Source organism: Leuciscus leuciscus (assembly GCF_965113295.1).
Source record: "Leuciscus leuciscus genome assembly, chromosome: 4".
NCBI lineage: Eukaryota > Metazoa > Chordata > Actinopteri > Cypriniformes > Leuciscidae > Leuciscus > Leuciscus leuciscus.
In genome coordinates this window covers 6265130-6553487 of record NC_138728.1, presented here as the reverse complement: position 1 = coordinate 6553487, position 288358 = coordinate 6265130, and the positions used below count along the sequence as shown (strand labels likewise).

Sequence of the window (288358 nt, the reverse complement as noted above, 5' to 3'; positions counted from 1 at the left end):
GATCTTACAATGGTCTGCACTCAAGTCTTATATCTTTTTCTTATCGTTTGGTGTCCAATTAGCGTTCATATAGTTATCTTTTTCTTTTTGCCCCTCCTCGTCACTTCGCCACGATTAGAAACACCTGCATCGATGTCTTATTTTTATTGGTGGCCAGTCCTTGCGCATGCGCTTTTTTAAAAAATGACTTCATATATAGTTTTTAGGTACTTTTCCTGTCTTGTCTTCTCACAACCTTTGACCTAGTTTTTGTCTTCACATACTCTTTGACCTGTTTTCTCTGTCTTCCCATAGTTTTGTCCTCCCATACTCTTAGGCCTAGTTTTCTCTAACATTACAGCATTTATTTGGACCCATGTATGAGACAGATGAAATTCTCCAATACATACACCCACACATAACACTTCTAACAATGACCCTTAAGTTCACAGGTCAAGCTCAAATTATACTTTGAGTAATTCGAGCTTGTCCTGCAAATTCAACACATCCTCATTTGAGCCATCTTTAATTTTCAACCATAAAACTGTTCACAATGTGTATTATTTTCTTATTTAATCGTTCGACTCGTCTGATAATGTTTATTAACTGTTGTGCACGATGAATCCGTCCATTCTTAGCGGAAGATCTTCTCCAGCGCCTTTCTCTCCTTCTTCTCCGTCTTGCGAGCTCTCCTTGCGTTGTCCCTCTGGAGATGTTCAACCATAAGATCGTCCATAAAAATATCAACCTTGTCTGTTACATTAACATTTCTTATTTCTGGGTCATCTCCATCAGTTACATTCAAAGCATGCAGATAGTCTTTAATATATACCATTTCTGGGGATTTATAAGAAGAATTCATAATCATTTGTTCTCCATTTCCAGCATTTATTACAATATGCACACACACAAAAATAGAAGATTTATCTGGGTTAGTAGCAGGTGTCTTATGTCAGAAGTAGAGGTTTTTTGAGGAAACTTCTACCACAATGATTTCATTTTGGGGTGAACCATTACTTCAACAAAATGAGCAATAGATGGAGGCAAAATGGTACAAGCAAATTCACAAATGACAGTAATAAGCACGCTTTTAATCACCATCAGAATCAGAATGAGCTTTATTGCCAAGTGTGCTTGCACCCACAAGGAATTTTTCTTGGTACTGAAGCTTCCAGTGCACATATACAAGTACAAATACAACAAGAAACATAGTAATACAAATTCTAAGAATAAAATATATTAAAAATAAATAAAAATAGTATAAAAGTAAGAAAGTAGGGACACAGTTGGGTTTAGTCCGAATAAACATTTACAGATTATGAACATATTTACAGTATTTTGAGTAGTATGAATAATATAAATATAAATATCACCTGAGTTAGAGAATATTGCACTTACAGGCATATGCCTTGGGGGGCATGTTAAGTGTTCAGAAGGGAAATGGTCTGTGAAAAGAAACTGTTCCTGTGCCTGGATGTTCTTGTGGCCAGTGATCTGTGTCGCCGTCCTGACGGTAACAGTTCAAACAGGGGGTGTCCAGGGTGAGTGGAGTCTGTGATGATTTTACCTGCTCTCTTCCTCACTCTGGAAGAGTACAGGTCCTGGAGGGTTGGCAGGGGGGCACCAATAATCCTCTCTGCAGTCCGGACTGTCCGTTGTAGTCTCCTGATGTCCGATTTGGTAGCTGAACCAAACCAGACAGTGATGGAAGTGCTTAAAACAGACTCAATGACGGCTGAGTAGAACTGGATCAGCAGCTCCTGTGGCAGATTGAACTTCTTCAGCTGGCGAAGGAAGTACAGTCTCTGCTGGGCCTTTTTCACAATGGAGTCAATGTGATTTGCCCACTTCAGGTCCTGAGAGATGGTAGAGTCCAGGAACCTGAATGACTCCACTGCTTCCACAGTGCTGTTCATGATGGTGAGAGGGGGGAGTGCTGGGGATTTTCTACAATCATCTCCACTGTTTTGAGCGTGTTCAGCTCAAGGTTGTTAAGGCTGCACCAGACAGCCAGCTGTTCAACCCCCAGTCTGTAAGCAGACTCGTCACCATTTTGGATGAGACCATGATCTCTGCCTTTACACAAAAATGATACCAGATGGAATGTTGATATATGATGAAAAAGATATATTTATTGCTTATGTCTTATCATTTACTTGTGTTTTATCATTTAATCATGTAGGCTAGATCTTAAATATCATATAACCAAATGTAATCAATCATATTTTAAGAAACCATTATTATCATTTTGATGTGTTTACCATTATTATCATTTGAAATGCATGGTGAATGCTTTTCTTTTATTAATCTTTATGCCTCAAATGTAGCTGATTGACTTAGGGTGAACTTTTGTACTTGATGTTTAAATGAGGTCAAAAGTCTATAAGTTTCCAATAGATGGACCACAAATGCTCGAATGTCTCAGAATAAAGTGGTAAACGAATGTTATCTTGGCTAAACATCTTGCAGAAGAGACATGTTGTGCAGTAGTTTTTTATTGTGTATTGTATTAACCCTTGTGCATTGTTCAAATTCACTACCCTTTCGTTATGTTCGTGGCTGAAAACAGCCACTACTTTAAACTGCTGTAAAAATGTATCAGATAAATATTTTTTTCATTTTTTTTTTTGCATAAATCTATTAATCAACCTCAGTCCTGCTCAAAACTACTAAATGTTTTTTTAAAAAAATCAGGATTTTAACTCTTTAATTGCCAAATTCATAAATGATGTCACTGATTTAAAAAAAAAAAAAAAAACACACACAAAATGACTTATTTTCAATATAAAATGTGAATGTGGACTGGATTTTTTTTAACCTTTTTACCTTTTATCACAGTCTTGGACATGTCAAAGATTAGAAACAACATTGGTTTTGATGCATTGTTAGTTTTTGTGTAGCATCAGATTTGAACTTTTTCTCCCTCATTTACTGTTCGTGGCTGTTTTTGCCCCATTGACTTCCATTATAACCACATTTTTTGATTGCAAAGCCATGACACCATATAATCATGCATTTTTGATTGTTGGTGGGTTTTTTTTTGATAACCAGGTGGCACCATTAACCCTTTAGATAGGCCTGTGCAAAATAAGCTTAGTTTCTGGCTTTTACATGGAGTTATATATAGCATATTTGTGTGTGTGTGTGTGTGTGTGTGTGTGTGTGTGTGTGTGTGTGTGTGTGTGTGTGTGTGTGTGTGTGTGTGTGTGTGTGTGTGTGTGTGTGTGTGTGTGTGTGTGTGTGTGTGTGTGTGTGTGTGTGTGTGTGTGTGTGTGTGTGTGTGTGTGTCATGTCATCACATGACTGATCATGTCATCATGGTAATTTGTCCAAAAAAATATTATGTATATATTATATAAATATTACCATGGTACATATCCATGAAAACATTGTATTACCATGGTAAAGGTTTTTGAGAGGTTTTTTTTTTTTTGTGTGCAGACATGAATGCTGTTGATTGTTGTTGTTGTTGTTGATGATGATGTTACATTTCCGTTTATATGTGTTTACAGTTATGAATTAAGCAAAGCGACTTGCATGTATCAAAGCTATATTTATTATTATTATTATTTATTTCATTTATTAACTTTTTTCTGATCAAGCTCTCTCTTGCAATCAAACCCATAACCTTGCCATTGCTAGCGCTATGCTCTACTCTATGAACAATAGCAAGAACGCTTGGATTTTTTTGGTTGATTTTGAAAATGTTTTCTCTCTTTTGGTTTGTAGTGTGTTTCTTGTAGATCACGCCTGGACGTACAGGGTGGAAAGCGCCCGGCAGCAGCTCCTGGAGATCCCCGGACTGCTGATCCGTATGGCCAGTCTGATGGGTCTGCCTTTCCACGGAGAGGCTCCTGATCCGGACATCGTGGACCTGGTCCTGGACAACATGTGGAAATACAACCAAACCTATCAGCTTGCCCAAGGGGTAAGAGAAGGAGAAATATTAAAGGGGCTATATGTAAGAAAATCAAGTAATAATAGCCTTTTTTTTTGCCAATGTGTGAACAGCTTGTAACGTAACCTAAATATCGAGACCTTACCCGATTTTTATGTGAAGGACACATAATGGAAAATCATTAGCATGTGATGTTTACATGCGCTATCGAGAGCCTCTCTTCCGTTCTAAGACACATGAAATGAATCTTTATGTTCAGGATAATGCCGAAAGAGCCATTCTGTACTGTAATGTCAATGTGTCATGCAAAGAAAAGGGATTCATTCAAACTATACAGTAGTCTCACATAACCAGATATATAGACATGATGCTGGTGAACAAGGGTTTCTGAATCCTACATATACCCCTTTAATCTATCTCTAAGTGTGAGATATGATGTTGCTCCTGAATTGTGATTTGATGATAATGATGATGTTGCAGTCTGCAGAAGAAAAGGTGCCTGTGTGGTACATCATGGATGAATTTGGATCTCGGGTTCAGCATTCTTCCCAGCCGACTTGCTGTTTGGCTCCTCTGTTCTACTCTCCGCAACAGATCGCTTACTCAGTGCTGTGGCCACTCAAAGACCTGGAGAATGGAGGTATGCAAACACTAAAACAAGTGCAAAATCAGAGCAAAGACAAAATAAGAATAGTTTTGCATCTCAACTTTCTGTTGTACTTTAATATAAATGTAATGTCAGATACCAAACACAGACACCCTGAGTGCACTACACTCCCTACAATATATAAATGTCTTTTCCTAAATTTATTCGTGAGTGTTAGATCATTTGTCATATAATTTAGGTCATGAGCTAGAGGGTAAGGAAGGTTCAAGGATGTCTGATGTCTCCGGCGTAGATAAGGAGCAGGGAGGGAGATAAGTGATATACACAATACACACTTGAGAGCAGGTTTTTATTCTCACGGTGAGTAATGGTTTGGCAGTATTCCCTCTGCATAATAATATATTTTACGAACAGACAGTGGGAACGCAGCTGGTGCTTTTTTTCAATGAAGCTGTCAAGCTAATTGCAGAATTGTTCTGAATCAAACACACGGCATCGGAATCATTTGAATCACAGTAAATCGGCTCAGATGATTCGCTCTCTCACTGAACCACAGGTCATTATGCTTCTGTGTAATGTGTAATTGGCAGCAATGTTAAATGGGTCATGATATGTCTATTTTTCATTATTTTAATATGTTTATTGAGGTTCATTTATCATTTTAATCATGTTTTTTACACAAATGTGTGGAAAAATGATTAGTTTCCAACCCATCTGTTTTTTAAGGGGCGGCTCCTTTGAGTCTTGTCAGTAAACGGCCACTGTTATGATTGGCTAACGTCATTGCATAGGAAACAATATCGACGCCCCATTGCTGTTGCGTGTGAGTGTGAGTGTTGTGAAAACATCCATGTAAAACCATCATTCACAGACAAAGCATTATGGTTTACTTATGGTTTGTGACGCAGCTGCTGTGAGATCTAATACAGCTGGCTGCCTACAACAAAACTTTCTTTGCTAAATCTCCATTACACCTTGCCTCTTTTACAAAACAATCTGCAGTCGAATGCCCCGTAAAGAGCTGCACATTTCTGGATAAATTGAGTGTCACGAATTTTGGTGATCGCGATTCTTCCATGATTCTGACTTTGATTCAACTAAAACTAGAAATATTTGTTTAGTTTCCACCAAAGCTTGCTCTTTTTTCCTGTAGATCATTAAACCGTTACGCTGCCCCAGAAGTCTGTCTGAAATGAGTTTTGTGAGGTGCCTTTGTTCACAAACGCCGGCTTTGAAGTCATTGCCTGACAAGGCAGCGAAGCAACAAGTCAGACGCCTATGTTTTCAGAAACAGCCTTTTATCTAGTGTGAATGGCCTGTCCTTGTCTACACTGATAACAAGCTTTCAGATACTTGTTTTCTTAAGGGGGAGCAGACTCAATCTCCAGGTGTCTGCATGGTTTTGTAGCTTTGTGCCTTGTGCTCTGTGGTGGGATGATTCAGCTCGCTCCAGCATTTCCTGATGGATTCTCCCTGTAGGATTTTAGCAGAAATACTTAGGCTGTGTTTAAGCAGTACATGGCTCTTTCCTTTTATTACAATGACAAATCTACATTAGAGTGAACAAGAGTAATTTACTGGAATAAGCCAATATCTGTTGTACTGATATTGATATCTGATTTGATAAGTATGTTTTTAGTACTTAAAGGCAGAAAACCACTGTTTTGTCATGTGCATTTGCATATATCAGGTATTTCTGATGTTAAATGCTGTAGTGTTTACCTCTAATTTTAACATACAGTACCAGTCAAAAGTTTGGAAACGTTACTATTTTTAAGGTTTTTGAAAGAAGTCTCTTATGCTCATCAAGCCTGCAGTTAAAAAAAACTAATTTTTGACAAATGAAATATTATTACAATTTAAAACAATGGTTCTCTTTTTTAATATATTTTAAAATGTAATTTATTTTTGTGATGCAAAGCTGAATTTTCATCAGCAAGTACTCCAGTCTTTGGTGTCTTATGATCCTTCAGAAATCATTCTAATATGATGATTTGATCCTCAGTTATTATCAATGATGGAAACAGTTGTGCTGTTTAATATATTTTTTTGGAATACTTTTTTCAGGATTCATTGATGAGTAAAACGTTAACAGCATTTATTCATTAAAACAGCATTTATTCAAAATAAAAACATTTCTAACAATATAAATCGTTACCATCACCTTTTATCAATTTAACGCATCCTTGTTGAATTAAAGTACTAATTTCTTTAAAAAAAATAGTTATTGTTCCCAAACTTTTGAACGGTAGTGTATATTGTTACAAAAGATTTCTATTCTAAATAAATACAGTTCTTTTTAACTTTTTATTCATCAAATAATCCTGAAAAAAGTATCTCAGGTTATAAAAAAAATATTAAGCAGCACAACTGTTTCCAACATTGATCATAAATCATCATATTAGAATGATTTCTGAAGGATCATAAGACACCAAAGACTGGAGTACTTGCTGATGAAAATTCAGCTTTGCATCACAAAAATAAATTACATTTTAAAGTATATTAAAAAAGAGAACCATTATTTTAAATTGTAATAATATTTCATAATATTACTATTTTTTTATTTTATTTTATTTTTACTGCAGGCTTGATGAGCATAAGAGACTTCTTTCAAAAACATTAAAAATAGTAACGTTTCCAAACTTTTGACTGGTACTGTATGTCAATGGTTTATATATTCACTTTTTTTCATTGGCTTCTTCTAATCTTGTGATGCTTTGAGAATAAAAAATATTAATTATGTTCCGGGAACAGGGTTATTATCGTTAAAACTATTCAAAACATTTCTGTTCATTTAAATAATGCTGAAATAAAATAAAATGAAATAATTTTTGTTTAGTTCAAATTAAGTTTATGATGCAAGGAAGAGATCCAGTCAGGTGACAAAATCTATTTTCTTTTCTTAGCAGCAGACGATCAAATCCATAAATCCATCCATAATCAGGATTTAAAGTTTAATAAAGAAACATAACATGAACAGTTAAAAATGACTTCTAATATTTCTAAATAAAATTTAAGTCACACTCTGAGTATAATAATTTTCTTGCTTAAAGAAAAGTTAAGTTGTTGAGAGATCTCTCTTTAAAAAGACAAATTTCAAAAAAGCAAAGTCTGAGTCCAAAGGATAGACTGACCTGTACTGACATTGATCTCCCTCTTATACAGTTGTTTATTTTCATAGAATCCTCTTTTCATAGTATATCGCAGTGAAACAGGCTCGCAAAACATAAAGATATCTAGCTTTTATGGTTTCACACCCTGGTACGTGGGCACATACACACATTGTCCCGTACCACCATATGTGTCAGGAAGTCGCCAATCTCAATACAATGCAAAAGAAAGAAACTGCTATACATCATCTTCAACACATCCACATATACATTTTATAAAATGTTATCTCAATTTCCAGACGGGGTCTCCCCAAAACTCTGGCTTTGTCATTATTGTTCTGTATCTCCTCTCCTCCAGTTTAGCCTGCACCTCCAGTCTCCAGTCAGGACCCCTTTCTCTTTCCCTCCCCTCTCGTCTGACTAGATCTTTTCCAGATGTTATTTTTCTTCTCGTCTTATTTTTCTTCTCGTCCTGTGGCTTCAGCTATGTTATAGAAAATCTGCAACTAAGACTTTGTGACTAAACTTAACTTACAAAACAAAATAATTTTCAATGAAAAAAAAAGACCAATTGACCAATTAGACATCGTCTTTATTTTGGGGTGTAACTATTTTCTCCTTCCATCACATTAATCAACGTTATCTTCTCAGTCACATGGTTCCATATATTTTTGCTCTTCCAGTGTATATATCTTAGTCATGATTTCTTTAATGAGAATATGATTAAATTAAAATTATATCAATACATTTTAAATTAAAACACAGCACAACACATGATCATTTAGAATCAGAATCATATTTGTCCTACTAGCAATATTTTTCTTTTTTTAGAGCAGTGTTTCTCAGCTGGTGGGTCGCAACCCAAAAGTGGGTGTGCAGTCAAAGAAACATCAACTCTCAAACATTGACTCTTCTGTTAGACGCAGTTTAAGTAAAGAGAGCCTGAGGAAAAGCGTGTTGCCTGATTCAGTATCTGTGGTCAGATGAGATGTTGTCAGACTATAGCGTCGTTGTTTGTGAGCATAATTGTTTGCACAATACAGCTCTCAGCCTCTCTCTCTCTCTCTCTCTCTGCATGTTCACATCTGTATGTTCACATCTGTTTTTCGTTATCTGCATATATGCTTCCAAAATGTACTTTTGCAGTCGGTAAATGCAAAGATGGTGGGATTCCCCCCTCCTTTATTATAGCAAGATGGGTCAGTGGGATTAATTGTTGGCGAACAAGGCAAAGATGGAGAAATATCTCTTTTGTTCCAGAAAGCTCCTATAGATGGGCTTGTTATTCTCCGTATTGTGTTTGCTGGAAAGGATTTGCATGCAGGTATTATGGTCATTATATTCATCAGGAGCCGTTTCTGTATGTTTCATCAACAGTTCATGTTAGGATTACGTGTTTTCCATGGTAGCTGTTGTCTCTGTGGTATGTGTAACATTTTTCATATTCAAATGTATTCAGTTTGCATGCGCTTTTGCATGCCTTTTGGCTTGGAGAAGAATATTTCCTGATTGGAAATCAAGCAAACCATCTTTTGTTTCACTCTGGCCTAGTGATGTGATGCTGTTTTTGAAATTGGTCTCTATAAGATCAACCAAACGTTTTTATTCAGTATGGACTCCATTGATCTCATGTTTTGAAAAGGGCGTAACTCTTCTCCCAAACTAAAATTGATAGTGAAATGAAAAGGCCTGTGCACATTATAACGGATAACGCAATCAGACACAATGGGCTAACAATGATGTAAATTATTTCCTCTGTTTGGATTATCAGAACTTCGAGATTTAGTGTTAGATGTTTAATCATTGTTTTTTTTTGTTAGTTTTTTTTGGGGGTGTGGGCTGTGTATGTGAAAATTTTCATATTCCAATTGATTCAGTTTTATTATTTTTATTGATGTCTTTTATTCACTTCTTTTATTAATTTTTCCTTTTTATATTACAGGATTTTTCCTGTATATGTTATTAATACCTTTTTTTTTTTATCAGAATTGATTACATGATGTACCTTAGTATCAAAATATGTTTTCATCCTGTTTCCATCTCTGCAGATAATGCAAGATCGGTGATATAAGGAGCTGTATGTAAGAATTTATCATAAAATGGCCCTGATATGTCACTAGACATTAAGAAATCATGTTCATTTCAAATACTTATATCACTGACAACAGTAGTCTGGCCAGGATATTGTCATTTAAAAAGTGAAGTTGCAGCCCTCAACTGATGTTGATGTTGTCATCTTGTGTTTTGGCCTGAAGCGCCACCCTCCACCTATCTACCAATCACGAAGTCAGTAGTGTTTCGGCATCGGGCTTGCCAGCTCTGCTCTAGTTACCACTGCTACGTAGCAGCCTATGTTCCTGCTGGATCCTGCAGCCTATCTGGCAACCTCGAGTCAGGGGGGAGGGGGAGGGGATACACCGCTCTACAGTAATTTGAAAGTGATTGCAGTACCAGTTTTGGCCACATTCTTAAATACGGCTCCTTTAATGGTGTTAAAACTAAAATTGCTCAAGTTATTCCGTGTGCCTTACAAGGACCATAGTACATTTTGTCTTGAATGCATCACTAAATGGTTGCAAGGTTCAAAAGGTAAGAGGAAGGAACTAGGGCTTCTGCTTCTGCTTCTGCTTCTCTTTTTTCCTCTCCTTTTATTCTCCAAATGTCTTACTACTTTTGGGTCTTTCTCTATACTCTGATCTTCACAAACTTCATCTGTGAAATACAATACTTTGGATATTAATGCTTAGATTTATTTTTCTGTCTTTTCTTGAAACTTATTTGCTACATTTTAATAAGATATAAATTTTAATATTTCTTAAAGGGTTCGTTCACCCAAAAATGAAAATTCAGTTATTTATTACTCACCCTATTGTCGTTCCAAACCACTTTGACGCTTCAAAAAGTTCATAACGAGATCATAAAACTAATCCACATGAATTGAGTGGTTTAGTCCACATTTTCTGAAGAGACTCAATCGCTTTATATGATGAACAGAATTAAACATTGATCAGCAAACATAAACAAGCTCAACAGAACCTGCTTGACGCGTGAGAACAAACCTTTTTGTTTCTCGCAGAAGCTTAAACGCGCTGCGTAACACGAGAATGAACCTCATTGGTTCTCGCTGAAGCTCAAACATGCTGCGTAACACGAGAATGAACCTCATTGGTTCTCGCTGAAGCTCAAAAGTACTGCGTAACACGAGAATAAACCTCATTGGTTCTCGCTGAAGCTCAAACGTGCTGCGTAACACGAGAATTAACCTCATTGGTTCTCGCAGAAGCTCAAACGCGCTGCGTAACACGAGAATGAACCTCATTGGTTCTTGCTGAAGCTCAAACGCGCTGCGTAACACGAGAATGAACCTCATTGGTTCTTGCTGAAGCTCAAACGCGCTGCGTAACACGAGAATGAACCTCATTGGTTCTTGCTGAAGCTCAAACGCGCTGCGTAACACGAGAATGAACCTCATTGGTTCTTGCTGAAGCTCAAACGCGCTGCGTAACACGAGAATGAACCTCATTGGTTCTTGCTGAAGCTCAAACGCGCTGCGTAACACGAGAATAAACCTCATTGGTTCTCGCTGAAGCTCAAACGTGCTGCGTAACACGAGAATGAACCTCATTGGTTCTCGCAGAAGCTCAAACATGCTGCGTAACACGAGAATGAACCTCATTGGTTCTTGCTGAAGCTCAAACGCGCTGCGTAACACGAGAATGAACCTCATTGGTTCTTGCTGAAGCTCAAAAGTACTGCGTAACACGAGAATAAACCTCATTGGTTCTCGCTGAAGCTCAAACGTGCTGCGTAACACGAGAATTAACCTCATTGGTTCTCGCAGAAGCTCAAACGCGCTGCGTAACACGAGAATGAACCTCATTGGTTCTTGCTGAAGCTCAAACGCGCTGCGTAACACGAGAATGAACCTCATTGGTTCTTGCTGAAGCTCAAACGCGCTGCGTAACACGAGAATGAACCTCATTGGTTCTTGCTGAAGCTCAAAAGTACTGCGTAACACGAGAATAAACCTCATTGGTTCTCGCTGAAGCTCAAACGTGCTGCGTAACACGAGAATTAACCTCATTGGTTCTCGCAGAAGCTCAAACGCGCTGCGTAACACGAGAATGAACCTCATTGGTTCTTGCTGAAGCTCAAACGCGCTGCGTAACACGAGAATGAACCTCATTGGTTCTTGCTGAAGCTCAAACGCGCTGCGTAACACGAGAATGAACCTCATTGGTTCTTGCTGAAGCTCAAACGCGCTGCGTAACACGAGAATGAACCTCATTGGTTCTTGCTGAAGCTCAAACGCGCTGCGTAACACGAGAATGAACCTCATTGGTTCTTGCTGAAGTTTAAACGTGCTGCGTAACACGAGAATTAACCTCATTGGTTCTTGCTGAAGCTTAAACGTGCTGCGTAACACGAGAATGAACCTCATTGGTTCTCGCTGAAGTTTAAACGTGCTGCGTAACACGAGAATGAACCTCATTGGTTCTCGCAGAAGCTCAAACGTGCTGCGTAACACGAGAATGAACCTCATTGGTTCTTGCTGAAGCTTAAACGTGCTGCGTAACACGAGAATGAACCTCATTGGTTCTCGCTGAAGTTTAAACGTGCTGCGTAACACGAGAATTAACCTCATTGGTTCTCGCAGAAGCTCAAACGTGCTGCGTAACACGAGAATGAACCTCATTGGTTCTCGCTGAAGCTTAAACGTGCTGCGTAACACGAGAATGAACCTCATTGGTTCTTGCTGAAGCTCAAACGTGATGCGTAACACGAGAATGAACCTCATTGGTTCTTGCTGAAGCTCAAACGCGCTGCACAACACATGAGAATGAACCTCATTGGTTATTGCGGAAGCTCAAACTTGCTGCGGAAAGTCTTACGGGTTTGGAACGACATGAGGATGAGCAACTAATGACAGAATTTTCATTTTTTGGGGAACTAACCCTTTAAACATAATATTTTACACTTTTGTGTAAGACTTCCCTTGTTTAACTTTTTTCCGTTTTGTTATGTGCACATCGTGGACACACCTAGACAAAACAAGAACTAGACCTTGGCTTGGACACACTGGTACACTCACACAAACCCAAGACACGCACATACATTAGACCGCTCTTACTTAATACTATATTTCTTAATATGCCATGTATGGTAAGGTCTGATCTTTGAGTACTATGATTAGATGTCCAGCACGTCCTGGATGTTATTTCCTAATCTTGTGTGTATAAATATGACCCATCTTCCTTAATAAATGGGAGAATGTTGTGGTATGACACTGGCTTTGCGTGTGCTTGACAATTCTCCCGAGATATCTCACGCTGCTGCTACCAACACACATGCACATGTTTCCAACTGATGAAAGATGATTGATTGCATTGAGGCTTCAGATAGTCTACCTGAAAATGAATCTAACAATTTATTATTCCTTATTCAAAATTGATCTCTAACATAATCATTGCTCGTCTGCCTGGATCTCAGACCAGGAGTCGTGAAGTTCAATCAAATAGGTACAAATTTACTGAAGAATAATTTGCAGTTAAATTGGTAGAGCCAGCGTCAAAGTCTCACGAGGAGGTCGCAAGCCAACTCTACCTTACACACCTTTTCCAAGGACATGCATCACATAATCATTTACTTCTGATTGGTCAAGAGAACATAAAGTCTAAACAATAACACATTTTTGGAACGACATGAGGATGAGCAACTAATGACAGAATTTTCATTTTTTGGGGAACTAACCCTTTAAACATAATATTTTACACTCTTGTGTAAGACTTCCCTTGTTTAATTTTTTTCCATTTTGTTATGTGCACATCGTGGACACACCTAGACAAAACAAGAACTAGACCTTGGCTTGGACACACTGGTACACTCACACAAACCCAAGACACGCACATACATTAGACCGCTCTTACTTAATACTATATTTCTTAATATGCCATGTATGGTAAGGGCTGATCTTTGAGTACTATGACTAGATGTCCAGCACGTCCTGGATGTTATTTCCTAATCTTGTGTGTATAAATATGACCCATCTTCCTTAATAAATGGGAGAATGTTGTGGTATGACACTGGCTTTGCGTGTGCTTGACAATTCTCCCGAGATATCTCACGCTGCTGCTACCAACACACATGCACATGTTTCCAACTGATGAAAGATGATTGATTGCATTGAGGCTTCAGATAGTCTACCTGAAAATGAATCTAACAATTTATTATTCCTTATTCAAAATTGATCTCTAACATAATCATTGCTCGTCTGCCTGGATCTCAGACCAGGAGTCGTGAAGTTCAATCAAATAGGTACAAATTTACTGAAGAATAATTTGCAGTTAAATTGGTAGAGCCAGCGTCAAAGTCTCACGAGGAGGTCGCAAGCCAACTCTACCTTACACACCTTTTCCAAGGACATGCATCACATAATCATTTACTTCTGATTGGCTAAGAGAACATAAAGTCTAAACAGTAACACATTTTTGATAGATAAGTGGGTATATCGCCGTTAATCAGAACAGTTGTCGCCCAATTCCGAGATATAAGTCTGTGGTGACCTTTCAGGGTCTGAGAATGGTGTCTTCGAGTCCATATGTTGTATATCACAGAGTTCAGAACCTGCAAAGAACATCAAACGCACACACACAACACTGACGAACAACAGTTCTCTTCAAGGCTGAAGAAGGCCTGAGCTCATTATCAGAAGAGCAGTACACCATAACAGACTGAACACATTTCACTCCTTAGGAAAGCAGGAACGATAATATGCCCCTTTACTCTCTAGAGAAATACACATGAGGATGTTCACTTAATAATGAACTTAAGGTGAAATTATGTATAAATTGACCTTCGAACTTATACAACTCACCCAAGACAGATATATAGTTGCAGATATATGGATATAGTGACCCTCAAACTTATACAAGTCACCCAAGACAGATATATAGATGCAGATATATGGATATAGTGACCCTCAAACTTCTACATGTCACCCAAGACAGATATATAAGCAACAAGAGTCCTTCTCGCCGCTCTCTGAATGCCAAGAGAATAATCATCAAAAGGCCCCTTGCATGTGAACACAACCCAATGGCACACATTGAAATGCACCTAAAAGAAAATGGGTAAACACTTACAGAAACCATATGGATACATGGATATACTTGATTGTTGATTTTTTTTAATAAGAATAAAGTAATCATTCAAAGGATATATATTTAAATTGAAGAGACAAGGGATTCTGACCCCAACCCTTAAACCATTTTTGTTAAATAAATGTTTCATATATATATATAAAAGTAAAATTTGTAATGTTTTTAAAAGAAGTCTCTTCTGCTCACCAAAGCTGCATTTATTTGATAAAAAACAATAAAAAAAACAGTAATATTGTGAAATATTATGACCATTTAAAATGACTGTTTTCTATTTTGATATATTTTAAACTGTAATTTATTCCTGTGATCAAAGCTGAATTTTCAGCATCATTACTCCAGTCTTCAGTGTCACAATATTCTTCAGAAATCATTCTAATGTGCTGATTTTCTGCTCAAGAAACATTTCATATTATCATCAATCTTAAAAACAGTTGTGCTGCTTAATATTTAGTGGAAGATTCTTTAGATAGAAAGTTTACTAGAACACCATTTATTTGAAATCTTTTGTGACAATGTAAGTGTCTTTACTGTCACTTTTGATCAATTGAACATGTCCTTGCTAAATAAGCGTATTTATTTCTTTTAAAAAATAAAAACTTACTGACCCCAAACTTTGGAAGGGCAAAGTAAATTACCAGCTTTAAATTATACATATAATCATATTTTAATGTAATAATAATATAATTTGACTTAAGTCTGGTGATTTGTGGGTTTGTAGAAGCATCAGAACATGTTCTGGACCATATGTGTTAGGAAATTGTTAGTCTCAATACATCATATACATAAAAGAATGAAGCTGCTCTTGCCCCTACATGCAAGATGTATTTACTGCAGACATGATGGTTACAATAATATATTTACTGTGCCACATTCTATTGGAAACTTTAGACTTCTGCTAATGTCTTACAGAAAGAAAAGGTCAAGTCAACTACATAGAGACATTAAGATTAATAAGTGAAAAGAACATTGAACATACATTTCAAATGGTAATAATGATAAACACACGTTACATGGGAATGTAAATTTTACATCGACAAAATATAAATATTAATAAATGACATTATTCTGTAAATGAAAAAAATTTTTTTTTTTTTTTTTATCATTTACAATTGAATTAATTAATTGTTCAAAATAACAAATGAACGGTTTGGCTATTGTATAATGTCCCCTTTACTGTCGACAGATACAATGTGCAATTCCTACCAGTTTATATTTCGCTAGTAATTTTACAGTGCTGTTGGACCTAAAAGACCCATTGCCTGTTTTTAAATATGAATTTTAAAATTCATATTAACACAGTTATGCTGTACTTGAACATATTTTGTCTGTAAAATATAACATGTATAAAATGTACATGTTCTTGTTGATAGGCTATTGAGAATATGTATGTCCGAAAAATATTTTAACACTGTCATGTTGTAATTTTAACTGCATTGGGGTTTTTTTTCTGCTTAAATTGCATAAATCTGTAAATTCTACAAATTAATATGATTATTTTAACACATTCTTGTAAAATCAACAGTTTTGTTTGGTTCAGTATTTTACAACAGCATTTGTACTATTTTCAAAATAGTACTGTAAATGTAACAAAATTTCATTGTTTTTCTATTTACAAAATTTTTATGTCATGATTTTACAGAATTACACAGTTAATTTCACAGACATTTTTTACAGTGTATACATAAAAGAATGAAGCTGCTCTTGCCCCTACATGCAAGATGTATTTACTGCAGACATGATGGTTAAGATAATATATTTTATCATTTTAACAAAAACATTTGTTCTACTGTGTCACAGTCTATTGGAAACTTTAGACTTCTGCTAATGTCTTACAGAAAGAACAAAAGGTCAACCTAAGTCAGAGACAAAATTAATAAGTGAAAAGTGAACATACATTTCAAATAGTAATAATGATAAACACAACTAACTACATGATTAATTAGATTTGATTAAATTATCAAACAAACAAGATATATAGAAATGTTTCCGTTTTCTGCTTCTCCTTTCTCTTTTAAATCAGGTACCTTCGGTTGATTCTTACATCTTTAATGAGCACGTCTGTCTTTATTGACTGGCTGTTTTAGTGAGCAGGTACTCCACCTTTTTCTTTTTTATCTCTTGAATGACAAGATCAAATAGATTCCAATCTCTGTGACCTTAACGCTCCGCGGGGAACAAAGGGGATTATACCTCAGTGGAATGACTCGGGCCACTTTAGGCTGGAGATAAGCGTGCTTCACATGTCTGCGCATCATGACAAAAGGCAGATCAAAGATGCTCCATTAAATCTACCAGACCAGTCAAAAATTCAAGTGAGAATGGGAGAAATGGCAACCCTATAGACGAATGTTAAGATCAGATGTTAACAGGGCTTTTCACACTCGAACGACACGTTTGCTTTCACGCTCCACGGGAAACAAAGGAGATTATCATTCACAACATTTTACAGGTCTTTTACTGCTCGGTACTCATGTCGTCAGTTCATGTGTTCATCTGATCCTGATCAGTTCTTAACCAAGCAAAACCTGGCATATGAAATAATAGTCCAAAAACTGTGATATATAATAAGGCTGTTATGGCTCATATAGTAGAATATGAAGCTCACACCCAAAGAAGAAGAAGAATAAATAAAAAAAACTCCAAAAAAAAGAGGACCAAACTGAGGAATCTAAATATGCAATTGATGCAGTTGCTGATATTCATAATGCCAAAAAGTAAGATTAAATTCTGATTGTTTATGACGTAAATCGCTGAAATCTTTATAACTGCATATAGGCTACTTATATAAAATGCATTGAAATATCAGTTGTCACTCTATATCTCCCAATATGATGTCTAAGTAAGATTATATTTCGGTATTCAGTTGTATGATCAAACCTCTAGTTGTATTATGAGGGCAAAACATATAATGCTATACAATGGTGATTAAGAGATGTAAATGTTCTTCAAAAGCTTGGTGTGATTTGATATTCACATTTTAACATGAGATAACACATATAAAAGTCATGTTTAGTTTATAAAAAATCATTCAATATTTTGCAGCAAAAAGTATGTATTTCTCAGCACACATATATGAAAATATGTGAGTCAAAGTTATGTCCATAGAGAATTCTCCACATTTCCTAAATCCATGGTAAATAAGAGGATGCCGCCTCTCATTAACTTAGCATACAGAAACACCAGTACCTATTGGCATATGGAAGGCCAGTTTGACGTCATTTTGGTTAACAGTACACATAATTTTAGCAACGTCTAGAGTTGGTGTTTTGTTTTTTTAATGCAAATGTGTATATTTAAAGACAATATCTTGGGTGCATTAAAGGGATAGTTCACCCTAAAATTAAAATTCTGTCATAATTTACTCACTCTCAAGTTGTTTCAAACATGTATTCATTTCATTTGAATCTCTTGTACAGTTGGGTTTTGACATGCTTCCCACATTAAACCAGCTGCCTGTAATGAATTAAAAAAATCACTTTCTTTTGCATTGTTTTAATGATTTCCTGTTGCGGCTGCGATCAAGTTTCATTCTCGCGCAGCTTCTTTAGTAACTTCACGAGCGTGTGTTTTCTGCTACGTGTGTGCGCCGTTCTCTTTGTTCCGTGTGTGTGTGTGTGTGTGTGTGTGTGTGTGTGTCGGCGTGCTGCGCTCTCTGCTCAATGTTCTGCTCCGTGTTTGCGCTGCACGTTCTGCTCTGTAGTTAACGGCCCAAATGCTCGAATCATGTGCCGATCGGCAATCACGCACTGGAAAAGCAAAGTCCGCTCAAATAACATGGAATTTAGAGGTGGATAAACGCAATGTAGAGGTGGATAAACACACTTTGGAGGTGGGCAAACGCTATTTCCGAATTTTGGGAGGTGCGTAAACGGCGTTTACGTGCGTTTAGCCTCCACTACATCCCTGCATATACAACCCCTGCAGACACAACATTAGATAAAACATAGGCAATATCTTTTTCCTTCAAGGTTGATTTGCAGCACATCACTGGAACACAACAATACATCCACACAAAGCAAACTACTACTTAAGATTCTCTCATGCAAATCTCCCAAATCTACTGTCTCCAGCTGTTTTATGAGAGGTCAAAATAAATACTTCTGGTGCACATAGTAAAGGGGATTCATTCCCGCAGCCGCAGAACAGTCAGGACAAAGAAAACAATGCCTGTTCTTCTGATGCGGGAGATGCCCCAATAAAGATCCTTGATAACATTTGTCAAGCTTGGGGCACAGGAAAAGGTCCAACGAAAGCTGAATAAATATTTTGGGTGCTAGATGTTTATTGTTCTTTTGTTCCACTTGGCAAACCACTCAAGGAAACATCTGTAAACAGAACTTCCCACACTGTTGCTTTGTGTCTCTATTGCAAGGTATGCGGACTCTTTTAAAAATGTTTTGATATTGCATTTTGAATAATATTTGTATTTTATGCTGATCAGTTATGTATCCTTTTAATCCTTTTAATTGATGTTTAACTCAATGTTTAAATAAATATTACATCTTGATTTATTCTGCAATCATTATTTTAGTAGATAAGGAGGCTGATGCTACCACAAATCTTAGTCAGGGAAGGTCAAACTAAAGGCGCATGTATGAACTGAGCAGTTGGCACGTCATCTGAAGACCTTTTGATTTCTGTCTATCACTGATTTAGCGAGTTGTATGGAAGTGGCTAAAATAAACTACACTTTTTGCTGGATAAACTTGATGAACTAATGTGGTTTCGCAGTCTTAAGTGATCACTATCGCTGGGCCCTAAGCATATGTGAATGAGTTCCTCTTAAATCTTTGCAGAAATATAACATCAGAAAGGCACAGTTGTCTTTACAGCTATTGTTGGAGAATTTCCTTTGTCTCATCTGTCTCATACATGAGTCCAATTCAAATGCATGATATGAATATTAGGGATACTAGGCCTAAGATATGGGAGGCCTAAAATCATGGGAAACAGAGAGAACAGGTCAAAAGGGGACAAAATGATGGGAAACACTGAACCTGTCAAAAGTGTATATGAGGATAAGAACTGGGGAAAAGGTTGTGTGAGGACAGGATAAAAACTGGGTGAAAGGTAGTGTAAGGACGAGAGTGGAAAAGTACCCAAAAAAACATATATGAAATCATATTTAAAAAAGCGCATGCGCCAGTATGGCCACCAATAGAAATTGGACATTAATGCAGGTGTTTCTAATCGTGGCGACGTGACGAGGAGGAGCAAAGAGAAAAAGATAACTATGTTAACGCTAATTGGACACCAAGTGAGGAAATTGGACACCAAGGGATGAGAAAAAAAGGTTTAAGATCTGAGAGAAAACCATTGTAAAATTAGATGTCCGGATGGCCAGCCGGCTTCTCACTTTGTTGCTTGTCAATAAAGTTAATTCTTCTGAGACCTGAAACTTCGACTCTGAAACTTTTCTTATGAGACCTGAACCAAACATTGAAGACCTCAACCAAAGATCGTGAATTGGCCACAACACTATCATGAGAAAAGCAAAATAAAAATAAGAACAAAACATCAAACTTTAGTACTCTTGATTCATTTGCATGATGATCAAATCAGTTAATGACAAAATAAGTGCAAATTTCTATGGACGCCAGACTAAATGAATAAAAACTGAAGATCTGGCTCACGCTAGTAACAGTCACCTCTCAGATAACAAAATACAGATATTTTCCTTTACATTAATAGCAGAATGTATGCAATGAGTTTAAGGAAACTATGATTCCCTATCCATTAAATAATAAAAGAGAAAGGGATTATAAATCCACCCCTTCATTACAAAGTGGTTTTATTCAAATTTCTGCCTTTGATTTGATGACGTTTGTGACATTTTGACATTTATCAGATGAGGTGACGCGTGATTTTGCATACGGAGAAGCAGACGCTTTGGTGAGGAGATGCCGCCTGTTGCCATGGCTACCCGATGACCTCGAGGCAGTGAGCGACGACACCCGGGAACCGTCTGACCTTTACTATGAAGTGAGTGAATTTAATCATCATTAAAATATTATTTGGAAGTGTTTGTCTATGTGGAATCTTTATTTGGTTGTTGGCATTCCTACTTGTAATATGTCAGACTGTTTTAGGTGTTTTTGTGGACATCATTTTGATCCAGAAAAATCTTTAAGGACCATTTTCTCTCTACATCACTTCATTTTTCCAGACGATTCTACAAGAGAACAAGGAGAAGCTTCCTGTAGACATCCAGCCTTATGGTGTACCAGATGGAAAAGTTCTAAAGTAAGCCTTTATGTTGAATGTCAGGTATTGTTTCATTGTGGTCTTTGTCACTCTTTCCATGTCAAAATTATTTCTACATTATTTTGTACAGTATAAAATCCATTACGTCTATGGAATGTCCCCATTTAGATAGCTTAGTAAATGTGTGTGTGTGTGTGTGTGTGTGTGTGTGTGTGTGTGTGTGTGTGTGTGTGTGTGTGTGTGTGTGTGTGTGTGTGTGTGTGTGTGTGTGTAAATGAGTATCTGGATCATGTCTCTGCATGTAACAATTACAGCCCCTCAATGAACCATTATAAATCTTGGGTCACAGCGTGGGCAGTGTTCTCTGTCTAGTTCCTCATCCTCAAAGGATGGGGAGGGTTACAAAAACTGCTAGGCTTTAAAGGGTCATGAAAGGGTCATGAGATGTTTTTATTGTTTTTTTTAGCTATTTTGCTCTTCCGGTTTAAAAAGCAAGTTACACCAACATCACGAAAATACCAGATGAAACATCATGGAAAGTGCGGTATATACATATACATATAGACCATCACGAAAAGTGAGGTAAATGCGTTAATTGGGAGTGGTTATTGGCTGCCGTACCTCTACATCATCAGTTTTTTTTAGCTTTTCTCCGCATTTATTCATGCAAATAAACTCTTTTAATCCCACTGTGCAGTATTTATGCACAAGAGCGCTTGAGCGCTGTTCGTTCACCTCTGACTTTGGGTTCTGTGTATCCTCCATACAGTAGAACAAAAGTATTGTTTGCATTTTCCCCACAATGCAGTCAGAGCTGGAGTTTGACTACCAACACATGGAAAATATGACTGTAACATTATTTAATATACAGTATAACAATACAGCGTGCATGAGATCAGTTTCACAAACGCCGCAATGAGTTTAACAACACTTGCAACACGAATCACAGTTTATATCCCGAGTGCTATCAAGTATCAAGTTTTTATGGACATGTTTCATATACTCTAGTGCTCCAAACATGAACCACAAATGCAAACATGTCTTCTTTCAAATGAAATATATGCAAATAAGGACTTTGCAGCGGTACGAATGTCTGATCATGAACGCGATGACACGATTAATTATTCTGAGACCCACAAGACAATGTAGACCAAAAATTCAAAGAAGAATGGACCAAAAGTAACTGTCTTTATTCTTTCTGTTAAACTGATGTGTGTTATTTCTTCAGAGATTGTAGTGCTTGTAAACGTAATTAAAATATTATTAGACCTTTTCTTCCTCGTTTTCATTTAGACCAATTAGGCTATAGCTCAAAGTTGTAATGCTTAGGTGTTGATATTTCTAAGGATAATGTATCAAAACGTATATGATTTGTTCATGATAGTTTTGGGGAATTGCATCTGTCTCATGCAGAAGTCTGTATGCTGTAATGCCAAGCAGAAACTAGGTCACAGGATTTTTTAAGGATGGAAAAGTACCCAAAAACCTGAAGGAGGGGATGCAGGTGGTTGTTATATAATATGTTTGAGGTTCTCCACCAATAGAAAGAAGGCCTCAGGGAAAATGTTTCTAATGGTGGCGATATCTCGAGGAGGAGCAAAAAGAAACTGTACAGATGCCTATTGGGTACCTAACGATAAGAAAGAGATACAGTATCAGAGATACAAAGCCGAGTTGGTCTGCAGACTAGAGACTAGAGTTTGTCCTCTCACACTCTTTTAAACAGTTTTCCATATGCTCTTCCCCAAGATGGTGTCAATACATTACATACACAACACACTTCTTTATCAACGTTTTTTGACTGTGGTGAAGCAGGAAAAAGAAAAATGATCAATCTTACTTATGTTTTTATCATTTACTTTATGATTTATGACTTACTGATGTTTTATCATTTCCTTCTGTTTGATCATTTAGTCATTTAGATCTTCAATATCATTTAATCAAATATAATCATCATATTTGAAGTAATCAATATCATCATGTTGATGTGTTTCTTATTACTATAATTTTGATGTGTTTACCATTATTATAATTTGAAGTGTATGTTTAAATGCTTTTATTTTATTAATCTATGTCTTAAATGTAGCTGATTGACTTAAGGTGAAATCCGTACATTTTGTACTTGCTGTTTTTACTGTCTTAAAGAGGTTTTGTTGTGGCAAAAAATTCAGACACTCTGAATCAAATTGTCTTTTAAAAAGTATTTACTCTTGCAAGAAGGCCCAGTCACCACACAGAAGTTACGCTGTAGGGTGATTGAGACACAGACAGGAAGAGCTGGGCAGCCTTGATTACTTGTTTCAAGGTCTTATTCAGCAGGGTTTCTTTCCGCCACACATTCCATAGATAAAGGACCCACTGTTGCATAAGCTTCGATTCATCACTAGCTGACCCTTAAGACATCTGGGGTCAAAGGTCCCTTTCCAGCTGACCCCAAGTGTGTACAAACATACACAAATGTCCTGTTCACATACATATGTTTTCCTCGTTACCATACCACACTACAAACAATATAAACATGTGACTCACATTCCTTTGTAATATCTACTGAGGATCAATGAAAATCAAATTTTTCCATTACAGTATGTACCACCACGTCCACCAGACAGACCACAAAGACTTCACATTTCTTAGAATAAATGGACATGCTGATTGTATCTTAGCTGAACATCTTGCAGAAAGGACATGGTTTGCAGTTGGTCTGTATTGTGTATGGTATAAAGATTGACACATTTATGACACCTCAGGGGTACCAGGCAATGTGTGCATCCCCCCCCCCCCCCCCCCCTCTTCCTGGTGTGAAACCATGCGTACATGTTCTTATCTTAGGAAAAGAGGAACTTAGTCCGGTTCTTTGAGGCGTCTGCATTAGGAGGAGAATATTTTCTGTAATTGTCAGTCTCAACCTGGACGAGACCCTGTCTGTTCCCAGAGAGCTCTCTAAAACAACTTACCTTTAGGCAAGAACATTATACTTTATTATAATAAAGTAAAGTCTGGTATAATAAAGGTTTTGAATTAGATTTTACTTAAGAAATATCAGAAGTGATTTTAACTGTTAATTGTATGTTTCATTATTAAACTTTTAATCCTGTTTATGGATGAATTCATTTTACTCTTCATTTATTATTTAATTGTCTGCTGTTAAGAAATAAATTTGACTTAATCATCTGACTGGATCTCCTCCTTGTACTTTTTGGGAGCGAGAGGCCTCAGCTCATCACATATTTTCTCTAATAGCAGAATGAGTGTCTCAGCTCATCATATGTGAGCACACTGCATTCTCTTACAGGCCTCTGCACACACACACACACACACACACACACACACACACACAGTCAAAAACATGACTAAAATAGAATAACTCAACATAAATGGCTATATTCACATTGATCATACCTGATTAATTTATGTTCTGAAATATTCCATAGTATTCACTTTGTCTTTTCGTGTATGCACAAATCAGGGTCTACACTGAGATGAAGCAGGTTTTAGACCATCTGAAACATCCACGTTTCCAATTCACTGAAAACGAGGAAGAAGCTGACGTAATCTGGACCTTCTCCCATATCCGAGATTATCGGTGAGCAGGTTTACACACATGCACACTTCAATACTATCCCTAAACCTAACCCTCATGCAAACCTTTTTTGCAATTTTAATTAAGACATTGTTCATTAAGCTATTTTTACTTTGTTTTACTTGATGGTGGGCGGTTTCAGGTTTTTATCCTTGGTCCCCAAATGTTCCACAATTTGGGCAAAACCTGGCCCACACACTTTAGTCTTGTCTCCCTTGGCAATTGGTGATCTGTTACTTTTCTTGTGTCACTTAAATTCTTTTGTTTGCTCAACTGACTAATAGGAAACTGAGTGAGGAACGGCCTCATGTCCTGCTCAACCAGTTCCCCTGTGAGACGGTGCTGACCACTAAAGACTGCCTGGCATCTGTGGCATGGAGAGCCAGGGGAGGTCAGGGGGCTCCGTGGCTCCCCAAGACCTTTAACCTACAGACTGAGCTGCCTCAGTTTGTCAGACATTACTTGCAAAGACAGGAGAGGTGAGCGTCTGTCCGATCGTAGTGCTGCAAAACTAATTTGTAACGGATTGTGGTAATTCTCTCACACTCTCAGACTAAATGTGCTAGGGAAAAAGAGAAACATCCGGCAGACTATCGTGGAAACAGAGTGACTGTCTGAACAGAAAAACGCACACACATTTATATTTAAATATTACATAGTTGCGCAGAATAGATTTCCTTCTATTTGACTGCACATCAACAGTTTCCCATTGTTAGCCACTTCCAAAAGTCTAGACTTCTTAATCATATGGCGGCTCTAATTAAAGCATACTCTTGCTCCACTTCCTTTTGTGGCTGTTGTTAGATGATCTTTTGAACTTCCTAAAAAATGCACAATACTTTTTGAAATATCGGATTTCGACATAAGGATAAAACTTAAAATCAGCATGAAAAGGGAGTTGCGATAGGATTTCCTTCCCTATTTTGTAACATGAAACGGCTTCTCGAACAGAGAAGATCTGATCTTCTTGAAGATCTTGATTTTTTTTCCCCATCAGGAATTGATTGGATTGGAAGGATATGGTTTGCTATTGTTGTGATCTCATGTAAGGAAAGGTTGAGAAGAGATGATGCTGCAAGTGCAAGCCTATACACAAGAAACATTATTTTGTAGCTGAACAGTGACTAAAAAAAGGCTGGGCAAGCAATATCTGAGTCTTCTACCAAGAGCATCATGAGCAGGGAACTTGTCCAGTTATCTGAGGCCCTTAATATCCTTATTTCTAAGTACTAATAATTATATTATAATAGATTATATATAATATTAACTATAGTAAATGTAACATTTTAGAATATTATATTGAAGAGGACCTTTTATGCTGTTTTACATCTTCAACTTTCTTTAGTGTAATGTCGCTGTTTGAACATAAGAAAGGCCTACAAAGTTATAAATCACAAAAACGGTCCTCAATTGTAGTCTTGAGTTTTCTTCCGGGAAAATGCATATCATATTATCCCTCATTTAAATAATTCCTGCCCATGGAAAAGGTCAAATAATGATGTGAGGCCTGGTTGAGTTGCTAAAGTATTGCCGTTATGGTAAGGGGCGTGACATTTCTGAAACGCGCTGGAAGCGGTTGACCAATCACAACACACTGGTCTGGTGACAGAAGCTTTAAATATCTGTATTGTTACAGTTACTGATCGTAACAGTATTCCTTAACAATCTTCTCACAATTTCCATTCACTGTTTTTAAAGAAAACATTTCACTCTCCATCAAGAAATTTCCATCACTGGATACAAAGCAAATTAACATTATAAATCTCTTTTAGTCTAACATGACATTCTGCATAAAGGATGGTCCTAAGATGAAGTCTGAAATATCAAGCTTACGTGTTGTCTATTATTATTGTAGTGTATAATGTTTGTCAATGATAATTTCAGAGGACTGGAAAACCACTGGATCTGCAAACCTTGGAACCTGGCCCGTGGTCTGGACACACACATCACGAACAACCTCAACTACATAATCAGACAGCGAGAGAGCACCCCAAAGGTATACATACACACACACACACACACACACACACACACAAGCCTGTTATCCCACTTTCTGTACTGAGTCTGCGCCCACAGAACTACATAGAAAATAATTCTGTCAGGACCACTATCGTCAAATGCGATTGACAATTAGCATACAGTTTTGATTGGCGGTATGGTTCCGTTCTGGGCAAGAACTCCTTGCGCATCCATGCAGCCTAGCATGGATAAGAGCAGAGAGAGCAGCGATAACCCCCCCTTTGGGTAAACAGAACAGAACCAACATGAATGTAAGCAGATATCATTAATTCAAGATTTTAAATTACAACATAATTCGAGATTTTATTCCGATTCAAGGGCAATCAGAATGCCAAATCCTGACTGGACGAGAGGAGGAGCTGGGGATGGAGGAGGGTAATTAGCTCCTGACACTACGCTTGATGATAATCCATTTAACACGCTGTCAATAATTAAATCTGCCGTGATCTATTGAAAGAGCAGCACAAAAGATGGCCTGTTGTACTCCAGAAAAGAAGGCTGGTAGTAAGTCATGGGGTGGCTGGAGTTCCCCTCTCTAAGAGTCTCCCTGAAGGCTTAGTCTCTGTCACATGCGTTATAAAACAATGAATAGTCTCTTCGGGCAGACCAAGAGAGAAAACAGTATCTTCGCCCGTCAGGGTTAAATGTATTTTGGACATAGCTGGAATGCACGGCCTCAAATATACCCACGGCACTGAAACAAAACCTGCAGACAAAACAACTCCTTCACTCAGACCCGAGGAAGAATGAACTACTTCACATTTATTGCAAAAAAATTAAATTACAGCATAAAATCAGCTATGCAATAAAAGAAAAAAGAAAAGAAAAGGCTCTTGCCATTCTGTTCCTCTTATAATAGAATCATTCTCTGACACTTCTTTCTGACCCACCAGATGTTCTTTCCTTGTCGCCTACTCTATTTTTGCCTCTTTTTTTCTTTCCTCTGTATTCTTTGACGACATTGTTTTCTGCTTGTAGTTTTCACACTTCATATGTACCACCTGTGCCTTATCAGCAACATTGTAGAAAGCTGGAAACATTTATATCTATATTACAAACAAAGGACAGCTAGACAGTGACTTTCAAAATTGAGCTAATAATGTTTAATCATTTCTTTAAGCCAATAGCACTTCTTATATAATGTTTAGAGCATTTCTTACATCATTTAAGACCACTTATTTTGTTTTAATCAAAAAGGCATCTCTCATAGCAAACCTTACAGTGAAGTGCTACCATGTTTTTCTATGTTTGTTCTTAGTTGTTGTGTATGATAATTTGAAATTAATACTTTTATTTAGCAAAGAATCCATTAAAGGCATAGTTTGCAAGTTTCACCCCTAGAGGTTGTCGTAGATTTTTCCCTAAACCTAACTAAGTCCTATCTCATCTGACCTAAGTCTACCTGGGCCTATAATATTTATAATCTAGCGCGTCTACACATCGACGTCGGCTGAGTACCACCCTATACTCTAGCGCGTCTACACATCGACGTCGGCTGAGCACAACCCTATACTCTAGCGCGTCTACACATCGACGTCGGCTGAGTACCACCCTATACTCTAGCGCGTCTACACATCGACGTCGGCTGAGCACCACCCTATACTCTAGCGCGTCTACACATCGACGTCGGCTGAGTACCACCCTATACTCTAGCGCGTCTACACATCGACGTCGGCTGAGCACAACCCTATACTCTAGCGCGTCTACACATCGACGTCGGCTGAGTACCACCCTATACTCTAGCGCGTCTACACATCGACGTCGGCTGAGTACCACCCTATACTCTAGCGCCTCTACACATCGACGTCGGCTGAGCACAACCCTATACTCTAGCGCGTCTACACATCGACGTCGGCTGAGTACCACCCTATACTCTAGCGCGTCTACACATCGACGTCGGCTGAGCACAACCCTATACTCTAGCGCGTCTACACATCGACGTCGGCTGAGTACCACCCTATACTCTAGCGCGTCTACACATCGACGTCGGCTGAGTACCACCCTATACTCTAGCGCATCTACACATCGACGTCGGCTGAGCACAACCCTATACTCTAGCGCGTCTACACATCGACGTCGGCTGAGTACCACCCTATACTCTAGCGCATCTACACATCGACGTCGGCTGAGCACAACCCTATACTCTAGCGCATCTACACATCGACGTCGGCTGAGCACAACCCTATACTCTAGCGCGTCTACACATCGACGTCGGCTGAGTACCACCCTATACTCTAGCGCATCTACACATCGACGTCGGCTGAGCACAACCCTATACTCTAGCGCGTCTACACATCGACGTCGGCTGAGCACAACCCTATACTCTAGCGCGTCTACACATCGACGTCGGCTGAGCACAACCCTATACTCTAGCGCGTCTACACATCGACGTCGGCTGAGCACAACCCTATACTCTAGCGCGTCTACACATCGACGTCGGCTGAGCACAACCCTATACTCTAGCGCGTCTACACATCGACGTCGGCTGAGCACAACCCTATACTCTAGCGCATCTACACATTGACGTCGGCTGAGTACCACCCTATACTCTAGCGCGTCTACACATTGACGTCGGCTGAGCACAACCCTATACTCTAGCGCATCTACACATCGACGTCGGCTGAGCACAACCCTATACTCTAGCGCGTCTACACATCGACGTCGGCTGAGTACCACCCTATACTCTAGCGCGTCTACACATCGACGTCGGCTGAGTACCACCCTATACTCTAGCGCGTCTACACATCGACGTCGGCTGAGTACAACCCTATACTCTAGCGCGTCTACACATCGATGGCGGCTGAGCCTAATCCAATACCCTTGCGCGTCTACACATCAATGTCGGCTGGGTGCTAATACCTGTTTCCGTAACTAGCTTACTTCCTGCACAGGAATAATCGACAAACAGACCTCAGCAAATGTCCTTTAAATGCTTTAATCACGGCCGGAGGCTCTCTCGAGCAGTCCCCCAAGAAGAAGCAAGGCCGGAGGATCTCAGACAAATTCCATTGAGAATCCCAGCAGCTAAAAAAATACAACAGTTTTTTATAGAATAAGGGGGTATGGCAAAAATGTCATGCTGCATTACATCATTTCCCCACAATTTGATTGGTTTTCATAGACAAACCCTTCTGTTACCAGGTAAAGCAAACTTTGTTTTAATGATTACTTCATTGTTAATCACAAGGTTCAAATTTAGTCATCTGTCTAGTTTCAGTTCCCATATTTTTTATTTTTACACTCACACAACCAAATTAAAAGGGGTATGGCAACACAACATACATCATTCAAAAACAGGACCAAACGTTTTAGTACATTGTGTTTCAAAGTGTTATCATGTTAGGCCTAAAAAGAGAAATAAGGTTAGATGTCAGAAACATGGTTAGTTTAATATACAGTTTACTATTTTATCTATTAAAAATCCAACACAATTGTTTTGTCACTTGTTCAAAACAATTACAAAGATGTATCTTTGGTGACAGAACCCGTAGGAAATGATAATTATTAATTGTAGTCCATCACAAATGTGATGGACTACAAAACAAACAACAACAGCTTGCTAGAGGCTACCGGAGGTCGTCGGCTTGGACGCTACAACTTCTACTTCCTAATTTTTTCAGGAAGCCCACTGTGTTTCTACTGAGAGCTGCGAAATTGCAAATTTCTCTGGATTTAAATATTGTTGGAAACATTTGAGATAATGTAAGTACACAAGTCAACAGAAAGATCAAGTCAACAGAAGTCACGCACCTTTAAATGCTCCACTCTCCACCCAGATATAAAAGCTGTTGTCAGGTATAGACGATTTGACAGATGAATTCGCGGCTCGATTGGACTCTTGACGTATCTAAAGTAATAAGACTTTTCAGATTTATGGACGTCGCCATCTTTGATATTACTTTGGTCATTGGTTACTGATAAGATAAGACAGGCTTGACTCCCATTGCATGTTTATAAGTTGCTGTGTGAACGGAACATTTCGAGACTCAAAACTCCAAACTCAAAGAGACTCAAAACGCACTCCAAAAACTGGCGTTGTGAACAAAGCCTAGTCAAGTTAAGTCAAGTCAAGTATATTTGTATAGCGCTTTTCACAATACAGATTGTATCAAAGCAGCTTCACAGTATTAAATTAAAATAATACAACAATTTTTTTTTCAAGAGGAATTTATTGATTGATAAAATTAAATTAAATATCCCCAAAATATCCCCAACTGAGCAAGCCAAAGGCAACAGTGGCAAGGAACCGAAAAACTCCATCAAGTGACCTAATGGTGTCCTAAAACTCCATCAGGTGACCTAATGGAGAAAGAAAACCTTGGGAGAACCCAGGCTCAGTCGGGGGCCAGTTCTCCTCTGGCATTTATGAACTAGAGGCCGGATTGTATCTTACATTGAACTGTAAGATTATATGAATGCCTGGCTGAAGAGATGCAACTTTAATCTAGTTTTAAACTGGGAGAGCGAGTCTGAGCAACGAACAGTATCAGGAAGACTATTCCAGAGTTTTGGAGCCAAATGTGAAAACGCTCTCCCTCCTTTGGTGGTTCTGGATATCCTAGGTATGACCAAAAGCCTTGAATTTAGTGATCTTAAAGAGCGCGATGGATTATAGGGCGATAGAAGATTGGTTAAATAGACTGGAGCTAAGCCGTGTAGGGCTTTATAAGTCAGTAGCAATACCTTGTAATTAATACGGAGCTTTATAGGTAACCAATGCAGTGATGATAAAATCGGTGTTATATGATCATATTTTCTTGATCTCGTAAGAACTCTAGCGGCGGCATTTTGGACTAACTGTAGCTTGTTTATTGAGGATGCAGGACAACCAGCTAATAAAGCATTACAGTAATCCAGTCTCGTAATCCTAGTGTGATGATTTGATGTACATGTCTGTGAAAATTGCAAAAGCAATGACATCTGATGACACCAGATATGTTCCTTCACACCCATGAGGGCTTAACCTGTGTGTGTCTCTCTCAGGTGGTGAGTAAGTATTTGGAGGACCCTGTGCTGTTTCACAGAGATGAGGTGGGCATGGTGAAGTTTGACATCCGCTACATGGTGCTGCTGCGCTCTGTGGAACCGCTGCGTCTTTATGCATATGACGTGTTCTGGCTGCGGTTTGCCAACAAGTAAACCTCCACACACATTCCACATCCTTTTGACATATCTGGGTAACACTTTATTTTACAGTGTCCTTGTTACCAGGGGTGGTGTGGCGCAATGGATAAGACACATGCCTTTGGTGTGAGAGACCCGGGTTCGAATCCACTGTGAGACACCAATGTGTCCCTGAGCAAGACACTTAACCCCTAGTTGCTCCAGAGGCGTGCGACCTCTGCCATATAGCAATTGTAAGTCGCTTTGTATAAAAGCGTCAGCTAAATGAATAAATGTAAATGTAAATGTTACATGTTACATGTACTTACCATAGAAATAACAGTAAATTATGCATAATTACATGCAACTAACCCTCAACCTAATCTTACCCTAAACCTGTAGTAAGTACATGTAGTTGCTTAATATTACTCAGTACTTAGATATATAATTACACTGTAACAATTACACCTTAAAATAAAGTGTAACCCATATCTGAAAACCCTTTGTCCAGAACAAATTATATAAATGTCATGTGGCTAAGTATATTATTGCAGTCGAAATGGCTCCAAAAACAGTGGGAAACCAGGTCACCTAAAGGTCAGGGAGATAACAGATCTGAATGTCCAGATGCTCACAATGTGTTGCTGATTACCAACAGGAATTTAGCTTGATGTATGAGAAAAAGTGAAAGAATGAAAGGTATAAAGGTATTGAAAAATAAGAATGTGATATTTGATGATATATGATTGTTTGTGTTTTATTTGTACTTTTAGTTTGTCATGATATCAGCAATCCTGTCTATGCATTTACATTAATCATACAACACCATGTCTGCATATTTTCATACATCGCTTCATTACAATGCTTGTCTTTCTGTCCAGACCTTTCTCGCTGGATCACTTTGACGACTATCAAAAACACTACACAGTGATGAACTACACCAAAGATGTGCAGCTCAAACAAGTACAAAAACTCTGCTTAGGCTATATGCTTAGGTCTGTAAGGTTGATCTCACATGACCAATGTTTTTGTTTCCCATCAGATTCACTATGATGAATTTATCCCTATGTTTGAGAGCCAGTATCCACAGTATCCATGGAAACAGGTTGAGGTATGGTTTTATGCACTTAAAATTTTCCATACAGTGGTCCTGTTGTGAAATAATATTCTTAGGATTGGTTATGGGTGGGAGACATGACATGCAATTCTACCCGTCCATGATGTCAAATTAAACACTTTTATACGAATTTTACTTATTAATTCTTAAAAATCATTCCTGCCATGTGGCAATTTACATGCTAAGTATAAGCTAGCTGTTTTTAGTTAACCAAGAGATTAGCTTAACTGAACAAAACGTCATATGGTGTGACACTGTATCATATGGTGTGACTGTTTTTCTAAGTCACACCATATGATATATTTGTCACACAATATTACATACACCTTTTTTAATGATAAATAAATAACTATTCAAAACATATTCAATGATAATAGTGAATGTTTAATAGTGAACATTAAATTACCTATACAATTAATGTATTTCTTTTCAATTTTTTACTTAATTTAATGTTCTTGAAGTGAGATGGTGTTTGATTTACTCATATTTATGAGTTTCTTATAATTTTAAAAGTTTTAAAACAATGTTAGTATGTTTTTTTGATTAATGTTAACTGAATTGAATTAATTGAATGTTGAATGCAAATAAAATACAGTTTTTTGCATTGACAAATTGTGAATTGGTGCAGTTCATCATATAGCGTGACACTATATAATTTGGTGTGACATTCAGAATTGTGCCAGTAAAAATACTTTCTTAATTATAAATCATAAAAAAGTAAACGGAACACAAGATAAATAGTATCAGCAAGAGTCACAAGCATTTTCATAGATTTATAACCGGGTTTAACATAATTAATCTAAAATATCTGGAAAGGCTGAGGAGAGATGACTTACTTTGCATGATGATTTAGAAAAACAATACAAAATCTAATGAATCTGCACAAAAGAAATGTTAAATCTTAAGATAGTAATGAAAACAATTTATGTTGAAGTTAGTTACTTAGGGAGAGTATATCCCATTTTCATTTTATATAGAATAACTTTTATGTCACACCATATGACAATTTTAGGCACGAATGCAACAAATTGGTGAATAAATCCAATTTCGAATACAAAATCTAAAAGACCACATATATTGTGGGAAATGCAAGAGTCAGTACAACACAACTCAATGTTTTTTATGTGTAATATTTGAAGTAAAAAATAAAAACTTTTTTCAGGCTTATATGTCTCCCACCCCACAGATCTCTTACACTCCTTTCTATTTGTATCCTACTCAGTGTTCCCACTTCAGGTTTCACATCCTAATTCTTCTGTTTATGAATGTTTTAAAGTACCCCTGCAGTCAATAATTGTATCCAATAAAACTCATCTTTGATAATCACAATAGCATATTTAAACGTTTTTTTCTGTAAAAAAATGCCTTAAAATAGCTTGAATGTAACTCTACACCCTTGCTTCATTTAGTATATGCGGATCTATGAAATTAGTCCCCGCCTCCAGTCGTGTTTCCACTGTCACTTCCTGGGCTTGTCTGGGCCTACTCAAGGGGGGGGGGTTTGACCCGCTGTATAACTTAGTCCAAAGCGGGCCAATTGGGGCTTGAGGAGTGGTTATGAACAAACGCAGTGTTTATCTGAATCAGAAGAGGTTCAACACAGCTGCTCATTTCCTATGTTTTCATATCAGGCTACCAGCTAACCACATTTAAGATGTTTAAAACAATATGACAGAATAATGAGGAAGAGAAACACACACAACTCTCTCTCAAGGTTAAGTTACTCCAGACAGTTGGTGTTATCTGCACTTTTACCGAAACAGCAGATTCCAGTGAACATTCACATGGTTCTTTCTTCAATAGAATGATTAACGTCCTCGAAAGGGAAGAAACTAGAGTCTCTCTGGCCTTAACCTGTGACCTTAAGCACTTAAATCATCAGTGAACGTGAGAATATGTGCTTACTTGAGTGCGCGTAAATTGATATAGCACTTCTAGAAGAGACGAAAGAATTAAAAACAACTGATTAAATCACATTTTCTTATAAATGTATTATACTCGCTCAATAAGGGATCAGTACTGATGCAAAGAGGAGATCCAGTCAGGTTATAAAATCAATTTATATTTCAGATGATCAAATAATAAATTTAGAAATAATAATATTATGAGTAAGTGTTTAATAAAGAAACATAACTTCTAATACTTCTAAATAAAATATAATTCTTGCCTATAGAAAAGCAAAGTTGTGGAGAGATCTCTCTTTCTGAAAGTCAGGTTGCAAAGGAGCCGAGGTCTGAGGTCTTCCTTTTTATACAGTTAATTTAGACGAGCAAAGCAAAGTTCCTCTTTCATTTGCTATTTGCAACAAGATAACCTCACCAGACACAACTATAAGATCAGATATCTGGTCTTTGTGGTTTAGAGGTCCCCAGGGTTAAAGTACAGTTTCTCATATCGTTCTATACCATGGTATACCACTGGTAACAAATTAACCAATCAAAGTCAAAGTTGTTGTGCGAAGTTATTTGTTGTTCTTTTGAATGTTGTTTGTTGCAGGCAGATATCTTTAAATCGTTCTCGGAGCTCTTCCAGGCAGCTTCCTGCCGTCCTGCTCCATACGGGATCTGTGCGTACCCCTCCTCCAGAGCCATATACGCCATTGACCTCATGCTGAAATGGGACCAGACGGTGGGAGGTACATCCTATGGACGCTCAAAACACACTCCCCTATATTCATGCTACACAAATTCAGATTAGAACACCTTTTACTCAGATTTTTGTTTTGGAGAGAAGTACAGCAAAAAAGGCCATGAAGGTGTTATTTAGTCTCGATGCACGTGGAATCTGCAGAAAATAATTTGACTGTGAGCTTTGAATTGCCTTGTTTTGTAGTGGTAACATAATGGACATAAACGAAACATGGTGACACTGAGCCTAAATAAATTCAGAGCGAGGACATGAGGATATGCGTCATGGGAAAAGAAGTGAAACTTCCTTGTGTTTGAAAACACAAAGGACTCGCATCGGTTAAATTTCAGAACTCATATGATTTTTCCTTTTTTCAGGAGAACGTGTGATGCAGCCTCAGATACTGGAGGTGAATTTCAGCCCAGACTGTGAGCGGGCCTGTCGTTATCATCCCAGCTTTTACGACCACATGTTCCAAACACTGTTCCTGGATCAGATAGACCAGTGTCCCGTCACTCGGATTTTATGACCAACCTGAATTCCAGCGCTAAAACAACATCTCTGCGCTTGCCATAAATAAAGACGACTAAAGCCTCTTTAACACAGTGTTTATGTCATCAGATTGCTGTGGTCTATGTAGCAGTTACACAGATGAATCACTTGTGTGAGGATGTGTGTGGATTGTTCACTCCTGAATCTGATAACTTTGATTTTAGTGTCTTAATGGAAAACTCAGTATAATGAACAGAAACAGAAGGGAATGAAGCTAAGTTCAATATAAATATGTTTGTGGAGAACGGTATGTTTATTAATATTTGTTAGATCTTTTCTTTATTTCTGTTTTGTCATTTCAGTCAGGAATGATTCAGCTGAGGGAAGATGTTTAAGCATCAACATATATAGCAAGGGGTGGTGTAGTGGTCATCCAATAAGAATATACATTACATCATATATAAGTCCTTTAATGGAAAATCTCAATTCCATCCTGCTTTCCATGATGAAATGCATGCATACAGCATGTTTATGATGATAAAAAAAAAAAAACAGATATGGAAAAGAGCAATAAATAAAACGTATTTATTATTAATATCCAGGGATCTCTTGAACTATTAAAAAACGATTCGACTGCTTTACTGAAAAGAATCGACTCAAATGATTTCTTGTTGATTCGGACATAAACGAAGCAGGGGACAATCTGTACATTTCTTTGTACGTCAAGCTCATTTTCCCTTCATTCACAGGACTTATATTTACTCTGCACAGTTCTGGTATTTTCTTCCTTCCGTTTATTAAACAGTTTTATTCTTGTTTACTCAAATTATTATTCATTTGTTGTTCATTTATTCATTATTGATGCAGTGAGATCCAGTCAGATGGAAAATTGATGAATCGAAATGATTAATGCATGTCTTGTTTCCTTCGCAGACTTTCTGCATTCAATCACTCATAAAAATGTATTTTAAGTTTACTTGGTAACTTTTTCTCTTTTTCCAGGGGGTTTATCAAGTACACATATTTAAGTCACCTGATACTACAAAGTAATTGATGCAAAGAGGAGATCCAGTCAGATGATAAAAAAAAAAAAAAAATCTTAATGGCAGATAATCAAATAATAAGAAAATATTTCAGAATAATCAGGAGTTAATGTTTAATAAAGAAACAACATGAACAGTTAAAATCACTTATTATATCTCTAAATAAAATCTTAGTCACATCTCCGAGTAAAATATTCTAAGCAAAGTGGTCGTGAGCTCTCGATCAGTAGGACAGATTGTAAAGAGCATGAGTCCAAGCATAGACTAACTTATACAGAAAATCTGTCTCCCTATACAGTTAACTTACACTGTTAGACATTTTATCGTATTTTTGCGGTAACTTACTGGCAGCACTATTGCCAGTAAGTTACTGTAAGTTCCCCTTTACAGTAGCTTACCTGTAAATGTGTTTTACGGTAAGATGCCCTTACCGCAATTTAATTTTACAGTATGATGCCCTTACTGCAATTCAATTTTACAGTAAGATGCCCTTACCGCAATTTAATTTTACAGTATGATGTCCATACCGCAATTTCATTTTACAGTGTTATAGCCCATTTTACACTATTTTATTATTTATATTTTACATGTATGCTATTGAATTTAATAAATTCCAAAAAAGCGACTTGAGTCCATGTACATCAGCATATTCTTTATTCACTCTCACAATCAATTACATCCATTTGATTTATTTATTGTGATGCAACATTAGGCAAGGCCTAGTTTTATTTATATAGCACGTCATACACTTTGGCAATTTACACAGTAAGGAATTAAAATAATCACAAAATAAAAGCAAGGAAAATTAAAGTGCCCCATTATGGATTTTTGAAAATGACCTTTCATGTAGTGTGTAACAGCTCTAAGGCCTCGTTTACAAGTGAAATGTAACCCAATTCAGATTTTTTGCTCATGTGTGACACAGATCAGATGTGTTCTATGACAGTGTAAACAGGAAAAAAGTGCATGCATTCAGATATTTCGAGATCGGTTTCAGGCCTCATTCATATGTTAAAATAAATCAGATATAAATCGGATATGTGCCAATGCGACTGTCATGTAAACAGGCCGATCGGATTTTCTGAGGCATTAGGCTACTTCTCCGCGGTTTAATGACTAGAGCAACCCCGATGCGCGTCTGCAAAGGGACGGATGGCCTGTCGAAACGTTGTGTCGTCGTAGGAGAGGAATGTGGACAAACGTTGACACAACATATATCAAAGGTTGGCTTGCTCATCCTAAAATTTCGGACCCACTGCTTCTCGTTAAAGCTGGCCACAATATACTCCTACCAGTCCTGAGATCCCTCTCGCACACAATAACTGAAGCAAATGCACAGGCTGCAATGATTGCACTTTTCGTCCTCCTCCGCCTCATAATCATGGTGATGTTTGGCGAACAGAGCTAGTATCAATCATATTTTGCGTTCGTCCATCTGTGTAAGATAATTTAACCCTTTAACCCTCTGAGCTTCTTCGTCCGAAAACGGGCGAAAACTTGAACGTTTTGAATTGTTTAATTTTTTTGGTTCATCGGATGGGGGTGAAACTTGGTGACTTTTGTTTTTTTACCTATATGAACACACAAAAAAATCAAGGAGATGATTCTGATATGTTAAAGGGTCGTAAACTTAGCTTCCTCCCGCCCGAAAACGGGCGACATAGGAAATGAATGGGAAATACGAAAAAATAGCAAAACTCAGAGAAACTTTTGGTGGTACAAGCTACAAATCAGCCACTGTGCTGAAAAAAAGTGTACAGCAATGAAGGGGTGACACTCTAAAACATCAAGAGTGCAAATAAGACACCCTCCCCCCCCCCACACACACACCCACACACACAAACACACACACACACAGAGAGAAATGAACTGGTAAGACTGAAACAGCAAATTTTGCCCCAAACTATATAAAAATTATATAATCATAATAACTCCAAAACTATAGCAAGGAGAATCAAAAGTTAGGTATCGTTTGAAAGAACTCTTTTTAAATTTTTTGAAAATATAAATTACATTACATTTAGACATTGTCCTGCCAAGAAATGGCGGATAAAAGACAATATATATATATAATTTTTATTATGATTTTGCATATCTTTCTTATTTGTCAAGGAATAACTCCGGAAGGAAATAAGGTAGGAGGAAAATTCTTTTTTAGTGAAGTCCCCCTACATGTTAGCTTCATTTGGATAAAAAAATAATAATTTTTGGATAAAGGAATCAAAAGTTACAGCATTTGGAAAAGAGATAGCCTTTTTGTACAGTCTTTGACACCCCCTCATGGGCAATTTTTTCTCCATGAAGAATATCTTGTCATAAAAGCAATAGATTATGTTAATTTTGGGCTCATTTTAATTGTAATAATATGCTGTAAAAAATGAAGTGCCATTTTCAATTATCTGTGAATGTTTCATGAGCTGTATGATGTTTTTGACACATTGCAGTACATTATTTTATAGATTATGAAAAAAAAGAAATTCTATTTATCAGCAAATAACTCAGCAATACTTAAGAGTTTTTCAAAGTGGATACATTCACTGTAAAGTTCAGACTCTAAGCTTTCAAATGACATCAACTTTGTGTTAATCAAGGCAAGATTTTAGAAAAATATGGTAATGAATATTTTCGCAGCTAGGTGGCGCCTGCTGGCGGTACACTTGGTTTTAGAGGGATTACTCGGCACTCGTTAGGAGCTAATAAATGTAATTAGATGCATTAAAAAGCCGAGATCCTAAGCTTTAAAATGATATATAATTTGTGTTGTTCCATTCAGTGGTTGCTTAGTAATAAATGTTTTTCTTTCCGAATGGGAATAAATCAAATAAATAAATAAAAAAGCTATAGGCCGCCTATAGGCGGTTATAGGACATGACATAAATTAATACATTTTGAAGCCACTAGATGGCGCTCTTCTCACTTGAATTATTTTTTTTTTTTAGGCCTGCACTCTATTTTGATGTGAAATGCTGCATTTATTGAAAAATAAAATAAAATAAATAAAATAAAAATATATATATTAATTCTAATGGAAAAAATAGCTCATAAAAATTATATAATTAATGCAAAGTATCATAAAAAATTCTAAAAATTCTAAATAATAATCAGAAAACATTATAGAACAAAAATATATTTGATTGGTTATCCTAGGAAAAAGTTAAGTACAATTTTAAGGCTTCGCCCGTTTTCGGGCGGGAGGAAGCTAAGTGTGACCCAATTATGAAGAAGCCCAGAGGGTTAAGCATGCGCGATGTTTCAGATAGTATGGCTAGTGTAAACACATGATTCGGATATGGGTCACAATTGAAAGAACGTGTAAACGGACGGTAAAAAAAAAAAAAAAAACGAATATAGCCAACAAATCAGAATTGGGCATCAAGACCTGCAGTGTAAACGAGGCCTCTGAGGCCTAATCGTTTTTCAAACGAGTCATAAGCCATTTAGTTGTGACGTCAAGACAAAACATTAGCATATTGCCGACACCAGGGTAAACTTGAAACCCTTCAAACACCACAGCTGATCCCTGTGGATGCTGGATAGCATCATGTTGAGAAGACGCTGTGCTCTACAATGTGACGTAAAGCCAGTTTTATTTTCACTGCCCAAGGACGAGCATCAGAATCAGTGGTTAAAGTTAATCTTTACCATGATATCATAGCAGTGTAATCCTAAACTTTTGCTGTGTTCCCTTTATTTCACTGACGACAGCTTCTCAAATCTCGGAGTTAAGTGCACAGGGATTAAAGTGAAAAAACATTTTTTTTTAGGCCAAGCGCTAGTTTTACAAGTTTTTCATATTCCTTTAACTTTTTTAATAGGAGACCAATAGCGTTTTCAGGGGAGACGTTTTAAACCACTTTAATATTGCCAGTAGGCGTATTTTAAAAGCTATTTTAATCTATGAAAACCAGGCAGGGAGCATGTGTACTGTATAGAGCACGAACGGCAGCATTGTGACTAGCTTCTGATTGATGGCGACCTAGCACTTTTTTGCCATTATTGCCATATTGAAGTCTCCTGTGACATACTGTGCAAAGAAACGTACCTGGCTGTTTGATTTTTTTTTTGTCCATGAACTAAAAGGCTTGCCATTCTCCCATGGGCGCCAATTTGGTTTGCAATGTGCTGGGGACAGAGACCCATTCGGAAGTGCATTTTCAGAAGTGCTAGGTACAATGACGCATTCATTTTTTTTCTCTTTCGCACAGGTCATGTTTTGAAAGACGATGTCCTGTAGCTCAGGCACGGCCCCACTTTTCAACAGGCCCACCCAGTGGTGTAGTCTAGTTTTTTGTAGTGAGTATACTCTAATATAACACCCCCAGCCCCCCCCCCCCCATACTCACCCAGCCCAGAGCGTCACCCCATAAGCACCACCACACTCACTAATGCATACAGTATGCATCGACATGTAATTGAGAGCATTATGAAATACTAAGTGTTATCAACTTATTTATTTGTTATATGAATATGGTCCCTGAAGCACAGGTTTTATCAGTTGACAATTATCAACAATAAAAATTAAAAAAATATTATAGGCACAAATACAAATTTACTTTTAGAAATGGTGTTTTTGAAAAAAAAATTATTTTAAAATACATTTTACTGTGCAATTCCTTTCTAATTAATTTGAGTTAGACCGAACTTTTATTTTGGTGGGTTGTAGACATTTGAGTTTCTGTGTGTTTTAATAAACTATTATTATTATTATTATTATTATTATTATTATTAGGCCTGAAGTATACTCTGTGCAATAGTAATATATTTCTGTTATAATTTCTTCAAGTTATACAGAACTTTTATTTTGACAGGTTGTCGTAAAGACATAACAGTTTCTGTGTGTATATGAAACGAATGAATGACGATAGTTTTATCAAATGAAATGGTGAAATTCTCATCAAGTGACTCTCATAGCAGCTCTGCGATGAAATGCACATGTGTAGCCTACATCATGTCTCAATACAGTGAAACGCTGAAAACACCACGAGCGTGAGTCACGCGTAGGGTGACCAGATGAGATTGGCTGAAATTCGGGACGGGGGGGGGTGTGTGTGTGTCTATGGGTCTGGGGTCTGGGGTGACGGGATGGGGGGCTTCTATGATATTAGACTGCGTAGCCTATAATAAAAGATAATGAATTTCAAACCTGAACCAAACATATTTTTATTCAAAGATCAACAGTCTGTCATTATTCTTTAGTCTGACACACAAAAAAAAAACACATTAAAATCATGAACTCAAATGACATTGTGAAAAGAAAAAAAACAATGACTGTTGTAAGTAACAGTGCGTAAATCAGACCTTTCAGTATAACCTAACGCTAATAAGCTTAAACGAAAATAACGAGATAATTGTGTAGTGAAGTATTTGTTTGCAGCGCCTCGAACAATCAATCACAATCAATCACTCCTTTACGCGTGCAGCAGTGACTGTCCTCGCGGCTGCAGCAACTTGCGCTCTAATAATAGGCAAAATAGGCTACAGAATATTTCGTTCTGTATTGAAAGGTGCAATATTTGAAAATCGATCATATTTTTTTTTTTTATTACATTTATATCTGCATTTATGTAAAAACTTAAACTTTCAAACATCAAAATGTCATTTATTAATATGTTTTCATGTCAAAATGACATACAAACATATTTTCCTATTCTATTTTGCCTTGCGTGTTGCGTGAAAAATAGGCGTCGGTTCTATTTATAGCATGCACGCGTTTTCCGCGCGGCTCGAGGCGCGCCTGCGACGCGCGTGTCACGCAGGCAGTGTGCAAGCTCTAACGGACGAGTTAACCTGTTAACAGGGGAGCCGAAATAAAAACGGACACACCACGCAGTGTGTCGCCGGCCTCAACCTCCGCAGACAGTTTTTAATGTTTATCAGACAATAACTACTCAAGATTTTGCTTTAGTATAATTTTCGGGACAATTAGGGCCAGATTCGGGATTCGGGACAACAGTTTAGATTTCGGGACTGTCCCGAATTTTTCGGGACGTCTGGTCACCCTAACGCGTGCTTCTGTGTGTGTGTGTGTGTGTGTGTGTAGTGGAGCACACACTGAGCGCTCATTCCCAAAGACGCGTAGAACAATTGCAGTCTCTTTTAGCTTTAATATTCATAGACACTAGTCCATATCGAGATTTGATTCATTGTACAGCAGCTACTTTTGATTTATTCATTCAAAAATAGCCTAATTTCGTGACGTTCTGCTTTATATAGCAAGTTCCATTTGTGACTGGATTCCGCGATTCGATCCGTCGCTTCGCAAACACAGACGGGGTGAATTTATGAATGAAAGTGTGAAAGTTCTGACACAAAACGAAGTTGATACGTATCCTCACGCTTTTTTTAAGTGGGTATACGCAAATCCTTGGCCTTTTCTAGTGGGTATACGGCGTATACCTGCGTATCACGTAGACTACACCACTGGGCCCAACCAAAACTTTACAAAAAAATAACGACTTTATTCCACTATTCATTTCCTTCTCTCTGGGCCTCGAGTTTTTTCACGTAGTGTTTTAGCTCAGCGTGTCTGTGTTGTACGTCACACGTAGGCTCACTATTGGCCGACGCTGGTCATGTGTGTGATGCGTGTGACGTACAACACAGATGCGCTGCGCAGTTATACTACGTGAACTTACTCGAGGCCCAGAGAGAAGGAAATGAATAGTGGAATAAAGTCTTTATTTTTTGTTGTTTTTTTGAACAATGGACTATGGAGGAGTGAGCCAGCTCTCAGATTTAATCAAAACTATCTTAATTTGTGTTACGAAGATGAACGAAGGTCTTATGGGGTTGGAACAACATGAGGGTGAGTAATTACTGACAGAATTAAAATTTTTGGGTGAACTAACTCTTTAAATACCTATGCTAATCAGTTTGTGGGCCATGATTATCTATAACTGTGTCTATTAATGCAGTGTATCACTGAGAAACGTCCTGCTTGAGTCGTCCTTGTGATGGAGGTTCGGGTTGAATAAATAGTTCTTCCAGTGTTTCATTATTGGACTCGCGTTCGGATTGATATGGTAAAATCGACGTCATTGTTCGTTACTGTGTTTAGTTTACGGTGTAGGAAGCCTCAGGACAGCTGATGTTGTTATGGCAATGGGTGTTTTTGTTTAAGACACGCGCGCTGTATGCAGTAAACCAATCACAACAGACTGAGCTGTCTGGCCAGTAACATGTGGAAAGGAGGGATTTAGAGAGATTGATTCATCTGACGAGCCGTTTAAGAATCTTTGAAAAATGTGGTGATGTGCAAATGTATATTATAATTTGTTACATTTATATAGCGCTTTTTCTGAGACCTCAAAGCGCTTTACATAGAAGGGGGGAATCTCCTCAACCACCACCAATGTGCAGCAGCCAGAACGCTCACCACACACCAGCTTACTGGTGGAGAGGAGACAGTGATGAAGCTAATCAGTATATGGGGATAATTAGGAGGCAATGATCGGCAGAGGCCAAGGGGCAAATTTGGCCAGGATCTATTATGAGAAAATTCAACAGTTTTTTTTTACCTTTGATGCACGTAAACCTGTTGTAGGTAAGTGTTGTAGTAAATAGGATAATAGGGGCACTTTAAAACAGTTATAAAAACAATAAAAAAATGTACAGTACAGTTATAAAATGAATTAAAAGAGTAAAAAGATAATACATAGATAAACTTCTCATCTGGCAATACACCGGTGTATCATATTTTTCACAACTCCCAGTTTTACTCTGAGATTTTCCCATGGTGATTACACTGTGTCTGTGGTGTTCTTGCGGCACGCCTAAGAAATCAACGTATCCAAAAAAACAGATTTTTCCCTAAAATCGTACATGAGAGGCTCTAGGACTGACTCACGGGGTAACCTCGGTTTCACTGCCCCATCAGTCCGCACCCCAAAGATTTGTCCGGAAGCTCTAGGAATGGAATCGATCCAGTCCGCACCCCACAGAACCTCGAGTTTAATTACACGTCAAACTCACTACTTCACCACAGACAGAGGTCATCAGCATGGTTTCATCTCTCAATTTCCCCAATTAAGTAATTTATGTTTGTCTCTTACCCAATTCGCAATGCCATTTGAATTCAGTTTAGAATCAAAAGGAGGATGCAAAAAGAGAACTGAATTCATAACAAATCAAGGCAGGGATCACGACAATACGCCATAAAAGCATCCCAGTTGGTCTTGACTGGCCTCCATACCGGTAAACCACTGATGGCTGATCTGAAAAAACAAACAAACAAATAAATAAATAAAAATAATAATAAAAAAACAGAGTAAATGTGTGAGAAATGGTTGAGTTTGGAGTTGTGGAGTTTATTTAATCTAAATTTGTTCATGGACAGACGAGGAATCAACTTGTGCAACAGCAGTTACCAGTCGAGTTAGTTTAAATAGTATAGCTTTATTGCACATCCCTTGTTAGGGAACTCTATTAATTGCCTGAATGTACAATTACGTTAAAGGTACACTGAGTAACTTTATGGCCCTTCAAACTTAAATCTGAAATAGAAAGCTTTTGTAACATTACAAATGTTTTTACAGTCACTTTAAGTCAATTTAATGCATCCTTGCCGAATTGAAGTATTAATTTCATTCAACAACCATAAAATAAAAAAAAATACTGACTGAACAGTAGTGCTTTCTATTTCAGATAAATGCTGTTCTTTTCAAAGAATCCTGAAAAAAAAGTGTACAACTGAAAATAATCAGAAATGTTTCTTGATTCTCACAAGTTCTCCTAAAAAAAGTTATGCTGCAAGTTATGCAAGTTATTTATTACAATATGTTAATCACATAATGCATCTGATAGTTAGTCAAAACATACTTACAAAGCCAAAGATGCTCAGTGCTGAGGCTCTTAAAAGAGCCTTCGGCTGTAGTTAGCTCCTGTTGACACAGGGAAAAGAGAGAAATGGAAGAAACATTATTTTTCAGCAATGATTATTGGCAAATGACTATATGTTATGAACATGATAAATGACAGATCTAGGATGACTGCTAGATTGATCAATTACACAATCAGATGACAGTTTTACCAATAATTGGCATAGAATTAAAAAAATATATTTTGCAATGAATATTATTTTTCAATAGTCCGCCTTTACATTGCTTTAAATGCCTTACTATTTTAACATGTCATATTTCGGTCCTGTGCAGAGTGAATCCAGCATTTATACGTAGCTGTCCCATCTCTTACATCGTGTCTACACTTTGTTAATGAGAGTTTTCGCGAGCCTGCATAATTCGGCACTGAATAAAAACTCCTGCGTTCTCCAGAGCACGAAAACAAATAAAGCTAAAGCACAAATATGCACTGGAGCGTTTGGTTCGGCAAATCTGTTTCGCCAATATATTATAACCGTATCAAGTAACAGTATCAAAGTAGCTATCTCTTGCTTGTGTTTGAGGGTGCATAGCGCCCTCATAGAACCGGGCCTGGGGCAGAGAGAGCGCAAGAGAGTGCCTTTGAGAAAACGCGCTAGGCCTAACTTACTTCAAAACGCCACACATTTAACTGACGAGTAAAATATGCCATAACTGGTCGTAAAAAGGACAGAAAACCTTTGTTTGTGTAAATATTAGATTGGGTCCATCTACCGGAAAAGGCAGTCAGTCAATTCTATGGCATTTAATGGGATATTAAAGTGGCAGTTTCGAGGAAAATTAGACTGTCATGTGAGCTGTTATTAAACGCCTATTAGATTTTATTATTTACTTTCTTCATAAATTTAGCTATATTTAATTGATATTGGTAATGGTTTACTTTGTAAAAGTAACTTATAAATTTGTTCCGTAAAAAGTACTTACCTCAGAAAAACCCCAGCTGGCGTCTAGCGATCCACTCTCTCTCAGCAGGGACGTCCGTTATGAGCGCGCGCTCGACACGTGACGTCACACAAACCTCAGTTTACATTCTGCCAGGTTGTTGCGCGGGCTTTGCAACAATTACAATTTTGTGAGGTGTAAGCAAGGGCGTAGGTTTGGCCTCAGCTTTGGTGGGGACATCCCCCTCCCCCTGGAATGAGTTTTCTATATGTAATTAAATAATGAACAAATGAATAAAATACACACGTATCATAGTATGCATTCAACACAACAAATCCATTATTATTATCTATTATTATTATTATTATTATCCATAATTACAGTATTCCATTAATACTAAAATTGTATCTACTATTCTATATCAAATTCTATTGATATATTCTATTCTTAAATATTAAATTCTTAGGCTACACTCACTCACAAATACATTACATAAATAGAATGTAGAAACGAAAAATGTCTCAGATCCACTGTTTATGTTGACTGCAAGATTCTAAGTTAAGGTCAGCTAATTAACATTCAGTGACTTGCTAACGTAGCATTCTATCATGATAGCGTGACTTCTATGAGTCTATCAGTGCTGCACAGCCTAATCAATACTCTTAACCTTAGTTGAAAGATTGCTGCTGCTAGGTTTAACTGTAACAACATGGTAACACATACTATCACCAATCAATACTATTTTCCACAGTAGAATCTGCATTTGAAAGCCTGGTCAGTCACTACTACTGCTAGTTTATTTGTGTGGCTAGTTATTTTGCCTACTTACACTCTGCTTTATGAAAAAGCTTCGTATGTCCCCTTTCTTCTTCTTGGGTGGCATAGCTGATCTATCTACAAAGTACAAAAAGTGGCAAAAAACGGAATATTAAAATGTTTTACTCTGGCCTTTGTATGTGGCAGAGAGACAGCCCTGGTAACTTACCGTCGGCGTCGTCGACGCGCGCGCGCGCACACACACACACACACACACACACACACACACACAGACTGTACACACACACACACACACACACACACCACCCGCTCGCTGCCAGTGCAAGCACAAAAGTAGTCCCGGCCCGCGCGTGTAGCCTGTCAGATACACCGCCGCCAATCAAATTACGACGTTTCTTGTACTGTCTTTGTTTTGGCCGTTGGAATCGATCCAAATAGCAGCGCAAAGATCCAAATAGCAGTTCAAAGGAGCTTGCTAAATATTGGTGGGGACAAATTTGTCATCTCAAAATATTGATTGGGACTAGTACCTAGCGTCCCCCCCTAAACCTACGCCCATGGGTGTAAGCAAAGTTTATATATATAAAGTTTATATTAATTTAAAATAAAATAAAAATACATTTATATAATTTATATTGCCTGTATGGGAACCAGTTGTGAATTTTTGTATATATTTATTTATTTAATTTTATTTATTTTTTTGTTATTGGAGAAAATGCTAATATAAAAATTACTCTGGTCTCTCACTAAGAACTAATTTTAAATCCTTCCATCCACGTGTTTTTATTTATTTATTTATTTTATTTAACTTTTAAACATCCAGTGTTTGCATAGCTTAAAAATGAGAATGCAGATTCATGATTTTCATCTGCAGAACAAGATGGGGGGAAAAAATATAAAACATTATCATATGATATTTTAATATGCCTAAAACATAAATACAATATGCATATACAAACTTAAAAAAATCTGTCTTCTTCATTTACAGTAGCACTACTGCTTTTGCATAAACAGTAAAGTACTGTAAATTCCATATACAGTAAGTTACTGTAAATTTCATAAAAAATACCCATAATGCAGTGCATATTACAGTAGTTAACCGTAAATAATATAAGTGGTATTTTACTGGGCTTTTTTGCGGTAAGTAACTGTAAAATTATGGCAAAGTCTAACAGTGTAGATGAGCGAAGCCAAGTTCCCCTTTTCATTGTATATTAGAAACAAGGTGGCCCACCAGACAAAGATACAAGATTACCAATCTGGCATTTGTGGTTTTGAGGCCCCTGGGGTGAAAGTATCAGTTTGTCATATCATTCTGGACCATATGTGATAAACAATCCATACATACATTAGTATCAGGAGCTGCTCTTTTCCCCTTTCCTCATACTAGATGTTTCCTCTGCAGACATGGTATTTAAAATTACATCTCAGCACTTTAATAAGTCTGTCTAGTGGAAACTTTAGACTTCTGCTCACCTCTACAGAAAGAACAAAAGGTCAACCTAAATCAACTATAGAGACATCAAGAATAACATGTGAAAAGAGCATTAAACATACATTTCAGATGATAATAATAATAGTAAACACAACAAACTGTATGATTCCTTAAGATATGATTGGTTAGATTTGATTAAATTATCAAACATAAACACGAGATATTAAAAAAATTCTACTTCATCAGTAATAATCCGTTTTTAATAATTAAGTACCTTAACAATATGCAAGTCTTTAACCAAATTAAATGGTTACATCGATTCGAGAATACGAATAATCACGCGCAGATCTATCTATCATGTAAAATACCCGTCAATGTGCAGATCCTGCGGCTCATAAGCATATGAAAGAGTAATTAGCGGCAAAAGGCGCCAGCACTAGTGAGAACTACTTCTCACTTCAGATGGTTGAGACGATCATCATCACCATCAGCTGAAGAGTGTTGCGCCCAACCCCCATCGAGGCTATTTATCACTGCCATTTGCGACTTGAAGAAAAGCATGTGTTTCTATAAAACTGCTGTAACAGAAAAAAAAAAAATATATATATTCCTCCTGTTTACTTTTCAACATATAATCAAATATTTTATCATATACACTGTAAAAAATAATACTATAGTATTAGGGAATTTCATTTGTCTCATGTAAAAAGTCTATGCTGATGTAGCTATCAAGCACAGGACAGAGGGTTTGTGCAGATGGAAAAGTAACCAAAATGCTGTACATTAATCATATGGGAGGATAATGGAAAAGCACTGGAAAAGGTTATATGAGATGATTTTTAATTGTGGCAAAACTAAGAGGAGGGGCGAAAAGAAAAGATAGCTATAAATGTGTCCATTGGATCCCTAGCGATAAGAAAAAGGTATAGAAATGAACTATGGCCATGGAAAGATCAGATGAACAGCTGGCATCTCACTTTATTGCTTGCCCAATAAAGCTAATTCTTCTGAGACCTGGAACTTCGAATCTGAGAGCTTTCTTGAGACCCGAAAACTGAAAAGACAGAGAAACTTTGAATCTGCTACTACAACAATAGTCAATCATATCTTCTTGTGTTGATTTATCATCTGTTTCCTTTGATGGTTTTGCTTCTCAAATAGTATCAATAGTGGATCTATATTTTTGACTGTACCTTTTGTTCTGAAGATGTAAGCAAGTTTCCAATAACTTCTGGAACAAGTTTTTCTGTAAGTGCATAGTATATTTTAATGCCACAACTACAATGCCCAAAAAGAACATCTCAATTTAGATGTAATCTGCATAAGTACTGTCTCTTGAGGCATAATAGCAGTGTTGTCTATAGCAAGATGTTTGTCCATTCTCTTGCCCCAAAGATGTCAAAACTATATCTAGTTTTACAGCTGTGGGCCCCAAGAGGCCCTTAAGGAACTTGCCCTTGCTTATCTGATCAAACATGTTTAAGAAGTGTGTTTCCATGTTTCTTGTTTCTCTCTTTCAGACTCAAATCTCTCTCCTTCTCGCACTCTTGCTCACTACAAGAGGGCTCTCATCCACTTTATTCGCCTTAGGCGAGAATATTTTACTCAGATATTAAAAGTGATTTTTAACTGTTATGTTTATTTTCCTTATTAAACTCTGAATTCTGAATATTCCAAAATATTTTATTCATTTTTTGTTTCCAAATCTGCTGTTAAGAAATAAAATTGATTTCTATCTGCATTCCTTCATCTGACGGGATCTCTGTGCATCAACATACATCACAGAACATCTCAGAATTGAGAATAATATTCTGAGAAGTATGTTCAATGTCCTCAATATAACTTTCCATCTTGAACCGCTTTTCTCCAAAAAGCCAGTTCCTAAATTACATCATCCTGCAGGAACTTCTGGTCCCTAAAGGGACGTGGTGGTGGAAAAATCTTGTGATGGGAGAATTTTTTATTATTATTATTTTCAAATCTTTTGCATTCCCCCGTGAAACTTAAAGAAATGCGGTCAATGCTTAACTCAAGGTGGAGTTATTCACAGATTCGAACTTCTCGGATCAATAGCTCGGCTAAACGTTGTTAAAACACAAATTATACTTGTTTACAATCAGAGTAACTTAGAGCTACAACCAAATTTCCCTCAAAACGAGCTTTATAATATAGGCTAAATGGATCTCTATGAGTAGGCGGCTGAGAGACAAGTCCGAAGGGACCAAAAACGTGACTACAAAAATAGTCATTACTTCAATGGTACAAACTGTAGTGCCACCCAATTCAGTTTACACATCACTGGTGTCCCACACTGGTCATAGGCTACACTGCTTTTGCACATTTTATATTATGAAAAATATTCAATAACTTCACCGTAACACCAAATTTAGTTCACACATCACTGCTCTAATGTTGGTTATACAACACTTTAGTTTGGGAAGTAATTGCACACAAAAAATAAGAATAGGCCTATTCTTTACTCAAATTATATTGGTACTGTATAGCTATAACATAATAGTTACATAGCTTTTGCATTATGTTTGCTTACTGAATTTGATGACATTACACTGTATAACAGTATGAAGTTATTGAATATTTTATATTTTTTACAGTAGGCCTTCCACCCATTACATTTTTTTAAAAAAATTTATGAATTGCAGTTGCTCCCATAAATTTTTACACTGTAAAAAATGATTTTTTGGTGAAGTAAATACTACTGAAAAAAAACAATGTAATTTACATGAAAAAGTTAGTCCAGGCAAGAATTTAAAAAACTAAGTAAATTCCATATCAGTACTTATTTCAAGCGAGTAGAAATGAAAGCGTAAATATCAACTCAATAAAATTAAGTAAAAATTACTCAACTTTTCTGATACTGGGGTTCCCATCATGCACTGGACCTTGAATAATTAATGAGGTTCATTTTTCACTGTTTTCCAGCTGTATTTACACTGTTTTATCATTGCTTTTGTTGTCAGGATTAGTAACTTGCCATTTTGTGCCATTTTGAGTAAATTTTCTGCTCAAAATGACACATTCAAACACAAAAATGATCCATCAAATGTTACCGTCATTGTGTATTGTCTACGAAGTATTGAGGTACTGTATTTGCATTCACATGAGACTTAACATCTGACATGATGTCTTATAAATTACTTAGATAATCTAAGTAAAGCACATACTATAAATGATTGGTATAATTCAATATTATTGTTTGAGTGAAATGTAATGCAAAGGAATATTCAACTAAATCGATATCAATCAACCTTTTACTAGCCAAGTTAAAATTACTTATTATCTTTGTTACTTTCACTTAACTAGGTTAAGTAAAGTTTACTTAATTCCATATTCCAAGTAAATTTAACTTAAAGATTTCTAATTAAAGCTACTAATAAATGTTTAGGTTTTTACTTGGCAAACTTTGTAAATTTACTAGCATTTTCAGAGTGAAAAAAATTAGCAAGCTTTTTTCAAGTAAATCCTACTCCAAATTTTTTACAGTGTACTTAATTGTGGATGACATTTCAACTTAAATTAGGCCTATATTAAACTGGCTTAATGTTGAAATTGTGTTAAAAATCCCGTATAAATTTTTTTTTTAATTGATTAAATTATTTTGATGAGTAGCCGTTAAATGCAAAAAGATACGTTTCTATGACGCCTACTAATCATACTAATAGCCTACATGGTTTAAAGTTTCAAGAGTATTTGTTTTGATTTAAAAGTTGTAGCCTACTAATGACAGTATTAGTCTCCCTATGGTAGGCTATGATTTAAATATTGTATATGCTCTTTTTACATATGTTTTTAAAAATAGATTTGTTGGCAGTGCGCCGCCATTAAAAAGAGGCAAGAAAGTTAATAAATAACTGCGGAAAAGGGAATAGGGGTGGGCTTACAGAAAGTAACAATATAAAAGAGAAAGCTGCACTGAGATTGTTAGATGTAACGTTAAGTTAGGCTACAACTGGCATCTCGGCTTTGTTGATCTTTGGCATGTGGAACTTCTTGACTTGAGAGATTTTTTCGGGATAAAATAAGATTTCACACCAAAAGCAGCAGCACAAACAACAGTAAGTATGATACAGTAAGTAATAGGCCAGAGGAAATGCATCACAAGGGCTCCCCAGGAAACCCGAATTTAGCTCAATTGATGCTCAAGGGTGAAGAGAAAGCAGTATTATATGCTAAACAGTGTGAGCAGACTTGTGAAGGATGTTGTTTGCATATTTATCACATACATCTTAAACTAAAAACCACATGCCTGTCATGCAGAATGTTGCAATGAGAGCAAAATGAATCAAAATCACACTTTAGATGTTTGTTTCACATAGTTTCACATGTGTAAGAAGATTTATTGTTATGAGACTGCTAGCCTAATTGTCCAGAAAACTTCTAAAATGCTCAGACGTTTTCTATTCGCTGATTGAGGATATTGGGATCCTTAGTTATGCATTTGGCTGTTGCTCTTTTGCAAGGCGTGTGTTTGGATGTTGTCGTGCAGGTGGTGGTTGTCAGTAGATGTTTCTGGGCTGCGATTACGTCAGTCCTGAACACGCTTGTTGCAGCAGGATGTTGTGGTTTGCACCCCCCCCCCCAGGCTTTATTTCCCTTTAACGTTACATGCATAAAATGCGTGCATGCTCACAAAACCTATTTCAATTGGGTATTAGTATATGCTTCATTGAAAAAATGGAATTAAAATGCTATTATGCTAATAGGACATGTATAAAGCAAGAAAGAAAATAATAAGCTTAAGTGAATGTCAATGAATAGTGATCGATCTTTTCGCACACTGGGTGCATTGTTTAGCTACATAGTGCTGTTTATTAACAGTGTGGAAAGAAGATAACAATTTAAAAGAACAAGAAACAAATTCCTTTGCTTACATGTGGAAATTTACATAGCCTAATGCTTTTTCTTCTTTTTTTTCATAGGTGATAAGTGATGGGCGGAGGATGTCTTAAGACAGCCCCTTCTTTTGTCATGCATTGGCATCTGCAGATTCTGCAGATTCTGTACAACATGTGCTTGGGTCGCGCCCTCACAACGCGAACTGAGTTCCATCCGCGCTCATCTCAACTTAGTCGACTGTTTATGGATGTGCGATAGACGTTTTGCAAGTTTAATGCAACGCGTTAAACCCAAGAGCGGCCGGGATTCTCATGCGGATTACATCTTTGTTTTGAACAGGATAAGTTTGGAGCCCAAACGTGGATAAGGAGTCGATGTCAGAGATGCACTGTAAATTGTGAGTATCGAACTATACGGAGTTAGGAAAGTTCAAACTTAAAATGGGGGGTTTTAGAGGCTTAGGAAGTATGTTAAAATTGCCTGGTTTGTTTTCTGAAAATGTTTCTATCTTTTTTTTAATCCACCCATGTTGTTTTGATGTAACGTTACATACATTAGCTGCATCATATTTTTTTTTGCATCGTCCTACATGCATTGCCTACACACACACTTAATAGTTATGATAAGTCGTTAAACGTGTTTTCATTTGAACTAGTAACTAGTATATTTTATGTCACTATTAACTCAGCTTTTAATCACTAAGTTATCTTATAGAGAGTCGTTTCTTCAAATTAGTTAGATGCAAGCAGTGTCTGTCGCACGAGCCTCGGTTTATTTTACTGATAAACGGAGTTGGGCAAATGTAACGTTAGTCCGTTTCTTATTACAAATTAATGACGAAAATTATAGTAGGCCTAGGATATACTATTATTATTATTATTATTATTATTACATATTACTATTATATACAACTATTATATACTAGCCTACTGTCTATTATTACTATTACATTGCCTGCCGAATGTATAAAGTGATTATTTCAGAATTCGCCATTCAATAATAAATCTCCAATAAATAATGAATCGGTTAGTCTTGACTGGCAACGCCTTTCGCCTCCGGTGCGCGCTCCGCCAGACGATTTCGAGCAGAGCGAGAGACTTGAGATTGAGAATTGGGGAGTGAAAGCGCCCAAGTGAAGCAGAGAAACGAAACTAAAGACCTGTTCAGGTCTCAAGTGCAGGTCAGTTTCATCTGTAATTGTTAAAAGGCTAGTTTTATCTTTGTTAACTTAGTTAAGCATTAAACTGCTAGCGGAGTTAACATTATCACCCCATTACTACCCATGCTTAAGGACATCATTATATCTATTGTAAAGTTGCAGTAGTAATTTAGCTGACACATATTCACATCGTTTTATAATAGGTTTAGAGCGAGCTAGGGCAGACAACAACACTACAAATTAACCATGGCTTTACCACAAATAAAACCATGATAAACCATGGTAACGATAGTTAAATCATTACCACAAATTAACCATGGTTTTGCAACACTAACCATAGTTTAACCATGGAATTTGTTGTAAAACTGTAACTCTGATTATACAAATGGTAATTTATCCACCAAAAAAAGTTACTATACTTTTACTATGATACATGCATACATACTTTTAAAATGTTTAATAGTCAACATTTTAAATGATTGAGATTTTTCTATAAAGATATTTTTATGATGTATTTTTTAAATCTCGAGTATCCAAGTCATTTTAAGATAATACAATAACACATAGTCATAATGTATACTCTAAATTTAACCAAAATAAATGTATGCCTACAGAGATAGCAAAGAGCGCTACCTACAGTTCCTTGGAACAAAACCTGCAAATGCATCCAGGTGCAGATCATAAAAGACTCTGTGTTTCCAAGAATCAAACCAATAACAAGTACAAAAACGCCACTACATTACCAGGTTCTTTTAAACACATACCCTGAAAATATTATTGTATATTTCTATTAGAAATCCAGTATGTTTGTGGTATGGTTTTGGGAGCAAAATGAGCAGAATTAAGAGACTGCTTCTGAATTCATGACCACATATCAATACCGTGGTGTGGTTATGGAGTGTGATATACAGTATAACTACGTAATATGGGTAAAAAATCTTTAACACGTTTTTAATAACATTTAAAAACCGGTTGAATATGTCAATTTGTCTAGGCTGGACATCACTTCTGGCCACTACTTTACATGTACTACAACTATATCAGTATGGTATGTGTTTGTATGTATATATACATACACACATACCATACTGATATCCAATACCACCACTGCCTCCATGCCCCTAAACATATTGGTGCTACTTATTCATTAGCTACTAATACTCATTCCAGTAGTAATTTGTATATATTCAATTAGTCTCTAGTGCAAAAAAAATATGCAGTTAACCAGTTACAATGGGAAAGTTACTTGTCAGTCTTAGTATTAGCTAACTATTAGTGACAAATTGAGTAGTTCCAATAGTCACACTATTGGAAAGAGTACTAGTATCTAATGAAACGTTACTAGTGAAAAATACTAATCAATATTTCATATTTAATTCCTTTAAAAAAAAAAAAAGTACTAGTAACATTCAAATAGAGGAATAAATGTTAAAGCCGTCTTATAATACATGCTAAAATGCAGCTGAGTGTGTTTGTAGGCTCTGTATATAAAATGGAATGACATATTGAACACAGACAACAGCTTGAATCTGTTCTTCTGTGAACTTCCACATACTTACAGAAGCCTAATATTACACTAAAAAGAATGCTGAACTATAGTTAGACAGCATTTGAGGTCATGACTAGTCACAGGTCAAAGGGAACAGGAATATGGGCATCCTATTACCATGAACAACAGCTGCCAGTGTTGAGGAACAGGGGTTGGTCGCACGATCTATGCATTACAGCTTAGCCTAGTTTTAAATGTTTAACTCAAGGACTGTCGAAGGACATTTATTTTGAGTGATATCTGTAAGGTTGCAGGGACATTTTAGGGATGGCTTTAAAAAAAATTGATGAGATATAATTTTAATTTATTTTATTTTATTGTCTTTATCATCTAATCGATCATATTTTAAATCATGTTCCTGTGTTCATCATTATATAATCTGAAATATCAGCATCAAAGTACTGCGAAAGTAAATCGAAAGTATACGCAGCCGTCTGCTCTCTAATCGCTCTTCTGGTCATTTCGATGTCATACACTGATCGGTCTGCGCAGCGCCGCTTCAAGTCGAACACACCTAATGACTTATCAAACAGATTTCTAGAAAACACATCCCCATTTCCATATCTCTGCATATTAAGCTAGGACAATTCATTCTTAAGTGTTATTCCTTTGATTTTTCATGTTATATGACCCGATTTCCATATTTGCTTTTATTAACATATTTTTCTTTGTTTAGAACACTTGTTGAGTAACTCGGCATAAGAGCAAAGGCAGCAGCCATTGAGGAACCTTTACCATGCAGGGATACACATGGCGTTCAAATCAACGTCTCCCGCCACAGTACCAAGAACGTCCTCCACCTCAGTACCAAGAACGACCTCCACCTCAGTACCAAGAACGACCTACACTTCATCACCAAGAACGACCTCCACTTCATTACCAAGAACAATATCCGCCTAAGTACCAAGATGTCAGGAATGAACAACCCAATATGTTCCAGGCACAGTTATACCAACATTATACCACATCAGAGACAAGATATTCCAATGGACAACAAGCCAATCATTGCCAATCTTTTCGATCAAACTTGCATGGATATAATACACAGACAAACCAGGCCCCTCCCCAATACCCATGTGCAGCCTCCAACACACAGCAGCACTACCCATCTGAAAACCCAAACACAAATGGGTATTATGCCCAATTTGGCGCACAATCAAATGTTTCCTCCCCTCAGAACTACGGAAACACAGGGCACAATCAAGCTCACATGTATCGGTCTCCACAGTCAGACCATGGCAGCTCTGTGCGTGACAACAGGAGTGGGGGATTCCACATGTACAACAACGGCAGCACTTGTTCCATGAACAATCAGCAACAACTTCAACCTCCTAGAACGGCTCCTCGTCATCATCAACAACAACAGTTCTCTAGACAACACTCAGGCAAAAAACATAAAATGCACCACCGGACACAAGGACACCATCCACAATCCTCTTCTTGTGCCCATAACAATGGAGTTTCCCAAAGAATTTCCAACAATCAAGCTCAGAGCCAAACGGTGGCCAGTTATACCTCATGCAACTCTACAACACCACCTTCTGGAGCACAGAGCTTAAACCAAAGTCCTGTTAGCTATAACCAGCCAGAACTACGGTCAAATGCAGGTCCAGATGTTTCGGCAACCCATTCTCAGAATAATCAAAGCACTGAGCAACAGTCTCAGGGCACAAACGGTGGGACATATAACGTTAATGAGACCTCTCAAATGACATGGACCAATGAAGCCCAGCCTCAGCCCGACCCTAGATTTGTTAATTCGCTAATATATAAGTTACTGAGTTCAAATGACAATGGAAAAGCTGGTAAGCAGCAATCAGATGAAAGAAATGCACATCATAACACTTATTCAGAACAGTCGGAGGTTTGTGCAACCAACAAGACTGATCATCATTCACATTTTTCTGAACCTAGTGTACAGTGTACTGTTGAACCCCCAAGTAAGAGAATTAAGTATGATGTGGTTCAGAGAGACTATTGGAACAAAGAAACAAGTGTTTCCAAAGACACAAGGGATTTTGGAGTGCAATCTGTCCGACCTGGTACCTATCAGACAGGTAGCAATAAGAACAGACCTAAAGAAACGAGTCAACACAACATACAGTACAGTACGGACCCAGCGGACTGTCTTGAAGCGGTGTTTGCACTAAAGAAAGCCTCACAACAAGTTCACAAGGCAATAGCCATCGTTCCACCCATTTCCCAGCAGACCTCAAACACTGCACAGATGGCTGATACCAGCCCACAAAAAGCTGACAGTCCACCGTTAAAGATTGATTCCGTTTGGTCAGTTGTTGAAGAGTCTGATGCACAAAAAACTGCAGATGACAAGTTGTCTGAATCGCCCTCACCAACTGCCCAACAGGAGGACAAAAGCCTTGAAATTGAGACTACAAGCAACATTGCAGAATCTGATATATGCTCTACTAGCCCAGTTGAATTTCAAAATAATGTTCAACAAGGTGACTGTGATTCAAGTGATGCTTCATTTGACTTGTCCAGTGTGCCAGTGGTTAAGTACACACTAGAGAAACTAATGGACTTAGTGAAGTCTTTAGAGATGATGGAATTATCAGCCGAATATCCAGAGAAATCTGAGAGCTTTTTTAATACGATCTTGCAACTCTTTTGGAATGGGAATAAAGCCAATCTTGTGGAGACACTGAAATCATTTAGAAAGGAGGTACTTCATTTAGAACAGCACTCATCTGTAGAAATCGTAAGGGATTATGAGTCTGTGGTATTTGAAAGCATTGAAACTGAAAACCTAAAAAAGCTAGCTCATTGCGACGTTCTCAATGATGAGATGTATTCATCGTCTGAGGAGTGTAGGTCTTCTTGGTTAAATGTTGATGGACAGCCAGCTGATATTGAAAAGGTGCTTTCAGAGCCGCTGTTGGATGACACAACTGTGATCAAGACGACACCACAGTTATTATCAGATAACACTGTTGTCACTTTAGCCAATTTAGGTGTTAATTCCCTCAAAGATGTGCCCACGGTTTCATCCGATGAAAAAAGTGTAAAGCCCGACACATGTAGTCCGACAGCTCTTTTCACACCCCAGTCAGGAAATGACAGGGAGGAAACAGCCACAGAAAACAATGGCCATTCATTTGCAGGGCTGTCTAGAATTACATCTCTGAGCAGCATCTCCACTGAGAAAGAGACATTTCTGAGTAGCATCTCCACTGAGAAAGAGACACTTCTGAGCAGCGTCTCAAGTGAGAAAGAGACATTTCTGAGCAGCGTCTCCAGTGAGAAAGAGCCATTCAAGAAACAAGAGGAAATCAAACAAAACCACAATTTTACCACTAAACCTTCAGATAACTTCCCACTAGCAGAAAGATCCACCGAGAAACGTACAGCCTGCAACGATGAAATAGAAGTATTCAGACAAGATCATTACGAGCAAACATGTCACAACGTGTCTGTGTCAGATTCAGTTCCTCTGAGCCCTGAAGACAATGTTTCAGATGGTGTAAAAAACTCAGAGGAGTCTTTTTCTACTGAGACTCTTTGTAATTCCAAGGATACATGGCAGATAGAAGATATTTCAGAAGATGAAAATCCAGGCAATAAGGAGGCTCTTGCTAACTCCTCAGACATTGGGCTGGTAGAAGATATTTCAGAAGATGAAAATCCAGGCAATAAGGAGGCTCTTGCTAACTCCTCAGACATTGGGCTGGTAGAAGATATTTCAGAAGATGAAAGTCCAGGCAATAAGGAGGTTCTTCCTATCTCCTCAGACATCTGGCATGTGGAAGACATCTCTGATGATGAAAATCCAGGCAATAAGGAGGCTCTTGCTAACTCCTCAGACATTGGGCTGGTAGAAGACATTACAGATGATGAAAACACTGGAAATAAGGAGGTGCTTTCTATCTCCTCAGACATCTGGCTTGTGGAAGACATCTCTGATGATGAAAATCCAGGCAATAGGGACACTCGTAGTAACTCCCCAGACATACGTGTGGTGGAAGATGTTTCTAATGATGAAAATTCAAGGGATGATGATTCCATGTTAATGGAAATCACAGTGCTATCATCTGAAGATGCTAAATCATTTTTCCAACAGTTGGAAGATGAACCTGAATGCGGCATCAAAACTACTACATCAAAATTTGACTGCCCAGATCTTGTAGAGTGCTTCGATGTACCCAGTCAGCCTATCTATGAATACAACAAAGCAGATGTTTGCTCTCTTTGTGGTACAAAAATGGCGATATCCAATTCCACTAATGTGAAGAACAGTGATGGGGATCTTTTCTGCTTCCGGTGTTGGGAACAGGCACCATTGCTGGAGCTAGAAGAGCTGCCATGCTCTCCCATGACAAATGAGGCTGATGTACTGGGCTCCCCTGCTAAATCAAACAAACAAGGCCAAGATTGTAGTCCGCTATGTGTTAAACTGGAGCTAAATGTGGCTTCAACAAAGGAATGCATTGTGGATGAAAGGCTGACAGGACAAAGAAGTGACCATTTGGTAAAATCAGAACAAAATTCGCCATCTCTTGAACCGAAAGACACGGAGCTAAAGGTTGCTTCACCAGAAATTTGCGTTGTGAATGAAGGACTGACAGGACAAAAAAGAGACACTACGGTAAAATCAGAACTGAGACAAACCTGTAGTCCACCATTTCTTGAGCTAAAGGTCAAGGAGCTGACTGTTACTTCAACAAAAAAATGCATTGTATATGAAGGACTGACAGGACAAAAAAGTGACTGTCTGGTAAAATCAGAACTGGGACAATATCGCAATTCACCATCTCTTGAACTGAAAGTCAATGAGCCAACTGTTGCATCAACAGAGGAACGCATTGATGATGAAGGACTGGCGGGACAAAAAAGAGACACTATGGTAAAATCAGAACTGGGACAAACCCGTAGTCCACCATTACTTGATCTAAAAGTCAATGAGCTAACAAAAAAATGCATTTATGATGAAGGACTGGCGGGAGAAAAAAGTAAAAGTTTGTTCAAATCAGAACTGAGGCAAAATTGTAGTCCACCATCTTTTAGACCGCAAGTCAAGATGCCAAATGTTTCTTCTACAGAGGAACGCACTGAAAATGAAAGACTGACCGGACGAAAAAGAGAAAGTATGGTAAAATCAGAATTGAGAAAACATTGTAGTCGACCATCTCTTGAACTAGAAGTCAATGTTGCTTCAACTGAGGAACGCACTGAAGAAGAAAGACTGATGGGACAAAATAGTGAACGTTTTATAAAATCAAAACTGAGAGAAAATTATAGTTCTTCATTTCTTGAAATACAAGTCAAGGTGCCAAATGTTGCTTCTCCAGAGGATTGTGTTGCAGATGAAGGACAAAGAAGAAACAGTATGGTCAAATCAGCGACACAGAAAGTGCCTGAAATTCATAGGCCAGCTGATCAGGAGAGACATGATATAAAGGAGAGAAACAGATTAGCCAAACACCATAAAAAATCAGCTTTTTTAAAGCATAAACTAAAGTCTGGTAGCATTAGGACTGGTTCCGATGACTCGGTGCTTTTCGCTCCAGATATTGTGGTGAAAAAGATTGTAAAAAAACGCCCTAGAGGTGGGAGTCAGGACTGCAGCAAGGTGAAGAAATGTAAAGAACACAGGCAAGAAAGACACGATCCTGACAGAAGAACCTCACCTCACCCTAGAGAAAAGCTCCAGAAAGTTAAGGAGAAAGTGCCCGGTCATTCACATGACACACCACACCAAAAGTCCAAAAAGAAGTTTGAGCTGTGTGGTATTCTGTCCGTGAATAAAACTAAAACAACTGAGCCAAAGAAAGTGAGATTTGACTTATTTGGATCCAACGGACAAAATGTTCCCGAGCGGCGTTTCTCAGCCCCAGCTACCTTAACGGTCTCCGATAATTTCAACGAGTATACCGATGGGCTTTCTGCTAAACAAAAAGTTCACAACCAGTGGAGCAGCACCTTCATACCTAAAACGAAGACCTTTTCTCCCAGATCACCACAGAAGAAAAAAACTCAGAAAGCTCAGGATTGCATTAACATGACTGCATTAAAAAGCCATTTGACTCACAGAGCCTCGCTCCTGCCCAGTAGTAAGAGAGAGACGAAACACTTTAGAAAACCAGGTTTTCATCAAAAGCTTACAAAATCACTAAGCAGCTAATCTAGATGCTATTGCGTTTACTATGTTTACTTAAATGTTTACACATTATAGCTGTGGCTGAAATGTGGGACCGTTTTCTGTTGATGACAGCGATGGATGTGTTTTTGTTATTGTTATTGAAAGCAAAAGAGAACACTTTATTTTTCTAGAGCACCACTGTTTGTATTATTACTGTACGTGACTGGAAAATTACTGCAATCTGTTATTTTATAAGAATATTTTTTTATGGTTATTTTAAGTACTTCTTGATGTTGTTACAAAGTGTAAAAATATAACATTTGTATTTGGAAATAAAGGCAGTTGTGTCACTTAATAAATCTGTTGAAATTACATGTTCTTCTTCCACTTGTTTAGAGCTTCTTTGGTTATTTATTTAGTTATTACAGAAACTCAGTCTTAGAACATTATAGTTCACATTACTCCAATAAAACACCAAATAATAATAAATAAATAAAAAGCAGTCACGTGTTTGCGGCTCTCTGAGCTCCCCTGCGCCCCCTGGTGGGAGATAAATTTAGCTCGTTGCAGGACACGAGTATTTATTTATTGCTCAATAAATCAGCTGAGTTCAACGCTAACACGATGTATGATTTATTTTATTTTATTTTTTTACTTTGTTCTTTGAGTTTTTTCCCCAAAAGAAATATTAGGGTTCCAATAAAAATAAATTGGGGTTGTAAAATGTAATACATGGTTCATTAGTCTTCATATTATGTTGATTCACATACCAGTATTGTTAGAACTCATCCACATTTCAGAGAAAGTGCACAAACTGCACAGTGCACATAGACAGTGTCCTGTTTCCTTTCCAATGTAACCATACAACCAGCGGGTAGAACAGTAGATGCGCTTCATCTTTTAAACCACCAGATGGCGCTAAAGAGAACGGACCAGCAGTACAAAGTTTCATTGGCCAATCACTAAAAAGATTTGTTTAAATGCGTTCACAGATTCATTCACTCCTTCACTGGGTGGCGTGCAGTGAATGTGGTGAGTGTTAAAGGAACATCAAGAAAGATTAATAGAAAACTCATGAAGAGTAATGTGCAAATAGGGAATTGCAAATGCATCCCAGTGATGTTGTTCGTTTAAACAATGAGAGCTGATCTGACAAAACCATAGATTAGTTTTCAAACATATGAACATCACATTTCAGCCCTCTCACCTATGACTGGCCACACACTCACTTGCCCAGAACACATTTTAGTAGGCGTAAACGTGTTTAATAATAGTAGAATGACAGAAACTGAAGTGCAGTTCTTCATCCGCTCCACTAGGCGACGTGAGCGGGTTTCACTGTCAGAGCGACTCATTTAGATCCTTGACAACATTAACACGTGCAGATGACAGCTATTAATATCACACTAACTGTACATATTTCAGCAAATAAACCGACACACAGAGTCCGATAAAAAAAAAAAAGGGAATCGAGTGTCATTAAACTCCGCGGTAAGTAACTTTGCACATAAAGTGAATTTCTCTAGTATAATGATATCGCGACGCTTAAAGGAGCCGTATGTAAGATTGTGGCCAAAACTGGTACTGCAATTACTTTCAAATTACTGTAGAGCGGTGTATTCCCTCCCCCTCCCCCCTGACTCGAGGTTGCCAGATAGGCTGCAGGATCCAGCAGGAACGTAGGCTTCTACGTAGCTGTGGTAACTAGAGCAGAGCTGGCAACCCCGATGCCGAAACACTACTGACTTCGTGATTGGTAGATAGGTGGAGGGTGGCGCTTCAGGCTAAAACACAACATGACAACATCAACATCAGTTGAGGGCTGCAACTTCACTTTTTAAATGACAATATCCAGGCCGGACTACTGTTGTCAGTGATATATGTATTTGAAATGAACATGATTTCTTAATGTCTAGTGACATATCAGGGCCATTTTATGATTAATTGAAATACATTTCTTACATACAGCTCCTTTAATGTTTTGTATAATTATATTTGTACTGATCCATCGTTCTGCTGAAATGTCATCATCAGGGCTCGTCAGTTTAATTCTCATGGTGTCTGTAATCTAAATGTTGTTTAAGCTTGTTATTAAATGAAGGCATTCGCGTCTCCTATAGAAAGTTTAACACAGACTTTGTTGCTCTTCTTTTCCTGAACTCACACTTAGACCTTCAGAAGAGCAAATTAATCTGTAGGTGTTGCTTTACATTTATAATCTTTGAATTATTCGCCCTCTGATATTAATGTTATTAAGCAGAATAATAAGGAATGGTGTTTTTTTTGTGTGTGTCTGTTGTTGTTGTTGTAGTCTTACTGTAGGTAATAATAATCTACTGGGTTGATGTTTGTTAATAGAGTTAGTTGGAGTGAGAAGCTCAGATGTTTCTGCTGCTTCTGTTTGTAGAGCTGCAGTGATGTTACGTCTAATGAAAAGCATCATACAGTCCAGAACAGAACAGGGCTAACACCATGTGCAGGGGCCGGTTTCACAAAGATAGACTTGGCTTAGATATAGTAGATAGTCAGACTTCAGATAGACATCTAAATCAGACCGTTGCACAAAAGCACTTAAGACTCTGACTATCTTAAGGAGGACTACACTGCAATGCATTCTGGGTAAAATAAGACACTTTTCAAAACAAAAAACATGGCGGATCGAGTAAGCGCATTCAACCGCTCAGTGCAGTTTACCCCAGTGGAAAATATGTGTTTGTTGGAGGAGTGTAACAGTTACAAGGACATTTTACTTGGGAAATTTAGCGGAGAATGTAGTAACAAGAAGAAATGTTTAAATTATGAGCCATTTTCCCTTTTCTTTTGGCTGTTTTTAATGTAACTGATTGTTACTGCTGGTTGCCAAGGTAACAGAGTTACCTAAGTTAGCCTGGGGGTAAGGTGGATTCTTTTTTTGGTCTAAATTAAGTCAGTCAGTGAAACAGTCTAACTTGCATTAGTCTAGTCTATGAGCAAATTTTAGACTTGTCTAACTCTATAGACCGGTCTAAAATAGCTTTGTGAAACCGGCCCCTGGAAACCAGCCTTTAAGGATTACTGTAGATTTGAAAATTAAGCTTTTTCCCATTATGGTTGAATCACTGAAGCTACACCAGTTATTTTGCCAAGAGATCTCTTATTTATTATATTGTTACATGTCAGACATACGAGAGAAACAGCCATAGAAGAGGAAGGTTACAGGAGAGGTGGTCTTCATTCCAGATTTCTCTTTTTCCCTCTCTGTCCAGAAAACTGTGTTTACATGCATCAGTGAAATACATTCCTTTCCTTGTAAAGAACATGCCGACTGTACAACAGTTGATGTACACATCATCATCATTGGAAAACCTTTGCATCAGTGGGACATATTTTGCATTGCACACATACTTCTATGCAAAATATAGCTCATCCCATATCTCTCCTCAGCACACATGTACAAACACACTCTGACTTCGCAAAATATAAATTATTATGAACATTAATAAAGAAAAATACTACTGAAAATAACATTAAACAATAAAAGTTTAGTCTTCAATTATACTTGTTTAATTTGAAGGAAAGTCTCTTCATTTGAATTGAATTAAAAGATTATTATTGATACAGCCTTACTGAAGTATACTATATTATATACTCAGCTATATATTTTTCACACTGTACAGCTTTAGGCTTTTAATTTATTCCATTTCCATCTATTAACTAGTCTTTAGACTAACTTTCACATTCTCATTTATAGATGTAGATCTATAATATAGAGTAATGTTTTGTTAATTGTATTTATGTCTTTCCTTACAGAGAAGGACTGTGTTTGGACCATTACATCGACAGTCAACAGAAGCAGAGCTCAGAGTCGTGTGACAGACATTGACTGTAATGACGGACTTCTGCTCATGGACAGGTAATGTATATGATGTGTGATTGTGTGTTTTACTGTGCTAAACATGTAGGTTCCCATCACTTTCTTTTTGAAGGGCCACTCCTTTGGAAAGCAAATGATGGGAACCTAAGTGGGTGAATTTTTTTATATATAATTAAAACATTTTTTTCCCGTGTGTGTCCAAAAGCATAACCACTGCTGGTGACTGTGCCGGAAGCTCCGGGGGGAGCCCGCACTGATATCCCCCTCCTTTGGGCACACATCACTCCTATCGCAGAGACCCAGCTGGGATTGAACCATCAACCTCTGAACCCGTGAGGCAGCGCTCTTACCTGTGAGCCACAGATCTCTTGTCTGTTCATGTGAAGGAACTTCTATTTCACTATTATCCTGAGAGTTTCCAATAAAGCAGTTAAAGTGAGATTTGAACCTGTGTCTTCTTTACAGTCTTATCCTCAGAGAGTGTGTGTTTATCCACTCACCCATCATGGATTTCACGGCAATAGCTGGTGTTTGGGACTCCTTGTCTAATGAGAACAATTGAAAGTCAGCAATAGTGGGATTTGAACTCAGGACGCCGTGATTGAAACACAACGCTTTCTCTCCTGAGCCACTGAGACTGCAGAGATGATGAGCGATTTAACAGGTTTGATCCAGAGCTTTGTGTTAAATGATGAATAACTTCAGCAAATATCAGGTTTGAACCAGAACTTCCTGGTTTGATAGGGAGACAACTATCCACTGAGCCACAGAGCCTGTGATGCAATGAGGATGTTTTACATTTAAAGTTTATCTTAAAGCTGGGTAAAAGATGGTCATCATTGATTGATAACTCATTGACTACTCTGCAGGATTGTTTGTGTATTTACTTCTGGACAAAGTATTTCTTTAAATTTATTATTCAATTATGAAAAAACCAAAGCTACTCTTATAGAAATGTTTTTTGTTCTGTTTGACATTTGACATTGAAATATGCAAACTGATATATAAGCTGTGTGTAATTTAAGTTATTCTTTGCTAAAGTAAAAGGTTACCGGTTCTATTCCAACTTCTTGTTGTTTTATACAATTTCAGACTCAGGTTCGAAAGACAAACGTACCAGGAGAACTGATTTAATCGTGTTGTCTTTGTTGGGTAAGTGGTAGCGGTACTGTCACTGAAGCGAAAGGTTTCTGGTTCTATTCCAGCTTGTTGTTGTGGTTTTATACTCTGTTTCAAAAGATAAATGTACCAGGAGAACCAGCCAAACTGTGCAGGCGCTGGTGGCGCAGTGGTGGAGTCATGGTATCACCTTCCCAAGGTCCATGGTTCGAGCCTGGGTCAGGTGTCTGCACACCCAAAAAACCAAAGGGGGGGGTAGTGTGTGTGTGTTCCCCCCCCGAGGTTTCGGAGTGCCCGTCGCTGTGGTTATGCCGCTTCGTGCTTATGATTTGCTACGTTTAATAATATAATAAATAAAATATTATATAAAACCTTTTTTTCTTTCTTTCTTTCTTTCTCTCTTCTTTTCTTCTTTCTCCTTCTTCTCTTGGCGGACTTGGACTTTTTCTTTTTTGGACTTTTTTTCTTTTTTGGACTTTTTTCACTTTTGTTTTAGAAATTTTGTTAAGTAACTATTACTAAGTTACTTTTAAAAGTAACTCAGTAACAGTTACTTTTAACAACTTTTAAAAGTAACTATTACTAAGTTACTTTGAAAAGTAACTAAGTAACAGTTACTTTTAACAACTACATTTCTAAAACAAAAGTGAAAAAGTTACTTTTAAAAGTAACAGTTACTAAGTTACTAAGTAACTAAGTTACTTTAAAAAGTAATTCAGTAATAGTTACTTTTACTTAGTTACTTAAAAAAAGTTAGTTTAAAAAAGTTTAAAGTAATAAGTAAAATAATAAAATTTTACTTTGAATTATTTTACTTATTACTTTTACTTTTAAAAGTAACAAAGGAATAGTTACTTTTACTTATATAACTAAGTTATAGTTAAGTTACTTAAGTTATAGTTACTTTTAAAAGTTATAGTTACTAGTAATAGTTACTTTAACTTAGTCACTTTTAGTAACTATTACTTAGTTACTTTTAAAAGTAACTTTTTTCACTTTTGTCTTACTTTTAAAAGTTTTTTTAGCAACTAAATTTCTAAAACAGAAGTGAAAGTAAAAATGAAAACAAAGTAAAAACTAAAAGTAAAAATGCAAATAAAAAAGTGAAAGCAAAAGTACAAAATGAAAAAATAAATAATGAAAAAGAAAAAAAAGTCACACTTTACACACTTTGCAAATAAAAAAAGTGAAAGCAAAAGTACAAAATGAAAAAATTAATATTTTTTTACACTTTACCTATTAAACACTCACTGTTTAAACTGTTAAATAGAAGTCAGCTTATCAAAATTTATAAATTTATAATTCAAAATGTATTGTTTATAATTGTGTCTGTGATTAAGGATCAACTGATGGAAAGAACCCAGATCTTTATGCAAGAAATACCTCAAGAGTTCATTCAAGCCTCTCTTTATGATGTTCAGCAGGTAGTTTATATGATAATGTTGTGTTTTATATTCTCTCGATGTTGAGTTGTGGGTTCCCATCGTTTTCTTTTTGAAAAGCAAGTGATGGGAACTTAAATGGGTGGGGAAGGGACAAGGAGTGAACATTTTTATATACAATTAATTTTAGAGCGTCCCCTGAAGAACTGTCCAAAAAAACCACTTTATGATTTGTTGAATTGTGCAACTTAAAAGAAAAAGTAAAACATACGCATGTTGAGCATGAAGTACACATGAAATACATGTGTTTATGTGCCATGCCATGCACCTTATTCTGTATCAAGACACAATTTTTATTGGACAATAGAGTAGACACTTCTTGTACAGAGGAGTTTATTACAGAACATTACTTTTGACAAATCATATAAAGGGAAATGTTTTTAACACCAAACTGCATGATCCTGAAACTCTTGTTGTAAGCCCTGAGACTGAAACCTCCATCAAGACATTAAAAAGCCAAGCTTCGGCCAATGAGAAGAACGTTCTGCACATTAACCTGATATGCAGGTTTGCATCTGAGGACTAAGCTGAAGCACAGAAACACTGCCTGCACATAAGACGGTCAGAAAGCAGCATTTTAGCCATCGATTTTCAGATCCTTGGCCACGAGCATCGCTGTGACGGGGTGCATTGCTCCACGGTGCTCCTTAAAAGTCTTCACTGCCTCGTCGCTGTACTTGGAGAAGTTGTAAACTTCCCTAAAATGGAAAGAGAGAAAGAAGGGTCAGCAAGTGCACTTTTGAAATGGTCTTGAAGAGTCTCGACAGTTAAAAACAGAAGTTTAGTCAATGTTTTGTTGCTCATGTCAGCAAGGAAATTACAAAACTTTCTGTAACATCCTGTTCCTTTTGGTCCATTTTCAACAACTGACCCTACTTATTGCTGTTGCTGTCTTTGGTCCAATCATGGACTTCTCAGAACAAATTAACAAATTTACTTAAAGGTCCCATTGCATGGATTATTTTCATTATTTTAGAATGTTTCCTGGGGTGCCCTTATAGTGTTAGTATGTTTTTTAGATCAAAAGTTGTTATAATTTAGAAATAAAAGGCATATTTCCTAGCCTGATTTTAGCCTCTGATTTGAACGCTCTGTTTGAAGGGGCGTGTCTGCTGTGAGACTTCAGTGTTAACGCCCACTGCTGTGATTGGCTGCTGTGAGACTTCCGTGTAAACGCCCACTGTTGTGATTGGCTGCTGTGAGACTTCCGTGTAAACGCCCACTGTTGTGATTGGCTGCTGTGAGACTTCCGTGTAAACGCCCACTGCTGTGATTGGCTGCTGTGAGACTTCAGTGTTAACGCCCACTGCTGTGATTGGCTGCTGTGAGACTTCCGTGTAATCGCTGCTGTGAGACTTCAGTGTTAACGCCCACTGCTGTGATTGGCTGCTGTGAGACTTCAGTGTTAACGCCCACTGCTGTGATTGGCTGCTGTGAGACTTCCGTGTAAACGCCCACTGCTGTGATTGGCTGCTGTGAGACTTCCGTGTAAACGCCCACTGTTGTGATTGGCTGCTGTGAGACTTCAGTGTTAACGCCCACTGCTGTGATTGGCTGCTGTGAGACTTCCGTGTAAACGCCCACTGCTGTGATTGGCTGCTGTGAGACTTCCGTGTAAACGCCCACTGCTGTGATTGGCTGCTGTGAGACTTCAGTGTTAACGCCCACTGCTGTGATTGGCTGACATGCTTGCATATGAAATATCTCGCATTACATGTGGAACTCTCTCGAAAACTTTTACTATTACAGCTGTTACACGTTTTTACTATTACAGCTATCGGTATTAACAAATCGTAAGAAGTTTTTTTTAATATTTAGATCTATTCCCATCACATGAAAGGTTGCAGTGATGAGCATTGAGCAGATGACAGCCTGTTGATCGCGTGAATGAAGATCTTATCATTGCTACGCAGTTTCTGCACTCTCACTAATGATTTCACCAATGCAAACATGAGTTAAGTACAGTAAGAGCTTCGTTGTGCAGCGTAACAGCGTCATTGATTTCATAACGAGTTTTGGCAAGTGTCCAGATAAACTCGCGCTGTGTGATTGACAGCTTGGGCGATTGGAAAGGGATTGTTCTTTGATCGCTTTCTGTATATATATTAATCACAGTTTAAGTAAGATTATTTTCATCCTACTAAGAGAAATGACGTGAAGTTGATCGTTTAGTCACTGGCTTGATTTACTGATGCATAAACAGTATTGAACGACTGAGAGAAAGATTATCTGTCTGAACTTGAACAATTACACATCAGAAATTCACATAACCCACTGGTTCTCCAGAGGCTCGGATGAAGGAACTAAAACAATACTTTTGTGTTCATTTGTACATCTAGGCCGCTGTCAGTAGCCTAAAAGAGGCCTAGAAATAGGGTTTCGTTCCACCAATTGGGGCACTAATTTTTCTTTTGCTCAATATGTTCAACGTTAATAAATGGTATCCAAGCAAAAAGTTCTCCACGCATTATCCTGCAGTTAATGAGAAATTGTAATTTATTGGCGCACTATATTGACTGCGTATTGAGACGTCTAAAACGGTTGAGCTCGATTTTCAACCAATCAGCATCGAAAATGTAAGTAGGTCACAGCCGAAATCAAGCCAATATCACTACGCACATATGTAACGTTAAACAGAGGAGGACGTAAGCAGCGCATCTTCATCTGATAGCGGCGATCAAGCTCGATTAACACCCGTAAAGTGTATTCTTCATGTCGGAAAAGATGGTGGGAAAGGTCCGCAGCCCTTTACTGAAGTCCGATGGGAAAAAATCAAGCAATGTGCGTAGGAATGGCTCAAAACGTCGGACACTACGGTGCTAACGTTAGCTATTGCTAATAAACATGTTGCCCTCCTGGACAAACTGGTCTCTGATGTCCCAACAACTACGGGTTTCACCCGGCCTGATATCGGCGTTTTATAGGCTAGACAAAAAAAAACGCTTGACTTGTGTGTATGTGCGTGATGGGTAGGTTAAGGGGTCAGGTGAGTGTGAGTGTGAGAGAGAGAGAGAGATGGGTAGGTTTAGGGGTCGGGTTAGTGTGTGTGTGTGTGTGTGTGTGTGTGTGTGTGTGTGTGTGTGTGTGTGTGTGTGAGTGAGAGAGAGAGAGATGAGTAGGTTTAGGGGTTGGGTTAGTGTGTGAGTGTGAGAGAGAGAGAGAGATGGGTAGGTTTAGGGGTCGGGTTAGTGTGTGTGTGTGTGAGAGAGAGAGATGGGTAGGTTTAGGGGTTGGGTTAGTGTGTGTGTGTGAGAGAGATGGGTAGGTAAATAAATAAATCCAAATTAAATCTTGTTTACAATAATCATTCCTGTGAATATGTACATGTAGTGCAGTTACTGCTCGTGTATGCAAATTAACAATTCACCATTAAATGTGTTATTTTTAAAAGTGTTTTTCTTTGTACACTTTTGAGTTTAACTTGGTGATTGTCAAAACATTTTAGTAACTAAACTGAATTTTGACAACATGTTACAATGTTTATATGGTACAATTTCTGGTAAGCTAAGTTTTTTTTTTTTTTTTTTTTTTCTTAAAGAAATTTCACGATTTCAATTCAATTCCTGTGATTTGATTTAATGTTGACTCATTTGGATAAATATTAGGTACACAAGATAGGCGTTAATTTTTCTCAAGAACAATAGGCTACACACAGACAGCCCTATCAGCTGGTAGTATTATTTAAGGTTAAAAATAACTCAAATTAAATATAATGTGTTTTTTATTATAATAACAACTTTATTTAATGATATAAGTACAAATATAATAAATATGTAATATAGTACACATATTTAGCAAAATACTCTCTATAGCTCTTTTTCTAGCCAACTAACGTGTCTATATTATGGTCAATAAATGGCTTTCCTGAGAATGGATGTGTGGTGTGAGAGCGTGTGAAAAGTGTCAATTGCGTGAGTCTCACAGTGAATGCGTGAGAGTTGGCAGCTCGGTTATTATATTTTGGCTTAATTCTATTTGTTATTCAGATTTTACCTCAAATATTACCTTTGAATTGGAACAACATAATGAGAAGTAATTGGGATGTTAATGTTACAGTAGAAGTTTTCTTGATAATCTTATCATGTTTACTGTCCCTAGATAGCAACTTCAGGTATATCACACATTTCAAACTGGTTTAAAATTTCAAAATTTTATTTTGTACTTCAAGTGGTAATTCTGCATTTTTGGGTTTATATGATAACAGGTTTGAAAGTGCAAAATTCCCTATGTTTTCCCTTTTTTTCAAAATGGGCACCTTTAGCATAATTTTTCTCAAAAACTGCAAGATTGTGTGTGGAGAACTTTTTCCTAAGGAATCTCTATATATTTCTGATATTAAATATGTGGAACGAAACCCTATTTCTAGGCCTCTTTTAGGCTACTGACAGCAGCCTATCTCTGACCCCTAAACCTATCCATCTCTCTCACACACTAACCCGACCCCTAAACCTACCCATCTCTCTCTCTCTCTCTCTCTCTCTCTCTCTCTCTCTCTCTCTCTCTCTCTCTCTCTCTCTCTCTCTCTCTCTCTCTCTCTCTCCGATATCAGGCCGGGTGAAACCCGTAGTTGTTGGGACATCAGAGACCAGTTTGTCCAGGAGGGCAACATGTTTATTAGCAATAGCTAACGTTAGCTCCGTAGTGTCCGACGTTTTGAGCCATTCCTACGCACATTGCTTGATTTTTTTTCCCATCGGACTTCAGTAAAGGGCTGCGGACCTTTCCCACCATCTTTTCCGACATGAAGAATACACTTTACGGGTGTTAATCGAGCTTGATCGCCGCTATCAGATGAAGATGCGCTGCTTACGTCCTCCTCTGTTTAACGTTACATATGTGCGTAGTGATATTGGCTTGATTTCGGCTGTGACCTACTTACATTTTCGATGCTGATTGGTTGAAAATCGAGCTCAACCGTTTTAGACGTCTCAATACGCAATCAATATAGTGCGCCAATAAATTACAATTTCTCATTAACTGCAGGATAATGCGTGGAGAACTTTTTGCTTGGATATCTTTTATTAACGTTGAACATATTGAGCAAAAGAAAAATTAGTGCCCCAATTGGTGGAACGAAACTGAACGATACAGCTCACGTACAGCGGCCTAATCCAAACACTGAGCAACTGCCATGCTTCGCTTGTTTGCAAGTCATGATATCTCTCGAGGAAAAACCAATATCGCGCTCGTGCAGCTCATTTTCTCATGGGCGGCCAAATTCTCTTTGCAGGCAAAGCAGAGAAAGGGGAGGTAACTTTTCCCCTTATGACGACATAAGGGGAAGATTTCTAGATTCGCCCGTCTGAGCTTTCATTTTCTCAAAAATACCCAGGGCTTGGTTTACACCCATCAAAACGTCTAGCCACTGGGGGACCATAGGCAGGCTAGGGGAACCCATATTAAGGTTAAAAAACCTCATAAAGTAAAATTTTCATGCAATGGGACCTTTAAAGAGCAGGCGAGTGAATTTCATTCTGCCCTGTTCGGTAGCCATCTTCATCGCCAGGGGAACAGCTTCCTCCCAGTGTGCCCTCACACAGACACGCAACCACCTGCATAAACACAAACAATTTGACATGAAATACTGAAATATGTGATAATCAGATAATTTAAAGAAACCGGTCTGCTGCTTACCTGAAGCGAACCTCTGAGTTTTTAACACTGTTCAGCTGGTAGACCTCCTGCATCTTCTTCACATGGGACAGAGGAAGCGGCTCCTGATACAGGCAATGCACAGAGGAAACACACAGACACGTTACAAGACCACTTCTGCTTTCTGTTCCTCTCTGTCTTTTGATCTGAAGTGCTAAAAAGTGTTTGATACGGTACAGCATGACTTATTCTGCATCAACATAATGGGGCATCACAGACTAAATTAGATCTTTAAATTTAATTTTTAAAAAGTTAAAAATGTAATTTAATCCATAATATACATCATAGTAATAAACATGTAAACAGGTTTACATTTAAAATGTAAGATTTTATGTGTGGTTTTATAGATATGTGATTTTCTCTTGCAGATTCAAGACAAAACAGGATGCAAACAAGATATTGCGGTTCCAAGAAATTATCAGTTCCCAGTTTTAACTTGTTTAGTACCTCTTGGAGTAACAGAGCCACAAACTCAATGAGTTGAGGAGAGTTTAATTGCTTCACATCTGCCTCAGTGAAACTCGTAAGATCCCCTTCTTTTGCCTAAAATGCACGAACACACAGAGGAAGAGGAAGAGAGGGGTTTGTCTTAAACTCAATGTAATTTAGAGAAGCTTGAAAACTTAAAGTCTTTGGTGTAGTAGGGTAGGAAATGTTTTTCAAACACTTTTTGACTGAAAACACTGGTTGAACTCTCTTCACATCCTGATAGCAATCAATAATAGAAGTTGTCTAGATATAAAAAAATATATATAAAAAAACTGTACATATATATTTTATGGAAGTCTCAGGACCAAAAAATGCAATGTTTAAATCCTGCAAACATATTTCCATACCTCAACACACCCTGCTCTCACAGACACCGCACGCCATCAGCACGTTTCATAAGACAGTTTACAGTTCCTTCTGAACCAAAACAATGAGCTTATGCTGCGTTCATGCCATAATTAATAGATTAACAATAATTAATTATAAAAATGTATAATTAATTAACAACCCTTGACAGTCTACTCGGAGCTGTTCATGTCGGACTCAGAATCATGCGTTTCTATGTCAACACTATCCACGGCGAAATGAATCTGCAGGAGTCAGGTGATACAAGTCAGAGCTCGAAGTTGTTTCTGTTCATTATTTTTGTAATGTTATGTGCTTTGAGACACGAGGTAGTTTAACGGTGACGCTTTGCAGACTCTGCTCTGGCTGTGTGCGTTCATGTGTTTTGAAGGAGGCGTGGCTTTGGAGACGCTCTGAAGGGAGGGTGGGATCTTATGCTTTCAAAGCTAGCTTGCTATTGCTAGCCTCTGGCTAGCCATCCATGCATTCCAGTCCACTTTATTCAAGATGTCCACCTGACAAAGAGACAAATAGAGACAAGAAGCACACATTTTTTTACTATATTGATAGAACATAAGAGAAGAGATGGCATGAAAAAAACCAAAGATTATTAATCATAATTTTGTTATCCAACAGGAAATGGATTCTAAATGATGAGACACATTCCATTAGCAGTCTTTTTAGACAAAAACCTGGAATTAATATACAAGTATGTGTATTTCTACATTACTGAGCTTTACTGGGCAACTTGCATAAAAACTTATGCATGAATACATTATACTGCCTTATAATTAATGTGCAACTTATAATATAAAAAAAATATTTGTTTCTGCATTTAACAAATATATATACATATATAATGCATTACTTTATGAGCAACTCAGAACACTGGGTCACTATATTTTCATTGTTTCTATAGGAAGTTTCTTCTGCAGTGTGTTCGTTTGCTTCCCTGCATGTGCAATCTTGTCATTTTCATATTCACATTTCCATATGTGCATGGTATCAGAGTCATGCATTACCTGTCCATGTCTCTGAACTCTGCTTCGGTTGGGTAGGTGTGCAAACATTTTTATTCTACAGGTTAAAAAGACAAATAAAGACCTCATGGACATTGTATTCAATTTTAATTGAATCACACATTCCAAAAAATTATCTTTGCAATATAAGGTTTTAGGCTGCAGAAAAGAAAGTTAGTGATGTGTAGAATCTTAAACAGAAAAATATCTACTCTCTCATACCGTTACAAAGGTCTAAATGTGTTGTGGCCATTGCAATCCAGCGCCATAGGGATCCAAGCAGGATCCAAGGCTTTATGCTGAAAGTGAAGCGCGCTTGCGCCGCCTAGTGGAGAGGATTGAAAACTGCATCAATCATTAGGTTAATTAAGGCAGGTGAAATTATCGTCGCATTATTAAACGAAAAGAGGTGGTGGACAGTCGCAGATGAAAGGAGTGCGATGTAAAATCCATTTATTTGAAAACAAATGTATGATTTTGTCAGAATCTCATCATCCAGCATGGCAGTTTCGACGAGTGAGATCAACTCTCAAACAATACGGCAAGAGTAAGACATTTCTATAAGATATTTATATATTAGGGGACTATGATTGATTGATTGATTTGAAATATTGTTTATCATGCATCGTAATTAAACATTCAGTTTCATTTCTCGTTGTTCAATCAGCAATAATGAGGTCGTATTAAGCAAATGGAGTGAACGCGAAGGAGCTCGCTGACTTCTTTAATAGAAAGTTTAACCTATAAAACTTACTGTAAATATGTTTAGAACTTTGCTTTATTTGAATCAAATACTGTTTATGTAAATGTAAAGCGTTTCAGAGCACGTTAAAGTTAGTTTTAGGTTCTCATGAACAACTATCACAAAACATATAGTTGTGGTCAGAATTATTGGCATCCCTGCAAAATATGATCAAAGATGGCTGTATAAATTAAATATGCATTGTTTATCCTTTTGATCTTTCATAAAAAAAAAAAAACTTTTCTCCTATAATGCCTGATGAGTTTAAAGAACACCTGATGAGATCAGAGACCATCTCTCCAGATCCTTCCGATCCCCAGCTCCATGCTGGTGCTTCTTCTCTTCAGTTTTCTATAGGGTTCAGGTCAGGGAACTGGGATGGTCGAGGCAGAAGCTTCACTTTGTGCTCCGTAACACATTTTTGTGTTGATTGATGTTTGTTTTGGATCATTGTCCTGATGGAAGATCCGACCACGGCCCATTAGAAGATTTCTAGCAGAGGCCGTCCGGTTTTGATTTTTTATCTGTTGGTATTTGCTCAAATCCATGATGCCATGTCTCTGAACAATGTCCAGGACCTCTAGTTAAAAAATAGGCCCACAACATTAAAGATCCAGCATTTAACCGTGGGCATGGGGTACTTTTTATCCCTGTTTCCATCAATCCTGTCTGGTGGGTTTGCTGCCAAAAAGCTCTTTCATGATTAAGGGAATTTGGCCTTTGTGTTTCCTCATATTTATACTTGTGTGAAACAAGAAGTCATAACTAGACAATTTCATGACCCTGGTGTGCTAAAAAAAAAAAATATTAATGGGAATACAGAAATATTTTACTCATAAAAAATTCTAGGGCTGCCAATAATTGTGGCCAACGTGTTTTGGAGAAAAGCATTTATTTCCTAATGTGATTTACCCCACACTTTCTATTCTCTTACTTCAATGAAAGGTTATTTTTTTTCTTGAATTTTTTTAATTAAAGATAAAAAAGGATAAACAATGCAGATTTATTTTTACAGCCATCTTTGATCATATTTAGCAGGGGTGCCAATAATTCTGACCACAATTGTATTTTAGCTTGTAAACATCATCCGCTATGTGAAATAGGGCAGTAGAAATGTGAACATGTTATCCTTGTGTTTTTGTCCTGATATATTTAAATAATATACCCATATTAGACTTGCCCCCATGTCATGTGTATATTAATTTACACTATATGCTGTAGTATCTGCATTTAGACTCTACAGGTAACACTGCTGGTTTGATGCTAGATGGTGCAATTTCCGTTGTTGCTGAGAAACATGCATTAAATGCAAGACAGACTTTGATTTTATTTGGTTCATTCATTGCATTATTATTTTACACATATTTAGTCAATATTTGTGAATTTTATTTTACTCTGTTGATTAAAATAAGATTTTACTTTACTCAAGTAAAATACAATATTTTACTTGACGAGAATGCTAAATTAAATTAAACATTAATGTAAATGTATAAATAAAAACTAAATGTGAGGATAGTCCTTGTTGTGAAAACCTGAGCTCCCAAATAATAACACTTTGATAAAAATATTGGTAACACTTTACAATAAGTTATCATTTGTTAACATTAATGTATTAAACTAACAATGAGAGCAATATATTTGTTACAATATTTATTAAAATTTGTTAGTGAATAAAAAATACAGTCGTTCATTATTTGTTCATGTTAGTTCACCGTGCATGAACTTATGTTAACAAATACAACTTGATTTTAATAATGTATTAGTAAATGTTGAAATTAACATTAAAGGAACACTCCACCGTTTTTTGAAATAGGGCTTATTCACCTTCTTTCCTACATTTAGATAGGTGGGCAAATGCATTTTTGTCTCAGTGCATGCATTGTTTTAGTTTGACAGGGTCGGCGCTAGCTTAGCTTAGCACAATGAATGGAATCCTTTGTTGCCAGCTAGCATGTCCTGAGTAAAAGTGATATAAACATTTTTAAAAACCCACCTAATTACTTCTTGTGGCCTACGTATTCACAACAAGTACAAATAGTGATGCAGATTAACACTAGGCGATTTCCTAGGCAGATATTGACTTATATATTAAGGACTATATTAGGGGGAAGCACAGGCGAAGCACTGCTACTTGGGCGTGATATCTCTGCGCCCAAGTAGCAGTGCTTCACCTGTGCTTCCCCCTAATATAGTCCCAAGTCAAAATCTGCATAGGAAATCGTCTAGTGTTAATCTGCATCACTATTTGTACTTGTTGTGAATACGCAGGCCACAAGAAGTAATTAGGTGGGTTTTTAATTTTTTTTTATATCACTTTTACTCAGGACATGCTAGCTGGCAACAAAGGATTCCATTCATTGTGCTAAGCTAAGCTAGCGCCGACCCTGTCAAACTAAAACAATGCATGCACTGAGACAAAAATGCATTTGCCCACCTATCTAAATTTAGGAAAGAAGGTGAATAAGCCCTATTTCAAAAAACGGTGGAGTGTTCCTTTAAGATTAATAAATCCTGCAGTATTGTTCGTTAACTAAAGTAGTTATCTAATGTTTACTAATGAAACCTTATTGTAAAGTGTTACCAAAACATTATTTTCAGCCTAATAGAATGTTGTTAAATTTATGTTTTTGTTCTTCGTTGTCTGTGTCTTAGACGGGTTTCGGTCCGAGAGAATGTTTTCACATTCTGACTAGCATAACTCAAGTTCACGTGTGTGTTCAGGTCATTATGTGCAGAGGCAAGTTGAAATATTACATTGATGTGTTTTGTTTTGTGTTTGTGTTTGTGTTTGTTTGTGTGTGTGTGTGTGTGTGTGTGTGTGTGTGTGTGTGTGTGTGTGTGTGTAAATCAATCTCATGTATTGGATGCTTTTGAATGCAAGGACATTGGTTTCATGAACAGGTCTTTATTATTGAAATTTTTGATGACAATATTATTTTACATTGCAATATTTATATCAGAAAGACAAACAGACTAACACATTTATTTATTTATTTTATGGCTGAATTTAATTTCCATTCAAATTCTTCACATTTTTTAAGTAATACAACATATTGTATAATCATTTACATTTATATTATTTTAATATATGCCAAAATAATTTGGCAATTTGGTCTGATCCCTTGCACGTCACTGCTTTAATGAATCTTTTGTTTCAAATCAGTGAATCGGAACGCGTGTCAAACTCACGTGGTTTCAGGAAATTTGAATGGAAATTAAATTTAGCCATAAAAAAATCAATCTAGTTGAGTTTGATTCAAAGCTCATCGTTCTGAAAAGTTTTCTCGCTGTATAGTTGTGAGCAGTATAGAGTAGCGCTTGCTTGTCGTTTCTACGATCACAAATGCAGACATGGTTTTGTTTACATGGTGTTCCGTGGCTCGACGCGTAAAAAGACAGTACAGTCATTATAATCAGTAGTAATTATGTTCCCAATGAAATAAAACCTTACCAATCTGATCCGTCCTGGTCCAGTCGCGCTGGCAAAGTTGCTCGATCATCTGCATTGTCCGGTTCAGATTCGGGCTCGAATTGATCCGACATCATCACCTGTCATTCGGAGCTGATGTTCCAAATATGGTAAGGGGCGTGGCATTTCCGTCACACGCTTAAGGTTTTTGGGCCAATCGCAATGCACTGGATCGCTGGCCAATCAGAGCACACCGCGCTTTTCAGAACGATTTTTGTTATTTTATTTTATTTATTTTTTTGCTTTTCAGAACGATGAGCTTTGGGTCAATCACTAGACTGACGCAGCGAAGAGGCGTGTCCTGAAAGCACGTGAGTTTGATTCACTGATTTTAAACAAAAGATTCATTAAAACAAAAGATTCATTAGAGCAGTGACGTGCAAGTGATTAGACCAAATTGTGATAAACCATTTGTGCCTATGGAGGAATGATCCACTTTCTTGTTTTAATTTTCCAACGCAAGCATAATTTATTAATTTAGTTGATACAAAATATCCAGCAGCTTACAAATGTACTTCACTCACCTTCATGTTGCTCTAACATTTTTTTTCGTGAAAAACAAGGACGAATGATGATCGTTGTAATTATCAAGCTCCAAAACACAATCAAAGTAGTCCATGTGAATCGTACACGTTATTCCCAGTCTTCTGAATTGAGTCGCTTCCTTTGCCAGAATAAAAACGTATATTTTGCACTTTTGAACGTGAGAAATATTTTCTGGGTTTTAAAATGACTCTCATTTTATAATATGTTGTTTTCCCCATAGTATATAACTTTGGCAAGGAAGATTTGAACACTCAATGCAATTTGAGCCCAATTCCTACGGCATGTACATGACCACAATGTTTCAGACAAAACAAGTTTGGTAGATGTGCTCTCAGATGCACTTTCCGTCATAGCCAACAGTACATTTATTGGAAAATGTCTCTTAATATTTGCACGTTTTTGCTAAATATCAACTTTTGGCAACAAAGCAACATAAAATGCTTATTGAGGTTGATCCTGATTGATCGCATTTAAATGCCATCCTCCTACTTATCCACTTATGTAGAGCGTATCTTGAGAGGGTCAGTGCCCATCATGCAACCTAAAGTCAAGTGTCCTGCATAAGGACAGTGTTAACCCTTTGAATCCCATGGCTGAAATAATCTGATAGCTGATGTTACTTTCTTGATTTAAAAATGTCATGCTTTGCCAGTTTAACATGCTGAGACTATAAGCAATTCATAGGTTGACAAAATTGTATTTGTTTGAATGTTCAGAGGTCTATAATACCTAGAAAGCTATCTGTTAGAATTTATGTCTATTTCATTGGCCATTTCTAATCATGTGAAATTGGAAGGGGCGTTAATATGAAACATGGCGGAAAAGAAGTTGGCTTTCCCCCCAGACTAGTGAATTTTTATTTTATTGCTGTCATTCTTTAATGACAGAGCATATAATGAAAAAATGTAAAACTAATAACTTTGCTAATTTTCTATTTGTTAAATAGCATGCATAAATCTTATAGCTTGTGTAAAAAGGATGTAGGTACACTGTCCACTTTTGACTTCGGTTAGTCTACTTGAGCATTTTATTTTCAAGTCATGACTGTTCATCTTTTGAGAGCCCTCAAAAAAGGCTCACTAGTAAAATGTTTATTATAATATAATGGAAAAAAATTGTGATTTAAATGTTGCAACCTGTTTATAATCATTAATTTGGTGCTGCACAAATGAACCAGAAGGAAAAACAAACCACAACTGTCATGAGTGTTTTAATTTTTTTTAATTTATTTTAAAATTAAAATAAATATCAATGTAAAAATCTCTGAGAAAACAAACATTGCTCTTGTTTAATGTGGAATATTACAGCTCGTAATGTTTCCATGAAAACTCTTTAATAAATTATATCATATACAGAGGATGAAACAGAACGTTACACAACAAACGATCATCCTTGCACTGCTCGAGTATGATTTTGTGTACTTCGCAAAACAGCAAGTCTCTCATCTATTTATTTTTTTTCCAAACCAGGTTGAATCAACATCCACAAAGATGAATAAAATGAGAACAAACAAGAACAGAGAGAGAAAGAGAGAGAGAGTAACTGGAAACTATGGAGTTTGGGAAAGCGGCCTTCTGTGTGTTGAAGGAAACGGCACTGACAGAGGTATGAAGGCCTGTGGAGTACGTGAGCACTGAATCCTGGCGGCTCCATCGGGTGCAAGTCGTTCTACTGTCCTACAGGTGCGTTTTTAGTATAGCTTTTACCAGCCGTGTTTGGGATAACAGCACACTGAGGCGTTTGGAAGGCCTGACACTTCATCGGTCCACTTAAACAGTGGCTTTTTACTGATCTGGTCTCTTTCCCTGGAATAACACGTTCTCTCTTTTCCCTCTGTTAAACAATATAATGATATAATGATGTATTTTTTTAAAAACATTTTATAACTTTATTTTTCGTACAAATCTATATAACCCAAATTTTAGAAATCTTATTTACATGAAAAAGTTTAAAATGGCTAACGGCCCACCCCAAGAAACGTTCACACTTTTTTTTTTTTTTTTTTTTTTTGTCTGTTCAAAGCCTTTTCTCATACAATGAAAAAAACAGCAATAGACCAAGCCAAAAAGTCTCCTCTTCCTAAATGTATGATCATATGAATCACCATCCTCAACCTGTCCACCTTATCCCATGACTTATTTTATTTAAGGGGCAAAATAGAGAACAAACAAAAACGGAAAGAGAAAAATAATAATAATAAAGGTGGGTAACTTCGTCATTCAGTCCTGTCCTCTTGGTTTACCCCTCATGGGCAGGAGGAACAGAGCTGTTATTGGCGGCAAAGGTTAGAGGAACGCTCTCTCCCTCTAGTGGTGCGTTTCAAGCACCGCAGGACAAGGCTCACACCCCACCCTCTTCCGCACAGCCTCCGCCAGCTGTGTAGCGAAACTCCTGCAGGTTGGACACACCGTGGAAGTGCACAAACGCGCCTGCCACCACCAGGATATGGAACAGCTGATGGGAGTGAAACTGCAGTTGACAAAAAAATGACAAGGTACAGGTTAGATCTTAAATAAGAAGGCATTCAGTTTGGATTATGAACTATGTGTATGACTTTCAGGGACATTCACACTCACCCAGATGTCACACTTGCCGGGGAAGAATCTCTCGGGTATGCGTGCGGCGTACAGGCAGGCTCCGGTGATGTACAGGACGGCCATGAGGAACAGCCAGCCCATCTGACCCATGGTGGTGGCCCTCAGGAAGCCCTCTGAGATCATAAAGTGCAGCGTGGGAACGACTCCACTGAGACCCAGACCCACAAACACACCTGAGACACACAAGACAGAGCAGGTATTAATTTAACTATTTGTATTGCATTACTAGACACTTCTAGTAATGCAATATTACTAGAAGTAATTACAATTTGTTGAATTACATTCTATTTCTTTGTGCTGACAAAGAAACATACCAATTCACCAAATTAACAGAATACATAGTTGCTAAAATTTGATGACTAGTAATTTCTTAATACTTAGTTTGAGAAAGAAAAAAAAAAAAAAAAAAAAATTGTAATTAGTGGACCAAAAACCTCTGCACGTAATAACCTAGAATACCGTCTTGCACTTGATGGCTGCTCTGTCGTCGATACCAATCTTTCATTCGAAAGCCACATTTCTAGCATCTGTAGAACCGAATTTTCCATTTTAAAAATATATCTAAATTATGACGGAAGCTCTCAATGACAAATGCAGAAAAATCTGTTCATGCGTTCATGACCTCAAGGCTAGATTATTGTAATGCCCTGCACGCTCAATAAACAAACTAAAACGCAGCAGCTCGAGTTCTTACCAGAACCAGGAAGTATGACCATATTAGACTTCTGTCAACACTGCATTGGCTCCCTATTAAACATCACATACATTTTTAAATCTTGCTAATTACTTACAAAACACTAAATGGTTTAGCTCCTCAGTACTTGAGAGAGCTCTTAATGCTTTAAAGTCCTTTACATCTATTGTGATCTCAATTTAGGCCAGTTAATACTTAGAATATCAAAATCTACTGCAGGCAGTAGATCCTTTTCCAATCTATCACCTAAACTCTGAAATGGTCTTCCTAGCTTTGTTGGGGAGGCAGACACACTCTGTCAGTTTAAATCTAGACTAAAAACACATCTCTTTAACCTGGCATACACATATAACATGATCAATTTCTATTATTCAAATCAGTTAAATGATTGTTTGGCTGCATAAATTAGGTTAACCAGAACCGGGAACACTTCCCATAACACCTGATGTACTTGTTACATCGTAAGAAGAATAGCAGCTACGCTAATATTAATCTGTCGGGCTCATCCTTATCCCGAGGTTACCGTAGTCAGCCGTATCCGGTCCATATCCAGATCAGATGGTGGACCTGCACCTAGACACGACCAAAACGCAGCCCTGAATGTCAGCAGAGACCGTGTCTACACGACAGCCGTCGGCACAGATCCTCAGCAAAGACCGCGAGAACCAGACAGGTCCTCCAAATAGACCCTATGGCCAGCTTTGGCTCCATACCAGCGTGATGAATCTATCTTCAAGCAAAAGGAACTGGATGAATATTTGAATGCTACCGATCTGATTTCTGGCCTGTGATGCAGCCTGAATCATAATGACACAGAATTCGTTTATTGGCCAGAACTAGACTGAGCCTTTTTTTTCCCTCCATTCTGTCACCTGATGGAGTTTGGGTTCCTTGCCACTGTTTCCTCTGGCTTGCTTAGTTGGGGACACTTAATATTCAACAACAATATTATTGATATGACTATACTGACGCTGGTGTATGAGAACTGAACTGGACGATGACAAATAAAGGTGACTTGACTTCTAGACCTCCAAAATAACACTCATTAAGCACCAAGTGCAAGCAGAACTTGGCAGAAAAACAATAAAAAATAATGCAAATATTATTTTATGGCCAATAATTTCTCCATTCACCCATCACTGGCAAATGGCAGAAAGCTAGATGTTTCTGCCTGGGACATTCGACTGCTCCTAGAGGTCATGGTGTGTTACATCAGGATTTGAAGTAAATTGTAGCCTACTCTGATCTAAAACATACAGCAGCTAAACCCACTAGATGACGACCACAAGATGACCGATCAGTCTGCTTTTTTCTTAAACAACAGAGTGAGACAGCGTCTTACCGGCCCTGACTCCGCGGTACTGCGGCGTGGCGAAGAAATCACACTGTGAGACTGTGATGGCAGCGATCCCCAGGATACACACCACTATCAGGTATATGAAACAGGGTTGAGGGGAGCAGTAGAAGGAGTAATACAGCCACGGTACAAAACTGCCCATGATCAGGAACGCGATGCCTGAATAGTCTAGCCTGTGATAGGAGTGAACGAGAAAGAGGAGGCTGAGAGATTCATTCATATGAAAAAAAACATACTGAACTTCCATTATTAACCTTCATGAACTAACAACTGAATACATTTACATCAATATTCTTGGTTAAGGTTCATCTTTACGATTTACGTGTGTATATTTAACATTAGTGGTGCATTATGGACTAAAAATGAACTATCTACAAATTAACATCAGCTGAGATTAATAAGTGATATAAAAATGATCATAGTGCATCAACTAATAATAAAGTTCAGAATCTTATCATTAAGTGTTACGTGTGCTTACTTTGAGAAGACACGGGACACCCCCTCTGAGTGGCAGTAGACTGTGTGAAAGAGCCAGGAGAAGGAGAGGCAGAGAATGGCCCCCAGGAAGAACATGCCGATGACGATCTTCTCTTGGAATGGTGCCACGAACGACATATTGGGTCTGAACATGTACACGATGCCCAGACAGAGAAAGAACAGGCAGCCTGAAGACACAAGAGAAATACGGGTTAGTGTAAAAATGTACGTGCAGATAAATGTCTAATTTTATAATTTGTAAAGTTATACAGAGGCCCCTCCCCACTACAGGTCAATTCTATAAATCAAATGCATTAAAGTACAAAGAGTAAAATCGATCTGAACTCAAAGTACATCAGAAAGCTAAACGGTTACTAGTAGACCAACATCAAACATCTCCCTTGTCTATTATGGTTCAGTCATACCACTAGTCCAAAGGTGTAGAAGATCAATAGCTGCACATTACCATATCACCTCATGATCAATACCATTATCTAGGCCAAGAGTCTATGTTTAGAATGATCGGCATCTACATTTCCCATGCTGTGTGAAATATGCTCACATTCCTGTAGGTGGCAGACTATACTGAAAGGGAGTGCTGATTGTGCTGATGCATTTCCATTTAATTTAAATGTATTTGTATCCATATATACACTTGTGAACATTTGAAGTGGATCAAAACCTTTCATCAAAGTTATACATGAATTTTGAACAATACCCGTTCTTGTCTTAGGACAACTTTGATTAACTTTTTTTTTTATCCACTTCAAGTGTTGACTACTGCATGTATATATTATTATATACAGTAGTAAGTAAATAAATTATATGTTTTGTGTATACCCAGAAGATGTGTCCAAATGTTGCCCGTTTCCGTGTGGATTCTGAAGATGCTCTTGAAGCATGCTCTGAAGGAGGGCATGGGTGGCCGGTGCCCATGCAACAGGTAGTCATTATCCTTCAGCCAATCAGGGAGGACGTCATGAGGAATAACACGCCATCTGCCCTCCCACATCTAAGACACAAAATTAAAAGCATCACTGCAAGCGCTCAAAAAGCAACCCTGCAGTTAAAAAAAAAAAAAAAAGATATATCAGGCCACTCTTTGACATGTCATTATGCTTAGCTCAGGTCAGCATTACTGGTTGGCATGAGAAAAGCCCTCTCATTTAACTTCAGAAAGTAATTATACGGTCTATGCGTGTATGTGAGAGAGGACGAGAGCAAGAGATAAGCATCATAGTAATTATGAGTTAAGGGGCAAGCAAAAATTACCCACAGAGAGCCAGAAATACTCTACAGAAGTATGCTAGTGCAAAGCTAGGTACACAAGCTTGTGTATTACTGCATGCACAAGTATACACTGCACTCTCAGCATTACGCCGCAAGTCAATTACTGTCATGGTGGAGCGACGATTTATAGATTGCCACCTGAATAATAAAACATACGGTTTAAAGACATTTGATAAGTCTATTGCTCCCTCAAATACCAAGTACAGTTAGGTTGAACAAAGTTAGTTAACTCTCTCACACAACCTGCACTTTTTATGTCCAAAAGAGGAATAGAAAAGCTGTTATATTTTAGTCCTCATGAACTGAAGTGAATATTTTTTTAAATGCTGAAGTACATCTGGATTTTTTTTCTCTTGTGTGGTTTTCATAAAACTAGGTTGCCTAGCTTCTCTTTACCAGCTGTGGTGAGACTGCTGAGAAGCAGCATTAGTTTCTAAGTATCGCTCTGCCAGTCAAGACTGACGAAAACCACTCCAGTGCAATCATACCAGTCACAGGCGTGACCACAGGATTACACCTATAAGTGAACACATGCAGTGACTACAGCAGAGGGCAGAGGCCTATGTCTATATTCCGAAGTGTTCTTAGTTTTCCGTGTATATCAAGACACTTTTAAATAAATAAAACAAAACAAATGAAATCTAGGTCAGGTTGTTTGATTGACACACCACGACGAGCCTTTCGGTCATCTGTCAAGATGTGTTCTCAAAGTCTGCCTTCCTAGAAGTGTTCCTTTCAAGACTCTGTACCTGAGTGCTGATAGTGAATGGCACTGATTGGATCTTGCACTGTTTTTGCTCTTCGACACAGAGAGCTTAGGCTTTTACCCCAGGGGGAAAGAGGAAGGAAAGAGCCATTAAAGCAGAAGGGGCTCGAAAAGCAAACTAAACCTGCGCTGATTTATAGGGCACAGTTTTGCAGCACACGCTACAAAGGACGGCTTTCAGTTCCTGTTCCTCTGCATATGGCAGACTCTGAATACAAGATAGAGATGAGAGGCTGCTGGCGCCAGGAGATGGGCGTATGGTTTGGCAGGGATGTTTTCCGTATTGGTAGACTGTGGCATGTTCGTGCAGAAGCAGCTGTGAGCACTCAGCTCGTGTCAGGTGGACTGATGTCATCCGTTTAATCTCACCGTATGACCCCTCGACATATAAACTCAATGATAATGCACATGGAGTGTGAGCAGGGTCTCAGCTGCGACATTAATATGCATGTGTGAGAGATGACCGTAAGAGATTCTGACCTTGTGCACGAACTCCTCCATCCTCTCCATGGCGTGGTGTGCCTGTAGCAGAAGGCCTTCGTCAGAGCTCTTCTCCTCTTCCTCATCTTCCTCTCTTTCTGTCGTTTCCTCCTTTTCATGTACCACCCTCCTCGCAACGAGGCACTGAAAACACAAAAGCAAATAAGGTTTCAGAGTTTATTTTGTTTCTCTCCATTTCATATAAAGCAAAGGTCAATAATAATACTGAGAATTAATTTAGGCTAAATTTGAGCATATAATCCTCTTGGTGAAGATGCATATGAATATAAATATTGCACTAAGATATTAAAGAGATTTTCAAAAACTATCCTGACTCAAACACCCAGTCAACCCAGACATAGGGCCAAAATAAAAGGTCATTTAAGCACTCTCTCTAACGCACACGGACATACTCAAATTTAATTAATACTGCATTGATTGGTACGACCTTGCTTATGGCATGTTCTCAGCACATTGTGTGTTAGAAGCAAAGCCCTGCTGACTCGCTCCAATTTATCTTTCTGTGCACAGCATGTGCTTAAACCAACAATCAGCGCATATATAAGCCCCAAGAGGCATATATATGCTCATCTATCAAACATACAATGTTGAACACAGTAGGGTGCATGTGCAAACATCACGAACACAAACTATTAACAATATCAGGGTGAACACATTCTCTCAGGTACTGCCACTGCTCAGATACACACACACACACACGTACGTGTACAGGTTTGGCTATACTTGTGAGGGCTGAATGTCCTCGCTTATATAGGGAGATAGACATCATGACAACCGACTAGTGAGAACATTTTACTGGACCACACTAGTTAAAAAGGCTTATAAATTGGGTAGGTTTAGGGGTAGGGCCACAGAAAATATCATTAACCTGATAGAAAAAAATCTATTGAAGTCTATGCAATGCCCTCACTAATATAATGAAATAAACGTGTGTGTGTTCCCAGATCAGCCTGCATTGAATAAATAGAAAGTTGGCTTTGCCTTGTAGCAAATCTGCGGCAAAAGGATGCGTCCCAAACTGCTGAACAAACAGATTAGATAGAAGGAGAAAGGGTTGCAGAGGGTGAAAGTGTTGTTCAGTAGCACTGGTTAACAAGCCTCTCTTAAGCAGATCAGACTTGGGCAGTGGGACAATCAGCATCTCGGTAATCAGCTCGGACGTGGCATTAGCGTGGTGGTACTAATTCCCTTGCAGCTTTGTGAACAGCCCCATCCCCTTTCCTTCAGCTGATACTGAAACACACACACAGCTGGAGGGTGTCCTCAACAGAATAGGGTCTGACTGGAGCAGAGGCACGGACACAGATGACCTTGAAGGCCCTGCGCAGGAACGTCAGCGTCACTTCCAGTGGACAGCCAGCAGAGGTCCTGCTGCAGTGCGTTCAGCGCCATTTTGACACCGTGTAAATGCACACAGATGACAGAAGACAAGATTCAACTGTGACCGCTTCTGAACCACATTTTTCACAATATAATTAGGTGTAGTCAGTCGATACAATTAGAAACAGAAGCTTTGCGTTCTTGCACTCACTTTTTGCTTTAGCCCCAGCAGCGCTTTAAGGGAGGTCCATAAATAGACACTTCAGTGGTTTCTAAACTTATTTAGCCTTGAGTTTAGCTATTCAACATCACCAGATTAGCAGAAAGACGAAATGCATTTTTGCATCAAACAAGGCATCTCAGCATACAGCACAAGCCTTCAAAGTAACATTTTTTTTTTTTTTTATGAAATTTTAAATTGATGACATCATCGAATGCGTGACATCAACCAATTAAAATAATTTACAAAAAATTATGAATAATACAATTAATTTAATTATACCAATTTAAACAATTAAACAGTAACAAAACATAAAAAAATATATTTTATATTTTAATACATATATTTTTAATTATATATTTTTATTTTATTTTTGATATTAACCTTTAATACAATATTTGATTATTAACAGTATAATCATGTTATGAATTATAATAACTGTTTTATTCATTTTTTTTTTATTGTCAGCATTAAATTATGATTAATAATAGATAATTATAATAAAATACTCCCTTTCATTTAATTTACCCATGATGAAGACTTGTGTGCTGAAAGGCATCAGTTTAAATTAAGTTTATGTTCAGTCAATAAAACTAAAAATTAATCCACTGCCAAGTCTATAAAGGAGAAACCTGAGCTATATCTAAGGCTCAAAGGTCACTGTGCAATACAGTAAAGCAGACTTTAAGAGTCCTAAATATATTTTCATGTGACAAACTATCTGTCTAACATCTAGGAAATCTAGGACACTTCCATGGACAAGTAAACCTGCGAGCAGAGAGGTCACGGTTATAAGGTCGCACAGCTAACTGTGCTTCTTTCTTGTCAACAAGAGGAGCCAACCAGAACCAGAACTGGATCTATAATGCATGAATAACCTACTTCTGATGCCTGCCAGCATGACAGTGTTCTGTAAGTGTGACAGTGTTCGGTTTGCTCTCGTTACAAGAGTACGTGTGCATATTAAACATGTGATGTCTGCCACAGTTCTTCCACCTTAATGCTTTAAATCAGAAAACATTCAAGGGTGCTATTCATAGCTCAATACCACTCTTGCTTCCTGTGAATGTGAGGTAAAGACATCAAGCGTTCCTTTTAGGGTACTTTATGCCTAAAAAGGGCCAAAAATAGAGCTCTCACTGGGCGTAAAAAGCCTATAAAGAAACCAACGAGAAAAATGAGTCTTGTATACACTGCTAAAGACAGCGTGAGCACGGACTCCTCGGCCATCTTATAATCTTTGTGAGTTGCTGTTGTAAATACAGTACAGGCCAAAAGTTTGGACACATTACTATTTTTTATGTTTTTGAAAGAAGTTTCTTCTGCTCATCAAGCGTGCATTTATTTGATCAAAAATACAGAAAAAAAATGTAATATTGTGATATATTATTACAATTTAAAATGATTGGTTTTCAATTTATTATACTTTTAATTATCATTTATTTCTGTGATGCAAAGCTGAATTTTCAGGATCATTACTCCAGTCTTCAGTGTCACATGTGACATCCAGTCTATCACATGATCCTTTAGAAATCATTCTAATATTCTGATTTATTATGAGTGTTGGAAACAGTTCTGCTGCCTAATATATTTGGTGAATAAAAGGTTAAAAAGAACTGCATTTATTCAAAATAAAAAAAATATTTCTTCTTTACTATCAATTTAACACATCCTTGCTGAATAAAAGTATTGATTTATTTCAAAAAAAGAAAAATTACTGACCCCAAATTACTGACCAGTAGTGTATATTGTTGTTACAAAAGATTTCTATTTTTAAAACGTTTGCTTCTTTTTTGTTTTTCTTTTTTATTCATCAAAGTATCCTAAAAAAGGTTATGAAAAAATATTAAGCAGCAGAACTGTTTCCAACTTTGATAATAAATCATCATATTAGAATGATTTCTAAAGGATCATGTGATAGACTGGAGTAATGATCCTGAAAATTCAGCTTTGCATCACAGAAATAAATGATAATTTAAAGTATAATACATTGAAAACCAATTATTTTTAAATTGTAATAATATAAATCACAATATAACACTTTTTTCTGTATTTTTGATCAAATAAATGCAGGCTTGAGCAGAAGAAACTTCTTTCAAAAACATTAAAAATAGTAATGTGTCCAAACTTTTGGCCTGTCCTGTACATGCTGTAGTTGATTCTCCAGTTTGAGTATGTTCGGGGAGGCAGGGCGTGAAATAAAATTAACTCCTCAGCTATGGTTTTCATCTTTGGTCACTAAAAGGAATACTCAAACACACCCAGAAGAAAAACAAAACAAAACCAAATAAGCCTGCAAAACACGATGTGCACACCTCAGAAAGGCATGCGTGAACACAGAGTCATACGACCAGTTTCTCACTCTTTCCAACTGAATCTTCCAGAAGGAAGGAAATGGCAAGTCTTCACATCAGATACGATTTCTTTCAGTTTTTCAGCTTTCAATAAAGTCAACACTTTTCCAGAGAGGGCGTATTACTGTATGGTTATTTAATATTTAAAATGATTTTTCTACTGAATTTCCAATAAAAAGATCTATATTGAGATAATATACTGTTGCGGTGATATAAAATGACTCGTACTGTGTAATATAAGATTTGTCATCCCACCCAGCCTTAATCCTAGAGTAATTGAGATTTGCAGTGTTATGCTCACTGGGTGCACTGACTGGTTGGATGTAATGACCCTCTCTAGAGATCATCAAGTACCATAATCACTTTCCAGCCAGAGAAAGAGGGGGGGGCAGTTTGCTTGTTAGCTGGGGACACAGCTGGGACAACTTGTATAGGTCTGTGTAAAGGAGAGGGGGAGAGTAAATACAGAGAAAGAACTGGCTCAACACCTCATAAAACAACCACGTAGGTTTATTATGAAGCCGGATGGAAAGAAATAATAATAGGCTCCTTCAATGCGACATTGTACTCTCGTCCACTTAAACTCTTCAGTATGTTCACCCAAGCTTAAATGACATGCAGTCTGTCTGATTTGCTGGGTTTAGCATGACTCAGCTGTAATACCCCCGGCCACCTGCTACCTAAGAACACGGCCAACATCTTAAAGCTTTGTTTAGGTGATGTTTTTCCTTCACGGATCAGAAACAAGAGATCACATATGGTGAAAATAAAGCAGCACGTCTTGGTCATGATGCATCGGAGGCTACACTTGCAGAACAGTTGCTGAATGCCAAGCAAACAGAGAAGTTCACTGAGCAAACTAAAAGTGCCCATATATAAATGTTAGTCAAGGTTTTTAGGACCAAAACAATTGTAATTTAGCTTCACATCATCATTTTCCGGGTCTCTCTGACCCTTAGAATTACACAAGCTGTTATTGCTCCTGTAGATTTGAGACGTCTATATTTATAAAAATCTGTTATGATTTGTTAATGCAATCATGCTTATGATTAAATACCATGGCACGGCATGGCACCGTTCCAAAGCTTGTGGTCAGTAAGATCAATTTACCCAAATATTTTTTGTTAAAGTAACACACATATATTTCTTTTACCACCAAAACACTTTTGTATTGCATTTAATTAACTTAACCTGTATAACTTTCCACTATACTTAATTATCAATCGTTAAACTAATGTAAAGGGTTTAATTTCGCGATTAAATAACCCCCCGGATGTGACGATTTCCAACGTATTGGAAGACGGCGTGCGAAGAAGGTGCCAAGGTGCAGAGAAAATATAAAGTTAATCTAAAGGCAAAGTCTTTCATTTCTGTTAGTATTCCGGGAAGTCTGTTCTGGATTGCTTCTAATATACTGACACACATTACTGTACATTACTGACCCCAAACTTTTGCATGGTAGTGTAGGTGTATGTAATACTTCATATGCCTTCATTTCAAAGAATCAAGAAAAGTCATGAGTTGTCATTAAACGACTCACTCTTAAGAAGACAAAATGTTAAACTTCATCAGTAAATTATTAAACAAACTTCAAAATACAGAACAGGAATGAATGCATGATTTTTCTGTATTTTCTGTCTGAGAGTCAGACACAGCAGGAGGCCAGCCGGTCTCTCTCTGTCAGCTCTGGGTCTCGTGTGAGATTAGCGAGAAGATGGCAGGTCATATTCTATTCCAGCTCATGTCTGGAAGTCGAATTAGAGCCAGATCACGTGTGAGCTACAGAAGAGGGCTAAGCCAAGCTCAAACGCTCCTCAAAAACACAAACAAAACAGCTGAAACAACTGCTTTGATGAAATCTATTGATTTTTTTTTTTTTACATCATACATTATAGATTCATTAAACCATTGTGTTCTAACCAGTTGCAACATACGTTTACAACATCTATTAATTATTCTGTCAACATTGAATGCCGAATGCTGCCAAAAACCATATAGACATTTGATGTTATGAACATGACTCACTAAAACAGAAACCAATTGCCTATCGTAAAAGTCTCGTGGGTCAGATGCTAAGTACAAAAACTCGTGGTTGGTGCTTTCTCACGTCGGGCCTGGCGTGGACACGGTGTGAAGGTTCATGTAAAGGCATGTTCCATCATTAAATGACCTCATTAAGTCAACAGTGTAAGCAGTCATGATGATAAATGCCGTTCAAACATCAATAGACAGGCTTTTGCTGTGTGAGGAGTCAAAATATTTATGCCAAGCATGCTGGCACCTCATCACGGGGGAATATAAAAATAATGTAGCACATATGCACAGCACTCAAAGGTGACTTTGAGAGACCTCATGAGATATTTTGAGACAGAGGCACGTGTTTGACGACAACAGCAGCAGCATAAGTCTGGCACAGTAGCACGGGTTTGGTAGGGATATGATCCTGTACATTTCAATTCCAGGAACATCCTGTTGCTGTCCTCTGGAATTGCCTATTCTCAGTGGGAGGGCCACGAGTCTCATTTAGTGCAGTTCAGAGGCTACAATAGTTCAGCAACAACATCTACGCTTCTCTGAACCAGAACATTTATTACATGGGTGAGTTATTTAATTTCCCTTCGCTCTCCCGCAAAAGTATACATACTGTACGTACATTCGATAAGCTAAGCAATGGTCAGATGCTAAGCACATGAACACATACACAAACAAAAAAAGTTAATGTTTTAGATGGAAGTCTCTTATGCTCACCAAGGCAGAATTTATTTGATCAAACAATACAGTAGAAAAAGTTATTTTGTGGATTTTTTTTACAACTTAAAGTAACCCTTTCAATTGTATTTGAATATATGTATATAAAATGTAATTGATAGAAAGTTTAAAAGAACAGCATTTATTTGAATATTTTGTAACATTAAAAATGTCCCTACTGTCACTTTGAATCAATTCTTATTTAATACAAATATTAATTTCTTATTAAACCCAAAGTTTTGAACATTAGTGTAATTTTTAAAAGGAAAGTCCTCCATCTGATAGACAGTTGTCCCATATCTCAGCATTGACAACATATCAAGGGTTTGAAGGTCAGTCATGGATCAACAGAACTGAACGTTAAGCAAAATCTATTGATAAGATTGCATGTGCACCCCAGGGACTTGTGATTGTACAAGCGTCTTGAGAAGTTCCTAAAGTCCACAGCCACATGTTTAGTTCATTTCCCTCTCGGTACAGAATCACATTGCCCCAAACCTACACAGATTTGTCCTGCAAAAGAACAATTTGTCCTTGGTTCACTGAAAGCAGAACGCAATCCAGCCAAGCAGGTTTAGCCAGCACTATCTGCGACTGATAATAATCATCTCAGGCTGGCACAAACATATATGACCTAGAACAACAACATTGTGTTTAAATGCAACATTGGCTTGTTTTTAAATGTTTTCATTTCCTTCAGGACATATTTTCCTCTATTACCTTCTTACATGCTAGACATAGATAGCCTTTGTCACAGTAAGATTGACCTGATATACACTGCCTTGATACTCACAAAGCTTACAATTCACATAGTCTGTGTGCATACACACACATTTTGTGCCATCTATGCCCTCAAGTCACTGTGACCGGCAACCACTACGAACACACTACGGGAGTAATTCATCTGTCCGTCCAGGGGAGACGATGTCCCACAGGGGACAGCCTCCTCCGTCTTCGCTTACTGAATCCTACTGTTCGTGCTGTTCTGTCACCCATCCTTATCGAACCCTTATGGCAACCTGTTCAAGAGTCGGCAGACCCCTGGCCATCCAATTCTTCTTAATCCTCCTCCGTCTTCAGCCCTCTACCTTCCACAATATACATCACATGTTTGGCACAGTGAAAACACATTTTCTTGCTCAATCAGGAACTGACCTTTATACAGACTAACCCCAGCACCAGTGTTGCCGCGCGCATGTGACGCTGACTCATACTTTCGCATCGTGTATGCACAGAGACAGAACTCAAAAACAGATTTTCAACCTTTGCAAATCCTTAGGGACGGGAAGCTGGAATTAATGAAGCTCTTTATCCAAAAAAACATCTCCCTTCCTGAGTTCCAGAAACGGGAAGGATCAAACTAATTACAATAGCACTGGTTACTTTGGTTGCCAAAACATCCTTAACAAATACAAATATTTTTATTTAGGAAGTCAATAGTTTGGGAATGTCTACAAAATTTCCAAGCCCATGGCTTCCAGACATTAAGGCTTTAATTGAGATCATTTTTACTAATGCACTCCTCCACGTTGGTTTCCTCAGAAATGACCAACTGCAATAAGGCTACACGTCGATGGTGAAATGAATTGCGTGTCTCTGATGTCAGAGAGAAGAACAAGCGGTACCACAGAAATACCACAACCTGGAAAGCACCGGGGAAGTTCTGACTACATGGGGAGACTAGTTATCAGGGTCAGTCATCTGAAGAGTTAATTGTTTATAGTTCACCAGATGGAGGAATGCAAACTATGTCATGAGGACACATATGACATAATCACAAACGAGTGATTACAGTGATAGATGTTCAACTTTATCCTACTTCCATTAATAGAAAACAGTTTTCCAAATCAACAGAATTAAGTAGTTCCTGGTTAAAAATGTACCCTGTGGAGCTGATAGAACCAAAGAGCATAACGCAAACAGACGGCATCAACCCCCTTTCATTAAGAACAGTATTTTCAATGCAACTAACATACTAACAAAGTTAGTGCAACTAACAAAGCACTGTAGCTTTACATCAAACTTAAATCATCTATCCTAGCATCTTTCGGCCTTGCATGAAAGCAGGTGTGTTTGGCAGTTGTTCTTTGACCTATTACAAAGTTAACAGGTGTAATGGTACTAGTGTAGTGAGCTTCAGTGTATGCTTTGATAAGCAGAAAAGACAGGCTCAACGTATGGTCCACTGCATTCAGTGATAAACTAATGTTTTTCAGCAGTAAGTCAAAATGTAAACCATATAAGGAACATCAAATATTTCTTTAGGGTAGTAATGGGCGAGTTTTTAACACCATGCCAGCTTCTTCGGCTATTTTCCTGGTAAAAAGTAAGATATTTAAGACACATTTTTCTTGAAATCCCATTTTTAAATACTTATCCCACCCGAAGATTCATCTGATTGGTCCAGTAAGGCCAAATATGTTCCTCTAGCACATTTTTACATTAACCAATATATATTTTTTTTAATTGTCCAGATGGAGCTTAAGAATGCATTCTGTGTGAACTAAAAAAAACAAAAAAAAAACATAACTTTATGCACAAAGGTGTAAAATCTACACCTGGTTATGAACATATATAAAAATTAGGGTAGAAATAATGTTCAGTCAGAAATTGATTGTAAATTGCACAAACAATTACAAAGAAAAAACTGCAACTAGAAAATCTAAAATAGTATTTTCTTGTAAAAACATACTCCAATAATCTGTTTTATTTACAACTTGGCAAAATAATGTTTTACAGTGTGTGAACGTGGACAGTTATGGCACACTCAGGGGAAAATAGCTGATTCTCATTTTCCAGGTATGCTCACACGCCACAGTCTCTCCTGTGTATAGGTCGATGTTTAGTTCAACCAAACCCTCATTAAATTGAACAACGATTTCTCTTAGTTGCACAAAAAGGGGAGTCCTAAATAGTGTTTGCACTAGGCAGACACAAAAATGTAACCTCGTCTACCAGAAACATGATGCAAAATAAACAGAACAGTGTCTATTACTGTGTCCTGAGGCCTGTTTAAAATTTCATCAGCTTGGCCTTGTTGTCGTGGATCAACCTTAACCCAAAAAGCCAGTGGGGCGTCTGCTCCCTTCTGTGGATGGGATAGTTTTACACCTGCCCTGTCTGACCACACCACAGCCTGGTAGCCAACCACCACGTGGCTCACAATGACGGACACAAATGTTGTCAGAGTCAGATTACACAATACACAACCATTGTGCAAGTTTCTGTTGAATACATGCAAATAACAGAAGGCGACAGCTCCGGCATGCAAATACAAAAAGAGTCCTCTCTAAACCTGCAAACACTGTTACAGCTATCTGCATATCAGTGTAATGTAGCTGATAAGATGTAGCTGTAGATGTGGATAAGAATTATTCAAAACAGAGCAAATAATATAAACAAGCAACATCAAAATAAATGAACAGGAAAACATCAACTCATGCAGTTTAATGTAACCACCTTTTTCTCCCCAAGCACATTTATCTCGACAATCTTCTAAACCCGTACAAACTCCTCTGAGAGTAACAGACTCTCTGTCTATATTGGACTGTGATAAGTAATTATAGCTCACAGAAACAAATAACACACAGGTACATGATCCCTATGCAGTTCTCCTATACGCTACACCTCAAATAATGAATCTGCAGGTCTCTGGGGCCGTAATGGCCTACAGATGCAAATTAGACTGTGTGCAGTCATTGTAAAGCATTCATTAATAGTTCATTAGCTTTTATTAACAGTCCATTGAGTTCTCAAGTGAGTGCACTTATCTTATTGATTGAGAATTATTTATAAGCAACCAGTATAAGCTACTTGTGATCCCATACTTCTACATACATGCACTTTAATGTGGCTGAAATGCAGGTTTCATATCCTTTGACGTAGATGAGTGCAGTCCGCAGTTTATAAACCTTTATGAAACTGAAAGCTTGAGGTCTAAAATCTGTTATGAAACAGCCTACATACAAACACCTGTGACTGCACTTTAAATTAATTCTTAATATGCCATATTGCTACAAACCATTACAATTATTAGTTATGCTAATGAACTGCATTTCTTGCCAGCGGAATTGCTTATTACTTTTAATATATAAATTATTGAACATTAGTATATTTGATAATACTCCTGGAAAACACTCAAATCTGTGTGTTCATGATTTTACCAAGGCTAAAGGGAGTTTTATGCACTCCACTTTGCATTGTGCCTAACACCACCCCTTAATTGACATAGAAATCACAGTAATGCACTACCTCTCATAGCTTTTTGTTTTGTTATACTACCAATACAAACAGGATGGTAGTCATGTAGTTGTAGTCATCGTTTTTATATCAATGCCAATATCTAGGAGCAGGGTGGTTGGCCAAGTCTAAGTCTAATAAAAGCTGATACATCAGTTTATCATTAATATATAGCACTGGCTTGTGCACTTACCCCGTTCTGTGTGGGGTCGTCTGATCTGTGATCTGTACTAGGACTCATGGTGTCCTGGTCATCGGAGGTCGATGTGTGGGTGGGGTCGGTATCGCTGCTGGTGCAGACTCTGTGTCTCAAGACAAAGGCAGCGCCCTTGTCCTCCCTCACCTCCCCCCCGTCCAGCTTGCTTCCTGTTGCTTCTGCTCTTTCAATACCACTGGACCACACTGGACCGAGAGGACGCTTGACTCCAAAACTGTCCTCCGTGGATTCACAGCAGAACACGAGACTCACTGCTGGACCTGGTGAAGACATAAGAAACAACATTAAATATCTAAGGGAAATGCTTGGGGGATTTTTACACTACCATTCAAAAGTTCAGGAGACTCTCAAAGAGAGTTTTCTTTTTATCTCACGGACCACAAACTTTTAAACCATAGTGTACATAAGGCCATGTTTATCATCATGCTTGTGTAATTGGCACAAAGAGCTCACTATTTGAACTAAAGTTATGCATCTGGTTAATTACATAAACAGGTAACCTCTCGATGGGCTTACTCTAGATAAAGTAAGATCTCAATAACACTACAAAAAATTCATAAATCCTGTTTCACAACACATTTTGAACTCAATGATTCTGCCTATTAGTACATAATGGCTAATGGGGTTTGTCAAAAACGTCTCTGCAAAAACTGATAAAACCTTAATCCAAGCTAAAAATGCAATACTTTCATCCGACTACCACAATTAGATGTTGTAACCCCTGCGGTCCTGCCAGGGTACTCGCACCACGCAAGCGCACTTGAGTTTAAACCGGTCACCTGGGGTTCAGTGTCACTACATATCTGAAGTCATGCCAGAAAGCAAATTTAGATCCCAAAGCTTAAGCATTATATGATAAAGGGAATGTTTTAACAAGGCCAGTCGTGATCTCCAAGCAATCTGCATCCACATTCTGAGGAAATAGAGTAGGGATGGGACGGTATGCAAATTTCATATCACGATAATAGTGACCAAAATAATCGTGATTATCAATATTATCACAGTTTTATATTTGACAATCAACAAACAACTAATAAAACGAGCAGCTCTATGCACTTTTTTTTTAAGCCTAGATTATATTCTGTGGCATTTCCTTCCTTAAAATGACCGTCGTCAATAACAACGCATTATAACACAGCGCACATCACGCACGCGCTCTCTCGTTTCATTCAAATACAACTTGTCGTCTTGCGTCTCCGTTTTCGATTGGATTGAAAATGAAATCAGAGTTGATTTATTGTTTACAGAGTTTGATAATATTTATGTGATCATGTAAGATTTAAAACATTATTAATCTGCCTTCCGCTATTCCTTCTCCAATGCAAAAACAACAACATTGCGCGCTGCGCCGGCGCCAGCCTGTTGCTGGCTGGACAGGATTTACAGTGAGTTATTAAAATCGCGATAATCAAACACGGTTTTAATGATAATTACATTTTAAACGATAATACTAACCGTCAGTACATTTTATCGGGGTTTATAGTGAAACCGGTAATCGTCCCATCCCTAAAATAGAGATTAGCTTGGTTACATCTACAGCATTTGACCAAAAAAATCAGCCATCTCCTTCAAACTCTCTCTACCAGTCTGAAGTGCATTTAATTTGAGTTGATCTCAGCTGCAAACCTTGAACAGTCTGCCAAGCTCACAGAAGCAAGAGGCTTCACAGTCACAGCTGTGAAACTGACAGCATCCGTCTGCTTAGAGTTTCACTCCTTTTGTAAATGAAAAGTGTGGCAACAGCAGTCTGTTCACAAGCCATGAAATCAGATTCAGCTAGAAACTCTAATTGCACGGTGGTCCGTGTCCAGTTTGGTAAAAACATGAAGATGCCCTTTTCTTCTCAAGTTCAGCACTCTCTGGTGTCAAATCAACTGCTTCGGTATCATGTGACACAGTAGGAGTGTGAAACTGACCCCTCTCGCTCCCATGGACTACTGCGCACTTTTGTGCCGGAGGAGAAAACTGATACAAATAGTTTGAATGTCTCCATACAATCATCTATCCATAGGGTGGGGAGGAGCCGACAAGTCATTATCGGTTAATTATCAGCTCATTCATTATGTTCACTTAACAAATGCCTGTTCAACGGCTCTGGTCTCATTTAACTCCCACATGAGTGTCATATTCGCATGCAATCCTACAGCTGTCGAGACTCGAAAGTGAACAAAATCAATTTATCATGTTATCTGACTTTGTTTTTTTTAGTCGAAATGTCAAAAACATGATAGCTGATGTTTAAACCTGCATAAAAGGGGTTTGAAATGAGATTAAATTGATTTTGAAATTTGTATGAACAATTCTGGAATGATTTCATCACTTGCAAAATTATATTGCAGCCAGTCAGTCCTAAAGTCTGGATATAAAAAAGCAGATTTGTTGACTGTGTGTTGCACTAAAATCCAATTATTCCTAGGAACAAAGTTTACACAGAAATCTGTGACATAATACATGAGCAAAATACACTTCCAAAGAGGCAGGTAGTCAATTTTCATTGTGTAGAGACTTTTCTCGCAGAAACAAAACCGAGAAAGAAATCAATCAATTGAAACACCAGTCAGCAAAAATGCTTACCAGAGAATACAGGGAAGCAGGGAAAAAGGAAATGACATTTGAAATTGATTTTCGTTTTCCATTCAAACAGCTGACCAACATCTGACTTTTCTGTTTTCAGCTCTAAATTGTCACAGTTCGAGAATGTCAGCAATTCCATATCTGCAAAGACAAGTTTCTTTCTCGGAGGGAGGCAGTCTTCACACTGTGCTTTGGACTGGCAAGAACTGTCAAAACGCACCAGAGAAGTGTCACTGATTCATGACACCAGACCTTAAACTACATCTCGCTTTCTAGAAATCTTAGATCCAGTGTAGATTCTACAGAACCTAAAAAGGCATGTGTCCATCCTCACTGACTCTTGAAAAGCTCTCTAGAAAAGGGGACAGCCCAATAGACCTTATGCGCCAGAGAAACAAGCACATTTTTGCTGTAGATCTATATATTTCTATGGCATCGCTGTGGAAGAGTAATTAGCAGGAAGTAAAGCCGCGAAATCAACGCCCCGCCCTCACTCTCGCAGAATGCACTCTCCCTGCACTTTTTTTTTAAGTGGCCTATGTCTGCTCCAATTTTGATGTCTGATTACAGTACAACAAGAGGCTTGTTCAAATAAAGTAAATACAATCTCCTCAGTCCTCCAAAGATCCCGAAAAAAAGTCTGTTGGTGCTTCAGTGACTACTTCAGTCAGAGAATCTGTCAATCACAGCTGTCAATCATGACTTTACACCACCGTTTTTATAGCATCACGTAACTAACTAAAAACAAACTTATTTTAAAAACAGGCACTTGAACTTACATCGGCGTGATAAAATCGACAGCAAATGACAGAAACCACCTTTGGAAAAAAGATATTTGAAGTAAAATTTAATTGTTTAGTTGGTCTCACGTCCCGTTGAATAACACGGGGAGGCGGGTTTATGACCTATACTAGGACCAGTCACCGGGGGTGAATCGAGACGCTTTGGCTTCACTTTTCAGGGCTTGTGCGGCACGCTTGGTCTATAGTAAGATGCAAAAAGAAGAATAGTAAACAGAGCTTGCAGGACTACAATAGCAAGTTATGTGTCGCAGGTCTCAATGTCCATGTCCACTTGACTCTAGTCTAGATGTACTTTGTGACATCAGCCATTGTTCAAGTGTGAGAATGAAGGAAATTAGTCACTATTACACTGGAAGGAGTGAGAGACTAAGACGGACCACATACAGATACACAAGCACTTGGCTGCCAGACATGTCGCACACTACACCATCACATGTGCTACTTATGACTAACTAAATTGGACAGAGAAATGATTGCATTACGCTTGACTCGTGAAAAGCTATAGCCTACTGGATCCACCTCTCGGTTTACAGGAGGTCGAGCACACACAGAAATTCAAAGTAGAAGTGGTGTTTCATGGAATTGTAGCATAGAATAGCTTTAATGTTTTGGCAGTAGATGAACCTCAGGAACACCACAGAGCTTTGCCAACCGTGTGAATCACGTATATGATGATAACATGCATGTGACTCATAATCTGTGTAACGACAGCTTCTGAGAATTGCATTTGTTTAATAATACTACATATTACATTTATGTTTATAATATCTCACACATTGGGTTTTCGTGTTTTATGGGGACATTCCATAGACATAATGATTTTTAAACAGTACAAATTGTATATTTGTGTCTCAACTCTAACCCAACCTAAATTTTTATATTGTTTCACTTTATAAGTGGTTTTCCTCAAGGGGAGCACACACACACACACACACACACACACACACACACACACACACACACACACACACACACCAAAGTCAATCGATTCTCATAATCTAAAAATGAACAGAACATGCTTTCATCTGAAAACCTGAAAAATCTGGGTCCAAATTTAATCAATGTATTAAATTTAAAATGAACTGCACTCAAACAGCTATTTGTTTTCTCACTTCAATGAAAATATTACTTAAATTTAATTCATTATAAATGTTAAATATTACTTAATTTAACATTTATTTATTAATTGTATATAAATAAATAGAGAGAACAAACAAATCTTTATAATTTTAAATACCACACAACAGAAATGTACATTGTGTTCAGTGACACCCTGCAGCCATATTCAAAAACTGGACCACACTGGAGCTAAAACTAACATGTTGCTACAAGACACATAAATAAATACACAGCTGCAACATCTGATTATCATTTTCCTGAGGATTATAGACAAAACAAGTGAGAGAATGGAGAAACCCAAACAAAAGCATTTGTTGGAGCCAGCAGTTGGGGGTGTGTGTGTGTGTGTGTGTGTGTGTGTGTGTGTGTGTGTCATGTGACAGTGTAAGAGAGAGAACGGAGAGCTTAGGGGTGTGCCGTCTGTTGGTCATGAGACCAGGGCTAAACACCAGCGCAGCACTGAGCGTCTGTCAGAGAGTGAAGAGGAAAATATATATATAGCTGAATGCAAAACTGAATGCGTTTACGTGATTACATGCCAAGAGAGATATTTTTAAATAAATCTGTGTGTATCAGACCACTCAAGCGCAATACGCCACTCAAGAGAACTGGATCGCATGCGGCCTTTAGGCGGCTGTCTGTTCGGCGCCTCAGGTGTCCTCAGTACAAATAATGCATTGAGATCTTTTTCAGTGGCTTATTGTACTTACACACACACACACGTGAAAGAACATGTTATAGACATTCATCCGAGTTAAAACATATAAAATCCACATCAGCCCCTAATGCTATATCAGACCAAAATATTTGGGGTTTCAGCCAAGTATTTTCTGTGCATCACTATCTCTGACACTGAATAATAATAGCAACAAGTCATGACGCAGAAAGAGGTAAGGTTAACCTGTCCTTCACACCACACCATGTGCCACAGTCATACCAGACTGTCAATGCTTCATTTGCTTTGACACAGGCCCAGCTCATGTGCAAACCAGTGTGACCAAGGTCAAACTGAGAACTTTGCCTAAACCTCCAATTCACGCTGGTGTCACAATGAATAAACTAAAGCAAAATGACATGGATTACTGAGCAGCTTTCCAGTATATTATCTACACAAACAGGATGAGCCAGAGGAGACTGTCGTCTTGGCAACGTCATCCCACCTTGTTCAGATTATGGGAAGTGAGGAATGACATGCTGATGTGCTGAACAGTGCATCGTATTTTGGTTTTAAACAGTTTATGGCCTCACCGACTACATGGCATTTAAAAGATGTTTGCTTTGTCGATCAGTGCCACACAATCAGCCTCTCTGATAAGGTGTCTTTCCACACTGCAGAGGCCCACAACTCCTGCTGACACTATAATAGAGACGGACTGATAATCGGCCTGACCGACATGAACACTTTCCCCTTAATAGGTTATTAGTTAATATGTTATTGGTGTATAGCAATAAATTGCATAGCAAAATAAACAGCATGCAACACCACCAAAAAAGAGTTTTAAATGGCTAAATAAATTATGATAAATAGGTCTGTCTCTACATGGGACCACTGTCTGGTATTTAGGCATGCACCAGTCAAACAGCAATAAATCAGAACCGGACGGTTTTTGTTTTATTTTGGCCGATCTACATGTATGTAGCATTTTTGTTTGGATCCTGGACTGGACCGTGATGCAGTGGTCGCCTCTAATTTTAAATGGCTACAGATATTGTTTAAAGCCAATTTGACCTGTAATAGAGCAAATAAAAAATAACAAAAAAGTTTCTTTAGAGATAAAACCGGCAACCGTTATCAGTCCATTTGCTTGTAAAAAATCATCAATCGGAATCTGCCATGAAAGATTGTGTACGGTGCATCCCTACTGGTTTTGTTGAAACCGATTCGCCTGTGCCTATTAAAACTTTTGTCCAAAAATCACACTCAAATCTGCGTTTGCACTGACCGAGAGAGAGCAGTTGTCATGTAGAAGTATGAAACAGCCTTTTAAACCACATAGTATGGTTATTTCTCTTACATAAATTCAAAATATCAAATAAGTACTGGGATAAAAGTTTATAGTTTGGATATAAACGCTTTTGGCAACTTGACGCTTAAAAAAAACGATTGTATAAATTACACTGACTACGTTTACATGCAGCCAATATCCGGGTTATGGTCGGGTTAGAGTCACTATTTGGGTTTCTGAAACATTCGGAATAACGCGTTTACATGCGTGAGCAGAGAGAGTTACTCCTGTATACATGGAATTTGCAATATCCCGATGTAAACGGCGACGCACGGTTAGCGTCTGGACGTACGGACTTCCTTAAGACGCAATATGCGTCATTTCCGATTCTTTTTCCTGTATCCAAAGACAGCAGCAGCAGCACGCGGATAATGAATAGTTCGGGGCAGATAGCGATCGCCTTTGTTTGCGCTTTCCTCCTCGCTCCAAAAGTGTGGTGCTGTGCTGCGTCTCGCCATGTTTACCTCTACTTCTTGTTTACTTCCGGTATACTGCACGCGGGTTTCTGTATGCGCCGTCCCTACTCAAAAGACCAAGATTCCTTGCGAATAGAACATGCGCAGAACACAAATCAATGTCCCTTTTGATGGGGATATGCCGATACGCGTTTACATGACCAAATATTCGGGTTAGAAAGGGGGTACCCCAGGTATAATATACGGGTTTTTAAAAACCGGGATATGAGCATATCCGGGTTTTTGCCGGTGTTTACATGGCCGTGCGCGACCGGGTTATTGCTAATATCCCGGTTTTGAACGGGTTATTGGCTGCATGTAAACGTAGTCACTGTTAGGCCACTAGGTGGCAACAAGTGACTGTAAAAAACGCCGTTCATCCAGTAATGAAACAAGTGAAATATTTACGAGTCATTGAATCATTAATTCAAACAGATTATTTTTTTAAATAACTCATTTAAAATGACTAAACATTTTAAATAGACTGCCACAATTAACATTTTGTCAATGTTGTCTGTTCAGAATCGTGCAGCTGTAATCTCATCCAGTGAGCACTACCTCTTTTCTGTTCATATCTCTGTCCATATTTAAAACTTAAGTAAGGTGCACGGACGTAATACGCAGTGATTTGGCAATGAGACGACAGTAAAGAGTGCTTTTCACTTGCCTGATGCACAGACAGGCAAAGTCAATTTGAAATGGCAAGTGTTTGGTCTAAGATGCTTAGCTGATGGCAGGCAGCTTTGACAAGCACGGGCTCTATTTATAGCTGATGTGACACTACTTGGGTGCCCTTGCCAACAACCAAAAAAAAGCAAATGCTCTTTGTAGTAGTAGAGATCCCTACGCTATCTTTAGCATTCATCCCATGCGTGAACTTTGCTTTGGGAGCAGAGCTGTCAGTTATGTGAAAGTACAACTGGCTTGGGGCAAGACTTCAGTCCCATGATATTAACCAATTTATTTTAAGATGACTACCTGTCCTGGAACACATATTAAAAGTGTGACATACTACAAAAAATACAGATAGTTAGGGAGATGTATTAAAAATAACATACAGTGCACGCTGGTTGCAACTATATGGATTAAATTATTTTTTTATGAACAATACAATACAGGCAACATTTGTTATGTTGAAGCGTCCATTAATACATGCAAAAATGATTTTGCTTAGTTTTTATTACTGTTTTTTGATACAATAATAACTCAATTATTTCACTACAACAATAAAAACATGCATTTAGAACTTATTATGAGAAAGTTGTTTTGTGAACAAGACTCTCTTTAATTTGCTTTTATGACAAATTGTAAAGCAATTGCTATAACTTGAAAACAATATGCGGTTATTTAAAAATGTGAGAAATTATTCAAACAATACAAGTTTAACTGGTGTTTAGACACTCACCAAACCCGGAATTATTAAAACAATAATCATATAACCAATTAAAGTGGAAAATGACAAATATCAGTTGAGTGCATATAATTATATTGGTCAAACCAGTTAATAACTATCTATACGAGCCAGCATCTGACTGGATGGCAATATGACATTGAAGAGGATCTGAAATAGTGAAGTGGCCTGAAGGAGCTTATCATCCTAAAAATGTTTAATAAAATAAGAAGAACCGTATGTACTCATGGGACGGGAGGCAGGAGAAAACTAGGTCAGAAACGCCAGGGGTGATGACAAGTCAATAAGATCAGCAGTGAGCTGTCAAAACACTTTCACACTTTTGTGACATCATCTGCCATTATTTTTAACTATTTTTTCCACTACCAGTATACCAAAAATGCATCATCATTTGACCTCTCCCAGTTTTATCCAGTTATTTAAAAAAGTAAGCTAAACCAAAAAGTACAATTCAGTCATCATTTACTCACCCTCATATGAAGTCCTTAAAAACACAAACGTAGATCTTTGGCAGGATGACAGCAGTACTCACAATTCGCTTTCTTTGTGTTGTAAAAACATATAGCGATTGAGATTGTCATCCTGCATAACATATTTTTGGAAAAACGTGGACGAGTCGTAACAGAATATCAAAATTTGGTGAACGGCCCCTTTAAAATGAAGCGGTTTTGTTTACAACCCAAAACAAAAACATCTTCTATTGTCATCTCTCTAATAAGAACGTGAAACTCGACCAGAACTGTCTACGAGCACACACAAATGAGGATAATACAAGACAGAAAGATGAAAACTCCCAAACAAAAGCCCCATTAGTGGTCACACTCACCTCTCAAAGACCGACACAAACAAGTCTGAAAGTGACTAATGCACGGGATTTAGACTACGTACTTCTATCTCCCCGCGTCCGTCGCGCTCTTTGTACGCTTTAAGACGCGTCCATGGTAATATTCCGGTCTGTTGAATAATTTAAATTCAAATTCCTCTAAAGAAAAGGCTTAAAAACAACAGAAGAACCGTTTCAGGCAACGTAGCAACGAGAGCTAACGTTAGTCGGCTAGCAATACTGACACAAACAACTTAATTAGCGCAAACATACAGTCAGAACACCTTCAGATATATTCTAACAACTACATGTGGATGTCAGATTTTTGCTCACCTGTTTATGTAAGCGACGGGCGGTTGTCCTTCAAGAGTGTTTTTGTCGGACTGGAGCTGCCGTTCCAGAAGACTGACTGACTGACTCGAGACGAGCTGGCTGGATTTTCTGGATATCGTTGCGTTTCAATGTGACGTACCTCGCGTGAGGAAGAGAGGCCAATCAGAATACGCCCATGTGGTCTCGTGATCGAGTTTCAGGATTACGGGTTTGACGGGATTTGTAGTCCGCAGATTACTTGTTTGTGGGATTCATGCTTTATGTTTTGTATTTATTTTATATTTTATGTTTTTTTTTATATATAAAATGTTATTTTATGTTTAAATATGAACTATTTTAATAATAACTTATGTTCATTAAAATAAGACATTCATTCACAACCATTTGGATATTGTAATTTGAAGATATAAACAAATATTAATAAGACTGGGGGGATCAAATGTAAAAAGTTTACAAATCTATAACTGGAAAAACCCATGTTGATCGACCACAGTTGTGATTATTATCAATGTTGCCTATAGACTAATGGTTACAATACTGCCGTCATGAACCTGTGATGAACTGAAGGTAATAATTTTTTTAAAATATAAATTATTGCACAGGTTCAAATATTTGCAATAAAGAAAGTTGGGATATGCAGTGACATCCCTCTTATCAGTTATTCAGATATGATATCAGTGCTAACAGCTTCAGTTGTGCAATGTTGGAAGGTGGCCTACTTGATAATAATGATGTAATCAATGGAAAACGTTACAAATCAAATGCACTATGATCCATATTGTGAAAGTATTACTGGGCTTTAGCAATCATCATGAAGCAAGACTTCAACTGTTGGTTACAAGACTCTGTATGTCTGTTATTTTTTTTTCCCAGTCTATTTGTGTATATATACACACACACACACACACACACACACACACACACAAAATCAATTGTGAAATATTTTACAATTAAAAATAATTGTTTTCTATCTGAATATATTTTAAAATGCAATTTATTCCTGTGATCAAAGCAGAATTTTCGGCATCATTACTCCAGTCATTTTCACATGATCTTTCAGAAATCATTCTGATATGCTGATTTGCTGCTCAAGAAACTGTATTATTATTATCAATGTTGAAAAACAGTTATGTAAAAAAAATTTCCCCAGGATTCTTTGATTAACAAAGTTCAAAAGAACAGCATTCATCTGAAATAGAAAGCTTTTGTAGCATTATAAATGTCTTTACTGTAAGTTTTGATTAATTGAATGTATCCTTGATGAATAAAAGTATTAATAAAAAAATCTTACTGACCCCACACCTTTGAACAGTAGTGTATGTTGCTGGATCAAATAAATGCAGCCTTAGTGAGCAGAAGAGATTTTTTTTTTTTAAAAATTAGGAAATCTTTTGAATTGTAGTGTGTATATATATATAATGCAAACTTTAAGCTCTATTTTCAATAGTGGTCTCAGACTGAATGTGGTTATATGTTTTGTTTCCTGTGGTGTTTTGACCTACATGAGCTTTCTGGAGAATTTCCAGTCTAAACAGCTCAGGTCATGGTTTGTACTTTGACCATACAAACCCAATGAGATCCCAAAGAAGTGGAACATAAGCCTGTGTGCTCCAGCCCAATATAAAATGAAGCTGATAGCCATCCAAAAACAAAAAAAAACAAAAACACTCACCTAATTGCAAAACAGATGTTACATGAGGGGATGCAGACAGATCCCCCCCTGTCAATACTTATTGTTCCTGATATTGAGCCAGAGTCACTGGAAACTCTCCCAACCCTGCACATGGTTCACAAGTAGTTTGTGCCAGTGTCTGTCTACTAATTGCATAACAAAACCAGAGAACTGATCTACTAATCATGCGGTGGGGGACCTGCACTCATCAACTGCAGTGAAACCAATCCGGACCAGTGTAAAAGAGGGTGTGAGCCAAGGAACTGAAATCTGAATTGAGATGTTTGTGTTTGGTTTAGGTTTAAAGAAAAGCAAGTGCCACCCCACCCAGCGACTCTCCAAAAAAGACCAGTTGAGCAACTTTGACATTCATTATTTTGTGGTTCCTGCCTTGTGAAGAATTTTGGAGTGAGTGTAAAGGTTGCATTATATAGTTTAGCTTACAACACATAGATAAAGTACCAAAAATGCTTGATGTAGTCAGTATCAGTAGAATAGATAATATATGCATAATTTTTATGACTTATGCACATATTACTTTGTCCCTTCTCAGAACATTTTGTGTGTCTCTCTTATCTGACACGCTCAGTTCAGGGGTGCGTGCCATTCGACCCTACGTGTGCTACGAAGTGCACTTAAAAGGGTATTTCACCAACTTAAGGGAGATTTCAAGATTTCGAAGCAGGTGTGTTTGTATGGGGTTGTTCACGGGTGTAAAGCGCGTGAGACGCAACAGTTACAAGTCAACTATCATGATTACGGGTTAAATAAGATATAGTAATATTTAAATTAACCAAATCACGTTTATTTTCATATTAACAATCGCAACAAATGTATCATTCAGTTTAGGGCTTTTGAATTTGACATTAGATTAAGTGAAATTTATATTTTTTTTATCTAGATGTAGGCTACATTAAATGAAAGTGTTGGAATTTATATTATATTTATTTACAGAATAACATTGTGGCATCAAGCCTTAAACTCCTCTAATATGCCTGACTTGTGTTTTGTCTGTGTTTGATGTCATTGCAGGGTGTTGCGAATGAATGCATTTGGTCAAGTGAAGTGAACTTCAACAGATAGCCCGTGCTCAGGGAGTAGGGCGCAGTGAACACCGCATAGGGACCCAGTCAGTTGTAACACACCTGAGTTCATGGAGCTCGTCTGAATCAGGTGCGTCGGATAAGAGAGACCGGATGACCGGAATTAGAAACCCCTGCTTTACGCAATACCTAACCCTGGTTATAAATTTGATGTATTAAGTCATTACACAAAGCAAACAGAACGAACACAGAGAGCAAAACAGAAATAAAGCAGCTAAGTAGGTAATAATAATCACTATTCATATTTTTAATATTACTGGTTTGAATGAGGGGGAATACACACAACATGAATATGATCACAGGGCAGCAAAAAACTGTGGAGTGACGTGTCAAAGAGATTGTAAGTGTTATTTGCATATATGACTGACTGTTATTTACAAGTGTAGTTTTCCTCCAAAACAAAGAGATCTTATTGTCATGTTCCACGGCCGGACAGACAGTGGGAGAGTTCGGCTATGATCACCCGTTCCATCCAGTGGCCAGTAATATCTTCTCTGCTAGCATATAAATCCCCAGTAAAAAGCTTCTTTATCAAAAAAAATAATAATCAGAACAATACATATGATGTATAAAATGAGAAGCAATTAATAAAATATAATCTGAACCACTAGTATTTGGTTACAATAATAGTTTTTGCAGTCCTTATGTAGCCTTGATTTTTTTTTCTTTTTTCTTCCTATTTTCAGTTACCAGACACACATTCATTACTGTGAGGCTTTAAACCGTTTCAACCAACAATGACATAAGACAGTGACAGAACAAACACAATATTCTCTGCTCTAAATTAGATGGAACTCCCAGATATGGCGTACAGAAGACCCTGAAATGCATCAAACAGGCTTTTGAAAGCCTATAAGAAGGATACAACAGCGATTTTGTAAGAATAAAGGGGAGTTTTGTGTGTGCATGTGTTGCTTGATGCTCCGATCCAGGCAAAAAGTGTTCAGTCCTACTCCTTTCCTGGTTTCATCTTTCACACGTCTCTCCAGGTTTCTTAGAAAGGAAATGCTTGTGTGAAGGGTAACAGGCAGCATTCTGTTCTTGTCATATCTCAAAGATTATTATGACATTATGGAACACAATGTCCAATAATTCCGCCTTTCTCTGACTCAAGGTTCTTAAGAGCTCTAATATGGGCAAGGTGGGAGTGTGTTTGTGGAGGTGCGCTCAGGAATCAGCGGCGAATCGAAGGTCTGGAAAAGGCAATGGGTGATGTGCCCTGTTGCTCTCCGTCCTCTTTCTGCATCTCTACCTTTTCTTGATCCCTCTAGAGTCTCTAAAGAGTTTGTAGGCTCTTCCTTTTAGAACAAGCAAAGAGTACGCGCCTCTCTGAATTCAAAGACGGAGAGAACAACAGCTCGAGTCAGAATGCATCACACCGGTGCCTCCTTTTCATCAATGACGTCCAACTTTTGATTCTTGAGTCAGAAAAGGTCATTAAATTACTATCAACGGCACACGTACACTTACTTATATACTTTAATTTGTTGCTATTTAATATATCATTTTACATTTCATTATCTCTAAGTTCCCCCTCTGGGTCCGTTAAGGGTCCCCGTTCTTCTCCCGCTAATTGCTCAGTGCCTCTCCAGGGCGTCTGTCCCGTTCCCTAGGCTGCTACTTGCACACGAACTGGTCTACGATCGACGTGCAGCGTTTGCACTTGACGTAGCAGCACCAGTGGAACTTGCAGTTGCAACGCTCATGTTTTTGGGTCTTGAACTGGTCGTAGCCGCGACCGCAGCACATGAGCTCGCAGCCGTCCATGCCCTCCGAGGTCTTGTTGCACAGGCGGCCCTGGGTGCCCAGAGAGCCGGTGGTCTCGTTCCGCAGGCAGTAGTCCGGGCTGGGGTCAGTGTAGACCAGGTCCTCGCTCGTCGGGGGGTTAAAGCGGTTGTTGACCAGCTCCAGCTTGCCCCGTCGGCTGATGCGCATGGCGGCGGCGCTGTCGTACTTCTCCTTCAGGAACTCTCCCACGCGACGGAAGTCGGCCAGCTGGAGCCAACAGGTTTTCAGACTGCATGAGCCGGAGACTCCGTGACACTTGCATGCGACGTTGGCCAGATTGTACACCGCCTGTGAGTGGAGAAAGAAACGTGGAGAAAAAATTAGAACTGTTGTGAGAATATGACAATGTAACTCGAAACAAAAGAATCAGCAACTAAAAGAATAACCCAAACGTATCTCCAGCACCAAAACTTTCCCAGTCATGATTTGCTTATACAACTTATATGAAATATCATCAGACTGGTGACATCTACTGTTGTTAGTTATACAAACAAGCACTAAAGGAATAGGAATACCTTGTTTTTCAAACTGGTCAGCTCGGTAAAAAGGATCTAACAAGTAAACATAGATCTTGTCGAAATTGTAAGGATGATTTGTGATAGTTTGGAATATTAAGTAGGAATGGGTTGAAAATTATAGACTAATCGATAATACTTTACCATGCATGGCATTATTTACCTCACAACGTGTTTACGAATTTACAGTATGTCTGTCTTGAAGTTTACTGTATAATTAATGGTATATAAATGTTATAATTACAAGCTATTAATACAATTTTATTTTTATACAAATTTTTTTTTTTTTTTCTTAAATTAAAAAAAGTATATGAAAATATAGGGGGAAATTATGTGAGAATGTGTGATATAATAATAATAAATACTATTTTGTAAAAAGAAATTATAAAAATAAAGAGTATAAAAAGTATTAAACAATAAAATGCTAAATGTAATATATATTTAAAATTAGTGGGTATGTGAAAAATTAATACTAAAAGTAAAAATTATAAATAAAAATTTGATAAAGAAAAATGAGGCCAATAGTGCAACAGAGACCGCTACAGTGCTACAAACATGAAAACTAGTTATGCTATTACTTTAATTTTTTTAAGAGATTGGAAGCAATCACTCAGAACACCCTAGCAAACACACATCTTTGTTTGTTTTTTTTGTTTTGTTTTTATTATTTTTCATAGTTCTATAATAAGCTGCAAAATAAGCCCTGATGGAACAACAGCTTCCTCTAGAGGCCAAATGAGTCCAGTGCACCAGCCTGTTTGAAGTTGAAGGGGCCTCCTGAGGCCTTTGAGTTTACGGTCCCTTTACAAACAGAGAGCCGCAGTGAGAGCGTTTGGAGAACAATGGGATGAATAGTCATTCTGTTCTAGAACACACAGAGAGCCCCGCGTCCACTGACGGCAGACTTCCTGCTGATTAAATTCAACGAAACCCCCAGCTGAATCAATAAAGAAACGCTCGACATATTGTCCTACTAAACCAACGGCTGTTCTTCCCTTTCCTTTTTAATTATTTAACATGTAACATTAACAGACTATTACTTTTCATTAACCACCCGTAACAGGGCGTCCCAAACACGTTTCATACAAGTGCGTCGCGTTTCGCCCACAAACACAAAAACAAGGTAATGAGTGCAATCTCTTTTCCACGTCTGGGCTCAATCAAGGTTGGGTGGCCAGCGTGGGTATTTCCGCCTCGGTATGTGACGTGTCTTGTTTGCTGTGTCTTTTGTGTCTGTTTAGTGTCCTGAACGAGGGAACATTAAAGACATTTCTCTTTCTGTTTCTCTGTCATTTAAGACCCAGCAGTGCTCCTCCCTTTAACACCTCACGTGAGAACATTTAACGGTCGTCTTTGAGGATGTGCTGCCCCGACTCTTCAACCCCCCTCCGGTGGCAGCTGTTTAAGCCCCCTTCCTTTTACCTGCTCACACACAGACATTAAGGGGAGTTCCAACACCTTTCAAGTCTCTGTCATCACCGGCCCAACCTGCATACCTGTCTGCAATCCAGAAACAACACACACACACACACTTTCCCACACAGCAGCGGCCCACATCACGCAAGCCATTCTCGGCTATTTACCATCTTGCGTGTCAAGCTGCAGTTCCGCTACCTCATCTAAATGATCTCACACAAAAGGGTTTTTGAGCATTTCTATGCAACATGTGCGCCCAACTGAAACTGTGTTCACATAAAGGCTGCCATTTCTCTCTTTTATTCGTCCTCACTTTCATCCATCTCCTTTTCGCGCCCCTCCTTTTCACTCTCTGTCTCTCTTGTTTCTCTTTTCGGCCCAAGTGACCAAGGTGTGATGGATAGACAGGCTCGTCGGTGCGTGGAAAGGACACGCATGCGGTGCTGTGCACAATGGAGCGCGCTCAGACGGGTCAGGGTCACTGCTATTCTGGGCGGGGTCGGGGCGGAGCAAGGAGACGGCAAACAACCATCCCTGGAGGTGTAGAGATAAGAGACGCGGGAATCTGAAGTAAACAAATACAAATCTCTCTGAGCTATGCTACGGAAATGTAGCAGTTTTCAAGGCCACAACAATGTATCTGTAGCAATGAGACTACTTTTTTTATTTTATTTTTTTTTTACATTAGGTTTAATCAGCTCCATGTTGGGGACAAAACTGGGGACTATTTCTGGCAAAACCTTAGTTTGGGGCATTCTCAGTAGAAAATGATTCATTAAGCATTTATCATATATATATATATACACACACACCCACACAAACATTTATAAATTACAATTAATTCTGTTTATTTTTTAAGTAAAATGTCAAAAAATACTTATTTTTTATTCTTTATTATTACAGTTTTACATTTTAGAATAATTTTAAAGTATAATACACACACACACACATTCTTGTACATCTATCTTTATGAGGACATTCATTGACACAATCTCTAGCCGCTTAACCTAACCTTAACCATCACAACTAAGTGCCTAACCCGAACCCTTACCCTAAACCGACCCTTAACCTAATTATAACCTTATCCCTAAAACTAAGTCTTGACTCTCAAACAGGCCTTAAAAGGGGTCTCAGAAAGTGAGGACCGGCCAAAATGTCCTCACTTTACTCTCTTTGTCCTCACTCCAATGGTCGAAAACTCAAACTGGTCCTCACAAAGATAGTTGTACAAGTACACACACACACAAAACTATTAAAATATTAGTGAAAACTATTTTATTTCATTTTTTTATTTCTTATTTTCTTTTCTATTTTAATTGAACTTTTGAATGTTTATTCGTTCATTTTTTATTTTTTATAGTCTTTAGTTCATAGTCATTTATCAAAGTGTTATTATGCTGCATGCATAGTACATACATAGTTGGTGTTTGCTGTTGCTAGTTGATTATTTTACTTACTTTTAATTTTCCTATAACAGCTTTTGAAATCAGTCTTGAAGGAATTCCCATTTATGCTGGACTCTTGTTAGCAGCTTTTCCTTCACTATACCGTCCAACTCATGTTTTGTGAAGTTTTGTAAAGAAATTCCATGTCTATTTGTCAACGAAGCTAATTTAAGGCACTTACTAATATGTCTTCAGATCAAAAGTTTAATAAGATAATAAGAAACATGATTCAGTCACTTTTGACTGGTAGAGTAGATAAAAACGAGAAAAGTATATGCTACGTCCTCATTTAGATAGCTAAGTAAATATGTGTGTCTGTGAATACAAAAGCATTCAAACATTAGTAATGCAGATAAATTGAGTGAGACAGAAAGCCTTAGCTATGTATTAAAATACGTCACGCCTACGTGTGTGTGAGTGAGTAATAAAGTGCTTTAGATTAAGGTGTGTGTGTGTTTGTCTCCGCTGCAGTTGATTTCTAATGAAAGACACACAGAAGCAGGTGATCTTTATAGAGGGTGGAGGCCTCCTCTCTCTGTACAGTCTGGGTCACGAGCCTTTGTGACCCACAGCACCGGAACCACACGCACCATCTTTCACTAAACCGGTCTTATCCACACCGAGGGGCATCCGATACGCTTCTGTCACCTCCACAAAAGCCAACCAACACCAAGCCTTTCCAAGCAAGACAAATCTCCAGCAATCAGGCCCCCCAAAAAAAAAAAAAAAAAGGAAAACCGGGAGTATCGGGGGTCACACCACACCTTCAAATCCACCTCAGCCAAAAAAAGCAGGTGCCAATAACTCAAAATAGAACAAAAAGGACCAAGTTGAGGGTGGTCGAGTTGCTCGGCGTCACCGAAAGATATAATCTCCCCAGCATGCACGTACAGAACATGTCCAGACCTTGACCTCCTCACCTCAGGGAACCTTCAGGAGAAGAGCCAGGGATCTCAGATGTGCCATAACTCCAGAAAAGAGGCCCTCTCTTCTGTAAACACCTTAAATACACTCATCTTCCCTAAGACAAACATGTGTGGCGGAGCTCTGCGCACGGCAAGCACCCACGTCGGCAGGCAAATGGACTTTTTATGGGGCCGCTTCGTTTTTAAAAGCACTCAAATAACTAAGTGGAAAGAGGATGGGATCGGGGTGTGGTATGACAAAGCGTGGGACTCGCAAGGGGACGGAGGAACGCATTCCAGTTTGATGGTGTGTTTTGGCAGGATGTGGTGACATTCTGCAGTGCGTTCTCCGAGAGGACGGCCCGCTCCGGTTTTATGCCCACCTGAACGTGGCAGGGGGGCCACAGTTTGCCGGAGCCAGACACACACACTCACATAGTTTGGAAACGTTCCAATAATCATTCCACCATATAGCTGTTCTATAAAACAGCAAGAAGCCATTCAACGAGAAAATGTGCAGTGTCAGAATGTTCCTGACTAAACAAATTTGCTACACATCACCTTATAAAAAAAAAAACACAAAAACTATTTGTTCTGGCATCGACTACTCCATTAAATGAATAAAAGGGAGATTGGATGGGAATGCTGAATGGGACACTAGAGTAAGAGCAAATGAGTAACATGGGACGCTTTAGTGGTCCCATCATCCCCGGTGGTGCTTTGACCTCCTGACCCCCAGCAGACTCTATGGGCGCTGGCCTAGCACAGGCGCCATTTGGTCACTTACATTAAATTAGCTCTCTCCCTAGTCTGTAATCTAAAATAGATGCCGCACATACCACTGTTATTTGTATATAAAGCTAAAGTCTTAATGACTAATTAATCATCTAACAAGTCATGTGAATGGCATGCTCTAACTACAGGAACTCGCTCACAAAAGTTGTGTCTTTAAATTCATCCAATTAAAACTGAATGTCTTTGCATTGATTCTCATGCTTTTCTGAGCGTCCTGCCACAAGGATAACGTTTTTACAACCCATTTCAAGATAGTCCAGCAAATAAAAACGTGCATTCAGACCCTTGCATTTGTTTCCATTCAGTCTAGCTGATTTTGTCTCATTTAAACAAACACTCCCCCCTGTAACACGTCCAATCAGAGTCAGGTGAATCCAAACCCGCCTAAATTAGCATCACATATGAAGCACAACTCAAACACTTTCAAAACAAGAAGCTGTCTGTTGGTCAACCCGAAATCTGCATGAGGAAATCTGCCGGCCTCTCGCAAAATTCCCAATTGCATGGATTCCTATTGAACTGACTGGATTTCGCCTGCAAAAACTTGCAGGACAATTGTAAATCTTAACTATACAGGGCTTCCTTAAGATGAATTACCTGACATTGGCTAGTCAATTTTGAAAATATGTTATTGCACATCCCTAAAAGTTATATATATAATTACTGTAGACCACACACCTTCGAGGACATCTCCAAAAGAAGACTTTGTCAGATTTAGCTAACTTTTAAAGACGATTTTGTTCCCAATGTTTAGCTAAGTAAACACATTCACTCAACAACAGAGGGAGGATGAAGTAACCGTGTTTGTTATTGTGTTTGTGGTGATCTGCAGGAGACATAAGGGCTGGCTTTGGTTTATTCACGCACAAACATATTTAAAGCCGTGTTTATCCGTCCGAGTGTACATCTGGCCTCTTATTTCTCAATATCACAATAGAGGTTTCAACAGCCGTGATTCATTCGCTACGCATTAAAGAAACACACCTTAACCAAACCAATGCACTGTAGACTCTTGCACAAAATGAAATTAGGTGGATCATGGTGGATTTAACGCCCACAGTACGGGACACTTACTACTATCCGATAATTTCCATGTATCAATAGGTCAGTCATCTATGTGTGTGTTCCTCACCATTCTCCCAGCTTCATTGTTCTGTAGATTCATAAGCGTGCGTGCGTTCTCGACCGATCCACGAGGGTAGTTCTTCTCGCGCTCACGGGCGTCCACAAACTCCCGGGCGAAACGGTAGCCGTAGTTGACGTTGTCCCCGCAGCCGCCCCATAGCCAGTCTCTCGGGAGGTCTTTGGGACGGGCCGCTCGGCTGCAGCCACAGGTGGAGAGCTCACCCTCACGGCACGCTCGACTCACGGCGTTCACAACACCCGCTGCACTGATGGCGTAAGTAAAAGCTGTTTCTCTGCTGCCTGCAGAAGACAAGCACAGAAAAACACATAATTAGGACATGCAGAAGACAAGCACAGAAAAACACATAATTAAGACATGGACGACATTCCACTGGCTGCAAATCGCTTTGTTAAATCATCCACAACTCTTCAGTATACTATTTTTCTTGATTATTCACTTAGGAAGTAAGGCAGAGAGTAAAACAACTCATTTCCAGAACCCCACAGATGGTAACAATCTTTTTGGTAAGCCCTGCAGTGAGAGATAAGATTATCAGAAACGTGTGCATCATAGACAGCACTGATTCATTGTTCCATTGTTATATATATATATCTCAATGAAAGTATATTAAAACACAAGCAAAAAGAGGACTGACAGATTTTCCAGTTTTGGTACAATTCACATAAGGCATATGATAACCCGCAAAGCTTTCCTGCCAAAGAGGCGCTAGGTTTATAAAAATTTGTGCTCTTTTTCGCATCTGTTGTGCATGTGTTACCTGATTTTTTTCCCCATCTAATAAGCCATCTGGAATGCAGATTTCACATACCTCAACAGCACAGGCAATACAGTTAATAGCGTTTAACGTTTAAAAGCTGTTTAAACATGTTAAAAAGTGCTAGTACAACCATATTTAGAGATAAGCAGTTTGTATCAATGCTCAGCAACAGCATAATTACAAGAGGAAATTTGTCACACAAAACGTTTTTAAACTGCAGGCCCTGAGAATTCCTTTTTAATGATCCGGCCTTCCTCAATGCCTTAATGAAAGTCAACTTGCCCCTGACTAGACGGACCACAAGTAACTGTTCTGTGCATTATACTTTTTTTTTTTTTTTAAATAAATAAATGTAGCACAGGAGCATATAGCTTATAATGTTAGGGATTTAGGGACTTTTACAATAATCTACTTGATTTAGTGAGGGTTTTAGAGTACCAACTCCGATTTTAGTATAGGCCTATGTTAATTAATACATTGTAGGGCTAAACTTTATGAGGCTGAATTTTTTTTTTTTTTACAAAGAAATAGACAGACTAGAATAGATAGATAGATAGATAGATAGATAGATAGATAGATAGATAGATAGATAGATAGATAGATAGATAGATATACAATAAAGACAGAGAAAAGAATTGCAATGTTTTAAAATCATGTAAAAATTCGGTGCCGGTTTCACGGCATCAAACTCACAATGCGTCGCGTGTAAACGGGTGTGAACCTGCATTCCAACGATGCGCCTATTGAATTTGGAGGGCCACTTTTATTGGCCTTTGGTGCCCGGACTTCAAATAGAGTCCCGGATATCCCGACTCTGTGTCATCGTGTCATTGCATTTCAAAAGCGACTCTGGACAATGGCCCGACTAACACCTCAATATAAACCTCGCGATTGACTGCAAATAAGTCCCGTGCTATTTGGGGGGCATGAGAGGGGGGCATGTCGCGTCTTACACCTTGTTTCACTGATGAGCGGAACTAACACTCAATTGAGGCAACGAGCGCTGTCTTCTATGAGAGAAACACACGCATTCGAGCATGCATTCAAGTAGGCTACACACTGCTTCATACATACCAGAGGAAAGATTGACCATATCTAGAGCAAATTTCTTCATTTAAATATGCCGTATTAAAGATCTGTATACATCTAAACATGCATGTATAAAATAATATAGAGCACCCATTTAAATAAAAAGCAATGTTATATGAAAATCAACAAAGTGATGTCAGAGACCAACGCGTAAATCTCACGGGGAGCGGTTCGAGTCATGCTGAGAGCGATCCTCCATTAGCAGGTTACATTTAAGATATATAGGCTATAACAAATATCAAAAACTATACATTTATCAAAAACTCAAAAAGAATGCGTTATACATACATACATATATATATATATATATATATATATATATATATATATATATATATATATATATATATATATATATATATATATATATATATATATATATATAACAAATGTGGTTTATAACCACAATTTCACTTATTCCTACTTTTTTCACAATTTAAACCAGTGGGACAACATTAAGTTGCTCAATAAAAAGTAGCAAACAATAAAGTAGGCTACCATAAATTAATATTTGCTTATTATAATCAAATAATATATGCATATTTCTGTAAATGTTTCATTTAAAATAACAATATTAATCAAGTGATTGAAAATGAGTCTATATCTTATAACCAGTTATATTTGTACATGCATTGTGATTGTGATATGACTTTAAAAACATGAACAATCACCCCTTTAAATAATATACCAAATGTACATTTATTTCCACGTTTAATGTATTCCTTTTATCATCTTTCAGAAGGGAAAACTAGAATTAAACAACTGGTCATGTGATATTTACATCAGCCACTTGAAATCAAGACATCTGAACTTTTATCTGAAGAAAAAGACATCTGAAGAAAAATACATTAACTTCCTTAAACTCAAGAGTACATGGAGGCTCAAATGCTATCAGAGGGATTTTCAAAGCTGCATGCTTTATTATTGTGCATTTGATCAATTTGTTTTAAATTGCATGTAGATTTTAAGCATCATCACGGTGACTCACCTATCTGCATGACGCGGCCGAACACTGAAGTGTTGTCCACCGTGCTACAGTTCCATCGCCTTTGCCTGAACTGATACTGACACTCCTTGATGCCCGTCTTCGCCCCCTCTCCAATATAAACCATATGATCCTGATAGAGCTGGCAGAGCTTCCTCTGACCCTGAGACAGGCCTGTCAGCTGGCTGCACAGAGGCTGTGCTCCAATGATGTACATCTCCGGTCTCTGGATGGGGTTCATGGCTAATGACCTGAGAAAGTAAGACCAATGCACCGACCATCAAATATGCACAACTAACCTGCAGCATACATGACACAAAATAGTGTAAAATATTACATATTATGCTGGAATCTGGACTGCATTTGTTTTTGTTTTTGTGTGTGGAGAATGCAAGGTGAGCTAGCAGTAGGTTTTATTCCTGTGCATATGCCAATAGACTTTTTACCAAGTCAAACTGTAAACCTGTGATTCATTTAAATAATTATGAACCAATTTATTTTCAAGCAAATTCGTTTTTTGTGATAGTAAGTTAAGGATTGCACAGCGTAAATGGTGTCTGGGGAACTTATTATCAAGTTGAAAACTGTTAGAAAAACCTGTTGTCCTCAGGACATGAATCCCCTTATTTACAAACAGTTTGACCATTTGTTGCCCAAGGTAAATATTGTGACAAAGCCTCCACATTTGTTCTCAGTGAATAGTTTTATTATGCATTGTTTCATCCTTCACACACAACTTAATATGGTATTCTTTAGAAATATACATTTGCAACTTAGAATAGTTTGCAATTACAATCTGATCTTACCACCATGAGTTGGCGACCACCAGAAGCTGTGAGTTGCAGACGATGAGGGTCACTGCCAGAAGTAGGTGTCCTGGGTTCATTCTCACATCCATCCTTCCTCGGCCAAGAAATGGAAATGCGAAGAGCCTCCTCTGGGGAAACATTTAGGAAATGATAGTAATCCACTTGGAGGAGCTGCTTCCTTTAGTAACTTGACTAAAAAATCTCTTGAAGTGCAGTGTGCCTCTGAATCCCCTCAATCTCGCCCCAGCTCAGTTTTAAACACCAGCTGTGCGTAAAACACCTAGATGACCTGAGGCACTAACGGAGTCTGACATCTGTTGAGAATGTTCTTTTCAAACTCCGCTTCATAAAACGCAACGAAAGTGGATGTCGGTGTGTAATGGATATAAGCAACATGGATGGAAGATAAAACGAAAGAAGAAAAGACACAAGTGCATCTATGTGGTGGTGATAGTCCAAACTCTCTCTCCCCCCCTACGTCTCTGCCGGTTCTGTCGATATGAACTAACACATTTGCGCTCCGATGGCACAACTTAACCCTCCCTCCTTCTGTCGCACTTCTCCGCACCCCCTTCGTTTTGACGCGGATACAATGGAGAGGAGGAGGAGCGCGAGGGGAGCCGCTGCGCGTTGAGGAATTTGGGGAGGCCAAACAACACAAGAGGGCAGCAGATGAGAATCCGATTCACAAGAAGAGCTTTGATTCTCCGGTGCGTAAGAGCGCGTTTTGGACTCATGGTAAATTAAGCCACAATGCGTTTATTGGGAGGATATACTTCAAATGCTTGCGCACCTCAAGCCATTTATATGAAAATCTGTTTCGGACAAAAGTCATAATGGCAAAAGTTAACTCACACACACACAGAGCGAGAGCGAGAGATGGATAAAAGAGTTAACGGCTTGGAAAATATCATTCTTCCATCAAAGTTCATATGCGTGTAAACTCAATTCTTTTCAGCTCTATAGTTTACCGCAATAAATCCGAACAAGGGGGAAACAAAAAAATCCCAGTCTGACATGGGGAATAAAAGCCACGCATGTGATCTTTGGCAGTTCAACTCCTGATACCCTCTAAATCACTTCGCACATAAAAGACGCAGTTGCATTAAACGCACTTGGGCATGAGATATCCACTCACACTTGAAAGCAACCAAGACTAAACCGTGCTATAATGTGGGGAATTTTTTATCAGCACACTCGTTTTAGATGAATTTACAGCTGATAACCAACATTGCAGACATAAACAGCCACATTGCACCCTATCCTTCAGAAGTGCGGTGTGTAAGGAATGCAAATACAATGAGTGTTTTACAGCTCCAGACTCTTGGAGAGGTTTGGGAGTTATATAGAGAGCCCTGTGCCATTCCAGCATCACCCCCACACCTCTCTTTTGAGTGCCGTCCTACAGACATGTCAGAATTGGTGTGAGAGACGCCACTCAATTTCCGAGCAGTCTGTGCATGATAAAGCGCCTCTCCGGACCCTTTCATCTCCTCTAATCCACACGCCCAGCTATCACCTTTACGCCTCCCATCGCAGACCTGGGCTCGTCTCCATACCCCTCCCTCCCTCACAGAGAGCAATAAACCCTATTTATTTTACTTTACGTTTTGATAGGTGTGTTACTTATAATGACTGTTTTTGTAAATGCAATGTCAAAATCAGCATGCGTAATGTCAATGGACATATTTGGCAATACAGTATAGGCCTACTAGGTTTTTTTTGGACACTGGTTTAAAGGGGAAATTTTACAGACACACACACACACACACACACACACACACACACACACACACACACACACACACACACACACACACACACACACACACACACACACACGCACGCACGCACGCACAAAATCCCGTGTGTGTGTGTACAATTTCCCTCTCAACCAGTGTCCTAGTAGGCCTACTGTATTGCCAAATAAGTTCAATGACATTATTATGCAAGCTAATTTTGACATTGCATTTACAGTAATTATAAGCAACACACCAACCATAATGCACATAAACCCATGAATGATGTGGTTAGTGGCTAATTTGAGTTCACATAGTAGTCAGGAGCTCCACCTGGTGTACTCATTACGTTATTACAACACAATTAGAGTCTAAAATAGAACAAAATAAAATGTAATAGTCTTATTACACAGAACAAACTAAATGTATAATCATCAATATTTTTGTATTCTTTCGTATGAAACGAATGTAAAATGTATTTTACATATTATGTAAGCTACCACGCTTATTGTTAATAAGAAATTTAATTAAGAAATAAGAAATTTTGTTAAACGCAATTATCAATATAAAGTAGAATAAATGCATCTCTGAAGTCTTTTTGAATAGTAATAATCAACTTAATGCATGAACGTACATAATAATGACTACAAAACAAAAACTATTATTAATTAATTAATTAGAATAATATAATCATGAATACATTTCTAATTTCTAAAACCCTCTTCTATAACTTGACTATAGTTTCTGTAAGAGTCCATTTGTATTGCATACATTCACAATTTAATGTCCTGACGGTGTCACTGCATCTAATCACATGGTGGCGCACTTTAGCAAGAAATGAATAGAGACAGCAAAACTAGCAATTGCATTTTCTCACGAGGTATATATGCAATCGCAGCGCAACCCAGCGCAATGCCTGTGTAATACACGACTGATGTCTCATGCTTATCAGAATGCATTAAGCTCTTTGTAAATGCTATGAAAAACATGCATACAAGAAAAAGATTCCAATATATATATATTTTTTTTGAGTTGTCAAAGCTCGTGAATAAATTCTTTCCTGTAATTTTATCCTGTCCTGCGAGGTCTTTTGAGGTAAGAGCCATTTCGACCTGACAGATGCTTTCCAGCAGATAACATCTGACTGTGAGCAATAAAACTTGTAAAAGAAGCTGAGTCTTAGGGATAAGTGTGCTCACATATATCACATATGCATTGCTTAAACATGATTTATTCTGCCTGAAATTGGGTTCTAATAATACACATTCCAACGTGACCTTAAATGGACACATTTTCTCTCTGTCGGTCTATTCTATGCCATCTGTGCCGCTGCCAGCTATCGTTGGTAAATGATGACATCACTGGCACGCATGAATAGAATCTGAGCATCCTGCTCGTTTTCAGAATCTGGAGTCTGTCTTCATATGGGCTTTGCAGATTTGTACAGACTTATATTAGCAGAGCGGTTGCTAGTGCTGGCAGATCTGTTAAAGAATGATAATTCTGTCATTATTTACTCGCCCTTATGTCATTCCAACCCCGCATTATTTCCTTGCTTGCATGGAACACAAAACAAGATGTCTAGCAGAATTGTAATGCTTCTCTTGACTCAATCTCCAATAATGACAAAATGACCACGTAAGCAGCATAAAAGTAGTTTATATGAGAGTCAAAATCTGCCAAGGGGGTAATAGGCCTAATGGAACAACAGCTTTTAAAAGGGATTTCACTATCATTTTCAACAGGATCTGCATTTTCGTGGGTAAAAAAATAAAATTAAAGAAAAAATTAGTTATGAAAGAAAAAATAAAAACAAAATAAAAACCACTTTGTGCATCAAAACCACTCCTTTACTGGTATATATATTTTTTTTTTGTCAACAAATTTGCGACAGCTGAATGTAACATTTTGGACATGCCAAACAGGCAAGTCTCTGAGTAACTTGTAAAAAGCAAACATCTCCAGCATGTTTTATAATTACCCCAAACTCAAACATAGTTCACCCCTTATGCACGTTATCACGTCTGTCAAAAACTTGGGCTGGCTGTCGGTTGGGTTATTAGAACCAAAAACATGGACATAACACACTCATGGGCATCAATCACTTCACTGAATACTTGCCAGCTAAGAAATAAATAGTTTTATCTTACGATCCATCTGTTTTCAAATCCACATAATTTGAATATCACAACATCAATGTCTGTCAAAAAAATAACTTGCACAATACATGGTACTAGTATATACGAGAAGAGGTCTAGCGAGTCACGCATTTCCTGGAAAACCCACACAACCGGATGTTTTGAGTATGACATCACTTTCCGAGAAGAGGGAGAAAATGACGGCCTGAGCGGCTTTAACATGCTGTCTGTCAGAGACCATAACGTACATAATACATAACGCACGTGAGTATAAAATAGTTCTTCACTCTCTGAAACTGAATCGGAATGATCAGGGAACTGAGTGAAATACTTCACACTGCATGCTAATGAGAATAAACGCCACGCCCAAGTTAGTGAACATCGGTAAACATGTTGTATGTTATATTTTGACAGACATTTTTTATGCACGAACTACACATTCTGATTCCGACATGAGTGATATTGAGATGAGTCCCTGTAATTGTTATGCTGATGTGAGATTTGGGAACTTAACAGGTAATTTTTATAAAATATAGTTTGATCACTATCTTCTCAGTTGTTTAAAAGATTATCAATAAAATAAATTTTTCAATAAAAGATGATACATATTTACTTGATTCGTTACATTTGACCCATTACTTGTGTACTATTTTCATATGCGAAGACCAAATTATAAACCAACATTGACAAAATATCCATAGTCAAACAGCATTGAGAACTCATTTTGATTTTGTTCCTCACACAAAGCTATCGTATGATTGCATCTGCTACTGTTAAAGTGTCTTTTTAGTCATTTTTGGTGGCGTGACAGCACTTTGTCACCATTCACTTTGATTGAAAGAGCAGCGTAAACATTCTGCCAAACATCTCCTTCTGTGTTCCAGGGGAAAAAATTAAACCATATGGGGTTTGAACCACATGAGAGTGAGTAAATGCTGACAGAAATGCTCATTTTTGGGGTAAACTATCGCTTTAAGGTTTGGATCTGGTTTTGAGCGTTTATGTTAACAGCTTCCACATCTCATCGTCTGACACAGAACAGGAAAGAAAGTGAGAGAAGACAAGAAAAACACTGGAGACGAGCAGACTGTGTGTGTGTGTGTGTGTGAGAATGTGCGAGCGAGCGAAGATGAAGACAACCTGGCTAAAGCTCAGGAGAGCTCTTGAACTCTGTGATGATCCTCCAGTTACACAACGGTGCACAAAGATCTCCGGCGCCAGTGAGAGAGAGAGAGAGAGAGAGAGAGAGAGAGAGAGAGAGAGAGACAGCGCCACTGAAAGAGAAAAGATGCCACCCATACCAAAGATCCCCACTACATGAAAACAGCCACTAATCAAAACAATCTGCCCAAGGCCTTGGATTCTGCATGCGGAGAAAAACAAATGCGTGAAATAAAAAGCAAAAGCTCTTAATCAGACGGCATCAAACAGTCATATGTGAAGCAGCTTTCTGGCTGTGAATTCACAGCACTCATAATAACCAAAGTGTTCACAAGTCTGTAAAACTCCTTGCTTCCCCGTTGAGTCACACGTACTGTAAATGCCCCCCCTCTTTCCACATACAGAACGCCATGTGGTTCAGGGTATGGTGGAAATGAAGGGGAGGGGCTCTACACGTGCTGGGGGCGGGGTTAACCGGTCCAGCTGTGTTTCCCAGGGTGCTTTGCGGCAACCGCTGGGAGATCAATGGTGAGGCAAGCCTGACAGATCTGTGTGCTGAGGTGTCTGAAGGAGCAGCCTGCTGTATATCATTAAAACTGCAGCGTCTCTCCATAACGCTGTCTGTGACTAACCCAGATAGCAGGCAGATTCCCAAATCAAAGACATGTGGGCTGCACACAAACACACACACACACACAAACATACACACACACACACACACACACACACAATGCCTCTCACTGCTCATGCTCTCTTTTACTGTCAACTCCGTCACTCCCAGCCCATGTTTCTTTCTTTCACTCCGAGACATTTTCCTGACGTTCCTACCTTGCACTCTTGAAATTCCATCATTTTTCCCTCTTCTTTTCCCTTTAGCCTGTTTCACAATCTTTCTGTCTCCGTTCTGCCCTTCACCTCTTGCCTTCCACTTTCTTTACTCAGCGTACAGTCTCTCCCACGGCTTGTTTTGTTTCTTTTCTGCCATTTTGCATTTATTTCCTTATCCTACACCTGCTTCTCAGATGTTTCATGCCCCGTCTCTCCTTCCCTCGTGCTCCCTCTTCTTCCCCTATTCATTCACTCGTTTCTTTCTTTTCTTGTAACTCTGCTTAGGACTCAATCATTGATGTTTTGTACCAGAATAAATCATTCAAATAAAAAACATAAATAAATAAAATGATATGCAAATATATTTATATGAATTAAACTTACATATATAACAATTAAGTGCAAATGTAAAAAAAAAAATCAGAGATGCAGATGCTTTTATTTTTTATAATGATGATGATGATGATGATGATTATTTTTACATTTCTCCAAACTTTTCCCAGGACCACAGGAGGAAAACAACTGCATTATATGATGTTTTATATAGGCTACCACCGCATTTCATAATCCAATAATTTTCCCACCGGATAATTCATTTTTTAGCATAAATATTGACCTATGTCAGATTATAACAACATTGTTTTTACTGGCACTAATTTTATCAGATTTTCAATAGCTATGACACTTGATGATATAAGAATAAGGCATTGAACTTTATCATCACAATATATATTTTTTATGTATATTTTATAGATTATAAAATGTCTGTGTTTATATTTTATACACTTTAAAAAATTACATTTTTAGAAAAAAAATATTTTTTATTTCATTTTCATTCCGATTTTTAAAATCTCCATAACTCATGACATTAGTTTTTTCTAAATATAATCTGCCTCTTCCTTTTTGGGGTATTTAAGCTGCTTCAGATGCAGCTTCTGTGCCGCCTTTGCTGGGTAAAGATGGGATTGTACTCTCTTTTTCATTTCCCTCTTTAAAGCTGGAGGGAGATGACTCATGCACGCTGCTCTCGTTCTGAAAGTGAACGCATGTCTCTCTCTCCTCCGAGCCCATATGGCTTTCTGCACTGACAGCTCAGGAAACCAGACACAGGCCAAACTGGCCACACATCAGTCACTCTCTCTCTCTTCTATGACGCACACGGCCCCCTCTCACTCTCTCTTTCCTCCTTCCTCTCCGTCAATTTGTTCCCAGTAAGAAGTCTGATAGGACTTGGTGTAGTGTGGAGAACCAGCAGGGATCCTGCTATAAAAGCGCAGGGGCTGTTAGAGCTACTTTATTCCCTAATAAATAGATGGACGCAGCAGTCAGGGGCCTGTACGTAGCTGAGGAGGAAGCCATGTGTCTGCCAGGTTCCCGACGTGATGGTGGGGGTTGGAGAGGACGCCCTCACCGGTACGGGACGGGTCTGGGGTCAGTCCCCCCAGGGCGGTGGGGGACACAGCACATGTTATAGATTTGAAGGCTGATGGCACTGAAGAGTTTGGGTCCTGTTCTTGTTCTTCCAAAAGCAAACTGAAATGACCATCAAATGCATTTACATGCACATCAAAACACTGGTAACTATTGGAACAATTCATTATAAAAATAGACAATGCAAAAGCACCATGGTCACATGATATTTTGAAATGATCTGCCTTTTCTGAGGTACTAACATCAAAATACAAACATTTGCTAATAACTATCAGCATTGATCACTATCAAAAATCAGCTTTTCAAAAAAAGAGTTTACTAGCAAAAAACTGACAACACAAGATTTTTCTCAGTATCTGCATCAAAACTATCATAGAGCCACAACTAATATAATTAATTTACAATTTATTGCGTTACAATGAATAAGCAAAGAGCTTTTACATGCAAAATATAATGGACAAAAATCTAACTGCGATCAAGTTCAGCTTACACTGTTTCTGACCTTTCCCTCATGAAAGCACACAGATTTAGGTATATACATGACCTTACATGCTGTCAGCTTATTAAGCATAATCGGTGCAACATCATGCATGTCAGCGCACTCATTGTGTGCCGTAACTATCAAAAATCAGCACATTAAAAACCCACGTTTTACAGGAGTACAGGCAAAGCAATACAACGAAACCACAAGAAAACCATGCTTACGTTGAAATCTTTGGGTTTTTCTTTCAATCAAAAGAGAAAAATGTGAAACTGATCAAATAACATGATTTAAGACACATGACTTAGTGTGTATTATTATGGACAATCGATACAATTGTGCATGCCAACACACTCATTGATGATCTACAAGCATTTTTTGATCAAGACAGCAAGATTACACTGGAAGTTTGAACATTTTCAGTATTATATCATAAATAGGTCTCCTGAAAGCCATGTTACACCTCATATCTAATCGATTGCTTGAGAGATGTGTGACCGGGACTAGGTTACCAGTGTCGGAAAGCACAATCCTGCTCACTAACTACAACACTCACTTCACCCTCTACAAAAGAGTCACAATTAGAGTTTTGTCAGATGCATTGGGCGAAAAGGCATTGATTAAATGCTAAAAAGCATGACAACTAAAAGGCTGGATCCTGTTTTTTTTGGGGTCAAACAAGTCAATGGATGCACTTTGCTCATTTGACCCTGAACGAAATAGTCTCGAGTCTGAGTATACAGGTCAGTTTCATATATGATGCTGCTTTCTTCATGTCCATTTCTCTCACTATAGTATGGGGGGCTCATTCTCTCCCCAGGCAGCTCGGAGGACGCCGCCAGCCTGGGCACCGTGCCCAATTCAGTCCTGGCACTCTGACAGGCCGCTGGCTGCCCATCAGTCCTCCTGCGCTGCCCTGGAGAGCCCCTACCACCTCCTCTTCTCCTCCCTCTCCCCAGCCCCCCCTCGTTCACCATCCTGGGACAACACAACATGACCCTCAGAAACAAGACCACAGGAAAAGGTTTTATCGCACATCAAAGATGGCAGCTTCACCATACAGACAATTAGTTATCAAACAGCAAAGGTGAATCAAACTCGCACTCAAAATGTGCTTTTGTGTGAACAGAGCCACTGCGTGGAGGTACAGAAATGCACTGCAGCACTGCTCATACGTGAGCACACAAGGAGAGCAAAGAGGACAAGTCCTCAAACGTGACCACACATACAAACACGCTGGCTTGAAGCAGGCAGCTGGAGGGTGGAGAGGTCGGAGTCTCCACAGTCTCGGCCTGATTAAAACTCCCAGCACTGCCTCTCACTCCCCCTGGATTGATTAACCTGACCTGTATCGGATCAACCCCTCGGGACGCGAGCGCAGCCTACTTTCCTGTGGATGAGAGGAACAGGAACGGGTTGGGAGGGGGGCAAGAGAGGTGGAAAGGAGAGAGACAGAATGGGAGAGGGGCAAAAAGGGACTGTAGAGCAAGAGAAGGAGAGCAAACCAGACCAGACTTGCACATCAGCGCTGTACATGCTTTCAAGTTTTGCGTTTCCGGCCCTTTATGTTTAAAACTTCTCTTTGCTCTCTCAAACACAATACACCTTCTTGTAATGTTTAATTCAAATGCAAACAATGCATTTCTACGGGAATGTATCAATTATTTAGGTTTTCATTATTGTTATTATGAGGGCAGCACAGCTGCTCGGTGCGCTGTCAGCAGACGGCTGTCTCGGAGACAAACAGCTCGGCTTTCTTTTACACAATCAACACTCTCTAAAAGAGATACTCTCTGACAGCTATGGCGAGATGAACCAAAAATAAACGGGCACACACACACATACAAACTCACAGTATTCAGACTAATAGTGAATTTCAAATCCTGATAAATTTTCACTGTGAAATTCTTATTTCAAAAGGCGGAAACCAAAGAATGTTAAATAGAATATTAATTGTGGTATATATATATATATAGTAAATATACTTCCTATAAAAATAAAAAATAAAAAACTCCTTTATTTTTTGTAGGGCATAAATATATTAGCTTTGCCTTCTGTTGAGGTGCAATTTTTCTAGGAAGATTTGCTTCAGGTTTGTTCAGGTTAGTTGATGACATGGGAGCGCCGTAATTTAAAAAATAATAATGTCAGGGATTCTCAATTGGATTAAGATCAGATTGAACCAATCACCAATTTCATTCTTGAGCTTTTCCACTGCTAATATGGCTTGTTTAGAAATATTCCAGTCCTTTTGGAGATTGAAACGGGCTCTTCTGCAGTATTTCCCTGTATTCTTTCCCCCACAATCCATTCTTCTATTTTAACAAGATGCCCAGTGTCTGCTGATGAAAAACAGCCCTACAGTGTGTGATGCTATCACCAGCACACTTCAAAGTAAATGTGATGTTCTTTCCAGTGTGGGCAGTGTTAGATTTGCACCATACGTATTACTTCAGATTTTAGCTGAAAAGTTTCATCTTGGTCTTATCTAACCAGACAAACTTTTCCTACATTGCAACTGGGTCACAATTATGTTTTTTTGTTTTTTTTCACAAGGTTCTTTTTGAGCTCAACTCTTGTCAGATTTCCTTCTTTTTTAAAAGATTAATTCTTGATAATTGAACCAACAGTATAGGCTGCGACATTGTTTTGTCCCATTTGCTAATATGCATTTGCTTTACTTTAACTTATTTGGAACGCTTATTAGCCTTGATTTTCACAGCTGTCCTTCAGGTTCACAACCTGAATAACGATGCCTTAACTGTGGGAGTTTCATCTAGAAAAGATGAAAGTTTCTTTATTGATTCACAGGTAAAGGCCAAGTGCAAAACAACTGTATACGTTTGCAACCAGCATATTTTGATTTATTATCTTTGTTAACAGTTTCATCATAAAGCAATGCCGCAGCACAGAGCATATTGTTGTAAATTACACTGCAAAATATATTGCATGGAATGCAAAATGGGCTTATGCAGGGCCTAAAACTAACTTTTTGCCACACCTGCCAATAGCCAGTGACTTAAGATAATTTACCGGCCATGAAAATGTTTTTGCAAAAGGGAGTATTGACAGCAAAATTTGAGATACCTGTGAAAATTCACAATTCACTATTCAAATTTCGATAGCTAAACCTACTAGCCTAACTATAATATTAAAGACAAGTAAAAAGTCAGCACTAAAATAAAAACAAATAATCAAATTACAATATAACAAAGATACCAAAGTGCTTCTCAGGTTTTTCAGGCAGGCCCGACAGTGGTTTTCAGGTACAGAAATGTGATAAAGACTGCATAGTCTTCACTGTACAAATTACACATCCTTATTAAAGTTACAAAAGTTATTCAGTCAAGAGAAGTGACTGATTTATTTCTTTGTCCTTTGTTAGTTGATCAACAAAATCACAGACAGCTGCAGGAATATTAGGCTGCTGTCACTTTAAGAGTGAATGCACGGATCTAATAGATATTGTACCGTCTTCTTGCCCTTGAATAAATCGTCAAGGCTTAAACTTTCATGATGACGCAGAGAGAGTCGTGAGAGTCGCGAGAGTCGTTCATGTTTGTTCACAATCATGCATTTTTTTCATTCTTAAAAATGTTACTGACCAACTGGCGAGTGACACCGTTTCACATACTTGCCAACGGCGATATTTACTCGCATTTGGTGAGTGTTCTTTTAGGCCCTGGGTTTATGGATGGACCTGTTCAATAAAAATAACCTGGTTGGTTTATGGGCCTAAATATTTTCGCAAAGCACATTTCACAGACTTCCCAAATGCTAGAAACGGTATTTGTTGATAAAACGGGCCTCTTAACACCCATAGCTCATGACCTCACCACTGAAACTTGCATTAACAGTAACCTCTCCTCGTGGGTGCGGGACCTTTGACATCTCTTAGTACTGGGTCTCAAAAGCTCCTGATGCTGAGGGCTTTACTATCTGGGTGGCTGATGTGTGTATTCTGCCCTTGAGTCACACAGTTGTTTGAAGAACACTTTTCAATGCGTTCCTGGTTCCTCCCTCTCTCCAGGCCCGGACACGCAGCAGACTAATTCAGTCATCTCTCTGTCTGTTTTGCTCTCTCGCTCTTTCGGTCTCTCTATTTTGTCTCCCGAAGGTCTTTGGAGAGCAATGTGACCATTGTGCAGGCAAACGGCCTGTTATTGTCGGTCATGCAATGAGAGAGAGGTTGAGTTTGAGAGAGAGTGTGTGTTTTGAAACCCACTGTTTTCTGCCCTGTCAGTGTCTCTCCTCTTCACCACATTAGCACGGGCTGTTCCCTACGACTGCTTTGATGGTGAGCGCCGCAGGGCTCCGATCTCTGTTTCAGGTTGTAATTACTCTCTGGAGGGGCCTCACCTGGCTGTGGGCTCCAGGCATACAGAGGGAAGAGAGAGAGAGAGAGGAAGAAAAGGAAAGAAGTTGAAGACATGAAAAAAAACAGAAGATGAGACAGAAAAGGTGGGGTAAGAGAGTGAAACGTTAAAAAAAAACAGTGGGGCCAAAAGTCTGAGACAAAACAAATATTTAAATAAATAAAATAATTATTATAAAAAAAATATGTATGCATGTGTATATGAATGCACACTGCCACTGTTAGGACACTACCAAAAGTGTATTCAAAAGTTTGGAATAATTACATTTTTTAATGTTTAAAAATAAAACGATTATGCTCAGCAAGGCAGTAAAACTTTGTATATATAGCCTATATCATTTATATCTATATTAATCTAATTTTATGTATTATTTAGATTATTTTAAAAATACAAAGAACAAAAAAACTTTAATTATATATATATATATATATATATATATATACATACATACAACTTATTATAATAATAGATTGTATATTTATATATATTTTTTTATTATATTCAATATACTACTTTATGATTTCATGTTATTTTAGATTATTGTTAAATAGTTAATATATTGCACTATTTCGAGGTAACAAACTAATTTTTTTTTAAGATTGCAGAAGCATTTACATTAGCAGTCTCAGACATTTTGACTTGTGTATATAAAACCAATGCAGTTTTATATCTACAAAAAAAAAAATGCAAAAAAGGTCAAACAACTTGCCTTCTACATCGCACTACTTATTGCTGTATTTCTGTAGCACCAGCATCAAAGATTCACACTCTGAAAGACAAACCTTGCAGCAGAAAGCAAACACCTCAGTCCATCAGACTGTCTATAAAGGAAAAGTGCTGGATATGACACATACAGAGCAATGAAATGAATTGTTATGGGAATATAAAGGGATTTGTTCATTTTATATCAGTAGTGGTATTAACATTACAATGCATTATGCAGGGAGAGTATTACATCATCTCCTGTTCTTTACACAAGGCACCGAGAGCATCGGCTTCCTGGTGTTTCCCCTGTAGAACCCCAACGGGGGTGCAGCTCCGAGGGAGATTCGACCTGATTTGAATAGAGTAACGTGGCTTCCCCTGCCGTAGAAGAAACTGTTGTCTGATTTCATGAAAAGCCCATTCAGCTAGCTGGATGTATGTGAGTGTTTGTGCAAGTTACAGCCGCCAAAATCTCTCCTCAAACTGCCACCGCTTGCAAAACAAAAAAGCAGATTGGAGTCATACACGATGCAGAGAAAGAGAGAGAAACTACAAAGTAGCCTAAAATCTATTCATGAGGTGTCAGCTTTCAACAGCATGTTGACACATGCCTACGTCTCCTAGGAAACGGTTGCCCCAAGCGCAGTTATCAGCACAGTTCTGTGGCATGCAATTATCCAATTATCTCCCTCCCCTGAATCAGCACATCAAATCACATGACAGATCTTTTTTTTTTTTTTGCAAGGTCCTACAACACCTTCGCATTTGCATGTAGCACTTGTCCTTCCAGTTCTCACTGTCTCTTAGCAGCTTCATTTTCACTTTCCTTCACCGGAATCTTTTGTTTCTTTTGTTTTTGTATTTCCCCAAATGATCTCAACATCCTGATATGCTTCCTGTTTGCTCTGACTATTTTGCTTACGCTCGGTTCAATTTAGCCTGAATGATCATAAATTGTTAAATTAATAGCGCCGTCGCTCTGTTGCAAGAGCATGTTTTTTAATTGTAAGCTTTCGCTTGCTTTCTAACTCAATCCCCTCCCTTTCCTTTCTCACTCGTCCCCTCCTCCCTCTCTCTCTCTCTCTCTCTGCTTATTTCCAGGAGCAGCTTGAGTCCTGCTTTTGGCTCCGCAGGCCTGCTTTGAGAGTCTCTGACTCACAGCAGTGCAGTTCTGGAGCGGCCCTCCTCTCTGGCGGTGAGGCCGGCTGGAGGAGCCAGGGACAGGGGCCGCTGTCACAGACCTCTCGCCCCCTTACATGCTGGGCATCGGGGCGCAGCGCACATTTAGAGCCCTTCATCTGTCCACCATACAAGACCAGGACCTGTCTGTCAGAGAGAGTGCATGAATTCAACTTGACGTCAGCATGAAATGGCGTCCGCAGCGTGTTTTTCTTCCAGTAATCAGAGTTGAAGAGAATATTCTATTAGACTAAAGACTTACTGGTTAAGTGGACAATACAAAATAAGAGGGTTTCGTGAGCCGAAAGTTGTTTCAGAGACAAAGCGAGTTTTTATTAAACATACCCAAGACTCTTGTGCCCCCCCCTTTTTTTAAAAGATATTTCGACTTATCTCTTCGGATATAAAGTCCCAATTGTGGGATATAAACTCACAATCCTATTTTTTTCCTCGCAATTCTGTCTTTTTTCTCGCGTTTTGTGAGTTTATATCTCACAATTATGACTTTTTCCTCGCAATTATGACTTTTTGTTGCAATCATTTTTTTTTTCGCAATTATGATTTTTCTCGCAATTGCGAGTTTATATCTCGCAATTATGACTTTCTCGCAATTATGACTTATTCTCGCCATTGCGTGTTATATTCAGAATTGTGAGACATAACCTTTACAATGGCTTTATTTCTCAAAAAAAATTCTGCAACATTATATCTTACAATTCTGACTTTATAACTAGCAATTGCGAGTTTATATTATGCAATTTGGAGAAAAAAATTCAGAATTGCGAGGTGTAAACTTGTGAGATAAAAAGTCGCAATTACCATTTTTATTTTTTATTCAGTGGCAGAAACAAGCTTCCATACCCTATAAATAATAGTGAGGCCAGGAATGTGTATTAAGAAAGCAAACAGGTTCCATTTTGATTTCATGTGAACTTGCAGGACTGAGCTGCTTCATAAATAATGTTGGATAGAGTTTTGTGCTTTACACAATTATAACCTGAACCAGTGAGAGTGGAAGGAGAGGGAAGAAAAAAAGTGACATTTTATTGAAGAGAGAGAGAGAGAGAGAGAGAGAGAGAGAGAGAGAGAGAGAGAGAGAGAGAGAGAGAGAGAGAGAGAGAGAGAGAGAGAGAGAGAGAGAGAGAGAGTGAGTGAGTGAGTGAGAGAGAGAGAGAGAGAGAGAGAGACATGTGGTGAGCTAGAGAGAAGGTTCGAGACAGACAGAGAGTCGGAGAGGGGAGGGTTGGACTTCTGCTGTCAGTTGTGCTGTGCTGCATTTTCTTTTGTAAACACAAACGTGTGTGTGCTGCTTTTCTTCCTTCTTTCTGCTACACTCCAGTACCTTCTGCAAATGCTCCCGTCATATCGGCTAACAATGCCAAAGAGCCCACAGAGGGGGGCCTGAGGCCCAAAGACGGGGAAATATGCAAAAGGTGGAATAAAAACTACCTTACGTAAGACTGACGGGGCAAACAGGCTATTACCGCCAGATTCATAGAGCATAACATTATGTGGCCCTTTGTTAGGGTTATGATGCAAAATGTTTATTTTACAAGAAGAGAATGGCAGTAGGACTAATGATCTATCATATTATAAAAGCTTAAAAACCATGATATTAATCTACAGGACTACAGAACTTTTCAAAGTATGTACTTGAATAACAATTTTTTTACAAATTAAGAAATGCCATCAATGCAAAAAAAGAAAGAAAGAAAAGAAAAAGGAGGAAAAAATAGATTTTTAATATACATTTAACTAAAGTATATTAAATGTAGCCCTAGTATAATTTTTCAACATTTCACAATCAGGCCTTCCTATTGTTTGTTTTGTTATATGCACACAGACAAAACTGTGTTATTTGCACACTGAGAGAAAAACGTCACTTTAAAGAAGCTTCACTTTACTCTAATAATTAATAAAATTGAAATAACAACTTCAAAAATACCACCATCTGACACGGAAGCTGAAGGGTTAAGAGTAAAGTGAACTGAATTGTAAGAAGTTGGTTTCCAGGGGAACTATTCTTACTGTTCCAGCTGAGTTGGGCTAAACCACTTTGCTTTCAAAAAGGGGTGCCATAAACACACACAACACGAATTTCTTTCATAACAGTTTATAGAAAAACAGAACACGGAGTAGAACAATAACTGCAAACATATGCGGGGCCGCTTTATAAGTTTTAGACTCTTTTTAAACAATTTGCTCCATTTTAGCAGGTTTAAATGTGCGCGACTCCCCCGCAGCCTCTCTGTGCTGGCGGCCCTGCCAAGTCAGTTTGAAAAGATCAGACAAAGGCAGCAGGAAGCCCCTCGGCTTGGCAATGAGTGCGAGCGGAGCAGAAACGCGAAACGAAACCTCACTCTTTTATCTGATAGCGGACTGAATTTATTTTCTCCCGAGGTTTGTGGCAGTTTTAGACATCTTTTGAAAATGTACGACCGTCTGGATCCCCGGGTCGAGCGAAGACTATTATCAAAGCGCCAAACGGGCAGCAGCGCTGTCTGACCGCCCGTTCGCTGTCGGTCTGAATCGGATCAAGCGTCTTTTGGGAGGCATTTTTGCATTTGAATCCTTCCTACGCCACTGAAAGGATCGCTCGGGACGGAGAGTTGTCGATTTACCCAGTTAAATGTGAAAAGAAAAGCTTGAGGAGCTTTCTAAAAGCCTTTTTCCCCCCTCCTAAGGGGACTGCGAGACGCGACGGTGACCGTTGGTGGGGGTTTGCCGCCGTTTGTTTTCTTGAGCGCGCGTGGAAGATGGAGACGCACATCTCGTGTCTCTTCCCGGAGATTTTAGCCATGATTTTCAGCTACTTGGACGTGAGGGACAAAGGCAGGGTGGCTCAAGTGTGCACGGCGTGGAGGGACGCGTCCTACCACAAGTCCGTGTGGAGGGGGGTGGAAGCCAAGCTGCATCTGAGGCGGGCGAACCCGTCCCTGTTCCCCAGCCTCCAGGCGCGAGGCATCAGGCGGGTGCAGATCCTCAGCCTGCGGCGCAGCCTCAGCTACGTGATCCAGGGGATGCCCAACATCGAGAGCTTGAATCTGAGCGGCTGCTATAACTTAACGGATAACGGCCTGGGGCACGCGTTCGTGCAGGAGATCCCATCCCTGAGGGTGCTCAACCTGAGCCTTTGCAAGCAGATCACGGATTCCAGTTTGGGCAGAATAGCGCAGTATCTGAAAAACTTGGAGGTGTTGGAACTGGGCGGCTGCAGTAATATCACGAACACGGGCTTGTTGCTCATTGCGTGGGGTTTGCACAGACTCAAAAGTCTTAATCTGAGGAGCTGCCGGCATGTGTCGGACGTGGGCATCGGGCACTTGGCCGGCATGACCCGGAGCGCGGCGGAGGGCTGCCTCAGCCTGGAATATCTGACCTTGCAGGACTGCCAAAAGTTGACGGACTTGTCCCTCAAGCATATATCAAAAGGTCTGACTAAGCTCAAAGTGCTCAACCTGAGTTTCTGCGGGGGCATCTCGGACGCTGGCATGATCCACCTCTCTCACATGACGAGCCTGTGGAGCCTTAATCTGCGTTCGTGCGACAACATCAGCGACACGGGCATCATGCACCTCGCCATGGGCACGTTGAGACTCTCCGGACTCGACGTGTCATTTTGCGACAAGATAGGCGACCAGAGTCTGGCTTATATCGCGCAGGGCCTGTACCAGCTCAAGTCCCTGTCGCTGTGCTCGTGCCACATCAGTGACGATGGCATCAACAGGATGGTGCGCCAAATGCACGAGCTGAGGACGCTGAACATCGGTCAGTGCGTGCGGATTACAGACAAAGGACTGGAGCTGATCGCAGACCACTTGACGCAACTGACCGGCATCGATCTGTATGGATGTACGAAAATCACTAAGAGGGGACTGGAGAGGATCACGCAGCTCCCCTGCCTTAAAGTTTTGAACCTGGGCCTTTGGCAGATGACTGAAAGTGAGAAAGTGAGGTGAAACTTGGGGGGTTTCTGGAGAGAGAGAGAGGGAGAGGGAAGGAGGGCGAGAGAGGGAGAGGGAAGGAGGGCGGGAGGGGGATGGGTGGATTTCAATAGAGCAAAGTACATAAAAGAGGCTTAAAATGCTGAATGTGATACATGTGTCAGTTATTGCTATTAACACACACAAAAAGTTGTTTTTTCCCTAACAAATCGCAATATTAAACCTCCTCCTCCCCAAGTATCGCGATATTTTGGCTACCTCGTTAGATGTTACATTATAATGTTACTCTTAACAAGAATGAAAATTTGTGCCTAGAAAAACAATTCCCTCCCCCTGTATCTCGTCTTTGGCTTAAGGAAAGCAAAAAAAGAAAAAAAGAAAAGAGGATGGATTCAGACTACCATTTTTATCTCCCTTCCTTCAGCTTAGTCAACAAAAAGCAAAGGGTTTCAAAACAAGTCTATGAGTAACTTAGTTAGTTGATATCAAATTTCAAGCATTTTTCAAGTGTCCTGTGATTTGACAGTTCACCTTAAAATATTCAAAATATTTGAATTCGTAACTTTTTGTGAGAGGCTACAGCAGTCTTTGTACTTCTTTTTAAAATGTATTTATCACACCCACAGGAATCATTTAAAATTAAGTGGATTAAAAAAATGAGAAACAAATAGTTACCATTCCCAGGACCCCAAAAATACGCATTTTCCATTATTGACACAAATTATATACTCAAATCTCGATGATTAATAAAGAAAAAAAGTTCATGGACACATGTCAACTGCCCTTATGCAAAGACAGACAAAAAATACTGGGTTTGTACACTAAAGCTTTTATATTTCCAACCGCTTTTAGTTTTTGCTCAATTTTACAGGCCTGAAAGCCTTTAATTCCTGCTTTGAATAAGAGGTTGCCTCTGCTGATGTATTTATGCTTATGTAAGCAGATATTAATTAATGGCTGTGATTCAGAGCGTTGTACTTCAAATTGAAGTGAATTTTTGTCCCTGAAAAACAAAAAAAACCTGTTTGCAATTCACTGAACACCTTGTTTGCCTCTTCAACAGGGCTGAAACAGGGAACATCGTGTTATAAAACAATCTGTCTGTTTTAAATACATTAATATTCAACTTTACATATAAAAGACATGGTCGCGACGAGGGTAACGCGCAAAAATGCATGTCAGGCCTATATATGTACCATGATGTATCGGACCTGCAACATGTATTGAGTCCTGCTGAGAAGCTACTGTGTTCTAATGTACTGTAAATGTATTTGTAAAAAGAATCCCAAATTAAAATGTTTTATATTCTTACAGTAAAAACATTAAAGTTGATATTTATATAAATAAAAGAGCCACTTGGAATTTCGTTATGAGTTTGAGTATATGATAATTCATGCATTCGGTGTGGTTTTGTGCCCTTTTGATGCTACATAGGCATCATTTTGCTATAATAGGGTTAGGGGTTTATATTTGATTCATTGCCAATGTAGTGGATTTGAGAAATTAGTGTTTTAGACGGCGATGGAATGGAAGTGAGATTTGTGTGTTAAGGGCATGCATGTTTGTTACATTATTTATGAAGCGCAACAAAATGGATGCTTCCCTTAATTGTGCTAGTGAGGGTGTTAAAACTGCAATGCTGCCTTTATTACAATTGAGGACATCCAGTCCAATAATATACGTATCGTAAAAGCATCTGATATTAATTTAGCGACTATAACGTTTGGATATTTTTCACCCAGCAAAAATATTATAAATCCTGTTCTCAACAGTTGCCATTGTTTCCCTAAGTTAAGAAGCCAGGTCTAGGATTTTTTTCTTCTCCTTGCTCAGTCACGCATACCAGATCTGAGAGACGGGGTTTGTCCCACGGGAGTCTTCCTCCCCCCTTAAGAAAAAAAAAAAAAACCTCAGCCCACCCCCTTTCCTCAAACAGACACTTTTAAACATTCCTCACCATCATTCAAAGCATTTAAGCTTTAGTCTTTGCTCCCCTCCACCGTCCGGAGGGGTGGAGGATTTAAACGGGGGCGCTTGATGAGAGAGCGAGAGAATTTAAGCCCTTCTGAAGGTTACCGCCATCTCTTTTCCTAACTTTGCTGAGTTCATAGATTTTTTTTCTTTCTTTCCCTGGAGCTACATATTTTTCTTGCATTTTTACAACTGGAAATGTTTGTCAGACATTCTGATGTCTTTCTCACAGAGATCTTAAAGTGATAAAAACTACACTATTGCATGATTTTGCTGAACCGAGCCAGCATAGCAGAGAAAACAAACAGATATTGCTACACATGTGAGAATAAAAAATTATAAAAAAAATAAAACACAGCCCGTTTTTTACTGCTGGGAATTTTAACAAAGCACTTGGAACATTAGCAGCGACCTGTATAGCTCTCCCAGCGCCTGTGGTTAGAGGTGTTTCTGGGTTACAGTGAGACGCTTTGAAGTTTCAGAAGGTTCCAGAAAGGTGGGGGGGTGGAGGGGTTGAAGGGTATTTTGCTCTTGTCTAATAAAGTTCCTGGCATTTTAGAAGGCCCATGTGAGATGCTCAGACAGCCTAAATCAAGCACAGATCAAAAAATGTAAAAGTCACTTATTGTTTCATTTCAAAATCACGATTGAAATCTGATTTGGTTGCAGTCAGGGTTAGAGGAAAGGTGGTTGAAAGCTGTGTCTGCCACATCGCTGGAAAATGGACAGGAATTTGTGAGTCACTGTTTGACTTTGCTCTGTAAAAAAAAAAAGAAAAAAAAGTGTGCGGTGCAAGAACCCTGTCTGACTTCAGGAGACCGGCACCGGATAGCAAACATGGCACACGAGAGGTGCTTTAGTTTTGCATCTCTGTGTGTGGCATTGCTGTTTATCCGTTCAGAACAACTGGATAAAGCCAAATGCAAAGAACAAAAGTGAGCGAAGGGAACAATCTGTTGCTTCATTCTGCACAGGATAAAACACTTCAGATTGAAGTTTCTCTCCATGTGTGATATAAGCAACAGAAAACCTTTTTACTTACTTTAAAAAGGAACATTCTGGGTTCAGTACAAGTTTAGCTCAAATATTAGTTTGTAAATGTATTAAAGCACTTACATTTAAAATTTGGGTCACACTTTATATTAGCCATTGTGCTTTTACATTTATTGTTTCGTTTATTAATTTTTTCATTAATTATTTTTAAATACAAATGTACTTATTGTGCTCATATTGTATTGCAAAACACTTTATCTGCTATTAAGGAGGGATACTGGTACGTTCAGGGACAGGTTTGGTGGTATGGGCAGGTTTAAGGTGAGTTGAGGGAGTTGGGAAGGGTCAACAGTGTAATTATAGATGTAATTACAGAAATTAATTACAGCTGTAATTACATGCAGGTATTTTTCTTTTTTATATGCAAGTACAATTTAAAAACCTGCATGTTCACAATAAGTGCATTGTATTAAATGATTAATGTTAGTACATTTATACATACACTTAATATAAAGTGGGACCAACATTTGTGGATCATTTGAGCTGTAATGCTGTTTAAATTAATTTTAGAGTTGGTTTATGGTTTGTGGCATTGCATTGTAATGGCAATGAAGGTATAAAACTGTATGTTCATGTTTAAAACTGTTCATGTTTGTCTTTTGCTATGATATTGAAACAGTATTTTAACATTGTATTGACCCTATTTACTTCCATGTAAACCAGATTTCAGCTTTTTCTAAGATGAGGAACAACATTATTCCAGAAAAGCTTAATTTGCACTGAAATTGCTTAATTTAATCTAATTTAATTTGCCATTTTGAAACAGGATTTATAAAGCACAACTGTAGAGTCACGTGTTGGTGGTTAAACAGATTTTTTTCTGTGGCTGCCGAGTCCGCTATAGCGAATCCTGATGCAAAAGTTTGTGACTCACGCCACGGGTTTGGGTTTAAAAAAAGAGTGGAATTAACTCTGTGGTGAAAGTGCGTATGATGGCTAACTTTCTCACATGGCTGTCAGGTTTTAGTCATAGCTCTCATTAAAACTAATCCACAGCGGTCTTTTCACACTGCGGGCTGGATGATGGCCATATGGCAGTTTTACAAGCAGACAACTGGTTTACTGCACATACTGTATGTCGAAAGCTTTTTTTGAAGAAGCCAGATGAAAAGGTAGGTTTGCGAGTGAAGGCGATTCTTGTGTGTGTGTGTGTGTGTGTGTGTGTGTGTGTAGCGTCTAGGCTTGCTCTGGTTTGTTGTTGCCAGCTCTCCCCCAGTGAGGTTGTGACAGAGTTTGACTGGTGTCATGTGACCTTGCTGGAAGTGTGAGTACAGAGGGGCCAGAGCCAGAAGACCCAATCTGTCGCCCTCTCGCCCCACCCTTCACACACATGCAGGGATGGAAACAAATATGACCCTTATAGGTGTAAAATCCACAGACACGGTCCAAATTCTAGGCAAAATTTAGGAAAATGAAGGAAAACTATGACTTGGCTGATTTGTACATGTCTCAGTCTTGTTAGGGAGTGTTTGGAGGCTCTATTTTCTCAGACACACACACACACAAACTCACTATCTTAGACTATTTTTCTCTCTTTGGCATTTCTTTTCTTTTCTCTGAACAAAACTGGACTCAGGCTTGTGTTGCACCAGTTTTCCCCTTTGTTCTGATTGTATTAGGTGACGGGTCCACATGTTCTGGATCGTATCTGCTTTCATATGCAGTGAAATGCAGCTCTCTGGCAGCACTCTGGAGGCAGGAGGTCTGTGCATGAAAGAAACTTGAGTGCGAGACTGAAAACCACACCACACAACAAAAAACGATATGGGGGAAAAAAGACAACCAGTGATTGGAAGCTTTGTTGCGTCTAAACCACCCATTTTAGCGTTAATCCTTGACCTCAAACTGTCAGGCGCACCTTTTGACAGTCAAGAATATAACTTCGGACTGAATAGATGCTATAAAATGTAAAAAAATAAAATAAATGCATAGCACCCGTCCCGGCTGCTGATTGATCAGTACGTGCTAAAATACACATTCTAGTAAAAGCTAAGATGACAAAAACCTTTTCACTGCACAGCATGAGATAGAGAGGAAGGTAAAACAGGAAGAGATGCTTGGGAAACAGGAAGGTAAAAGGGAAGAAATGCGTGCGAACATACAAAATTGGGTAAGACACAATAATTATTTTATTTTTTTGCCGCTTTGATTTTCTTTGGCTTAGCTCTATAATTTAAACTTTTTTTGTTATGCTGGTTGAAAGTGTCTTCACATCCTAAGAATCACCAGTTTATATGCATCGTCTGTGAAAGGTGTAGGACCATGAAATGTCGTCATTTTTTTTCCATTCGGTCTGAATGTACGATGTCCTTCCTGCCTGTCAACTTATTCTCACACCATAACTAGCGTAATTTGGAAGAGATGGAAACCTGTGACGTTATACTCGGAGTGGTTCGTGTATTTATGCTCAGAGCGGTGTCGAATTTATGCTTTTCTATGTCAACATTATCAACGCCGAAATGAATCTGCAGGCGTCAGGTGGCAAAGTCAGCGCTTTTTAAAGGGATACTCGACTTTTTTTTGGAAATAGGCTAATTTTACAACTCCCCCAGAGTTAAACAGTCGAGTCTTACCGTTTTCGAATCCATTCAGCTGATCTCCGGGTCTGGCGGTGCCACTTTTAGCATAGCTTAGCATAGATCATTGAATCGGACAGGACCATTAGCATCTCTCTCAAAAAAATTACCAAAGAGTTTCGATATTTTTCCTATTTAAAACTTGACTCTTCTGTAGTTACATCGTGTACTAAGACCGACGGAAAATGAAAAGTTGCGATTTTTTAGGCTGATATGGCTAGGAACTATACTCTCATTCCTGCGTAATAATCAAGAAACTTTGCTGCCGTACCATGAGTCCAGCAGGCGTAATGATATGACGCAGCGCCTGAAAATAGTCCCCAGCTCGGTAACTTCCAACGTGACCGGGACTAAGTTTGTCTAACCTATTAGACCTATTTTCAGGCGCTGCGTCATATCATTACACCTGCTGCACCCATACGGCAGCAAAGTTTCTTGATCAGTATCCATGTCTACGTTCATTATTATTGTAATGTTATGTGCTTTGAGACATGAGGTAGTTTATCGTGTTTATGTGTTTAGGAAGCGTGGCTTTGGAGACGCGCTGAAGGGAGGGTGGGATCTCATGCTTTCAAAGCTAACTTACAATTTCTAGCCGCTACGAAAATTGCCTACCCTACCTTTAAAAGGTAAAAGCTGATAGACGAGTGTGTGTGTGTGTGTGCGTGTGTGTCCGGGCTACAGGCCGACTGCACAGGAGGAGATTTGTTACTCGAGTGTGGGTGGTAGAGAGGGCGTGAGTGTTGTGTGTGGGGCTCTGAATCCACTCAAAGAGGGAAGCGATGGAAAGAGAGAGAGAGAGAGAGAGGGGGGGAGAGTGGTAAAAGGAAGAAAGTGGATGAGAGATGGATGACGGGGGGGACGCACACTACTGTAGCTAAAACCTCTTCACAGAAATACAGCAGCCTCTGCCCGTCACATCTGTCGAGACCCCACACAGCCAGCTGAGCTGCTCTCCACAGGAGGATATATTTTTAAAACCACTGTGGCATTTGGAATTATCTAAGAGGTTCATCCATAATGTTTTCGTAAGGTAGACACTTTTTCAAGCACTACATATACAAAAAGCACTGTAGGTCTGATGGGTTTGTAAATCCAGTGGAATTTGTAGCTTGCCAGATGTTTTTTTCAGAGTGAAGTCGGATCAAAGTTATTGGTTGAAATGGAATAAAGATGTATCCTGAGCAAGGTAGAAAAAACCCACATGCTGCCAACAAGACCAGAAAATCTGGATTAGATAAATCTAGTAGATCCAACATGGCACTATAGCCATTACAAGAAACTTGACTTTACCGCCATACCACAGATTGATGACATGCATTAAGTGAACGACAGAAACAAACGTCATTGTGACATTTAAAAGAATGAATGGGATCTTTATTTGAAAGATCTTTTTTTTTTTTTAAGGAACTCTCATTCCAAAAATTACAATTTTGCTCCGTGTACTTCTAAATCACCCCACAAACAACTACTTCTGAAGCCATAAGATTAAAATGATGACCTGAACTGAACTATGACTGTCACTCAAAATGACATTACTCAACATGACGTTACTCAAAATGACGTTACGCAACATGACGTTACTCAAAACTCAAAAGGACGATGCTTCAAATTTGTGTAAATGAATTCTTTCAAAAATGACGATACTAACTTCTGTTACAATTCCAGACCAAATTCAATGTGTGTCAAACATTCAGATCTTGAAAGCAAGGAATATTCTGGAAGAGTGCCACATGTTCAAAGTGGAATGTGTTGAGCAGCAACAGAATTGTACTACTTTTCTCTCTCTCTCTCTCTCTCTCTCTCTCTCTCTCTCTCTCTCGGCCCTGGGTATTGCGTGGCTCTGTCAGAGATGTAGAAAAGGCAGTGTTACACAACAGGAAGTGAAGCATGTCTCGGGAGCTTTAAAGACAAATAGACCGGTTTGATCAAGTTTAGTGCCGGGCTCTCTTGAGTCCACCTCTCAATACCAGCTCAAGTGCACAAACATGAGAGTGCAGGGGAGAAGGAAAATAAGGAAGGATCTATCTATCTATCTATCTATCTATCTATCTATCTATCTATCTATCTATCTATCTATCTATCTATCTATCTATCTATCTATCTATCTATCTATCTATCTATCTATCTATCTATCTATCTATCTATCTATCTATCTATCTATCTGTCTATCTATCTATCTATCAATCACCTATCTATCTATCTATCTATCTATCTATCTATCTATCTATCTATCTATCTATCTATCTATCTATCTATCTATCTATCTATCTATCTATCTATCTATCTATCTATCTATCTGAGCCTGAGCACAAAAACAGCAGTGAAACTGTTACTAAAATGGACAGCATGACTTCAAGTGGTGGTAAAAGTATAACTAAAAACAGGATGCAGTATAGATGAGTGAGTCATATTAGGATCTTGCTTTAGCGGTTAGCTGTTTATTAACGCACGCACACCCACAGGGCTACACGCTCCAGGCCCAGCACAACAAGTACGTTTAAACTAGTGTCAGCAAAAAATGGAGCAACCATTGTTTCAGCTTTTCAAAAGAACATATAGATTGGACTGCTGGCAGGAAGTGTCTGGAGCAGTTGAAGGTGGGTATACACAGAATTAAAAATAAAATGTTGTAATGGTTGATCTTAAAGGGACAGTTCACCCAAAATGTCAAATGATGTCAGACTTTTTATTTTGTTTGCACTTTCTTTAACAGCTGACTACTATAACTTTTTTAACTTCCTCCCTCACAGCTGAATACTCAAGAGAAGACACTCGCCATATGAAGTCCTATCTAATGACAAAGCAAAATTACTGTATTTCAAGAGGATTGTTATGAGGGACTTAAATTAGAAAAGAGATCAGAAGCGGTACTTCTGTTCCTAAAATAAATGCTTTACAAGATTATTATATTGCTTTAGGCCATTTGGGCCGAGCAAAAAAGCTGTGGGAGATATGAAACCAAACATATTCGGCAAAACAGAGCCCATTTTTCCATCCCATTTCCTCTCTTTTTTTGTCCTTCCTTTTTTCTGACGAAACCTTCTCACTCTGTACCGACCATCCATCACTTTTCTCTCAGCCCACTGTAAATGCCATGCTCTCTCTCTCTTTCTCTCTCTCTCTCTCTGAGATTTAGAGGTTCTGAGTGTGACATGGAGAAGCTCAGCTTGTGTCTGCCTCGAGGCAGTGGTCCGACTCAGCCGGGGAAATTTATAAAGTGTCTGACGTTATCTCCATGCGGTATGCAGAGCATTCGTTCTCTCCCTTCCCTCCCTCCCTCTCTCTCTCTCTCTCTCTCTCACACCAAATCTTCAACCGTTTTACATTACTGTCATCTCTACCCTGTTCTCTAACACTGTAACCACCAACATTCTTCCTCTAGTGTTTCTTGCACTCCCCACTTGCTTTTACGTATTTAAAGGGATAGTTCACTAAAGCTACATTTGTCATTTACACAACCCAACAAAAGAAGAAATTTAGAAGATTGCATGTAAAAGAGCATCCAGAAACAATGAAAGCAAATGGACAAGGATGCCGTCGAGCTCTGAATAGGACAAACAGCAAAAGAGGGCTTTTTTTTTTTGCAGCGATGCCATAGAAGAACCATTTTGGGTTTTCCAAAGAATAGGGGATTTCGAGCCGGGAATTTGTCATTGTTCAGCTGAAGTCAGTTCAGTGTTGACTCAGTTACATTGTAAAGATCATCAATTATTAAAGGGGTCATGAACTGAGAAATGAGTTTTGACATATAATCATAATATAAGAATATCCTGAAAGTTTCAGAACTGAAAACGTCCTGGTTAGTCCAAAATCAGCGTTTATTGTTACCAGGCCCAGCGAACGGTGTGAAACGGCATGAGGGTGAGTAAATGATGACAGTTTTCACTTTTCTCACACACACACACTTTCATGAAATTCATGTACTTGCATATATTTTACTCATAAAACCCACATGTATGCCAAGCTAATGTCCTGTTTGCTGTGCATCTGCAACTTTTTCCATCTGTTCTTCCTCCCCCCCCCCTTCCTGTTTCTCTCTCTTTCTCTCTCCGAGCTGAGGCTGGATGCTGGGAAACTGTGGATAGTGTTTTACTTTTCTGCTGCCACTTCTCTCACTCTCTTTTTTTTGCTTTGTCACTCAACACGACATGTCCTGTCACATGGTTCATTCACTCCGACAGTCACAGGGCCGGAGAGTGCTCTCTCTCTCCCCCCCCACATTTCAATCTCCCTCTTCCTCCCTCTTATTTCGGCCCAGGGTCTATTCTGAGGCAGGAATTGGAAACTCAGTCTTGTGCTGATGTTTATCAGCCCATTCCAGGCCCTGCATTGCATTTCTATCTGAGAGTGTATCAGAGCCCCTGATTTTAGATAGGTATGATTAATGTTGTTACATACTCCATGGCATTACGTGGGAAGGCGAGAGGAGGATATACACAGCCGATACTTTTCATTATAATCTTCTTGTTTTGCTCCACAAGAGATCTCCACGTCTGAGTGGCTAAATAGAAAACAACACAAATGTGTAAATATGCACAACCATATTTATGACTCTGTAAGGGTGTTTGGATGGATGGAGTCTGAGATGAAGCCAGAGAAGCACTCTAGAGGAAACAAGGAGAGAGAAAAAGGTTGCTCTAGACTGACCCTATTAGGGAACCAATGTTAATACATTTCAGCAACATCTACCTGCTCGTGTTACTACAGCGATGACACAAGACTTCAATTAAACCCAGGCCAGGCGGGGAATTCACACACCGGCCCCTCGACAACTCTCTGCCTTGATTTCTCTCCCTACAGTTGAGTCGCTCTAAAGCTAAAGGTATTCGGCATACATCGGACCACTTAAAAAACATGAAATCAAAATGCCTTTTTGCCATCAAGTTCAACCTCATTCAGGTTTGGAACAACTTGAGAGTAGGTCAATTATAACAGAATACCATTTTTTGGGTGAACTATCCCTTTAAGTTTAAGCGTTTACTACTATTTATATTTAATTTTCTAAATATTTATATTAAAAATGTTATTTTATACTATTTATAACTTTATTTTAATGAATGAAAATGATTTAAATGTGTTTTTTTAACTGGAAACGTCAAATTATGGAAATAAAATGGGTTGTGAATTACTTTTTTATGTATGAAGTAATACACACAAAGAGTTCCTCCATAAATGTAACCAAACACAGTGTCTCCTGCCTCTTTGTACCTTGTTTCTTGTCTTATGTCTCTCTAAAACGGATTTGTCTCTCAGGATTAGAGCTGACATGATTGCAGATTTTGTTGCAGATGTGTTTTGTTTATGAGCGTTAAGTGATTCTGAAAAGGCCTTGCCACTTCACTGCTCCTCATTTCCGACTCCTGCAATATTCTGCCCGCTGATATGCTTTACAGACTTTTGGAGAGACGGACAGGGACTTTCAGACGGAGCAGAATTTTTAATAAGTGGAAATCTCCCGCACCAGAAGGAGGAAAAATATATATATCACGGTTTGAGGAAGAAAAAAAAAAATCATATGGGACAAACCCCAGTGTGTCTGGCTTTAATTCAAAGCATACAGGCGGCAGAGGACCCTGCGCTTTTTCTCCTTCAAATCATCTTATCCATATTTAAAGGATAAGACCTGAGTGCAATAAGTGAAAGCAGCTTTGCATACGAGATCACAGCCAATTAAACTGACAGTTTCTCATTCAAGGAGGCGAGAGGGTGGGGGTGACGGGGTGGGGGTTGGGGGGGCTGAGAGTCAAGTCAGGAATTTCTCAAAAGTTGTCTCAGACAAAAGAATGAACAAAAACGGCTCCCGTACCATAATATATGGCCTGTCCGGAAAACCAGGGGAAGTAAAAAGAGGGAGAACAAGAGAGGGAAAGAGAACTAAGAAAATAAAGTGAACAATGCTGGTACAGTTGTTGTATTCAAGCATGCAAAACCCAGTGAACTGCATCACTGCCTACATAGGCAGCACCCTAACTAATGTGTAACACTGTACATAGGCAACAACTTTGTATGCTATAAATGTTTTGTAACGCATACAAAATAGTAAAAATACATTATTTTACCCACTATCTATATAAAATAGCATCCATTCTGGGAAGGATATATCTGAAGATACCTTTTATTTGCCAAAAGTATATTTGAAGACAAGTTACCAGGCTTTTGGAGAGACTTTCAAGATGCCACGTCTATGAGGTCTTAAAGAGGACTGCTTATTCTTTTTTCACATTTTCAACTTTCTTTAGTGTGTAATGTTGCAGTTTGAGCATGAAAAACATCTGCAGATTCACTCCAAAGGGAGTTCGTTTCTTTATCAGAGCGCACTGTTTCTGAACTCCCTGAAACGCCTCCATTGTAGTCTTGAGTTTTCTTCTGGGTACAAACACGTCACAATATTACACATTAAATAATTCCCGCCCTAGGCATATTCACCCCCAAAAAGGGGCGAGGCCTGGTTGAGTTGCATTAGTTGTTGAAACTCGTGGTTATGGTAAGTGCCTTGACAGTTGACCAATCAGAGCACACTGTGCTTTTCTGAAGGAGGGGCTTCGTAGAGACAGGAACTAAACAGAGCGTTACTGACAGACTGGGAAGAGAGGTGCTGCAACAATGTAAAATATGTGAAAAATAATTCGTTTTTGAACATTTAAGACCCCAAAAACAAAATCAAGACTTTGTAAAAGGGCATAATATGGCCTCTTTAAAATACTGAGTGCACTACGGTTTTGAACAGTGCAAATGACTGCGGACATTATTTCAGCTTTTAAAAAGCTATGCATTCTTTTCCTTTGGCCATGAGTGAAAAAGAAAGATTCCAGCTTTTCCAAATTTTTTTAACTGTGCCTATACCAAACTAGAAGGAAAATCCAAACCTCATGATCCCCAATAAATTAAATTCTCCAACTTTGTGTAACTAAAATGAAACTGTTCTCCCCAAGAACAGCTCATGACGATAAGGTCATTCTGAACAATGGCACATATTTACTGAGACACAGCAGAGAGAAAATATGAGGGGGAAAAAGACTAAATAAATGAAATAACAATCTTGTGACTGTCAGGCACTGGAGGCGTGCCAGCAAGCCGGAGCAAAGGAGGCGGCTCAGAAGAGAGAGAGAGAGAGAGAGAGAGAGAGAGAGTGAGGGGGTGGAGCCAGTGAGAGAGACTGTGAAAGAGAGGGAGAGAGCCAGGGGGAAAAGAACAAACCGATAGATACTGAGACAGGAGAACAAAGGACAAGAGTGTGGGTATTTTTGTCATTGAGAAGAAAAAAAAAGCATGAATATTAGATAGTATGATCGCTGAAAGGGAGAGAGAAAAACTTAGGAGAAGGACAATACAGACAGGAATACAATACAATAAAAAAAACGAAAAAAAAACGAGAGAGCAGATTGTTGGAGATGTACACTTCGTCTGAGAGAGTGTGGGTGTTTCTTCAAGCACATTTAGGTCTCGGTTGATTTTTATTGCAACAGATTTTAGCTTTTTCTTTTTGTTATATGGAGGTCACATTCATGGAAACATTTCCAATGATTTCTTTTTATTTATTTATTACATTTTTATTTAATTTTCAATCTTAAACTTTGTAAAATTATTCCCAAAAATAAATAACAAAACAATAAAGAGTGAAATAGTTCATTATTAAAAAATCCGTTTCTTTTCTTTATTTTTTTAAAGATGATTTCCAAAAACAGCAATTTCAACAACCACAAATTTTCGCCTCTGATAAAGTTTTTTTCAAAGGTAAGTTGGTTACCAAGGAGACAACCTTGGTAAAAAAAAAAAAAAAAAAGTGTGGAAAAAAAAAATTACATAAAAAAAGAAACAAACATAGGAAACATAAAAAGCCCTGGCAAGACAAAGGAGCTGACCACTCTGACCACATAACATCATAAAACAATACACAATTTGAGTTATGCTGTACAAATGTACAAATGTTTGAGCAAAAAAATGACAGAATTCTCCTGTGATGCACATATGTCCACTGACAAATTAATTAAACAAATGTGAAAAGCATGTTTTTTTTCTATTTTTTTTCTAAAAGTCTACAGGGCCAAATGTGCCTACAGTTGAAGAAACGTGTGTGTGTGTGTGTGTGTGTGTAAGAGAGAGAGAGAGAGAATAAGAGGGAGGGGCACGAGAGATTGAGAGAGTTTGTGTGAGGTATGAGTGTGATGGTGATAGAGCTTTAAGTTCTTTGTGTGAGTGTGTGTGTGTGTGTGCTGGTCAATGCACAGCAGTGCAGCAGCTCTCAGCCGCCCAGCAGGAAAAATCCCATCATTCTCTGCATACCGCACAAATTCCAGCTCGGCTTTCACCTCCTGGCCCCACTCCTCCACCCTTCCCTCTCTCTCTCTCTCTCTGCTCTTACAGATCCAGACTCGGCTGAACTCTCTCAATCCTCTTGTCTTCTCTTAGCCTCCCCTTTGACTGCAGACCCCTCTGCTCAGCTCTATTTACTTACGCCATAACAATATAACCACAATAAAAATCTGTGTGCTGGATGCCATGTTCCCCCGAGGAAAAGGGAGGCAAAAAATAATTCATATTATTCAAATAAAAACAACACAAATATTACAAAATGTGACGTTAAATAGTATATAAATCGCTCGCTTTTCTAAAGTAACTGTCCAACTGCGACACCGGCGGGGGGTGAAGTTGCAGCGGGAGTCTGTGACTCTCTTGCCTCCCCTGAGCCCATTGACTTTTAACAGACCCCCTAAAGCTTGCGGTGGGTTTCAGTGGGGGGTAATTGAGAATGAATGGGGGAAAGTCACATGAGAGGAGGCAATGCCTCCATCGCGCTATGATTGGATATGACTGTTAATGATTGGATTGTGAAATAAATCCCACCTCTTGTTTTTGTGCGTGTTGGTGAATCGGTCTGAATCAACAAAATGATGGCTTTGCTAGGGTGTTCTGGGTGGTTGCTAGGCAGTTGCTAGGTGTTATGGGTGGTTGCTAGGCAGTTGCTAGTGTGTTCTGGGTGGTTGCTAGGGTATTTTTGGTGGTTACTAGGGTATTTTTGGTGGTTACTATGGCGTTAATGGAAGGACTAATAAAAAAAAAAGTTGTTTTTTTGTGGGCAATCAGCTTTATATTGTTTGTCAAAATCTATACTGTTTGTCTAAAACACAATTTTTATATCTCCTGGTGGATAATCATTTGCTGTGATACATGCTGGTTTTCACCTACTCAGCAAATGAAAAAAAACTCAATGTAGAGGACATTCATTACGCTTCAATGCTCATTATAATATCACCATAATCAAACTGGCTGTCAGGCAGTACTATTCTGATATAACCCCTGTCCTGTCAACACATCATCAAGGATATTCACGGAGTCACTTTACACCATATTGAGATGGGAATTACACTATCATCATTATCAACTTGTTTTTGCATACAGGCTCATCCTGGGCGACTTGAAAAGCCCTGGTGCTTCAGCCTTGATAAAACTTGCATAAAAGACTCTTTCATGTCTCCGACTGCATTACGCAGCGCTTTGGACCTGATGAAATACAGAAAATGTCAGAGTCGTCGAGTTCATTATGACCTGACTTTGAAAATAAGACTCTTGACTTTGGTTTCGGACGGCAACTGCTGTACGACCAGACAGAGAAATCAAACAGTGGAATCCAAACGACTGAGACCACTAGCGTAAGTGCTTCTTTTTTCCATTCTTTTTCTTTACAAATAGTATTTAAGGGTATAACAATTAAAATGCTGAATTTCAAATAATAGTTGAAAGCATAAAAAAAAATTCAGTTAAAATTAAAAATGTATTTCTAAATTAAATTTTAAACATTAATTTAGACTTTGAACCCCAGATAATGTGATCAAGCTTTTGGACCCCTTTGTATTTAAGGATTTCTGAATTTCTCCAGATCATATACACACATAATGTCCTCATCTTCTTTTAAATCTAGCTTTCTGGAGTGGATTGAGAGTGAATACTCTCTCAGAAGAGGAAGAGAGGAGAGCCGAGGGGAAAACAGAGCTCTTGTTTTGCCTTTTTCTCTCTCAGGGCCTCCCAAGATGCCACTCAGGGAGAAGCTATTAATCATTGACAGGCCCCCGTGGCTGTGTGTGTGTGTGTGTGTGTGTGTGTGTGTGTGTGTGTGTGTGTGCGCGGGGCCGTATGGACTCAGCACAGGCAGGACATTGAGAGTAGATGGCTAAAGCCAAGCTGCGCATAGAAACATTAGCAGCATTCTCCACGCCCACTGTAAAGCCCTCTCTAAGACCAGGGAGTCTGTCCCTACAGCAGGTGAAAAAACTCCCCACCGCCCCACAAAGAGAGAGAGAGAAAGCTCAACGGTGGCATGCATACACACACACACACACACACACATACGCAAACACACAGCTGAAAACTGATCTCCCACAGGATATGCTTACAGCCCTGGCTGCTGCCTCTCTCACAGACTGCCAACAATGTTACACCCAGGAGAGGGTATGTGTGAGAGAGAGAAAAAAAAAAAGAGTCAGAGAGAGAGAATCATACACAGGGTGAGGGGGAAAAACTAGAAGGAGAGAACGAGGGCAGAAAAAGGCCAAAAAGAGAAAACAAGGGGGTGTCTATTGGGACAAAAAAGACAAAAAACACAATGGAAACTGAAGATGGAGGGAGTGTGGAAAAGAAAACGCGAGGAACAGACGGAGGCGGGCAGCTAGTATGAAAACCGGTCTCTGAGTAATGTAGCTTTAATCTGGTATTTCCTTTTTGCAGAGTGAGGGATATTCCTAGGGAAGGGTGGGAGAGTAACACACACTCGACTCGAGACCAGGCTGTGCTGCCCTGGCTGCTCACTGGGCCTTAACAAGAGCCATATCTAGCCTGCGCACTTCAGACCTGTATTACACACACACACACACACACACACACACACACACACACACACACACACACACACACACACACATAGAGGAAAGGTGGTATACAGTCACTCTGTCTGACCCACCACCTCATAAATACAGAATGATATAGTCCAGGTGGACCTAACACTCATAAACACACACATAACCATACCAAACCACTGTAATGTAAACCAAAAGACCACCGTATGTGAGAGAAGATGCAATATTTAATTTACACAAATGAAAATTAAAGTACAGCCAATTCAATATTACTTACTAACAGGTAAAGATAATTGAATATAAAGAATATTAAAGCTAAATCAAACATTATGTTTACATTTTATTTCGACAGTTGTTCACTTTGGACATTTTTTAGCTATAGCTTTAATAATAATAATATAATAATAATGTATATATATATATATATATATATAGAGAGAGAGAGAGAGAGAGAGAGAGAATTTTAGCATCCTGAAAGGCTACACTTTATTTTAAGGTGTCCTTGTTACAGTGTAATTATTATACACTTAAAGGGATACTCCACTTTTTTTGGAAATAGGCTCATTTTACAACTCCCCCAGAGTTAAAGAGTTGAGTCTTACCGTTTTCGAATCCATTCAGCCGATCTCCGGGTCTGGCGGTACCACTTTCAGCATAGCTTAGCTTAGATCATTGAATCGGACAAGACCATTAGCATCTCTCTCAAAAAAATGACCAGAGAGTTTCGATATTTTTCCTATTTAAAACTTGACTCTTCTGTAGTTACATCGTGTACTAAGACCGATTTTTAAAAGTTGCGATTTTCTAGGCTGATATGGCTAGGAACTATACTCTCATTCCTGCGTAATAATCAAGAAACTTTGCTGCCGTACCATGAGTCCAGCAGGCGTAATGATATGACGCAGTGCCTGAAAATAGTCCCCAGCTCGGTAACTTCCAACGTGACCGGGACTAAGTTTGTTTAACCTATTAGACCGTATTAGACCTATTTTCAGGCGCTGCATCATATCATTACGCCTGCTGGACTCATGGTACGGCAGCAAAGTTTCTTGATTATTACGCAGGAATGAGAGTATAGTTCCTAGCCATATCAGTCTAGAAAATCGCAACTTTTCATTTTCCGTCGGTCTTAGTACACGATGTAACTACAGAAGCGTCAAGTTTTAAATAGGAAAAATATCGAAACTCTTTGGTCATTTTTTTGAGAGAGATGCTAATGGTCCTGTCCGATTCAATGATCTATGCTAAGCTATGCTAAAAGTGGTACCGCCAGACCCGGAGATCGGCTGAATGGATTCGAAAACGGTAAGACTCGACTGTTTAACTCTGGGGGAGTTGTAAAATGAGCCTATTTCCAAAAAAAGTGGAGTATCCCTTTAAGTAACCAAATGTTAGGAATAAGGTGTGGTATAGGATTAGTTGCATGTAATTATGCATAATGTAACATATGTAACAATAAGGACACTGTAAAATAGTGTTACCTCCTGAAACTTTCTCAAAGAAGTTTTTTAATTCATCCCCTCAAAACTCTCATTGTCTGATCAGTTTGTAGGATAAATCAGTCTAATTACACTTAAGGCTTCTTTTGGCCTGACTGGCTGATTATGAAATATGTAGTAGACTATTATGTATTAATTGTCTCAAAACCGGAAATTCTAATTAAAGATTAAAAACATCTGAAATGAGCCTCTGTTCATAACGGTTTTCCAGTGATAATCTGCTAGTAAGAAGATTAATAATCAGCAGTGGGTTACACGTTTCATTGAAAGCTGTGTATAATAAGCAGACAGCACAAATGGAAGAATTCACTATAGAAATATACACAAGGTTAATAAGAAGGCATGTAAAATGGCATACATTGATTCAGATTACAGTCTTCCTCTCATGTGCAATCTGAGGTACTGTTACTGGGTCAGAGGTTATAAAGGTTCCCTTAACAATTCAATGTCAGGGCTCTAGACACTGCCTTTAACTGCTGTGTGTGTGTGTGTGTGTGTGTGTGTGTGTGTGTGTGTGTGTGTGTGTGTGTGTGTGTGTGTGTGTGTGTGTGTGTGTGTGTGTGTGTGTGTGTGTTTCTGTGTGACCGACAGAAAGTTCAATAGTAGCGCATAAAGATTTGTGTAATTTTGTAAAGCACCATTACATGCAAGACATTCAATGAACTGAATGACCTGGTCAATAGAGCCTAGTTGTAAAGTTAGATCAAATGATTAGCTAAATGGATTAAACAGAGCCAGGGTCTCATTTGTGTCTATGGATCTTTTGATTGAATCCTATATGCTTAGATACAGTTTGACAGTAGTTACTACATTTCTATAGTGATCTGTTCAGTTAAATGCTGTTGTGTATCACTATATTTTCAATCCTGTCATGTAAATTGGAGTGTATTCTAGTTTTTTTTTTTATTAGTTTAGTCTAAATTTAGCTATTTGTTCATATTAATATGATCACTTTACTTAAGATTGAAGAAAATGGTCATCAAATAGTTAATGCCCCTATATTGCCCCTAACCTTTCAGTGTACAGTATAAGTTTTGGGTCAGTAAATTGTTTTCATGTTTTTGTAAGTCTCTTCTGCTCACTAAGGCTGCATTTATTTGATCAAAATTATGGTAAAAACAGTCATATTGTGAAATATTTCAAATGACTATTTTTCACATTTTAAAATGTAGTTTATTCCTGTGATGGCAAAGCTGAAAAAGCTGTTACTTCAGTCTTCAGTGTCACATGATCCTTCAGAAATGTTGTGCTCAAGTAACATTTCTTATTAACAATAATGTTGAAAGCAGTTGTGCCGCTTAATGAATAGTCACTACCCCTAAACCTAACCCTACCTATAGGTTATCCTTAGAATCAGAGGGAAATGATTGGTGAATAACACTGATGTAGAAGCACCTAACCCTGTTTGTAAGCCTGAACGTGACAAACTCTAAACTTGGTTGATTGGAATGTTGTTTCAGGATCAACAAAGATAATGATCCAGGAACATGTGGTGAAATCAGGTTCTGCTAGCAGATCTAGTCCGCCGAGACCAAACTTATGTAAATTCTATTCCATTTACATTAATACAATTTTTTATAAACTATCCAGAGAGTTGTCATGACTGAAATATTTATGTGGTCCATGATATAATTTTTTCTCCAGGATTCTTCAATGAATACATTTTTTTTACAGCACTTTTGTAACAGTTTGAATGTCTTTACTGTCACTTTTGATCAAGTTTAATGCATCCTTTGTGATTAAGAATTAATTTCTTTAAAATTCCCAACTCAGTTTAAATCAAGGTTACACACAAACGAACGAGTGCACATGTGTTTCCGAGCGTTTTATTGCAAGCGCAGCTGAAATCTGCACACATGCATACAACTATCTACCCCAGCTGTCCGGCCAGTTTTTGGCCTTTCCTGTGAAGGCGGAGTATTCATGCACAAGACACAATGGGCTGTAATGAGTCCACACACCAACACTATAACTCCAGGTGAAGATATTTAAAAAGTGCATAGGGTTAGCGGACCAGCACAGGTAAAAGGACAATGTATTTCATCTTTTGCATTTCTTTTTACACCTCTGCATCTGTCACAATTCCTCTCTCTCTCTCTCTGGTTCTCTCCAGGGCTCGCTGCACTGGTGCAGTGTGGCTGTCAGCGGTGCCTTACATACTGTTTGAAACAGGGTGCTGCACCGTCTCAGGGGATTATCATGGCATAGCGGCACAACATAAAAGATGCTGGCTAATAAAACTGTGTGCATGAGAGAGAGAGAGAGAGAGAGAAAAGGGGGGAGAAACAAAAAGAAAAGCTTGTTCAATATGGATCAGAGTGTCTTCCACCCTCCCCCTTTCCCTCCACTCCTCCTTTATCCCTCTCCATCACTCTCCCTGGTCCATCACCTGCCGCGGTTGGTCCTGAGGCAGCAGGCGGGCGGGCAGCTGGCCAGACAGGGAAAGGCACGGCTGGTCTGGTCCGCGCTGGGCCTGGCTGGGCTCAGACCCTGTCCATGGCCTTCTGAGGCAGGGAGCCGCTGGCTAGAGCCGCTTTCATCCTCCCAGCAGAATTAATCACCAAAGCCTTCAAGCTGCCAACCAGCAGAGGAGACTGTCAGCCAAGAGGGGTTCTGGCACCAGCCCAGGCTTCTATCCCTGCAGGGGCCTTCTATCAGATCAAAGACTGCCACCATCAAGTCTCTCCCCCCTCATACACCTCTTTTTTGTTGATGTGGCAGTGGAGATGTAGATGGTTCTGGAGATTTTATGAGAAAAAAGATAGCTGGCTTGATGAGGACGTAGATACGTGTAATTAGATTCTGAATGTCTAATGAGGGATGTGCCGTTCCTTTCAGAGCTTGGGGAAGATGCTGAGCACCTGCTCAAAGCAAAAAATCACTCCATCCACTAGCACCTCCGCCAGGGCACATCCCCATGACAACCACGATCCAATGAGACGGCTGCCACACGGGTCACACAAGCCTCCCACAGCACTGGACAATACGTCTGAGAGGAAATGCTCTCGCTCTGGCCTGCGAGATACAGCTCTGTTCATCAGGTTGTGAAAAATGGTTTGTGCGCAGTGGTTTGCTATGGCGTTCGCCAAAATGCCATGGTTACTGGAGTTGTTACAACTATGAAGTTGTAATAAAATAAAACGGAATTGCCTTTTTCATTCTTTACGACATCAGAAGTGAATTGTAGTAACAATAACTATGGTAAGTAGGCCTAGTATTATACAGCTTACAATTCTGCTTGCCATGGTATTTTTTCTAAGGACACACTGATAAACTAAGCAAATGACAACTTCTAACTAGGGATGCACAAAATATTTGTACCATATTGGTTATCGGCCGATATTAGAGATTTCTTTCAAATTTATCTATATTTAAATATTGAAAATATTTAAAAGGAAAATACACCCAGAAATAAAAATGCTGTCATCATTTACTCGCCCTTGTGTTGTTTCAACACTGTATGACTTTCCTTCTTTTGTGGAACAAAAAAGGAAGATATTTTGAAACCAAATAGTTTTGGTTCCCATTGACTTCAATTGTACAGACAAAAAAAAATGGGAACCAAAACTTGATTGCCAACATTCTCCATCCGATCACATCCCTCCATCCATCCATCCATCCATCCATCCATCCATCCATCCATCCATCCATCCATCCATCCATCCATCCATCCATCCATCCATCCATCCATCCATCCATCCATCCATCCATCCATCCATCCATCTATCTATCTATCTATCTATCTATCTATCTATCTATCTATCTATCTATCTCTTTCACTCAGGGGAGCCTGAGGAATCATTTGCTTCTCTCCACTCTGCAGGGTTTTAATTGATTAGCAGCTGGCACAAGATCAGATAAACATGTAGATTTGGCATCTAGGCTGGGCACTGTTGCTCATCCGCCTTAAGAGCGTACACACACACACAGACACAGTATTTTGTCAGTGTGTTGTGCTTCAGTGGCACAAGGAGCCAGCGTTAGGTGTCTGCAGGGACTCCACCCCGCTGAAGGCAGCCGACGTCGTGGCTACTTATAGCCATGCCATAAATCAAGCTGTCAGTCTCAGTCACGCTTGCTGGCACACTCATGTTCCAGAGAGGTCCTCTCCACACGCCCTGTGCTAAACTTTCTCTCCGAGACACTGTGAGAGCTCAGCGTGCCGTGACCTGAGTTGAAGTCACCACAGAATATGTTGCAGGAATAAAAACAAGAACTGAGAGGCGGCTCAACATATTCAGTCGCTGCATATTCTTAACATGAACGCTCTTGTCCTGCTTCATTAGTGGAGTTTGGAAGATTATCTGTGCTCTGGTTGTATGGTCTAAATGAAAATTGACTCTTTTATCATTAATTTACTAAAATATTATAAAGTCAGTTTTATTATATTAGCTATATTGGCTTTCTGTAGATGTTCTCCAGAGCGGCTTTATAGATTAATTAAACTCATTCCATAATTTATTAAATTTACATAGTTATTGAACCAAAATGAATCCACACCGTACTGATTTCACCTGAATAATGAATGTTCATATATAGTCTTTTTCGAGCTGCTTTACAGCAGAACTGAAGTCTGTTTGCATTATTGAATCATTATTTTCCTGTTTATCACTGTGAAGCTGCTTTGAAACAATCTGTATAGTATAAAGCATTATATAACTAAAGGTCACTTGATTTGACTACTGGCTTTGGCCATAAACAAAAAACAAACAAACAAAATGATATCGATCAGATCGACCACAGTTAGCATATTAGCATACGGATGTGCTACATATAATTATTTTATAGATTAAAAGTTACTTTTATAGTTTTCATAAGTGCTTTTGTAATTTTTAAATATTTCTATATATTTGTAATTTATTTAATTTTTGGGTGAACCATCCATTTAAATCATCCAAATCTCTTTGATCAAGCAAAATGGATCAAAATCCATTATAGCTGGCATATTTCTGCAATTTTATAGAAAAGATAGAAATGCGTGTTTAGCACTTTAGGCCACTAGGGGATCGGGCTGCTGGTTCCCTGCCGAAAGAAGCTCCAGGTCAGGGGAGAACCAGGTGCTAATGAGCCACGGCTCAGGGCCAGCTCCAGGGGCCGGAAGGGTGACGCCAATCTCCCTCCTTTCAAACTAAACTGAGAGAGAAACAGAGACATTAGAAGTAAAGTAACGCAGCATAGTGGGTCAGACGGCACCTGTTGTCCACCTGACCCCACACGGCTGCTGCACACACGTCCTCATTCCCAGCAATCCCTCCATGACCAATGTCACAGCCTCCGTGGAGTCTGCCGATTTCACGCTAAGGGGAGGTTGGGGCAGGCAGGACGCTTGTCTGTCCCGCAGCCTACGCACTCTCATCAGCCTCCTGTGGCTTGAAGCATATGGGAAAAGCTTGTGGTAAAACAGAACAGATCCGCTCTGGACACTGGAGTGACATGCTGGGGCTTTATGATGGATGCCCAGGGCAGATAAGGGAAAGCGGTCTGGCTTGGCACGAACGAACGGATATAAAATGTTTGAACAATGAACATAAACCATATCAGATGTAAATGCTAATCCATCCCGATGCATCACAGACAACAGTGACGGACCTTAATACCCAATACACAATATCACTGCATCAAAACAAGAGTTTTAGACTAGGTACGACTATAAAAGAAGACAAACATCTGATCGAAAATCTGGTAAATAAAACACATATGTACATTTACATACAAATGTGCAAAAATTCACAGAATATCTTCAGTTTATACGATTTAAATAATGAAAATGCAGTGTGTTGAAAGTATATTGGAAGGCAAGTTTTTTTCCCCCCGTTGTTGTGCTTAAATAACATGCAATAAAACGCTGACATAATGCGTGATGTATGTAGCCACAAAATTACAGACCCTGCTTTTGAAATCTGATCACACATGGTCACAGGAGACACATTTGAGAAGCATGTCGCTACTAGGTGTAAACAGCAATGTCTTGGCTGAACCCGAGATGGATGTTAATACCGGTGTCAACATGGCCAAAAAAACATGTGACCCGTATAATATCTCAGATCAAGTGAAGCTACTTGATTTAGGTTTGCAAAACATAAGACAAGCTGACACAATAAGGGAGCGTTCAGACAGAACACATTTGTTCTGCTTTTCCAGGCGGATGGATTGCGCTTGTGTCTTTTGCAGAGTCTCGTGCATGATACTGTGTTTTAAAAAAAATTACTAAATAATGGCCTAGTTTCACAGACAATGCTTAAGCTTAGTCTATCCCAGACTAAAATGCATGTTTGAGATATCTTAACTGAAAGTAACTTGTCTTAAAATATGTCAGATCTATAGTTTGGTCTCAGGATGCACACCAGTAATGTTTTTTTCTAAGGCACGTTTATAAAAGCTACTTAAATGTCCTAACTGAACTAATTCTGGCTTAATCTAAGCCCTGTCTGTGAAACCAGGCCAATTAGTAATAACATATTAAAATAATCGAACTCTAAACGCAAAAAAAACCCCCTCCCTCAATAACTTACATTTTGAATATTGTGTTGGACATTGGGGAGCCTTCGATTAAAAAAGGTTGAGAAGCACTGGACTAAAGAATTTACATGACATTTTAAAAATACAAATGACTAATTTAGGTTTTTTTTTGTACTTTTAAACTGCATGCAATTGTACTTAGTGTGTCTTTGGAAGGTGACCGTCTTTTCAAAGGCTTTGACCTTTAGCTGTGTGTTCTTCGATGCCTCAGACCCTTCTGCCGTGCTGCTGAGGAAAAATGCTGGACATGAACAAAACTGTGTGATTCTCTCTTTCCCTCTCTCTCACGTAAGCCCTCCCTTGTGTTTTTCCAGCCGAGCTCTTTCTGTGAAAAACAATTAGACTAAAACTGCTCAATACCCAAGGTCCTCCGAACGCTTCTTTTTAAATAGAGCCGTCAAGGTGACTTTTCTCCAAACACCCACTGCTTCTGTTTTTCTCTCTCTTCTCCTCCTCCTCCTCCTCCTCTCTCCCGCTCTGTCTTTCACACACACTCATCGCTTTTCTCTCACGCTGTTATTTCCCACTGAGAAGACTATGTCCGATCAGAGCACCTTTTTCTGACAGAACACGCTGCAAACGCAGTAACAGTGAACAGTGTGTGTCGTCCCTGTGAGAACAAACCCATGATTCCCTAAAGTGTGTTGGGCACAGACAGCAGGGCAGCTACACACACACACACACACACACACACACACACACACACACGCACGCACACACACGCACGCACACACACGCACACACACACACACACACACACACACACTTTTATCTGACAAACACTAGACATCTTGCATCCAGAGAGTGATTAAAGGAGGAGAGAACAGGTGCAATTTTTTTTATATATATATATACATATATATTATATATATATATATATATATATATATATTATATTATATTATATGAATTATATTATATTATATTATATTATATTATATTATATTATATTATATTATATTATATTATATATAACCATGCTTCACTAAGATTTTTTTTTTTTTCTGTAAATGTTGACAATTTTGTATGCCCAATTATGTTTAACTTAGAATTGTAATTTTTAGTAGACTTGTAACACATTTTCTGGTAACTAACCCTTAAACTAACGTTAACTAATGGGATCTTATAGTAAAGTGTTACCATGTTATGTTTGAATACTGTGCTTGAGCTATCTTTCATTAAAATAAATGCTACTTGTTGAGATACTTTATTAAATGCAAGGACATTCGGACATCTCCGGCTCAAGTGTCTAGATACTTTTCAAGGCCACTGTTGATATAAAAGAGTTTGTGAGTGTTTGAGAAAAAGGAAAACAACTCAAAACAAAAGTGACAAGGCCTAATAAATGGAAAATAAAGCATTTTGCTTGGAGCATCTGTCCTTCTCTTGCTCTCTCTGAACAGATTAGCTATGAGAGAGAGAGAGAGAGAGAGAGAGAGAGAGAGAGAGAGAGAGAGAGAGAGCGCCCAAGGCCACGGCCGGTCTGATCCGCCCAGCTCCCTGAGGCACTCTTAATTCTGACACACATTCATCACTCTCTCCCACACTTCATCATGAGCACTCCTCTAAGCTCACACCTCCAGATGAGATCCCAGCACTCTCCCTCTGTCTCTGTATTCATGTTTCCCCTCTTACAGCTAAGAAACATGACTTGCTTTCTTGAGAATTAACAATGTCAAACGTAAAAAGCATCAACAAAAAACTCTGATGTGCCAAAAACCAACCAAAAACTGGATGTGTGTCTCAATGGGTAGGGCAGAGATTGGGAGAAAAAGCACCACAAGGTCATTAAGTCTCTCCCTGCTGGCTCACGTATACACTTCTGCCAACAGAAGAAAAACACTGAATCTTCCCGGCCAGTTTTCCATGATCAGGGCGAGGTTGAGCTCAACCCTCTTCCTGAAGCGAGACCCACGCTGACGGACAGGCGCTCTTGCTCTGGCCACTTCAAAAGGCTCAAAGGCAAGAGCATCGTCAAATCGTCAAAGCAAGGCATCCGTCTACAAGAGATGGTTAAATGCAAATGAGCATTAAATGTGTGATTTTACAGCAAACATATAACTTTCTGAATCTAAAACAGCTGAAGGGAATCAAAAATGAATTTTATGATGACTGCTTATAAAACAACAGAGTGTTTCAGAAGACCCAAAACATATGCAAATATACCGTCGCTTCCAGCTGTGCAAGCTCAGTTTTACATGTGAAATGTGTGTCAGAAAGCAATTCAAACTGCATGTACATTTCAGCATTGCCAAAGAGAGTGGCATGCGTGTTGTAACACATTGTCAGTTCAACTATTTCATCCAACTACTGTAATGGCAGAGCAACAGTTTTAGTTAAAGTTAGTTACTGTTAACATTCTTAAAGGTAGCTAATCTAACCGACAAATCGGGTTTAATAACTATAATCAGATATCTGAGTACTGATATTTGTACTGCAAGGGTGCAAAGATGAATGTTAAACGTGAAATGCTGTTTGCAGCCCATTTTCTTGCCTTAATGTGATGTATTTCCAAGTAAAATAAGATATTCAGCAAGAAAGGTATTGTAGGGTGGTGCTTGATTTTATCTGTCAGGAATCATTTGAATTGAGAAGTGGCCGTTATATATCAGACTGGAGCCAGAAAGAATGCAAATTTACTAAATCAATGCCTAAATAGCTATTTGGCTTTCAGTAAACATGTTTCTGACTCTGAGCTTGACAAAGCACTCAAAAAAAAACCGGCAAAACAGAAAACAAATGACCAGCACCAGAGACATTTCCTTTCCTGATGTCTACGTCAAACACAACAAATCACATAAAAATCTAAATGAAAGTACACTGACTACTGAAGCAGAAGGAGAGACGCTGCAGAGTTCTGCCTGACGACAGACAACAGATGTGTTTATGTCCAACTGCCTCCTGGCCGTCTGTCTGTTCGCGCACAGAAAGACCACATGCAGATATCAAGCACAGTTATACGTGACAGCAGACTTATAGAAGTTTCAGATTAAATTCCCTCTAGAAGATACAGGGACAAATGACAGCAAACATAAGGACTGTGAGGAAGTCTATACGAGTTTCCAAATTGCGGAGAGATGCGTGATGTAGTATAATCCTCATTTTCTTTCATCCCATCTGCCACTTCCTTTTGAATGTGATCGCAATGTGTGAACATTCTATTTTTGGTTATAAACTTTACACTTTTAAGAATTAAAAGTTTGAAAATCTCCCAGTGACATTAAAAGAATGTTCAGCATTCCAAAATCTAAAAAATTGTGATGACATCATTGGAATATTTGCATACTGAATTGTGAATGGCCATCATTGCGATCTCCCACTCACCTCCACTTTTAAATCAATAATCGTTATATTTTAAGATTCATTTTGTTTGTCTGTGGTGCAAAAAAGTAGGTGGCTGTGTAAAAACAACAACTTGAAGACCAGGTATAAACCATTTTACCAGTGGACTAAATGAATCTGCAAGCAACACACAATCCTATATGGCTAGCGTATACTCACCTACCTACCAAGTTAGCACTACTGGGCTAATGCTACGTCACCTCATTAATATTAATGAGCCGGGCTGATTATGTTTAGATCATTCTCACGTGTCTGATTGTATGTGCTGCGTGTCTCGCTCTCTCTCATCCTCTCTACTTCTTTCGCATCATTCTCGCCACATTCCTGTCTTCTCGCCCTCCAGCAGAGTGAGATTAGAGTGTGGACGGCCTGTTCCAGAAGCAACTGCACTCAGCAGCCCTCTTTCACAGACCTTCAGGCTCTCTGTCTCTAACACAAACACTTACTCTGGCATCACTACATTCTCAAGGTCTTATCGCCATTACACAATCCCAATTTTTTGCATTTTTTGAAGTGCTTCTCTCTCTCTCTCAGAGTAGCACACACACATTGACCCTCTCTTTCTCTCTCTCTCTGTGTGTGTGTTGAGTGTCAGGATGTTTGCAACTCTTCTCTGCAGCGTTGCGCTCCACTGCCCGCCTCTTCCTCCTCCACACAGGCTCGGCTCTCTCTCCCGCAGCTCCCGGGAGAAGCACAGTTCTGACCTCTCTTGCTTGGGGAGGCTGGCTCGTCTCCACCTGCCCTCCCCTCTGCATCTAGACCTGGCAGACACCCAGAGCCGGCTCGCTCGCTCACTCACACCCTCCCTCAACCCCACAGCGGGCGATACCGCGCCGCTTAGGTGGGCAAGACACAGTTTGAAGGCCGACAGTTAGAGAGAGACAGAGTTAGACAGAAAGAAAGGGACGAGATTGCCACTGTACTGGTAAGCAATGTTTTCATCAAAATGCCACAGTTACAACGATAAATTTACATTTATGCACCGGCAGAAACTTTTATCCAAAGCAACTTACATTGCATTCAAGGTACCAAGCCATGATCTTGATGTTGCGAGCACCAGAATTTTCAGCATCATTACTCCAGTCTTCAGTGTCAGTGTTTTTTAGGGACCCTTTATGACTAGAAAGTTCAAAAGACCAGCATTTAACTAATATTAACTATTTTAAATGTCACTTTTGATCAGTTTAATGTATCCTTGCAAAATAAAAGAATACACTTTTTTTAACGGTACTGGCTATATATATTCTAACAGTATGATTTCAGTGATTGCGAATAATACCAACTGATATACATTCATGGTGTATATTCTGAGAGATTCAGCTATCCAAAACAGAACAACAGCGAGGACTTGAAAACAGAAGGAAGCTATAAACTGCATGATTTCATTAATATTTCACATTTTTTTAATTGTTTGAAAGTTATTGAGCGATCCACCAGGGGCGAGTGTGTGTTAGAGCAAATGTGGGCCGCAATGGGGGGAAATCCATTGCCAGCTGAACCCAGATTGATGATCGTCTCTTGCAGCGGCAACAGCATCTGGTAAATGCCCACACGCAGAGAACAACCCCCTTCACAGGATACTAATGGAACGGCCCAAATTGGTGTTTGGGCCCAAACCAAGAACACGAGTGTTGTCTGTAGCCATGCAGAACTAGAGAGCAGACAGCTGGGCACAGATACTGATTGATCACAGTGGTGCGTACAGGAATGTTGAGTGTGGAGAGGTAAATGGGAAAAGGGAAGAGAGAGTCTGGAGGGCTGCGTGTGTCTTGAGCCGCATGGCACTGAAGGACAGACATGGGCCATGACGGACACTGGAAATGCTGAAGCGTTGCATTTTTCTGACTGCCTCTCAAACGCCCAGCTACAAGTACATGGGAGAGAGAGAGAGCACAAACACAGTCTATAGCACTACAGGAGTTTATCAGCATCAGCACTCATGCATTATACATGCTTTTTACAGAAAACATGTGACGCATGCTTGCTGCCACAAATCCCCATGGTAAACATAACTGATCTACCAAATAATCATTGCAACTAAAAAAAAAAGAAAAAGAAGAGACCTAATATTTCCCAAATCCTTTCAAATCTCTCATCCCTGGATTCTCTATCCCAATGTTTCTGAGATGCTTTGAATCCTCTTTGGCCGTTCCTGAGCTTGGCTAAAATCCCCTTCGATGGCCACTTACATAATTTAAATTCCCAGAGCTATCGGTTTTAATTTTGTCCTTCCTGCATTCAATTTCTATCTTCATTTTCTGAATCAGTATAGGAGTGAACAGCCATGTAAGGGGAAATATTAAGTTTAATCCGTTTAATTTGTGAGAACGACTGTCTGACTGTGCTTTTTAATTATATTAAATAGTTTAAATATTAGTTTAAATGATATTACTATATGACAGAAAAGTGATGACAGACCAATATGCATTTACATTCACAACACCAAGAATTTGCTAAAAGATGTCTGATTGTCTACACTACATACTCTTTTAGCAAAAAAAGAAAAAAACATGGCAATTAAAATAATTTCAAAAAGATTTTTTTTTTTTTTTACAAATATTATATTAATTACAAATATTATTTAATGTAAATGTTTTAAATGTAAACTATAAATATATATAAAAAATATAAATATATAAATTAAATGAAGATTTATATACATCAATGACCAGTGAATGACAAGTTTGATTAAACCATCAATGTATGAGGAACAAATATTATAAATATTTTAAATATGAGGGAAGAACAAAAATACTAAACTTGGTTAGGGAGGTATTTGTCTTACAAAATTATTTGGCAAAAAAACAACAACAAAAAAACACCCATAGAAAACCAAAAAACTCTGAGGAAATGGCATAGATTGACTACAACATTATCAGTTATTAATATTTTGTTGGTTCTCTCTTGTTTTTGCATGTGTTCATGATTTCTTTGTATGACAGCCTGGCCCCTCTCTCTCTCTCTCTCTCTCTCTCTCTCTCTCTCTCTCTCTCTCTCTCTCTCTCTCTCTCTATATATATATATATATATATATACACGCATAGTCAATTATACTATATGAAATTCAGCGGAATGCCCAGTTCTAATGCCAACCTTGGATTCTCTGCCTCGAGTTATCTTCATCTGCTGTCAGGACAACTTGGGTTGGTTTAAAGCGAACACTCTATCTGTCCTCCTTGAGGTGTGACCCCCTCGGCCCCGCAGTGTGCTCTCAGGGCTGATTAGTGGCCCTCAGAGGCTCTCTGGGAGCCCTGTCTGCCTGCCCACTGTCAGTCTAATTGCAGCGAGTGTAGCCGGATCCCTGGGGAGCGCTGGTGTGAAATCCAGATATGATATGTACTATTAACTAAACTGCAAAAATCCCCATGCACACACGCTGCCTGAGCTCTCCGTGCATCATCCAGCCCGCGCCACAGACACAATCTGCCTCTCAAACACGCTGTAAATTACAGCAATGAAAGTGAGGAAGAAAGGAAGAGAAATTCAGGAGAGTGACAGGCCGATATATTGGCAATGGGGGGAAAACCCTACCTGCTTGTCTGATTAACAGATTTCCATTTCATTTATGTCATTCGTTAAATGCAAGCAATATAACAAAAACCAAGAGTTGTGCTGTCCTGAATATCACCTGACCTTAAAGGGACAGTTCACCCAAAACTGACAATTCTGTCATCGCTCCACCAGCACACCCTCAAGTTGTTCCAAACCTGTATGAGTTTAAGTGTCTTTCTTCTGTTGAACACAAAAGAAGATATTTCTAAAGAATGTTGGTAATCACACAGCCACTGACTTCAATTGTATTGGGGAACAAAATACTATGGAAGTCAATGGTTACAGTCAACTGTCTGCTTACCAGCATTCTTCAAAAATATCTTCTTTTTTGTTCAACAGAAGAAAGAAACTCAAACAGCTTGAGGGGGAGTAAATGATGACAGAATTTTCATTTTTGGTTTAACCCCTTTAATGTCTCATTCAGTTGTATAATTGTGTCTTCATGTCTTGCTGTCTCTCTCACTCCAACCCTCTTTCTGCACGAAATCAGAAAAGATTTCAAGATAACTCTCTCAGTGCATTCCTTCTGTGCCTGCTTTCCCACTGTTTCAGATCTTTGCCTCTGAATCTGTCTTCCCCAAATCTTCCCCTATATGTTTTCTCTAAAGGAGAGAGCGCCCTCTGTCTGCAGCCGCAGGAACGACTCTTCAGCACGAGCCATTGTCTTCATACCAGAACATCTGCCAGCATGAGATCATTTTATAAACTCTGAAGACAGGAAAGACGACGACAAAGGAATTAATCTTGCTCAAGGTATCTGTCTTGACAGTACCAGCAATCAGAAACAATTCAAGGCCCTCCGTTCTGAAAGATCCCCAAATCAATTCCCTTGACAGTGAGTTATCACCTTGATGCGTGAAACGCTCCGGCAGCAGCATCTCTATCCTCCCGATGCAGAATGGGCTGATAGTGGAAGAGATGATGGTGATAACTGAAGGAGGACAAATGTTTAGGGGGAAAATAGAACAAAACCAGACGCAAAGCAAACAACTGCTCTCAGCTTTGCTGAAAAACAACTGAAACCAGCCAAATGTTTGGTGGTCTTATATGGTTTAGGCTGGTCTAGCCAGTTTCCCAGTCTGGATAAGTTGGATTTTAGATGGTCGGTCAGCTGGTTTCCCAGTCTGGCGAGCTTACAAGTGCCCAAACCCCCTCTAAAACCAGCAGGACAGACTTGTCAAACCAGCATGGGAGACCATATAGGGAAACCCAGCAGTCTGGGAGACCATGTAACCACTTTAGGCTGGTTTAAGATGCTTTTTCAGATATCGGCACAGGAAATCACAGTTTAACCTTTAAATCTGTAAACCATTGAAAGGAAAACATTCATAGACACCAAACAACACAAGACGGCTTCATGTGTTCTGAACTCCAGCAAAACAAAACATATAAAAATAAAAAAAATGTCAGGAACCAACAATACATTTCTACATTAGATTTTATTTAAAGTAGAAGATGTTAACACACAGAATGTGTAGGAATGATAAATCTGAAGGATTTATGCTGTGCTATGCGGAGGCAGACGCCTCTCTGGGTGTTAAAGCCCTTCACGCTTCGGATCAATAAAAGAGCTTACACTTCCTCCACTCATTTCCATCGTCCCTCCATCCCTCATGTAAACAATGATACAGAGAGTGATCTGTGCAAAGATATATGGGACAAGGTGACAAAGAGGAAAAACCCTTAGATCAATACTGCTTTTCATCTTCTTAATAATTTCATCTTTTGCCTGACATCTTGGCTCGAGCAAAGAGACAGAAAAAAAAGAGCGAGTTGTGTTACACGCATTCACTCAGTGCGGTTTCTCATGCATTCCAGCTTTCAGAAATCAATTCTCTGTTCGTTTTCCCACAGGCGGAGGAGCAGTGACACTAAGCTGCCATAGAGGGGCGATATTTCCCACCAGATATGACTTGTGTCCATCTTCCTCTCTATTCCTCCCTCTAACGCCATCATTCACTCCTCTTTTCACTCTTTAACAGTGAAAAGTTGCAGCTTCCACACAAACACACAAACTGCAATGTCACATAAACAATGGCAAATGCACGAACACACACAAACTCCAACTTTCTCTCCCTCTCTCTCTCTCACACACAAATATTCACTGCAATCACGGTTTGACAATCACCAGGCTATAACTGGCATGCACTGCACACAACTGTCTCTCTCTCTCTCTCTAACACACACACACACGCTGCTCCACCATCTCACAGCTGAAGAAGAGGACCTCAGGGCATAGAGCTTCACCAAAAGCTGTCACGCTGGCAGAAAGGCCTGCAGGGCACTCGCACTCTCTGCGCTCCCACAGGCTTCACCCTCACATCACGGCTCTGCCCATCTATCTGTCTGCCTACACCGACTGTCTTTCAAAACTGCTAACCATCCGTCTGTCTGTACCATCGTCCAATCTGTGCAGTTCTCCCCCTGTCCCATCACTGTCTGAATCCATCACTAATGAAACTCACTGTCCACTCCAAATCATCAGTAATATTTGGTCATTTTGAGATTATTGGCTCTGGTTGATAACTGTGCCCTACTGACAGCCTTGACAATGAATAATGGACATTTTCTGTTATTAATGTTGCATGAATTGTGTGTATGACATCTTGGCTTGACACACACATTACAGATTTTTTTTTTTTATTCAGCTAAATTAAATTAAATTAATCAAAGTTGACAGTAAAGATGTTTATGTTTTAAAAAAGTTATTCCCAATAAATGATGTTCATGTGACGTTTCCATTCATCAAAGAATCCTGAAAAATAATGTATCACTGTTTTCAAAAAAAAAAAAAAATAATTAAGCAGCACAACTGTTTTCAACATTGAAAATAATAAGAAATGTTTCTTGAGCAGCAAATCAGCATATCAGAATGATTTCTGAAGGATCATGTGACACTGAAGACTGGAGTAATGATGCTGAACCATCACAGGAATACATTCAAATGTAGTAAACAGAAAACAGTTTTAAACTGTAATATTTTTCTCACAATATTACTGTATTCCCAAATGTTATATAAATAAATCGCAAAAATGAGATAATTAATTTTTAAAAGAAAAGTTATGTAAATAGAAACGAGAACTTTTCTTTTAAAAATTTATATTTTTAGAATTGTATTTATATAATTATCTATACAATTATAATAATATAGACAAAACATGCCAATTCATATATGTATATATTAAACTAAGATGTTTAATATATTTTATTTCATACTAAATAATAATACTATTAAATAATATATATGAATAATATGAAAATTCCAAATATTTTATGCAATTTAAATAGAATATATTAAACATCTTACAATGCATTATATCTGTCATCAGCCAAAACTCATATCGGTCATTTATAATAATTATTCCTCCTGATTTACAGACTGCAAATCAATTTCATCATCTATCTAAACATCTGTATGTTTGCCATGTAATAACAATGACACTACAGGAATGCAGAACACCACCGAGGGAACCTTAACTCACGGTTAACATGCTCGGATACACACACAGAGGCACAACGCAGCACCTGTTGAGCCTCCTGTCCAGCGTCTGCTTTAAACGTCGTCTCGAGGCCTCTGCACGCTCTAAATGGCTCTTTAAAAGAGCCTCCGTGGATGTGGAGGACCACACCAGCAGTCCAACGAGTCCCATTCACCGGGGCCGTGTTTGGGTTGGCCGGCTGAAAGAGGCGTGATTTACAATAGATCAACACAGCCGTCCGGCCCGGGACACACAGAGCGGGCCCCTGCTGTGTCATTTGGGGTCAAACGGTAAAGATGTGCCTCGCTAGCGTTAGAGACGAGCCACGACACCCGGCTCTTTGTCCAGGGGTGTTGCTGCTTGGTTGTTTGTTTTGCTGGTGTAAAGACCACATACTCTTGGTATCACGGGTTTGGAGGAGTTCATGGTCCGCTGAGCAGCATCTTTGATCTGCTTGGCTCTCTGACAAACATTCCCTGCCCCGCTAATCCTCATTAATGGCAGGGTTAGAATCCATCTTTTCATCATCCGAGCAAAAGAGTGGAGAGGAGAGGTGGTAAGAGCTGAGAGAAAGTGATGATGCAAAATGCCAAATTGCTCCCAAATGCTGCTCACCGAATTAATGGTACCCCAGATTCTGTCCGTCCATTTGAACGCTGAAGTCGGCGTGTTTCTCACAATGAGGTGAAATCAGTCGTGAAATGCGCCTGAGGCTAAGGTTTTAGGCTTTAGAAAGAGAAAGGGAGTTATTAGGGGTGCTGTTAGAAAGCGAAAAAAGCAAGAAAAAAGTAAACAAAATTAAAAAGGAACCAAAAAGAAAGATGCTTTGAAGAAGGAATGAGAGAGAGGAAAACAACACATCAGCACGTTATAGTTATAGACTAAAAGGGAAATTGACGGAAGGAGCATTTTGGGTACCCCCCCCCACCCCCACAAAACCTGAACTTCCCAAGTGTGTGAATCTGGCTGTGAACACGTGAGGGGATTCTAATAAAAGCCATAATGTTGTGGCAGTGGAGTGGGAAACCTCAATGGATTCAACAAAAGACCTGCTGCTGTTTCGAAGCCCTCCAGACATCCTGATGCCCCCACAGAGCCCACCACGACTCCACAGAACCAAGCACTCGCAGGTCTCCTTTCACTTCAGAAAGGCCATTCAGGGTCTGGTTCTGAATTTTAGCAAACAAAACCACAAGTTCTATTGCATGTTTAGTCTGAGACACCCTTTTCATTCACCCTTTATTTACACTTGGAATAGCAACAATGAGAAGCAGAGTTCGCATTTACATCACATTTAAATGACTAGAAATAAAGTAAAAATACCCCTGCAATTTTAGGCTTTAAAACCACCACTAAACGCTTCACAGTTGAAAGTAAAACCTGTCCAACCCAGAGTTCCTATCGTTAACTTAAACTATAAAACTAACATTACATTAACTACATTATAAATTATAACTTTAATTAAATGATAGTAATTATACTAAAATGACACTGGCCCAAACCAGATGAAAAATGCAAATTCGATCCCTTAAATTCAAAGTAGCGTTCCTATCTTCAACAAGCTGCATGTTTTGAGGTAGCATTCACACTAAGTAGTGATGAGTGCTTTAATAAACATCACTAATAAGAAAATGGTGCACTGCTCTTAACATCTGTAATGCCTCAGACTGTATAAAATGCAGGCAAATTTGGAACAATACCAGCACATTGTGTTTGAGTGTTACTAGGTCACAGCGCTAGATTAGGCGAACTCCCACCATTTGCCCCCAAAAATCTTGTTTAAGAGAAACCCTTTTTTAACCCAAACACCCCATTTCCCCCTCTCTCGCTGTCAGCCCTCTTCCCAGGACTCCCCAGACCCTCACCCTATCACGCTGGTAAATGACTCCATTGAAGTCCTGTTTGCTCAAGTGGGCCCGGCCAATTATCTCCCAGCTTTCAGAGCTCTTAATGACACCAATTAAGGCTGCTGTGAGGGCCGGGGCAGCGAGGTCAGTCTCTCGTCTAGCGAGTGTATGTGTGTGAAGCTAAACTGTGGGGAAATTGTGTTTCAATTGGTGCAAGAACAAGAAAACATGTGAGAGGAGAAAATGAGTGTTTTAGAGAAAGCGTGGCCATATGTGAGAGAGTGTGTGTGTGTGTGTGTGTGTAGGCTCAAGCAGGATTTACACAGCTATTATACCAGTCTATTACCGGCGCTCTGCTAGTGCCCTCGCAATCTCCTTAGCTCACTCCTTAAACCCTATTCCTCACTCAATGTGTTCAAATGTGCAGAGCAGAACCGCCCGCTCTCACCCAAATCCCCCGGCAGCGCTTTAGTGCTGCCCCTGTCAGGCCCTCCGATTGCAACACATCGCTACAGAAAAAAAGACAAATGCATAATGCATAATAATACTCATTTGCTCTACAGCAACATTCATGAATGCATGTAGACCTGAATCTCTCCAACAGTATTCACAGAAACAATCGGTTATGATGAAATGCAGCCTGAAGTCATAGTGCAAGGAGAAGGACTTTTTGGTTTAGATCTACAATAAACACTATAGGCAGAATGTGATCAGTTATGTGCAACAGCAAACCACATTTTTCTATATCTGATATGTTCTAGTTTCCACTAAATCACAGGAAAAGAATGAGTTAAGTGTAAAAAGAGTGACTTACACAATGCGTTAATGAGGAAAAGCTCGTTGAAACCCTGCCAATGCAAACTGTGCATTACAGATCTCATGGCAATACTTAAATGGAAATCTCTCCATTTGTGAGTGCTAGCATGAACGCAAGACTAGTATAGACAGGTAGCCAGATTGATCATTCCATGGTTAGAGGACCAGCATGTTGTCGATGCTGATCTCCAGCATGGTATCTTAGTGTGCTGGTATCATCATTACCAGTTTCCGAACTAGCAGTGCAGCACCGGGGGAAGGTCAAAAGAGTTCAGCTTGCAGATGGGACATCTTTAGCCACTGCATTGTATCGCTCAATTTTTCCAGTGTCTTGAAGCATAAGCATGCAAAAAAATGGCATGTCTTAGAACTGGTTAAATATTTAAAGATAATTATTAATTATTATAAAACCATTATAACCATACTCCATTCTGTTGTGTTCTGTCTAGTTAAGTTTAAAGACGACCTATTATGCCAGGCAACTGGGCAACTCCGGCCCTCAAGATCTACTTTCCTGCAGACTTCAGCTTCAACCCTAAACAAACACACCTGAACAAGCTAATCAAGGACTTCAGCATTACTAGAATCCTGCAGGCAGGTGAGTCTGATCAGAGTTGGAGTTAAACTCTACAGGAAAGTGGATCTCGAGGGCTAGAGTTGCCCAGCCCTGTAGTCTACTAGAATAGGTTTTCATTTTTGAATGTTAAAAAAAATATATTTTTCAAATATTTTACATTGTTGCAGCTCCTCTCTTCCCAGTCTGTCAGTAACACTCTGTTTAGTTCCTGTCTCTATGAAGCCCTCCTTCAGAACGGTGCCATGTGCTCTGATTGGTCGGCTGGACCAGTGTGATGTGATTGGTCAACTGCTTTGAGCGTGTTTCGGAAATGTCACACCCCTTACCATAACCACAAATTTCAACACACTACTAACTAACTCAACCAGGCCTCGTCCATTTCTTGGGAGAAATTACTTGGGCGGGGATTATTTAAAGTCGGCATGAAACGGAAGTTGAGATTGTCATTTTGTCCTTGTTGTGACGTATATCCGAGTGAAACGGCTTCTGAAATTAGAAAAAAAATGTAGGGCGGGGCTTGATTTCGTCCTTCGGGAATTGATTGGATCGTTGGAGGTTGGGTGTTGCAAACAAAATGGAGGCAGATTTGAATGCCAGTTTACATTCAGTTGTGTAGGATTTCTCTCCACCGGACTCCCACCGTTACCCTCCCATGAAGGATTTTTTATTGAGGAGCCCGGCGACGAGAACGAGGACGAGCAGCTAAATTTGCAGGCAGGAATCAGCCCATATTTATATGAGCCTCCCGCGAACCAAGATGAGTCAAGTCAAGTTATCAGTCAAGTTCACCATCGAGAGCATCTCGACGTGTCCGATAAGTAAATAACTAGATTTAGATAAGATAGATAGCCTACCATTCGGACACTTCGAGATGCTCTCGAGGGTGAACTTGACTGATAACTTGACTTGACTCAAAACGAGACCGACACCGATAGCCGCACCCTCATCGGCTCTGGCCGCACCCTTTCGCCATGGCACGTGACCGAAAGAGAAGAGAGGTCGTTTCGAGGGGGGAGGGAAGGGTAATGTATTTGATTAAAGATTATAAGGGTAAATGAATTTTTTTTAAATAATGAAGTGCACAGATAAATCATTTATAATAAACACTACAATATTACATATAAAAAGAAGATTTGTCAAATTTGATTTCATGCCGACTTTAAATGTCTAATATTGTGATTTGTTCGTTCCCGGAAGAAAACTCAAGACTACAATGGAGGCGTTTAAGGGAGTTCAGAAACAGTGCGCTCTGATTTAGAGAATAACTGCCTTTGAGTTAGCCTAGAAATCTAGACGCACCCTAGCGGCAGCAAAATGTATTTTGCAGCCAGGGCAGTCTAGCAACTCTCCATAGACTTTCGAGCTGCAAAAACCTAAATTGGGTCAGGCCAATCACGTCGCGTATAGAGTATGCGGGGCGGGCTTAACATATGACGACAGAGTTGCGACGGTTACCTGGCTGCTACTTGAAAACAAAGAATGACGGCTGCTGGCGAACATCTTTCGAATCGGCTTTGTCCGCGACTCTGGAGGACTTGGAGTTAAGTTTTTCTTTGAGAAAAGAGCATAGAACGGCACTTAAGTCATTCTTAAAAAAAGGAAGATGTGTTCGTTGTTTTGCCGGCCAGATATGGCAAAAGTTGAATCTATCAACTAGCTCCGCTGTTGGGAAAACGCTCTGGGGTGCGTTTCCCGAAAGCATCGTTAGCCAACTATGGTCGCAAGTTCCCTCGTTGCCAATAGAGTTCAATGGACATTGCGATGAACTTGCGACCATAGTTGGCCAACGATGCTTTCGGGAAACGCACCCCTGGTTGGTTGAAGCGCTGTCCTATTGCGTGCAGAGGGAATTTGAAAGACAGCCGTTTATCCCGCCCCTCGGAGTGAGCGTGTCTATGGTGAGTTTCCAGACCTAACATCTTGATGTAGGTATGGCTTGCCAGGCTACCTTTGAGTGACTGTGCTTTGGGATTTTTCATGCTCAAACAACAACATTATACACTAAAGTTGAAAATGTTAAAAAAGGGGGGGAAAGCATTTTAGGTCTCTTTAACATAGTATCATCCAAAATACATATGAGGACCCATTATAGTTGCTACACTGCAAAAAGTAATTTCCTAACTCGAATTTGTGTCTTGTTTTAAGCTTTAACCTCAAAAACAAGAAAACAAGACTAAGTATCTCATGCAATTTATCATCTGTAGTAATTATTTCTTGATTTAAGAACGTTTGGATATAAGCGAGACAAATATATTATCCAAAAAAAGCCTCTGGTGCACATCTCTTGTAAATATGTACATGTGAATACACAAACACACACAAACATTCAAACACATAGTTTGCTAATATCCAGATTACAGAGGAGACAGTAAACAGTGTGGAGCCAGACTCTGGACCATAGCAAAGCTCAATTAGGGCATAAAACCAGGAGAAAGAGGCAAATCATCCATTCTTGCGCCCTTCAACAAGTTCCAGAAACCCTGCTGCGCTTCAAACCCGTCCTGCTGCCCAGGCCACACTCATACACTCACCATCAAGACAACCAATTTTGCACATCATTATCTAACAGCGAGGGGGAGAGATTCACATGCATGGCTTTTATCTGTTACTACACTTTGAATCTTGAGCAGGAATCCACAGGCCTTAAAGTGGTTAAAAACACACACGCTCACACATATGCACAAAACAGCCGTCTATATCTGTAAAATCTATTCTCTCTCATGAAAAACTCTCTAAATAAGCAGAGTCTTTTTGCATAGTTGATTAATGTGCTGGAATATCCCTGAATTCTGCCGACGGGGAATCTTCTCTTCACACCCAGAGGTGAACACACACACTCACAAATTAACAGCTGGCCAGAAGTGTCTCATACAGCTGTGTTTACACTGGGTCGATGCCATGGTGCACTGACAATACATCCTAGTGGGGAGAAACATCATGTATGAATTATTCTACCGGTAACATCCACAGCCACTGTTTCATGGGTGCATTGTGGTTGCGGCAAGATTTCAATATGCATACAAAGTGGGAAGAAACTTTAAGGCCATAAAGATACTCTACATTAGCAAACAAGCATGAATGCAAGCTTTTGTTTTCATGTTTTGTTGTACATACTTAACGTTACATTGCAGTGGACTCAAGGGGGCGATAGAGTTTCCTTCAAATGTCTGTGACATTAAACTGTGTGTTATTATTCAGGTAGCTAGCTATAAACATGCATAAGCTGACACTGCTTACGACAGCTTCTTTTGCACTTGATAAATGTCATGCTAAGTCCGCACCAACAATCGAGGCACTCTAATTTCAGCATTACTCATGTTGTGTCTGAGATGCGCGCAGCACTTCTGCTGATCATTGTCTGTGTCTGGACAGTACGTCAATACGCATGTGTGTGTGTGTGAGCGATAGATGCTGACGCACGTCAAAATACACGGTACAGGTGATGAAGGTAAACACACAGACAGACAAGCCCGTTCACACTCAGACATGATGTCGATACGCTGTGCCCTTCAACGGGAGAAAGGCAAGAGGCCAAAACGTGAGCATTTCACAGCCTGGATGTCTCTAATCGATGAACGCAGCCTGCTGTTCTCAAGGCGGTGTTGAAATAGTGGCATGTTTTTAAGAGTGCACACCTGGTGTTGGGGCTTCTTGTGAGCATCTGAACAAATAACACTGGCTCTGACATGATTACAAGCTAGAAAACATCTCCAGCCAGAAGCCCATAATCTCTGGCGAAAAATAAGTGCAGTGCAATGCAGAACTGTTATAGAGTTGCTCAGCAAGTCAAGATTTTAGTTTACGCTGCATTATAAGTCTGGGATAGCTGGGAAAATGATGATCCCATAACCTCATATTCACATGACGTCTGACCTATAGTCAAGCCCATGAAGAGTCTGCATGAACTTTGCAGAATTGGCATTTTACACGCCCCTTGTGTAGTTGTTTATTAAATGTTTTGGCTAATTTATGATTTTAGCTATGCATGAGATGAGAATGCTTTTCTATCTTCTTAATTCAACACATCTGACAATGTTTATATATATATATATAATAAATGTCAAATTATTTCAGGGCCATTGCATCTGTTTGCTATAGACTTTACGCAATTTTTATCCAAAAAAAAGACTTGCTCCGCCACTGCGTTTGATCTCTCATGTGGATATGAGGGTCATACGCACACATCAACGCTATAGACACATCAGGCTCGAGTCAGACAGTAGGCACTTCTACACGTTTATCAGTCCCTAAATCAGTCAAAGAAAAGCTTACATGATAGAGTCAGAGGCCAGCACAAGTGCTTGTGAGCAGGGGGTGGTAATATTTGCACTTAAAAGAAAGAGGCCTAACCTCTCAATGGACTGCTGGGGAGTATTGTCACACTTTTGAGAGGTATCTGGTTCATGGTGATCAGGAACAACAAAGAACAACCTCACAGATCGCGTTTGATTCCTAGTACATGATGTTAGATTGCATGAAGGTTTGTGTGTATGCATTTTCCTGAAAGCGAGAGAAAGAAAGGTAAGTGATAGGAGAAAGAGAAAAACAGACAGAGAGCCAAAGAGTGTGTGTGCTGCGGATGATGGGGGATGTGTGTGTGTGTGTGTGAAGCGCGTGCTCAGGCAAGAGAGGCAGGTTGGCTTGTGCAGGTGGGCTGTTGACGGTTTTATCTCTCTGAATCAGCTTTTGAGAGGTTTCCCAGAGCTTTGGCCACAGAAACACGACTGGTGTCTGCAGCTTCTCATTCCACCCCAGAACTCAAACATTTCATTAAATGAATCAATGTCTTAATCAACCCAGCCCCCGTCACATTCCAAATACCACAGAAAAACAGATAGACACATATAAAGGAGAATAGGGGAAAACCCTTGAGGAACGAGGCTAAAAACATCTGAAAGCTAAACAGCAAGCTCTTGATCAGATATCCGACCCTTTTCCCTTCAAAAACGAGGCTTTAGGCTGGGTGATCAAAGAAAACAGCCGCAAACTCTTTTAAAACTAATTCAGAAAAGGAAAACCTCAACAAACGCACTTCCATACACATCCTCAGATGTTTACCACACCGTGGATAACACATTTTCAGATTCATGCTGATTTAAATCACCACATCGCTGCAGAACAAATGGGAATAATCAAATACAAGACGGGTGCCCGTCTGCTCTTACACGGACCGTCCTGCTCAAAAAGAAGGAGCATTAAAAGGAATGCTAGTCACGAAACGACAAATTAAAGTACAGGACTCCGTGGACCCTCTTAACCTCAGAGAGCGGTCAGCTAGAGGAAAGAAGTGCATGTGTAAGAATGACCGTTTTTAAGTATCGATAAGGACTTGCATACAGCACATCTGGCCAATACGTTTAACACAAGGCCGGCATATCAATTAATCCTGCACAAATACAGTCTCTGGCAGGGAGAAATACATGAAATATATAGGGGAATGAAACCCGCAGCCAGCGTTTATACACACAACAGGAGATATTGCTTCCCACTGTCTGTTCTTCAGTTGGAGCTGATAAAAGAGAGCCTCCGAGTACATCTAAATCTTCACGTGTTTGGTTAAACGACACCTGTTTATATTTTTGCGGTTAGAAACTATTTTGGCCCAGCAGACAAGAATCTTCTTATCATTCCAGAGGCACTGAAAAGGTAGCTTTACATTACACAAACACAAACTGTGGAGAGAGCAACACAAGAAATATCCATAATAATCAAACAAAACAGAAGCACGCAACATTTTGCATAATGTTTGTTAACCCTTCAAAACATCTCAGAAAAGGAAAGGATTTCTATTTTCCAACACATTAAGACTTAAATAATATTTCACAATTTGGAATCCATGACAATCTCCCTGGATATAAAAACTCATTTAGGGTTAAAAATGGCAAGTATTGTAGTAAAAGCAATTTTTATGGAGAATTACTTTAGCAAAAAAAAAAAGAAAAAAAAAGTTAATTATGTCTGTTTTGTTACAGATAGTTATTGCTTGATAATCTTCAGACAATTTGAATATACATAGGCCTAACAATTATACAATATATTAATATATTTTCAATCACAGTTAAACCATCTTAAAGACGTTTCACACAAAAACACTATAGGCTACTTTGTGATAGTTCACACCAAAATGAAAAATCTGTAGTTTACTCACTCTGAAGTTTTTCCAAACCTGTATGAATTTATTTTTTCTGCTGAACACAAAAGAAGATATTTTGAAGAATGTTGGTATAACAAAATAGTTGATGGGCCCCTTTGACTTCCATAGAAAAAAATAAAATAATATATGGAAGTCAATGGGGCCCACATTCTTCAAAATATCTTCTTTTGTGCTCAACAGAAGAAAGACACTCATACAGGTTTGGAACAACTTGAGGGTGAGTAAGTGAAATGATGACAGAAATAAAATTTTTGGGTGAACTATCCCTTTAAGTGTAAATATATAATAACACGATAAATAATGATTTCGTCGCTATCCAGTATTGATTCAAGCGCTCGAGCAGCGAACTGTTGCTATGGTTACCTCCTCATGGTGAACCACTTCCGTTCGCGAGCCTACAAACTTGGGCTGTGACTAATTTGTAATCTAATTTCTGGGGTTACTCAAACGTTTGAAAACACTGTTAAATTACATAAATATGTAACAACAGCTGCTATAAAAGAATAGACACTTTAAAAATCCTGGCTTCAAGAATCAACCCCCATAATTTGTACCTGGCGCTTTTCAGACGCACGGGAATTTTTTTTTTTTAATTGACAAACTACAGATGGCTTATTTAAAAGCTGCACCAAAAGTCAGCAACTGTCAATCATTTTTCAGCTTCAACACATTACATGAAGTAGCCTTTTTTCGCAAGGAAGTACCGGCACGATCCAGATAATAATTTCAAACATTTGTGCCCCAAACTGAGACTAAAGACTGGTGGTAAGTGACTCAGATTATTTTAGTATCCCAGTCTAAAATTAACTGTAAAAAAAGTGAGTCGTTTTAAACATTGGGCCATTATAATATGATCACGATATGAGTGTTCTTTATGTAAACGATTGCTGGCCTAAATAAGACTCGTTAGGGGAGAACGGGGAGTGATGAAAACATTTTGTATTTTTTGTAAGATATTTTTTTATCTGTGTGTCTCCAACTTTATATAGCTAGCGAGTATTTCCATATTTGTCTGTTACATATTTACGTACGTCATAAATCTACAATTTACGTAAATTAGCCTAATGCCATGTACAAAGAGTGCGCAGGGATGCAAGCCTACAAACAGGGTCGTAACGCTAATAGAAAACATGCTTTATGAAAACATTATGCGCGTGAATAAAACACTAAAATAATTTCACTTCAGCTCCATGCTATTTTTATCCAAATGGTCAACAAACAGGAAACATTTATTTTGCAGGCAAAAACTACACTTAAAAAGGGATAACAAATATATAAAACATAATTGTGAGAGTGTTAGTGAATTGCACGGCTGTATCAAACGCAGGCCTACACACGGTCCCATTATGTGCAAAGTGTTAAAACACTCCCTGTCTGCTCAATATTTCCATTTTTTTTAACTATTTTTTAAAAATGTAGATGAAAGCTTCTGTGGGTGTCAAACAAGAGATACTGATTCAAATAATAGGCTACTCGTTTTGTCATTTAATATCCCTCAGCATGAACGCAAATCAAATGTTAAACGAGACTAGAAGTTATATGTTTTAATATATTATATATTTTATATATTTGTAGGACAAAGAGTCCTACAACTAGCAGTGTGACCTCAGGTAGGTGACAGTGACTTTCCTCCTGTAACTAATTTCTGTAATTGCTGAAACCGAGGGTGCTGCAGCTCACCCCTCTCTCTCTCTCTCTATCATGCCTTAAGCAAAAACATACTTTTGCAGGAACCTTGAGATGAATCGGGTTTATGAAGCTGGCCGGCACAAACCTTTCTCAAGGCATGTTCTGAAACAACCACACGCTCCAGGCAACATCAACAAACATCCTTTCCAAACAATGTATGCTACATCTTTTAGGTTTGATAGTAACTAGAGCTTACTTGTTTGCAGATCTCGATCTATCCGTTCAGTGTATGTCTCCAAAAGTTCCTCCAAAGTTCCAGAGTTGAAGTCTTGACAGCTGAACTTGGTCTTCTGCTCTCCGTTATGTTCTTTTGAGCGCTTAGTTACTTTTGAAAACATGAAACAATTCCACCTCCGATCAATAGAACATTGGTACTCGAGTTTCCAGTGTTTTTCTCTCTTTCATTCACTTACAACAAAAACATAGCTACTCCAAAACACGGCGCTGTCCATTGCACACACACACACACACGCACAGAGAGAGAAAAAAAGTTCCGCGAAAATGACTCGATTTAATTTTTTCAAACTTTTGATACACTCACCGGGCTACAGTGCTTTACGACGTCACGCAACAGGTGTCAATTAAACATTCGATAGTTTGACAAGAGCGCAAACAACCGCGCTGCGCGTGCGGTGCGCAACGGGGGCGACTAAAGCCTTTTCCTCCTTATTAAAGAAATTAGCAGACAAAAGCAGTCTGGAGTCATTCAGTCCACCTCACAGAGCTCATGCATTCACAACTTTTGCGCTTAAAACTTCAGTTCTGCATTAAATCCTCCTTTTGCGCAGGAAATTCGGAAACCTTTTCAAACTTTCCCCCTCTTTTCTTTCCAGAGGCTGTTCGGGCTCTTAACCCAAAACCTAAAGCAGACGACGAAGAAACTCCAGCGACTGCTTCAGTCCGCAGGCAGGGGGGTGAAAGAGTGAGTTTTGACTAGTTTGCGCTTTGCCTCCTCATGGGCCTGCCCTCCCCATCTCTCCAGCTTCGACACAGGGGAGGGAGAGAAACCACAGTCCTCCAACAGCGCCCTGCCATTCGACGAACACTTGAACAGCGTCCCAACCACTGCTCCTATTAGTCAGACAATAAAGTTGTAGTAATTAGTTTTTATAAGAGAGATGATCTTTATTGTGGCAGGCCTGGGTATACTTTGGGAAACCTATTTAAAACTTTTCAAGAGTTTTGAAATACTCATTTACAATGTTTAACTTTCTATAAAACACACATATACAACTAGGCAGTTTTAGTTAAACAACATTTCATAAATATATTTACATATATACATAAATTAGTGCTGTCAAATCAATTAATCACGACTAATTGCATCTAACATTAAAGTTTGTTTATATATTTGTGTGTATGTAGTATACATATACAGTATGCACATATACACACAGTATATACATATATCATATATATATATACACATACAGGTACATGTGTGTGAGTTATATGTATATATATATATATATATATATATATACACATACATATATAATATATTTATATACTATATATATATATGTATATACATATATGATATATGTATACTGTATATGTATACATACACACACACACACACACACACACACACACACACACACACACACACACACACACACACACACACACACACACACACACACACACACACACACACACACACACACACACACACAAACATATTAAATAAACAAACTTTTATGTTAGATGCGAATTGATTTGACAGCACTAACATAATAGTCAATATATTTAAAATATAAAAGTATTTAATCTTGTAAAAAGAAAAGAAAAAACAAAGTAGTTTTAGGTTAAATATATCATTTTAGGAGAATGGTAACATTTGTTTAAAATAGTTTGTCACATTTGACATCAACCCATAATGTATAAAATGGAATAATACTTATATAAGCATGACACAATAATATGCAACGTTTATGTCGTTTAACAACACGGTTTTGAATAACAGTGCGCTGTAATTCGAATCTGATCATTTTCATGCTGCACACAGATTGCATAAACGCATAAATACAACAATCATACTTTTGGCTCTGAGCTCCATATGGAGCGACTGAACCAACGGTAGATGACAATGGAGGACAAACACGCAGGAGAGGCGTCTCGGGTTTCCACATGTGAAGGCATTGCTTTAACGAGCGTGGAGGGGCCGGCGGGTCAGACCCAACTCCATTCCTCCAGAACACACACTCCTGAGTCACGGCGCACATATGGACCTGATCTACCGCTGCGTGCCCACCTCTGACATCTGGAGCTTTCTGCTGGCAATGAGTGTGAAAGATTCTGACAAAAGTATCGATAACATCTCAATCTGCTGAGCCCTTTTCCCATCCCAATTGTTGTAACAACATTGAGGGATGAAGGTATTATAAGGGACCTTCTAAAGTTTCATTTCGAACCGGTCTCTCAGTGGAAATGGTGAGCTGACTGACACGGCGATTGTCATGGGAATACGAGGCATTTGAACCCTCTCCTTCTCGTCTGCCATGGCAGATCAAATGTATGCAAAGTGTAAGCACGTCGAAACGGCCACGATAGAGACGAGCTAAAAACGTGATGCAGCTTTTATCTGACAAACATCCCAGGACCCGATCACTCCTGTACATAATCAAACCCAGCTCCCGTCCTAAGGCTCTGACTCGGTTCCAAAACCCTTCTCAGAATTGCTCCATTCATTACCCATATATAAAATGAGTGCAAGCTTGTCTTCTTCACTGAAATAAAGCCATTTCAGCAGTTTCCCAGAGTTTGTCTTGACATTGTTCTGTTTCTCAGCAGTTGGATCGGGACAGACAGACATTCTTTCGAGCTGCCGCTTCATCCAGGGCTGTTTTTGAAGCTCCAGGTAAGATCATCCTCTAGAAACCTGTCAGAGCTTGTAATGGCTCTTACATGTCTGGTTCTTTGTACATGTGTGCGTGCGTGTGCACTTAATAATGGCCTTGTAATTAGTTGTTTAACTCTCAACAAGCCTGTTAATTTCAGCAAGATCACTTCTGATTTACAGTACAGGTAAAGTCCCAGCGCAGCTCTGTCTGTTTATCTTATTTTTTTAATATGTTTTCCTAAAAAAAAAAGGCTAGTCAGCAGAAACTCTCTGCGTTCTGTTCAATCTATCATTAGTTCTGCTTGCTAAGGCAAGTATCACTGTAACTATTGCTCACACTAAAGGTTAGGGATTTCAACAAACTGCCAACCTTAAGTATGAAACTTTAGGCCGTAACTCATCCAGCACCGACATGAATGACACCTCAAATCGAGCGTTTGAAGAAGAGAAGTGTGCTGACACTTAAGATTTTAAAAAAGCATAATTGTTTTAAGGGAGGGAGATGATTCATAACCAGGGTTCAGACTATCATAGAGAAATTAAGACCATCATTGTGCATTGTGTCAGTGAGTTTTGCACGGGTATAAAAACACTCTAGTTCTCACATATCTCTCTCATAACCCTCCCCTATGCGCTGTCACATGGTTAGCGCAGATCTATATGCGCTAAAGCAAACTTTGCTTATGATAATGCCATTTCCAAGTAATACGGTCAAATTGTCGAGTGCAACTCACCACAAAACCCAGACAATGCACCGCATTCATGTAAGTGACGGGTCTTGTTTTCTTTATGACCTTCATGAAGTCAAGTGATGTGAAAAAATACGCTTTTTTCCATGTTTCTCTATCCTATAGACACAGCGTTTATTTTAGGCGCTTGCTGTTCTTTTTTCACTCTCTCCGCTTGCTTTTTGCAATCAGTGTTCCTTTGGCCACTACGGCTGAAACCACATCATTTCCACACCCACACACGGACCTCTTATCCTCTGTGCCTCTCTGTAAAAACATATGCAGAAGTATTTCTATATATACATGCACTTTAAACAGAAAGAGAGCTCTACAGGCCACTCTTGTTTGGATATAGGGCTTTATGGGATAGAGATGGTTGCCAATCATTGGCTGGTGTGCTTCTCCAGGAGTAGCAGCGTGATGATTCCAGACTCCCTCATTCCTGAGGTGCACCGACTCTCACCGCATCACAATCAGGGTCACGCAAAAATTAGAATGGGCTTGCTTTTGATTCATGAGTGTCAATATAAATTGGTCAAATCTATAGGAAGTTGAACTGGAATCTTTCCATCCATCCATCCATCCATCTATCCATTTATCTATCTATCTAGAGCTGAGCAGCTCTTTTCATATCAATCTATCTATCCATTTTTTATCAGGCTTTCAAAACTTATTGAAAAACTTTCAAACAGGCCATTAATTATACTTGCTGCCATTCAATTCAAATACATTTACGCATTTGGCAGACGCTTTTATCCAAAGCGACTTACAATGTATTTCAAGGTACACATTTACATTCTTATCAGTTCTTGCTTTCCCTGGGAATTGAACCCATGACCTTGGCGTTGCAAGTGCTAACGCTCTACTGTTTGAGCTACAGGAAAGTTGTATAGCTATAGCAATTTGCTATTATAGCAATATTATTATTTATATATTAGCAATGCGATTATTTGCTATTATAGCAATATGCACCCTGTTTGCTTCCTTAATTCAAATTAAATTCAAAATATGGAACCGAATTGGAATATAAAGGCACACTTAATTCAACTCTGAATGGCACAACCCTGGTCAGAATATGCTTACTTCCCTTCTATGCAGTTGCAGTATGGATGTGAGCTGTCTGGAAATGTATTTATACTACACACCTGCATACCTTGTGCCTCATTAATGGTTGAGAAGTTAATTCTTCATGGAACAGCACATACTCTGAAAGTATGAATCCGGACGCAGCTCCTGTGATTTCTGGACCATGCTCCGTACATAAGTAAGGCCTTCCCAGGGGGAAATTCCCTTGAAATTGGCACATTTAAATGGTGGCTTAAATAGTGGTCATATTCTTCTCGTTGCCTGTTGTTCAGCCAGTGATTTTCCCAAAAGCGATGGGATCTTTCCCACTCTACATGCTCTAGTCGCTACTTGATGTATACTGCATGCAAGTTGTATATCGTAAAATGAGGAGTGTAAACTCGAACAGGAACTCTGCTGGGTGGCCTAAGTGCTGATGTGTAATCGGCAATAAATCCAGTCCTTGGGGGGTCTGTACAAAAAGCTGGAGGAGGAAACCAAGACATCTCAACGGGCCATCTGTGTTCCTTTTTTGTGGGTTGAGGCATCGGTATCAAACAAGTTTCTTTCAGTCTGGAGAGACACACAGAGGACGACGGGAGGCTCCCGCTGAACACTGAGGATGCCACTGCAACAATACAGGTTTCACAGATATGACTCTTATGGGTTGACTCACAGGGTAATTATAGAACACATTAGCTCTGATCCACAACCCAGTGAGCGATCCTGCTGTTTACTGTCTACATAGGCAGCCACTCTTTGAAGCGGCATCCTAACTGAAATGCAACGTCATAATATGACTCATTTGGAAAGCTCTAAAAGTGCCACCGAACATGACTCAATTGATTCCAAAAAGATTGAGCTATTTATAAGCAAAAAACACATGGCTAACATGGTCAATTTTCAATTAGAGTGAAATATTTGTATGGATACTAGCTGGTATTGACTGGAATTCAATAATCAACAGATTTCATAATCAACAAGCATTCTGGGAACATCTTTCCCTCTTAAGATACATGTGATTCTACATTTTACCTTTTGAATCAACCGTGGCCTCCATTGGAGCACCTATATAACACAGTCTAGGTAGGCAGCGTACTAAGTTTGGAACAGAGAAGAATGACAAACTGTAGAATATGAATGTATAACAGTGCATCGTAATTGACAGAAAAGACCAAAACACAATAAAGGACTGAATGATAGAGTTTATATACATACAAAGGCAAAAGCTGAATACAATACGCCTTTTTGCTATTTTTCATTTCCTTTTTACAGAAATCTTTTCATCTTTCCACACAGACATAAGGCAGTATTTTTTGTGAATGTGAAAAAAAAAAACAAAAAAAAAAAAACATGAAAGATGACCAGCTTTGGGTTAAAGTTGACATGTTTCCATTTATTTTTCTTCATTAAATGAAAGGGGAAAGGGCGAGAATCCTCCTTGACAGTGTTTCAGTGTACTGCGTAGAAAAAGAGCATGAATCATTAGAAAAGACAGACCTTTACTGTGACAGAAGGCAGGGTTGCTGGAGCCAAGAGAACATGATGTGAATGGGGTGATATTGAGGTCTGACACTCTTAGGACAAAATCCAGAGGAAAAAAGAAGATACCACATTAAGCGCCAACTTCAAGCTTTACATATTCTCTTATAGGCACACAGAACTTTTGTAACAGTCTAAAAAATGACTGTTACCACATTGAGTTGAAATGAAGATTAGGTCCTTGTGAATAATGCTGCTTCATTCAACTCTATTATACACTTAATAAAGGCGTCTGTTCTGGTGTCTCATCTAGCTGGAGTTGGTTTCGGTTTGACCTCTTATTGTGTCAATTAAGGTTTAAAGGTTTAAATAGAAAGCAAATATGATATAAACAGTAAAAGGTCATGTGACCTGGCTTTGGTTGCTGATGAACGACAGGCAAGTTATTATTTGTGGCACTTTCTAGAGCTGACTAGCTTCGTTTGGCACCGAATTCGCTCAGATGGAGAACGGAAAGTCAGACATAAACTTGCCAAATCCTTCAGTGGATGTTTTATGTGGTTTCATGCTTTAAACAGTCTCAGTCCATCACACTAAGTGGAGGGAAGTAATGTATGAAAAATGTGGACGCGTTGACGGACCGCTTGGGTAAATAATGACAATTCAAGATGAGTTAATAAGTAAACAATTTAATAAGCAATCTACTTAAGAGGCCATAAAAAGTCTGAGTGTGTTTACGCATGCAATAAATGACTACGAACTACGAATGAGGCTTCGTGACGAGTGATGCTGATCATCTGACCAAAAAGGTCAACGCAACATGCTTATTATCTCCTGAAAACACATAAACGATGCTAAACCTAAAATAACACTGACTTTCCAGCAACCCAGAGTGCTATTAGGATCACAGTTCTCAAGCAAAGGTCTTGGCATCTTCTCAGTCCCCTCGAAACACGGTCACAGATGTTTCTCCAGCCCTCGAGAACAGACATACATGTTTTGTTATATAAAACACGCTGCAGTTTTCAACATTGCAATCACGCACACTATCAAGGACTGCAAAACAAAAACAAACAATCCCAAAGGGAAAAGAATAACAGCTGTAAGGTGAGTGGGAATCAAAACCCAGCGAGATGCGGAGAAGATAGCAACAGTACATCATCAACCACATGGTAACAATTTTGAAAATCTTTGTTAACAGCTTTGATTTGACACTTAGAAAGGCTTCTTCTTTAAATTTTCATTTCAAGACAAATGTTAGTGTTTCTAGATCATTCTTTTTCTTTTTAAAGGCAGACAGCCATTTTGTTCAGACGGATATATTCTCTTCCCCAGACGCTTGTGCAAATTGTTCAGCCATTAACATATATAAATATAGATTTCTGTATGTGTGTACAAGACCTCCTCTAGCAGTGTTCTCACAGTTGTGTCAAGGTATTTGTCTTTAGTAACAAATAAAATGGGATTATAGCATCTGTGTGACAAAACTCAGGAGGCCAGGTTGGCAGGACTACTGATTAACGCTAAGAATTATGGGACTTAGAGAGACTTAAAAAAAAGAAAAGATTTAAGTAGACATTGTGATAAATGTCTATGTTATAGGACAAAATAGGGTTGAGTAAAAATCTAGACAGCAAAATGTGAGTCTGGAAAATATACGCATTAGAAGCCGGGCCCTCAATGACCGTCCCACGCTTGCTCTTTCTCCCTCACCCTCCACAGACATGCCTCGCTGAGTTTAATGAGGATGAAAAATGCTCATACTAGAACATGAAGCAAAACCTCATGCTCATTCACACTCGTGGCTGAACACACTTTCAAGCCAGGTAGATGTAAAAAGCCAAACGCTATGGAAAGTCAGCTGACCACATCCTATGAGCTGCTCCGCTATAAATTAACGGGAGTGGTGTGCGAAAAAAAAATTGTGAAACGTAGGCTATAAGCAGTTATGCGCCATCACGGTCACAAAATATATATAATACCCTTCTATGAAGCCTGTATAAGGTTATATAGGGTGATTATATAGAGTGGATTCAGGTATATAGAGCTATAATGCATTATACAAACTGAATTGGGCCATTTTCTAACAATTCAGCTTATATAATGCATTATAAAACATTCAGTTTAAAGTACTTATGAATAATTACGACTAGTTTTAATGCACTATAATACTTGTCTAATGGTTACACCTTAAAATAAAACCATGATAAATACAAAATTTCATGTGTTTTTTTCATGTCTTTAAAGGCGTAAACACGATTACACAAGTTTTATAATGTATAAAACTGTTATAATTACGCAGTGTTATAAGGTATTGTGAATGCACTAGCATTCAAAATACTGTGATATATACAGGCTTCATATAAAGTGCTACAGAATAGTTGTGTAGCTTTGGTGATTAGCTAGAGCAGAGAACGCTGGTGTAGATCTCTTTAATTCTTCAAAAACACACAGAGGAATCACTGAGACAGGGAAGCCTCCGAACATACGGAGCGATCCGAAGCCTGCAGGGAATTTCCATGCTCTTCTGTGTGATTAGGTCTGCCTATAACCAGCAATCACACAAATAGCAGAGCTCCAGAGAGACACTCACTCAACACACAATAACACCCTCTGCAAAAGCGCCGGGTCATTCTTTCTCTGATCTGATCCCGGTTATCACAGCGTTCCTTCTTTTTGTTTTCTTAGTGAATTCTCCGGAGTGCTCTGAGCTGTGCGGCGGTAAGAGGCCAGCTCCTGTACTGAAGGACATAAATCGCCAGAGCGTCTCTGTGATAGTGAATCTGTGCGCGAAGGGTCTGTGTTTAGTCTAAGCGGGGAGATTCAGCCACGGTGGAGATAACTGAGCCCCATGTTTCAGAGACCCACGGGTGACGGCCAAAACTGTGTTTGTGTGTGAATGAGATAGCAGACGGAAAGAAAGCGACAGATGAAAAACAGGATGGGCCTCATCCATCAGCTGTTTCATTTTAAAAGCCCAACAGAGCTGCTCGTCACATTCAAGTCCTCATAAGGAAGTCCATCAGTGGTAATTAAGAGCATAAAACCATAAAATACTTTACAGAGATGCATTGTATATGACTGCAATAAGATCTACTGTGCCAAGGGTGAGAATGGCACGCGAACAGGCGTTTTCTTGGCATTGCCCACATAAGCGTGGGAATATGATGTTAAAGTGGCCCCCATATACCCATAAATTTAGCTTGGTTTACTTATAAAATGCATTTGGGTGAATCTCACGAAATAGTTTAGGAACATAGAAATCAAAAATTATATATTGTTTATGAAAACAAGTTGTTTCAAGAATATTTTACAAATTTTCAACCCTAATGTGACAAAAAATATTTAAATTGTAAAATGCTTACACTAATTTTGTATTTGTTTTACTGATTTTAATTTATGCTAAATGAGATAAAAGATTGAATATTCATTTAATTAACATTTAAGATTTGCAGAGGATTTTTTTTTTTTTACTGTAATGCCGTAATTTTTGTAATCAGAATCTCATGAGCAACACCATTGAGAATTACAATATTAATAACAGTAATAATAATAATAAAAACAATGCAAATGCCTCGAGAATTTTAAGGGTAAATGTTTGTCATGAAAATAAGGTTGCAATACATTTTTCTAATGATTTTGGGGTAACATATGACCTAAATGTGTTTTCATGAGATTCACCCAACTACTCTTCTTTGAATCTAAATCATTAAAAGAGACAAACAAACAAACATGAATCATGGAGGACATTTGTGTACTAGTTCTATGTGACTCACAGAATGACTCGGAGGTCAATCAAATCTGGGTAAAGTCTGGCCCAACATCACATGTCTGTTTGCTAGTGAGAATGGGCATGAGGAGAGGTGGTGTGGTGATATGGGAGCGTGTGGGAGCGAGATGATTATATTCGCTGTGAACTCGTGCTGTTTGTCTTGTCTGTCGAGCTTATCGTGCGGAGAGGAGTATGACTAACACAGCACAGCAGGTCAGAGCCATAAACTACACGCAGGCATGAATGAGGGAGGGATGAGGAGATATAGAGAGAGAGGAGCAGAGGGCATGTTACGCCCAGTGTCATCCACAGGGGCAGCGGGAGGGGAAGTTGACTCTGGACTTTAAAGCATTGGCCGATCCGCACGATGAGGCAACCACGGTTATCAAGAGTTGAACGAGGTTGTGTCTTATCACTCCTGTGGTTGGTCCAGAGATGGACACCCAATGCCAACGGATATAGACCCATATAACCATAAAGTGAAAAAGGATACACCTGCCGGCTGTGCTAACAGAGACGCCCGGGTCTGAGGATGATCATTTGAAGCCAAGCAAAGAGAGAGAGGAGCATGATGGTACATGCAAGATGCTTGGGATCAAAGCTTGATGTTATCTCTGATGGGGTGATCACAAAGCAACCGCAAAAAACAAGTTGCATCTGTTTAAAAAAAAAAGAGAGAGTGGAATAAAAGAAGTTATCTAAACAACTCCTCTTATTTGACCCTATCCATCAAAAAAAAAAAAAAGAAAAAAGAAAAAAGAAGAACAACCCTGTAGTCTCCAACTCAAGAGCGAGCAAACTGAGAAACTACCGCCAGTCTTCATCCCAGTGTGAGACCACATAGTTTTCAGAGTATGGAATGAGTGATAGGTGCCTATTTTCCTATTCCAGTGATGTGTGGCAGCTGCTCTCTGATGATGAGGCACTTCTACGTCCACAACATCTGCGTCGGCAATACACCCACTGTTTTACCGCCCTCGGCATCAGAGAGCCGGCCACGGGAAAAAAAGAAAAACATAACCAAACCAAACCTGCCACATGCAAAGACAAATGTTAGCAGCAATAAACCTACAACTTCCAAGGCAAATAATTTTCTTCCTCTCACCTTTAACAGACACAAACCAGGGCTGTGGTTTCTTTAGCTGGTGACAGGTGCATACGGGATAACATTACCCATATTGTCCGTTTCATAACTTTTATGAACGAGACATTGGGAGAAAATCGGCCAGTAACCAAGTCAATAGTGAATTCCCAGATGGTGGGGGCTGCAGTAATCTAAACCTGCTACTGACTACGATAGTAAAAGTATGTTTAAGTCCTCACGGACTGTCTGCTGGCACAACCGGAGCATTAACCAACTTTTGAGTGAAACCAGATGGTTTGAAAGTGCAGGAGTTTTGCCCTGCGCGAATGACCCATAATTTAACGTCAGTAACACAGCATCTACAAAAAAAAGGGGGGAATGGGAAAGGAGGGGGGGGGTCTAAATTTCTTCAAAACGCTTTCAAAATCCTGCAGCTTTTAAGAGCAGTGGCAATAGTGTATATCAAGATAAGGAGACTATTTCCTGCCCCTCACAGAGAGAAGCACCTCCTGCAGGACGCTTTTCAGAGACAGACTAAATAAGTGAACATGTCTTATAATACTGAGCTTCTCTGTTGTTCATTTCCTCCTTTCGGTTCCTTCTTTCCCGTGTTTATGTGAGTGTAAACAGGATTCTGAAGGTGCAGAGAGGATGAATGTGGTGGTAGGGGATGGCAGAAGGAAAGCCCACCATTCCCACACCCCAAAAGCCAATCCAAGCGTGCACTTGACTTGTGAGCTGTCACTCTCTCCCGTATGGGTCTGTCCTTTGAATTGTGCATGAGGGTGAGGGTGAGAGAGTTTGTGTTCTGGCATCCTGTGAAATGAAGTGAACAACAGAAGAAAGGGAAGGAGAAGTAGGAAGAGAGGAGGGGGCAGGACGGTGGTCCAGTCAGCACGACTCCTCCAGAGCGTTGACCACCTGCTCCAGGATGTCCGGGCAGTGATCGGCGATCTGCTGCAGGACGGAGTTTGCGTATTCCTGCAGTTCGGCACTCTCTCGTTCACACTGCTCCAGCTCAGATTCCAGCTGGGGAAAACACAGAGATAAAAAAAAGTGTTTATTTAATGCATTTTATAAATCTAGCATCCTAAATCATTCTGTTTTTTTATGGGCTGTAAAATGACCAAGCATGGAGTTAAAGCAAAAACCTAAAGTATCAAGGTGAAGTGGTAGATTTTCCACTGACAAAAAAATTCTTAGAAGATGCACCATATTTTCATTCTTACAATTCAACTGGAATCATATAATGTTTCATTTACTCAAAGCCAATTTTGGCAAATGTTGATTTTGGACTCCAATTTCAACATTTGTAAAATAATCAACAAAATAAATACTATAATATTCCTCATTCTGCGGTTTCACTTTCACGTGTGTTACAGTGATTTTACCGCTTTGCATTAAGCCTAACACCCCTTACATCTTGACAATACAGTAGCACTAACAGGTAACACTAAATTTTACAGTGTCATTGTTACACTTTACAAGTAGTTACTGTAGTAATAACTATAAATTACGCAAAATTACATTCAACTAACCCTAACCAACTCCTATTCCTTACCGTAACCCTATAGTAAGTACATGTAGTTAATTATTATTACTCAGTACTTAAATGTTTAATTACACTGTAACACAGACACCTTAACATAAAGTGTAACCCACTATTATTGTTTAATATAATACAACAAGACCAGTCTCAGTTTCCGACGTCTGATGCATAAGGCACACAAAACGAGAAACAATTCGGGAGTTTCAAAGTCGTCATCTGATTGGTTGAATTCGTCAGGATTTGCGGGAGACATGTGTGTCGCATTCTTTAATGTTCTGCCTGGAAACAAAGCTGTCATGGAACCCCCTCATGGTAGAAGAAAGCTGTCACTGACGATAAGAGCTTATCAGGATCAACTAAACGCTGGATGTTCAAAAGTATGTGAAGTTCACGGCGCCATTGTTGCAGTAAACTTGCACAACGTTCTTGAATGACTAATTTATTAGATGCACGCTAGTCTGTTATCGTAAGGAAAGCGATGTTACATTTCCACGCCCCTGAACATGACGCGGAACCAAACCGAACTGTGATTGGTTGCTTTACATGTCTTTCAGACATCCTCTTGGGCGGTCCTTGGCCAATGAAAGCTGTGATGGAGTCCAGACCTTCTGCAGTCAGTCTGAAGATCTGGCTAAGTGAGACTACAGTTAGATTGACATACAGTGATGTACCATCCAGCACACTGGTTCCACTCTCCTCTAGTGTTGAAAACTCAAAGGTAACAAGCGTCCAGAGAACTATTAAATAGCCCAAAGAGAAGGGAGTCAAACGAATCAAACTGACAATGAGAAATGAGAAAGCTGTGGGGGTGATGCTGCAGACAGCAGACATGATGTGAGCTCATACGGACTGAGACCCTAGTAAGAGGGTCCTTCTCTGTCTCTCTCGTCTAGCCCTTAAAACACTACTGAAAACAAATCACCTCACCAAGCACTTCTTTTTAAATCGTTATATAAAATTCAACACTTGGAATTTGCCCGAAAGGTTTAATTTTCCGCTCATTAAAAGAAACTTAAACTAAAGAGAGGGATTTAACATTTTACAGCACCTCTGTCTAATGATAATCACAGGTGTGGTTATCTTTAATGCTCAAATCCTTTTTCCAAATGATTTCCGTAGAGGTTTGGCTAAGGGATGTGGAGAAATGAGAGGAGGGAAGGGGGATTCCTTAGTGCTGGCAGTGCCAAGCACGCCAGGAAATATGCCATGGCAGAAGCAGGTGCCTCTTAACAAACTAAAACACACACGCACGCACACACACACACACACACACACTACAAACTGAGGCACACAGGAAACAGATGCTAATGTGGCCAGCAGAATGTTTATTTTCATTCAAATGATTTAAAAAGACAAAAATATACTCTCATCAAGAGGACTAATTATTCAAACAGTGTGAGACAAAGAGAGTAGGAAAAGATTAATAAAGGGAGCTGAAGCATGTGCGTGGTTTATCAATTACCATAATCACTATTTTTGTCTTGTTTTCCAGTAAAAACATTTAAAGATCTTTAAAATAAGAACTTGAGAAGCAAAATTGCATAACACAATAAACTAGCAAAGGATACTAAGATAATCATTGTTTGATAATCGAGAATGTAACTCTAATGTTTATTTTTTTTATCCCATTGGCAGACCAAGGGAATCTGCAAAGTTTTTCTGCATTTTCTGTACGGATTTGGGGGGGAAATCTGTGGACGTTTGTGCAGTGGATTTAAATATGGTAATGTGTGTTAAATGGATGAGTACTAGACATTTCCCAGTAGCGGAAAATATAATTAATTAAACAAATATTCAAGGGGTGAGGTTTGTGCATGAATGTAAAAATGAATGTAATTCAATATATATTCTCTAAAATTACGTCTTTATGTCTTATGCAATTTAGCTTCAAATTAAAGTGTAGATTTTTTATGACTGGAAAACAAGAAGATACTACTTAAGCTGTGTGCCAGCTTCTGTTTCAGTTTTTGATGGAGAGCCCACTGAACCCAGACTGTCCCGGGTCCCCGTCGGTGGCCTCTGTTTGGCCCTATCTGGACAATCAGTGTTTCGTGGCTCTGTACTGCTTTTAAATTGCTTTTCGGATTTGAACACGAGCCACTGAACCAAAGCCCATAGAAAGTGGAATATTTCACAAAAACCCACAAAAGTATTTTCTTTGGCTCTCCTGGCCTATGAACGCCAACTTTAACAAGGTTAATGATAAAGACATCTGTAACAATAACTGGAAGTAATATTCATACATCATAAAATATGTTTCCCTTTCATGTGTGTTTTTGTGTAGGTTTGGATCGTGCAACTATTTCATAATTAATGAATCAAAACATGCCACGGTGGGTCACCGGGGGCAGGCGGGGCGATCCGTCAGACGGGTGTTTGCACAACTGTAGGGCAAACACACTGGGAGGAGAAGTCCTGCCCCTTCACGAGCTAGTGCTAATGCTACGCTAGGTGCTTTCAGGCTTTCAGGGTTTGAAAAGGGAGGTGACGGATATGCCAGCGAAAGTCTTTCCATCTCAGGGCCTCTGAGTGAGCGAGGGGGCTGGTCAAACCCTGGATTTCAGACCTGGCCAGGAATTAAGTAGGCATAATAATGCAAAACAGTGACACTTATGTCACAAAATGCTACGCAATAAGGAAAAGGGGCTACCTGAGAGGTCACAAAAGGAGACAAGACAAAGACGTAGATCAGAAACACACATATGATGACCAAAGTAGACGAAAAGCTTATGATTAGTGGTCAACATTTATCAATATCGAAAAATCAGGAATGCCCATATTCAATATAATGCAAATATATGCGCTACTAATGACTGCAAATGTTGCACAATGTTTACTCAAAATGCACAGAATGTGGCACAAACAGCTAACGATGCTAAAAAATTTACAGATTAATCGACCGTGCCAATATATCAGTATATCACTACTATGCAAATTCATAAAAAATGAGCACATTCCTCAAGAAGCAGTATATTAAAAAATATCACATCCTAATAGAGCATTGAAAACGCCCAGGGCAGGGGCGGGTTTAGGTGAGGGCCCGATTTAACTTCTCATGATCTCGTCACCTGTGACGACACTCCTGGGATACTGGAGTCTGACACGTTGGCCTGGAGAAAAGTGAAGACGTGATGGAGACGAACGAGTGAGGGAGAGAGGAGGAGTGTATTGAGTCATGAGAGGAGGGTTAATGAGCCTCATCGGGGGCTGATGTATGGGCCTGCGTGAGGGCGCTGCTTGGCAGAGCGCCGCTGCTGTAAGCCCCATTAAGCGTAGACAGTGGAGAACTGGAGGAGAGGGAAGGACTAACGCTGCCACACGTTCGGCCTGCTTGCAGCTGGGATAGAAGAATTGAGCGGGCAAGCTAAGGTCAGTGAAGACAATGCTGCTTTTAGGGTGCTGGCAATCAACAATAACACTGCGTTACTCCCACAGAAAGCTCAGTGGGAACACCTGTCATTCACAACATTTTACACATCCCATGAGTGGTCATTTATTAAATATTTTGGCAAATTTGTGCTTTCAGCAACCAACAACAGTGCAGCGCACACAGCTCGGATTATTAAAATTCATTTTAGTCGGCAGATCATGTCTAGTATGGATATACGATTAATCAAAATGGAAACTGAAATCGCAATATGGCGCAATGTGGTTATCAAATCAAAAAGGTTGCGAGTTAATTAAATAAATACACAGCGTGTTTCAAGGGTGAAGCACGGCACTGTTAATCAATTTTGATTAATTTTTTATTTATTTTTTGTAACAACAATAATAATAGTAGATTTTTTTTAAATTAGAGTTCTCCTCCCCAAATCGTATAGCCCTACTGTCAAAAATCACATACTTTATGGAAAATAATATATGATTTATGTTTTTGTAACTGTTTCTTACTCTCTCCCAGAGTAGCAGCTCTACACCTGGATTGTGGTTGTTTTCCTGAATAGTATTTTATGCAGTGTTTACTCCTCATAGTTTACATGCAACTACTTTGCCCATGTATAGACACTGTGTATTATAACAGCTTCGTATATAATCATTTATTACAATGGGAGCAATCTGTTGTCGCGTAGAGCTAAACATGCTGTGACTATCAACATTTAACAATCTGAACTGATTTTAAAACATAATGGCATCATACATTTGCTGAACTTGTAAATGTTACAGAGAAAAACGGCGCATCATACACTAAACAACAGAGGTTCACACACTACTTTCACATAATCTGTAACACAACAAACTGATGCAGAAACATATTGCTAGGAGATGCGCAAGAAATTAATTTTTTTTCATTCTAAATTCTAAATAAGTCTAAAACAAAATACACTGTGATTTTCTATGTAAAAATGTTAATGCATCTAATATTCAATTAATACCTGAACAAACCTTAGGTGCAACAGACACACATAAAGAAGAAAATAAGCTCCCCTGTGAAAAGCATACAAGGACTGTCAATTCCTATTTTATGACTGTGTGCTTAGCAGAAATCGTCCAAAAACAGAGCTATAAAGATAACAGGAAAAAGGGAAAAATCTCATTATCGGTCCCCACGCCAGCCTTGACCTGAAAACGTAAGGGAAAAGCGAGAAGATGAGAGAGAGAAAAGAGGGAACAGGCGAGAGAAGAGCGCATTATTATTTGTTATCGTTACAGATTATTATCAGGTGTTATTGTGTGCGCATGGTCAGCCTCCTCTGCCTGTCTTGATAAACAACAGCTACATTAATGAGAGAAGAACAAACACAGCAGTGGACCATCACAGACAATGACAGTAGAGTCTGGACTGTGCTGACTCAGAGAGGATGTGTTTCAACAAATGCTGTGCTGCACATTTACGCCTGGAGTGGCACATGGAGATCAAACGGCTGAACTCAAACCCTTCGAGCAAATCCGCTCTCCACATCACCCTAGATGACACAGCCTCATCTCTGCAACATGTTCTCAACCAGATCCTCCTATTTTGTGGGAATGTTAACTAGTCAGGTCTCAACGCTGAGGAAAAGATGGCAATCAGGAGGGTCCCAGGCCTTGGCTAGCGCTGGAAACAAGCTCCAATCAAAGAGAAAGAGAGAGTGTGAAGTAAAGGGGGAGCTGGGGTTGGGGGAACTGACCTTCTGCTAAAGCAATCAAGACTTTCTTCAATAAATCTGCATAAAGAAAAACGCCATTAGCCTTTCCCCTAAATGTGACACGGCTACAGTATTTTGAGAGAAAACAATGACTCCTTTAGCAGGAAACTGCGTTCTTTTATCACGGGACCATATTAAAAGGTCCTCATATTTTTCGAGGAGGAGGAGGGTAGCGATCTACTCCTAATTTTTTAAGAAAATCCCCCCCCAAAACCTTTGGGCCACCTTTCTCTTCTAATAAAGTAAGATGAAGTCACTCAAAGCTCTTTTCTAGGTTCTTCTCTCCAGGCCAAGCTTCAAATGCTCCCCTCTGGTGTTCTTCTGTTGGTTCTAGTGTGCAGTTACGGTACATCTGCCATCCCAACTCCTGGATGGAGCTTTTTATTCACTTATTTTTCAACAACACAGGAATGAGCTAGCTGAATTGTAGTCTCGGCCTCAAATGGCATGCCGCCCATTGACAATGCATACTGCACGTATTACTCTAATCTGATTGGCTTTACACAATTTCAAGAGTGCATTAGTCAACCTGGAAATAAACTCAAGATGTGGATGAACTAAAACCTGTATTTGCCAAAGGTAAACAGGCTAATAGCACCAAATAACTGAATAATTTTAGGGTGTGTTCATTCGTGTAGTTTGGGTCTCTTGGTTCTTCTGGTCCGGACCAAAAAAGAAAATTATACTTTTAGTCCTGGTTCACTTAACGTACACTGTCATTTTTAAGAACAAACCTAAAGATATCAACAAAAAAAAAATTAGCTTTTATGACAAATATTTTGTGACGAAACTTACAGAAAATTCAAAACAATGCTGTGAGCTGCGCAAAATGTGCTTGTTGTATACACATTAATAGGATGGTATTTTTACCAGCTCAGAAGTGAGAGCTAAGAAAATGTGTAAAGGAGTCAAAACAGCGTCAGGAATTCCTCTGTTGAACTATAAGCCTATACTGAACTGTAATGACTGTAACGACGAGAAAAAAAACAGGCATTCTCTTGTGACATCACATCCTGTTTTTGGTGCATTTAGATATCGTTGGTCCATGTTGCGTTCATATTTCTGAACGGGAGCTGACCATTTGTTTAATGTGCACCAGGGTTCATATGGCATTCACACTTATTCTAATGAACCAAAATAACAGAGCAAATCGCATCATTAGTTTCAATCAAACTAAACCTGCCAAGTGTGAGCACACCCTTAATCTTTGTTTGTGGCACTTAGGAGCAAGTAAACTAGATATCCATACTACTTTGGATGAAAATAAATTCTGATCACAAAATCTACACCCATCAGTCAAACAATTTACTCATCAGTCAAACAGTCTCTACCAGTCTAACCGGATGGGTCTTCATTAGTATGAACTGCAAAAGCATAAACCGTCCACTTTTGTCCCTCTTCCCACTGCAGACGCAGGTCTCTGAATGCAAACTCTTAATGGAGAGTTTTAAGAAGAGGATTTATGCTCCATCCTGGCTGCTACGGTCGGGTGGCTACGCTACAAGCTCTTATCTTTGAAATCTGCTTCATCTTTGTTAGACTAAACCCTTCATTATTCTCCATGCTCTCTTAACTCTAGCCTTATCCTTCCTTTGGCTCGTCCTGTTTCTTAGCAGACACACAAACATATCTCTAAAAATGGTCTCTTTGGATCGTGTTCAGCTCATGACGAGCTCTTTCCCCACTTCCTCCTCGTTAGAGCAGCGCCTCTGCGGCTTTATAAGAGCAACTTAAACTGGGATCTCTCTCGCCCTTTCTCTGTTTGTCTTTCCCTTGCTTATCCTCTTACTGTACTTACAACATCCTAGTGGCTTAATACACCATCTTATCTTTCATTTCTCCCACATTTTCTCCCCCAATTTCTGAACTAAGCACTTGAACTCGACTAGCCCCAGTGCTGTTATGCATACTGTCCGATTTGAGCCAATTAGAATGTAGAGGGCGTGGCCGTTTATAAAAAGCAACTGTATAGCGACCGCATCTGATTAGAACCGCCCTCAGCCTCATCTGCGGCCGGATCTGTGCACCCCATCAGTCAAGTGTAATTGAGTTTCAGGGGGGAATGCTCACACACGAGTCGCACCCCTGCCCGCAACTTTGAATGAGGCCGAAGGACTTCAGCGGAGGGGGGCACATATTACGAAGTATGTGGTCAAGTCAGGGACGCAATCACGATCAAAACCCAGATTGAAATAACTTCAGTGTTAACACCCACCACAAGTTGATGAAAGCCCAAGTTTAGATTTTTTGCGCTGCTTAGATAATTTTCGTTTTGTTTTTTTTCCCCTCCAATGACTCAGCCCAAACTGCCGCAGGGCCTTCAGGATGCATAGGGATAAATTACAACCACATTCCTCCACAGGCTCCGAGCGGCGCAAACTTTCCTAGCTGCTCCTAACGATCATGGCTAGACTGTTGTGAATCCTCGTTTGCAAACACACAGGAGACCGAACTATGTGAAATTTCACCACTGTAGGAGACAAAAAACAGCAACGTCAACGCGCCAATCGGTTTTCAGTGGTAACGGATCTTAATGGAACAGGCCCCACCCTAAACAAACCATCCCAATGGTTAGCATGGAAGCACTCAGCCTTTAAAAGAGCCCAATAGGGTATTAAATATTTGTGGAAAATAACCCACTTTCAAAAACGAAGTTTCATAAAACCCTGCTCAATTCTTAACGGCTTTTATTAATCTGATAGGCCCTGAATGAGCTGTAAGACTCGTAATATGGCTGCCTACTGGCTTAGACGGCGAGCAAAAAGAGGAAGGAGTCAGATACATCATGGTATCTTTTTCCAAGCCAAAGTTCAATCTGAAACAGATGCTACAACTACGAATGGTGTGGGTTTTGTCGCATGTGAACACGCAAATAAAGCCATCAGAAAAGCAGTGCCACAGACTGACAGCTCCCCTCTTGGCAGGATACTTCATCAGCTGGCCGATAGAGAGTGACAAACCTCAGAAATATTTTGTGTTTAGACTGAAGCCCCGGTTTTCATTACTTTCAAAGGACGGGAGAACAAATAAACATGTATAAATACATAAATTAAAAATCTGTACATAGCAACGACTGAAATGTTCGGTTCTACGGCACGTCAGCTGGTGCAGTTTATGCTATTGTGGCTCTGTCGCTGTAACCCAAGCCAGCAACGAGCTCGGGAACGCAAAAACCCGATTCGTCAGGGCGCGAAAATCACAATAAACCTGCTGAGGTATTTCGCTGTTTGCCTTGGCGGCTTCCAGCTGAGAAGGCTCAATCGCGCTTATGGTTTCATCATTTGGGGGTATTTATTTCATATATTATTCTTCCTCTCGCCCCGAGTCGAATGTGTTGCGAGACGTACCCCCGTTCCAGCCCCGGAGTCTGAGGTGCTTTCATATATATTCGCTGGGTGGGAAAATATAGGAGAAGCGAGTTCTTCTAACAGACAAGCGCGGGGCACAGAGGGCTCATCTCACATTGCTTTGAAGACGGGGCCGCGCTTTCCCTCGCTCTGGATGTTTAGGGGTCGGTTGAGAAGTTTTGTTGGTTTAGTCGGTCAGCACCCCCTCAGGATTAGCACTCGTTGAAACGATGTATTACAAAAACAGCGTTTGAGAGTTGGATTTAGAAAACACTAGACAAAAGAACCCAAAACAACAGGACCTGCTCAAGACTTCGGTTCACATTAGAGCCCTCTGTGCAGTTTTTAAGTCTATGCGATTTTTTGTCACTTTATTGTCCTGTAAATCTGTAAAGGATTTATCACAAATCGAGATCTCGTACAAGTTTGTCTTACATACAGTGAGGGATGGGTTATATATCAAAGATTTAGGTCAAATACTACTAGTAATGCTTGCAATCAACAGATCAAAAATCAATAAGTGGTCAGTCTATGACGCCTCAATGTCTCACCTTCCGTCTCTGTGATGTGTTTGCTTTAAGGAGTGTTCATTCATACAACTGCCGTTCAGATGTTTTAACTACGTTACACTGTCTGCACCCACACACCTTTATGACTTATAGATGACTACTGCTATTACTGATACACGGCATGACTTCAACAAGGATGTGAGCAAACGAAAAAGAGACAGAGACGCTCGTAATACAAAGGCCCACTTACAGCAGACATATGCGCCGGCTCCATGTGTTTTCATTAATCGTGGCTGTGCGGGTTGTGGGCTTGTTCCACTATGTTTACCCCCATTTCCTGCCCGTTTAAATTACACTGCACTTACGCAGCCCTGGATTCATGGTCCTGTCAGCCTGCAGCCCGCCCCACTGGGCAAAGACGCACTGCAGTCGCCAGCACGGCACATCAGGGGCTGATCCAGGACCAGCTCCGGTTGCTTTTAACCAACAGTCCTTGGGAAGAGAAAGCCCACCGGTGGTGGTGCATCAGAGGAGGCGGAGTCTCCACAAGTATTTATTCAAATAAATGTAGGAACTAAAGCAGTGCTCGAAGTGGGCCGGTGCGCAACCGAGGGGGACCTTGAAGTTTTTATCCACTTCAAGCACTGAACTAGAGTGACATAAAACTCTGGTCGATAACAATAAGCCAGTAATTATTTTCAATAAATATCCTATATTAAAAAACAAAAAAGTAAAGAAATAAATTGATAAAATTAATTGTAAATGCTACAAGTGAATTTAGGCATAAAACATTATAATGTATAGTATGACAAAATAATATTTATTTTGAGATTTGCTAAGGATTACATTTAACAGTGTTATTAAATGAGTGTTTTTTAAAGATGAACTGATGATTTTATTAAGTGAGCATTATACTGTATTACATCAAAGGTAACTGAAACAAACAATTAAATATCCAATACCGATGAATTAAAAATGACACCCATAAGTTAAAAAAAATCTGTAATATTAGCTGATAACTGAAATGGTACTGTAATGCATAGAGTTTTTATAATATGCGTCTTTTTTGTGCTCTGATGCATCTCTTGTAAAAAGATATTCATTTTGTTTTTCTTTCTGTTCTAAAATCCAGAAAATCACTGCACGAATGCCAAAACAGGCCGATTAGTAAACTGACCAATCCAAATAATATGTTTCCAAATGTGACCGAAAGAGGCAAAACAGAGAAGAAATTAAATTGGCAACCTTTCAAGCCAATTAGTTTTCTGTTTCACTTTCATATGCAACAGGTGAAGAAAGATTATCTAACTTAGCCAAAATACTGACAAAGTCCAAATTATTGAAGGATCGCATAAAAAAGAATGACTGAATGATGTACCACATAAAAAAAAAAAAAAAAGGAGCAGAGGATGGAACATTTGTCACAGTCCAGAAAGACAAAATGATTATCATAACCTACTACAATCTATTTGATTTAAATATCAACCTCCTTGGAAAACTCCCTAACGGACCGCCACTGGAGCCCACACAGAGATCTGATGCCAGCTCTGACAGGTGTGAGCCTGTGAATCATCACAAAATCTGCATGAATCCTTATTGAACTCTTGATCTATTCGAAGGGGGACGTCTGAAAACAGATGGCTAAAGTAAACATCTATCGGAGTGCCAATCGGAAAGGAAACCGAGAGGAGAAGTGAGCGAAAGACAGATGAGGGTGCGTCGAGAACGAGAGAGGGAAGAGGGAAGGAAAAAGAATGGAGGACTCAAGGCCTAACAGATTATTTCTGTTCCAGCCCTGAGGTCATTAATAATCAATCTTCTCTAGTTCATGTTTTATTCAGAGTGACCCGTAAAATGCAAGACTCTCCCCTATTTATACAGCTGGCTTTGTGCTGCCAGATCACAGCCAGATGACTTTGGCCAAGGGCGGTCGAGCACTCCGCTTCTTTTCTCCAAGACTGTAAACTTTACATACTGATCTAAGATCAGAAGTCTCTAAAGTAAACAGAAGACTCAAACGTTATGAGAGTGGAGGTGAAACTGGCCACAGAACATAACTGACAGTAACTTTCATCAAACAATGACTGCTCATCACAGACACATGTGCAGTGCAGGAGTGGGGCGTCTCACAGCTGCAAACAGTGTCACAGATGATTGCTTTTCTCAAGGAATTATTCATAATTGGGTATTGAAACCAGCAAAAAAGTCATGTTATACATATAATGTTAATTTGTATATATACATGTGTGTGTGACTGTCTCCATCCATCCATCCATCCATCCATCCATCCATCCATCCATCCATCCATCCATCCATCCATCCATCCATCCATATATCTATCCATCTATCCATCCATCTATCTATATATCTATTTGATATCTGTACCACAATATATTTTGGTAAGGGCATATTTATTACTCACGACCCAATTACCCTTCAGTTAAACTCTAAAGGCCCTATTAGATGTACAATGCACAATAATTTTGTTTTTGTTCCTGAAAACACCAATTCTTCATCTAAATGGGGTGCGTTTTTGGTGAGTCTATTGTCTTTGTTGGCTCTGTGGGTTGTATGACTGAGTGGTTCTTTCAGCACCGGCTTAATCACCTTCCTGCATTCCAGCCGTTTAAACAGAGATGCAGTAACATCCTGTGAACAGCTCAAACCAAATAAAACAACATTACGCCATAAACAGAGAAAAAAAAACAGGCAGGGAGGACGAGTAATAAAAGAAGCATTGACCACAACAGAAGACAAGCTGGCAGCAAGGCCTAATAGGGCGGTCTGGCGGAGTCCAAGTAATAGACGAGTGCGAGTTCACAAGTGTGTGTTTTTGTGTGAATTATGATCCTCCTGTGTGTTTGCATTGTCTGCATCCTGATTAGTCTATTCGGATGTCTAGCGGGCTTATGTATAACTTGGTTGTGCAATCTTCGATTTTCCTATATGAGTAACTCCGCCAGTCGCCATTAAAAGTAAAGGGACAAGAGCTTTAGAAAAGAGCCCAAGAAGTGTTTTGAAACAAACACAAAGGAAGATATTTTGAAGAACTGTTTTTGTCCATACAATGAAAGTCAGTGGGGTCCAAAACTGCACTGGACCCCATTGAATTTCATAAGTCATACAGGTTTGGAAACAACATTAGGGTGAGTAAATGATGACAAAAATTGTATCTTTGTAGTGAGCTATCCCTTTAAAAGAAAAGAAACAAAAAGGAAACACTGTCTTTATATGCTATAAACTGCGAGGGAGACAAAGGAAATCAGGGTAGAAACCCCAAAATTCAAACTCTGTGCCAGCTTAGAGTGCCAGGCCAGTAAAAAGGAAGCCCATAAAAACTGTTAATTAAAAGATCAATGTTTAGCTTCAAAGAAAGGGCAAGGGCTCAAACAGTGTGCTGCCCCTCGTAAATACTAAAGCACATTTTGAATGCAAGAAGCTTGTCATTAGTAGAGGACCGGGCATAGCGGACACCAACCTCAATTCCTCTACAGGCTCGATGGCGACTGTGCCACAAAGGGCCATTCAATTAGTTACTAATAATTTGGTTTATAAGAATGATGATTAGCGAAGAACCTCCACCCAAATCGAGCCACTTTAGGGTCTATGGAGAGGCATACGTGCCATCAAAAGACACCACAAGTAAATTCATGTGGACGTTACTAACAATAATGGACTGAACAGAACAGGCTAAATAAGCCAATAATGAGCCCAGACTTTTCTCGTCAATTTGAGCCTGTCATGGCCAAACGGGTCCGTTCTGGCATCTTCCGTGCTGAAGGGATCTAAATGGGCGAACTGCAGCGCGGAGAGAACGCTAATGTAATGTGCTACACTCCCAACGCAAAGAAAAGAAGAGAGGTCAAAGAAGACATCAATCAAACAAGCTTGTGATTGCCGGCAACTCGTCCAATCCACCATCTGCAAGTGATTCCACCATCAGAGAAAGACCAAAAGTGTCTTCAAGCGGATTGTGTCTTACATGTAAGACATGTAACTGAAGAATGAGCAGGATCCTGTACATGTGGATACCATATGGATGTGAAACGCTAAATATCTCAGAACTATTGGATTTGGAGAGGAAAAATCCTGATATATGTGTAAACGTTTGAGAGGTAAAGCCTAACCGGTGAAGCCTGAAATATTCATTATCTTTGCCTTAATGTGTCCGACATGAAATCGCCATGTTGGCCAAGTCAAAACAAGGCTGCCAAGTGTTGCAACCCTGGCACAAACCTGAACGCTCTTGAACAATCCTACATGATTCCTTTGCTTCTCACTCTCACAGAAGTGACGTCACCAAAGAGGACACATTTGTCTCAGAGAGAACCCTTTTTAGTCAGAAACCTGGCGCGGAGGTCCAGGAGTTCTTATCCCCCCCCCCCACAACAGCGGTGCTTTCTAAACACTGTCATTGATAGTTTGGACAACATAAACATTGGATCGTTGGCCTTAGAGGAGGTCGAGGAGGAATAACGGCTTGGTGAGACCAAGCAAAAACAGAGTTCAGCGAACAGAGTCTCTGTCACTGCATTTGACACCACTTTTCAGGATAGCCACCAATGAAGGGCTTGAGACTGCTATTAAGGTGAACAGGAACGCTAACAGGTATATTCTCTAGGTATTACAGGGCCGAGGAGGTCTCGCATTATTCTGGCCCCTTATAAGTACATTATGGGCAAGAATTCAATTCGAAAACCACAAAACAGACCTGATGTTTACATAGTGCAGTAGCCTCGACTGACCAGTGGCAACACTCTGTTTGAAAGGCCGTGCAACCTCTCAGTCCGTCCGTACAGTCTGATGAAAGCTGTTTCTCTCAAAGGAAAATAAATGTACAGACGCCTACTTCATATTAAACAAGTTGGGGGGGAAGTCCCTTGGAAAGTGCCAATTTTTGGAACAAAGTTTACTTGCAGCAAACTAAAAATCTTAAACATTATTTGTTCACTGGCCAAAGGCTTGTCATCAGGCAGCCCACATAAAAAAATGCATTTCAATAATGTTGGAGCGAGCCAAAAACCTGCCAAGCAGATAGTTCCCCATGCAGTGAAACACATGAGCATTGTATAAGCCTTGGCACCATCACAGCAGATCACTCTCCTCTCCTCATGAGGAATGGGGTCGATTTAAAGTGAGTATAATGTATATGTAGACTTCCAGACAATTTATTTTTCTGATGTTACAAAAAGCATAGGGATGGATGCAGAACTGGGACGCACCGACGCAGGGACTAAACCCAGTGTCCGTTTGCAGACAATTTACTGTTAAGGTAGGTATGGCAATGGGTTCAAAGAGAAGTAGAGAAAATGGATCCACATATACATTTATTACAGAGAGGGGATCATTCATCATGGAGAGACTAAATCCAGCCACTACCTCCTCAAACGCGTCTCTCTTTTGCAGTCCAAATGCTGACACTCCTTTTCTTTATCGCACCATTCCAGTTGCTCTTCTTCTGTTTTTTTTTTTTTTTACGTCTTTCTCACCCCCCTCTCATCCACTCTTGGCTCTCCCCCGTCTTTTAAGTGAGCCTTGGGTAGCTTTTTGGTTTCTTTTGTTATAGTAACAGTAAATGAAGCTAATAAAACACAATATATTGGACTATTTATTTTCTGTAGGAACACATTCCACTCTATAAAGAGGACTAATGGCATTTACACAGAGCCGGACTGATTCTCAAAGCCAATAGGAGATTTATAGACAGTGAACGTTAGCGTCAGCTAAGGGCCGTGCGGGCCGGGCCAGGCCAGATGGCTCCAATAATCAATGGGTGACAAATCCAAGTACCCGAGAAAAGTTACGGTACCTTGAGCGCACATACTCGCAGAAATAGACAAACTTTTTGTGCTTAGCGAGTCATGAAAAAAAGGTAAGACGCATAAAAGGTTACATCAATTTCATCTATCAAGACTTTTTTTTATGGTGACACTTTACAATAAGCTTCAATTTGGTACATTAGTCAATGAGTTTATTACTTAAAGTATAAAAACCTAGATTAACGAATGCTGTTCATTATTAGCTCATGCAAGCTAATGCATTAATTTATGTTAAATGCATTGAACCTTATTGTAAAGTGTTAACCTTTTCATAATAACAAAATTAACAGATGTGAATAGAGAAACACTAGATAGGTCACCATAAATAATGAATGCATACAATGAAAAGTGATATATTCCAAAGAAAAGAGTACACCCACATGGATGTCACCCTGTCTTACCTGTTCATGGCTCATCTTCTGAAGCTCCTCCTCCCAGGCGTCCTGTTGGCTGCGCTGGTATGCGGAAGGCGGGGCCAGGTCCTGCAGGATGTGGGGGTCTCTCTCGTGGCAGAGGGTCGTGAGGTGGCTGATGTACAGTTTCAGCTTACTGCGGTTCTGATTGAGGTCTATGAGTGGGGGGATAATCTGTCCAAAAACAGGAATGAGGAAATGGGTTAGAGATAAAGAGCCATTTCAATCTCAGTTTTCCTCTAGCGTTCAAGAATTAGATACTTGGACACGAGCCAGTGAGATAAAAAGACGGGTATGCAAACGCATGCTAAAATGACACGCAAACAACACATTTAGCAAGCCAGAACACAGATTTAAAATTTTGCTTTGTCACATATGATTGTATTCAAAAGAAAGGGGGAGGGAGGGCTCTAAAAAGAGCAATATTCAGTGAAAGGTTGCGGACGATTATGGATGATAGACCACAGCTGAAACACATGAATCACAGAGAGAACAGTGGTCAGGAGACATTCCCATTCCAGGAACATAGACAAACAATCTCAGTTACCTGGACCGCTGCCGACAGATGCCCAGTCTTTACACAACATCTCTATACACACAGCAGACACTCACACGGCTTTTTCGTATCCATCAAAATAATACATGCACTTGTGTGGGATCAAATCCAAAAACCATATGTCTTTGTGTCATGTGTGTATCTCACTGGCTTCAACAAAGAATTCTGGGACAATACAAGATTGATCCATCACATTTGTTTTCACGTCAGTCTAAAAATATGATAAATAGCAACATGCGGTTTGTGTGTGAGTGCGAACGAGTGCTTTCCTTTGCATGCCATTGCTTAAACTGGAACTGAAAGGTTAAAACCTGGTAAGAGGTGATCCATGAATTATCACTGCAGTGCTTTGAGTAAGATGTTTAATATAAATACAATAATAACCTGAATTGCAATATGACATAATAATGACATACAGTACCATTAAAGGGTAATAGGAGCTATGAAGGGAACAGTTAATAGGAACTATGAAGGGGTACTTGAGCCTTAATAATAATAATAATAATAATAATAACAATAAACAGAATGCATTTATATTTATATTATATAAAATTTAAATCAGTTTATGAATTATGAATTAAATTATATAATGTTTTTTTTAAAAATACATATTAACCTAGATTAATAAATACTGTTCATTGTTAGCTCATGAAAGCTAATGCATTGAACATTACTGTAAAATTTAAAAAACAACTGCTCCCTAGGTGTTCACCATTATCAATGGGAATATACAATGCACAATGATGCAAAGCTGAGTAAGCTGAATGAAAGGACAGGTCTCAATCTAAGGCTGGCCTTTCCTTTCCTGGTCACATTCTCTTGCATGAATCAAGACGTTACATAAGATGGTTTTGGGCTGCAGTGGTGGACCCATAAATTCTGGGATGGGAGAGGTGAGCAATGTATTTTGAAATACTACAGTACAAAACAAGACAGCAGAAGATCTATTGAAATGTTCCCATATAAATACCCTCTCAAAGAGGACCGAGAACATAGTAGGGCTTGGGGAGCTCTGCGAACACTCCTCATCGCTCAATAGCAGAAAGCAAATACAGTTACCTGATTGTCAAGAAGCGGAGAGAGGAAACAGAGGCTAAAAAGAAAGAGTGAGTGATGAGAGAGATGTAAGAAAAGACAGGGACAGAGTCTGCTTTGGTCTGAAGCAGCCTGAGCTTGCAAGAACATTTGTGTCCCCACACTTTATTAATTCTTATTAACCCCATCTGTATCTTTCCAGGGCAGAATGTTATTGTGTTTTCGTTGGCTCACCGGGGGCAATGAAGGCTCTCTTGGGCGGACTCTGGCCGCAGAGCGCGATCAAACAAAACTGTGAAAGAACGAGATGGAAGAAGGTGGAGGAAGACCAAGGTTGAAGAGCTTATGAGAGAGAAAGAGAGGATGAGAGAGTCAAGGAATGGAGGAATGTCTAAAATGGGCCGATGGTTCTCCCTGATTCTGGAAACAATTAGACGGCGCAAACTGGGTCTCTGCAAAGAACCGGAGCAGCAGACGCACGGAGACCTACATCATGCTCTCGTTAGTCTACGGTCTAGCGCGGCCCCGTCTCCAAAACCTACTAAAGCACATTTGGGTGCCAAAATTCAAACCCCTGCCTCATGGTGAATGAATAATAAGGCAGGAATTCATCTGTTGAATCAGCTGTGACAAAAAAAAATCTACATTTATCTACGTGACACACGGCAGACCAATAGCGGAGTCTTTTGTATCAGAGTCGGATCTGAAACAGCTGTAAGGGGCGATACCTCCTTCCGCATCTCTGTCAGGTCTTGTATCTCAGCCAAGCGCCGCTGCTGGAGGATATATGGGGCCTCCGGATTGACTGGCAGCCACAAAAAGAGGGACGAGGCCTTAAAAAGGCGGTCTGATAGAAGCCCTCCAAACCGCTGTGACAGAACGGCTGGGTGGATATGCTCGGAAAAACAGCTGAGTTAAAATAAACCCGGCCTTAGCAATGGTGCCACATAAACGTGCACACACACCATTACACAGAGACTTGCTACGTACATGGTTGACTGAAAGCATACTGTGCGCTAATAAGCTTTTAAAATGCCCAACCAATGATGGGATTTGACATTTATTCCCCTCTCTTCCTTCTCTTCCTCCCCATCTGCTATGAGAAAAGATGAATGGACTCTGGGTTCTGGGCCTTAGACAAATGCCCAAACACGGCGCTATCCGTCACCCTCTGATTTTAAATGCTAAGTCAATACCTCTCTGGTGACAGAATGCTGATAAACAGTCCTGAAAACCTCACAGTGTCCCGCATGATCATCTGTAATCATTTTAGTAGTATAAGTCAAGAAATGGGGATGATAGGTTCGTGGATGGTCACAGTTAGCCCAATGCTAGTTAGCACAGTGCTAACATCCGTCTTGTCGTACTGTAGCTGGTGATGTTTTCTGTCAACTGGGTGCTGTCATAACTGTTTGGCTTGTGCCGTGTTGCTGTTTAAATTATTTTTTTTTAAGTCCTGTGGTAGACTGAGATCATAAATAATGCAACAATAACAGAAACAAATATCATGCCCAGGTGACAGATTTACAACAGGGGAATTTTCCACTCAAAGCGCCATTTGTCTCGTCTTGCTTTGGATACACATGATGGATGGAAGTGGGTCCCTGTTTACCCATCATGCCTTGCCTGACGTCTTGGAAAAATTATCTTTTTAACAGCTCTTCAAATTCTCCAATTTAAAAAAAAAGTTTTGCCAATTAATTTCTGCAACCTAATCACATAGGTCGATTAATTAATCAAATTGATTTTAATCACATATATTAATATTTGCTGAAAGCCCCCAATTAAGATAATTCAAAGCCATTGCATTATTGTGGAGGATGAAGTCACTGAATACAGCTTAAGTGGCTTTAGAAGTCAATGCAGACATATTGTTTGCTTTATTTCCATCTTATTGAACATAAGACCAGTCTGTAATCCACTCTCTGACTCTGTCAAAGACATCTAATTGTTCATATATTGGCTATTTAGCTTCAAATGTGGCACATGAAGTCACATTTTATAATGCATTAGTGTTTTGAATCTTGTTTTAACTCAAGTGTTACACAATTTTTCAGATTTATTAATTAATTTATGACTTTATTTATTTACCTCCATTAAGTAAAAAATTATCATATTTATATTAAAATATACATACACACACAAAAGAGACATCACTATTTTAATCATTTTGAGGCTACATTTTTCCATCAAAACCAATTGTACTGTTATATATACTGTAGTTGATTTTGCCCAGGTGCCTCTAACAAAAAGCTCAAACGAGTCAGGACTCCTGGGACCCTCCACTGAACCTATCAGGACAATATTACCAATAGATTGGGAGTGTTGACCACAAAGACCCTTGGCTGTTCTCTTGCTCTTTGCAACATTGATCACCTTCTTCAACCTCACACTCCAGCTCCTGCCAAAAGACTTCGGAAAAGGTTCACCGAGGAATCTGTCCATCTGCTCCCTTTCATTACGTCTCCTCTAAAAGAAGCTGTCTTCACCAGATGCTGTGGTGTGTTGCATTTCTACTCCTACCTGGCACTCTCATAGCTCAAGAACCCCTCCTCAAAAAGACCAGGGGGAAAGAGAAGTCAGACCCCTCAACAATGACCGGCCTCCTTCACATTCTCCCTCTCTCATTTATCACCTATCAGCTCATCGGGCGCCATTCGATACCCACACTGAGAGGCAGGAGACTGGATCAATGCTGTCAGTCAGGCGGTCCATCAGAGACGAGCCACTGGCTCCTTCCTCAAAGACTCCGGAGGCCCGGCGGCACAGGAAGCCCCTGACGCGGCCTCGAAGCCCAGCTCGAACAGCTCGCTCCTGGTGGGGGAGGATCTGCAGATCACAAGCCTCTCTTCACAGTAGCCGGGCCCTGGCGCACATCCTTTCCCGTGGCTGAGAGTTTTATTGGGCTATCCTCTTTCAGTCTCACTGCGCTACGCGTCCATGAGTGTTAAGGGGATAAAGATAAGGAGGGACTGCAAAGCTTCAAACCTGCAAGACACTGACAAGGCCGGTGGGCCTGCCGTCGTAAAGTGCTTTTCAAGAAAGAGACAAATCACCTCCATGGCATGCAAAAAAATACTGACATGAGAGAATAATGACTGTCAAATAAAGGGTAAGGGGGCGAAGACATGCACGCATACCTCCCCAAAGAGCACAGACAGAAACATATGTAATCCGAGCGCGGAGAGCAGATTCGGATGGCAGATTAAGAGCAGGTGAGTTGGTCTGTCTTTCCATACTGTCATTTCATAAGCGACTGACCGCACTACCTCCATCCACAACTCTCAATATATCTAGGTAGACCCCTGCGTACACACACACAAACACACACACACGCACACGCACACACACAAACCAGTCTTATAATTCCATAATTTGCTAAAGCATTACAGAATAATCACTTGGTTTGCCTCAATCACACAAGAATTGAAAATATGTTTGTTTGTGCTGTCAATCGATTATTAGTTCACAAATTTTCTAATCAATTATAACACTAGTTTACTAATAAGAAAACTAAAAATGTAATTAGATTTAAAATGAGGTAACACACACACACATTTTTTAGATTGAAGTTGGTTACCAAAAAGGTCCTACAATGACTTTTTCCTCTCTCGCGTGGTACAAAATTACAACAGCACTCATGTTTTAAGAGATGCAAGATTTATGCATGTCAGGACTCTGTTGCTGCAGCATTTTATGAACTTAGTGCCTCGTCACCTATTTACGCAGGTTTTTATATAAATGCCATTAGATTTATACCAGTGGGGGGTTTATGACTGTTGACTTACATGCCAAAGCTCTCACTCAAAGCCCAGTCAATGCCAATGCACGGGGTGGGGGAAAGGAGGACAAAAAGCCAGGGCAGGTTACTGTTGACTCTGGAGAAAGACGGAGGGAATTTTAACACCAAGTAACTCCCAGTGTCACCATCATAGCGCCATTTAAACAGACCATGAAGGCTGCAGTCTAGGGACAGCATTCCATTCATTGTGTATTTGTGCGTGTGTGTGTATATCCATAGCCATAATGAGCAAAAAAAGACTTTAAAACTGCCAAGAAGAAATTAGCCTCTTGAAAAGGGAAGTAAAGCTGTCGTGTGGGTTGTAGTTTCACTCCATGAGGTGGGAGGGGTGACCATGGGGGTCGTCACCCTGAAGGTGAGGGGTGTTGGGGTGAAAGAAGGTCCTGACCTCTTCAAACTGAGGTTGAGGGGCATCATTAACCGGGTGTGTAGAAGAGAAAGCAGAGGAAGGGGTGAACATGTAGCAAAGCTCCAGAACATCTACCCCACTGTGAGGGCAAGCCAGACGAGTTAATGACTTAAAGCCAGATCTGCACATAACAAGAGGGAGCTCAGAAAATCACGAACGGAAGATTTAAATCAACACTATAAACGTGTCACATTTAAGTTTAACCTTACGATGCACGGAAGACCTTTGACTTGAGTCTGTTTCTTTTAATGGCATCCTTCATCTGAGGTCTTAAAAAGCTTTCAGCTATTTGTATTATTTTAGTAGCTTGTTGTTTTGTTGCCAACTTTTCTACTTTGCCTGGATAGCCGAGCAACTGCCATTATGAGAAACGGGAATGTTAACAGATAACTTGCTCCAGGTATTATTATTGACTTGGAGCAGTTTTGTTGCACAAACAGCCCTAACTTTTAAGATAGCTCTCGTGTTGCTGTCAGTGCTCCACAAGAGGCCAAAAAGAGTTTTGAGAACAGCTGTGGATGGAGAGATCTAAGGAGAACCACATCCTGAGGTCAAAGTGTTTCCCCTGTGTAGCACTCAACACCAGAAGACTTACGCCGCTACGCATGTAAAGACAGGGGGCAGAGGAAACAGAGAGGCTGAGAATGGGGCTCTTGGTGGGTTCAAGGGTGCAGAGCTGGTAGAGATGGCTCTAACAGACAGAAATATATGAAATACACAATCCTCTGCTATCACACCTGGTCCTCAGAGACAGGAATAATTTAAGTGTGGAGGAAGTGTGTCAACAGCTCTGGTTCAAAGAGAAAATTACACACTTTCACATAGGCCCAGGCGCTACAAACAAAATCTTTCATCTTTGTAATGGTATATATCATAATTAATTAATTAAATTTGAATTCAATACAATTGTATTAATTTAATTTGTAATATATTAGAAAACATTATGTTTAGTATTTTTTTTAAATAGGTAAATGTTTTATACAAAATAGTTACTTTTTAAATATTACCTTGAACCATTACCTTATTGTCTACTTTAAATATAAAACACAAAAAAATTAAATACTTTTAAAAAACTGTGATGTATCAAAGCTAAATTGTTCACATTATAATATCAATTTTTTTTGTTACGAAAGAAATCACAGTATGGCATCTTCAGACTTTTTATATTTCTGTGGTTCACACATGCACTTGTGTCCTAGTTTGGTCTACACATATGCGTATTATGTTAACCTGTCACACCTCTTTTAAGTGTGAACCACACATGGCAGGCTTCCCTTTTTATTGACTGATAATAGAGGTAGTTCTAGGCCCTCGATTTTAGGCTTAATTGGAGAGCTAGGTAAACGGAAACAGACTGAACCAAGGGTTAGGTGGGGGAAGAGACAAAGAAGAAGAAGCAGCAGCAAAGGAGGAAGAAATACAAGGAGAGAGAGCAACGATGCAGTTTCCACGCGTCCGGTCTCCAGCGCTCATTCCGTCCACGGCTGGTTAAGTGCTAAATGAACTGAGAGATTTAAGGTGGTTGTTGGACAGCTTAGGCAGGGTGCAGAATCTGAGCCAGCTCTTTCCTATCAGCCTTAAATCAGACCAGCGGCGGCCGTAGGGGGGCCAGAGGGCTCAACCTGCTCCAGGCCCCCCATCCACAGCTCTGGAAAGCATTAAGGCCTATTGACATGCCGCAGGGAGTTTATTAGCAGTATGAAGCTAACATTTAGCTGGAGGAGATTAGGACGCAACATGTCTAAGCATCCCTAGTAAAAACAAGAACAATCTGGAAGTGAACACATCAACACGTTTCCAGTGATAAATCCCAGGGAAATATCGCATAACAAATACAGCACCAGTTCCAGATGCATTGTTTTTCCAGATGAGCATGGTTAACAATCTCCCTGCAATAACCATTTCTTTCAGTGTTTCACTGGAGCGGGAAATGCTCAGACAATTGCTTTATCAGTTAGAAGACACTCTAAAATCATGAGGATTTTCCACGGCTCACAGTCACAGACCATTAATAAATAATATTACGAGCACTTTCCCCTCCTAACCTGGAGAGGGGAGCCGATCGGCGCAACGCCCAGGGTAGGGCTTCCACGTCCGCCCGTTAACACATCCAGAAATGGCGCACTGGACCAGGGGGCCAAAACGTTCCAACCACATAATCCCCACCACAATGAGCCTCGAACTTTACTGTTTCAGCAGCTTGCGCAGAAATTGTGGCCATACTGGGTTCAGCAAGTTTGAGGAGGGAGGAGTCGTGCAATTATTTGTTTTGATAGGATTGTTCACAGTCATTTGGTAATTCTGAGGTCAACAACAGAAATCCATACTTTTTTCATCGCCAGAACTCACCAATTAATGACAGCCTAAAATCAATTTCAAAACTCTGAGGGGAGAACTGATGCAATGTTGGGGCAAAAACAAAAAAAAGTTTTTTCATCATTCAGCATTCATTAGAAATGCTGTGGTTCGATTGACATCTTTAGTCTATTTTCCCAGTTTACCCTCTGACATAGACCAGGCAAGCAGAACCCAGCAGGCCAGTACGTCCTTGGATTGCCTAGTTCCAAGAGGGAAACCAGAAACATGGATGCAGCATTAAAATGTATTTTTCTTGAGTGATGCATCCTGGGAGAGCAGGCCAAGACGTGTGGTTTGCTGAGGCCTTAAAAAGCAGGACAGTTAGGCAGTAAAGCAAGACTGGGCAAACAAAACTGCCCAAAAAAGCAAAGTTATGCCTGAGAGAGAGGGAGAAGAGAGGGAACATTAAGAACGAGGGAGAGAGGGCCAGAGAGTACATCAAAAGTGGCACCTTCATATCTTCAAAAAGGAGCAAAAGTTGCGCCACAAGGCAGACAGATTTCAAAATTCAGGACTATATATAGCTGGACTGGAAATCGTGAGAAGCTGAACATGTTGAGATAACTTCTGACATGACTAGTGAACTTAACCTCCCCAAACACGTACCATCTCAATCCGAGCCAGCTCAGAATTCCTCTCAGGAAAATACATATATTGACATACTCCGTGAAAAACAGAGGTGGCGGGGGAAGTCATCGCCTATCCGGTTGATGCTAAGCAGAGTCTCTCTCAGGATCCAACGGAGAACGTTCAGCCAAAAGCCTTGACAGAGGAGAGATTCAACACACTCCTATATGAGCTCTTATAGGTGAGCTCATCCTTCATGACATCATCTCAACACTTAGATGCTGCCATCTCAACACTCTTCCGATTGGCCGATTCAAATGTAGTCGCTGCAGAACTACAGCCATTCATCTCGTCTTCAAGGGCAGTCATCGGTCTCTCATCAAGCCGAGCGAGGGGCTCCGATTACAGGGTCAGATAAAACCCACCGCATACGTGCTGCTGGGACCAACTGGTAGAAATCTGTCGCACGCTTGATTGGCTAAGAGTCATTTCACTCTACTGGCCTCTCCAGAGGCTCTGTGAGCAACGACCATCCGTCAAACGACCTCTGACCCCTTGCAAGGAGCTAGGGTATGTTTCCAATGACACCCTATTTCCTCATTTCCTATGGCATGCTCTTACTCTGACAAACGGAGAAGTGATTCCACTCGGAGAGTGACTGATTGAGCCATTTGGGGTACAGTGACTCTCTTCTGTTCCAGGGATGTAGATCTCAGTTTCATGGTACAGGAAGTAGGGCAGCATGGTTCAGGGGCTCCGCAGAAACCCCAAGTTTGCGCTCTGCCAAGCGAAGTCCCCCAGACTGAGCGAGGGCCCCACCACTGTCTACCCTCCTGTCTGCACCAGGCGCATGGAGCCAGAGGCCAGTTTTATATTGAAATCATATGGAGGTGGGAAGGTTTCAACAACGACCCCCTGCAACTTCCCTCGCCGCCACATGTTTCCCATTTTAATCTAATTATAAATATTTGGACTGGAGTCAGTTGGAACTGACAGAAAGAAAAAAGTCAAGCTGGAATAAACAATGCAAGTACAAAAGGCAAATAAGAAAGCAAACATGCATTTTGGGTTCATATTAATGACTAAAACAGAACTGTTGAAATTTTCCTCCTCTGACCACGGAGCCATTTTTGAGCTGAAAGAAGAAAAAAAATCCAAGGCAGCAACAAGGTCTCTGTTCTCTCATTGAGGGGCGGGACCGTTTTAATAATGTGGGCAAATGGTGGGTGGTTGCGCTCATGGGTCGGGTTCATAAGAGGTTACACCTTAGTTGCTCCAGCGGGACGGGTACCCACTGACCCCTGGAATATGCGAGTGATTGCCAAACTCTGTTTCACAGTTTTCCATGGAATTGCACCGTCCAAATGGTTAGTAATGTCTAAGGTCGTCAAATAGAGGTGACAACAATGGAGTCTTCATTACTTTTCAGCTCTGCATGCTAACACCCGCTCTGGCATCATGTTGTACGCGAGTTGAAAACAACCTTTGTGACAAAAGAAAGAGGGAGTGATGTGAAAATTAGGGAGGAAGATGTACCCAGTGGGGAAAAAGTGGTGGATTGACCTGTTTTGGAAGAATGGAAACAACTGTTTGACAACTTTTTCGCTTATAAGGACATCTCCCATCAGGGTCTGGTCCTTCCAGTTGCACAGAAAATGAAATGATACAGTCAAGTTTGTGGTGGATATCACACTTTCCCAACTTTTTCAAAAGGAATTCAAACAAACAAGAGGACAATCAGATAAGAAGACAAGTTACCACATAGGGTTTGATGATCTGTCAGTCCTTCTGATATTTGAAGCTCAGCTCATCTTGACATTTACCTCAAGGCAGAGCTTACAAATATTCTGCTGCGTAACTGGAAGAGCTCTGAAAATTTCAAGCTCCCTCACTCGTGAGGGTTAATTTCCAGAACTCCAGAGCTCCGAAAAACCACACGCATCATCACACAATGACACTGGAATGATGGAAGAGGACAACAAAAGCAGACATGCATCAATTATCAACAAAAAACAGCCAGCCGCAGGAGAAAATGTGAACCCCTAAAGAACAACAACACAAAACAGAGTCAAGGGCCAGAGAGCATCTGTAAACACACCTAGCGATGCACCACACAGTCAGATTAAAATGGACTGCATTTCATCATAGCCGACAGCGATTTCAGGGTTGCGGTGGGTTATCGTGCCAAACGCTGAGCAATTAAATAGGCCTCGACCACCCACAATTCAACATGAAGGAGATCAGAGTCATGTTGAGATTATTACCCTCTAATCATGCACTTGTACGTACGACTGCTGTTCCCCCTGCCTTGCCCCGAGAACACGGTTCGGAGAACACGGCTGCCCTTTATGTGAGCCTTAATACATTCAGAGACCTGGGGGTCTTGATCTGCCCTGCTAAATGCCATTACACGTTTTACATGGTCATATGATACACAAAGAGCGACTTTAATGTTACGGTTACATGTAGGTTTGGCACAGTGGGTGTAGTGGACGATCTGAATTCTTCCTCAAAATGTTGGGCGAACAGCTTAGGGGTTCATATATTAAGAACTGCGAACGAAGCAAAAACATTAGCAAAAGGGGCCCATTAGTTGCCTGAAATAGGACACAGTGTATGTGGGCAGCTGTTCAGATTAAAAACCTCCCTTCACACTGCCGAGACACTCGGCTCACAGCTCACACAATTCCACTCTGTTCTCCAGCGCTCTGCTACGCCTAATTGCACTCGCAGTATATGCGCTTTAACGCATGCGACTGTTCATGCAATGGACATGTTATCTGCAGGCTGTATCGACAGGGAGCAACCTGCAAATTAATTACAGTCAAAACGCCACATGGCATTTAGCATCACCACGGGCATAGGGCAACGGCTCTGATGGGAGAGCGCGAACGGTTGCGCATATGTCCTATGGATTAAACATGTGCAGATCATATGTATTCTATGGTCTATCTGTTTCCTCAAAACCATCCATCAAAGCTGTCAGTGTGGAGGCAAATATGAGAATGTTGTTGTTTTTTTGGAGGGAAAAGACAGGAAAAGACCACAGTAGTCAAAAGGCAGACGGGTCGATTTGTTCCTTGGCTGTGTGTGTAAAATAATACAGGTGGAGGAAAGAATTCAACTGTCTGCGTGACAGAAATCCTGAATAGATGTTCGACAAGGGATGGGAAAGGATATGTCAGTTCAATAGCTGCTCAAGTCATTTATAAAAATCAATTTAAAGGGCTTAAACTACATTGATTTATTCATAAAAACACTATATAAAGCAGTGCTTCTTAGCTGGTTTTGTTTCAGAACTCAGATTTTATATTAGAAGTGGTGACCCGTTATAGGACCAAAACGGTTTATCATTCATAGCTAAAATGTCCTTAGAAATCAAACATTTAAATGCTATATATTACCATTAATTGCATTGGCCTGACAATTTGTAAATTTACCAACATAGCAACAGATGACAAATATGCAAATTTAGCAAAAACAACGGGCAGGTTTGTTCGGATTTGGTCCTGAACACCAAGAAAAATGCATTTATAATTGCATTTATAATTCATTTAATAATCAATACAATTTTTTTTTTTTTTATTCTGCAGTAATACATTTAAAAATAAAGCCCAGGAACAAATCAGAACAGACCTAGGCTGTGACCAATTTTTAGGTTGTGGCCAACAAGTTGAAAAAGACTGATTTAGAACTGTGTGGAAAAAAAATGCACAACACTTTTTGAGGTAAAAAAAATAATCATCAATATACACATCAAAATAAGGAAGACAAAAAAACGGACAATGAAATCACAAAACATGAAAACAATAAGAGAGGGAAGTAAGAAATGAAAGGATGAACTGGAAAGTGAAGAAAAAAAAGCACACTCAAAGACAGTTAACACATGATGAAATACAGAAGAAGAGCATCATTCCCCATTTATACATTTCTCACCCTTCTGAACAAAATGGCTGGGAGAGGGCACATGATTGGCTATGCCCAAATGCCCTCCTCATCGTCCTATTGGTGGAAAATGAGTGCAGGTTTAATCCAAGGCAGCATGGGATTAAAGAAAGAAGTTATTAGTGGGTGAGAGCAGGTCATGTATTGCACTGAAAATGCATGCCCTTTGTCAAACACTCAGTGAGGATCAGCACAGAGTCTACACTATTTTACATGTAGTGAAAACATGCTGAATGAATGTCATCTATAAGATTGAGACACCACTTTGCCATTAATTTCTCCATCTCTCAACAGAGGGTTAAGGGTGATTAGTTAGCCATTTAACTGAAGTGAAACAGAGCATTAAATGCAACTGGTCTCCTCCCCCCTCCCAAAAAAAGGTAGCTACGCTCCAACAGGAATTGAAACCGTAGCAGTATGAGCTCAAAATGAGTAACACACATGGCCTCTACCCCATCTGTCCTGGATGGCTGTGGAAAATACCTGCAATGAATGCTGTCTGAGGTCCCTGTCGGTCCCAGCTCTGTAGTCGGCATGTTTAGGTGATAACAGTGCGATCGGGGAGGTTTGGAATGGGCTCAGGTGTTGATGTGTGAGGGTGTTCTTATTTGAGTTGGAAATATGTAAGTGAGAAATGAAGATCACAGGAAAATGTGAGCTAAGTGTTTTCTTGGCAATTGGGAAAGACAATGAAAAGGGTTTGTAATGGGGGAGAGACCCTGGGATAGCTTTATAGCAAATGTCTGTGTGTGCGTGGGAGATTGAGTGTGTATATGTGTGTAGACGTAGTTCCAATTGGCTCCGACAGCACACACACACACACGGTTGGGAATACCGCGTTGTGTTGTGTTGTGTTTGTGATGAGGGCCTAGGCGGAGTGTTGTTGATTGATAGGTTTCTTTCAGCATGTGAATTAGGATGTAGCACTTGAACTAGATTACTTCAGGAGTCCATGGACAGGTATGACACACTGCGTTTAGCGCATCAAGTCATGTCATAACAACCAGTAGGATTTGTGCTTCCTGGGAGAGCTGGGACTGAAGAATGCAACAGGCTGTCCTTTCTCTTTGAATTTCACTCTCTATTCATCCTTTATCATGTCAATTCTTTCCTCTTTCTCTCCTTATGAACTAATTCCTGTTGGACAGCCATCCAGAGGAGAGAGGCTTAAGGCGAAAGGAATTCAACGTTTTAAAGCAACAAAGAACAAAGCCAGTTAAATCTTCCAGAATCATCCTGTGTGCCTGAACTCTTCCAAGAAAAACACTCAGGGATGTGTGTGCCCGCACATTCATGAATGAGAAAACGTGAGCTTTTTTTTTGGGTGACCCAATATGAAATAATACACAAATTGGAGCTGAGGATGCAGTGCCTTATTAAATATGAAATATGTAATTTCCTGTTGTTTTTGTTTGGTTATAATTGCCTTTTTATAAATCAGGATGGGGCCTTTAGGGAGAAATGAGATATCAGTGAGTGAGAGTGAGAGTGAGAGAGAGAGAGAGAGAGAGAGAGAGAGAGAGCGAGAGAGTGAGAGAGAGAGAGCGAGAGAGTGAGAGAGTGAGAGAGTGAGAGAGTGAGAGAGAGAGAGAGAGAGAGCGAGAGAGTGAGAGAGAGAGAGAGAGCGAGCGAGAGAGCGAGTGAGAGAGAGAGAGAGAGAGAGAGCGAGAGAGACACTTTGAGAAATACATATTTTTAACATTCTTAAAAATTGAAAATAATAATAATAATAAATTATTTAAACATATAATCAGAAACCCCAAGTATGATCAATAATAAAAGTGACACTTACCTTAGTAAACTTAATTTAAGTAGTAAAGGATAAAGAAAGAAAGTGGTTCTCTATGGTGCGCTCAAAAAATGAACGCTCTGAATGGCTCACCTGATCTGGAGAGGGTTTATGATTGGTCTGGTCAGATTTGGAGGCCTTGAGGTGGTCATCCTCGTAGTTATCAGCCATTAACTTCATGCGGTTCTGTGTCTGTAAAAGATAAAGCTCATTGTTAACTACTGCCAAAACACACACGTACATATTTTGAAATGAGCCCGTTCTGACTCTAAGCCTGGTAGTCTTGGGGCTTGAGTTATCAAATCTCCATCTCAGCTCATGCTGTTAAGAGTGGAAATTTTATCTGTATGAATTCAATTACAAGCATTATAAGAAGTGATTCTGATATTCCTTTTGATAGACAGAGTATTACTTCGAGCCCTACAGCGAGAGGGGGATCACAGAGTATTCACGCAAGTTTCAGCTGGAATGGATTTGAGTGAGGAGGAAAAAAGCGAGCAACGGAGATCTTTTAAACCCAGAGGAGAAGGGTGTGAAAAAGCAATAACAGAGACAGTGAGAGAAGATCCGAGATGTAGAGAATAGAGAACAAAACACCAGTTTCTCTCAAATATAAACACAGACGCACAGCATACTCACCTCCCTGCTTGATACAGGAGAGATTCAAGACTCAACTTGCTCAAACCAAGTACAGTTTTAACAAGCGCCCCAAGGTTTCCATGTCTGCTCACTTCTTAGATTAGAAATGCACAAATTTATTGGAGATGAGGCTGAGCGTACAGGCTCTGACACATTGAGCTGTGGAACTCATGTGGACGACATGAGTTTGAATCCTGCACGCAACATTAACAGAAAATGCCTTTAAAGTTTGCATTTCTCTCTTTTTCTTTACATTACAATTTACCAATTAAAAAGTTAGCCAATAATGGGATCATTTACCCTCTGCTGTAGCTTTGCAATTTCATTCGAACTTACGTATATTCAAATTCGGAGAGTTACACGTGGTTACGAGACATGCACCACCAACCAACTTCATCACTGATGTCAAACCTGGCATGACACATCTTCTCAAAACCGGATATATTTTATATTTGCGGACAGACGGCAAGATTTTCAGTCACTTTTTGGTCTCTTACTCCCACAAATCTATCAAACACATGGCTTCAAAACACTTGGAATTTAGCACGCAAGTTGTTTGGATCACTTTTAAACTGTGTGTATGGTAGTTTATTTTTTGGAAGTTGACATGGGTACAAAGCTCCAGTTCAGAGTCGTTTTTTAAAAAACTTTGCTATGCAGTTGCTAGGGTATTCAGAATGGTTTTTAACGCATTGCTATGTGGTTGGAATTGTCTAAATATTGCTCCCATTAAATGCAAAAGAGCAGCGTAAATATTTTTCAAATTTTCGCTTAAGTCTTACATTAGAAATAAACATTGGGAACAAAATGAGGGTATGTAAATTATGACAGAAATGAACTACACCCAAACTGAGTTGGGGTTAATGTAGTCGAATCTTATCGGCATCATCCCCAGTTTTTGTTAAATAAATCTATTGCAGAAATAAGGAAAAATGCACATGATTACTTTTGGCAAGCCGACCATCACAACTGTCTCCACCACCACACAGCAACGGGAATAAGCGATGAAATGTATCAATAAGACATTACATTCGAATGAGAGTGGACCCACACCCTGCCCTTCTGGATTCTTCAGCTTGTTTCCCGGCTGCTCCCTGACCAGAATGTGATGGTTGGGCTCCTTCTGTTTGGTTTTCTCACCCTCTTCCCTCCATCTCCCGCACCCCCAGTTTTTCTCTCCCATCCTCCTCCTCTGTTACAGTAATAAACATAACGTTAACCGACCACCGGGCAGCCTTGTGTGAACGTCTGGGTCAGAATTATGTCAATGCAAGTGACCTGGATGAGAAAAAGTGTCTTAAAGGGACAGTTCACCCAAAAATAAAAATGGTGTCATCATTTATTCCCCCTAATGTTGTTCCAAACCTGTATGACTTTATGTGGAACAAAAAAGAAGACATTTTTAAATAATGCCTGTTTTTTTGTCCATACAATTAAAGTCTAAGGGGTACAATAGCCGCGTTTCCACTGTCGGGCCAGGGCCGGGCCGTGCTAGTGCGTGCCAGGGCCAGTCGCGTTTCCACTGTCACTTCCGGGGCTTGATCGGGGCTTACTCGGGGCCAACGGCCAGGATTTCTGGCCCGTCGAATACCTTGGGCCAGAGCGGGCCAGCTCGGGCTAGAGGAGTGGTTACGAACAGAGGCGGAGTTCACCTGAGTCGGGAGACGGCAGCGCCGGATGATTCTGTCAGGATTAAAGACTTTTAAAATAATTTAACTCGCGTTCATGTTTGAATGCCTTGTGTTTGTGATGCAAAAGTCTATGCGCGCTAACCATTACCATAGTAAACATAGTAAACGCTTTTTATTTTATCTGTCAGTAGCCTACGTCTCGTCTCTTTATACCGGACTATCATAAAATAAACTTTTTTTTTCGGGAGCTTCCTCTGTTTCTCTGACGGAAAATATCTGTATGGGAGTCAAGAGAGTGCTAAAGCTCCTCAGGTCGTATTTTTGGTGGCATATATTTGTCGAAATTAGCATTCTTTCTAAATGTGATGTAAATATGTCCTGTAACTACCAGATAAACAGTAACAGACGCGACTGAAGTAGTAAGTGTGTCCTCTTTCTTTTGTGAAATAGACCTAACGGTAATTTATTTCTGAGTGACTAATGTGCAATTTTGACAAATTAATTCATTATGATCAATGTATCACTTTTTATTGTAAACCTGTGGTAAAACATCGATGCTTGGGTTTTAAATATTCAAGTAAACAACAAAAATGCCAGCAAACGGCAGCTTTTATCATGTTTGTTTTCAACGCTGTTTCCAGTGTTTTCTGATTAGTTTTCTGATAAAACTTCCATTTGTTGGTGAATGGGTTAGTGTGACGTTGTTCCAGAGAGGCGTGTTACGGGCGTGTTTTAGTGAAGCGCTGTGGAGCTTCTGACCCGACAGTGGAAACGCAGGCCCGGTGCTATTAGCCCGAGGCTATCAGCCCGGCACGGCCCGTTTAAAGCCCTGGCTCGCACTGGCCCGACATTATTTTGGACCCAATCGACTAAATAAATGGACAAAAAAAGTTATTTAAAAAACCTTCTTCTGTGCTCCTATAGGTTCGGAAACACGCAGTAAAAAGAAACCCACAAGGCACGATGTGTAGTAGTTCTTGTGTAGGCTCGACTCGTTCTATACCTGTTAACAAGCCACTTAGTCAGAGGTTAAATAAAAATGTTGAACAAACAACCTGAGCAGCTCTCAGACACTCTGTACTCAACAACCTCTCAGTTTTTCTCAGAAGGCAGCAGTCTACATGGAGGAGAAGGCCGGAGGCTGAGACGCTGAGAGGGGAAGCCATTATAGCCCCCCCCCCCCCCCCCCCCCCAAAAAAGCAACATTTTAGATCAACTGTCACTACCTCACGAGGAGGAAAATACCCCATTTGAGACAATTTGTTCCACATGCTCAGCGGGTTAGTGCGAAGGATTCGGGGCGAGGGTTCGGGAAGTCAGGCTTAAGCTCTCCGGCTTTTAGCATGTAAATCCTGGTACAGACCTACATACAAGCAAAGAAGTTACAGAGATAGAGAGGGAAATTATTCAGCCAATGTTGCTAACATTAGGCGTACACGGCTTTCCCAGCATGAACATGCATCGTTCATTTCCTCTCCTGAAAAAATCGGAAAAAAGAAACATGTACTAAAAAAATAAACATTAAAAACAAACATTTTGCCTTGAAGCTGTAAGATTTCAGGGGTTTGGGCCACAGAGCGCCTACAGATGACTATGGCCACTGGAGAGAGAAACTCATTTGCAAAGCAAAAGCGAGAACTAGAGAAAGGGGGAGGAGGTATTTGCTTATTTGCCGGCTCACGAGTGAAGTGGTTTTCGATACCGACCGAGTTTAGTGGGGCGCAGGGACTCATAAAATGTTTATTGAACTGCACTGGGGAAATCTTTGCTCATAGGTCTGTACAATCGAACAAGTGTGTGTATATGTGCACTTGGGCGCAATCTTGTTTCTGACATTGTGACTGATTCAAGTATAAAGGAACAGTTCACCTAAAACATTTACTCACCCTCATGGCATTCTAAACCTGTATGACTTTCTTTCTTCTGCAGAATGCAAAAGACGACATTTTGATGATTGTTTGCCCATACACAAAGTCATTGGGCTCCAAAACAACATTGGAGCACCGCCCCCATCCTCTTTTGTGTTACATAGAAAAAAGAAAGTCATGCAAGTTTGGAACAACTTGAGGGTGGTTATATTTTTTGTCCAACTATGCCATTAAATTTCAGCCTTTTTCTCAAACAAAGTTATTGAATTATTTCAGGAGACTTGTAATATGGTGAAAAGGACGTTTGAACAACTTTTGCGGTGCTGTTTTAAGCTTGAAAGCAGTGAGAAAATTCTTCAAAACATCTACTTTTGGGTTCCGCAGTAAGAAAAAAAGTGTATCATTTTTCATTCAGTCAAACTGAGGAACCTTCCCAGGGTTAATAAAATGATATATGAGGCAATACTGCAAATCTGCCATAATTTTCCTAAAAACATGCCAGAGTTATTTAAACATCACTATACAGAGTTCCCTCCACCTCCCCTTAAGGCTGACCCTCTCTAATTTACTAAGAATGAAAACACAGAGATGATTTTCAAAAACGTTCAAGCTCACATCTTTGTTTTGAAAACAGGTGAGGGGTGTTATACAGTTGCCACTCTCCAAGCGGAAGAGGCCCTCCGCCAGGAGATAAAACTCACTCCGGAGGGGAGAACTAGAGAGAAGAGACAAATTGCTACAAATGTCCATGTGTGGCCTTCGACCCTTGTCCATGATCTAGCCAATGACATCATGTACCCTACATTAGTAGGAACCACTAAACCTCCTGGATTTACTTTGGCAGAGCATCCAATCTTCACACAATCCGCAGACGTTCCTTCAAAAACACGGACAATGGAAGGCAAGGAGGGAGGAATCTCAGAGATGTCGAGGGGGTCCACAGGGAGGTGTTTGTGTATGTACGTGAGGAAAGAGGGAGGTGAGGGTGAGCGTTCATGGAAACCGGATCTCCTCAAAGGGCCAGAGGGGTTCTGAAGAGACGATCCCAGATGGCTACAGAACAGGGAGGCACACTCCTAACTTAACAGCTCATATGTAAGCCATAAAGCAAAGAAGAAAGAAAAGGTGGCCGGTGCTGGAAGAGAGGAGAGATGTGGGTATAGAAAGGGGATAGAGTTAGAGAGGTTGAATTGGAATGGAAGAGACTGGGCACGGGGCAGAAAGGGGAGGTTGGGAAGGAACATAAAATGGGAGAACGAAATGTTCAAGCTAGCAGGCTAACAAGCAGACGGATAAGCGAGACCCTGTTAAGAAGCCCTCCCTAATTGTAGGAGCCCCTTACATCCATGTGTAATAAAATTTACCATGAAACCAGATCCCTGTCTGAGTGGCTTATGGCAAAGGAACGCTTTTGTGTATGTGTGTGTGTTCGGGGTTCAGGAATCCAGCACTTGGGGCTCTGCATCTCTGCTTTCCCCCTTGTTCCAAGACCTCACTTTCCTCAAAATTCCTTCAGCTACAGGCAATGATATGGACTTGATAAAGTTGAGCGGATGGGGGACGCACACTGAGCCCCATTGCTTGAGCGCGCTGCACGGTTTACAAAACTGCTCAAGTTACTGCCACCAGAACAAAACATCTAAAAGCACAAAGCTGGAATGCTTCTAAGTGCCACACTTTCCTGTACTTTCTACTTCCCTTATCCGTCTTAGCATTTCCATCTTTTTTTTCACTACATACCTTGATTGCTTGTTTGGATTCTCTCTCTCTCTCTCTCTCTCTCTCTGTCTGTCTTTCTCTCTCTCTCTCTCTCTCTCTCTCGTTCTCTCTCTCTCTCTCTCTCTCGTTCTCTCTCTCTCTCCTCTTATGATAATTGTCAGGAATGCTGACCTCAATTCTTTGGTTTCCGTCCCAACTGGAGAACTCATTTGCTCACTTAATCTAATCATTTTCACAATTATTCTACTTCTCCGCCATTATCATTTCTCTCACCCCTTTCCACCCCCCATCCCCATCCATTACGACTCAAAAATGCTGATGAGCTGCCAAAAAAGGGAGAAAAATTGAACACAAAAAAAACGCTGTCTCACGATTCTCAGTCATCGCTCTGGATTCAGTGAGATATCAAAGGCCTTTTTGTCAAGCTCATAATTGGGGTCACGGAAGTGAAACGACATAACGAGAACCTTTCCTACACCTCCAGAGTGAAGTGACTCCTCCACGGCACCCCGTGACCTCTGGAGTTCACGACCTCAATCTATTTCCTCTCCATGCCTTGCCATATTTAGCTTTATTTTAAGACATAAAAATGCATTATATTGTGTGTTCACAGCACCAAAAAAAAAAAAAAAAAAAAAAGCCAAAACGCCCAGATATACGACATCTCCATGTTAAAGGTAATTCTTAGTTGAAAATGAAAAGTTTCACACATCAAGGTTTCCTTGGAATGGAAAGCAGTAGCTTAAACACATAGACAGCTCAGTGGGAAGAGCAGGAGACTTCATCGGAGAGTCCAGGGTTTTCAATTGCTCACATTTCAAGTGTCACATAATGCAATTACAATAATTACATAATGACTGTATTTAAAAGATTGTGTAATAATTGGGGCAGTGTTTAGTACTTCAAATCATGTTTCGTCTTTTGAACAAACGATTCCTAAACTTATTACACTGAGTTATGATTGTAATAAACTGATTAAAGCATAAAAACTGTGTACAGGGAGTGATCATGAGGAAACTAGCAAAGGAAAAGGACAACTGAATATGCATGCTAGCACCAGTGAATGATCAAGTAGATATCATGAATTGCGTCTAAAAACAAAACAAAAAAAAGCTGCATTGAGGTAAATAAATAAATACTATTTTAATGTCCAATATATTCCTTATTTTTGTCTTGTGATTTTGGTGTGAAATATGACAAAGATATGTCCACCGTGAGATTAAACTACTGTAGATTGACATACAGGCATGAATGGTGATCTTTTACTTTGCAAGTAAACCAAAGTGTGTGTGTATTCAACATAAACTCTGGAAAAGTAATGTTTTATTAAAGCCCCTCTGTTAACAATAGGAGTTCTAGCTCCTTTGTTTTCTCCAGGTCACCTCTAAATGGGTTTTAACTCAGGTGTGTAAGAGACCACACACACACACACACACACACACACACACACACACACACACACACACACACACACACACACACACACACACACACACACACACACACACACACACACACACACACACACACACACACACACACACACACACACACACACACACACACACCTGGTAATGTAAAAAATATGTTTTCCACAGGTACACCAAACCTCTTTCCACCTTAGTGTTCAGATTGTTGTACAGCGAGTATATTTTTGACAACAAGCATGTCAAATGAAGTTGAAGTCAAACTCACATTTCCCACACAAGCATCACAGGTCTATGTGTTAAAACCCCTGCAATTAACACTAGGAAATGATTTCCAATAATCTGCATGCCAGTAATGCCTATCCACGAGTTTCCTGTCAAAAAAAAAAAAACTGGAACTGAAACTGGAATCCTATTTCCATGTACAAATGTTCCACCTTCTACAAACAAACACCACAAACCAGGTAGAAATAACACACATTAAAACACATTAGTAGTAAAATGATTATGTATAATAAGGAAGACTCCATTTGAAATTGTAGCGTGATCAATAGCAAAAGTAAATGAGTAAATATAAAAAAAAATGCATCGACTTTTATTTTGACTTTTTTTTTTTACATTACTTTCACTACTACTGTCTAATATTTATAGTGGTTACATCTATCATCTCGTAAATAAAACAACTAAATTATCTTCCACTACAAACAAAGGAAAATTCCAATAAAAGGAGGGATATTTACAGGATAATGCACTAATATAATGGTTCCACTGTTAACTTCTGAACCTTACTTTGGTTTTGGGCACTTTGATGTTTGATGTTGCTGCCCTTTAGCCCTCTGAACAATGAACAACAGAATAATGTGTTTTAGAACGAAAAGTAAGTCACAAATAGTCAAGAAGAAAGAGTTTAGTGCTCTGTCATGGTCTTTTTTCAAACCATTAAAAGTAATTACTAAGTCTCAGAAGTCGCTAAAGAGGCCAAGACATCAAAAGCAAAGATAACACAAAAATACAGTCCCAGATCCCTGCATGAATAACAGTCTCTGAGATAAGCTCCTTGGACAAGCATGACAGAAAGGATTCTACATGATTGTGAGCGGTAGTGCTTCCAGTTTCAGAGGCCTGGGATTAAAATCGAACAGAGCCGATAACTGGGAATTGGGAGGAAACAGAATGATCTCTCTGTTCTGGGCGCCCAGAGGGAAGCAAATAGACTTCTTTGCTGAGTTAGAATTAGAAAGCTGGTGTTAGCCACAGAAAGAACAGCACTTTCTCTCTCTCATGCCATATATACAGTAGTAAGACGGGAAGTATGGAAAACGTACAAATAAGACATTTGAATATCAAAATATTTGAAGAAAACGAGTGGTTGTGGAGGACCAGGATGCTTAATATGGTGGCAAATGTCAATTGCCCTATTTACTGTAAAACACGAATTAACTGAAAAAGCATGAACACATATTTTGTATTGTTGTCAAATTACATGTGAACCAAAGTTTTTAAACCTGATGGCTAAAAAAGTAAAAGTAGCAGCACATCTATTCTCACAAGCTGCATGAGTTGAGTTATCATTCGTGTCTGTGGCACAAACATGCAGGATATGCCTAATAACCATAGTTTAATACTTAGGGTTAGGGATTGGGTTTAATCAATAACTGTGAGCAATAGTAATAGTGATGCTTGGCTAAGCAAATACCACTAATCACACCAGAAAAACAATGAGTACAGCTTTAGAAATCATCAAGATTTTATCAAAACGATTATGTGTAACTGGCTAGGAACTGAGGTAAGAGGAGAATAATCCCGGGTCGTCATTTTGACAGGACGGAAGAGCCAGAAAAAGGAAAAAAAGGCAAAGAGAGGACCGTCTCCAACCCTCATTAGAGGAACGGAACAGGAACTAGTAAAACAGCACTTTCTGTGCAGTAGAAAAGCAAAGCGTTACCAACTACCATTAGCGACGTTAAGGCAAAACCCTGTAATAATAAAGCTCCCAAAAGTCTTCACAGCTTGCCAAAGGGGCACAGAAATGTTCTAAAAAAAATTCATTTGTCTGACCGAATAATAACAACATCGTAAAACGTTCTCCACAATCGGAGATGCAGTGGAAAATCTCCATTTCCTCTCCTCCACAACGTCACACGTTGGACGAGCTGGACACCCACAGGCCTTATTCAAACAGCCATTTAGCGGCTTGTGTTTTGAGGTCTCGTGTTCCGAAAACACAGCGACTCTTTTTTCCTAAACGAGCAGCGAGAGTTGCATCAGATCCAAGACAAATCCAGCGCGGATGGGCCCGTGAGCCACGACCTCCATTCGCACGGCCCCCTCGGCACGAGATCTCCAAGGTCTGCAAGACCTTCAGCCAAACAAGATCATGCAATGAATCGAACGCTTGTTGATGTTGTTGTTGTTTGTGTGCTTTTTTTCTGGATTTCTTGCCCCTGTTATTGGCTGCAGGACGCTCTAATTTAAGCTCTGTGATCACTTTGTCCGCAGAAGGGACGTGAGGCGCCTAGAGCTCAGCCTTTGCAACAAAACACCAGTGTTTTGAACCCAATAAAGGTACGTTTTCAATCACAGACGGCAGCCTCGAGCTGGCAACACATGCACACAGTGGCCTTGGCCACGATTTGCCGCTTTTGCATTTTAAGTTTATTCGTGGGTAGCTCCAAGACAAAACGATTTTATTTTGTGCCCAAAACCACGGCTCTGCTGAGAACAGCAGGCCCGGAGCCCTTTACTGAATTGGCATCTCGGCCCATCCCGATGCCCGTCATCGCCCGAAGCCATGCGAGGACAGCGACTCTGGCGGGGCCTCGTGGAGGCACTGTAGCAGGTAATGGGAGAAATACGTATCGACCCAAATCTGCAGTTTGCGAGGGGATGGAATTACCAACGCCATTCCAGGACTTGTGGGAAATAACACTAACACTCAATCTGCGGTTACAGAACTGCAACCAGACTTTTTAACACCGTCCCAGAGGACCAGCAAACTGTAATTGGTCTGAATCACTTCGGGTCATCTCCTTAAGAAGCGGATGGGGTTAGTCATGAGATACATTGGTTACAAACGAACAAAAGACCAAAACTGCAACTCTAGTCCTTGGAAAGCACAAAAGAGTAATGAAGCTCACCGAAATTGTCAGGATAAATATCACTTCCCCATGTAGGTCTTGATTTTCTAACATGGACGCGCTTAAACGCCCGGGCAGACTGGGCTCGGGAGGTCTACGGAGGGAACGGGTGAGTCGGACACTTTGGCACGTCTTCCATCTCTGAAGAGGGACTAAAATACACATTCACTTGATCAACGTCATCTCTCTCTCTCTCTGAAAGAGGCACCATGTCAGCTCAGCCACACTTCATTACACACACACTCGATATCCTCATCTCCAAAGAGGAGGAGAGCAGGGTCGCCGCAAACTCACACACACACAACACACGGGCCACTTACAATGAGAGTGCATTGATGACTCAAACCCTAACCTGCGTCTACAAGCAGGGATGTCAGAAGTATTAGAAGTCAACACTAAAAATATTTTTTTATCGTGCATCAAATGCTCACATGTGTACACACGTGAATCAAATGCACTTCTCAGTCAAAATCTTGATTAGATATTAATATAAACAGTCAACTGCAACCCTGTATGGTACGCATTATTTTCCCATCTGATTTTTTTACATTCTCGCTGTTTTCATTTGGAACAGCTAACTTGACTTTCCATAAAACATAAAAAAAAATACAAACCATAAATGTGTTATTTATGCATAAAAACAAATATCATGGTAGATCAAAATAAATAAATATCTTAATATAATTAAATGGCACTGTCATGGTTTTCTTTACGCCTGTTAACTAAAGCTGATAAGCGAACAACATTTAAATAACTTATCAAATATATCACGAGGCAGAAGACATGTCTTTTCAAACTCGTCTTTACTTTAAGGGCTAGTCCAGAAAAGGAGTCTTGAAGTCATGTGACTTAAAAACAACATATATCATTGGCTACTTTAAAGACCATCCTTCTCTTTCTAAAAATACATTATACTGTTGTTTTTTCTTTAAGGTAGGAAAGGGAAAGTATGCAACCATATGGATACACCACACCACACAGGATTAAATTACGGGAGTGTGTTCAGAAGCATATTACTTTTTGCTTGGGCACCAAAACTGATATCAAGAATCATGCAATTTACTATATTGCAATCGACTACTGACTACTTAACATAGTCCAGTCTTTCCATAACACTCACGCTGACATGAGAAACCCCAAATACATGCTCGCACACATGCATGTCTGCTGACATACAGTTAACTGGGGAAAAGACAGGAAGTCTCTGCTGAGATCCATCAGGAGTCTGAGAATTATGATGGAGGAGGGCTTGGGTTTGGAGGCGGTGACCACACTAACCATTCTACACCTTTCCACAGCACACAGAGAGCTCACTGTGAACGCGGGGAAACTCTCGCAGCCGCTGAGGTGTCGTAAAGATTTCAAATATGAGCAGCGAGATGATTAATGGTCTGAATCATGCTCCACGATAATGGCGTGGATTAATGCAGCCTCTTCAGACCGTGCAGGGGCAAGGAAGATAAATTTTATTACTTATCAAATATTTGTTGGACGCCTCGTGCAGGTGGGAGTGTTTTCTGCCGGTTCAGAGCCAACACTGCTTTTAGAGAGGCGAGGCTGGGTGTGGGGAGCTCAGATGATCTGCGCTGGAGGCTTTGGTCGCCCTCCCACACCGGCTGCTGTTCTTGTACTAATAACATGCGATATTTCAGCAGAATATGTATACTGTGCACAGTATGCAAATGTCCTGTATAAATGGTCTACTAATAAATTTGCTGCAACACTGTGCACAACATGATGTGCTTGACCTGATCTCCAATTTCTACTATGATGAATGAACAAAGTATTATCAGCTGCAATTTTTAACATCTCTTTCTTCACTCATAATTTGATTGGACTTTCAAATGTGAAGACATTTTTATACAAAACTGGATTACATCCTTTTTATCTCCAATATGATAACTGGATGCATGCAACTTGCTGTATTTGTGCAATGTTATGAGATCATGTGACAATGATGTAGCATGCATACTACTGTTTTAAATGTTTATTGCTGCAAAATGCACCATCTTATATAACCTACACAAAATAGGCGCTACATATATGAATATGGCTGAATATGGCTATGGTGCGTAGGTGGGATGCAGAATTTTGTATCCGGCAATATTTATTCACCCCTTTCTCTCTCATATATATAATATATATATATATATATATATATATATATGAGCTTTCACAAGATTAAAATGGCTTAATCTAATGAATTACACAATGTGGTGATTAATTAATATAATTCATTTCAAATTAAATGCTCATACAATTTGGAAGAGAAATTACCCCCAAAAGATCATTTAAAAGTCATTATTGTGTTAAATCCGAAAAGCATAAAAAAAGAAGTTTTAGAAAGATTTTTTTTTTATTATTCAACAATTTTATTCAATGCCATGAGGGTGAGAAATTTATGACAGAATTTAAATTTTTGGGTGAACTATACCTTTAATCTTTATTTTTTTTATCAATATGACAATTTTTTATGTTTTTTTTTTTATACAAATAAGAAACTAAAACTGCCCGTAGGTGGCGGTAAATGTCAGATTTAAATGAGTAAGTCATTGAGTCATTCATTTGATTCGTTCAGGAATGAAGTAAATGGCTCTCTTTATGAATGGGCTATTGAATCATTGGTTCACCGGAATGATTTGCTCAAAACACGGATTCATTCAGAAACAAAACACTGCTCTGGCTCAACAGGTAATATTTTCGTTGGCAAAATTGAACGCAGACACAATATTGTCTCTGAAATATAACGCAACATTAACTTCTAATTTATTCACATTTGCGCCATTCGGAACAAAATCAGCACTCATGTGATATTGCTTAAATAAATCATATGATATAAATAAGCAAGACTCATACAGCGGCATTTTTGCCCCAATATCCTGAATTTTAGGGCATTCTAAACTGCATTGGGCTCCATCACGCAGTGAGTTTTTGCCCTGCTTCATGGTCATCAACAAACAACTGAATGAAATGCAAGATGAAAAACAGAGCAATTCCAAGAGTGTCCTCACACCATCGGTGCTCGGGCCCTAACCACGTAGGCCTCAGGGTAATCTTAACATTATTTTTTCCCATAAATAATTAATTAAATTAACGTTAAAGCGACAGCCCTAGTATATATACATATAGATACTTATACACACACAAAAAGCTTTCTTTCCTTCATATTTCAGAAAGCATTTGAGTAAACAAAATTCAGGATATGTCATCAACATTCCTGGTCTGTTTTCCTATAATAGCAGGAAAATTGCACATGTGTAGTAAAGAACAAGCAGTCTGACTGCAGTTCTGATCTCTCCAGTTTAAACCACTCTCCCTCCACAGCTAATTGTGACATCAATGAACCATGTGATGGCAGCGGGGAGCAGTTCCCACTCTGCCGTTTAATCTGCGGGCTGCAAATTTGCACAGGATCATTTTTAAAAACCAACTCCTGTGCTCAACAGCGACACGCCGTTCCACTCTCTCAAGCCTGCTAATAAAACTTGGACAGCACATCAGAGCTGGGCGCGATGTCACGACGCGCAAAGGAGATTTATGGATGAGGAAGATGCGATGGAGAGAACATTTCACTACACCGGCGCTTCAAAAGACACTCAACAGGCATCAGCCCTATTTTTACACTGTCATCATCACGCAGGCTGACAGACACACAGACGGAGACCAGAGAAGAAAAAGAACAAAACGAAAAGGAAAAAGAACAAAGAGAGTTCATTTTCCTCTGAAATACATATATCATGAAGAGTGATGTATCCCAAAACAAAAACAGATACAGGATGTCGTCTTTCGCCTCTCTCTTTGTTATTACCATCTTCTCTCTCTTACCATTTTTTGTGGTCTCATACTAGTTAATTTCCTTCACTTTAAATCTCTGGATCACAGTAACGGCTGTTGATTATGCAGCCTTTTGTTAGACATCAAATGATCCCATCTGCTCGTCGTCTTGAAAATATCATTTAAACAAGATGACGGGCTCCATTTATCACACGCTGAGTACATCCAAACCTGCTCTAGTGAAATAAAACAATTGAGAAGAGATTGGATGAAGTATCTTCACTAAAATGCACACAAACTGTCACTTTCAGTATTGCAATTCATCCTAACCAAGTGTGGCTCGATGAGTTTCAAGGGTCATTTTCAAAGTCAGTTCTCCGTCCTAACAAAAAATTGCCAGACAAACAGTCGAACAGAAAATACATATTTAACAGCTAATCTGAAACACATTTGATATTTAATGTATAATATAATTTTGGACCAGTTTCACTGGTGGGATTACCCAGTATAATGTGTCAAAAATCTAAATATGTGACACGTTGTTGATGGTCGAGACCAGAGAATGACGAATTCAAACTATTATTATTATGAAGTGTCCAAACCTACATGATGAACTAATTTTAAAACGTTTATTAAATATTATTTTTGCACAGTGGTAATGATCATGGGTAATAGTCTGTAGAGACACAACAAAATGCATTTTTAGGAGACCCAATATTAAAAACTAAGTAGAAAATATTGGTTTGAAAAATTTTTTTTTGAATCTCTAACCAAGACTGGTTAGGATAAAAAGTAAGATGGAAGCAGTTTATTTTGATTAATGTATTTGCTGACGCTATCATAATGCAGTTGGTTATGACATTGGTGTAAGGCCACACTTTTGACATTATTCTTTCTTCTTTTTTTACAAGACTTGACATGTAAAACCAGGAATTTTCTCTCTACTGAACTATTATCTGCCCTACATCTTTACGCACATTTGTCTCTTAAAAAAAAAAAAAAAAAAAGAAGAAAAACACTCCATTTATGTACCACTATGTCACACTCATCCCCTGTCACTCAAATCCTTCGACCCTGATCCACAATCCTAATCCAGAGGCTGCAACCGTATACAGCACTCACCCTTTACCATGGGCCACGTCAGACACCTTCGGGCTTGTTATCCATTTTCGCATCATAATGATTATAAATGACAATTAATGCCAAATGGCTGCTTGTAATGTTTCTTTCTGCTGTGAATCAAAAGTGGAAAAACGTGTCCATGAGGGACAGGCAAACTAAGGGTAATACTTAACCCTTCCTATGTTCACTCCTAACTTTGACCCTGAAGTAAAACTGCCCGAAAAGACCTGATTTAGGACCACCGCGTGTAACCTTTATCACTAACCTGAACCATTAGTATGTCAGGAGAGCAACCGGCCTCTGACCGGCTCTTAACCAGATTCCCCCCCGCTGTGATTGACAGTGAGCGGGAGGGGGGCGCGGGCTGCCCTCCTGATCTCAGGGCTGTGGGTGAGAGCTGAGCCCCACAGCTATCTGCACTACTGACACCCATTTCCTGTGGAATGCTTCTGCTATGCAATGCGCTGATAGCCTGTCATTCAGAGAAACAGTGAGGGAGGGGTGTTTTCCAGCGTGTGCCCGTGAACATGAATGGAGCTAAAGTGAGGATGTGTGTGTTGGTCCTCCCGCTCTGTTTGTTTTTCTGTGGCCGCTGGGTTTTTGTATACATGCATGTGGCTGGTTTATATTGTAAACGAGGATGCGAAATGTGTGCGCACGTCGTATGAGACTCATCTGAATGCATGGCCACTAGTCTGTGTGTGTTTGAGCTATAGTGTGCATGCATTTGCAGGTGGTTTGTGGGAACTTGGAGGAGGAGTCAAATAATCTTAAAATTGCCTTTCTTGATGGGTTCGCGGCCAGACATCTGTAGCCTGTTTGCATCTCCATACTCTGGGATCTCGTTCCCAACGTGTCTTAATTCCTCTAGAACTTGTTCTTTAGCCTTGAACTGTTAAGCAGAACTACGACAGCAAGGTCAGCTGGTTAGCGGTACTATGAACACATCATCAGGATATCCTGTGTGATCTTATATTTCTGTGCAATCACGCCCCTCTTAAGAGTATATTCCGGGTTAATGTCAACCTAACGTCTATGGACAGCATCTGTGGCATGCTTTCAATTATCTTAAGTTTGTAAAAATGAATAAAAAGAGTTTTTACAGTAAAACACAATGAGAGCCTGGAAGGAAGTTCAAACGTTGAAAAGCAAAGCTCCTATTTGGGCTAAAACACAATTCGTCAGCGAAACAAACATGTTTGTTACTTGAGCTATAAAGTCGAAATTGTTCCTTTGATGTGGGACTATTTTTTTAGGCTGACGAATGTCTGGTTAAGCTACACCAATGTAATTCCTGTGGGTGAGGTTGAAGAACTCCACTAGGAAACTAGGAGGACTGAGGTCTGTGTTCATTTTAGTCTATGGTTTTGCCTCGTGCCATGGTCTGGGGTGTAGACGTCCAGCCTGTTGGTTGTTCTCACCTGCTGTTTCAGCTGATGTACCAGTCGGTCTTTCTCCCTCTTCAGCAAAGCCACTTCATCTTGAGTCTTCTTCTTCTTTGAGGACGACAGCTCCAGAAGAGCGATGTTGGCGTCCTTCTCGCTGATGGCTGCCAACAGCGCCTCCTGCCTGTTTGGAGGAGACAACAACACAATTAGTATTCAGACATCTTGAACAAGACGGTGTAAAATACATCCTGTTGACAAATACACCTTAGAAAACAGATAGTTCTGGTCCTTGATTAAGATTGATTGAGCCAAGTTCGAAGTCGTAGTAAATTACTCTACAAATATACACCCATGACCGCAATACATCAGTATTACTGCGCTTTACTGAATTTTCAGCAGTCATTACTCCATTTGTGTGGACTGTGACAGTGATGGCAAGCACCACAAATAATTGATTCTACGAATCGCCATCAGTCAAGTGCAGCTGTTTCAGGGAGTGAGCCCGGTTAGGTCAAACACGCGGTAAAAGCGTGAGAGGGAGGGTGAACGTCTTGTACCGGCAGCTGAGGTGGTCAAAGTCTTTAGTGTACTGAAGAATAAAGGCATCAGACTGGAAAATGTCTTAGGGTTAGCGTTAGCCACGTGTGCTAGAGTATCAGTGGTGAAGTGTGTGTCAAATCCTCTTCCCTTTGCCTCTCTTTCTTTTCCTCCCTCTCATTTTCTGTATGACCTCTTATACACAGAAACTCATTGGAACCGTTCCAAAACTTAGTGAGCTGCCTCACTTGCTACTGTCTTTCTAGATGGTTTCCTTCTACGGTAGCATGGTAAGTGAAAAAGAACCTCATAAGGGATTGATTTGGAACACTCTATGTAGGTAGCAACTCTGTACAACATAAAAATAGAATTTTTAACATGTACTGGACAAGTGGGCTGTGTTAAATCACCACCTATACCCTTAAAGGGATACTTCAGGATTTAGCATTAAGCTTTGTATTAGTAGAAAACCTGTAGTATTTTCGAATTACCGTGCTTTCTACCCTCATATCCCCCTGAGATGAGAGATTTATGTAATTTTTGTCTGTAAAAAATCCTCCGATGACGCAAAATTCGACATTTTGTGTCATCGGAGGATTTTTGGGCCAGAGGCTAAAGACTACAGCCAGTAGTAGGAGCTGTCCCGTATGTTCTCAACCCGCCCATAGAGGGTGGGACCTCACTCACAGAATGTACACATAGTGTCAGCCATCTTTGGAAGCTAAGCTAGCAGGCTCTTGTTCTGTGGAGAAAGCTGAGTAGTAGGAGAAAGCTGAGTAGTAGGGGTTACCATCCTCTTTTTTACCCATCACGTCGAGATCGTCCAAAATGTCCGGGATTTGGCTTTTTCTTTCTGCAGTCGCGATTCATTGTTTACATGTACACCTTTTGTTTCAATCTAACTGAATTCATTTCGATTGGTGAATCTGAATGTATTGTTTAAAATGATTATTAAACAGCAAGCAAAAACGATCCAAAAGCGGCAGCCCTTCCGGCGCACTCAATGTCCGAAATCACTCACTCATTTTCATTCACTCCTACAAGCTGACTATATTAGTGGACTAATCTAGGGAATAGTGAAGGAGAGTATATGGCATGATTTTGAACAGCCGTGGAGCTTGGTGTTGGCATGTTGCTAAGCATGTGACAGCATAAGCATTAATATATCTAGTACGCACAAATAATACTTTACTTATTTCCTGATTATTTTCATTAATTAATGGATTTTAAACAAGTATTCTATACACCCATTTTCACTTTGTCTACTATATTGCGTTTCATTCCCCACTAAGTTGCCTACTCTGTAAAAGATGCACATGCAACACAAATTTGGCCAACATAATTGTGTCAGGAATCTGAAAATATAACACATTAGTTATAGCTCCTCTCTATTCTTCCATTTTAATCACAGGCTTACTGCGAAATTTGCTTTTTCTCTTATCAGTTTTTCAATCGCTGGCAAAACCTTTCTTTTTTCTTTCTGTCTGTTTCGTCGTGTTCTCTTCGGTTCCTTGGAGGAACTGGCTGACCTGATTCTATCCAGAGTGACATCACAGCGCTAGAAAGAAGCCTATGTACATGACAGAAGTACACACACACACACACACACACACACACACACACACACACACACACACACACACACACACACACACACACACACACACACACACACTGTGTGATGCCCATGGGCTGCCATACAACTCTTAATTCTGTCATTTTGACCATCAAAAGCAATGAAGATGTGATGTATCCCACAAACACACAGGCCACCCAGGTCTGTAAAAACCACCGTGTCCTGGCGCAAACTAATAAAATGAAAGCTGGTGATGTTCCAGGAGGCTTCTAAGCACTAACATGTCCTGTCAGAAAGGCCTTTTAATACACTGACCTCCTGACTAGCCGTGCTCATTATGGTCAGGTTCAGACCACAGGCAGCAGCTGCCCCAGAGGTGAGTCAGTTTACTTTGGGCAAAAAGGAACTTCCCCTTCAGCTCCATAACCTCCCTGCCTGGTCCCGATGAGCCCTTCTCTATCTGCCCTGCCAAAATACATGAGGACGGCACTGGCTAAAAATAAAAATCAAAGGGAAAGATGAGGTGAAAAGAGAAACCCAGGGAGGGCGGCATGAGGAGAGGCAAACAACAGGAAGTGGAAGGATCTGCACTGGGATATGGAGGATAAGGAGTCTGAAATGATGGATGAGAATGCTCAAACGTCCATGTGAACACACTCACACACGCGATATTCAGGTCATGATAACATGCATTTTCAATCCCACATTTCCCAACCCCATTAAAAGAGAGAGATAGGTGGCAGTCTAAAGCAGAAGAGAAAAACGAATCTGAATTCTTTGGTGTCTCAAATTTTCCCTGTGCACGTGTGTGACTCTATTCATTAAAGCATCCTGAAACAATATGCATCACTGTTTGCACAAAAAAATAAGCAGCACAATTGTTTTCAACATTAATAATAAGAAGATATGTTTTAAAGCCCAAAATCGATATATTAGAATGATTTCTGAAGGATCATGTGACAATGAAGACTGGAGCAATAATGCTGAAAATTCAGCTTTGCATCACAGGAATAATTTACATTGTGAGTGAGTGAGTGAGTGAGAGAGAGAGAGAGAGAGAGAGAGAGAGAGAGAGAGAGAGAGAGAGAGAGAGAGAGAGAGAGAGAGAGAGAGAGAGAGAGAGAGAGAGAGAGAGAGAGAGAGAGAGAGAGAGTGTGAGAGAGAGAGAGTGTGTGTGAGAGAGAGAGAGAGAGAGAGAGAGAGAATGAAATTGTTTAAAAATGTGAATCATTTTATATTCAAAATTTTAAACATTTAAATTTTCTCCCCCAATCCTGACTATTTGCTTACAAATATTGATAAAAATGGTTAAAATCCATTATGGTTAAAAATGGTTAAAATCTCTGTAGTAATATTTTTTAAGTTGTAGGAGTTAAATCTCCTACAAAGCTTTATTTGTGTGGCACATGGAATTTCTGACTATGTAGAGATGCTCCAAATATACCGTTTTCATTTGGGTTAAGATAGTGCCTTAGAAGGTAACCTCCAATGGCGGTAGTAGACAGCAAAGGAAGAGCTTGTGTTCCAGTACTAAAAGAAGACAAAGCTTCTTATCAGAAGCACAGAGACACAATGGGCCCCACACATTTGTTCTGAGGGAGATAGGGAAGAGACCATATTGATCACTAAGAGGTCAAGTGGCCAATCACCTCTTCTCACGACAAAGCCAATCGGAGAGAGGGGAAGCGGCCCATCAATCAACATATCTCATCACCGCCCTCAACACTCAATTTCCTCTCTCTGGACTCTGCATTCTTTTCAGCTTCTTGCTTTATTCTCAGAAGTCCTCCAGCAGGCCTAAAAATAAGCCAACTCCCTCTGTTCTCTATCGGTTTGGTGTTTCTATGGGTGTGTAAGCCAATGGAGAGATAATGAATAGCCAAGGTGGTGGGGAGATTTATGCCTGTTTGCGACAGGGACGCAGTGTGCCGGTTAAGCCACCGGAGCGGGGAACACCGCACAGAACGCCAGGAATGACCGGGATGGCGGGTTCTAAACATGACTTATCACTGCCATTCCTACTGTATGACGACAGCCCGACGTAAATGATGGCAAAATGAGGGAGGAATGTTAAACGAAAGCAGATCTGAGGTCGGGCTACTTTCAGCGCTTGAAATGCTTGCCTCAACCATGACCACTCTGGAAGAGAGATAAGCTTCTTGGAAACACAAAAAATGTGAAGCAAAGTTTGGACAAAATACTGTGGGGACGGACAGATGAATGGATGGGAAAATTTACATTTCGAAATATTGTGATATTTTAAGTCTGTGAAAAAGAATTGAATTGATGGATGGAGCGATATATGAAGGGATGGGTGGATGGATGGAGAGACAGATGATCCTTGAGATATATGAATGGATGGACAGATAGAGAGATGGATGGACGGACAGAGAGATATGATTGGATGATGGAGGGATAAATGAACGGATGGCTAGAGAAAGAAGAATGGATAGATGGCCAGAGAGATATATGTGTATAGGTAGGTGGATGGACAAATGAACTTTGGATGGATGAATGAATGACTGGATGGGTGGATTGATAAAGAGATATATGAATGAATAGATGGATGGATGGTAAGATTAAGAGATATATAAATGAATGGATAATGGGTGGATGGATGGTTGAATGAAAATACCTATGGATGGATTAATTAATGGCTAGAAAGATATATATGTAAAGTAAAGGTAGATGAATGGATGGATGGAAAGATAGATTAAATAAGCCCAAAATCACAGGGCTGCTTTTAGCGCAAAAAATATCATTATCATTGCTAGAACAATTTTTCCCTCCATTTCACAGACTCATATCTATGCAATATCTAAGCTTAAACATAAATGTCCATTTCTTTAACACTTCAATATTAGTGGGCCGCTGATTTGAAGGAGAGGAATTTAGAGGACACCATTAGCAGGGAGGGAAGAGTTCAGAGAACGTTATCAGCAGAATCCATCAGTACTAAGTCCTACCTGATACTGCCTGATCTAGCACATAAAAATAAAATACAGGCCAGCCGCGTTAAACAAACTGAGTGTTGGAGGAGTCCCAGCACATTAAAAAAATAAAAATAACCCTAACTCTCCATCATTCCCTGGCCCGGAGCCACAGCCCGGCTTTTCTAGGCCCTTTTTCCAGGGATGTGTGTGTGTGAGAGATGTGGGAAAGAGAGAAAAATGGTGCAAGATCTGCATTCGGCGCATGTGTGTGTGTCATGGAGGAGACGTGGGGAGAAATATGGTGTCCGTTCACTGTTCATTGCCACCATGGGGCACAGAGGAGCTTCAGCAACTGCTTTTACTGGCCTAAAAAAAAAGAGAAATACATCCGCTGCTTTTGGAGTTGGTACCGGAGCGCTGGTTAAAACAGAGTTATAGAGGACGTCTGTGCTGAACATCCTATCTGGATGGGAATTATGAAACATTAAAGAAAAATCTACAGCTTTGCGCCTTTAAAGCTAATATTGACTCACCAAAAGCTATAAATTACATTGTGTAAGCAATCTGAAAATATGGGTTTTGTACTTCCTGAACACAGTAATAGTTGTATTAATCTTGTATTATACAGAATAGCAGCGCTTGAGTGACTGCGAGTGAATCCACAAGAGACAAAACTGGAACAAGCGAGACACCTGGAAACACATGCTGAATCATATCTGGCACGAGGGTTTCCTAGACATCAAATGTGAATTTAAAAGCCTGCAGTCAGAGTAAAGATCATTGGGGAACAAGCCTGTGTGTGTCAGTAGGGGGAGTGTAATAACACAAACTCTTTTAAATGAGCATCTTTATCACTGATATGTGTTTTTTTGGAGAATGTTAATGAGAAATTCTCCCTTTCACAATAGTGAGAAAACATTAGGAAGTGGATTGCGAAAATTGGCCGAAATTCTTCAAAATTCTCCAGTCTAAAACCTTGTAACTACATTTGAGTTTGATTTCAGGAAAAGGTTAATAATAATAATAATAATTAAAGCTGCAAGCAGCATTTATCGGGGTTCAAGCATTTAAGGCCTTTAAGCACAAAAGCATCAAAAGTTATTAAGTTTTATTTAGCAAGCATGTAACCACTGACATAATAGATGGCATAAAAGACCATTTACAGCCAATACAGGCAATGTACCATAGGAAATATGTGGTTTTAAAGCTTTTTATAGGAGTTATAGTGCCATCTATGGACCGATCTCCATAAAATTGTTTACTGTGACCTCAAATTGAACCCATACACATGTGTACTGAGTTTGGTGAAGATATCTCATTTACTTCTTGAGTTATAGCCATTTTAGTAAAATAGGCTCCTCCCACAATAATTTACCACATTCTAGTATTATTTACTATGATTCTAGCATGATTTACATAGTTTACCATGATTTTATCTTAGTTTACCTTGATTTACCATATTCTAGCATGATTTACCATGATATACTACATTCTAGTATGATTTACCATTGTTTACTGTGATTCTAGCATGGTTTACCATAGTTTATCATGATTTATCATAGTTTACCATGATTTACCCTGTTCTAGCATGATTTACCATGATATACCACATTCTAACATGATTTACCATAGTTTATCATGGTTTACCATGATTTACCCTGTTTTAGCATAGTTTACCATGATTTACCACGTTCTAGAATGATTTGCCAGGATTCTAGCATGGTTTACCTTGATACACCACATTATAGTATTATTCACTATGATTTACCATGTTTCTAGCAATTATGTGAAGTGTCAGTGCAAATGAAGTGATAAACACTGACAAAATCTGATTGTGTTATAATAGTTATTGTTATATAAGTGATTTTTAGAGTCTAAATATGAATGTGAGCACATGTGAAAAGACTTCATTAATAAGTAGAATGGCCAGCAGAGGGCAGAAGAAGACCACTTATTGGCTCACTTTCACTTTAAACTTCATGATTTTCACCAGTTTTCTGGACTAAAGCAAACCAGTTTTTCCATGTTAACTCAATAATGCATGCTTACACACACACACACACACACACACACGCACACACACGCACACACACGCACACACACGCACACACACGCACACACACGCACACACACGCACACACACGCACACACACGCACACACACGCACACACACACACACACACACACACACACACACACACACACACACACACACACACACACAGAAATAAACATACACAAATGCAAATATGTTTTTAATGTTTTGGAATATGTTATTGAGAAAATATATTTATTGGTCTATTAGAATTCCTTTGTGATCTAATAATATTAAAAAAAAATTTTTTTAAAAAAGATTGCTTTTTAAAGCATTTGTTTGTTTCCCAATACTGAAAACTAATGAAAAGGTCATGCGTAATCCTGCTGCTCCCTCCAGTGGACAGTGGTATTACAGCTTCCATCTTACAGTTGAAGTGTTTGAATGAATTAATGAATGGGAATTTGGTATTTCACTTATATCTCGGGAACCAGAAGGCGAAAAATTCTGAAACTCAGAGCATAGAGAGTGCTTGAGGAGCCCTGTTGAATGAGACCATCAATTATTTACTATGATTTACCATGTTTCTAGCGTGATTTACCACATTACTAGCAATTATGTGAAGTGTCAGTGCAAATGAAGTGATAAACACTGACAAAATATGACTGTGTTATAATAGTTATTGTAATATAAGTGTTTTCCATGTTAACTCAATAATGCATGCTTACACACACACACACACACACACACACACACATATACAAATATGTTTTCAATGTCTTTAGGATGTGTTATTGTGAAAAAAATATTTTAATGGTCTAACCATTTCATATATTTCATTGTGATCTATATTATCAGTCCAATAATAATAATAAAAAAAAAAATAGCTTTAACCATTTGTTTGTTGGCCAAAGCTGAAAGCTGATAAAAAGATTAATACTATGTCTAATACTGCTGCTCCCTCTAGTTGACAACAGTGGAATTACAGCCTCCATCTTACAGTTGAAGTGTTTGAATGAATGAATGGGAATTTGGTTTTTCACTTATATCTCGGGAACCAGAAGGCGAAAAATTCTGAAATTCAGAGCATAGATAGTTCTTGAGGAGCCCTGTTGAATGAGACCATCGCGGTGTTTTTGGGCGATTGGAGCCCGGAAATATGACCGTTCAAAGGCATATCTATTGGGGCTTTTATCTCTGGAATGCCCAGGGCAAATTACACCACATTTGAATCGAAGCTAGCCAAGAACTGGCCCTTTCCAACGAGCTCTCACACAAGGTTCGGGGTGGTCTGGGTCGGGAGTTTCGGCCGTTCAAAATCGGGGGTCCCACGAATTTGCGATTCGTGGGGGGCGCGCTCCCGAGGCCCGCGATGACACGTTTCGATCAAGAGCCCGGAGAGGACCTTACCATCAAAATTTGAGCGCGCAACGACTTTCCGTTTTCGAGTTATGAATGAATTTGTACTGGGGGGGCGTGGCCTAAATGCCGTTTTACTTTCATTTTCAATTTCCATATCTCAGACAGACAGTGTGACACAATTGTCAATAATAATACTCCAATAGATGAGTTTTGACAAAATGTGATTGTAAATGTTAAAATAATGATTTTATAAAGTCTAAATATGAATTTTATAACAATATTAGGGAGTAGTATGATGAAATGACAGCAGGGGGCAGTAAAATACCACTTATTGGCTTAATATGTCATTATATTCATATAAAATCACCTTTTGAAGAAGTTAAACTTTTTTTCTGATAATTATTGATCTAGAGAGTTCAGAGAATTGTGCTGCACTGGTTTTGAACATTATGATATGAACATTATACGATAATAGATAGAAGACACCATTTACAGCAAATACAGGCAATTTACCATATAGGAAATATATGGTTTTAAAGCGTTTTAACAGTTATAGCGCCAACTATGGTCCGATCTCCATAAAATTTTCCATGCTTCTTTAGCAGGTTATGACACATATGCTCATCAATTTTTGTGAAGTTCTGAGTTTTCGTTTAGGATTTATAGTTATAACTATATAGTTAAGCAGTTTTCTGCACTAAAGCAAACCAGTTTTTCCATGTTAACTCAATCATGCATGCACACACACACACACACACAAAGACAAATGTTGTTGTTGTTTTTTCAATGCTATTGGGATATGTCATAATGAAAATATATTTGAATGGTCTATAAACATTTCACAAAGTCTTTGTTAGCTATTAATCAGAAGATTCAGAATTTATTCAGAAACCTAAGACTACACAAACACATTATGTTGTAGATACAGACATTTGAAATATATGATGTGATAAAACTGTCAATACTAATACTTTAACGGACGGATTTTGACTAAATGTAATTGTAAATGTTAAAATAGTGATTTTATAAATTTTAAACAGCAGGGGGCAGTAAAATACAACTTATTGGCTTAATATGCCATTATATTCATATAATTTTCACCTTTTTAACTGTTATAGAGGCAAATTTTGTCCGATCGGTCTGAAAATTTTCATGCATGTTCAGAGTGATATTTCACTGGCTTTTTAAGAAGGTCTGAGTCATTCATTAAAGAGATATAGGCTTTCGGGGACACTTGGTAAAGGCTACATTTTGAAGTGAACCTATTATATCTATCCAAATGAAGTAGTTCAACTTTTTCTGACAATTATTGACCTAGTGAGTCCAGAGAATTGTATTGCACTAGTTTTGAACATTATGATATGAAAACTATATGATCAGAGATGGAAAAGACCATTTACAGCCAATACAGGCAGTTTACCATAGGAAATATATGGTTTTAAAGCTTTTTAACAGTTATAGCGCCACCTTTGGTCCAATCTCCATAAAATGTTGCATGCTTGTTAATGATGTCATGTCACATATGCTCACCAACTTTTGTGAAGTTCTGAGTTTTCATTTAGGATTTATAGGCTTTTTAGTGTATTTTGCCACGCCCATTTTATAAATGACCCTATTACAGCCATACAAATGCAAAAGTTCAACTTTTTTTTGATAATTATTGATCTAGAGAGTCCAGAGAATTGTCCTAGACTGGTCTGGTTCCGATCGGGCGAAAAACCAGGGACTAGTTCGCAAAAGTAGGTTTTTAACATATTCATGAATATTTAATGAACGGTTTGATTGACAGGAATGGTTCTAGAGGCAAAGTTGTTCAGGATGAGAAGCTCTATCAAATGATATGCATTTTGTGACGATAAGTGTAACACCACGTGATTACAGAGCCATAAAACTCGTTAGCGCCAACTAGTGGCCGATTTCTTTCAAAATTCTTACAGACCTTTAGGGCCATGAGTCGAACATGCCCATCGAGTTTCGTTCCGATCGGCCTCCGTTAACCTTGTCTAATAGGTGCTCAAACTTCATTGGCTGATGGCGGCCATGTTTTTTGAGATACACTAATGTCCTCATAGATATACATGGCACCTTGGACCAAGACACTGCATACCAATTTTCAAGTCAATCGGACTAACGGTCAGGTGGTTATAGCCCATTTTATGTTTTTTTCATGTTATAGCGCCACCATGTGGCCAATCGCCGCGATTTTTTTACTGTGACCTCAGATTGACCTCTTACACATGTGTACCGAGTTTGGTGAAGATACCTCATTTACTTCTGGAGTTATAGCCATTTTAGTAAAATAGGCTCCGCCTTCTTCAAACGTTTTGGCACCCCTTAGCGACCGTGAATCGAAATTTCAACTTTTTTTCGATAATTATTGATATTCAGACTACTGTGAACATTTCTGCACTGGTTTGGTTCCGATCGGGCGAAAAACCAGGGACTAGTTCGCAAAAGTAGGTTTTGGACAAAATCCAAAATGGCGGAAAAATTTGCATACCGGAAATAAAATACCTCCTATATTTCTTGTTCGGCTTGAGCCAAGGATTCCAATGATGTATGACACTTGAAGCTGAGACAAATGGTTATTGAGATATGAGCAAAATAGTGATTTTTTTTTGTTTTTTGCGCTATAGCGCCACCTATTGGCCAATCGGGCTCATACTTTGATAACCTCTCCTCGATTTTTGTACTACCTTGTGGCCAAGTTTCAAGTCTCTAGCTCTTACGGTTTGGGCTGCACGATGCGTTTTAGCGGAGAAGAATAATAATAATAATAATAAAAATCCTTACAATTACAATAGGGTTTCAGCACTTCGTGCTTGAACCCCTAATAATAATGACACATGCAAGTGTCTGAACATACATAAAGCCACAATATCAGCTTTGACAACAGTCCACTAGTGAATTTCTGGGAGTCAAAATCTGAAATAATACATAATCAGAAAGTAAATATACACAATAAAAAGTGAATATAATATTTAAAATAAATAAATAAATAATAATAAAAACTCACTAGTTGTCTAGATTTTTGGACTGCATCTCAAGACGTGCAAATAATTAAACCTGCCTCATTGTGACATCAATGGATATTGATCTCAAAATAGCCAAATATTGTCGGGCTTATCAAATGAATAAATATATATTTCTATCACTATTAATTAAATAAAAAAAAAAGACTGTAAATTAAGACAGAGGAAAAAAGATGTGTAAATGAGACACGCTGTGCTGTGTGTTGACCTCTTCTCCTCTATAGCACCCCTGCTCTTATCGGCTGTTCTAAAGGCTGACAGGTTGACTGTAATTAGTGCTGATAGCAGCACACCGAAAGAGTGGCCAGCACATCCCTGAACCAAACACACACACACACAGCCTCCTCTGGGGAACATACACACGCCTGGACTGACAGCACCCAGCCATCTGGATCACATCAGCTGGAGAGAGAGAGCGAAGTAATCTCCAAACCCTAAGAGGAGAACGTAACTCTTGCTGAACTTTGCGCAGGGTTGATGTCAGTTTATGGAATTTACCATCATGGTCTATAAATTTCAGATTTCATAAACATTTTCTTAAAGATCCCATACAATCAAAATTAGAGTTTGTGTGTGTTAGGTCTGAGGTCATCTATATGTTAGTGCACTTCTAACGTTGACAAAGTAAACACATTTAACAGATATACCATTTATATAAAAAAAAAGTAAAAAAAAAAAATTAAGGACTCATTTTGTACTAAAATAAAATAAAATGGCATCAAATGAATGTTAATAAAATAAAAAAGAAATTAAATTATATTATATTAATTTAAATAAAAAATTTAATTAAATAAAATGGGTGATGCAAATACTGATATCTAGAAAGGATTCATTTTTCACATTTGTATTAAGAAACATTTTTTAATGTGATCGCCAGTCAGCTGATTGAAACCATTATGGGAATACCAATACCATAAAAATTAAATAATATATATATATATAATTTTTTTTTTTTTATCAATATATAATTTTATAATGGTATAAAATAAAATTAAAATTAAAAAAAAAATATTTTACCATGTTATAGCATCCAAATAGCATTTTAAATGTCCAACAACATGGTTTCACTAGGGTACTGCATCCAAATAACAAGGTATTAAAATAATGTGGTATTACTGTGGTAAATGTCCAACAACATGGTTTCACTAGGGTACTGCATCCAAATAACAAGATATTAAAATAGCATGGTATTACTGTGGTCAATGTCAAACAACATGTCTTTACCATGGTCCTGCATAAAAATAACAAGGTATTACTGTAGTACATGCCCCAAAACATAGTAATACCATGGCACTTGTCTCAAACCATCAAAGATACATATACATACATACACACAAATAATATATATATATATATATATGTGTGTGTATATATAAATAAATATGGGAACGCTTTCTGTACTGTACACCCTTGAACCACAGGAGGGGGGAGTGGAATAGGGTGAAGTAAACATACTGTACTTCACAGCATCCTGTATTTACTCTCTCAAACTTTATACACAAAATCCTTGTGTCAGGAAGAGAGTCTAACAAACAAAAGCAGACTGGAGTAGTAAGTTAGACAGATAGACACGCACAGTGACGCGGCGGTGGACTCGACAGACAGTCAGAGCAGGTGGTGGAAGATGGGAAAAGCCGGTCAAGCCATGACCACTTCAGACACGCTACGCAGAGCGTGACCGGAAAAATGCACCTCTCCGCAGACCGCCCGGCTCGCACTCAAAACCCGTTACCTGGGAAACGCAGGGAAAGTTGCGGTGAGCAGCACAGCTGGGGCCTCTAAACAAAACCAGGGAGGAGGGCAGAACTCGCTTTCTGGGAAATGAAGCTCGTCAAGGAGTGGCACCTGCGGAAAGCATTAAAGCGGATGGAATCAGGAGAGGAAGATGCGCTCAGAGTAAGCAGAAGAGACTGAGAGCCGAGGGACGCAGAGACACGGGAACACGGAGGCTTTCCACTGGACACCAAACGAGGGATTACGCCTGTCAATGTGACATACAGCCCTAAAGCCCAGCTCTCACTGCAACAGGACAGTCAGTGCAGCTTAAAGACATATTCCATGTTCTCCCTCGTGACATGGCTACAAGTGTGGATTACCCAGATATGTTCTGCAGCTTCTGGACAGTTCATGTTTTTTCGTTGTGACTAATGTGGCCTTGACAACATTTATGAATTATCGCGCAGTGAAGCCTCTCTGTTGTTTGGTGAGAGATTTCTGCTCAGACATGATAGGCCTGACCTGTGCACCCTACAAGACTTTACACCAGTAGATGAGTATAAACCAGTCCTAAAAACCCACAGGCCGAGACCAGATGACTGATTTTACCCCGATCTCTTTGTAGAAGGGTGCTGTGGCATATTTGTTTTAGATCTGATGCAAATAACTGGGGTAAAAGTAGTAGTACATGGCGTGTTCATGTCGATAACCTGTGCTGTCGGTTACAACAGAGATTATATGACTTGAGAAGGCTTAGACTTTATGGTGTTAGCAGTGAGATCATGATGTTGTCCAATCAAGCAGTAGCCTACTGGAGAATGTGATTGGATATTGAATACATCTATGGTGCATTAACCTGACAGTACTGTGTCTCATATGCGACACAGATCGGATGTGTTCTATGACAGTGTAAACAGGAAAAAAAAACGCATGCATTCGGATATTTCGAGATCGGTTTCAGGCCTCATTCATATGTGGAAATAAATCAGATATAAATCGGATATGTGCCAATGCGACTGTCATGTAAACAGGCGGAGGCATTAGGCTACGTCTCCGCGGTATAATGACGAGAGCAACCCCGACGCGCATCTGCAAAGGGACGGATGGCCCGACGAAACGTGGACAAACACTGACACAACATATCAAAGGTTTGCTTGCTCATCCTAAAATTTCGGACCCACTACTCGTTAAAGTCCGCCACAATATGTTCCCGCCAGTCCTGAGATCTCTCTCGCACACAATAACTGAAGCATATGCGCAGGCTGCAATGATGCCACTTTTCGTCCTCCTCCGCCTCATAATCATGGTGATGTTTGGCGAACTTCGCATATATCGCAGAGCTAGTATCAATCATATTTTGCGTGCGTCCATCTGTGCAAGATAATTTAACCCTTTAAACATGCGCAATGTTTCAGATAGTATGGCAAGTGTAAACACATGAATCGGATATGGGTCACAATTGAAAGAACGTGTAAACAGACGGTCAAAAAAATCGGATATAGGCAACAAATCAGAATTGGGCATCAAGACCTGAAGTGTAAACGAGGCCAAAGTCTAAGCTTGACTCATTCAAAGGGCCATGAAGACCTTGAATAGTCTATGCTAAGGGAGGCATATACAAGATTTTTAATGAGAGCACACATTTTGAATTTGAAATATTACCATCAGGTAGGAGGTTAAGAATGCCAAGTTGTAGATTAAATCTGTTTAAGAATTTGTTCATTCCATCTGCACTTAAGTTATTAAACAGCACTAAGTAAGCCATTTTACCCCCTCAATTTATGTATTTGTGTTTATAACTGTGAGTGACTATAAAATTATTATATGAATTACATAATCGCAGTAGACTATACATTTATATTAAATGTTTCTGCTTAATAGCCTATTGGTTATGATGAATAATGTTTAAAAAAAAATAAGTTGAGGTAAATTAATGCAGGATGCATTCAATTGATTAAAAGTGACAATATAGGCATTTACAATGTTACAAATGATTTCTATTCCATCAAAGAATCCTGAAAAAAGTAGCAGAACTGTTTTCAATAACAACAACACATTTCTTAAGCACCAAACCAGCATATTAGAATGATTTCTGAAGGATCATGTGACACTGAAGACTGGAGCAATGATGATGGAAATACAGCTTTTCCATCCCATGAAGAAATTCAATTACTTTAAACTGTACTAATATTTCATAATATTACCGTTTTGACTGAATTTTTTGATCAAATAAATTCAGCCTTGGTGAGCATACGAGACTACTTTCAAAAACATTTAAAAAATCTTTTTTGAACGATAGTGTATATACAGTACACACTTACTACTGTCAGTGTAAAGTTACTCTTTATGGCTTCCACTATTTTTAAACTCATCCCGTCTGCCATAAACCGTAGCTGTCAGAGCATCACTGACAGATATCGCCACTCAGCGTCCCGGGTTTCCATGCGTGTGTGCCTGCGTCTGTGTTTAAGGAAGGAAACGTTCATCTCGAGGTCAGTCACTGTAAATCTCACCTACTTCAAACATGGCTCGGTGCAGACAAACTACAGTGTCTGTTTCTCAGGTCTAAGTCCGGGGAGAAGGTGGTCTGTTACAGATTCAAGGCCTACGACTGAAGAACGTGTTCCAGAAGTTTCTCCACAAACAGGGCTGGCAGAAGAACTCCGCCTGTGGGGAACCCAGGAACCATGGAGTCGTGTGTGGTCATCTTTATAACACACACACACACACACACACATTCAGCTTGGTTGTACCGCAGCACAGACAGAGCACGTTTTTTCCGTTCTCGTAGATAAAAAAAGACCTATCAGACCAAAGCCGGTTGGCGGGAAGCTAGTTTAAGGGTCTGGTTACGTCATATGGTGGATGGATGAAAAGGTGGTTTCATAAATGGGGCCATTTATTGGATCGACAAAGACAGGAGGGGTGTATAGAGTGAGGCTACCACAGACCAAAATGAAGTACCCTCAACCCCCACTGGCCACAGCCCAATTACCAACACCACACCACACCACACTGAATGCAATAAAACAGCTCGAGACCCACAGCTACCAACACTGGGCCATCCTCAACCCAAAAGACAAACTCAGCTCCATTAACATGAACTATAACTACCTGAAATCCTGATCAACTTCACGCTTGTCGGGAAGACAGAATGGACACCGCAGGGGCCAGTGATATTTCTGCCGATGTAAGACACTTCTTTGTGTCTACGCAGCACTGCATCTGGGTTGGTCGTTTCACTAGAGATGGCAGTCTTTCAGATCTTCACTCTCAATGAGCCCCCGATGAGTTTAACACCGGTGTAATTCGCCTCTCAGTCCAAGACCACCCTGCTCCTATCTTCTCCTCACTCTCATTAACCTGCCTGTCACAAACGGGCACTTAAAAACCTTTATGTATTTTATACATGTATACACACGCTGCACACTAAATAAACCCAGTTGAAAGAGACATTTTTCCTCTGTGTGTAGAGATAAAATGAATATTGATCATCTCTGAAACCTCACACTCCATATGGGCCTTTCTGTATCTCAGTCATAGTATACTGGATATCATTTGGTATAATTAAAATAGACAATTACATATACTCGTTTTTTAAACCAAAAGTTCAAAACTGAAGATCACACTCATGTAGCATCCTCTCAAACTGCTTCAAATATAGAAGCTGTTGTTTTATCTCTATTCACATATTTTTATAAATTTTTATAATATTTACATTATCTTATATTTTGTTCAAAAGTTTGGGATCAGTAAGACCTTTTTAACAAATTAATACTTTTATTCAACAAGGATGCATTATATTGATCAGAAGTAACGGATATTACAAAAGCTTTATTTTTTAAATAAATGCTGTTATTTTCCACTTTCTATTCATCAAAGAATCCTGATTTTTTTTATCACAGTTTCCAAAAAAATATTGAGCAGCAAAAACGGTTTTACCAAAAGACAATAATAAGAAATGTTTCTTGAGCAGCAAATCAGCATATTAGAATGATTTCCGAAGGATCATGTGCTTTTATCTCCTAATAATTCAGCTTTGCCACAACAGTAATAAATTACATTTTAAAATACAGCAATACATTAAAATATTTTTGGTCAAGTAAACACAGCCTTGGATATTTTATATATCTATATAAAATCTTGAATAATTTATAAATAATCTTTTTGTGTTCCAAAGAACAACATGATGATCAAATTTGCACTTAAACTGCATATCTGACCAAATATATATCTGTATATTTGTGCATGCAAGTCACAAGAGATGGATGATACTGGAGTGAAAGATAAGAATAGCTGATTACAAAAAGGACAAGGAAACCCATCAGGGTAACCAGGCATTGGTGCGAATGTCGAGAGAGCTTAACCCCAGAGCCACAGTCATAATCCCCTTCAGATCCAGCCATGAAGGTTCAAACAGTCAGACCAGTGATGACAGAGCAAAACCACCACACCTGCCAGGCCATCGCTGACGGCTTCTTTTCTCTCCCTCTTTCACTTGTTTTCTTTCCCCACCCTCTGTTTTCCCGCTCTCCTCTTTGAGGGAGCTACAGCTGTCCGGCCTCTCCGACGGTGGACAGGAGGAATTTTTCCGCTCTCCAGACCGCATGTCATGATGTCACCTATGTGTGGCGACACGGAGTGAGGCTGAACAGATGGTTTGGACCGAGCGACCCACGGCAGCTCCGCTCAGCAGTCCTGATAAACGGGGCCAAGCCACCTCTGAGCCGAGCAGCTTCAAAAAACACTTAAAAGCCCTTTATCACCCCAGCAATTCAATCCCTTGATCCCCTAAAACAGAACCTGTAGCTGCCTGCATTCTGCTTTACAACAGGGGGAAAACTCACCCTCTAAATCATAACAGCCCACTTTCCAGGCCTTTCCTTTATCTGACCCAATGATGGGTGCTCTGATACTTCTAATGGCTCCCAGTCAAAGGCAAACACCGGAGTGTGTTTTCTCAGTGATACGAATCGGATAGCAACAGACTTCTAAGACGTCTGCTGAGGTGCAGCGGCGGCCTTCCAAATAGTTTCTATATCTGCTCCGTAAATCACCGCTGTGAGGATCATTGTTTGTCAAAATGTTTGATTTCGGCCAATTTTCCAAAGGTACAGTAGCCTGCTGTGTCTGGAGCTGCTTTGACGCCACTCCTGAACCTTTGAAGTGTCTTAAAATGCTCCCTAAAATACGCAATGTTGGATATTATTGCTAAACCGCCCTCGTGCACTCATTCATCGCGCATTAATTCGGCTTCTTAAATCAAAAAGTAATAAAAAATGCCTAGAAATCGAAATATGTAATTGTAGCTCGGATTTTTTCTTTGCTTTATTGTGTCTTAAAAGGATAATTCACCTGAAAATGAAAGTTCTGTCATCATTTACTCATGTTAGTCCAAACCTGCATGACTTACTTTCTTCTGCAGGACACAGAAGTTATTTTTTTTTTTACAATTTTATATATATATAAGTTACATTTTACTCTAAAATTATAGAGTATATATATATATACTCTAATATATAATTTTCGAGTAAAATTTAAAACCTCATCAAACCTCATTCTCAGACATTTTTCAAACTGTTATATTTAAAAAAAATTGTAGTAAACTATACATTTATTATTATTTATTTATTATTTTTGAGATAATTTTATATATTTTTTTATAATTTTGTAGATTATAAAAACTTTCCATTTAACTTTTGGGAACATACAGAAAAAAATAATAAAAACATCAACCAAGCCCCATTCTCAGAATTTTTTTTCTGAACTACTTTTGGGGTAAACTATCCCTTTAACTTGTGGGAACTTGCAGCACCAATATAAATAAAATAAAATAAAATACAATAAAATAACTAGGCTCCGTCTCAGACAACAGAACTCACCATTAGTAGCTGAATGGAAGACGGGGGAAGGGTGGAGGAACGTTTCCCGCACTTTACAAGAGATTTAGTTTAGTCCACTGCCAAGAGCATTCTGGGAGGCAGGCGTACACAATCATACCATGTTAGCATGCCCGATCGAGGTGGTACAGGATGGAGACACAGCACTTGGCACCAGCCTGGTCAGCCACATTACAGATGCCAATAAACGCCCGGCGCGGTCGCCCACCACCGCCTACCCCCTTTTTAACAGGTTGGACCTGGACAACACTAGCGCGGTCTGCGCCAGCTCTTATAACACCACTTTACGATGTTATTATTTGCTTTTCTGCTGTTTATTTTATTCCTTTAATTAGGGCCAGGTTTCAGTCTAAAGGCTTAACTCTGGAAAGCCGGGGTTTTAACGTGTCCCACTGCACTTGTGTTAGCGTTGAGCAATCAGCAGCGAGCTGCGTGTCTCGACCGCTCGGAGAGAAGGATTTAAAGCATGTCAGAGCAGCACACATGCACACAAAAAGCCTTAAATTATTCAATATTATAAACATGCTGAAGAAGAGAAAAAAAAATGACACCGGCTGGGCGTTTACGAAATGAATCGCATTAAACCTTGGCTTGTTTTGCAGCAATCTGTCGGATTTCACCATCAAGTCCCTGAGCAGCACTTCTTAGTACATGATATCCCCTCTGGGTCCTGACCGTCTCTCTCAGACTGCCGTGCATGTGATTTGGCCTTATGCAAGACTATGTGATCTGATTCATAATGCATTATGATGGACGGACAATTCACACCAAGACGTGCGTAGTGCTAAAGAGGGCAGGAAGAGGTCAGGCGGGCCTCAAATTACCAACAAAACCTGTCCTCATTGCTCTTCCACGACCTCCCGCTCAAGACGTCCATCAAATGAGCCAGATGTGGCCGCACGGCATCAGTCACGAGGGCCTGATGGCTGAAATGTCCCACGAGTGCTACCGCTTGCGTGTTTACATACAACCTGACAGCTGGGGTGCGGAGGGGAATCTTTCCTAACAGGCTACGTGATGTCTGTGGGCAAACAAGGGGAAGAGATACTTGACCCTCATCTACAAATGGAGAAATAAGTACCACGGGAGACACAAGGCTTCACCTGCGAAGCAGATAATGGGTTGTGACTTTGACCGCAGAGGTCTCATGTACGTATCCATTAAGAAGGGGCTGCGCAGTATGGAGGAGCGAGTCAGTTCCAGAGAGGTTCAGAACGGGCCTGTCACGGCCGGCGGCCCCCCTTAGCCGTGCTATTCCTCCCGCTCCACAAACCTCAGTTTCCTGGGCCCCTAACAAGTCCCAGCTGTGCCTGTAAGAGCTGACAAAAAACACTCTTCCACACTCTCTCAAATATACACACAGACATGCACACACACTCACATTTAGTGGATGCAAAAGCCACTGTGTAAAACATACTTTGTGTCTGCCCCGGGAAGGAAAAAAAAAAGAAGACGACAAAAAGGCTCCCTATTTTCCCGACATCTATCTCCGGCCTCTGCCTTGTACCCTCACCAGCACTGACAGGCTACGTTTCTGCTCTCCGTGCTGCTGGGGTCTCAGAGTACGGGACGGGCAGGTCGTTCGGTACGTTGCATTGGGAGTCAAGTTTCACCTCTCAGCAGGGAGCGGTCTCGGCCCTTCCCTCCTGAAAACCACTGTTCTGCAGGACCTGCTTTACATGGAAATCTATACAGGCCTTTTTACATTCAGTGTGTGTGGGTGTATGTGTAAATGTGTGAAGGAGGAGGAGGAGGATTAAAAAAAGCATTCTCTCACTCGTTTTAACAGGTTTTAAGAAATGTAATCTTACAGCAACAGTACATTTAAAACTATATTTTTTATAGAAATATTTATCTATTACATATTTCAAACATTTTGATGTAGATGATAGTCTAAAATATACAAACAACCATCTACTGATTTTGTGTGTGTGTGTAAAAAAAAAAATCTTAATCAGTTTTGACATCCCTAAGATTTTAATAATAAACTAATTTACTAATAATTATTTTATAATATAATATAATATAATATAATAACAATTTAGATATTTATATTTGACATAAGACATTATATACAAGGAAATATATAAAAATATTTGTAAAAAAAAAAACATACATACTGTACATAGGACAATACATGAGGCAGAATAAAAATCATAAATCTAATCACTTAGAAAATGAACAGCACACCTCTCCTTATTAAGCCGCAGGATTTGAGGCATCATTCACTGTTGTACCACAAACAGTACAGGATGAAATACTTGCTAAATTTAATACTTCCCATTGGGGGTTTGTTCAAATCTCCAACTACGAGCATGCAAACACCACAATGACAAAATAACCAACCACATGTGAATCTTTCCACGATGCTCTTTAAGAGGTGGAAAAATACACACCAGTATCTGTTTTGCTCGCTGTAGATAAGACAACAGAGGAAACGCAGGCAGAAAATGTACAATGATTACTCATATGTCCCCAGAGAAGTGGTGATAGGCGCAGACCCCTTATAGGTGTGGTGCACTTTGTGTGTGTGCATGTAATTCTTTAACTATCCAAAGAAAAACACGGAAAGAGGCCACGGCGTAGTGTGACGGACAGGCTGGGTGTGGGGGCACCCGTGACAGACAGAGATTAATGAGAGCCCAAACCCCCCTCAAATCTCCCACCTCAACCCCTCCAGCAAACCATAATGCCTGCTAATCACCTGGGTGTCAGCTCCTATTGTTGAGACGACTGCAGTTCTGCTTATACACACTCACACACAGGTCTCACACCACATCTGACTGGTGGAGTCTGCTGCTCACGGCACTGCATAATCTGCCACTTATGCCTAACTCCGGGGTTTTGATCCGAGAAAGAAACCTGTTTATTTGTGTTTCTAGAGAAGATGAGTGAAAGAAAGAAAAAAATGTGAAGAAGAGAGATATACTTTCTAACTGGTGCGCTAACTGGATGCGAGAAAGAAAAAGAACAAAGCGAGTGATAAAAAGAAATCAGAAGTGCTGCTGAAGAGTCACAGAATGAAGCAGAACAGCGACTCGTCAATCAATGTCATGGGCAGGACGTCTAAAGCACATTCCTGTCACCAGACGTCCCCCTGGGACAGCCACCGTGACACTGTCATTCAGGGGTCAATAACGTGCGCTCGCTCGACTTAAGTGCTGAAATTGGACAAGAGTGAATGTGAGGACCACCACTGGAGTAGATACAAGACACTTGATACAGCACTGCTGTATTTTTAGGTCTTGAGTGAGCATACGCATCATAGTATAACGGAGGAAAAGTAAAACTGTATTTGACAATTTTTTTACATGTTTAAAATCTAATATTATTCATTATATTGATCTGGACAGAAAGACAGAGACAGATAGATAGAACGATAGACAGATAGATAGATAGAACGATAGAGAGATAGATAGATAGAACGATAGAGAGATAGACAGATAGAACGATAGAACGATAGACAGATAGACAGATAGAACGATAGAGAGATAGACAGATAGAACGATAGACAGATAGAACGATAGACAGATAGACAGATAGAATGATAGACAGATAGATAGATGGAACGATAGAGAGATAGATAGAACGATAGAGAGATAGACAGATAGAACGATAGAGAGATAGACAGATAGAACGATAGACAGATAGAACGATAGACAGATAGAACGATAGAGAGATAGACAGATAGAACGATAGACAGATAGAACGATAGAGAGATAGACAGATAGAACGATAGACAGATAGAACGATAGAGAGATAGACAGATAGAACGAGACAGATAGAACGATAGACAGATAGAACGATAGACAGATAGAACGATAGAGAGATAGACAGATAGAACGATAGACAGATAGAACGATAGAGAGATAGACAGATAGAACGATAGACAGATAGAACGATAGAGAGATAGACAGATAGAACGAGACAGATAGAACGATAGACAGATAGAGCGATAGAACAATAGATAGATAGATACCTGTAGATAGACAAATAGACAGACAGACAGACAGACAGACAGACAGAGATAGATAGATAGATAGATAGATAGATAGATAGATAGATAGATAGATATTCTGGTGTTTAGGAATAACATTATCTATACTAATCTCACATTACTCCAATATTATTGTTTCTAACAACACAAATTTAATGAATTAAAAACAATTTCTCTTTTTAAACTGAGGAATTGTTAAATCAAATAAATAAATTAAAAAAACATTAAGGAAAATTTGATTTTGTATATGAAAATTGATAATATAATAGTGTTAATTAAATATAAAACTGGCAAAACAAAATCGGCCATCATTATCAATTATCAGATCCAAAATTATTAAAATAATTATCAGATCGTTTAAAAATTATTTCTAATGATCACTTCAAAGGAACATCTTAGAGAAAATGAACTAAGAAACAAATGCAGAAACAGACAGGAAACCACACACACACAAGCTCCATTTACGACTCAAACAGTGCAGAGTTTGGGGATCTGGTGCTGAAGTTGGGCCCCTGAGGGCCATATTTCTGGCCCCAGCAGGGTGTACCAGCCATGGAGCGATTTACAGTGGGGGAGTGAGGGTCTGGATCTCATCTTCAACCAACACTTCAGACGCAGCTCCAGGGCCTCCCTGAGCCCAACGAGCACAGGGCAACACCGGGGAGGTTGGGTCCCGCTTTGAAGTTTAAAAATAAAAAAAGGGGAGGAAAAAAAAGTTTGGGCGCAAGACCGAAAGACAAAGGTAAAGTGATCGATTCGGCTTTAAAAGTGAGCCTTTGACACACCTGGGCGTGTGAGGTTTCAAAGTCAAGCTTTTTTTTCGGCTCGCTCTGAAGTGTTCAAGATGTTCGCTTGAAAGAAAGAAAGTCCCATAAGTACCAAGGCAAACTTTTTTTTCTTGAGGCAGAACAAAAGCAGAGCAGAGGCAAGTCTCTCCTATTCCTGCTGATGTTTGCTATCACAAGCTTCATCTTTAGAGCCACTCAGAGGAACTTTAAGAGGGCGAGCAGCTGCCGGGGAGGAAAATACTCAAGGCTGCGGACCACACAAGCAAAGAGAGAAAGAAAGAAAGAGAGAGAGGGATTGAGAGACGGAGAAAAGACAAGACAGCTCCGACTCCCTCACTCCACTCCAGCTGAAACAGATGACAAGACAGAGCGCACATATCAGCCTTTCCCCCCTCTAGCCATCCCGGCTAATCTTTTCCACATTCCCCTGCTCTCTTTTTTTCCATTTCTTACCCCCATATCCCCCTCTCCGTGTCAGCGATGTTAATCTGCTGAAGGAGCTGAGCGTCTTTGACAGATGCCGGTATGGCGACAGCTACAGAGTGACTTGTGACAGGAGGCCCGCACTGTAACCGTGGCTCTCCTGTCAATCTAACCAGCAAAAGTTTTCCACAAAAACAGTGGAGAGAAAGAGAGAAAGGTTGAGGAGAGAGAGAGAGAGAGAGAGAGAGAGAGAGAGAGAGAGAGAGAGACTTTTTTTTCAGTAATAGGAGGTAGATTTTAACGAGCAAGATTCAAGCGTCTGATACCATGAGAACCATTTCCTGTCGAAAAATATGGACAACCTCAGGCTGAGGCAGCAAACTGCCATGACTGGCCTGTCAATCATTTTCTCTCTCTCTCCCACACACACACACGCTCACAAATAAATAAGCACTTGGGTTATTTGATCATTAAAATACACGTCTATATTAGCTTAAAAATAGGGGGGTATGTTCCTATTAACTCATATTATGCTGGATATTATTTATTACTAACAATTATAATGGAAGTGATCATTATTACAAGAATTCACTTGTAATCTAAACACAAATCAAAACTCACCCAAAAGCTTGGTCTTGCTTTAATAGGACACCTGATATTGTCATTTTTCAGAAGTTTTGACAGTTCAGGGGACAATTAAAGAGGAACCTTCTCAGAAAAAACGTATAATGTTGAATTTATTGAAAAATGGGACGAATACAGTAAATACTTTACTTTTTTTTTACTTTTTCAACTTTTTATTACTTTTGAATGTTTATTATGCCTACCAAGTCTGCATTTATTCTATCTAAAATAGTCATGTAAAAGTATAGTAAAATTTTACAATTTAAAATAAGTGTTTTCTATTAGAAAATATTTTAGAAAATGCAATTTATTCCTGTGATCAAAGCTGATTTTTCAGCATCATTACTCCAGTCTTCAGTGTCACATGATCCTTCAGAAATCATTCTAATGCTGATTTGCTGCTCAAGAAACATTTCAATGTTGAAAACATGCTTAATATTTTTGTGGAAACCATGATTTTTTTTTTTTTTTTTCATTTTTCTTTGATAAATAGAAAGCAGCATTTACTTGATATGGTATCGATTTTTTTTTGTAACATTAGAAATGTCTTAATCTTTAGTCCTTTTAATGTCTTTATTTGGTAAAATAATTAATTTATTCATACCCCTGTAGATACACTTTATTTGTGAACAATTTCTACCTTCAGTGACGTCCCAGAGGGGCAGATTTTTCTAACCTCCTTAAAGTTCAGCTAAGTAAACCTACACAGACACACACAGGGTAAGAGCTTAAGACTGAAAGTGCGAATCTGAGAATTATCCGTCGCCTGCTGAAAGCTTTTAGTGAGATAGTGTTCCAGAAAGTTCCAGACACTGGGATTGAAAAGCTGAGATGGCGGGCACAGAGTTGAGTCAGGAAATGGGTCAGACATCCAAGGGCACTATATAAATGATTCAGAGTCAGCGCTGGGAGAGGAGAGGTACTAACGGGACCAGACGTGGTCTAAAGGGGACAGAGAAGAAGTCGTCACAAAATCACAACTTCTTGTGAAGAGTGAGAGCAAGCAAAGCACTGCTCACATGCAAGCAGACTGATGCAAACAATGAATCATTACAGTGCTGTTATGGAACGCAGCTCGTCCAATCGAATTAGAGAACTGCTGTACCAAACACAAACCCTGCATGCAGCCTTCAACACATCTTTCTCCACTGCATATCTGCTTGCCCACATGACTAACACCGATTTTAATAAGATGCAAGATGACCAACATGTTAAAGAAAATTACGCATCAAATGACCAAATTACATTTATTTGTAACACAAATGGATAGGTCACACTTTATTTTATATATGTAGTCTTTAACTACTGTATACGTACATAGCTGTAATAACATGAAGCTATTTGATTTGAAATATAAGTACAATACAAAGTGGATTGAAAATCAGTGAAGTTACACTTTAACATTAAGTGGGAAGATTGAATGGAAATTGCAGACAGGAAAAACTTTTGAAATCGTTAAAAAAAAAAATATTCCAAAGAAAATGTTTTAATTGAAACATCTTGATTGGAGAATTTTTTTTTTTTTTAAATGCCTGGAATGTATCTTTAGAAACTGGCAGAGCAAAACCGCTCAAAGCAAAGTAGTGAAATGATTAAAAATTCACCCCATGTACACTTAACTTTGATGAAAGAAACTCACTCAAATGATTTCGGTCTTTAAAAATGGCGAGTTTAATATTTTATCCAGTATATTAAGACACACATGATGGAGACATGAAAATGTTTAACTGCTTAACTGGAATGACCCATAGGCCCCTTCCTGCAAATGTCTGATAATTGAATATCTCTCAGGAAACGAGCTCTTTTCGTTTGCTGGGATCATTTCTTTGCAAAATGATTGCCTGTCAGTTCTACTTTGCTTTTCTATTTTTTCAGTCACTGCTCTCTTTAAGTCAATCTTTCTTTTTTCCTTCCCTTTTTAAAGAATAGATATTTAAGGACGATAATTGCTTGGCACGGGGAACGTATAATCAAGTGAAAAGGCAGCGTTTTTTTTTTTCCCTGTGCCTTTTTTGTGAAATCCGTTTTGTTAAGCAGAGATTATAGCTGAAAAAAATTGGCAATACAAGAGCAATTAAAGTTGAAAAACACAGCATGGTATTTAAATGAATGGTTGACTGAAGAGTCCTGCGGGACTTGTTTTTTTTACGGCTCCATTTTCTCGATTTCGATCTCTGTCCTCTTTACTTGAGATTTTAAAAGAGCGGGAAGAGTAAAATCAGGAAGAAACAAAGCCAGCGAGCGTTTTACAGCGTCTTGGAACGGAGAAAACATGCTGAGCTCTGAATTTTCTGATATTATATGCACAATTTCCCTGAAAGATCACACAGTATTGTAATTTTAGAGCAGCGAGAGCTGCAGCGTCTACATAATTTCTCTAAAACCTGAGCAGGAGAGGGAGGGCTGAGTGAAAAAGTGATAAAGCGACAAACGGAGAGACATACACGTCAAATTACAAACGTTCACTCGCTAAGTTTAATAAAAAAGACATTTCTGCTTCACTGAGAAACTTTTGCTGCATCCCCTTTCACACGGTATAGGCTATTCCCGATTGATTTCAAACTTACCCGGCTCAATCCACACCCTCAAAATGGATCTGAAATATTCCTATCCGTCAAAACGCTCCATCTCTAGTAATCGCCCGTAATCTTTAAGATCTGGGACATTTTGCAATGATCTCATAGACATAAACGATGTCAGTAATACCGCAGAAAAAGGCAGATTTGCACATAACTATATGTGTGGAGTGACGTTCAGCCCAGACAGAGTCGAGTAGTTATTTTGAGGCTGCTCTGTTTGGCAGGCGTTTTATCGCCTGTAGCGCTCGGGCCCGTGTTGACGGCAGCACTTCATGTTGGTCGGGAGAGTTTTGGGGTGTTGTTCATGTTCAACATGCTCAAGTGAGTTTGCAGCACAACTACGGCCCATTAGCTACTCTTTCCAAATATCCACATGTAGTGAACAGAAGAAAAAAGAAAAGAAACGGCATGCAAACAATGCTACAATTTGGTATTGCTACAAACTGCATTTCCTTTGGTGAGTAAATTGTCCAAGTTGTTTATTAACTAAACAAAACCAGGCAAACCGCAACATCTCTGAAACAGCACAGCTCAGTTTCAAAATCAAGTGAGCTGACTACCCATAAATATTTATAATAATAATAATAATACACTATTTATATATTTAAATTAATGATAAAAATGTAATAACTATTATTATCATCATCCTGTTTTGGGCCAATCCTAAAAGTCTTAGAATGCATTGCTCCAATCTTTTTTTTTAAATGCATAAAATTGATTAAAATTGTACTTTTTTTACTCAATATTTATGTCCGCTATGCACTACTTACTTGAGTATCATGACGTTAGCTTAGCAAAATGCTGAAACAAAACTATTAGAATTAATGGTGAGTCAAGTCTATAGTGAGCATTTATGCAGAGCCGATCCTGACCTCCCTGGGGCCCTAAGCAAAATTCTGTTTAGGGGCCCTCATACCTGACCCGTGAGCCATGAACCATTTGCCATTGCCACACAGTCACACCTGACACCCCAGTGTTCCCACTACAATCCCTCCTTTAACTAGTTGTAGTGAAAATGTAATTCCTGATATCAGAAGACATTGTTACAAGTAAAAAGTTAATTCTTAATATCAAGAATTCACATTTTAAATAGTACAAATTTAATTATTGATATCAAAAATGCATAATTATCCTGTGAATGAATAAAAGCTAAAATGGCGCCATAGCATGTCACTGTGTTTTAAATGATAAAAGTAATTCTTGATACTCTTGATTCTTGATGGTTATTATTTACTGAGGGATGTGCATCCATATTGACCAGAATCTCCAGCCAATCAACATTTTAAATTCAGTGGAGCCTATCAATAGTCAATGTCAATACATTGCTTTCCATATTGCATTAGAGCAGAGTTGTAACTAAACCTTGACTGAGCGACTAGATAATCATCGTCTTGTTTTAAAACTATAATGAGTAGTGCCATCACGCCCGTATTGTACTGGTCCCGACTCACAACAGATGTTTCTGCTGGAAAGTGCGCGTTTCATTTCATGCACGTGCATATGATATGATCGCATGTTAACGTGCGACGCGGTTATCTTTTCCGAGCTGCAGTTTATAAACAAACACCGTTGTCCTTTGTCGTTTATTAAACATAATAAATCAACTCACATCAACTTAACTTTAGCCTACTGTTCTTTGCTGACATCAAACTTTGAGAGGAGAGTCACAAGTCTGCCTGATAACTGTTCCTGCAATGAACTCTTATGGTGTTTTTTTCTCTCTCTTTTCGTGACCAGAAGGATAGTTCCGCTTCATTTTCTCATCGATATTGTAAACATTGATTGACGCGCTTTGACACGAGGGGGAGGCGGGGCCTTGAGTAATTTGCGGGGCCCTACGCACTTTGCGTAGTGTGCGTATAGGGCTGATCGGCTCTGCATTTATGGTGTGCGTGTAGAGTACATATATCACTTATGAGGTTTAATTAGTGTAGGCTGCACCCTTACTAGGCAGCTTACTAGGTTTTGGAACACAGCCGGAGAGGTAGAATATCCTCCAGCATGAGAAGGTGAAAAGTCTGCTGATGTTGATACGCACCTTTCAGCCCCTTATCACTGCTAAGCCCGAGAACATACTGAAGATGTGTGTTGAGGAGAGAGAGAGAGAGAGAGTGAGAGGAGTGATATAAGGGAAGGAGGAGAGTGATCTGATTCATCTCAGTGTCAAACAGGGCCATTGGTTTGAGATCGTCATGCGCACACACACACACACACACACACACACACACACACACACACACACACAGCACAGCGCAGATCCAATGGGGGTTCTGGCCGTCGGCTTATCAGATAGCATGGTGTGGAGATGAAAGGTCTGGCGAGGTGGAGGGGGTACGTGTCTCCTCTTTGTTGCAGACATGTGTTAACATTGTTGGGGATCAGCGGGCTGGACCACGCACATGCCGATCATACCTCGGAGAAAAGCAGCGGAAAATGGGATCTTTAAGTATTCATGTGCTCAGATTCACACAGTGCTCAGGCCTCAGCAAGGGGGGCGCAGAACAGAGCGCAACGGAGGGGAATACGCCAACTGCCGATGAAGGAGAGAACAAAGGCTTGGAGAGACAAAAGACATCCACGGATGGAAGAACTAGACAAAGGGAGACTGAGCTTGAAAAAAACAGAGACAGAAAAGGATACAATTGAGGGGGAACAGGGAAGATAAAGTGGTGAATATAGGATATTAAGGAGTGAGTGAGACAAAATTATCAAGGGTGGGAACAAGGGCATCACATGAGTGAGGTTTTCACAGTCGGCCACCCACCAGAATCCCCCTCCAGACTAAAATAGACTGAGCCCTTTTCCAGGCCAGACACTAATCTTCACAGGTATTCCCAGGACTGGGACTGTGAACCAGAGAGGGATGGTGCGGCAGGAGCAAAACCCCTTCAAACCTGCCTGTGCTTGAGAGACAGACAGGAACAGTGGAGAAAGCCCATGATCAAAGCCTGTTCTGTCATAAAAAGACACAAGAGACAGAAAAAGAAAGACAGGGATCCAAAGGTCAGAGACCAGACCACTAGTGAAAATACTTCTGCTTTGCATTTTTCTCATTTAACACAATTACAGTTTATCATCAACATAAGTGTTCAATTTTCTATTATTTTCTTTTAATTAAATTTAATTAAAAAAAACATTAGACTGTTATCATCATATATATATATATAGTATACACACACATAAATACATACAATATATATTTATTTATTTATTTATTTATTTATTTATTTATTTATGTGTGTGTGTGTGTGTGTGTGTGTGTGTGTGTGTGTATATATATATATATATATATATATATATATATATACATATATATGTGTATACATATATATGTATATATGTGTGTGTTTAATATAGATATATATACACACACACATACATACATACATATATAGATATATATATAGATATAGATATAGAGATCATTATTGGAAATTGTTTAAACAATGTTTTTCATGCTTGTTCATAGATCCATAAACAATTATTCCACATGCACCTGTGGAACAGTCCTTAAGACACTAAGAGCCAGATTTAATAAACAGGACAAATTAGCATGAGAGCGCAATTCCACAAAAGCGCCAAGCGTAATAAATTTACAGTCTTTAGTAAATCCTGACAGTAGTTTAAGTTACACAGTTACAGCAACTTAGAAAACTAAAGCAACCTTTCTATAAACACTTCTATTAACACCATAAGTAAAATGCCCAGGGTCCCTGATCACCTGCGTGAACGTGCCATAGACCTGCTGCAGGACGCATGAGGACTGCAGATGTGGCCAGAGCAATAAACTGCAATGTCCATAATGTAAGAGACATTGACAGGGAGACAGGAAGGACAGCTGACCGTCCTTGCAATGCCAAACCACTTGTAACCATACGCTCCCCCCTCCAGACGTGTTTGAGAACTTGTAAATGCCTTGGTGGAAGACTGAGGAAACATCTCATAGATATTGATATTGATCTTTTAATATTGACCCCCCGTTTTTCACGGACTCATTATTCCATTTGTGTCTGTGAAATTTGTTTCTCCAAGTTAAACTCTATAGACAAACACCCGCATTCATCTAGACGAGTGGATGTGTGTTCTTTGCATAAACGTGATCGCTAAGCCGGAGAGGAAGGAGCCAAAAGGGGAAGAGGATGTGAAATACAGAGAGACAAATGGAGGGAGGGAACGCAGGAGGAAAACAGATGGATGAAGGACTTGGAATGTCTCCTCAGACTTAATGAAGTCCTTCACAAGTCAATCGCTCCTCTCAGCCCAGCGGTTCTGTACACAGATGCGGGGCGGAAAAAGTGGAGGGGGCACATTGGCCTTGATTCCCAGACAGGGATGCTTTGATGTGGGATGGAGGGGGCGGAGGATGCACCCCTGTGGAAGTCAACCCCTCTGTCCTCAGTATGATCACAGCCTGGGGACGAGATGGCTTTCCTATTAGCAAGCCAGGCAGATATATAAATACACTGTAGCTCAAGCTAACACAAAAACACACACGGGCACAAACAAGATATTTGTTAATGCGTACACTAACAAGAGCTTCAAAATGGCCCCCGGCCAAAACAAACATATCCTGCACAGATGCCACACTCTCTCCGCAAACAAAGCCGCTCCGGCGGTAATTACTCATGAGGAGTTTGAAGTGGGCTTAGAGATCCCCTCATTATACAAATACAAACATGCTGGAATAAGTCACATATAACAGTAAGCATTTGAAGCTCGCTCTTTTAATCAGACGTTCACTTTCCCTGAGCACTGCCATATGTACGGGTCTGGTCCGCACCACATACCTGACGAAAGGGCCCGCTGAAGGCGGCCAATGGCGCAGCACCAGCGAAAAGCACGGGAATAAAAGAAAGACATGAAAAGAAACGATATAGAGATAAGGGAAGAGAGGAAAATGGGGCTGCTATTAGGGAAATTAGCTCTTAAGAAGTGCAGCTGTGAAGTGCTCCCTGGAGGGCGGCTATCAGGAGTCCTGTTAGCCAGCAGGGCAGAAGGGACTGACACGGAGCCAGCGCTGTTAGCCCAATTAGCTTCAGATCTGTTCTCTGCCTTCTGCTCTTGGCTGGGCTGGGCAGCTGCGCTGGGTTTGGATTTAAATATGTAGAGAAATGAGTGGCTCAAACTGCTCCTCGTTTAATTGCCTTGAAGTAAGAAGCTCACCGATGCCAACTTGTCCTGCCTGTATGAAAGTACAGAGTAATAAAGTAGGATCACGACCTGGGGTGCGTTTCCCGAGGCCAACCTTGGTTGCAAGTTCCCTCTTTACCAACACAATTCAACAGAACTTGCGACCATAGTTGGCTAACAATGCTTTTGGGAAACGCACCCCTGGTTAGCTTGAGATGGAATGATTTCTCAATTTCAGAGGCCCTGTGCACACCTCGTGTTAAGATGTTCGAGTGATCTGATCCGAGAGGACAATAGTAAACTTTTGATTCATCACTAACACATTAAATGTAGTAAAATACGCACAACTTGCATTTGCAGTATAAACACTAATGCACAGTTCCAGACAGCAGTGGAAGACCGCCAACTTATCTGTCAATCTTTCACTGCACTAAAAGCGATTCTCATTAAAAAAAAAAGAAAAAAAAAGAGAGAAACTAATGAAATACCTGAAACTCTGCTGAAAATGCGTCTAGGTTGTAATTCAGGTATATTTGAGACAAAATAGCACTTTTTTATTGACTTTTTTTTTCTTCATGTTACAGGGTTATTATACTTAACTAAACCTAAAATCATAAAAAAAATATTCCTTGAAATAAAATAAATGTTGACTGAAAAAACAACAACTTGGTAACACTTTACAATAAGGTTGCATTTTTTAACATTAGTTAACGACATTAATTAACATTAACTAATAATAAACAATACTTGTATTGTTTATTAATGTTAATTTCAACATGTAATAATACATTAAGATCAAAAGTTGTATCTGTTAACATTAGGTAATGCACCGTGAACTAACATGAACATTTTTATTAACTAACATTAACAAAGGTTAATATATGCTGTAAAAAATATATTGCTCATTGTTAGTTCATGTTAGTTAATGCATTAACTAATGTTAACAATTGAGACCTAATTGTAAAGTGTTACCAAAAAGGTATTTTATTTCAACTAGTTGCCAAAGCAACATACTTTTATTGTTTATTTATGTACTGCACTAAAATAACTAAAACTGAAATAAAACTTTACAAAAATATCACTAATGCAAGAAATTAATACAAATTCATATAATAAATATGAATATAAAATGAATATTTATTAATAATAAATCTTAATATAAAAAGTAACATTCACTTGTTTAAACTCATGTACTGCGCTTACAATTAAATAAAAAGTCTGTAGTTGTCTAGTCCACACTTTTCCTCCCAAGACAATGAACTGGCAGCGACAAATGATTTGATAATGAAATCAGAAATTATTAAACTGCATCAGAATTGCTGAAGATGTAGATGAGAGGAGTTGTCTTGTCTTTTCATGCTTTCTGTAGTCTTGTAAAGGGAGTTCTGTAGTGATGTATGCTGTGAGTGATGCTATTCTTCTCAGATTTCCTTCAAAGCTGCCTCCTTAATGAAAGATTCATACAGGCATCAAATGGAGAAAAAGATAAGTGCTGATCGCAGAAAGAGGGTGACAAAGAAACACAAGAGGGAACTTCTGCAAGCATGCAAAAAAACTGACACAATATAGCCTTACAAAAGACTCACATGGCATTATAAAGACTATGCACAATAGGAATTAAAATGTTATCAAGGCTTGAGATAGCCTGTGATGCATCAAAAGATTCCCCTGAATGTTGTGCCAAGTCAGTCCATGTGTACCCCTAAAACTCAGGACATTATTCAACAAACACAATCCCCACTGGCGCGGCCCACTCATCGCTGCCCCTCATTGGCATTCGGGACAAAGGCAGCCATAAAGCAAAAGGCAGATCCTTCAGGGATGAGTGTATGGAAGCATACCCCCAAGAGCAGGGGAGGTGAATTTATCCATTTCACCTTGAGAGAGCAGGCAGCAGATTTAGGATGGTGAGCGCTGGGATGGGGAATAAATAAATAAGCAACAGCGGAGTGCAGGACTGTCTGAGATGACTCGAATAGCCCTCATGTTCCCTGTATGAATGCATGAGAGTAAATCTCACACGCCCCGATTATATATCATTGTACTACATTCACCTGTGCTGGACAAACAATGGCACAGTTCACATCAGATATATACAGAACCAGGAGCACTGAAGATAAAAAGCACATTACACTGATGCCCGCCTACATTTTAAAAATAAAGATTCTTTATTGGCATCTATAGCCGCGTTTCCACCGCAGGAACTTTCCCCAGGAACTAGGAACTTTGGGCTGGTACTCGATGTGTTTACACCGCAGGAACCAGGGTCTAAATGAAGTTCCGGGTAAATATTTCCCCCTCCGATAGTCCCTGCTCATGAGGTAGTACTTTTTCAAAGTTCAGGAACTTTCAGGGGTGGGACTTGTGCGCTGCACAAGCTGATTGGTTGTGTTCACGCCGCATTTTGGTTGGATGACACCACGCAGCATTTATTTATTTTTAACCTCCCTTTTAAAAAAATATATTGCGGTTCGTGTCGTGGCTTCATGCAGTAAGAGTTGTCTGTCTGCAAATATGGAATTTAATTAAAAAAACTGGTGGACTGGCGACGAGTTTCAGGCTTTATTAAGGGTATTTGTGGAAGAGGAAACTTTCTGCGCGTTCGTCCCAGCCATCTCACGGTCAATGTCCGCAATAGCTGATAACATACAAATGTTATATCTAACGTTAGCATTACGAGCTACTGAACACGCTTTATCAGTGCTCGTCTCTTTTCTGCCACAGCTTTTATTATTAAGTCATTATGTTTACACATTGTCATCTATTGCAAGGCACTCCAAACCAAGTTACAAATTTACTATAACAGGATTGAAATAGCGCTTTGAGGTTAGTAACAAACAACTATGATAGACGGGCTTCAGGCTTTTTTTAAGCGTATTTGCGAAAGAGGACATTTTTGCGCGTTCGTCCCAGGCATCTCACAATAACTGATAACATACGTTGTCTAATTTTATACGCATACGAGTTTTCTGAACACGCTTTAGTATCAGTGCTCGTCTATTTTTGTTTTGTTAATTACCTCGTTAGTAAACCAATACATAACTGCAGCACAGTTTGAAACTCCTCCATACTTATTATAAATGTGGCGCTCAAAACTGATTACTGTCCGTCGCAGACTGGGAGGAGCAGTTGCGCGCAGTTTACCTTCCCGGTACTTTAGACCGCGGTGTAAACGCAGAAAGCAACCGGTCTGGGGCAAAAAAAGTTCCTGGGAAAAAAGTTCCTGGGACAAATTGTTCCGGGTAATTTCGGTGGAAACGCGGCTTATGGTTCCATGAAGAACCTTTGACATCCATGGAACCTTTCCATTCCATAAAATGTTCTTTATAGCGGGAAAAGGGTTCTTCAGAATATGAACATACTCTACACATTAAGAAAAAAGGAGAAACAGTTATTTTAAGAACTGTTCATTAAAGTTCTTTGGGGAACACATTTTGGGTTGCGCCATTTGGTTCTTACGGCAAACCCTTTTTGGAACCCTATTTTTTAAGAGTGTAAGGAAACTTTGATGAATGATTATTAATAATGATAATTTGTTTTATGAACATAAATTGGATACATTTTGAGTTCATACTAACCATTGCTAACAAGTATGGTAATATCCTACATCTTCCCCCCAAAAACACCTAATACTTTACCTATTCACAATGCACTGCGGTGTAAGAATGCTTTTTTTTCATTAAAAAATGGTGAGATAAATGACTCAAGGGAATCTTTAAAACCTGGAGAAGCTTTCCCATCCATCTCAGTGGCCATGTAACTAATCACTGAGGTGTTGCAGGAAAAATGTATCATGACATCATGAGAGGTGATGTGAAAGACACAGCTCATGATGTACTATAATATAATATTGTTCTAAATATATGAAATATTTGCTGTGAAATATAGGCCTACATTTGATTGACCGTCAAAGCAGAAATGTGCCTTTGAGAATCAGTGTAGTGATGGCATCTACCAGCAGGGGCTAACTGGACCATGCTAACCAGCCAAACCTTTACCCTTCGGGATGGGTCCCATATGGGAACATACTGTACCACACTCTGAGAATCACAGGGCTACAAACCTAGCATGGAAAACAAAGTAAAACTGCTACTGTTGACCGCCACCGCAGTGCATTCCTCCTCTCAGTATCGAATACACAAGGCTTTCGTAACTCACATGGAATCGCTTCCAAAATAACAACAGTATTGATGTCAACACCGCACATTGCGCACAACGAAACGGAAGGAGACTCACTTGGCGACTATCCTTTTACACAGGTACAACAGGCCTCTTTCAGCCGAGCAACATCTGTCTCCGTCTTGCACAGTTAAGAAATCCGAGGAGCCCGGCACAACACGAGAGAGGATTAATTCATTTTCCATTTTGATACATTACCCTCTCGATTAGGACTATGAGTCCCGAGTCGAGATGGAGATTCATTTGCCGCTGCACTTCGATTAATGTGAGGTCACAGCGGGCTCCTAGTTTTCCATCAAAAACAGCCTAATATTGACGCTGCTGCGCAGGGAAAATGATCCTCGGGTTGAAAATCGGAGGAAACCTATAAAAGCCACCACCAGAGTCTGTTAACATGAGCTTGCTGAGAGATTTATTTAGCTGTATTCAGATCAAGTACAATAATCGTAAATGAAGTACAGAATAACATGCACATCAGCCGTGCCGTGGACAATGAACCCGTTGCTAACCAAGCGAAATGGAAACAGAGAGAGAGAGAGAGAGAGAGGGAAGAGGAAAGCCACTCTCTCATTTGTAAAATCAATTTTCCCTTTCGTAAATCAGACATTTCGGAGAAATCCAGAGGGCTCTTGTCTCTCGCTTCACATGATAAAACGGCTGATATGTATTCCATTCTCTTTCCTGCGCACAGCTTAAAGCCAGCACAGGGGACCGGGGAGTACTGCGGATTCAGCTGTGTTTAAAATCCCGCCGTGATTTCGAGCCGTGAGTCAAAGCGCATCTCAATTCACAGGCCTGTCGATCTGCAGAAGTGCACGTATCAGGCGGTGATGGCTCGGCCTGGGTCCGTTCACGTGCCGTTTCTCAGCTGTATGCGTGGCAGCAAAGACCTAGAGGCCTTTAAAGAGAAAACGGAGTCTGTAAGGCTGAATAAATCTGTATTGTTTTCTAATTAGCAGTGCTTGCTAAGCCAAAGGGATCTGAACAAACCTCTAACTCCAAGTATTAAATGCTGGCTGGTAACTCGCCCAGCATTGTTTGCGCAATAAACACGATCACGATCAATCAACCACAAATTTTGCAGCTTGTTTTAAAAGTAAATGTCTATTTTAGTTTTAAGCAAATAGATTTATGATTTTCAGTAAAACTGCCAGAAAAAATATATTTTAAACTTACATTGAAGGAGGGACTTGAGCCATATCTAGAGGCTAGAATAAGACGACTTGGGTGATTGGTTATGTAAGCAACCACTTAGAAACACCCTAGCAACCACCCAAAAGCCCTAGCAATGCATAGCATCACCTTGGTAAACACCAAAACCCATAGAAACCACCCAGTAACCATTCAAAACTCATAGCAATATAAATCTAGATAAATCAATATATAATTTACAGAAAATCTGGTTGGTCGTTTATATCAATGCCAAATGTATTGTCTTATTCTAAACTGCTAAAAGTGGACTATATGGCATTAAGGTACTATAAACATCAACATTATGATTTTCTCTAAGTCTGCTTTGAAACATTGTGTATTGTGAAAAGAACTATACAAATAAAATTGACTTGTATAGTAACAATTTTGCAAGTGGCAACCACTAAAATGCCCTATCAACCACCTAGCAAAATCATAGCAACTACATATAGCAACACACTGGCAACCACCAAAAAACACTAGAAAACACATAGCAACATCCTAGTGGCAACCAGGCTAATCTCCAAACAAACGTATAACAACACCATATGGCAACAACCAAATCCCGCTAACCACGGTTAGCAACCATCCAAAACACCTTAGCATCATGGTTTAGCCTTTTGTACAGATAAACACTACTCACAATTACTTCAGAAAATGTACAGAAGAGGTTCAAAATACAATACCGTATTCAATGCAGGAGTTTCACTGTAATTATGATTCAGTCAGTCAGTCCGAAGAGTTTTAAGTGTTTGATCTGTTAAAGCAGTTACAGTATGGTAATTTGAACTCAAGCGGGTTCATGGAGGAAAAAAAAAAGAGAAACAGGTTGACTGGGAATGTTGAATGTCCTCTGCTGTTCCATCCACAATTCTTATCCAATATATACAGTGAAAGAAAGACACAGAGAACCTATAATGTATGAACTTAGGTGCCAAACAACCACTCACTCCACAGTTCATTCATCAGCTGTACGGCAGAATGACAGGATGTGTATAAAACGGTGGATAAAGCCATAGCCTCAACAGCTAATACATTAATGCAAAGAAACGGCTCTGACCACAGACCCGAAAGAAAATGAGCATTACTACGATAGCAAACGTGTGAGAGAAACGTGTGGTTCAGACATAAATTCATAGGGTGCGCACGGAGGAACTTTGGCGGCCGTCCACTCCTCTGTGTTGTGTTTGGCCTGAGGTGGCAGCGTTCAATCCGTTTCCCTCTCTGCCCAGAAGTTGGCCGCTCTCCTCAGTTTCATCCCTCTTTCATCTTATCAAGCACCTGCCTTCAACACGAGGTTGCATTGCTCCACAACACCCCTCCCTTCATTCCCTCGCTCTTCTTGGCGTCTCTTCGCTCCTGTTTCCGACTGTTTAATTATGCTGTCCCAACCTGTCACCTTGAGCAACATCCCCCCCTGGGCAGCAGCCTGTGGACCACCGTGCCAAAGCAAACTGCCTCAGGAGCAGGTGTGTGTGGACAGGAGACGCAAGCCAGAAAAACAGAGCCCACAGTATGTATAGAGTGTGTGTATATCAGTGGTTGAGTATTTTTCATCTGTAAATAAGGAGAGTAAATTAGTTTTTGGACATCGACATAGCTTGCCTTGATAATACGCCATCTATAACAAGGTTGACTATCCACTAACAACATATCAGGTGCTGGGATCTGCGAACCTCGTGTCTGAGCGGCCGTTTTCCTAACGAACAGAAGGGAAGCTCTGCACATGTCCAAAATTATAACAGAGCACGCTCCAGGTTAAAAATAGATTTGACTCATCACTTCAGGCTGTTGTGATGTATCTAGCCACAGAAAAAAAAGGAGATGAAAGAAAGCTTCTAAAATTTGGACGTGGCAAATTTCACTTTCTGAAAGAAAAAAAGGGAAAAAAAAGAAAGAAAAGACAATAAATTTTCACTGGCTCAAATTTCCATTAGTACATGCCGTAGCCAGTTATGACATTTAAAAATGTAGTTAAACAGAACGATTGAATGAAAGAATGACAGTACGACCGACTGACAGATAGACAGATAATGTACATGAAAAACAGGATTCATGCTTGAAATAAGGTCATGGTATACAGCTGGCAAATACTAGCTTTGGGAGGAGCCCTTACAGTATTTGCATTTTAAGATGGAGTTAGTTTAGATGACAGTGATTTAGGGCAGAATAACAGAATAACTGTAGAGGGGTTCAGCCGGTGCCCATTCTGAGAGCACGGTTGAGTTGGTCAATATGATTTATATGCGGACAGGATCTGCCAGCACGAGTTCCTCGCTTCACCTCAGCACAGATAAGACGTATGGATATGCATCCCTGACTCCCGACCTTGAGCATTCCCAAGCCGTCTGAAGGAGCAGAAGCGGAGGAGTATTCGAACGTTTGCATTTGAGAAATACATTTTTCACCCCTCCCTTTTTGTGATAGCAGAGGCTATGCCGTAGCGTCACTTTCTCCATTTAACCTCAGTTTTTTCCTTCAAAGTTGTCGTTGTGAGTTTTCCAGTTCACCCTTTCAATTTAGGAGCATGATTTATGGGGCAGCGCTAGAATCTCGACAGGGTTAGAACGGGAAAGCCAAACACTTAGATGAGTTAAAGTCCTTGAACGCTTTGACGTACGAGTTCACATAAACCATAGCTAATCCATTACAGATTATCCTCTGAGAATATGTACACGTAAAAAAAAAACAGTTTGCATGTTGCTCTGAAAAACTGGAATAAATAAACAACACAATTTGCGAACAGTGGTGTAAATTCACACCTCCAAAATGGTCCTAAAATGTGGCGCAATGCTCATCTTAAGAATCCCTATGGCGGTGGAGAATCAGCGATGGCTGTTAGCGCGAGGATGTTGGTGATTTAAGTGCAGCCTTGGTTCTCAGTCAGACAGCAGGAGTTCCCTGTAGAGAACAACTTGATTTATTCCTGCCAAACCAAATGCTGACTTGAGGCACAAGAGTCTCCTGAGCAGCCGTCTACAACACTGTTGAGTACACATGCAGTGTATCTACTGTATGAATCAACCTCAAACTCACACTGAACCTTACGTGGAACATACCCTAATTGTATGTTGTATGAATTATGAAAAAACATTTCAGTCATTGTTTAAACATCTTCGTGCCATTTCAAACCTCTATGACCTTTTTTTTCTGTTGAAGACACAAGGAAAAGTTTAGCAGAATGTACTAGATGCTCTTTTCAATTCAACTCAAATGAATGGGGACTGACTTTAACAAGCTCCAAAAGGCACAATATAAGTACTCTGTAAAACTTATACTACTATATTACAAGTATAAATAGGTTTGCGTAAAGATTACACCGGATTTTAAAGGTGATTCAATGAAAATTCTGATTCTGAAAAAAAATTGATTTGCACTTCCAAATATTAAAGCTGGTGCATCGCAACCAATTACAACTGATTAAGATGCGGCAACAAATGGTTTTATAAAACAAAACCTAAGAAACATTCATAAACATTTTGCAAAAATTTGACCTTTTGGGGTACAACAGCTTGTGAACGGGGCATCTTTCTACCTTTTCTACCCCTAAAAGTTTCATAGTAGTAC

General features: G+C 39.4%; 6 protein-coding genes and 2 long non-coding RNA genes across 13 annotated transcripts in view; 4 read left to right on the top strand and 4 right to left on the bottom strand.

The window, feature by feature from the left end:
* Positions 1 to 36723, top strand: part of ttll12 (tubulin tyrosine ligase-like family, member 12) — a 40417-nt gene extending 3694 nt beyond the window's left edge. Inside the window, exons 3-14 of the mRNA XM_082167080.1 lie at positions 3709 to 3907; positions 4358 to 4517; positions 20603 to 20736; positions 20921 to 20997; positions 24425 to 24541; positions 24823 to 25017; positions 26423 to 26534; positions 31541 to 31692; positions 32542 to 32623; positions 32703 to 32771; positions 35274 to 35412; positions 35783 to 36723. Coding sequence (XP_082023206.1) covers positions 3709 to 3907; positions 4358 to 4517; positions 20603 to 20736; positions 20921 to 20997; positions 24425 to 24541; positions 24823 to 25017; positions 26423 to 26534; positions 31541 to 31692; positions 32542 to 32623; positions 32703 to 32771; positions 35274 to 35412; positions 35783 to 35934 — 1588 coding nt within the window. The 3' untranslated portion in view covers positions 35935 to 36723. The remainder of the gene's footprint in view (positions 1 to 3708; positions 3908 to 4357; positions 4518 to 20602; positions 20737 to 20920; positions 20998 to 24424; positions 24542 to 24822; positions 25018 to 26422; positions 26535 to 31540; positions 31693 to 32541; positions 32624 to 32702; positions 32772 to 35273; positions 35413 to 35782) is intronic.
* Positions 36724 to 53924: 17201 nt separating this feature from the next.
* LOC309496336 (uncharacterized protein) lies at positions 53925 to 62941 on the top strand. The gene is made up of 2 exons (XM_082166333.1): positions 53925 to 54161; positions 57149 to 62941. Exon 2 carries the CDS (start codon positions 57209 to 57211, stop codon positions 62609 to 62611), a length of 5403 nt encoding a protein of 1800 aa, XP_082022459.1. The 5' UTR covers positions 53925 to 54161; positions 57149 to 57208; the 3' UTR covers positions 62612 to 62941.
* Positions 62942 to 63919: 978 nt separating this feature from the next.
* Positions 63920 to 67789, top strand: LOC309498016. Of its 2 annotated transcripts, XR_014205805.1 has the most exons (4): positions 63920 to 64060; positions 66359 to 66461; positions 66628 to 66774; positions 66888 to 67789. It is a non-coding gene; the product is annotated as an uncharacterized lncRNA (long non-coding RNA). The 2 variants fall into 2 exon arrangements; XR_014205806.1 differs by having other exon boundaries at positions 66628 to 67789.
* A 1510-nt stretch (positions 67790 to 69299) lies between these two features.
* LOC309497308 lies at positions 69300 to 75223 on the bottom strand. Its single transcript, XR_014205481.1, has 4 exons — positions 75083 to 75223; positions 74618 to 74700; positions 74429 to 74535; positions 69300 to 69681 (listed from the first exon to the last, which is right to left on the bottom strand). It is a non-coding gene; the product is annotated as an uncharacterized lncRNA (long non-coding RNA).
* A 7230-nt stretch (positions 75224 to 82453) lies between these two features.
* On the bottom strand, positions 82454 to 109688 carry adipor2 (adiponectin receptor 2). Its single transcript, XM_082167523.1, has 8 exons — positions 109550 to 109688; positions 100002 to 100285; positions 88907 to 89050; positions 87211 to 87382; positions 86372 to 86558; positions 85879 to 86066; positions 83822 to 84015; positions 82454 to 83714 (listed from the first exon to the last, which is right to left on the bottom strand). The coding sequence occupies exons 2-8, from the start codon at positions 100047 to 100049 to the stop codon at positions 83586 to 83588; spliced, it is 1062 nt and encodes a 353-aa protein (XP_082023649.1). The 5' UTR covers positions 100050 to 100285; positions 109550 to 109688; the 3' UTR covers positions 82454 to 83585.
* Positions 109689 to 112547: 2859 nt separating this feature from the next.
* wnt5b (wingless-type MMTV integration site family, member 5b) lies at positions 112548 to 188818 on the bottom strand. 2 transcript variants are annotated; one of them, XM_082167092.1, is made up of 5 exons: positions 188081 to 188818; positions 123973 to 124103; positions 123170 to 123417; positions 120321 to 120613; positions 112548 to 114400 (listed from the first exon to the last, which is right to left on the bottom strand). In XM_082167092.1, the coding sequence occupies exons 2-5, from the start codon at positions 124062 to 124064 to the stop codon at positions 113942 to 113944; spliced, it is 1092 nt and encodes a 363-aa protein (XP_082023218.1). In that variant the 5' UTR covers positions 124065 to 124103; positions 188081 to 188818; the 3' UTR covers positions 112548 to 113941. The 2 variants fall into 2 exon arrangements, with proteins under 2 accessions (XP_082023218.1, XP_082023217.1); XM_082167091.1 differs by lacking the exon at positions 188081 to 188818 and having other exon boundaries at positions 123973 to 124488.
* fbxl14b (F-box and leucine-rich repeat protein 14b) lies at positions 140284 to 144229 on the top strand. Its single transcript, XM_082167090.1, has one exon. The coding sequence runs from the start codon at positions 140770 to 140772 to the stop codon at positions 141970 to 141972; it is 1203 nt and encodes a 400-aa protein (XP_082023216.1). The 5' UTR covers positions 140284 to 140769; the 3' UTR covers positions 141973 to 144229.
* A 4894-nt stretch (positions 188819 to 193712) lies between the features above and the next one.
* The window catches only part of erc1b (ELKS/RAB6-interacting/CAST family member 1b), a 220111-nt gene continuing 125465 nt past the window's right edge, over positions 193713 to 288358 (bottom strand). For 2 of the 4 annotated variants that reach the window (XM_082167060.1, XM_082167061.1), the window contains 4 exons: positions 246823 to 246970; positions 230178 to 230276; positions 215612 to 215797; positions 193713 to 199889 (listed from right to left, as the gene is read on the bottom strand). In XM_082167060.1, the coding sequence (XP_082023186.1) occupies positions 199752 to 199889; positions 215612 to 215797; positions 230178 to 230276; positions 246823 to 246970 (571 nt within the window). In that variant the 3' untranslated portion in view covers positions 193713 to 199751. Of the gene's footprint in view, positions 199890 to 215611; positions 215798 to 228286; positions 228353 to 230177; positions 230277 to 246822; positions 246971 to 288358 lie in introns of those variants that run through there. The other 2 variants (XM_082167062.1, XM_082167063.1) reach the window with 1 other exon arrangement.

Coding starts and splice junctions, on each gene's coding strand:
- wnt5b (XM_082167091.1), bottom strand. CDS start 124,115: ATGTTTCCCCAGAGGAGGCTCTTCGCATTTCCATTTCTTGGCCGAGGA. Junction 123,418..123,972: donor GTGGTCGCCAACTCATGGTG/GTAAGATCAGAT, acceptor TTACTTTCTCAG/GTCATTAGCCATGAACCCCA. Junction 114,401..120,320: donor ACAATGAAGCTGGGAGAATG/GTGAGGAACACA, acceptor CTCCACTCACAG/GCGGTGTACAATCTGGCCAA.
- adipor2 (XM_082167523.1), bottom strand. CDS start 100,049: ATGAGTCCTAGTACAGATCACAGATCAGACGACCCCACACAGAACGGG. Junction 87,383..88,906: donor TGGAGGAGTTCGTGCACAAG/GTCAGAATCTCT, acceptor TTTGTGTCTTAG/ATGTGGGAGGGCAGATGGCG. Junction 83,715..83,821: donor CCGGCAAGTGTGACATCTGG/GTGAGTGTGAAT, acceptor TGTCAACTGCAG/TTTCACTCCCATCAGCTGTT.
- fbxl14b (XM_082167090.1), top strand. CDS start 140,770: ATGGAGACGCACATCTCGTGTCTCTTCCCGGAGATTTTAGCCATGATT.
- LOC309496336 (XM_082166333.1), top strand. CDS start 57,209: ATGCAGGGATACACATGGCGTTCAAATCAACGTCTCCCGCCACAGTAC.